The sequence below is a fragment of the Mus musculus genome, chromosome 5 (assembly GCF_000001635.26).
Source record: "Mus musculus strain C57BL/6J chromosome 5, GRCm38.p6 C57BL/6J".
Taxonomy (NCBI): Eukaryota; Metazoa; Chordata; class Mammalia; order Rodentia; family Muridae; genus Mus; species Mus musculus.
Window position 1 is genome coordinate 28,257,934 of NC_000071.6, and position 219,733 is coordinate 28,477,666.

The 219,733-nt window shown below is 43.4% G+C and overlaps 2 protein-coding genes and 3 long non-coding RNA genes across 12 annotated transcripts in view, besides 12 other annotated features; 2 read left to right on the forward strand and 3 right to left on the reverse strand.

Moving 5' to 3' along the window:
* Nucleotides 1–30,924: 30,924 nt before the first annotated feature.
* On the reverse strand, nt 30,925–35,252 carry Gm35524. 3 transcript variants are annotated; one of them, XR_880911.2, is made up of 4 exons: nt 35,042–35,252; nt 34,351–34,394; nt 33,499–33,842; nt 30,925–31,785 (listed from the first exon to the last, which is right to left on the reverse strand). It is a non-coding gene; the product is annotated as a predicted gene, 35524 (long non-coding RNA). The 3 variants fall into 3 exon arrangements; XR_880910.2 differs by having other exon boundaries at nt 31,757–31,785; nt 34,351–34,496; nt 35,042–35,214; XR_001785036.2 differs by lacking the exon at nt 35,042–35,252 and having other exon boundaries at nt 31,757–31,785; nt 34,351–34,724.
* Nucleotides 35,253–39,436: 4,184 nt separating this feature from the next.
* On the reverse strand, nt 39,437–59,154 carry Gm35602. Its single transcript, XR_003955879.1, has 5 exons — nt 58,561–59,154; nt 56,575–56,674; nt 48,984–49,124; nt 48,097–48,398; nt 39,437–39,935 (listed from the first exon to the last, which is right to left on the reverse strand). It is a non-coding gene; the product is annotated as a predicted gene, 35602 (long non-coding RNA).
* Nucleotides 58,903–161,311, forward strand: Rbm33 (RNA binding motif protein 33). 4 transcript variants are annotated; one of them, XM_006535733.4, is made up of 19 exons: nt 58,908–59,477; nt 73,178–73,256; nt 77,889–77,937; nt 79,041–79,117; nt 81,063–81,375; nt 84,462–84,581; nt 94,539–94,710; nt 100,341–100,549; nt 104,013–104,301; nt 110,322–110,380; nt 128,554–128,686; nt 129,714–130,057; nt 131,570–131,884; nt 132,951–133,238; nt 136,069–136,737; nt 150,322–150,528; nt 152,638–152,826; nt 155,354–155,442; nt 155,635–161,311. In XM_006535733.4, exons 1-19 carry the CDS (start codon nt 59,435–59,437, stop codon nt 155,681–155,683), a joined length of 3,693 nt encoding a protein of 1,230 aa, XP_006535796.1. In that variant the 5' UTR covers nt 58,908–59,434; the 3' UTR covers nt 155,684–161,311. The 4 variants fall into 4 exon arrangements, with proteins under 4 accessions (XP_006535797.1, XP_006535798.1, XP_006535796.1 ...); NM_028234.1 differs by having other exon boundaries at nt 59,256–59,477; nt 150,319–150,528; nt 155,635–161,309; XM_006535734.4 differs by lacking the exon at nt 84,462–84,581 and having other exon boundaries at nt 58,903–59,477; nt 150,319–150,528.
* A 37,595-nt stretch (nt 161,312–198,906) lies between these two features.
* On the reverse strand, nt 198,907–209,168 carry Shh (sonic hedgehog). Of its 3 annotated transcripts, none has more exons than NM_009170.3 (3): nt 208,528–209,168; nt 203,389–203,650; nt 198,907–200,670 (listed from the first exon to the last, which is right to left on the reverse strand). In NM_009170.3, the coding sequence occupies exons 1-3, from the start codon at nt 208,828–208,830 to the stop codon at nt 199,922–199,924; spliced, it is 1,314 nt and encodes a 437-aa protein (NP_033196.1). In that variant the 5' UTR covers nt 208,831–209,168; the 3' UTR covers nt 198,907–199,921. The 3 variants fall into 3 exon arrangements, with proteins under 3 accessions (NP_033196.1, XP_006535712.1, XP_006535711.1); XM_006535649.4 differs by lacking the exon at nt 208,528–209,168 and adding an exon at nt 207,567–207,590; XM_006535648.4 differs by lacking the exon at nt 208,528–209,168 and adding an exon at nt 207,042–207,215.
* Nucleotides 200,882–202,180: an enhancer, noted in NCBI's record as "SFPE2/SBE1 bipartite element". NCBI's record gives its function as "enhancer in the floor plate, rostral midbrain, caudal diencephalon, and zona limitans intrathalamica" and the evidence as "EXISTENCE:transgenic organism evidence [ECO:0001131][PMID:9847242]".
* Nucleotides 200,907–201,622: an enhancer, noted in NCBI's record as "SFPE2". NCBI's record gives its function as "enhancer in the floor plate" and the evidence as "EXISTENCE:transgenic organism evidence [ECO:0001131][PMID:16407397]".
* Nucleotides 201,340–201,427: an enhancer, noted in NCBI's record as "HR-c fragment; includes predicted binding sites for homeodomain, forkhead box, and T-box family proteins that are important for regulation of enhancer activity". NCBI's record gives its function as "enhancer in the floor plate" and the evidence as "EXISTENCE:transgenic organism evidence [ECO:0001131][PMID:12835403]".
* Nucleotides 201,417–201,422: a protein binding site, noted in NCBI's record as "Homeobox transcription factor Binding Site (HBS)". NCBI's record gives the evidence for it as "EXISTENCE:protein binding evidence [ECO:0000024][PMID:24968361]".
* Nucleotides 201,652–201,663: a protein binding site, noted in NCBI's record as "Hnf3 binding site 5". NCBI's record gives its function as "required for enhancer activity in the floor plate" and the evidence as "EXISTENCE:protein binding evidence [ECO:0000024][PMID:9847242]".
* Nucleotides 201,668–202,180: an enhancer, noted in NCBI's record as "SBE1". NCBI's record gives its function as "enhancer in the ventral midbrain and caudal diencephalon" and the evidence as "EXISTENCE:knockout evidence [ECO:0001091][PMID:21205797]".
* Nucleotides 201,878–201,889: a protein binding site, noted in NCBI's record as "Hnf3 binding site 4". NCBI's record gives its function as "required for enhancer activity in the floor plate" and the evidence as "EXISTENCE:protein binding evidence [ECO:0000024][PMID:9847242]".
* 9530036O11Rik (RIKEN cDNA 9530036O11Rik) overlaps nt 209,051–219,733 on the forward strand; it is a 252,226-nt gene continuing 241,543 nt past the window's right edge. Inside the window, exon 1 of the long non-coding RNA NR_015562.2 lies at nt 209,051–209,415. This is a non-coding gene — a long non-coding RNA (RIKEN cDNA 9530036O11Rik). The remainder of the gene's footprint in view (nt 209,416–219,733) is intronic.
* Nucleotides 218,157–219,255: an enhancer, noted in NCBI's record as "SFPE1". NCBI's record gives its function as "enhancer in the floor plate of the developing nervous system" and the evidence as "EXISTENCE:transgenic organism evidence [ECO:0001131][PMID:9847242]".
* Nucleotides 218,730–219,255: an enhancer, noted in NCBI's record as "SNE". NCBI's record gives its function as "enhancer in the notochord" and the evidence as "EXISTENCE:transgenic organism evidence [ECO:0001131][PMID:9847242]".
* Nucleotides 218,836–218,847: a protein binding site, noted in NCBI's record as "Hnf3 binding site 3". NCBI's record gives its function as "promotes enhancer activity in the notochord" and the evidence as "EXISTENCE:protein binding evidence [ECO:0000024][PMID:9847242]".
* Nucleotides 219,135–219,146: a protein binding site, noted in NCBI's record as "Hnf3 binding site 2". NCBI's record gives its function as "promotes enhancer activity in the notochord" and the evidence as "EXISTENCE:protein binding evidence [ECO:0000024][PMID:9847242]".
* Nucleotides 219,163–219,174: a protein binding site, noted in NCBI's record as "Hnf3 binding site 1". NCBI's record gives its function as "promotes enhancer activity in the notochord" and the evidence as "EXISTENCE:protein binding evidence [ECO:0000024][PMID:9847242]".

The window sequence follows — 219,733 nt, forward strand, 5'->3', positions numbered from 1 at the left end:
ACCACCTCCTCCAAGCTCTTCTTTCCCCTCCAGCATTCAGCTAGGCAGTAGAGATGCAAGCCAGCAGGAGCAAGGATGCAGGCATGGAGCCAGCCTGGTACCCAGCACTGCAACTGCAGGACTCTGGGGAAGGGCATGCCCAGGCCTTACCTGAGGAATGGGATGATAATTCCACATGTCTTAAACTGAGTCCCCAGGACGAAGAAGTGGTGTGGCAGAGAGGTGAGTGAGTTCTGAATAAAGAGGGTACATGCATGGGGCAACTGAGAAACAGTTGCGGGTAGATCCAGAACCTGTACAACAGGGCTGGGAAGCTACCAAGCACAGGTCAAATTAAGCTCCTCCACTTGCTCTTATAAATAAAGGTTTATTGGAACATAGGCATGCTCAAGTGTTTACAGATTTTCTTTTTATTACGTTTAGTTATCTCACTCTGGAGAGGGTATACATGTCACAGTGCATGTATGGAGAGTAGAGGACAACTTTACGAATTAGTTTTTGCCTTCCTCCATGTGGGTTTTGGGGATTAAACCCAGGTTACTGGGCTTGGTACCAAGCATGTTCATCATGTTCGACCCATGTTGTTGACCCAGTTAGGATTTTGGAGGTGGCTTTTGTGGTATAGAGAGAAAAGTCTTAATAGTGTAAAGACTGCCCAGCCTGTGGGATCTAAGCTGCCTTCTAGCTGACCCTTTACAAAGAAATGTGCAGAAAAAAACAGCACAGAGCAGCTTCAGCTCTGCCTTCCAGATCGAGGAGCACACAGCTGGGACAATGGATTCTGACGGCTGATTTGAGAGGTACTGGCATTGGTGCTGCCTCCAGACTGAGACCTTCCTGAGACCAAAGCTTTTAGGACTTCACAGCACAGTGGGCATCAGCAGGTTACCCACAGGCTGGGGTCCCACCTTACAAGCTTGTGAGACAACTCCCATAAGATACTCCTCCAGTGTTGCAGGTGTGGAACAGGGTTCCACCTGGCTTTGCTTACCAGTCTCATCAGCTTTAAGAACAGCCTGCCTCCTTGGATGCAGAATCAACATCTGCAGCATCGCTGGAGGGGAAACCAAGTCAGGACTGCATACTCAGCAAGCAGCCCCTCAGTGACAGCAATAATCAAGAGTATAGACGTGGAGCAGAATGCTGCTCCACCCTCTGCCCCAGGTGTCACCCCCTAAATGGGACAGCAAGTGTTTTCTTTCCCTTTGGATGATGATAGGCGTCCATTTCTGTTTATCTATGAGAGAGAATTAGGATTGCCTCAAGACACAGAGTGGCACTGCCTCTGGTATTTTGAGGTACCTGCTGTCTGCTTGAAGTCATCTGCATGGAGACAGGGACTCAAACCAAACCAGGAGTCATTCCCATCCAGTTCTCCTAGGTGGGCTTGCTTCAAATAGAAATGGAAGCAGCTATTGGTGAGTTTGCCACTGAGAACAATGTGGGTGAGAGAGGCAGCCCAGACAGTAAAGTGCTGGCTGTGCAAGTGTGAGAAGAAAGTGTTGAGGGGGAAAGTTGTAGGGAGAAGTGTGAAGAGAAAGTGTGAGGGGGAAGTGTGAGGGAAAGTGTGAGGAGGAAGTGTGAAGGGGAAGTATGAGAGGGAAGTGTGAGGAGGAAGTATGAGTGGGTAGTATGAGGAGGAAACGTGAAAGGGAAGTGTGAGGAGGAAGTATGATGGGGAAGTGTGAGGAGGAAGTGTGAGGGGGAAGTGTGAAGGGGAAGTGTGAGAGGGGAGTATGGGGGGAGGGGTATGAAGAAGAAGTGTGAGGGGAAGTGTGAGGGAAAATGTAAGGGGAAATGTGAGGGGAAGTGTAAGGGGAAATGTGAGGAGAAGTGTAAGGAGTGTGACCACCTGAGTTTTTAATCCCCAGAACAAAAGTGAAAAGCCTGGCACAGCAGCATGCACCTGTAATCCCAGAGGGGAGGCAGAGATAGAAGGGATCCCAGTGGGTTAATGGCCAGCTAGTCTAGCTGAACTGGTGAGCTCCAGATTCAGTGAGACACCCTGTTTCAAAAACTAAGATGGAGAGAAACTCAGAAAACAGCCAGCCTTAACCTCTGGCCTCCACAAGTATGATCCTGCATGAACATATATACACCACAAACACACACACACACAAACAAAGAAACAAATGAACTGGGGAGGGGGTGCCCATGCTGGGACCTTATATAGTTTCTAACTCCTCACCCAGATTTTGGGCTATTTGCCCACATGACCCTGTGCCCAGCCCATGCTGGGTGTGTTCTGAACTCATTGGCATCTTCAAATGCACAGAGCACCTCCAACACATGTTTAATTAAAATCCGCACCAAGGCTCTGAAACCCCACTCACACTGCACACAGCACAGGGAGAAGAGGGAAAAGGTAACAGGAGTTTTTATTCTGCCTTCTAAACCCTCCCAGTTTATGCCTCCTCTTGCCAGCCCCAAGGGCCCATGTTCTCTGCGTCAGCTGCTCCTTGCACTACCTCTCCCTCTGGAAGACTTGGAACCTGGTGCTGTAGGCTTCCTCAGGCAGCTGCCTTCATAGGCATATTCCCTCTTGGGCAGCTGGCCCTCAGCACACCCCTACAGGCAGCAGCCAGTCCCCTAGGCTGGGCCTCCTATTTGCATAGGAGCAGAAGTTTTATAAAATCAGAGTAAAGAAAGATGACCAGTACGGGGTCTGTGCGTAAGAGGGCCTGTTTGAGGTGCTAGAAGCTCTGCTTCATCTCTGGTGGGCCCTATGGGGGGCCTGGGAGGCTGCTGTAATGTGCTGGGGTGGGACAGAAAGGCCCAGCTGACCCTGAGACTGAGAGACCAACTCTGGGGAAGAGTGTAACCTACACCCTCCTCAACATCACACTTTAGCACTTCACCTCAACCTCATTCTACCCGACACTCCTTCCAGCTCCCACTGGATAGATGGCTCTCAATCTGTGAGTCATGACCACTTTGACAAACTTCCATCTCCAAAAGTGGTTGAATATAATTTGTAAAAGTAGCAAAATTACAGTTATGAAGTAGCAACCAAAATAATTTTATGGCTAGGGGTCACCACAACATGAGAAACTGTATTAAAGGGCTGCAGCATCAGAAAGGCTGCAAACCCAGGGATAGAATTCTTCTTGGAATCTGACGCTCTCTCAACCCTGTACTTATTATCCCCCTGTGCCCACTTGGTGCTTTTGCAACTGTTCCAGTGCTGGTCCCAGAGCTAGGCTAGAGGTCAACACCACATAGAGGAGCAGCTGTAACATCTCCGAAAGAGAGCCTGACTGAGCGGTCCCAAACCCAAGCCTCCAGTGGTCATCTTGTAGAAAGTGAAGATGCCCAGAGGCAGGCAGACAGCAAGGAGTTAGCTCAAGACTCAAGAGTTAATGAATCCAAAGCCAACCAGAAGCATCCACTGCACCCCAGGCTCCCCTCTCCTCTACACCTGGTATTCCTTTCCCATCTGGGCTTTCTGAGGTCATGCGAAAGTTTCTGTTCTGGGCTTATTGCCTTCCTGCCTACCACCCTCACCGCTCTACTAACTAGAGATGCTCACTGTGGACCACAGAGCTGAGACAAACTCTGTCCTTCCTTTGTTTTCAAATGACCAGAGCCACCTGCGAACCCTGGGATCCAAGGGGTGGGCTGACATCCAAAAGCACGAGAGCACTTCTTTAGGCAGCAGCTGTCTGGTTCCTGGAACTAGCCGACCATCAAACTACCCAGGGAAGCTGGTCCCTGCCTCTGTCTACAGACACAGTGGGGCTCCAGTCTACCCCAGAATAGGTTGGTAAAGACAAAGGATCCTCCAGCTTCCCACAGAAGCCAGATGAGAGCACTGACATGCTGGGACAGCAAACAGTAAGCACTGCACCCCAAAACTGTCCAGCAGCCACACTGCAGGAACATCAGAGAGCATCTCTTGAGTACCCAGGGCACAGGAGTGTTGAGGAAAGAGATTGCCCCATGGCCTGACTCCCACAGAGTAGGATCAGGCTGTGTTCCCCAGAAGCCTGGGACTGAGACATCACACACACACACACACACACACACACACACACACACACTCACCTCCACAACGCACGTTGGGTTCCTCAGAGTCATTGGCTAGTATGGGCCACAGTAGCAGAGCAGGAAGGATCATTAAGGCCATGGGCACCAGGGCGAGCCCCATGTCTCTCCAAAGATGCCTGCAGCAGCCACGGGTGCAAGAGCGGAGAAAGGACACATAAAGGTCCCTTAGCAGCTTCAGCTTGAGGAGCCCTGTGCTCCGCCCTCCGCACAGCCTTGCACCTGGCTGGCCCACAGGTGCACTGCACCTGCCTCCTGTTGGTTAACCAACCCTGCCCACCCACCTTCATCTGGGCCACAACCCTGGTACTGGCCCCACCCCTGTGCTTAATACAGGTCCCTACTCACTTCCCTGTCTAAGAGCTGCATCTGCCCCTATTCCAGGTCTGTAGCTGCCTCCCCCAACCCAGCCAGCCACAACCCAGACTGCCTCCTCCCCTAGATCTTTATTTTAACCCTGCAATTGCCCCTATCCCCTTTTTGGCCTTCACTCAACAATGCATCATCCTTCAGTTCCCAACCTTATCCATCTGAGATTCTCAACCTATCTATTCCAACCCTGAGCCTATCCCCACCCTACCCCCACCCCCGTTTGCTAAGGTCTGGGTTCCAAGCACAAAGCAAGGTAAAAACCCTCACCCTGTAGGTAAAGGTGAAGTCCCTTTGTGCTTCTAGCTGCTGTGGGAAACTGGAGATCTCCATGGAGGCTGAGGATCTCCTGTGATGGTCACTATAGTAGCAGGCCTTTTTGCTGGGCTCCTATCTAGGTGCTTCCCCATCTTTCTCCGCCTTGCTGATCCTTCTCACTCTCCTTCCTCCCTTTCTCTATCCTCCACAGCTGCCCTCCCACCCCTTCCCACGTTCCTTCCTCCCTTTCTCTACCCCTCCATGGCTGTCCTCCCACCCCTTCCCACTCTTCCTCCTCCCTTCCTGTATCCCTCCACAGCCGTGCTCCCAGCCTTTCTCCCTGCAGCCTCCATCAGCTTCCTCTCCTATTGGCCTTGTCCTCAGTCCTTCAGCTCCTGTCAGGGTCTGCTGAACTAATGCCTTGATAGAACCTTTCCTTAAAAATCATCCGGGCATGTGGCTGGGGATGTAGTTTAGCTGATAGAATGCTTGCCTAGCATTCATGAAGCCCTGGGTTCAATCCCCAGTACTGCATGAACAGAGCATGGTACTGCATACCTGTAACCCAGCCCTCAGCAAGATCTAAAACTCAGTGTTGTCCTAAGCTACACAACAAGATTCTGTCACAAAAAAACAACCCCAGAAATACCCGGGCAGGTAGGTCTCCTGCTTCCAAAACAGAACAACCATCTTGAACCAAGACAACCTCTTCCCCATCCCTGGGGACAGGGATAGGCAGAGCTCACTGGGGACCTTCCTCACTACCTCTAGCTCAGCCCCTCCCCACTGCACCTCCACCAGCAGGGGAAAATCCACTCTTGCTTTGCTGCAGCTTCTCTTGCTTAATCCCCCAGGCTCAAAGAATCAAGCATAGGCCAAGCCCTTGAATTCTGATTCCTGGGATTTCGTATGCCTGACTAGAGTGTCCTGCGAAACTGGCCACTCATTCTCTCCCAACTCCAGGCACTGATGACATCGAGCCATGGAGAGCTTTGTACACACAATTTTACTTTGTGTGGTGGCAGAACTTTATTTTTAACCATGGTGCCCCTCTGCCAGTTACTATGCTGCTAGATCCCGACCGTGAGGTATAAGCAGAAGGCATTGCATTAAATTAGGGAAGTCTGAAGAAGCCTTCTTGCTTCCTTTCTGAAAAGCAGATTTGCTGGCTGCAGCTCCTGCATCTATGACCCTGAAAGTCTTGAGAGCAAGAATTTGGAGGCCCCATCTCTAGTGATGTCATAGAGCTTCTGCTCCAGCCAGAGACTCAGCTCTGGACCTTCCCTTAGTTGAAAAAGAAAATTAACTTCTACTTGGCTTGAGCCACTGTCATTTCAGATCTTACCAGAAGCTGAATAAATTTCCAGCTGAAAGGGCAGAGTGGTGCTTGTGTGCCCTCCTACAGGTCCACAGCTGTCGTGGTAATCCTGAGTTCCCAATGGGACCACCAAGTCTAGCAGCCATGTGAGAAACAGCAGACAATTAGGAGAGTTGTCTATGGAGCACCAGGGGACATGACCCCAATAGCACAAAAGGCAGAGCAAGTGGCTCATAGCAGGATGACTGAGAGGGGCTGACCAAGAGCCTTCCAGGGCCTCCTTACTATTAGCTGAGTGCTGTGTGCATCTCAGAATTTCTAACAGGAAGCCAATTTTCTTTCCACCTGCAGGGCTCACCATATACCAGGTTGTCTTAGGGTTACTACAGATGTAATAAAACACCATAACCAAAAAGCAAACTGAGGAGGAAAGGGTTCATTTGGCTTATACTTCCAAATTGTAGTCTATTACTGAAGAAGTCAGGACAGAAACTCAAACATGGCCAGACCCTGGAGGCCGGAGTACTGCTTTACTGACTTACTCAGCCTGCTTTCTTACAGACCCTACATGCCAGAAGAGGGCATCAGATCTTATTATAGATAGTTATGAGCCACCATGTGGTTGCTAGGGAATTGAACTCAAGCCCTCTAGAAAAGCAGACAGTGCTCTTAACCACTGAGTCATCTTTTTAGTCCTCACAACCATATCTGACGGAGGCATGTTCTCAGTTGAGGTTCTCTCCTTTCAGATGACTCTAGCTTGTGTCAAGTTGACACTGGTCTATCTTGGAAAGTTGGTTGCCAGACTCTGTATCCATCTAGGCTCAGGCAGGTTCAGTCCCTCCTCAGTTGCCAGGCTTCTAAGGCTGCATCCTCAGCATCCTCTAGATTTATACAGTTGCATGAGGAGGAGGTTGGGAATGATGGTTCTGATGACAATGCTGATGGTCCTGATTACAACGTGATGATGAAAGAAATAATGGAGATGATGGTGGTAATGATGAGAACAGAGATGCAGCCTGACCTTCCTGTGGACCAGCCCCTGTTCTCCATGTGCTAATCAGAGGATTTCTCAAAAGTCAGCCTTGGGCCCCAAGGAAAAAGGTCAACAAGGGCACTGATGGGAATGTGCCTCAAGTCAGATGGATCCAGAAACAACAGGAGAAATACTTTTATACATATACTGGAGGATCTCTCTCTCTCTCTCTCTCTCTCTCTCTCTCTCTCTCTCTCTCACACACACACACACACACACACACACACACACAGGAGAGGGTAGAGATGAACAGTACCTTTTGGTGTAGCTATAATGGTGACTATGTCTCATGAGAGCTGGGGGTCTGGGGAAAGGGTCTGGTGACTGAAGGTGTCAAGCCTGATGACATGAATTTGACCTCCCCTTTCCACGTGATGAAAAGAGAGAAGCAACTAGAAATTGTCCTCTGATCTTCATAGGCACATCCACAAATACATACATACATGCACACATAAATAAATGAATACATGAATAAACAAATGTATTAAAAATTCATTTCTCCAAATACAGGACTCAAAATTAGGCTGTAAGTGCGGACTCTGAGTGATAAGGCATCTGTCTACAGAGTCTTCAACAATGGCTTGCTCACTGCTCCCGCACTGGTTAGGGATGGGTGCAGTTGTTAAAGGCATTTTTGTAATTCTGCTAAGTACTGTTGTGAACCTAAAAGTGTTCTTTCAAATGGGGTATAGTAAAAACAAAATAAAATCTAACAACCAAGGATTGGAATAAAATAAATCAGCAACATTACAAATGGGGGCTGGAAAAGATTTTGTTCCCAGCATCCACATGGCATCTAACCACTGCCTGTGACTCCAGTCCAAGGGATGGATGCTGTGGTAGTTTGAGTAAGAATGGTCACAGGCTCATATATTTAAATGCTTAGTCAGCAGAGAATATTTGAAAGGATTAGAAGCATTAAGAGGTGCAGCCTTGTTGGAGGAAGTGTGTCACTGTGGGTGGGCTCTGAGGTTTCAATAGCCCATGCCAAGCCTAGACTCTTTCTTTCCCTCTCTCCATTTCTCCCTCTCTCTCTCTTTCTCTCCAGATCTAGTTCTCAGCTACTTCTCCAGCACCATATCTGCTTGTTTGTCACTGTGATCCCCATCATGATGATGGACTAACCCCTGTAAGCAAGCCCCCAATTAAACGCTTTCTTTCATTAGTGTTACATTGATCGTAGTGTCTCTTCACAGCAATAGTACAGTGACTAAGACATATGCCTTCTTCTGGCCTCTGCAAACACAAGGCACACACATAACATGCATACATACCTATGGACAAGACAAGCATACACATAAAATTAAAATAAATTTCTATAAAGAAAAACTGGAAATCAAACATAGGGAACACAGTAAGATGGTGGCGTGCAGGGAAGCAAAATGTGTGGCATCTCTGCAGGTGTGGAACCAGAGGGGTTCCTACATGGGCAGAAGATCCTTTGCAACACAAATGAACTTACTGAGCTACCCGCTGGTTTTTGTTTCCAAGAAGGTTGGCCTCACACACTTATGCAGTTTCCATGTGGCTACTTACTTGTGTGTCAACCAAACACAAAACAATTCACGCAATAACAAACAGGTGAGACTGACATGCAACAAAATACTGTATGTGGAGAAGAAGGTGTCTATGTGCTGCTCAAGATAGTCTCACATATGTGTACACACCCAGGATCTGGGGATGAAACCAGGCCTGGGTATATGCTGGCAAAATGCTCCTAACGTATTGCTAGTAAGAGATTCCTGGATCTGGGACAAGCTCAGTGGCAGAGCATTTGCTTAGGCTGTGAGAAGTTCAAGGTACTATCAAAAGCATATAAAATCAGGCAGAATAGCCCACGTTGTGACCCCAGCTCTTGGAAGATGAGACTGCATGATCATAAATTCAAATTCACTCTTAGCTACAACCGCAAGCTTGAGGCCAGCTTGAGTGACTTGAGACTGTTTCGAAAACAAACAAAAACGGCTGGAGAGATGGTTCAGTGGTGAAGAGAGTGTGCTGCTCTTTTAATGTTTCCAGCACCTGTCTATCAAGTGTCTCACAACCACCTGTAACTCTAGCTCCAGAGATCCACTCCCCTCTTCTAGCTTCACAGGCTCTGTACTCTTGTATAATGTACACCCTTCCATAACAGACACACATGCATGCCAATAATTAAAATTAAAGATAAATCTTTTCTTAAAAAAAGTTTTAAACAGCATTGTGTGGATGTGTCCCACCCTCTGGGTAGAGTAAACGTCCTTTGAACGGTATAGAGGCACTCTACCAGCCTCCTCTTTGTTGGAACAACCTTGGAGCACTGGCCTATTGAGAAACTTTGGTCCCTGGTCCTAGGAGGAACTCTCAAGTGACAGGACCATCTTCCTTATTGGAGATAAGAGGCACCAGTGTCCTAAGCCACAGTGCTAAGCAGCCAGGGCTTCAGGCAGGTCTCCCCCCTCCCCCACCTTTGACCCTACAGATTGTCTTGGTCTCTTCCCTCAGCCAATTATCCCATCAATTTTGTCAGTGAAATAGGGCATAGGTCAATTCTACATAGCAAGTTGTCATAAGGTTCCAGGTCACCAACTGCACTGATGAGAGGACAAGGCTTGACGCCATGGGTCGAGGACACACAGGTTCTTGCAAAGCTCCATGTGTCTCTTTCAAGTGTCTGGACCTGATTTGTGCCCCTTGTTATAAAATGTAAACAGAAGCACATTCTCTACTTCTGTAAGTTATCCAGGGAATTATCAAAGCTGAGAGACCAGGGGAACATCTAACGTGGTGGCCAGCAGGACAAGAGTGCAGGTGCTTCAGGGACCACACAGAGCTGGCATCCAGCCAGGGTGTTTCACTGACTCTCGGAGCTCAGTGTCAAGGTAGAATCATCTCCCACTGACTGGTTTCAGAGGGGAGCCAGCAAAGGAAGAGGGTATTACTATAGCCACTGTGTAGCTTTTTTCAGAGTGTGTCACCTATTTATAGACATTTAACACACAACAAAGATGAAGCTGGAAAAGGGTATTTTGTACTTTGAGAGATGCAAATGGGTTTGTAATGAATCCACTGTTTCAAATCCACAGACAAAGCTACAGCATACATTTGCTGTGATGAAACTTCACCCGGAATTCTTTACTAGGAATCCCTGCCAACGCATTTCCCTTTTCTGTTTTTTTTGTTTTTGATTTTTTTGTTTTGTTTTGTTTTGTTTTGTTTTGTTTTTGTTTTTTTTTTGTTTTTTGTTTTTTGGTTTTTGGTTTTTGGTTTTTGGTTTTTCGAGACAGGGTTTCTCTGTATAGCTCTGACTGTCCTTGTCCTGGAACTCACTTTGTAGACCAGGCTGGCCTCGAACTCAGAAATACGCCTGCCTATGCCTCCCGAGTGCTGGGATTAAAGGCAGGCGCCACCACGCCCGGCATTCTGTATTTTTTCTTTTTAATAATTTATTTATTTATTCGCTTTACATCCCCATTGCAACCCCCCCTCCTCCTGGTCTTCACCACACAGCCCTTCCCCCAACCCCATCCCTGGGTATCAGCCCACCCTGGCACTAGGAGTAGGTGATCCTCGCTCACTGGTTTTGTTTGTTTGTTTGTTTTGTTTTTGTTTTTGTTTTATAATTTTACTGTCGAATCTTAAGTCCGAAGACCTCTGATCTTGAAGGCAGGTCTACCCCACAGTATCTCTGGGCAGTGCGGGCCTTCTGCTCTGGTGGTGAAAGTTCTTTCTTTCGCTTTCAGAGGCACGGAGGACTCAGCACTGGGCATTTTGACTTAGGAGGCAGGAGCTGGGAAGTCTGTATTTGGCCCTGCTGCCAACATTCTTATTATCCTTCCAGCTTACTGAGGGCTTTTTTTCTTCTCCTGCATCCTCATCTCTCCCCTGGGCTTTTCTGCTGCACAAAACAGGAAAAAGGCAGAAAAAGCCCCCCTTCAGGTTGACCATCCAGTGGGCATAGGAAGTCAGACATTTTAAAGCCAGCAAAGGCTCAAGAGTCCCCTGTGCAAATATGCAGGATAAAGGGGTTCAGGGCAACTTGTAGTTCTCCAGCAGGTCTCAGTTGCATTTCAAGATCACGTCTCCTCTGTAGCTGAACACAGGGAGTCCTGAGACTGTCACCCACTACAATGGGGATTACAGTTGTCTTTTCCTATGTAGGGAACGTGACTTTGCAACCATGAACTCTCACTTATCTGATGTGAGCCTTCAGTTTGGGAGCTGACCCCTGAATACCTGTTGTTCTGCCTCTCTGTCCCACCCAACACCGTGTTAAGTTATTCCTGGTGCCATTCCTTGTCCAGCACCCATCAAGGGCAGATATGTCCAGTCTTTGGGGCTTTGGCTATAAAAGGACTGCTGCCATGTTTATGCAGCTTGGACAGTATGATGCAATGTTATGGGGATAAGGAAGGTCCTTCCGATGTTGGAAAGGTACTCTGGGGTGCATCACAAAGCTTTCCTCTCCCCTGTGTAACCCCAGGCCTTCCTTGGGCATCTGGATGTATCACTCAGACCAGGGACACCTTGGGATTTAAACAGCACTATCCCTTGCATATAAGCCAATAGTGACTGAACATCCACACTTCGGGGCAGGCAGTGCCCTGAGCTCTGAGATAAGCACTGGCCTATATGTCTATCATTCTTATCATCAAGTCCAGGCAAGTAAGTTGGAGCTGGTCTCAGATTCCTCCTTTATGCAGTGCCTTCCAAGGCTGCAGTGAGTGTGAGGTTGTAACGGGCAAGTGGCTCCAGGGTGAGTGCTCTGCTCCTCAGGCAGCTGCCTCCCCAGGCATGGGTGTTGCCTACTGGGCACATTAGGGTTTGAATGTAAACTGTCTCCCACAGGCTCGTGTGTTTGAAGTGGTTTCTGACGCTGTTTGCACAGCCTGTGTAGGTTTTAGAAAGTGAAGTGATCACTTTAGAAAGTGATCCTGGAGGAAGTGGCTCAATGAGGGCGTGCCTTGAGGCTTTTTGGCTTCGCCCTACTTCCTGTTTGCTCTTTCCTGGAGTGTAGATGTAATGTGGCCAGCCTCCTGCTCTTGCCACACTTTCCCTAATATGACATTCTCTAACCCTCTGGAACTGCGAGCCAAAATGAATCTCTTCTCCTCGGAGTTGCTTTTGTTAGGTTTGTTTATTGTGGTACGTAACTAAGACAGGAAGCTGGGGAATGCTTGCCATCTAGACTCAGGTCCCCAACTTGTAAAGTAGATTGTGGTGGTGAAGTGTCAACATATCAACGACTGGTGAACCATTCTTTTTTGTTTCTAGAAAACACCAGCCGCCTAACTTCTGACTGAAGAATAGCCTGACGTTGCCAATGCTGCAGGTGCCATTCTGTCACCTAGGCCAGATGTGGCAGCATGACACAGGAGAGTTCACTTCCACCCTAGGTATCCAGCTGAGTCAGACGTCTGAACTTTAGATGCCAGCCCTTGGGCCAGTGCAGGTCCTTGGTTTTCAGCCTCTGACTGAGAGTCACACTCTTGGACTCCCTGGATCTCCAACCCACACAGAGAGGCTGTGGGCTTTAGCTGTCGGTCACAGAGCAAATTCATTCTCTCTCTCTCTCTCTCTCTCTCTCTCTCTCATCTATCTCCCTCTCTCATCTATCTGTCTCTTTCTCTGTTTCTCTCTGTAAGACTCTCTCCTTTCTTTCTTCTTTAAAAAAAGTATTGCTCTCATATATTACAACCCAACTGCAGTTACCCAGCCCTCCCTTCCCCTGGTCTCTCTCTCCCACCTCTACTGATCCTCATGTCTACCCTCCCTCTGCTTCCCCTCAGAAAGGAGCAGGCCTCCCAGGGACATCAACCAAACTCAGCACGACACAGTATCAGTGGAGACCATAAGACCCAGCACATAGCATCACATCAAGACTGGACAAGGCAACCCGGTGGGAGGAAAGGGATCCCACAAGCAGGCAAAAGCATCAGAGACAGCCCCAACTCCCACTGTTGGGAGTCCCACAAGAAGACCAAGCCTCTCAGCCATAACACATATGCAGAGGGCTTAGGTAAGATCCATATACACCCCCTAATATCTGTGACCCCCACGAGTCCTGGGCAGTTGATTCTGTGAACCATGTTCTTATGGTATCCTCAACCCTTCTGCAGAGCTAGCTCTCTCAACAGCCCCCAGTATTTGCCTGTATCTTTACCTACACTTATATCCAAATCAAAGTTTATAAGCAAATCTACATTATGTGTCCATCTGTATCAGCATCTGTTTCTATTTCCGCATTACATTCATAGTCATATCTACCTCTATCATAGCCATGTTCATATCTATCTACATCACATCTGTCTTGGTCACTGTTCTATTGCTGTGAAGAGAAACCATGACCAAGGCAGCTGTTATAAAGAAAGCATTTACTTGAGGCTGTCTTACAGTTTCTGAGGTTTAGTTCATCATCTTCACAACAGGGAGCATGGCAATATGCAGGCAGGCACTGGTGCAGTTGCTGACAGCTACAACATGATCAATAGGCAGAGATAGAGAGACAGAGATAGACACAGAGACAGACCCTGGGCTAGGCATGGGGTTTTGAAACTTCAAAGCCCATCCCCAGGGACACACTTCCTCCAACAAGGCCACACCTCCTAATCCCTTTAATCCTTTCAAACAGTGCCACTCCCTGGTGACTAAGCATTCAGATATATGAACCTATAAGGGTCATTATTCAAACTACCACAGTATCCATATTTGTGTCTACCTATATATCCATGCCATGCCCACATCTACACCCATGTTCACATATACATCTGTGTTCACATATATACACATATCCACATCTACATCATGCCCACATCTACACCCATGTCCACATCTACACCCATATCCACATCTATACTCATGTCCACATCCACACCCATGTCCACATCTACATCTATGCTCTACTGATACTTATACCTGACAGCAATATCTACATGGAATAACTCCATCTGCTATTGGTTAGTTTTCTGGAGAACTTAGCACACAAAGGAATAAGAACAATCCTCTTCTCTGTGCCATGGAAAGGGCTGCATGCAGTCATTGGTGCAGATTTCTGCACAGGGAGCATTTCCTACTCACTGAGATGGCTTAGTCTGCAACTTTTTGATATTTTGGCATGATGTCTTCTATAGAGTTCATGTTCTAAAACTCCCCAATTACACTTACACACATTTATAGATACAAACACATATACACATAATACACATGCATATTACATATACAAACGCACAAAATAACAAAATACCTCAGTGTGTGTGTGTGTGTGTGTGTGTGTGTGTGTGTGTGTGTGATGGCTCAGCAGGTAAAGGTGCTTGCTGCCAAGCCTGACAACCTAAGGCTCAATCCCTTGCACCCACATGGTAGAAATAAAAAACCAACCTTCAAGCACATACTAAATAAACAATTAAAATATTTAAAGTCTCAGTGTTTTAAATACATTTTATTTCTAATAGGTTTTTTTTTAAAAGTTGACTGCATGAGCCAAGATGGTATTTATATAACTTAGCAAGCATCCTGGGTTGGTACTGTGCATCTCAAGGCCTGTTCTGTCTTCTAACAGACCTCTCAGAAGCCTCTTTAAGTATTGCTTGCACAAAGATGCTACAAGTAAAGCATAACTCAAGTTCTCACCACTTGACAACCTGGAGGCTGGGACTTAGCCAACTGCCCAATGAACCCAGTGTGTGCAACATTTCTGGAAGAGGCAGGAAGATTGTTGGCATATTTTATTATTATTATTATTTTATTGTATTCTTTTATCTCCACCTCCCTTCCAATCTTTATTCCACCCTAATCGCTTCCACACACACCCCCAACACTATGTAAGAGAGAAAGAAAGCAGTCAACAAAATAGACTACTTCCTGCTAGGATCTTTGAGTTTCTTGGGGCAAGTCCAATCTTCATTGTCAGACTATCCACCAGTCCAGCAATCCAGCAGTCCAGGAATCTAGCAGTCCACCAGCCTAGCAGTCCAGCAGTCCAGCAACCTCACAGTCCAGGAATCTAGCAATCCAGCAGTCCAGAAGTTCAGCAGTCCAGGAATTCAGCAGTCCAGCAGCCCAGCAATCCAGGAATCCACCAGTGCTACAATCCAGGAATCTACCGGTCCAGCAGTCCAACAATCCCACAGTCCAGGAATCTAGCAGTCTAACAGTCCAGTAGTCCAGCAGTCTGGAATCAAGCAGTTTAGCAATCTAGCAATCCAGCAATAGCAAGCACAACAGCATTAGGGGGCAGCAGCAGTGGGGAGCAACAGCTGCTACAGGCCCTCTGGGGTCTCTCGTATTTATACCCACCCAGAGTCCCCTGAACTTATCTATCTGCAACTGGCAAAAATCATGCCTTTCCCTAGAGCATGAGACAATCATAGTTAATGTCTGTGGACAAACTGAAGCAGCTGCATATCCCATACCCAGGAATAAAACACAAACATATTCATATAACATAACTGGGTTTTGTTGTTGTTGTTGTTTTGGTTTGGTTTTGGTTTTTTGAGACAGGGTTTCTCTGTATAGCCCTGGCTGTCCTGGAACTCACTTTGTGACCAGGCTGGCCTCGAACTCAGAAATCCGCCTGCCTCTGCCTCCTGAGTGCTGGGATTAAAGGCGTGCACCACCACGCCCGGCTCATAATTGTTTTTTTTTGTTTGTTTGTTTGTTTTTTTTTTTTAGGAAACCAAACTCTCACTACAGAGGATAAAGTTTCTAAGGCAAAAATGGTGTCTCTGCTTTTCTACACAGATCAACGGCCAGAGTAGGGGCTGTTGGGCTCACACGCAGGTATCTAGGTACTGGGACAGACTGTCCAACATTCCTGAGAATTATGGGGAGAGGGGAAAGGGATTCCCCTGAGATTCTGAGGGCAAAGAAACCTCTAAACTCAGTAGCCCTTCCCTGGTAAAAATGGTTAGATCTCCTTTGAAATAGATATGATAAGGGTATTAACATAGAAATTCACATTAAAAGAGCTGTGACCAGGTGGTATGGTACCCTCCAGGCAAAAAAAGAATGAATAAGAGAAAAAGCCAAAAATAATCTCAGCCCTCTGGGTGGGTAACGACCTCGTTTAGCAGGAGATGCATTTTTCTTTCCTTGAATTGTTTTGTCTCTTTTACTTAGAGCCCAAACCTCCTGGGTAAGGTCACATGACCTTCCTGCTCTAAACAGAACCAACAATAATGGCTTGTAAGCGTGTGTGGTTCTAAATAGACTCTAAACACCCCAAAAGGTGGATTTTGATGAGAAGTGACTTCCTGTCCCTTAGTGGGTGCCATCTGGAACAGCTAAGAAGAGCAGCAGGTGTATCCTCAGCATCCTTAGACCTGCACACTTCTGGCAGGGCCCAGGAGGCAGTATTGCCCTGGGTGTTAGCTTGGTTAAGAAGCTGAGGAGGAGCCCCCACCCCATTCAGCATGGGAGAACTCACCTCCTCCACCTCCTCTCCTATTCCCTTTGGTGTATCCCCTTGAGAAAGCTGGGAAGAGGTGTCTCATGGGTAGGATCCTGCTGGAGAAAGAGTGTAGAAACAAAAAGGCCCTTAATAAAGGCAAATATCTCCATACTTGGGCAACCAGCCCCTGACTGCTTGGAACTCGGACTTGAGAATTTGATGTCTGACATGAGCATTAAGAGCTAAATTCCTAATGAGACATCCCCCACCACCACCCATAGCTAGGCTCCAGAGAGACACATCTGCGTAATAAGGCAGAGGCTGCCACCTCTGCCTCATGTACAGATGTGTGGGATAGGACTGACCTCCCAGTCAATTGCTATAAAAGATTCCTATCTCTTCTCTGGGAGCTGGAAGGTGAAGCCACAGTGGACTTAATACTTTCTGCTTCTGTTTTTCTGGCACACTCAGTTACAGCCAGTTATTTGCCAGCCCATTGCCATTACATGACAGGAGGAGTCTGTGTAGACCTTGTATGGGAAGAAGCAAGATTAAGGTGAGTCGTGCACAGTTGCCTGTGCAACTGGGGCCTGTGATAACCCGGGGATTAAGAGCTGTGGAGACCAGGTACAGAGTAACCCCAAACACCTCTCTGTTCCCAGGGCTCAACAAGGATATACATCAATCCAGGCAGAAAATAACTACCTGTGCAAACCGAGTAATTCTAGGAAGTTTCTGCTCATCATGAAGATCTGGACAGGTTGTTGGACCATCAGGAACTGGGAGCTGTTATCAGCCCTGGCTCCCAACTGGTAGTGGCACCTGGAGAACATGGGTGAACTTAAATCAGATGACCTCAGTGGAGGGCTGCAGGCAGTCAGTATCCATCCTATGTCTCCTGACCCTCAAGAGCTCCAGGATCCTTCAGGCTAAGCCTAACTAGACCTGCAGAGCAATGGAGACTAGGAAAGAAGCCCAGTAGACCTACCTCCAAACACAAAGAAGAGCAACTATCACCCATGACAGACTTTGGCTGCCCTGCTAGGTCACCTCCCCTTTATGCCTGCCTTAGAGTGCCTTAAATACACCCTGTGTCTTTGCAAAGCCATGGCCACTTTTCCCAATTGCTCTTGGCTATGGAGATTGAAGTCAAGCACTTCTTCCAGGGAGCTTTCCTGGAGCACTGCCTTGCTTTTGTGGACAGTCTGCTATATAGTGGCCCCAGGGCAGCACCGTGAGGTTTGGTTGGAGCTCATGTATGTGGGCACGATGCAGACCTGCCCAGCAGAGGTCCGCAGTGGGACCTCTCATCATACACTCCTAGCAGCATGCCTGAGCACAGTCTAGTGTAGTACATGGCAGGCACCTGGAAGTGAACCTTTTCTCAAGCAAACCAGCAACCATCTTCCCAGCTCTAAGGTTCGGGAAGATAAGTGCCAGTACCCCTGGCACTAAAGCCACAGGATACAAAATTTGCAAAACAAAACAAAATAATAATAATTTTAAAAATCCCTGCTTATTTGGTGGAATGTATTCCTGCTTCATCACCCAGGTGACCTGCCACAGATTTCAGGCTCTGCTGCAGTATTTCTGACCTTGGGACCTGCAATTCTGATGAAAACAAATTAACTGCTAAGCATCTCTAACTACCATTGAGTTTCCCCCAACAGAGGGGCAAGGAGGGATCAGATGAGACCTCAATTCCAAGCTCGGTTGTAATCGGAGGTTGGAGCCATCTGTGCCATGCTGCCCCAGGCACGGCAAGGCTGTGCTTCCCCAGCTCACACCAGGAAACAAAGTTTGTGTGGATCGTAAACAATATTGCATTTGCATTTGGTGTGCTTTTCCAGTTTTCTCTGAAAACAGGTGAAGATGTATGTCAGTCTACCCCATATACATACTGTGTGCCATCAGAGGTGCATGGGGTGGGGACCACACTCCCATCTGAAACACTGTTGGAGTAGGACAGCGGAGACTGCTGTAGCCAGGCCCGACCACATGGCAGGCTGGGAGCCCACTGGTGGGATGACTTACTAGGCGTTGAGTGTCGATGCTTCCACCTACACAGAGATGTGTACTTCAGAGCTCTGGAAGACTACAGCACCTTTGCATTTATCAAACTTGCACAGTGTGGATAGTGTTTCAAAGGTCAAGTAGTCCTGTCTGGCACCACTGCAGAGAGCAACTGGATCCTGCCTCCAGACCTGCTGGCTCTCAGAGGCAATATGGAAACTTTCCACCTGGGTTCCTTCATCATTGAGCCCACCTTTCTAAATACATAAATGCCTACTGCTATTTTGTGACATTTTGAGGACAGGTGTTCTCCATTTAGGTTAAGGTTAGTGTAGTGGCAGGCAGACCACACACACACAACTGAGCACACACATGCATGCCCTTCCTCCCTGTGTGTCCTGCTGGTGTTTGACCTCGAGTTTAGCATCCACCTGATGATGGTAGGGTCTTCGTGTGCTAGAGTGCACTGCCCTCCTGACTACATCTGGACATCCTGAAGTTAATGAAAGACCTACCTCGCCATTCACTCTGTTTTCTATACTGGTCTGGAATTCACAGCCAGCTTCTCTGGAGAACACTTAATTGGACAAACTGGGACATTGCTGGGTCTTCTGTGTCCTGGACTTCATATTCCCTTCTTGGCTTCTTCCTCTCCTGAAGTGAAAAGGGATTTCCAGGAGTTTAAAAAGAAAACAAAATGATAACAAACACAAACCACAGAGTGCCAAACCTTTAAAGGGTATAGAGCATTGCACAGTTCCAGGGGTTGACCTGATTGGGGGTGGGGGATGAGGGGATGAAAGCATACAAACAGCTGGACTCACAGATTGAGCTTCCGGATAGAGATGCCACAGCCCCACTAGAAGCTCAGCATTATTTTATTATATACTGTTGAACAGGGAGGTATGGTTATGGCAAACAGAGGCATCTGGGTGGGTTTTTATATACAGCTGAACAAGGAGGCAGGCTTAACTAAGCCAGTTCAAGTGCTTTGTAGGGGAGTAATTTTCAGACTGTAAACATGGGGAAGGGTGGAGCTATGATGGACACTCTCTTCACGATCTACCAACATCTGCACTCAAACCATTGGAAGGCTTTGCTCTGCATGAGCCTTACCCAGGAGGACTTTGCTCTGCATGGGCCTTACCCAGGAGGGCTTTGCTCTGCATGAGCCCTACCCGGGGAAGGCTTTTGATGTGTTTATAAAAAGACAAAGAGAAGGAGATATGTTTGGTGGGTGTGGTGAGGTATGGGAGAAGGGGTGCCTCCTTGGACCCATGCCAAGGCATCCCTTCCCCTGAGGGACCAGCCACACAACACTATAGTATAGAGTAGATTTTATTAAGAGCATGGGGAGGCGAGTTAAGAGGGAGTAGAGGCAGAGAAAGGCAGAGAAGAAAGCAAGAGAGAGAGAGAAGGAGGAGGAGGAAGAGGAGGAAGAGGAGGAGAGGAGAGGTAGGCCATGAGCATGTGGGGAGAGGAGAGGCAGGTAATAGGGAGAGGGCAGGAGCAGGAAGGGAAGAGCAAGAGAGCAAGCAAGGGAAAAGGGGGCAAGCAGCCCCTTTTATATTGGGTCAGGCCTACCTGGCAGTTGCCAGGTAACTATGGGACAGAGCTTAAACAGAACATGCAGGCTTTGCTCTGCATAAGCCTTACCCAGGAGGGATTTGTGACTCCCAGGCCTTGGGGTCCTGTGCCCATGTCAACCATATACATTCACTCAGTTCTTCACTTGCTGTCTGCAACAGGGAACTAGAGAGATGGCTCAGATGACACTGGAGCCATCTCCACCCAGTGCCCCTGCAGAGAACATAGTGTTCACATGGCACTCACAGCCTTCGATAACTCTAGTTTCAGAGGCTCTGAAGTACTCTTCTGGCTTCTGCTGGTACCAGGCATGTAAGTGATACACAGGTAGCAAAAACAAAAACAAAAACTAAAAAACAAAAAAACAAAAAACCAAAAAAACCAAAACATGAAAAGCTTTGCAAGCACTTCATGAGATCTTGCAAATTACAAATATCTGTATCCTACACTCAGACTTCACCAGTGGTTTGCCTAGTGCCTTAGTCCTTTGAGGCTGCTATAGAGAACCAACACACAGAACCAACACTTTTCCATTGTAACCAGCATAGTGATCCAACCCATCAATTCCAGCCACCAGTCTATGAAGCTGGCCTGTCATACCTGCTCAGCAGCTGAGGAAGCCACCCTTCTTCCCAAGACAGACTTATGATAAATCTAGCTGCCATCTCTAGCAACCAGCTCAGAAATAGATCCTAATTAGCACTCAGAGCAATTCATCCCAAACAGAAGGATTTGATGGATAACTGCCCACTTTGCTAAGTTCGTCCCTGTCTCTTACTTAGGACCAGCTAGAAAGGCTAACATGCTCCATTCTCCATCCTTCTCTATTTATCTTTAGCTTCCCAGGCCTGTACTTGTATCAGGATTCTGTGAAGTCTCCTTGTTCCCACCCCAAAGCTTCTCTATCCTATTTCCGCCTCAGTGTTTCAGTCTAATATAGAGGTGTTGCCTACTCCCTTGCATGACAGATTGACCTGTGTTCTTTCCCTGTTGCTTGGTGGCAGGTGTTTTGGGCTCGAGGCATGCTGCTCATAAGAAAACTAAGGGTGGGTTCACCAAATACGGCGTGGGGAGTTTTCCCCACATGCTGCTATTTCTCAGCTCAGCATCTGCTCTGGTGCATCTAAGTCCAGACAATATCTGTGGCCATATTACTCTCAATACTGACCTAAGAACCACCTCCCAGCTGGGCTGGGTGAGGGCTTGTCCTAGTGTGGCCTCCCTGCCTGCAGAGAACCCCAGTTCTCCTGCATTGATGATGGAATCCTAGCCCTTTCTGGCTATACATATTTGCCCTGGGAACCTGCAGGTCCCTCAGCTGGGGAAGCAGGTAGGCTAAATGCAGAACTTCCCTGCTCCTCCTATCCCTCCAAATCCAACCCCCAACCTAATCCACATCTCTATAGCAGATCACCTGCTGCAACCTTCACCCCCATCTCCAGTGGACCATACAGATCTTCCCCTCCAGACTTGCTTCCCCCAATGTATTGCTTTACCCACCCTCAACTCCAGCAGACCTTGCCCTGGAACCCTCAGGCATCTCCAGCCAGAGAAGTAGGTGGCCTCGCTGTGGATCTTTACTGTTCCACTTCTCTCTTCCAAATTCGATCTCCCAATCTTATCTCCATCTTTATAGCAGACAACCTACTGAGGCCTCCCCTTCCTCTTCCCCCTTCACTTCTGCCTCCTCCCCACCTCTCTGCCCACACCTCCAGTGGATCATGCAGATAGATTTTCTTCTTCAATCATCCTCCTCGCTCATCCTGTGTTCCCAGCTCCCAACTCCAGCAGGCAATCCCTGGAAACTGACCAGTCAAACCTGCCAGAGAAGCAAGTAGGCCAGTGAAGCAGATACTCTCTAGCTTCTGGTCTTCATTCTCTCTCCTCTCCTCCAAAGCCAATCCCAAGTCTCATCCATAGCTCTGGTGTAGGAGACTAAGTAGATCCTGGTAGAGCACCCTGCTTTCCTCCCTTCTGTGGACCTTCCCATACATCAGCATTTCTAAGTGTCATCTCCCAATAACTAGGGAGACATTTTGTACAGAACCCACAGGAGCCCAGAAGAATTTCCCACCAGGCAGCACAGAGCCACCACCACACTCCCCTAAGAACCAGACAAGGCAACAGAAAACAAGGAACAAAACACTCATTCAAAAAAGACAAGACATCAGCACCTAGGATGTCTAATCCTAATCTTAGTTAGGATTTTCATTGCTGTGAAGAGACACTATGACCAAGGACAATATTTAATTGGGGCTGCCTTACAGTTTCAGGGGTTCAGTTCATTCTCATCATGGTAGGAAGCCTGGCAACTTGCAGGCAGACATGATGCTGGAAGAGCCAAGAGATCTACATCTTGAAGCAACAGGAAACTGACTTCCACAGGCAGCCAGGAGGAGGCTCTCTTCTGCACTGGGCAGAGCTTAAGCATAGGACCTCAAAGCCCACCCCCACAATGATGCACTTCCTCCAACAAGGCCACACTATTCCAACAAGGTCACACCTCTTAATAGTGCATCTCCCGTAGGCCAAACTTATTTAAACCACCACATAGGATTATTATCTCCCCAAACCCAGATTCCTAGATGCCAACATTAAAACACAATCAATAACAGCCAGGGTAATATGTCTCCACTAAAGCCCAGCAACCCTACCATAGTAGGCCTTAGTATTCCAACATAGATAAAGTACAAAACAAAGACTTAAAATGGCCTTTATAAATATGATATGGGTCCTTCAAGAGGAAATAAATAAATCCTTTAAAGAAACCTCTGGAGGGGGCTGGAGAAATGGCTCAACAGTTAAGAGCACTTAGTGGTCTTCCAGAGGTCCTGAGTTCGATTCCCAGCAACCACATGGTGGCTCACTACCATCTGTAATAGGATCCGATGCCCTCTTCTGGTGTAAATGATGGAAGAAAGGAAGGAGAAGAAACACAGGTCAAAGGCACAGAAATTATTCTCAACAAAATCATGGAAGAAAAAGTTTCTAAGCTAAAGAAGAGGATGCCTATTAATGTACAAGAAGCTTACAGAATATCAAATAGACTAGGCCAAAAAAGAAATTCCCTTTGGCATATAATAATTAAAACATTTCACATACAGAACAAAAAAAGACTATGAAAAGCTACAAGGGAAAAAGACCAAGTAACATACAAAGGCAAACCTGTTAGAATCACACTGGATTTCTCAATAAGATTCTAAAAGCCAGAAGGGCTGGAACAGATGCACTGTCGACACTATGAGAATAGAGATGCCAGCCCAGACTCTATACCCAGTAAAATTCTCAACAGACAGAGAAAATAGGACATCCCATGATAAAACCAAAATCAAGCAATACATATCTGCAAATCAAACCCTACAGAAAGCAATAAAAGGGAAACTTCAACCTAAAGAGGTTAACAGCACCCAAGAAAACACAGGGAACGAATAATCTCAGACCAGCAAAATCAAAAAAGAGAAACACACACATCACACAACCACTACTAACAACAACAACAACAACAACCTAACAGGAATCAACAAACACTGCTCATTGATGTCTCTTAAAACCAATAGTCTCAATTCCCCAACAAGACAAATAGAATGGATATGAAAATAGAATCCATCCTCCTGCTGTATCCAAGAAACACTCCTTAACATTAAAGAGAGACACCACCTCAGGATAAAAGGATGAAAAAAATATCCCAAGCAAATAGATGTAAGAGGCAAGCTGGTGTATCCATTTTAATATCTAACAAATAGACTTCAAACTAAAACTAGTCTCTTCTGACTATCTCTTCTGATAGGGAAGATCACTACTACATACTCATAAAAGGAAAACTTCACCAAGAATATATTGCAATTCTTAACATCTATGCACCAAGCACAAGGGCATCCAAGTTCATAAAAGAAACACCACTATAACTTAAATCACATAGCGACCCTCACACACCGATAGTGAGAGGCTTCAATACTCCCTCTCATCAATTGAAAGATCATCTAGGCAAGCCAAACAGAAATGCTGGAGCTACAGACGTTATTAACTAAATGGACCCAACAGATATTTACAGGACATTTTACATTAAACACAAAAGAATATACCTTTTTCTCAGCACCTCATGGAACTTTCTCTAAAATTGGCCACATACTTGCACACAAAGCAAGTCTCAATGGACACAAGAAAATTAAAAATAACACTCTGCATCCTATCTAACCACTGTAGAGAGAATGTCTTATGTATTTTATGGATGCATCACCTGTTAATTAAAAAGCTCATGGCCTATGGCTTAGGCAGGAAACAGGAGGTGGGACATTCAGGAGGAGAAAGGATTCAGGGAGAGAGCCAGGAATGAGAGGATTCGCTGAGAAGATGTAAGGAGACAGATACATAGTACCTGAGCACAGATAACCAGCCACAGGGCAGAATGTATGTTAAAATAAATGGGTTATCTTTAGTTATAATCTAGTCAATAGAAGAGCCTAGCTATATGACCAAGGTATCTGTAATATATTTTGAGTCTGAGTCTTCTTTCTGGGAGCATGGGGCTGGGAGGAAGAACTGGGCCATAATTTCTACAAACCACCATGGGTATCAACAACAGATACAAAAGAAAGCTTACAAACTCGTAGACACTGAACCTAATACCAATGAAAAATAAGTCAAGATGGAAATTAAGAAAGAATATGAAGACCCTCTAGAATTTAACAAACATGAATATACAACATACCAAAACTTACGGGACACAATGAAGATGGTTCAAAATGCCTACATAAAATAATTGGAGAGATCTCATACTAGTGACTTAACATCTCACCTGCTCACAAGCTAGAATAAGAAACAACACCAAAAGAAGATGATGGCGAGAGAGAATTGAACCAGGGCTGCAATAAATAATATAGAAACAAACAAAAGACAATTAATGAAATAAAGAGTTGGTTCTTTGAGAAAACCAGTAAGATTGACAAACCTTTATCCAAATTAACTAAAAGGTGGAGAAACAATATCCAAATTAAGAAAATTAGAAACAAAAAAGGGGAACCTGGGCAGTAGTGGTGTGTGCCTTAAATTCCAGCACTCAGGAGGTTCAGATAGATGGATCTCTGTGAGTTCAAGGCCAGCCTGGTCTACAGAGTGAGTTCTAGGACAGCCAGGGCTACACAGAAAAACCCACAGAGAAAACAACAAAAAGAGGGACATAACAACAGATACCAAGGAAATCCATAGAATCATAAGGAAGGACATAGTTTAAAAATCTATACATTGGAACTGGAGAGATAGATGGCTCAGTGGTTAAGAGCACTGACTGTACTTCCAGAGGACTTAGGTTCAAATCCCAGCACCCACATGGCAGTTCATAACTGTCTGTAACTCCAAGACCTAATACCCTCACACAGACATACATACAGGCAAAACACCAATGCACATAAAATAAAAACAAATAAATTAAAAACCTATATACTGCTGAATTGGAAAGTCTAAAAGAAATGGATAATTTTCTTGATACTATTACTACTTGCCAAAGTTAAATCAAGACCAGATAAGAAATTTAATCCCTAATGAAATAGAAGCAGACATTAAAAGTATCCCAACCAAATAAAAGATAAAAGCTCAGGACTGGAGAGTTTTAGCACAGAATTCTACCGGTCTTTCAAAGAATAGTCAATGCCATTACATCTCAAATTATTCCACAAAATAGAAACAGAAGGGACATTTGATGAGCTCACAGTTACCCTGATACACAAACCAAATAAAGACTCAACAAAGAAAGAGAATTATAGACTAATTTCCTTAATGATCATAGGTGCAAAATTCTTCAAAAAAATACTTACAGACTAACTCTGGGAATACATGAAAAAAATATTATCTATGTTATTAAGCAAATTTCATTCCAGAGATTCCAGGATGATTCAACATACATAAATCAATAAATATAACCTAGCATATAAACAAATTAAAAGTTGAAAACCACAGGATCATCTCACTAGATGCAGAAAATGCCTTTGATCAAGTCCAACACCACTTTATAATAAGGGGCCTGGAGAGTCAGGGATACAAGGGACATACCTCAACATGATAAGGGGGGCAGTTTACAGCAAGCCAAGAGCCAACATCAACTTAAATGGAGATAAACTCAAAGAAATTCCACTAAGATCAGGAACAAGATGAGGTTGTTCACTCTCTCCGTACCAATTCAATATAGTACTTGAAGTCTTAGTTTGAGCAATAAGACAACTGAAGGTGTAATAGGGCCCTAGACCTTAGCAAACTGACTCCATGATAGAAGTACCATTCAGGCTGTAAAACTCAGCACCCAGACAACAGCAACTGCCAAAACTGAAAAAAGGCCTAATCTGCCAACGTCCATATAGTTCTGAAGAAGCCTCAAAATGTATTGACCTTAGTTTTTAGTTTCTGTAGCTCTACTTCTGGCTAACTATTCTTGTTAACTGAAACATGTCAATCCATTTTTGTGCTTTAAAAACTCACCTGTGAAAGGCTCAAGGCTATACTGGGATCCTGAACACACAGTGTAGTTGCCTGCTGGCTAATGAAGATTTTCTATTGACTTAAACCCATGACTGAGCAGTCTTCTCTGGCAAATACTCCCCAACAAAGGATATACAAATTGTAAAAGAAGAAATCAAACTATCATTATTTGTTGGTGATATGATAGTATATTTAGTTGCCCCTAAAAATTCCACCAGGAAACTTCTACAGCTGATATACACTTTCAGCAAAGTAGCTGGATATAAAATTAACTCATAAAATTTAGTAGCCCTCCCGTATACAAATGACAAGCTGACTGAGAAAGAAATCAGGGAAACAACACCTTTCACAATACCCTCAAATAATATGAAATATCTTGGGATAATTCTAACCAAGCAAGTGATAAAAGCTTTATGATATTAAAGAAAGAAATTGAAGAAGATATCAGATGATAGATCTCCCATGCTTATGGGTCAGTGGGATTAATATAAAAAAATGGCCATCCTAACAAAAGCAATTTACAGACTCAATGCAATCTCCATCAGAATTCCAACACAATTCTTCACAGATCTTGAAAGGACAATTTTAAGCTCCATATAGAAACACACACACACACAAACCCACAAACTAGGTAGCTAAAAAAATCTTGAATAAGAAATTATCTGCTGGAGCTATCACTATCCCTGATTTCAAGTTGTACTACATAGGTAAAGTAATAAAAACAGCATAGTATTAGCACAAAAATAGATATGTTCATTAGTGGAATCGAATTAAAGGTCAGACATAAATTCACACACCTATGAACACTTGATTTTTTTTTATAAAGAAGCCAAAACTCTACAATAAAAAAAATTACAGCATCTTCAACAAATGGTGCTGGTCAAGCTGGATGGCTATATGTAGAAGAATGCAAGTAGATTCATAGTCATCACCCTGCACAAAACTCAACTCCAGATGGATCAAAGACCTTAGCATAGGGCCAGATACACGGATTCTGTTAGAAGATAAAGTGGAGAATAGTCTTGAATTCATTAGCATAGGAAGAGGACACAATGTTAGCACAGACCCTAAGCTCAACAATTAACAAATGGGACTTTATGTTCTCGGTCCAGCAAAGGACCCTGTCATTTGGATAAAGTGACAGCCTACAGAATGAGAAAAAAATGTTGTATTAACTACATATCCAATAGAGGGCTAATATCCAAAATATATAAAGAACTCAAGAAACTACACATCAAGAAAACAAAGAACTCAGTTAAAAAGAGGACGCAGGGGCGGGGAGGGGGGTATAGGGAACTTTCAGAATAGCATTTGAAATGTAAATAAAGAAAATATCTAATAAAATAAAATAAAATTTAAAAAGAGGATGCAGATCTAGAGAACTCTCAAAAGAGGAAACTTAAATGGCTGAGAAACACTTTAAAAATTTTTCACTATCCATTGTCATCAGAGAAATGCAAATCAAAACTACTTTGGAATTTCATTTTACTCCAGTCAGAATGGCTAAGACCAATAACACAAGTGACAGCTCGTGCCATTGAGGGTGTGGTGAAAGGGGAGAGACCCTCCATTGCTGGTGGTAGCGAAAACTTGCCCAACCACTGTGGACATCAGTGTGGTGGTTCCTCAGGCAGATGGGAATAGATCTACCTCAAATCCAGCTATCCTACTCTTTGACATATACTCAAAGGATGCTCCACCATACCACAAGGACAGTTGCTCAACTATGTTCATTGCTGTCCTATTTGTCCTGTTCTATTTGCCAGAAATTAGAAACAACCTAGATGTCCCTTGACAGAAGAATGGAGTACTACTCAGCTGTTTAAAATTAAATTCTCAGGCAAACGGATGGAACCAGGAAAAAAAAATCATCCTGAGGCTACTCAAGTAATCCAGACACAGAAAGACAAATATAGTATGAATTTGTTCATATATGGATATTAGCCATGGTTAATTCATAATAACCTTGTTACAATCTGTAGAACCACAGAGCTTAGGTTAAGAGTAAGAGGCTGGGGCCCAGCAGGCAGACAGAACTCTCTAGGAAGACAAATAGAATAAACAGTAATGGATGAACAAAGTATGTGTTTGGGAGGATAGTTTGGGATGAGAGGATTGAGTAAAGAGGGGAGAGAGGGTTGCAGGAGGAAATATGGGGGAAAACAGCTAAAGTGCAGGGCATTTGAGGGGTAGTATGGAAACCTAAGACAGTAAACACTTCCTAAAATATAAACATATATGACAGTGATCTAAATGAAATCAGCAAATAAGGATTGAGACATAGTCTCAACAGGCCATATTTGGTCAACAATTGAAGTTTCCAGCATCAGAATTGGATTGCATCTAATGGAGCTGTTGATCAAAGAGAGCAAATGGGAATATCCAAGCCCATTGCCAAGACTACAGATTGCTCTCCACACACTGACAGCAGGGCCCCATTACTGAAGACAACACACTGAACACGAAAATGTCAAGATGGTGGTGCCTACATAGAGCCTCTACCCCTATGTTCTACCATCCTAGGTACAGGAAGGTATTCTGCATGCTGCCAAAAGAGAAACATAAACACCCAGTCATCCACAAACCCTCTGTTACAATGTTCTGCCTTCAAGATATAATCATGCAATGGCGGCACAAAGCTCGTGGGAGTAACCAACTAATATCTGATTTGACTTAAGGCCTACTTCATGAGGTAGAACCCAAACCCGACACTGGGTGACCAAGAATCAAAGACTAGATAGCCCAGGGACCTAGGATGAAACAAAATACAACTGTTATAAATAAATAAATAAATAAATACATACATACATACATATCGCAGTAACGTGACTCCTAATGACATTCTGCTTATACTTATCTCCAAGTGCCTTGCTCAGCCATCATCTTTTACTCCAGTCAGAATGGCTAAGACCAATAACACAAGGGATGGCTCATGTCATCGCATCCATCATCAGGCTTTGTCCTGAAGCAAATGGATAGAGATGCAGAAGCCCACATTCAGACGTTATGCAGAGAAAAAGAGTCTTTAGAACACACAGCCCTAAATGGAGTGTTTCTACCAAATCTTCCCCCTCAGGATGCAGGGAACACCATGAACAAGGAGTGTCCTTTGCCTGTATATTTCGGCGGTTCAGTGTTTTCATGAGGCTCCTGTTGTGTGAACAAGTGGCTCTCCATTTCTTGAGTCTTCTTTTGGACTATTTCCATCTATTTGCTTGTTTGGTCCAATTCTGATGTGTTCGTTTTTGTTTTATCTTATTATATTTGATTATTATCCCAAGGAAGCCTACTTGTTATCTAATGAAAGGCAGAAGGGGTGGATCCAGATGGGGGGCTAGGGAGGAGTGGGAGGGGCAGTGGGAGGAAAACCCTAATCAAGATGTATTATGTGAGAAAAACATTATTTTCAATAAAAGGAAAAAGTGTTATAAATAAATAGATAGATAGATAAATAAATAAAATGAAGGATCGCTTTCCTTTTCATCCTCCAGGAAGGAAGTTGTTAGGCCTCCCAGGTGAGGCTCCGACAGGTACAGTGTTTTGTGGCCCAATTGGGTGCCCTACGTGTGGGTGTGATGGAAGAGCCTGCTGAGGAGTGTTCTCTTCTCCATCGTCCATGCAGAGGAGGCCCAGCATTACTGAGCCTGCTACTCACTCATTTGAAACACATCAATCTAACAGGAAAAACTGCTAGATGTAAAATATATTCCGCTGAATTTTTTTAATTCATTTATTTTGTACATCCATCTGTAGGTCTTTGGCAGGTACATTTTTGGAATGGTATGTGTGTGGAGATCAGAATATAAATTATAGAAATCAGTTCTCTCCTTCCAACATGTGGAAGGTTCAAACTCAGGTTTGACCCTCATCGACTCTGCCTCCCCAGAAAGGGTTTCAGAGAAATACTGTTTGAAATCCTGAAGGCGATTCTCCTAAAAAGCAGTTGCTGAATGCCCTGAGCCAGTGCACTGTCGCCTGAAGGCTGTGGCATGCCTGCTCTTTATCCTAGCATGAAAAGAGCAGCCAAAAAACATGTTTCAAAATGCTTTGTAGATAAAAGGTACCATCCCTGTTCCTCCGACAGCATCCGACTTTTGCAGCCCACAGAAGTCCCAGCTTCTCTGCGTCCCCAGAGGAGGGAGGCCAGTGAGGCAAACAGCAAACTCTTTCAAAGTAACCATTCATTTAGCACCAGAAGCTAGGTGAATGGCTGGACATTCCCTGTCCTTTAAAATGCCAAACAAATCATGAGACATGCCTTCCTAACCCCAGCTGACCCCCAGCAAGAAGTCTCCTTAAGACAAGCTGATTCCCTGATATCAGATTAGAATTAACCCACTCCTGCTCAGCTGACAAAGGAAATCAAAGATAATAGGTGATGGTCCAGCCAGATGACTAAGCCAGTAAGGGGCCTCCAAACCTGACTCTCTGAGTTAAATCCCTAGAACCTACATGGTGGGAAGATTTTTTTTTTTTTTTTTTTTTTTTTTGGTATTTTGAGACAGGATTTCTATTTGTAACCTCTGCTGTCATGGAATTCGCTCTGTAGAACCAGGCTGGCCTCAAAGTCACAGAGCTATGCCAGCCTTTGCCTGGGATTAAAGGCGTATACCACCACCCCCGTTCTCTGATCACTGAGGCATGAACACCCACACACTTTTATTGTGGATGCGTGTGTACACACACTAATAAATATAATTAAAATGTAGAAAACAAAGGTACAAGATGAGAGAGAAGGTGCTGAAAGGATCTGTCCAACTCTAAGGATACCACTTGCAGCTTCTCCAGAGCTCACACACTGATGGCCTTCTCTTCAAGGACTGCTACAAGGAGCTGAGTTGTTCAGTCACAATGAAAAGGACTCCAGAGAGGTGCCTTTTGCCTGTTGCCATGTGAGGACATGGCTAAAAGCAGCATCTATGCAGCAGGAGGTATCCCTTGCCAGATGCCAGCATGCTAATCTTGCTGATCTCGCTGATCTCGGGCTTCCAGCCTTCAGAATAGCAAGTGGTGAGATGCCTGTTGTTAAACTGCCAGTCAGGTGCTGTGTCCCAGCAGTAGCAAAGGCCTCGCTGCTTTCCTTTCCCCTTTCCATGGTTCTGAGGTGGAACAGAAAAACTCAATGAGGACATGGGAAGGCAAAGAGTTCCTTGCTGGGGCTACTGACCAATCCTCCAGTCAAGAAGTGAGAATTCCAAGGCTGGAGAGACCACTCAGTGCTGAACAGTTACGAGCTGAGCTCTTCCAGAGGTCCTGAGTTAAATTCCCACAGCCATCTGTAATGGGATCTGAGGGCCTCCTCCAGTGTGTCTAAAGACAGCTGCACTGCATAAAATAAATAAATAACATAAAATAAATAAGTAGTACTCACATTCATTCAATCAATCAATCAATCAATCAATAAATAAATAAACAAAACAAATGACAGAGAAACACTGAAATGGTCCATGTCTATTGCTAAGACAGTTGAGATTCTCCCTTGAGGATCACCGCCCAGTCTTCGGTATGTCTCACTCTCTTCGAGTCTCCCTTGAGAAGCTCATACCCACACCTGGATATGTATATGTTTTATTCTTTTCTTAACTTTTGTGCATAAAATCTCTTCTTTAGAGCAGGAGAGATCGCTCAGCATTTAAGAGCATTATCTGCTCTTCTGGGGGGTCCTGAGTTCAATTCCCAGCAACCATACGGTGGCTCGCAACCATCTGTAATGGGATCTGAAGCTCTCTTCTGGTGTGTCTGAAGACGGCTACAGTGTACTCATATGGATACAATAAAAATCAGTCTTGAAGAAGCCCTTTGCTGACTAGCTCCTTCAGCCATGTTCCCCTTCAGCACTTTTTTGCTTTTATTAAAACCCCTACCTCTGCTCCCCACACACTAGTCTTAAAATTCTTCCTGTGTCAAATCCAAGAATCTTGAGTTGGCTTCAGTCACAGTTCCTTCAAGATCACGGGAACTACTAGGGCTGCTAATGGTGCTGAGAGTGATGGCGTGGAGCTGTTCCTGTGTCCCCTCACTGCTGACTGGCCCTTTGTTCCCTGGCTAGTCACAATCTCAGTGATGTTCCAGATGGTTAGGAGACTGGGGGCCCCTGGAGCCACCTGTACTCGGGTCCCAGGAGGAGGGACACTTGCAGACAGTGGTTACTAGCTGGGTCTGAGGTGCATGCTGAAACCCTGGCCCCTTGGGTGGCTGGGGATGGAGGACAGCAAGTTCAAGTTCAAAATGTACTGAGACTGTGTCCCCAAAGAAAACAAAACAAAAGTCATGGTCATTAAAAGACAAGAAAAGAAAATGCAGTCAAAACCTCAGGCTTAAGATTTGCAAGAGAGAGTTTTCTTCCTCTGAGACCTCTGTGGTTGCACACTGAGGCCATAAAGAAAGCCTTGGCCTGGGATCTCCTGGGGTTCCCACGCCCTGTACTACCACCAAACCCACAGCTCTTTTATGTGTTCTACAGCCCTTTATCAGACTTTAAAGATAGCCTTTTGCCTGCAGAGAAAAGGAATTCTTTTGCAGTACTGTTTCACAGCTCTGCTCTTTGCTCCAAGAAGATCAATAAGCTAAGGGGTGTTTAGGGAAACAACCCCTGCTCATTGAATCAGAGAGGGCTTCAGAAAGCAGTGGAAGAGCAAAGCTGCTCTACACACCCTTTCACATCCAAACACAAGTACATATTCATTTACTTCATGTCCTACTTTGTTTCTGATTGCTGTAGAAAGCATGGACTAAGAACAACTTAGGGAAGGAAAGGGTTATTTGCATACAGGTCCCAGTCATAGTACATTACTGAGGGAAGTTAGGGAAGGAGGCAGAAGAAGCTGATGTCTTGGAGGAATGCTGCTCACTGGCTTGCTCCCCATGACTTATTCAGCCTGCCTTCTTATAGAACTCAGGACCACTAGACCAAGGGTAGCACCACCCACAGTAAACTTCGCCCTTTTACATTAATCATTAATCAAGAAAATTGGAGGCCTTTTTCTCCTTTGAGGTTCCCTCTTCTCAGACGACTCTAACTTTTGTCATAAAACTAACCAGGCTAGCTCAGGTTCCTGAAATGAAATGATGATGCTTTCTTTCTTCACAACGTTCCCCTTCTCCAGGAGGTGGGCCACAAAGCAGATGACAACACAGTTGTCCTTGACTGCCAACCTATCTTTTCCAGGCCACCGTGTCCCTTCAGTTTCATTCTCCACCCCACATGAGCAGTAAGTACCACATGCAGCATTAAGGTCCATGTAGAATCAAACAGGAGGAGGGGTGGAGGCAGAGGCTTTGGGTAGAGTGTCTTTGCTGGGCCCCAGTGCCCTGCTCGGGCTAGCTGGGGGGCAGGGGGCAAGTGGAGGGACCAGCACCAGTTCAGAATAGCTCCTCCTGTCCTAAAAAATCAAAAACACAGTGAGGTCAACAATGAGTGCCAATCTCCTGCTGAGTCCATGGTTCTGAAGCTCACTGCAATATGTATGTGTGTATGTATGTATATGTATGTATATATATATGTGTGTATGTATATGTATGTATATATGTATGTGTATGTATGTATATGTGTATGTATATATGTATGTATGTATATGTGTATGTATATATGTATGTGTGTATATATGTATGTATATATGTATGTATATGTATATGTATATATGTATGCTTGTCATAGAATTGCAGAAACTCTTGCCATCCATTCCCTGCCCTCCATAAGAGTGCAACCAAATAAAGCAAAGTTTGATTCACTGAAGCCCAACTTGAGGCCAATTTCTTCACTGGGCTAGCTTACAAAACATGGGTAAGGGGTTACATACAGGAGCACAGATAACTCATAGAAGCTGCGCCACCCGGAAGTCTCACCAGCATTTAAGACAACTTCCCCATAGCTACATAGAAAGCACTCACCCTGCTTCAGTCGACTTTCCAGCCTCTGTGTGCTCTGGCAGCTCCTGGGACAAAAAAGCCACATGCAATTAGGACAGAATTGTATGTAAATGGCAGAGAGGCACAGCTGCAATCTCAGTCAAGGGTCCAGGGGGCTTCCCCACCTCCTGTGAGAGAGAGATTGTCAGCAGTAAGTAAGCCCAATCTGGAGGGTCTTGCACAAGTCATTAAGCTGTCCTGCTGACAACGAATGGCTGTTAGGGTCAGAGAATGTCTTGTACTCAGCTGTTTTCTGTGAACGAAAGTTTCTGGGAAAAAAAACTGCATCTCACACTGAACCTTCTCTACAAAACTAACTGATTCAAACTTCAATGCTGTGGAGAAGCTGAGATGTTGCAGGTTGAGAGCCTGATTACAGTTTATCCTGGGCTATCCTTACCCCCTATGTGTCGGACCTGACACCTTTGGGATGAAAGTGTAAGCTTTCGGGAGACCACTGGCTTCCATAAACCGAAGACCGAGCAAGCTTCTAGTATTGTATGAGGCCGCAGTGGAGCCTTCTCTGCTTGTTTTAATCTGCCCACCTGGTGCATGCCATTCTGTCACTATAAGAACTTCATGAAGCAGTTACCATGCTGGAACATGGGATTTGAGGTAACCTGAATGTGTTCCCAGGTCATGGTCACTTATAGTTTGCTCCAGAATAAAGTACCTCTTTGTGCTTGAGGTGAGGTGCTGTTTTTGCATTAACATTCCCTTTATACACGCATCTGATGGGTTGAGAGCTTCTCCTGAGAACAGTCGTCCTAGATTCACCATCCAATTGGGAAAGCAGATGCAGACAGGTGTTCTTTCCCCATTGCAAATCACGGGCTGATTGAGTGGATTTTCCCTGCTCTGGCAAGTCAGCCCTTGGGCCTTTCCTGTATAAAATCATTGGAAAATACTTTTCTCACGCAGAGAGAGAGAGAGAAAAAAAAAAAAAATACGCACCTCTTACCAGAACTGAAAAGGGGCTGAGAGCTAGTTTCTGGCAGAAACTAACAAGCCTCCTCTAGCTTTTTTTCCACTTTGTTCAATCCAAGCAAAATCTCCCTGTACAAATCAAAGAGGAAACACAGGATGGGTAAGGCTTTGCATTTCAAAGTAGTTTTAAACAGGGCGTGCACTTGAAAAATGCGAGTTAGGGAAATCCTGTCAGCTGGGCTCTCTTAAACAAAGAAAAAGCTGAGGATTTAAACAAGAAATACAAAACACTCTTAAAAAAAAACACACACACAACTTTGCTAAGACCATTAATCAAGGTTGTTGTTGTTCTTAAAACCACATAATTTGTTTGTTTATTTGTTTATTTGTTTATTTATTTATTTACTATGGGGTTGAGGCACATGCCCACCACGGTAAGCATTTGGAGGTCAGACCTCTTATGGGACTTGGTTCTCTACCTCAACTATATGGGTTATAGGGCTTGGCAGACCGCAAGCATCTTAAGTCACCTTTTAGGCTCCTCTGTCAAGCTTTCATTTTAAATTATTCACCTGGTAAGATTGGGTTTTGAAAATCTCGTATTGGGAGACTGATGAGAAAGTTCCGCTCGTAGCCACCCAAACCTGGCAACTTGAGTTTGACTTCTGAAAGGTGTCTTTTGGAGAATTTATTAAATGGTGAATCCAAAAAGCAGGTATAATTTATGTTTTAAAAATATAGAACAGGTGGGGTATGGTGGCACATCTGTAATCATAGTACTTGGGAGGCTGAGGCACGTGGATCAAAAAATGAAGGACTACTCAAGCTACAAAACAAGACTTGTCAGAAACAAGGTATTCATAGTGAAACAGGCTCATCTCCAAACACAACTTCATTTCCACCCATATTTCAAAACTGGTTCCTGCTCCAGAGCGTTTTGCATGCAGTGCCAACGATGACCAGCAGGTGGCGCCATGAGGGCTCAAGCAGGCCGGCAACTAGAAGCGAAAGCTAGGTAAGGTGGTCAGCTCCTACCTCCATATTTACAGCACAGATACCTGCAAAAGGCAAACTGTGTTCTCCTGATTTCTTTCTGTTTAAACATATTTGACATTCCATCTTTTATTAACATGTTCATATCTGAGACAATTCTCTGTACACTGCCACACTGCCTCAGCACAGGGTATCAATCACAGACCCCATAAAAACATTATATATGTCTTAATTGTCTTGAAAACTTGGCAGAGTAATTGAAAGATTCAAAGGTCAAAAAAAAATCTACTTTGTCTTTCTTACTTTTTAGAAAACAGAAACCCAACAACACAAAGATTGATAGGAATACATTTCCTCGTCTCTTCCGCATGTTGTATTATGCAGTAGAGATGTCAAGCTGACAGGATTGTGTTATGTCTTCTGTCTGACGAAGAACATGCCTTAGCATGCCTATTAATTGAGATGCTAACTTATAAAGAAAAGGGCTGACTGGAGAAACCATGAAAGAGTCAACGCTGAGGAAAGCATTTCTGCTGACTGGTAAGAGCCAATCCCAAGACAATACATCACATTGGAACAATCATCCACAGTTTGCACAAAGACCCATGTGAGAGAAGACCAATGGGTGGCTCTTTCTAGAGGAGAGCGAGGCAGGGTTCTAGAGCATTGCTGTCCATAGCATTGGGCTCATTACACCTTCTTAGACTCCACGTAGGAACAAGTCCCAAGTCCACACATAGGGGCAGTTGTTCACCTTGGCAGCAGTAGGTAGCCCAGGTTGGCCAACTCCCTTCCTCTGCCTCCTAAGTGCTGGGATTACCAGCCCAGCTAGCCTAGCTGTGAAATATTTCTTCTAAGACAGGGTCTCACTATGTGTGCTCTCTCTCTCTCCTCGCTCTCTCTCTCTCTCTCTCTCTCTCTCTCTCTCTCTCTCTCTCTCTCACACACACACACACACACACACACACAAACATACAAAGAGAGAGAGAGAGAGAGAGAGAGAGAGAGAGAGAGAGAGACCTGAGAATGTCTCCTAAATACAGCAGTGGAATTAACTGAGATATCCAGGATTATAAACTTGCTGAGTGAGATGAAGCCTCTGTTTCTCCTTGGAGGCGAGCGTCTGGGAGCACTCAGGCAGGCTGTCTCCAGATGTGGGCTCTAGAAGTGAGCGTCTGGAAACAGGCAGGCAAGATGTCTCCAGGTGTGGGCTTAGAAGGGCTCTATGCTGTTCTCTTACTAATCTAGGTTAGTTACTTCTAGGCGATGCATATACTTGTTTCAGTAATAAGGAAAACCATCAGGAAACTTCATTTAAGCCTGGTTTACATAGTCAGGCTAGGCAGGACTACATAGCGAGACCCTGTCTTAAAAGAAAAAAAATAATAATACAGCTGGGCTTGGTGGATGACACCTGTAATCCCAGCATACAAGAGGCAGATGAAGGAAGATCTGTAGGTTGGCCAGCCTGGGCTACATAGTAAGTCCTAGGACAGTCTGAATTATAATATGAAACCTGGCCTGGGGTGGTGGGGTGGTGCTAGAGTGATGACTCAGTTTGAGAACACTGATCTGTTCTTTCAGAGGACCTGGCTTCTATTTCTAGCACCCACATGGCAGTTCACAACCTTCTACCTCTCCAGTTCCAGGGGATCCTGACACCCTCTCCCTATCCTACAGAGGCACCAGACACTCATGCGATATATATGCAGGTACAACACTCATACACTTAAGATAAAGCATTAATTAAAATTTTACTGAATGTTTGGCCCATGTGCTTGTTGACTTTTGCCAACTCAACACAAATCTAGACATATCCGAGAATAGGAAATCTTAATTGAGAAAATGTCTCCATTAGCCTGGACTGTAGGCAACTGTCTAGGGCATTTTCCTGAATGATGATTTATGTGGAAGGGCCCAGCTCAATGGAGGTGGTGCTGCCACTCCTGGGCAGATGGTCCCTGGTGGTACAAGCAAGTAGTCTGAGCAAGCTGTGGGAGCAGTCTAGTAAGCAGCATTTGTCTACGGCATCTGTTTTGGTTCCTGCCTCCAGTTCCTAGTTCCCTCGGTGACGGAGTAAACATAACCTGAGAGTTGTAAACCAGAAACCCCTTTTCTTCCTCAAGTTGCTTTTGCTTATGGTGATTTATCACAGCAATATAAACCTCAAGGAACACAACCATGTAGTTATAACCAAGTAGTAATAAGCAATAGCAGAGTTAAATGCATAGAAGGAAGATATGCATTTTGCATGTATTATAAGCAGAATGAAATCAAATTGTATACATTAATAAAGGAGATACCTAGGTCATAGATTGCTGAGAATCTGGGCAGTAGCCTCTCTGGTTTGATGTGTTCCCTCCTAAATTCAGATGTCCAAATGGAACAGCTAAAGTGGAAGGATGAAGAGGTGAGCTAAGGCCTCGGGTTCTTCCCCTTGGGAATGGGCTGGGATCCTGGTAAGAGCACCTTTGTCTTCCTCTCGCCTTTCTCTCTCTCCCTCCCACAGGTGCAGCCACACAAGACCACGTTGGAAACGGAATGTGGTTCTCATTAGATCCTGAGCCTGCTGGTGCCTTTATCTTGGACTTGCAGCTTCCAGTGCTGTAAGAGATGAATCTCTGTCCTTCATAAATTAACCAGTCAATGGCACTTAGTTACAGTAGCACAGAGGAACCAAAATGAAGGCTAATTTTATTCTTTTCTTCATTTCATGTTTCTACAATGAGCCTGCATTACCTTCAGTATCAAGAAACAATATTTTTAATGAAATAAAAAAATGAGCTAGGACACATGGCATAATCAAAACTCACTCAAAATGGCCTGGAGACTTAAATGTAAACTCTAAATTATAAAACTTGTAGAAGAAATCATTGCTTTGCATTTACCAATGATCTTAGCAGACTGAAAATACAAGTTAAGTAGACTTCATCTGAGCCTTAGACTCTCTTTGAAGGACAGTTACAAATATGAAGCTGGGTGTGCTGGCACACACCTTTAACCCCAGCACTCCATAGGCAGAGGTAGGGGGAATCTCTGAACTCAAGGCCAGCCTGATCTATAAAGCAAGTTCCAGGACAGCCAGAGTTACGAAGAGAAACTCTGTCTTGAAAAAAAAGCACACACATGAACATGTATGCACACACATGTGCACATACACAAACATACATGCACACACATACACACAAATAATATGAACAGATATGTCACCAACCGGAGAAAGTATTTTCAAAACACAACTTGAATCCATCATATTAAGAACATTCTAGAAACTTGGTAGGAGAAGAAAATTCGCCTATAAATGGGCAAACGGTTTGAACAGATGTCACAGATGTGACACAGATGTGTTAGAGGTAGGTGGAAGGTAGAGCGGGGAAAGACAGCGTGCTTAACTGCCGTTAGGGAAAGGGCCAGTTCAAGCTACCGTGAACGCCAACCGCTCCACGTCTGTCTCGGCCTAAGTCAGTTTTTGTTACCAGCCAATCTGAAAGTCCCACAAGCTGATGGGGATGGGGTATTTCTCATGAGCTATAGTGCCCGTGGGGGTGTGGCTTCACTATGAAGACCAGCAAGCAGTTCCTTGTGGGTGAACTCAGTTTCTCATGAAATGTCACTTCCCGGAAATGTCACTTCCAGCTGTCTGCTGTCTGCTGAAGAGAAACAAAAACATAGCTATGTCTGAGAATGTTTATAACACTTTCTTCTTCCTTCCTTCCTCCCTCCCTCCCTCCCTCCCTCCCTCCCTCCCTCCCTCCCTTCCTTCCTTCCTTCCTCCCTTCCTTCCTTCTTTTTTCCTTCCTGTTCTTCCCCTCCCCCTTTTGCTTCCTCTTTTTTTTTAAATTGGGTATTTATTTCATTTACATTTCCAATGCTATCCCAAAAGTCCCCCACACGCTCCCCATTGCTTCCTCTTTTTAAAAGACAGGGTCTCTCAATGTATTCCACACTGGTTTGGAATTTGCTTTGTAGCTCAGGCTGGCCTCAAACTCAAGCCAATCCTGTTTTAGCCTTCTGAGTGTTGAGGTGGCAGGCATGTGCTTCTGTGCCTTTTGTATAACATTTTCTTACTTGCAAAGCTGGAAACAGCCCCAACCACTGGGCGAGGTGATAGGGGTGAGCAGGCTTCATTGCTGCAGTGCGGTACTGCATGGTATCAAGAAAGGCAGGATACAGATACAAACCACAGTGGAGAAGTCCCAGATGCACTGGGCTGAGAAAGACCACATCGGGTATGATTGCATTTGTAAGACCTTCTAGAAATGGCAACAGAAAGACAAAGAGGGTCAGAAGGCATGATCGCTGGAGAAAAGGAAGTTATAAACTGATCCATGCCGGCTGAGGTAGAGCTGTATCCCTCTATGCTTTTTAACAGGACTTGGAGCCAAATTTAAATGAGGCTGGATCCATCTTTTATCTGAGTTTTCATGGCCATTGTAAAGATGAGAATGTTATGGAGATGGGGTGTGGACAGTTGTTCTGGATGCTACTGAAATGCCCCATTAGAACTGGCCAAATGAGGTGTTTTTATGCTGTCCCCCCTCCAAGACACTAATCCTAACTGCTGCTATGTGTGCCACAGTTGCTGGCAAAGCCGGTTTGTCTGACACTCCATGTGTTCCCCACTCCCAGCCTGACTCACATCTTGTCAATCATCAGAAGGCCCAGAGGGAGGCCCTGCCTCGTGCCCCCAGCCTGACTCATCCCTTGCTGTTTCTGCTGTTGTTATAAAATGAGGCACCTGGAATAGTTGTGATGTTGCATCAAGACACTGGCCCAAGTGACTGTGGACACAGTGCTGTGACTAAATGACACCAAGCACAAAGGATGCTGGATCGGCTAGCAGGGCTTTTCACAGCCAGATCTATGACACTTTGAACTTAAACCCTGAGAAGATAAAAATTTATAACCCACAGAATTGAAAAAAAGAAACCATAGTTCCATGTTGACAAAATGTGATATCTGGAGACAGGAATTAATGGACAAGAGAAAACCCGTCACAGTAGCATCCCAAGCCGTGAATAGGATCACAGCTTTGGGCAGCACTGTTTGATGCTTGTAATAAAACCCACAAATTCAGCCAGGAATCTCTAAGGATAAGGAACCTCCTTCATGTCACTCTGTCAGAAGCAGGACATTCTCATGGTCTCGGTGACCACGTGATCCACAGAATCCCCAGTGATCCTCAGAGATCCACAGGACATGTGTTACTCGGGGAGTGAGAACTTCTAGGTGAGAACTGGGCTGATGTCACTTCACTGTGGGATCCAAGCCACCATCCCTATGGTGCCCACCCCCGTGGTGATCAGTGAGGACACTCACACCCATTCTGTGGTGGCACTACTAGCCTAAAACTAGACCAAGCTGGATACATGGAGAAACATCCTGCCAAGTCCTCCGCCAGTGTTCTTTGAAGGAGGCAAGGGCACGGACCACTGAGCTGGATGCAGGACCCATCTTAGCTTAAGTAAGATGTGTAGACTTGACTTCTAAAGGCAGCTTGTGACCATAAGCCAGAAAAACACATGAATGTTCCCACGTTGGTGTATTCTCATTTTGTGATGACATCACAGTCTGCTTCATCCTCCCCCTTCTCTCCCCTCCCCTCTTCTCCCTCCTAATTTGGTTTTCTACTCATCTTTGTTTGACAATTTTGTTGATGTTGTTTCTTGTTCCCAGTGCTGCAAAAGCACTGCTTCATATCTTATGCATGTGTGTGACACTCAGGGTGACATGCTTGTATGGACATTACTCATTGGATGTAGCCAAGTCACTCCACAGTGGTTCCTCTGCAGTGTTTCCAGCACCAAGAACGTCCTCACTGGCACCAGTTGAACATCTCCTCTCTGACATGTGAAACGTGGTTGCTTTTACCTCTTTGTAGTGTGTGTCTCAGCAGCTCCTTATATTACCATCAGTCACTAAGTTTCCTCATCTGTAATCTGTTTTTTGTCTATTTTCCTGTTGGCCTATTTGTATGTTTTTAATAAGAAATTTGTAATATGCAGGGCATGAATCATTTGCTGAGTATGCTACAAGTATCTTTTCTTGGTTCGTGGCTTGTCATTTCACATTTAAAAATATGTATATGTGTTTGTCTTTGTGTGAATATAAGTGCAGGTGTCCACAGAAGCCAGAGGTGTCAGACCCTTGAGGGGCTGGAGTTACAGGGAGTTATGAGCCACACAGCGGTGGTGCTGGGAACCAGACCTTGGTTCCTCTGTGAGGGCAGTACATGCTCTTGGCCATGAGACATCTCTCCAGCTTCATGTTTTCACACTTCAAATGTCTGCAGATACAGACCAGTTTCTGTGTGTGCTTGTGTGGACGTGTGTGGGTACATGTGTAAGCCAGACAGAAAACATCAGGTCTCCAGTATCATTTCCCAGGAGCCATCCACTTTAATTTTTGAGATAGGGTTTCTCACTGAGACCTGGGACTCACCAAGTAGGCAAGACCCAGTGTCTGTCTGTTTCTTTCTCCTCAGTGCTGGGAATACAAGCACGTGCCACCATATGCAGCCTTTTTACGTTGGTTCTTTATACTTGCAGGGTAAGTACTTTACTGAGTGAGCTGTCTTTCGAGCCCTCTACCTCTGTTGATTTAGTCTATTGGATTGTTTTGTTTTAAAGAATAGCATGTATATCATGCTGGCGTCAAACCAAGGATGTCCTTGAGATTCTCCTCTTCTCATCTTCAAGTAGAGCATTGGGATTGCAGTTGTGCACTCTGATGCCATTTTACACAGCACTGAGGGTGGCACCTACAGCTTCACGAATGGTTCAAGCACCCTACAACCAACTGCACTACATCCCCGTTCAGTTTCACCTTCAAATGAACTCAGACAGTCCCTCCATCATCCATTATTCTCTCTGCCCTTGTCCTGTTTTTGCTTTGTTCGTTGGTTTCTGTTGTTGTTGTCTTAAATGTGCTTTTCTTTTGGGGCATGCATGCCCTTAATCACAGCATGTGGGGGGCAGAGGCTGGTGAATCCTGTGACTTTGAGGCCAGTCTGGTCTACGCACTGAGTTTCAGGACACCCAAGGCTATATAGTGAGACGTTTCAAAAGACTAAAATAAATTAAATTAAATTAAATTTTCTTTCTTCTTTCCTTCTTTCTTTCTTTCCTTCCTTTCTTCTTTCTTTCTTTCCTCCCCACCCCCCTTCCTTGACGTAGGGCCTCACTGTGTATCATTGGTTGGATGGGAATTGGCTATGTAGATGAAGATGGTCCCAAGCTTTCAGTAGTCCTTTTTTTCTTAGGTCCCCAAGTGCTGTGCCATTGCACTATGTTGGTTTTTATTTAATATATATTTTACAACTATCTATCTATCTATCTATCTATCTATCTATCTATCTATCTATTCATCTATTTATCTATTTTGTGTGTGATGTGGTCACAGGCACAGACAACTTGCTGTTGTGGTTGTCTTCTTCCACTTTGTAGGTCCAGGAGATAAAACTTAGGTTGTCAGTTTCAGTGGCAAGTGCCTTCACAAGCTAAGCTATTTCTTCCATCCCCACATCTTGATTTAAAATAACTCTTCCCTATCCACTGAATTGATATAATTCTACTAATAGGCAGCTGTTTATCAAGGCATTGATGTTTCCTCCCTAAGCTCCGAAGGTTAGCAGCAAGCTAACTTTGATGATCACAACAATACTTGCTAATTGTCTAAAGAGGCACACTGGCTCTTTTGAATAGCAAGGCAATTTCATAATTGTTTTTCAGTTCCTATCCTGGCAGTTTCTATTTGTTAACCATAACAACTTCAGTCTGAAAATATTCAATGGAAAATTCCATATGTCAGCATTCCTATGTTTTAAATTGCACACCATTCTTAAGTGACAGAATCTCTTGGGACAAGAGTCATTCCTTGTCTAACACATCCATGCACTGTACCAATGCCTGTCAATCACTTGGCCTCATCAGTTAAAAGTTGGCTGCTACGATGATGCCTTCATTCATCTTACCCTTATCTTAATAATAGCCTGAGGTGAAAACTTTTATTCAGCATATCCTTATAGTTGTTTCATTTCGTCCTTAGTTATTGGTGGTCATCTCTTACTTGCTGAGCTTACTAACTAAACTTTGTCATAGGAATCTATAGAGAAGAGTGTAAGACACAGAAGGACAGTTGCTCTTCTTTTCACTTACCCGCTGCTGTCAGAAAAGGAGAGGGCTACTGGATATATTATCTTCAATCATGAGGGATAGATCTTCAAATTACAATTTAAATATTGGCAAAGCAATAAACCAGCCAGATGTGGTGGTGCTTACCTGTAATCTTACAACTTGGGTGGTGGAGGCAGGAGAATCAGGAGTTCAAGGTCTTCCTCAATTACAGAGTTTGAGGCCAGCACGAGCTACATAAGACCCTGCCTTAAACAAAACAAAGCAAAGCAAAGCAAAACAAAACAAAACAAAACAAAATCGAAACCAAATAAACAACTCCAGCACTGCCCTTTGGTCTGGCTCATTCTATGCACACAGCTCTTCTTCTTCAGTCCTCCCATTGCCCACGCTGTTTGCTGATGTATCTGTGATGCCCATCTCTTCTGCCATGTTCAAACTCCTTCTAGGCAGAGATAACTCAAGCTGATTCAACATGCTGGGTATGCTGTGGAGAATGCTATAAATGGCAGCTGGCAAGTGGAATGCAAACAGTAGTTGGCAAATGCTTTTTTTGCACAGAGAGGGATGTTTGGACTTCATGCCATGGGCAAATATTTATCCATAGCTCAGAAGTCAGAAGTCCACCTTCCTTCCATTTCTGCTGGTGAAGGAAAGTGGCACTACTCAGGCATTTCCTTCCCAGCTTTACTCTGTGAGAAGATGGAGTCCACATTTGTGGAGTGGAAGGTCCTCACTAGATCCATGCCATCTCTGAAGACAGGCTCTGCAGATACTGGGAGTGGTGAAGACTGGATCCTACCCAGGGCTGCCCTAGTCCTTCCCATTTTTCAGCTGGACCTTTTGGCTCAAGACATAGCCTCCTAATTGTCACAAATTGGGTGGAGAATTAAGGAGCTAGCAATTACCTCGAAGAAGGGGCTAATATCTCTTCACACAGAGAGAGTGATAGTACAGTCACCACATAGAATGATACATAGTCACTGTAGTGGCTATTCCTGATTGTCAACTTGACTATATTTGAAATGAACTACAATCCAGAATTGGAAGGCTCACCAGTGACCCTTATCTGGAGGCTTGGAGATCCTTATCTGGATCTTGGTATGGAGATCTTGAGCCATAGTGGCTATGGATTCCAGAAGATTAAATCTCCGAGTTTAAGGAACATACCTTTAATCTGGGCTACACCTTTTCATCTGGGATTAAGGGTGTGGTGGAACATACCTTTAATTTGGGCTACACCTTCTGCTGGAGACAATATAAGGACATTGGAAGAAGGGAGTCTAGCTCTTGCTCTTGCTCCTTCGCCTGCTTGCTTCCTGAGACTGAGTAACTGCTAGATCCTTGGACTTCCATTCACAGCTGCGACTGAATCATTGTTGGGAATTGGGCTGCCGACTGTAAGTCATCAATAAATTCCTTTACTATCTAGAGACGATCCATAAGTTCTGTGACTCTAGAGAACCCTGACTAATACAGTCACCAAACAGGATGTGGGTCCTGGTTCAGATTATGGGGTCTTGGTTACAAGATGATAATAATCCCATTATTTCAGAACATATGGGGGTCATGTGTTTCTTCAATTCTTAAAACCTTTAACATTAGTTCTTCCTAAACTTTAGAAGCAACCCGAACTCAGCATACTCACTGGATAGCTAAGCAGCTACGATGATTAAGCAGCTTAGGAAACTCTAGGCACTTGTTCTAGACTTGTTAGATGACCTCTGTGAGGTCATTTAGTGATTCAGAGATTCTTGGGTATAAAGGGACCTCTCTCCACCCAGTTGTTTTTGATCACAGGATCGAGAGTGCCAGGTACTCATGGTCATCAAAGATGTAACTGGAGCAGTGGCTCCAGCTCACTGTCTTACCGGATAAATACTCAAGTTGCACTCTTATGGGACTAAGCTAAAACCCTGCAAGCCTCACTACACTAAGAGAGATTAAGGAAACGTGTGAGAAACTCTGAAAAGTAAGGAGAGTTCCCAAGAGAGAGCCACTGAGCTTCCCTGTCTAGGGGCTTTTATAGAGCCATGGGGAAGAAGGGAAGGAAGGTGTGCCCCTGTTCATCTCTGATTTGTGCTTTGTGAACTGTTGGCCTTGCTACCTCAGACCTGGCAGGTGTCTCAAGTCCTTTGTTCTTATAGCCACATGAAGTAGCTATAGTTGTTCTTTGTCGGCTTCTTGTCTGTAGGATAGTCTAGTCACTTTTCTGAGTAGGTGGAGGCCTCTTGTTAGAAACCATCTTTACTTAGAATTCAATCTGTTACAATGAGCTGCATTAGAAGCAGGGATATATAAAAGAGCAATGGTTAACACATGTTTCCTGGGTGTGGTGATTTCAATGAAAATGGCTCCCATAGGCTCATAGGGAATAGCACTATTAGGAGGTGTGGCCTTGTTTGAGTAGGTGTGGCTTTGTTGGAGGAAGTGTATGCCCAGTGTCTCTCTGTCTTCCTGCTGTGTGAGGATCCAGATGTACAACTGTCAGCTACCTCTCAAGCACCATGTGTACCTGTTATGCTGTGATTCTTCTTACCATGACAATAACAGACTAAACTTCTGGCCTGTAAGCCAGCTTTAATGAAATGCTTTCCTTTACAAGAGTTGCTGTGGTCATGGTGTCTCTTCACAGCAACAGAAAGCCTAACAGAAACACTGAGGCTGAGGGAGTGTCTCAATGAAAGCTTGTCAGCTACCCCATGGACACTGGCCTTGCTCCTTAGAGTTTCTGCCTGTTTCTGCTAAGGTCTGCTTGGTTATCTCATAGCCTTCTGCAAGTGTCTTTGCTTTTCTTCTCTAGTGTTCCTGGCTCCACCATTTTAACCCTAAGTTCCTTTTAAATCCAGGTGTCTATTCTCACTGTAATGTGTGAGCACATTGTGTTTTTTCACTGTGGGCTCTGTTCTCTGACTGCCTATTGACATTGGCTCCTGCCTCATCAGCACCATAAAAATACACCCAAGGAAAGATCAGGGATGACATGGGAGGTGGCCTTATTAACAAAAGGTAAAGCACAGCTTACATTTCTCTCTTGAGATAGGGTCTTAATCCACCAAGTCTGGCTCACTCTAACTTCTTAGTTGGTGTATTCAATGGCCAGGCTTATGTATCTGAGATACATAAGTTATGTATCTGAGATCTTCAAGTTATGGTTATTGGTTTGACGGTGCCAGTTTTTGAATGGAATGTAATGATTTTTTTTAAATCATTAGCTTCTTTCAATAAGAATGTTTCAGAACATGACCTTGCAGTTCACCAAGGACCCAGTTGTTTTGGTATCAGCCCAGATCTTCAGACAGATGCAAGGCTGCAATTCCTGAGTGAATCGAGGCATCCTCCCCCTGCCCCTTTTCTTCCTGTATGGATCCACTGCACAGCTACAAGCCTGGCTTGCCTCAGGGTCAGAAGAGACAACATTAGTGTTAATTCTAGTCAGTAATTTTTTACTGTTTTCTACAATAAAAAAAAAAATCAGATCCAAGACCACAAGGTTGAACGAACTAGTGTTATTATCCCTGGCACCTCTGTGGAACTTTATCTCTTGGATCTCCCATGAAAATGGCAAAGGGGGAATAGTAAATGCTTAGGAGATACGGCCAGGCTGTCCACAGTGCTCACAACATCTCCTCCAGATTAATATTCTGCTCTTTCTTGATAGAAAACAAAATCTTACCATAGTAGCATTAAATAATGTGTCATAGTACGTCACCACTGGCAGAAACTCCTTCCTGTTTCGTGATCAACACTTTTTCATTAGCATGCTTGCTGGTGCTTCCTTTCCCGGCATCTGGATGGGACTCTGGTGAAGTGTGCCAGAAGAAGTGGGGCAGGGCTCTGAAGAGGTGGCTCTGTGGTTAAGATTGCTTGCTGCTTTTGCAGAGGGCCCAGGTTCAGTTCCCGCCATCAGCACAGTGGCTCATAACTCTCTGACCAAGTTCCAGAGGATCCAGTGTTATCTTCTGGCCATCTTGGGAACTGTACATATGTGCACAGATGTACATGCAGCTTAAAAAGCCTATGCCCATATAGTAGAAATAAATAACTCTCTTTAAAAAAAGAACCAGAATTGCCATTTCTCTGTAATTAATTGACCCATCATCATACTCTGTCTGCTTCAGGAGCTATGAGCCTCAGGACATTGGGCTTATATCAGCTTTTCTAGTGGACAGAACTTAGCAGGTGGTGCAGAAGTGAGGGTGTCATTCCTGTGTGGGCCTCAGGTTCCACTTTTAAATGCAATTATTTAACTGATATGTTTTAGAAATCATATAGTTCACACAGAGTCTTTTTAGTCTTATCAGTACACATTAGGATGGTGTGGTTGTAGTGGCTTTATAATGACACATTCTTAATAATGAGGACAAACTAAGCTAAGGGAACAAAACAGCATAATAAGAGAATTTATTATGATGGAAAGTAATAACTGAGATGTAAAAAGGAAGATCGGTGGTGTTTCTACAGAACCAATGAGTGTGTGCGTGTGTGTGTGTGTGATCCTCCATCTCCTTACATACACGTGCCCCCAAGCTCAAGTAAAGGGATTTTATCAAATCAACTTACACAACTGGCTGGGTACTATAACAATAGCATTTTTGGAGTGGCTGAGAACCCCAATAGCATCTTCGTGCACAAAGTTGAATTCCTCAGAAGTCCAATCCATCTCTGAAGGAGGTTGTCTGGCACCAAGTTTCCATTGGAAATCTAGAAGAAGTGGAACATCGTGTCAACATCAGTAACAGGTGTGCTTGTGAGGGAGAATCCAGGCTCCTGAAACAATGTTTGTCCTCAAGCCTCGTTATATCTGGGCTATCCTCTGGAAGATGTTACCCACTCTGACGGCAGGTCTCTCCCTCAGTTAATACTCTCTGACCTGCCCCAAGGAATGCCTCCTAGGTGATTTCAAATCCTGTCAAGCTGTGACAGCAAGATGGCTCAAGATTGTCTTTCCTTGAGGCTTACAAGTTCTCTGAAGAGTAGTGTCTCTCAGGGTCAGCACCGTCTGTTTTGTTGTCTGTTCTTCATTCCTGCTGTGGTCTTTGTCATCTCCTCCACCTGCTTTTCATGTTAATTAAGTCATGTTAAGATTCTAGTTATGGGGGCTGGTGAGATGGCTCAGTGGGTAAGAGCACCCGACTGCTCTTCCGAAGGTCCAGAGTTCAAATCCCAGCAACCACATGGTGGCTCACAACCATCCCTAGCGAGATCTGACTCCCTCTTCTGGAGTGTCTGAAGACAGCTACAGTGTACTTACATATAATAAATAAATAAATCTTTAAAAAAAAAGATTCTAGTTATGCACAGCACCCTCCATTTATGTGGCACTCTGGCTTTGTGCATATTTTGACAAGCACTGTACCAACTGAGCTATGTCTTTGGCTCCTAACTAATATTATTGTTGTTGTTTTTGTTAGTAAAAGTCTTATTGTACAGCCCTAGCTAGCTTGAAGCTCATGGCCATTCTCCTGCCTCACACTTTCTAATGCTGGGATTATAAACTTGTGCCACCACAACTGGCTTTGTTGATGGATTCCTAATAACTCAACTTGTTATCAGTCTTTTTATTGGAAGGCCATTTACATTATGACTGCTAATAACCTGTTAATAGCCAGTCTCAACCACTATAATATTAATTCACTCTGATCTCTTGAATTCATCCTGTGAGCAACAGAAGACTGTTAGTAGAATTACTCTGCTCGCAGCCTCCTGACTTCTGTTTGCTGTTCACTCCGTGTTTTATACGAAACAGTTCCTGTCTGCAGCAAGAACAAAACTCCACTTTAGCTGAGACCTGACTTTGTGCAGGAATGCCACATTTGTGTTGCCTTCCCTGGCATTCATAAGCTCAGCTATTGTATTGGAGCTGCTTGTCCTCTACTTAAGTACTTCCTTCCGAGTCTCTTTCCAGGCTTGTGGTTGCAAACACTGTTTTTGTTTCTCAGAGTGTATTTTTGTTTTTGTTTTTGATTTTTTTGTTTTTTGTTTTGTGTGTGTGTCCCCTCATGATTGAAGAGAGCCCTGGGGATTTCTGATTTTCATCAAGAGCTCAAAAGAGCCTCTTTCTGTTCTAGTTTCTATTTTTGTTACTAAAAAGATCCTCTCTTAGCTTGTATATACTTAGTAGATGACCAAATTGTTCTCCCTAATTATTGAAAATTTGTTATTCTTAACTCTGTTGAGGAAGGATTCATATAGAACAAAATTTGTGCTTAAGTATATGTGATCAAGATTTCACTATGTAGCTCAGGCTAGCCTTGGACTTGAAATGCTCTTACCTTAGCCTCCTAAGTGCTGAGATTACAGTCACGCACGATCATGTCAGGCTGAACAAAGTGAACATTGTAATCATGATTGGATGAACTTGAGTTTTGTACGTACTTGTGACTGGAGACACAATAATATGTTTCGTGATGATGCCTCCTTCTTTATTCTTTTGCATCAGGCTTGCTTCCCTGCAACGACAGCAGCCAGAGCTCTGTTTGCTGTCACTATGGATGACTTGCCGTAGAATGACAAATAAGTGGGCACATGTGGATGTACTCTTTTGATATTTGGCTGCCTCGTTTGTAGCTATGAGCTCTGAGTATATTGCATGCATTAGTGGCTTGATCCTCTGACTGCTAAGTGACACTCCATTATGTATACATATCAGGGTTTGACGAAGCATTACTAGTGGATTGAAGCCATTGCACATGACAGTGTTGTTAATTGTCAAAAATATTTTCATTTCTCTTGGATAAAGTAAAGAATTGCTATGTCACAAAATAAGTCCTCTCTCCACCTTTCTGGAGATGGAACCTAGTGTTACACACATGCTAAGCAACTGCTCTACAACTGAACTGTGCATCTCTAGCAGGACATTTCTATTTTAAAAAAATGATAAACTCATTCCCAAAGTAGCTGTACTACTTTAAAATCTCCTCTAAAAATGCACGTGTTACAGTTAGCTACACCCTCAAAAAGCTTATTTTGTCTTTCTAGTTTTACATCCTTACAGAGTCATATTAGAATATAGCTGTGAAATTAATTGTGACAAAAGTATTTTAATCTGCTAATTGGACATAGACACCTTCTTTTGTGAGATGCCTGTTTATTTCTTTTTCTTTTTCTTTTTCTTTTTTTTAGGCAGGGCCTCTCTACATAGCCCTGGCTTTCCTTATCATCTCTATGTAGACCAAGCTGGCCTGAAATTCACAGAGAACCACCTGCTTCTGCCTCCTGAGTGCTGAGATGAAAGGTATGTACCTTCATGCCTGGCTCTGTTCCTTTTGTCCATTTGAAAGGAGTACATTGTGTTCTTGTAATTTACTTTCATGTCCTCCTCCTCCTCTTTTGTAATAAGATATAAAAAATGTGAGTATAGATGCCCGTAGAGGCCAGAAGAGGGTATCAAATATCCTGAAACTAGAGTCCCAGGCAGTTGTAAACCACCAACATAGGTGTTTCAAAACAAACTTGAGTTTGTGGAAGAGATGTGCTCATACCATTTAGCTTTCTTTCCAGCTGTTGGCTTCATTTTTTGTCTTAACATTTAAGTTCAGTGCTTTGTAGCATGTTCTTCAGTATGTGTGTGTGACACATATGTCTTCCTTTGTTTGGTTTGCCATCTTCTTTAGTTAATGGTGGCCTTTTCAGAGCAGATGTTTAAGTTTTTAGGAAACCTTACTTTTTAATTTTTGTCTATAGTTTACTTTCTATTTGTCTTAGTCAGGGTTTCTATTCCTGCACAAACATCATGACCAAGAAGCAGTTGGAGAGGAAAGGATTTATTCAGCTTACACTCCCACATTGCTGTTCATCACCAAGGAAGTCAGGACTGGAACTCAAGCAGGGCAGGAAGCAGGAGCTGATACAGAGGCCATGGAGAGATGCTCTTTACTGGCTTGCCTCCCCTGGCTTGCTCAGCCTGCTCTCTTATAGAACCCAAGACTACCAGCCCAGAGATGGTCCCACCTACAAGGGGCCTTTCCCCCTTGACCACTAATTGAGAAAATGCCTTACAGCTGGATCTCGTGGAGGCATTTCCACAAGTGAAGCTCTTTTCTCTGTGATAACTCCAGCCTGTGTCAAGTTGGCACAAAACTAGCCAGTACACTATCCCATTAAAAAAAAAAAAACTTTGTCAAGCCAAATACCACGAAGATTTGTTTTCTCCTAGAACAGTGGCTGTCAACCTTCCTAATGCTGCAACCTTTAATAATCATGTTGTGGTTCCCAGCATAAAATTATTTTTCTTCCTCTTTTATAACTGCAATTTTGCTACTGTTATGAATCATAATGTAAATATCTAATGATCTTAGGTGACCTCTATGAAAAGATCATTTGACCCCCTAAAGAGGTCATGATTCACACCTTGAGAACCTCTGTCCAAGAATATTACAGCATTGGTTTTCATGTACAGGGATATAATGCATAGGTTACTGATTCTTGTGTAGGGGTGTGGTCAGGTTTGAGAATTTTGGTTTCTTTAAAAACAAAGAAATGTTATATAGGAATATGTTTTTGTTCTAATAGCAGTTGTGGGACATGGGGCTGTTTAAGATTGTCCACAGCAGCTGACTAGATTTACCTCATGCTGTAGCGGGTGCATGATTTTGTCAGCTACATATAGTTTTTGCCATTGTATGATGTTTGGAATTCTGGGAATTGAAAGAGTATATAAATGCTAGAGCCTCAAGAGGGGCCGCTGCTCATCTTCCCCTTTTCAATCCCTTTCCTCTTCCCCTTCCCCTTCCCCTCCCCCCCCCCCGTCCCTGTTCCTGTTTCTGTCCCATCCCCTTCCCCTTCCCCTTCCCCTTCCCCTTCCTCTCTCTCTCTCTCTCTCTCTCTCTCTCTCTCTCTCTCTCTCTCTTCTCTCGCCTCTCCCCTCCCCCTGCTGCTGCTGGTTGTTGTTGTGGTTTGTCAAGTGGACATACACTGATAGTGAGGATCAAACTTGCCCCTAATCAGCAGAAAGTAGTCTAACAATATTAATGTCCCTTTCCCCTCTAGCCCTCTTATTTTCCTACCTAGTGTTGTGGGATTGGAAGCGTGTAATAGGTGTGGAGAAGGTTGGAAAAAAAAAAAAAAAGGAACCCATAAAGTAGCCAAGAGTCTGGGTACAGTGGGTGTAATAGTCAGTGTTCTCTAGAGTCACAGAACTTATGACCGTCTCTACATATTAAGGGAGTTTATTGTGATGACTTACAGTCTGTAGTCCAACTAACCCAACAATGGGCAGCCATGGATGGGAAGTCCAAGAATCTAGTAGTTGCTTAGTCCCATGAGGCTAGTTGTTTGAACTTGTCTTCTGTAGAAGTAGGTTCTAACAAATGTGCTGGCAAGTAAGTGCAAGCAGTTGAAGAGTGAGCCTTCCTTCTTCAAAAGTCCTTAAGGAGGCATCCAGAAGAAGGTGTGGCCCAGATTAAAGGTGTGTATCACCACTCCTGGATTCAGGAGTTCAATCATTATTTCTGAGTTGTATTCCATGACATAAACCTAGCAATTCATCCAGTCACCCACTGAAGGATAATCACAGATAAGCATTGACATGAAAATTATAAACACACAGGTTTTTCTGTGAACACACATCTTTAGTTCACTTGGGTAAATGCCTGATGGGTTATATAAAAAGTGTACTTTAAAATATTGTTGTGTGTGTATGCCCTGGCAGTGCATGAAGGACAGAGAATAAGCTGTGCAACTCAGTTATTCCTTTTGCTTCCTTCCTTCCTTCCTTCCTTTCTTCCTTCCTTCCTTCCTTCCTTCCTTCCTTCCTTCCTTCCTTCCTTCTTTCCTTCTTCCTTCCTTCCTTCCTCTCTTTCTACTCTGTGGGCTCTGGGAATTAAACTCAGGTTGTTCGGTTCAGTGCATTACCTGCTGGGCCATCTCACTGACCAGATACATGTACTTTTATTTTTTACAGAAACTGCTAAGCTTCCCCAAAGTGCCTGTACACATTTTGCACATGTATTAGGGTGGTTTATTTTGGATTCAGGTTTCAGGGGGTACAATTCATCCTGGTAGGGGAGAGCATCATGGTAGGAGTGGTTCAATGGAAGCATGCTGTACAACTTATTCATACCTTGACTGATTAGAAAGTAGAGAAGAGTCTGGATAAAGATGGGGTATAACCTTCAAAGGCCTTCCCTAGTGTCCCACTTCTGCCAACCAGTTTTCAACATTAAAGGTTCCACAGCCTTGAGAGAGCACCTTCAGATGGGAACGAGTGTTTAAACACATAGACCTATGGGGTACATTTCACATGCAAATCACAATACTAGTTTCTCTGTGCCCAGATGGTTCCCAATTCCTCTACTGGTACGCTGTATATGAAATGTGGGTTAGTTAGTTGGTAGTTATTTCCTTTGTCCACTCTTCCTGCTGCATTCTTGAATCAGGCCCACATGACTTCCAACTGAATTCATCAGTTTTTTGCACTTGACTTTCCCTTTCCTTTTTTCTTTGCTTTCTTGAGGCAGGGTTTAGCTGTGACTTCCTGGCTGGCCATGCACTTGAAGCAATCCTTCTTCCTCTGCTTCCCAAATGCTATTACAGGTGTGTGTTACTCTGCCCACATGCTCCATCTTTGACACTTGTTTAAAAAACACTTGTCGCCGGGCGTGGTGGCGCACGCCTTTAATCCCAGCACTCGGGAGGCAGAGGCAGGCGGATTTCTGAGTTCGAGGCCAGCCTGGTCTACAAAGTGAGTTCCAGGACAGCCAGGGCTATACAGAGAAACCCTGCCCCGAAAAAAAAAAAAATGTCTCCTTTTTGGTGGTGGGGATGAAGCCTCATACATGATAGACCAGGACTTTATCCTTGAGCCCCACCCCTAGGCCTTCTCCATTTGGTATTTGTTACTTACATGAGAGGAGAGTAGAGTGGGGTCCACTGATGGGTTAGGCATCCATATTAGGCAGGTAGTCCCTGAATCTTGTGGTTGGGCTTTATAGTATTCCTACTTCAGCTATTGTGCTGGACTGGCATGTGCTTCTTTCTGTCTGTATTTTTCTCTGTGCTCTTCCCACAGTAGAACTGGTTTTTCTCATTGCCCTGTGGCTTCAGTTTTTGCCCCCTCCCCCATGAAGATTTAGAATCTTCTCAGAAGGATGAAAAGGGAGATGTGTGTGGGTGAAATTCCTTAAGTGAAAATCAGCTAGCACAGTGATGGGCAGTCTCGAGATTCTCCCCACCTTTCATGAGTACATGGTACAGCTTATGGGGAAGCCTACTAGGGAGCCAGTGTTTCTTCTACTCTATGGCTAGGGGCTCTAAACTCACCATATTCCACACAGCACTTACAAGTTTATTAACCGTTTTGGTTGACTTGTATTCCAGTTCATATGGAGCTGGCTGTGTCTATTATAGGCAAGTGAATACCATTGACAAAGTCCTAACCCTTTAGAGGTGTCTTATCCCAGATTTCCAGCTACTTGGTTGCTTTGAAATCTTGATGTCTTGGATCAAGGGAATTGCACTTTTTCTCAGTTGTAAATTGGGAATAACAGTCTTCTGACCCATGTACATTTCTGACATAGAAAATGTGTGAGGGTATATACAAATGTGTAGGTGCACTCCAGAAAAGGGCATCAGATCCCATGGAGCTGGAGTTATAGGTGTTTGTGAGCTGCCTGACATGGGACTAGGACCCAAACACTGCTCCTCTGTGAATGCAGTATATGCTTTTTTTTTTTTAAAGTTTTATTTATTTATGTATAGGAGTACACTGTCGCTGCCTTCAGACACACCTGAAGAGGACATTGGATTCCATTACAGATGGTTGTGAGCCACCATGTGGTTGCTGGGAATTGAACTCATGACCTCTGGAAGAGCAGTCAGTGCTCTTAATGGATGAGCCATCCCTCCAGCCCCTCAGTATATGCTTTTAACCACTGAACCATCCATCTAACTCCATGTTTTGGTTGAATGCATTACTATGTGAATTCTGAGTAGGTATCCACCCTCCACCTTTATGTTTAGTATGCCAAAGCATTCTTACTTACCAACCACAACAATCAAAATCAAGCAGTTAACTGTCATATTCCACCTCTCTGATCCTGTGGCCTTCCTATTTTCACAATTGGCCCACTGATACATCTCCCTGGGAGAGCCATTTCAGTCATGGGCTGTACTTGGTGGCCATGACTCTTCTTTAGCCAGGAACTCCACCTACCTGTTTTTCCCAGACGTTCATAAATGTGATGCTTTTGAAGATTACAAACCCGCATAGAGCATTCTTCAGTAGAAGTTTCTCAACAATTAACTCAGATAGCCTTTTTAAAAAAAAAAAACAAAAAACATATGAAAGTCTATATTTGGGTCTATGATTCCAGAAGGAGAGTTCATAATGGAAGGAACGACATGACAGCATGCACCCGGGGCAGGCAGTGGAGATACTGTCTCTTCAACAAGAAAATGTGAATGTAGAAAGCGTCTCTCCCTGGAGAACTATTGATCACTGAATTCCATTTCTTTCTTGTTAGAAGATTTTACTTTCTCAATGCCATAGCTATGTTAGAGCATGAGATTTGAGTCAAGATGGATACAGAGTTGAAATCGTGATTCATTTGTTGAAAGTGCAGATCCAGAGACTTTTGATTAATTTAATCTTCACTTGCCCCACTTTTTAATTAGTAAAATGTACGGCCCTTATGGAGGCATAGAGTGTGGAGCAAATGATCATTCCATGACTTATAGACTGCCTGTGCTTCTAACTTGCTTTACTTTTTGTGCTTTCAGTCACTATTCCATTTTATTTATTTGTTTGTTTATTTATTTAAGCCAATAGAAAGTCTTTATTATAGCTGGTCAGTGACTACACTGGGTGTTAGGTAGACGTCTTTGATCTCCACAAAAGACATTGTTCTCCTACTTCATTCTGTAGGTACACAAGATTTTTATTCACTCATAATTGAAGTGTTAGTTAACTCAGGTGAAGTGTTTCAAATAGAAACTATTCTTTTGGAATATAGGATTCAAAAGCCAAGATTTGGGTGTTAGGTGTCAATGAAGGCACAGTGTGTCTCCAAGGCCACCTAGGTACTCACTGAGGGGAAGGTGCCTCCTTGGCTTAAAAGCTACTGACCTATAGAAGCCAGTGTATCTAATAGCTCTGAGAGTTCCTTTTTTTTCGAGACAGGGTTTCTCTGTATAGCCCTGGCTGTCCTGGAAATCACTTTGTAGACCAGGCTGGCCTTGAACTCAGAAATCTGCCTGCCTCTGCCTCCCGAGTGCTGGGATTAAAGGCGTGTGCCACCACGCCGGGCTGAGAGTTCATTCTTAAACCCTCACGTTTAGATAGTAACCTCAATTAGGAAAGCACAGAGGGCGAGGTTCCTGTGAGGTATTTAAGGGCTGAGCCGTGCTCTGAAACCATTTTCACCACAAGCGTTGCAGTTTGGTTTCCTGGTTGACACTGAGCCTTTAACAGGTTTCTAGAGGAAGTTAGAGAGCTGACTGAAGTGGTATGTAGTGATAAGGAAAAGGGGGTGATTAAATCTGTACTCACAGCAAGTGATCACATCTCTAAATACTAGGTGTTCCTACATACAGGTTAAATGTTTTTCTAGTGAATGTTTCAGTACAGAATGTTTAGAGTTTCCTGTCCTGGAGAATTTCAGTTTTAGGTGAAATTAAGAAAACTACTTTCTTAAGGTCATAGCTATGTTAGAACATGAGATTTGAGTCAAGGCAGACATAGAGTTGAAATCCTGACTCATTCGAAGTGGATATTCAGTGGCCTTTGAGCAATTTAATCTTCATTTGCTATAATTGAGATGCACGTCTTTTTTCATGTGTAATACGTTATAAAGTATTATGAAGTAATTTTATCATTGTACCTATTTTTGAGAGGTCTTTCTCAAGACCAGCACTGATATTATCTTGAAAATATTCTCAGTTGGGTAGTCCATCCTGAACAGTGTAAAAATTAGGAAAAGGTGACAAGGGGTTCAAGCAGTTTAGATATGAATTAATGTGCTTTCTGACAGAAATCTAGTTAGTCAGTGAGGCTCCATGCCAGGCTTACTTTTATTGGGCAATGACTTCATGACGATTTTTTAAAAAAGGAATTTTTTTTCCTTCTGTTTCTTAAATGAACATTATAAAGCAGGGATTTTAGGGATTTTTTTTTTTTTTTATGAGGAAAAATTTCAATCACCTAAAAGTTGAATTTCACAGCAGACATTCTTTTAGCTCCCTAAGACTTTCCGGGAATGTGGATGCCCGCGTCTGGAATTCTCACTGAGCGGCGACCAGCCTCCATGCCGGGCCTCTCCAAGGGCCCACCTGCGGGGCTCCTCCGCCTTCCCAGCTCGCTTTTGCCCGAAACCTCGTCCTCAAAGCCGCAGGCTTGGGGACTTGCTTTAGGATGCTCTGGAGTCCGTCTTTGAGGTCGTGGTACCTAGTGCCACCGCCACACACCTCCTCTCCTTTCCTAAGACCCTACGCGCGAGGCTTTCCGCCAGCTCGCGCGAACGCGAGTGCGCGTGCGTCGATGTAGCGTTCGCGCGCCTCAAGCTTGGGGGCGCGGTAGCCAGACTCGGCCGTTAGCGTCTCCGGCCGCGCTTCGGCTCCACTTGCCACGGCGGCTCAGCCGTCGTAAAGCGCAGCCGCGCCTACTGCTGCAAGGCGATTTATGTCGACTTTACGGCGTGTGGCCGTCCACACTCCTCCCGCCTGAAGCCTCGGCCTTCCAGCCCGGCCGAAACTGTGTCTGTGCGCTGCTCTTTCTAGCGCGCGCCGCCGGGCACTCGCTGGCGTTCAGGCACCCGGGACCTTAGGCGTCCGCCCGCCGCCGCCTGGCTCTTCCGCCCGCCTTGCTCCCGGCGTGCACCGCGGCGCGGCCATGTTGCCGTAGTGTTGTTTTCTTCCTGCGGAGGCGAGGGTCCGCTGCGGACCGCGACGCGCGGGCCTCGCCTCTGCTCGCTCGCGGGCGCCGGCCCTCGCCGCTCCCCCGCCTCCCCGGCCCGCACCAGAGCCGTCGGCCTGCCAGGAGCTCGGGGGACGGCTGAAGGCCGGGCCCGGGGACCACCATGGCGGCCGCCCTGGGCGCAGGCGGAGGAGCAGGCGCTGGAGGTACGTGGGCCGCGGCGGGGGCCGTAGACCGGGCACCCTTTATGTAGGGCCTTCGTGCTGCCCCGCCACAGACGGAGCCGCCCCGGGCTTGCCGCCGCCGTTCAGGCCGGGAGCGCGGAGCGTTAGGCCCGAGGCGGCGACGCGAGGTCGGCGGCGGCCCCGCGACGGGGTCGGGGGGCCCTGGCGACTTCCAGTCTTCTTGGAAGATGCGCCCTGGGCAGCGGCAAGCAGCCTACTCAGTGTAAAAAGAATTTTGCGGTTTATTAGGGTGCTTTAAATAAACCTATTATCATCTAAGGAAAACTTGTGTTTGGCAGTATGCTTGAAAGGGATGAAGACCGTGTACAAAGGGTTGGTTACTGAACCAGTTGTTTGAGTATTTTCATTTCGCAATCGTAAACGATATGGAAAGACTAGCCAGTTATAAGTAAAACCACGTTTTGTTGAACGAGGGTTTTTTTTTTTTTTTTTTTTTTTAAAGATGTGGAACAATAAAAAAAATGACGTTTCAGGACTTGGATAAAAGACCCTCACGGTAAAATGTGGACAACAAAAGCATTTGCCAGCTAGTTCTGGCTATAGACACTTGAACTATTCTACATATTCCAGAGGTGTTAGTGATGCTTACTTACAGATTGGGGGTTGGGGTGGGCATGTTAAACAACCCTGCTTAGGAGTTCTGACCTCAAAACAAAAAACCCAAACGGCAGAGACTACATCCAGAATGCCATTTCTGGCAGGATGTGGTATGGTATATGTCACTGCCAGCTTACATAGATGATTTTTTTTTTTTTAACATGCAGATTCGAGGCTTTCTAGTTAAATGCTTAAAATACATTTTGTCTACTCTACCTGATTAGAGAAGGTAAAAACTTAAGGTTTTATATGTGAGTCTCAGTGTTATGGGAGCCCTTGGGTCAAAGCTGTTTTTAAAAGATGAAGATGATATTTTCATTTTCCATTTTTTCTCACTAGTGTGGTTTGGTTTTCCAGAGGCTGTGTGGCATGTGAAGACTTGACATGGATGGCTTGGGGACTATGCGCTTTTATGATCTTTTAAGTTTCTCATTTAAAACTTTAATAGTAAAAACTGATAAATATCCACACAAATAAAACTTGAGGGCTGTATATTAGTTTTTAGCCAGAAAGTTTGAGGGTTGTAATTTTAGAAGGCTAGATTGCCTTTTTGGAAGTTTGGAATTTTTCTTCCATCTTAATATCTTGTCAGCATTTCCATTGCTTAGACTTAATCCAAACTCCTTGGGAAAGTAGGCAAGTTCTTTTGAATATTCACCTTGGTGCTCAGCAGCTCTGCAGTCCTGGAACTGCTGGACCTCTTCAGCCCATGTGCAGTACACTGTTCCTGCCTTGAAGGGGTTACACTCCTATTGGTAGTTGGTCATCTCTGAGGCTTACTGTTGGGTAAGTTCACCCTTTCTAGTTCTTTCTGAACCCTGGCTGGTTCAACTTAGCTGTTTTGGCTCAAGCTCTTCTCAAGCTGATCGATCTGGCTTCTCTGGGATGGCTTCTCCTGGATTGCTCTGTTTGGCCTCACACCAACTCTAGCAACCTTTTCTAATCTTCTGGCTTCTTCTCATTTTCTGGCTTGTTCTCTCCTTCAACCTGTCTTTGTAAAACTCGCCAGTAAAACTGCCCCCTTCCTCCTTTTCTTTTTCCTTCTTTCCCTTTCCCTCCCTCCCTCCCTCCCTCCCTCCATCCCTCCATCCCTCCATTCCTCCCTCTCTCCCTTCCTTATTTTCACTTATTGTCTGCCACTCAATTAGACATCCCTTTCAAACATTGGTGCTTTCTTCTATAAACTAACTTTACCTTCCTTGTTTGGGATTAAAAGTGTGTACTAAGGGCATGTCTGTATTCCAGCGGAGGGATTAAAGGTGCTAAGGCTGAGATACAACTAGAAACATTTTTTTTGTTTTTGTTTTGTTTTGTTTTGTTTTTAGTAAGTAACACAATCTTGGGGGGATCACAGTGTGATCAAATATCCTGTAACTGTCTCCTGATTCAGCATGCTCCGGCTCCTGAGGGAGGAGGCCTTACTAGAGAAATCATTGGCTTCTATTTATCTGTTTGCTACCTCAGTGCCTCCCTCTCCATCTAGTAACACTCTTATTTTCTCTTGAACAATTACCTTAATCTGTAAATTGTTTTTTAAGACCTATGAGGACAAGCATATCTGCCTGCTTTGCCATGCACCCCAAATTCCTGACCTTGTACATGTGTTCAGCATATACTTGATAGATGAGTTAGAGATTGAAATATTTCATTTAAAAGAAAACAATGCCCTTTCTCTTGTCCATTAGATTTCCAATGTTTGCTGTAGAACCAACAAAACCATTACACTGGAAATATTTACATTGTAGGTAATACCGTCTTTATATCTGTAGATTGCTTACTTGACACCTCGGTTTAGCATGTCACCTAGCACAGTGGCTTTCGAGTTTACAGTTATGGCATTATGATTTAGTACTGCACAAGCTTCATGGGTAGTTCTAGTGTGTACTGTGCCATACTCTGAAAGGCTGCTGTGTACCTGGCATGGGTTTATAATCCCAGCACTTGGGAAATTGTGGTGGAAGGATTGTGAGTTTGAGGCCACCTGGGCTGCATAGTGAGAGTCTGTCTTTACCTGCTTCCCCAACAAAACCTGGTTATTGCCTAATCTAACTGCATTGTTAAACTAAATCCATTAAATGTCCCAGAATTGTCAGTTTAAAATTAATCTCAATATTGTAAGGGGTTGGTGGTGGTGGTAGTAGTAATATTTTCAATGTCTAGAATGTAACCAGAAACTAATGGTATTTCTAGGTGGCCAAAATAGATGACCACAGAGGTACATTTATGTCGGTGTGAGACTTAGGTCTTACAGGAATAAAGTATGCCTGTAACTTTAGATAGTAGCTCTTGCCAAGTAAGGGTGGGGGAAGCATGGGGTGCTTGCTGCTGGTAAAAAGAATATTGCACCTGTAACATTGGACATAGAGATCAACATAAATGCAAAAATCGGTCTTTAAGGACACATTATAGAGCAAATAATAAATTTCATGAGCTAGTGCTTACTTTGCAATAGAAAATGAAAAGTTAGAACATAAATTTTAGCAAAAAACCTTGCAACTGATCTGTATGTTAAGGCCTAACAGTTTATAAAGTAGCTCATGAACTGGGATGTGTGCCTTGTCTCACAATTTAACAGTAATCTTGGACCTTACATACAATGGATTTATAGGTGAGGAAACTAGAATGTACTTGTAAAATTTTGTTTCTTGGGTCAGTCTTACTGAAGAAAAAGATTAAGAAATTTTAGACATACCTAATGTAAAAAGAAGGAGCCCACTGTCAACATTTATCAACATTTTGATGTTGCTTAACTCATGGATTAGGTTTTTGTTTTTGTTGTTTTGAGGCTGTGTTTTTGTCAGTTTAATGTTACCTCAGTGGCTAGACAGGTTTAGTTCTACTGTGTCTGGCAAGTTAAAATGAATTTTACAGTGACCATAAGGTATGTTTGTGACACCCTGCACACATATAATATATGTGATCATAAGAGTATGTGTAGGTGTGTGTGGAGGACAGTGGTCCATGTATCACTCTTCACCGTTTGGAGACAGGATCACACTGAGCATGGAATCCATCCATTTGAGGTATTTGAGGTAGGCTGTCGGGCCAGTAAGCCAGAGGGACTCCCTGACTCTTCCTTCTCCATCTTTTAGCATAGGGGTTATGGATGGACTCAAAAGCTTCTGGTCCAGTTTTTTATGTGGGTATCGGGGATTTGGACAAAGTCTTTATGCTTGTGTGGTAGACCTTCATTAACTGAGACTTCTTCCCAGTCCTTGAGTGTAGTTTTTCAGATAGGGAAAGATCTGTTGTATACATAGCCACCTTGGAAGGTAATCCTGTACATACACAGATAACTGTATTTTTAATAGTGAATAGAATGTTTATCACTTTGGGTTTGCTTGTTCACTTGAGAACCATTTCTTTTCTGTGTCTAGGTTAGAGATGCATTAATCTACCATTAGTATTTCATGAGCATCTTTTTTTTTTTTTCTTTTTCACTGTAGGGTCTTGCTTGTGCTAATGTCTCAGATGGATACCTTTAAGATTGGGTTTACTGAGGCATATATATGGAGAGTTTGGGTAGCTACTTTCTAGTCATCCTTAATACTTGGTACCGTTCTGTCATTCCATCAGTCAAATATTCCCTTTCTCTTTTAAATGAGTCTGAATTTTTGCTAATGTATGTGGGAAAAGTAGCTTCAATGTTGTATTTTATACTACTTATAGTTCTCAAATGAATCTTTATGTGCCTTGTAATGACGTGTTCATACATTCACTTTTTAAAAATTGGGCAGCAAATGTATTTCTTTTTTCTAAGTTCTTGTTTTGATGATTGGCCCTTTGGTCTTCCCTGTGACCTTGTTTTAAACTCAGTGTGGCAGTTTTAGCTTTACCTTGTGACATGTATCTGTTCTTGAATATTTTCCTCTCAGAGTTCTCTGTGTCACTTCCTCTTTCCTTTTCACATACCTTTGTATAACCCAGAAGGCCTTGTTTTTGGCTATGGTATGAACTTGGGCCTTCTGTGCTTCCATGTACTGAAGTCCCCATCCTTCTCTTATGTAGGGTTTCTAGTTAGTAGCTTTTAAATATTATGGCTTATTAGCATGTTGTATGCACATGTTCTTGTAACACGGCATGTGCTTTCCAGAATGCTTTTTGATTAATCTGGTGCATTAAAAACACTGAACGTTATAATCACTACTCGGGAGTTTGTACAGAATTCTGTTGGTATTGTGACTTGGATTTTGAGAGGTTTGTTAACATAATTTAAGGTTTTGTTTTTTTTTTTTTTTAAAGATGTGTTTATTTGATATATGTGAGTACACTATCACTGTCTTCAGACACACTAGAAGAGGGCATCAGAACCCATTACAGATGGTTGTGAGCCACCCTGTGGTTGCTGGGAATTGGACTTCTTGAAGAACAGGCGGTGCTTTATAGCCACTGAGTCATCTCTCTGGCCCCTTGTTTTTCTTTCTAATAGTTGACATATTGTCGTTTTAGGTGGTCTATTTTTTTTAAACAAGGGGTTATTTTTTATATGAGTTTAATTTATGTATATGAGTACACTGTAGCTGCCTTCAGACACACCAGAAAAGAGCATCAGATCCCATTACCATGTGGTTGCTGGGAATTGAACTCAGGACCTCTGGAAGAACAGTCAGTGCTCTAAACCACTGAGATATCTCCAGCCCTATGTTGTTGGTGGTTTTTTTAAATGTTTGTATGTATGTATGCATGTATGTATGTATGTATAAGAGTGTTCTATTTACATGTATGCCTGCATGACAAAAGAGGGCATTAGATCCCATTATAGATGGTTGTGAGCTACCATGTGGTTATTGAACTCTTAACCTCCAAGCCACCTCTCTAGCCCTAGTTTGTTTTTTCCAACCTTTACATTCTCAAATGTCTTAGTATTTTATACAAAAGCTCCCCTGTTGCCTTTGGTTATTACAGGGTTTCTGTTGCTATGATGAAACATCTTGACTGAAAACAATTTGGGGAGGAGAGGGTTTATTTTAGCTTATGCTTTCACATCACTGTCCATCAGTCAGGGCAAGAACTCAAGGTAGGAACTGATACTGACTTGCTCAGCTTGGTTTCTTGGACCATTACTGCCCCAGTACATTGGGCCCTCCCACACCAAATACCAATCAAGAAAATGCTCTGTATACTTGCCTACAGGTCAGTATGATGAAAGCATTTTTCTCAAATGTGTTCCTTCTTCTCAGATGACCCTATCTTGTGTCAAATTGACAGAACACTAACCAGGACACTTTGGTAATTGAGACAGTTAAAACTAGTTGGATTCTGGTTTTAATAATTGAGAAATTTAGATTTTTCTAGTTATATAGTTGTATCTTCATCTGTGTTTCTCTTTTTTGGAAGTCAGGTACTTGAATAGAAAGTATTGGCTGTCCCTCCAATACCAAGTCCAGTACAGTGGGTAGTGAGAGATGTCTTGATCTCTTTGTCTTGGTTTACAGTTTAGTGGCTGATTTTTAAATGTCTTACCTTGAGTGTGACATTTGCTATGTAGGTTGTTGATAGTGTTTGAATCAAATACTTCTCTGGTTGCAGAGGTAATCATGGATCTCCCTTTTCCAGTTTCTATTTTTTTTCTTTATTTTACTTTTGGTTTTCCGAGACAGGGCTTCTCTGTGTAGCCCTGGCTGTCCTGGAACTCACTCTGTAGAGCAGGCTGGCTTCTGCCTCCCAAGTGCTGGGATTAAAGGCGTGCGCCACCATGCCCAACATCCTTTTCCAGTTTCTTAGCATAGTGTTGTGTTAATAGATTCTCAGTGTTGAACAAACCATGCATTCCTAGGTTCAATACTTCATTTATAAATTTGTTCTCTGTTTTGCCCACAGTTTTCTTGCTCTGTATGCATTGTTAAAGAGAGAAAACATCTATATGCCCTGTTAAAGAGAGGAGCCTCCCTCCCCCCAAATATCAAGTTTGATTTTAGGTTTTAATCTTTGATTACAGAGGCTGTTTCAGTTGTCTTTGCACGAGAGTGCACATGGGCTGTATGCTGCTTCTTAGAGGAAGTTCTGGGGAGTTTGGAAAGTAGTAGTGTTGGAAGATTGCTCGACTGTGAAACTACACATGGGCTTAAAGTTCTTTCTATTTCTTCTATCATTGTACCTTTTAAAGCTTTTTAAAAATTGAAATGTCAGCTTTAGTCTATTTTTTGTAGTATTTTTTTTATATTTTTAAATTAATACTATTACACTTTTAGTAGTATACAATAACAGGTTTTAGTATTTCAGCATTTTTTATACAGTGTGTAATGTATTTTTTATCATATTTAACCCTCATTACCCTATGTAGTCTCTTTTTACTCCTACTGATCATCTTCCTAGTTAGTCTACCTTTTTTGGTGTTTCGAGTTTAGTTGAAGTTGGTTATGTGAACATGAGTGAGGGACTTTTTTTTTTTTTTTTTAAAACACAGAGAAATAGGCAACCTAACAGTGGTGGCTGTAGCATTGAAGAAAATTTCTCTTCCAGCAACCATTAACTAACTACTAGTAGATCTTCATGGGGGTGGGGTCGTCCTTTTGTGTCCTTCCACTTAACTGCATTAACTGCCTATAAACCCTCTGGAAAGGTTCAAGTCTTATAAGCTCCTCCCCCATCCTTGATACAGTGTTGAACAGTCTAGTCTTGTGAGGTAGCTGCTGTGAGTTGATGAGTGATGTGCCATGTCATGTCTGGAAGCCAGCCTTTCTCCAGCTCTTAGACTCTTTGTGCCCCCTTTTCTAAGATATTCCCTGAGCTTTGGATGGGGTGATAACAGATACTTGATTTAGGGCTGAACATGGAACAGTCACTTTCACCACTTTGATCAGTTTTGAGTTTTCAGTAACCACTATAAAAAGAAGCTTCTTAGATAAAGTCGAAGAGCAGCTCTTACTTAAGGGTGTAAGTAAAATATTCAGGAGCAGTTTGATGAGTACATTTGCCTATTTAGCCAAGCAACAGTAGTAGCTTCCCCACAGTGTCTTGTGACCCTCTCTAGCCATGGACTGTTGACTAGATGTATAGTTGTAGGAATAATTCCTTTCTATGGAGCAGGCCTTAAATCCAATTAAAACATCTAATTACCCTCATCACAGTCATGGCACTGTTGTACCAGTGGGTACATCTCGCCTATGCCTATATTATATGTGTAAAACATATCCTATATTATGTGTATAAAACACATTAAAAAGGCACACAAGGCTTTTTCCCGAACTGTACTTGTGTTTTCCACCTTTTGCTTACTATAATGGCACTGTTGTCAGCACTGGTACAGAAATAACTTTAGGTCCTCTATTACTTTTAGGTGTATGGGAGTGGCTTGTCACATTAGTTATTGGTTTTGGGACCCACTCTAATAGAATAATTTTTATCTGAACTAATTATATGTGCAAGGTCTTTGCTATTTGTAAATAAGGGCATGTTCTGGGGTTATAGTGATCAGGACTTTTGATGGGCATTAATTATATGTAGTATAATGGAAGAATGGGTCTTGTTTCTGATCCCTATGCACAGTTTCTAAAAATCTTGGAATTTGTTCTCTTATGCTAATGAAATGAGTGGAGAGGGGTTTTCTTAGCTTTGAAATGGGAGCTGGTTGTATGAAAAACCAACAATGTGTGTTTAAGGGGTTAGATGTTGGTGTTCAGCGTTATAAGGGATGGTTGATCTAAAGAAAGACCCTGCAGAATGAATTTAGGCTTCTCAGTAGCAGGGGATTAGCCTCTCAAGTACTGAACCTTAAACTCATTTTGCATTATTGTTGCACAAAAGGCAGTGTCAGTTTCTGTATAGCAAAATCTCTGATCTGATCTAGGGGTTGTCAGAAGGAACCATTATCTAAGCAGTTCTCAGCCATAGGAAGCTTACTGGTTTGCCAGGTATGTCTCAGAACTAAGTTGTGCAAAAGCTCTGAGAATCCTTCAGAAGAGCAACCCCATAAAGCCTCAGCAATCACTGACTATTTACAAAAGGCTACCACAAAGTCTAGGTGCCATCATTCCAGAATTCATGCCATATACAATGGCTCTGCTAATATCTGCTACAGTTTAGAACTTTGAACTCCCGACCTTCCAGGAATGCAATCTCAGTGTGCCCTTATTGTGGACACATCAGTGAGCTGAGAGGATGGCATATCGTGTTCTTCACTAACTCTTCACTCAGTTGTCTTTGTAAAATTAAATTAGGTTGACTTGTAGATTGTACTAATTTAAACAGCCACTCTGTAGCATCAGCACTTCCCTTTTATGTTGACAATCCCAGAACCAGGGGTCCATTCAACAGCACAGCTCCTACTCACTAAAGATGGCGGATGAGGGCCAGGCTACCCACTGTGGTGTTTGGGCAGGCTCAGGCTCTACAGTTTAGCGGACTAGTCCACTGGGAAAGAAAGAGCTGTTGGCTTTGTTTTCATTTGCCTTTGGGAGAGTAGATGTAGTTTCTGATGATGCTCAGTTTGTCAGATCTTCCATTGGTTTTTGTATTGCTGTTACATAAAAGAATCTTTGCTTACTCTAAGAACAAAGGTTTTCCTTTGTTCTTTTACAGAGTATTGATGCAGATTCCTTTGTTTAATTTTTGTCATGGCCATACATTATGGGTGAATTCTCCCTTACCTTATTATATTGAGGTATTTAAAGATATTCCTGTTAGGTCGCTGGCTGGCTAGGGATTCCAGTAACCTCACTCAAGAAGGGATGGAATAAATAGTATTTGCAGAAATGGTTTGGAAGTCATTTAATGGATAACAGCCTGCCTGAGTAATATATGGAGCAGCTGTGGACATGGGGGAGATGAATTGTTACTCTATTGCAGTATTCAGTATACATCGTTTTAAATGAAAAAAAATCAGCCTGTACACTAGAAAAGTATGACCTACTCACAGGAAGAAAAGAGATAGGAACCACCTACCAGGAGGCCCAGAAATATTTTGAAGTAATTGTCTAAGAAACTTCTAGGCCACAAAAGAAACCAAAACAAATGTATTATGTACATTATTAGAATTTAGGAGAGCAGCATGCTCAGAAAGAGAGCAACAAAGAGTAATTTCAAAAGGGGAGCAAGGGACATTTCTAGATCTGTAAAGTACAATCTCTGAAATAATCTCTTGACAGTTCAGTAAGAGACTGAGCAATTGTGGAGGTCTATAAAAGTATCCATTTAATGGAGAAGTGGGGAAAAGCATGTGGGATACCATGAAGTGTGTACTTGAACACATGTGCATGCCCTGCTCAGAAGACCACCGGGATGGCAGACAAAGGCTAAGAACCCCCTACATTCAAGTAGAAGATATAAATCTGCATATCTAAACACCACAAAGCGGGTGGCTAGATGGAAAATTATTTACAGTCAGGAGACTAGAAAGTCTCTGGGGGATTTGGATGTCATACCCTTTCATTCCAGTTCCTGGTGATACTTTGTCTAGAAGCCTCACTGTCTGGTCTGACATGGGCCTTTCTCTGTATTATGTCTTGTCTACAAATTTCCTTTTCCTCATAAGGACACCAGTCATTGACTTAGTGTCTTCTTAATGTCCAGTGTTATCTCAACTTAAAATCATTTTCACCTTATTTCAGAAAACAGTAACAGGAAGTAATATTCACACATCACATAGTTCAATTATTGTGGATCTGCTAACCACAAGATCTTGTTTGCAGCTTTCTGTGCATATAATTTTCAGCTCTGTGAAGGATAGTTTTGCAGGCTATAAGGCACCCTGAGTTTTCTGTTATTGCCTGAACCCCCAACTCCTGGTTCTGGAGATAGGCAGCATTTACTCTAGTTACCTCTAGTTACCTTGTAGTGATGAGGCCTTTTCTCTTTCTCTTGGTTTTCTCCTTGGCTTTGGCTTTGGGACATTTTAGTCTGTCTGTCTGTCTCTCTCTCTCTCTCTCTCTCTCTCTCTCTCTCTCTCTCTCTCTCTGTTTATTGTGTTGTAAATTAAATTTGTTGAGCTTTTCTAGATATGAAAGCTGATTTTCAGTAAATTTGGGACGTTTTCAGCCAATCTTTAGATGTTTTCCCTGTTCCTTTGTACCATTTTTCTGGTATTTTTGGTTTATATTCATGGGATAGTGGTGGTCCACATTTTTTGCAATAGTGGTCATTTGATGCTTTTTTCCTATTTTGCCTGTTGAATCTGCTTTTGTGACCCCTGTCTTGTAAATGAATTTAGTCTGTTTGATTGATTGAGGCAGGGTCTCACACTGTATCCCTGGCTAGCCTAGGAATACTTCATAGCTTTGGCCAGGCTCGTGCTCATGACAATTCTCCTGCTTCAGTGTCCTAAGTGAGTGCTAGAATTACTCATGTGAGCTACCATGCCTGGTTCCTGTGATGTATTTGATTTTTAAATGTGTGTGTGTATGTGTGTGTGTGTATGTGGTGTGTGTGTGTATGTGGTGTGTGTGTGTGTGTGTGTGTATGTGGTGTGTGTGTGTGTGTGTGTATGTGGGGTGTGTGTGTGTGTGTATGGGGTGTGTGTGTGTATGTGTGTGTGTGTGTGTAGGTGTGTGTGTGTGTGTGTGTGTGTGTGTGTAGGTGTGTGTGTGTGTGTATGTACACACATATAGATCAAAGAATAACTTGGGGGAATTGGTGTTTGATTTCCACCTTTCTGTGGCTTCTGGGACCTGAAATCCTGACAAATTCTTTACCTCTGCTGAGCCATCTTGTCAGCCCTCGTGTTATTTTTAATTTCAAGATGTATTTGGTTTTGTACTGGTTTGCTTTTTTATGTGTCCTTTGCTATGGCACATTAATTTCTAGTTCTTCCTAGTTTGAACATAAATTTTTGAGCATAAATATCAGTGATGGTTACTTAAATGTCCTTATGAACCTCTCACAAGCAGTTTCTGCTGTCTCTTCCCTCTCATTTCCATGTATGAAGGGTTATACCTTTCTGTTTCTTTGATGTATGCTGTGTCATAAGACTTTACCTGAGGAGAGGGAAAATACACATGCGTCCACGCACGCGCGCACACACACACACACACACACACACACACACACACGCACACGCACGCACGCACACACACACACACACACACCTATTCACCCCAGATAAGAAATTCACTACAGGCCAAAGTATGGATACCACCAAAGTCCAATTTGTTGAACCAGTGAGTTTTATGGGGGTTACTCACAGGAATATGGGTAAAGTTACTTAGAGCAGCAGAGATGACTCAAAGACAGCTCTATCACTAAAGCCTACCCCAGTCTGGGTTTACAGCTCACAAACCTGGGAACCTGGAGCACACTGCACAGCCCGTAGGCAGCTCAATATGAAGTCCTTTTCAAGTGACTTGATCTAACCCTTTACCTTGCAGCTGGTCTGGTCTGATTTCAGGATTCTTCTTTTCAGCTTGGCTGGTCTGAGTGTCTTTCCGAAGCCTTTTTCTCCCCTCCTGAATGGGTATTTGAGATAATACTGTGGTGTGACTGTGAGTGCTGGTTTCCCTACTTCTCCTTGGGTTTCTTACTGTTCTTTGCTTGCTGATTCCTTTGCTGACTGGAGTGTGAAGCTTCTGCTTTCCTCTTGAGAGGGACTTGTGGGTTGAGCATCTGTCCTACACGTGGTTCTTGGTGTGGGAGAAGGGTTCCCCCTACAGGTGAGCCTCAGGAGCAGGTAGGCTGGGGGTGTGGTAAAAGATACCAGAGGCTCTAGCCCTCAGCTAGAGAACCAGGGGCAGGCAAGGAGCCCTATGATTTTGGAGGAACACTGGGTCTGTTGCTGCCACAACTCTGAACATGTAGTGAATTTCTGTAATCTGTATTTCACTTGGTTCCTCTCAGAGACTTTATATAGTAAATTTTAAAAGGCAGCCTATGGACCCAACCCTCCTATCCCCTCTCTGTAGCCCTGGCTGTCCTGGAACTCACTATGTAGACTATGCTGGCCTCAAACTCACTATCTGCCTCGAAACTCATCTATCTGCCTCTACCTCCTAAGTGTTAGGATTAAAGATGTGCACCAGTACTCCCTGCTAAAAACAGTTTATCAGGTTCTCTCCGGAGTCTTAACTGGGTAAAGGATTGGTTTTAAAACTTAGTGGCTAATTTTACAGTTTGTGCTAGATAAATGCCCTAGGCAATAGGTATTTGTATCACTCAAGTATCTGGCCTGAGTGGACTCTGTACAATCCCCCCACCCCCCTCCCCGCAAATCCCTTTTGTTTTTGTTTTATTTTTGTTTTGGTGACAGTGTGTCTGTAGCCCTGGCTGTCCTGGAACTTACTTGCTCTGTAGACCAGGCTGGTCTTGAATTCAGATCTGCCTACCTCTGCCTCCTGTGTGCTGGGATTAAAAGTGTGTGCCACCACTGCTAAGCTTCACATGAAAACTTTAATTTCAGTTTTTAGTGTTTTTTTAACAATAAAAATAAATGCCAGGTGCCTCTCCTATTTTAAAAATATATTGTCACACTTAAACTTCCAGCAAATTTGTAAGACAAATAATTACTTGATTTTACAAAAGAAAGAAAGAAAAGGGCTCTGTCTGTTTCTGAGCTCTCTTTGGCTTCTCGTCACCATATTGAGATACAACTATGCTGTATGTGTAAACTGTATGTTTTACGTGACAGCAAAGCACCCACTGCTGCTGTCTGCTCTGATTCCATGCCTTAATGGCCAAATTCATACCAAGTTAAGTATAATACAGTTGAAAATTTGCTCCTTAAGATTTGACAGTTTTTACTTTTTATAAATTGCGACCAGTAGAAAACTTTTATGTAGCTTCCATTATACTATTACATATATGTATATGTGTTTATGTACATTATAATATATTGCATTATAATTATTACTGTTACTTATTTGGAAAATGTAAAGGTTGAAAATATTGAGTCTCTTAACTTTTATCAAATCATTTGTGCAGTAACAGTTATAATTTAAAAATGCTGTTCTTGCTGTATTTTCATGCCTAGTAGTCAATACATTTTGGATTTCTTTTATTAAAAAAACTAATGCTTCAGCATGGCCATATATGGATAATGTGGAGGGTTAGGCTGGACTCCTAAGGAAGCTGGTTTCCTAGCGACGGCCTTGTGTCTGTCTTAATGTAACAAAACTGACTTGAGTTCACCTAATTCACAGATGATGACTTTGACCAGTTTGACAAGCCTGGTGCAGAACGGTCCTGGAGAAGAAGAGCTGCTGACGAGGACTGGGACAGGTATGCCCACACTTGGGCTCCCCCACTGTGCCTTGTGTGATGTTTGTGATCCTGTATTGAATACAGATCTTACCAAAGATAGTATGCTGGCCCTTTGGTGCCCTCCCTGTCCTATATGAACCTCCCTGCTGGACTGATGGGAGGTCTCTTCAGGCTGCACCAGGGCCAGGTCCAAGTTTATGTTGTAAGTAGCTGTGTGGAGCACGTGCACACTTCCTCTCTGTTTATAGAACAACACTACGAACATTAGGATGCCCCAGTGCCTTTTGGTGTATATTCTACCCAGTAGTTAGCAAGACTTTAAACATTTTTTCCATTTTAATATCAATTAACTTTTAATTTTGTTTCCCTAACTATTACTGCAGGTGAACATGCCTGCTTTATAAACCACAGTTGCACACACAGTGGAAAACAGTTGGTGATGGCTGATGTCATCTCAGTGTGGTGGGTGCCTCTTGGGGGAGCTCTACTGTTAGAGGAGGCATGCTGTAGGTGCACTAGGTGTAGGCTGGCTATGTTAGGTGCTGAGGCAAGTGAGCAAAAAATATACTATGGGTATGGATTGATTTCATTTAAGAACAAGTGCCCAGAAGTTTACAGGATGACTTACAATGGACTCTTGGATGATCAACCTAGATAGACGAGTTAGCCGTTCCTGACTCATTCAGTGCTCAGTCAGGATTCTAGAGAGGACTGTTAGGGTGTGAAGGAGATGGATCTTATTTGTGTGGGTGAAGGTGGGGGTTGGGGGTTATCAGTTTTTATCTATACGGTCTGCAGACCCCTCAAATCAGGTTAGCTGGAAACACTTGAAAATATTTCTTAAATATAAACTTTACACATACAGCCATATTGCATGTAAGGAAAATCCCTGACTATACATGCCTGACTATTGTTCATATTTCCTCTATTACCTGTTACGTTTGCATGTGTGCCTGTATCTTTGCATTTTCACACAGTGCAGGTACATGTCTGATTTCCTATGGTTTGAAATTAAATCCAGATAAAGGTCTGCATTTTGAAGTGTTGGTTCTTCCCATTTGTGTTGTCTGTTGCTACAATGAACTGCTTGGACAGTTAACATAGGAAGTTGTGTGCCCCATAGTTTTGGAGGCTCCACTTTTGTAATTTGCCCCATTAGCTTTGGGCCTCTGATGAGGAAGCATATCATGGGAGAGGTACATGGTCAAGTAAAATCACTCATGTATGGTATGAGCCAGAAACCTACTCATGTCCCACTGTTTCCTGGGACCTCTCACTAGTCCCTGTCTACTCAGTCCCATTACCTTTGCAGTATCACCCTGGGCACCATGGTTTTAACTGAATCATGGCCTTTGGAGGTCAGAACTGAATCTTTTAGTTCTTTGTGAAAGAAACAAAATGATGTTTTCTAGGATTTCTGCCTTGCTGCTTATCTGTATATAGTCTAACTAACCCCCTTGTATTGTTTGTTCATGAATGTAGGTATAAAGGTTGTTCACATTGATGTTTTAGTTTAGCGGTGTGTGGAAGCCTCTCATGTCTGTCTTGTTATCTCCACTAGGAGCCAAACACTTCTGGAGGATTTAATTTAGTCACAGTGGTTTGTTTCCTCTAGTGTGTCTGTTAACTAAGAAGTTCTTCTAAGGCACAGATTAGACAGGTGCTTTAGTCAGGGTTTCTATTCCTGCACAAAATACCATACCAAGAAGCAAGTTGGGGAGGATAGAGTTTATTCAGCTTACACTTACACATTGCTGTTTATCACTGAAGGAAGTCAGAACTGGAATTCAAGCAGGTCAGGAAGCAGGAGCTGATGCTGAGTCCATGGAGGAATGTTACTTATTGGCTTGCTTTCCCTGGCTTGCTCAGCTTGCTTCCTTATAGAACCCAGGACTATCACCCAGGGATGGCATCACCCCCAAGGAGCCCTCCCCCTTTGATCACTAATTGAGAAAATGCCTTACAGCTGGATCTCATGGAGGCACTTCTTCAACTGAAGCTCCCTTCTCTGTGATAACTCCAGCCTGTGTCAAGTTGACACACGACCAGCCAGTACAACAGGAGATTTTCATTTACTCTTTTCCAAAGTAATTACCCATAACATCTTCCATTCCTGAGCATTGGTTTAGAATAATTTTAAAGCATAGACTCTTGTGTCCATTGTGTTTAATCTGTGGTAATTATTCTCTTATTGTGGTCAGACTGCTCTAATAGTCCCTTAGTTAGAATTTATACTGGTTGGCTCCTGAGTCTGCCTATTGATGAGACTTGTAGTTTTTGGCAGCTTCCTTCCTTCCTGCTATGTTGGTTGGTCATGGTGTGAGGAAGCCTGGTTTTATTACTCTTTTCAGTATGGGTAGCAGTTGTCTCTGTAAACCAGCTTCTTTTCCCACATGGTCTGCAGTATGGTGTTTGCATATTCTAGATTCTGTGTTTTGAATGTTTTGATACTGTTTAAGTATCAAACACTTTCTGCCTGCTGCATAATGGAGAGGTTTTGGAAGAGTAGTTATTTTGAAAACCTCTTGTCATGTTGTATTAGTGGAGATTTGCAAGAGAATATGGTGATGCTGACTCCGCATCTGAAACATGTTCAGGCAGTATAGGTGCACCCTGAGAAGATCTTGACTGAGAATCATTTAATGAAGGTATATTTAGGGAGCAGGCTTAAGGAATGAGGGTTACTTACCCAGAACATAGTGGTTCCTGTGTAGGCCTCAGGGGAGGGCTGGTCTGGGACTGAATCCAGAAGCTGCAGGCGGGGACATCTATGTGAGCCATTCCTGGAGGACATAGTCAAAGTCCAGAATGAGTTGAAAGAGTCTAGAATGGATAGGAACCAGAGGGCAGTAACTGAGTCAGTAAACTGAGTTCTCAAATAGTGGCTATGCTGTCATACATAGCCAGGTGACTGACAAACACAGTCACTCAAAATCAGTTTCTTATTTTCAAATGCTTTTGCTTGTTAGTACAAGTTGCATATTCTTTGTAGTTTTTCTGGTATAATTATGAAGCCCTCTCTTATTACCATCCCAATTAATGTGTCCTGAGAAAGTGATATTACTTCCCAGTTCCCATTTCTTAAAGCTGTGGCATGGAGAGAAACTCATTTTCAAAGAGGTACTTGCATGATTTTGTTCATATAGAATCAGGTTCTCAAATAAGGTGTTGGCTGGCAGCTTATTTTCCTACTCTCACAGGAGGAATGTAACAGAAGATAGCCAAATCCCATATGACTGGTTTAAAAATGTTGGGAGGAATTATGTAGAAGTCAGAAAGGTAGTCTTTAAAGTCCTTGTCTTGCATCTCTCTCTTTCTCAGGTTATTTAAGCTCTTGTCCATATTTCTATTTATGAAGTGAGGGTATGAGACTAATTACAGGGTAACTTACAGTAACTCAGAACCTTTAGTATATGAAGTGAGTGATCTTTTTCAAGTTGTTTCTAGTTCTTTCAGAACTAGATACTATAACATTGTTGTTTCTAGTTCTTTCAGAACTAGATACTATAACATTGTTGTTTCTAGTTCTTTCAGAACTAGATACTATAACATTGTTGTTTCTAGTTCTTTCAGAACTAGATACTATAACATTGTTGTTTCTAGTTCTTTCAGAACTAGATACTATAACATTGTTTTTTCTAGTTCTTTCAGAACTAGATACTTTTAACATTTTGTTTCTAGTTCTTTCAGAACATACATAGTAAACGTATGTGCTGGTGATAAGAATGTAGAAACAGAACTACTTTGGGAACAAAGATAACAAATGGGAATGGGGAGAAGAGGGAATACTTATATACCTGAACGGAAATGGCCTTTCATAAGGCAGTGGAAAGTATTTAAACCTTCTTGATGTGTTAAAGGTTCCCTCTGGAGTCTTGAGAAAACCTGTTCCTAGGCACTTTATCACAAAAGCATGCTGGGAAACCTGAACCTGGCAAGTGACCACTATGATTTGCATTCTACACTCCTTAGTTACTGCATATAATTTTATAACCTCATCATAATTTAAAATTTTTCTTTAAAATATTTAAGGTAAGTGTGTGTGTGTGTGCGCGCGCGCGCATGCATGCATGCATGCCATGTGAGTGCAGTGCTCTTGGAAGCCATAAAGGAGTGCTGAACCCTCTGTGCTCTACTTGCAGTTCCTTGATACATGGAACTGAATTCATCATCTGCAGGAGGGGGTGCTCTGAACTGCTGAGCCACTCACTGCTTCTGCTCAAATATCTTAAGTGCCTTTTGGTTTCTGCTAGTTGGATGATCATCAGATGGTTTCTTGTGTGTGTGTTTTTCTTCCTCCCTGATTAATGATATTGAACACCTTTTTCTTCACATCATAAGTTTTTAAAGATGGGGGAAGCTTTAGGTGTTTTTCTTGATTATTTGATTATTCAGCAGGTTCAAAGGGAATAAAGTACTCTCTACAGTGCTGAGCTTAAGTCTAGTAAGCCACCTTCTGTATTGAGCCTGTCCTTAGCTGACAGACAGACTGGTCCATGTATCCTTAAGAATATCTATTCTTTTTGTAGAGGAAGGAAAGTGTAGCTACCTGGAAGTTCTCATACCCTGCAGCCTTTACTGGATTTCTGAGTGACTACTGTTCATTTTCTAGTCTAATAGGAGTGACATTTTGCATTTTTCTTTCCCCAGTGAACTGGAAGATGACTTGCTTGGAGAAGATTTACTGTCTGGCAAAAAGGTAAAAAAAAAAACAAAACAAACAACCCAGGGACACACCCACATCACTTGTATATGGCATAGACTTTTAGAAAGCCAAGCATGGACCAGAAGTTTGTAAATGGAGTGATTGTTTTGTTGCTGTCAATTGAAATAGAGAAGGTCTTTTTTTCTAGAATTATTATTGACTCTTAGTACTGTAATAAAAAATACACAGTTAAGTTTTTCCAGTTTTACAAGCTGTAGATGTCAGACACTTACTGTTTCATTTAGGAAGTAAAAAATCAAGTCAGTTTTTCTTTCTTCACTTAAAGTTCGTGTGTGTGTGTGTGTGTGTGTGTGTCTATCTGCCCTTTGGAAGGATATGCCCCTTTTAGACTTAGGAATACTTTTTAGTAGAGGAAGAAAGTTGAACCACCCCTCTGCCTAGAATATTGAGACATGTTTAACCCAGCCTAGAATTTAGAACTCTAGCGGATCACTCTGACGCCTCTACATGCTAATGAGACGGGTGACAACGTTGGAAGACCTGAGCTATTATTTGTATTTTCATGTCATCTATTTGGGAAAGCCAAAGTTATGTTTCTAATTGACCTTAAAAACAGCTTGTATCAGATTTGTATCTTTTGACTTGTTTAAAAACTTGAGATTTTTTTTCTATCATTATTAGTCATTTTAAGATTACCATTCTTTTTTGAAGCTGACCTTCAACTTATAGAGCAATGCCTACCTGTGCCTCCACGTGTTGGTATTAAAGACATGTCATCATGCCAGGCAAGGCAGCCATTTGTGTTTATTCTGGTTAAGAAAAAGTTGTTAACAGATTCCCTTCCAGGGATGTCTTACTTAATCTTTTTCTTTTGTGCTAGAATTATAATGAATGTGACCATTATGCTTGCTTGGTATTTACTTGTCTGTGGCATTAAAAATTTCTCAGGGGTTAGCCAGTAGGTTGTATGTGAGCTTTCCAGATTCTCTGTGGTAATGCCAGGCTGAGTAAACCTGGAGGATGGCAAGAGGTGGAGCAGTAGGAGGTTAGAAAGAGCCCTCTCAGGGTGAGCTGTGCTTGTAGCAAGGCTTCTTATGGAACTGGCATGTGTTAATTATGTTTCTCCTTTTAATTAGAACCAGTCGGATTTGTCAGATGAAGAGCTGAATGATGATCTGTTACAGAGTGATAACGAAGAGGAAGAAAATTTCAGGTACTCAATATTAGCTTATTAAAACTGGACCATATTTAACTAAATTGATGAGGATTGTGTATATATTTTGTATTATAATGAATAATTGAATAATGTGGTATTGGTAATGTACAATTAAATTTTGAACGAGATATTCTTGTATTCTGATTTAGAAGCCATATAGATTGTTCCCATAAGTAGGTCACTGGCTTAAAGTCATGTATGCCTTTCAGAGAATGTTGTGAAAGCTCAGTGCTCTCTGCCTGGAGTGTAGTGGTCTCTGACTTGATGCAGGTGACTGCAGTTTGATGTTGCTGATTTTGTTTTCCTTTTCAGACAGTTCTTAATTGATACTATTCCAGAGAAGTACTTAGAAATACTCACTTTTCTGTTTTAGGCGGAAACATGGGAAAAATATACACATCCTTCTGGGTTATAAATGTGATTGCAGATGCATCATGTGAAGGCCATAGATTTGAAACCTGTTTTTTCACATGGTTTGTGACTAAAAGTATACTTTTAAATTATTCTACTAGCAAGATACATTTGCCAAGTCTCTTCATTGATATCACGAATTGTATTTAGATCTTTTGAGTGAAGTTGGCCTTGAAATGTATCTTTGGAGTTTGGCAAGATGTTTGAAGTCTATGTTGTGCTCAGCTTTGCTGTATAGGCTACTCGCTATGACCACAGATTTACTTTGTGGTCTTGAATCTGAAATCTCATGTGTGTGTATGTGTGAGTGTGAGTGTATGTGTGTGTGTGTGTTTAAGTACATATATTTAACCTAATTAAAAAAAATTGTCTGAATATATGTCAGTGTAGCACTTGTGACTTCTGAGACCTGAAGGGTGTCAGATCCTCTGAAACTGGAGGTATAAATGGTTGTGAGCAACTCTGTGGGTACTGGGACTAGAACTTGGGTCCTCCAGAAGAACAAGCCAGTGTTCTTAATAGTTACACCCTATCTCCAGCCCCTGCATTTGAACTCTTACTTTGAAATGTTTGCACTTCAGTAGGTAATGATAACAATTATGTATAATAAGAGTTTTGTAGCCTTAAGACCCTTTGCTCTCTTATGAAGAAATTACTAGTTTTTTGAGTTTAGTTTTTGAGACAAGGATCATATTGTAGTTTAGGCTATTCTGACTCATGTCAATCCTCCTGTGTCAGTATCCTGAGTACTGGCATTATAGACGAGCTACCGTATCAGTTATTTTTAAAAAATATATTTGTGACTAGCATTTCATTTGAATGTTGAGATATACTTTTACACAGATACTTAATGTTTTGATTTTCTAAATAGCTTATCATGTTTTTGGTGGGGGGGCGCAAATTGTTCTTACCATTCTAACTCTGGTTACTGGAGAAGTGGCTTAGCAGTTAAGAGTATTTAGTGTTCTTTCAGAGGATTCTCTATTTGTTTTCCAGCATCGACATCAGCACCTATAATCACCTGTAATTCCAGTTTCAGGGGATCCTGTGCTCTCTTCTGGCCTGTGGGAAACAAGCATATATGCAGTGCACATACCAAATTACACACACCAAAGATAAATGTAACTGACTCTTATAAACAATTCTATGCTTTTTCTGAGTATAGAGTAGTATTCTTGTTTTCTGTTAGCAGTTCAACCAGACAGAGTCTGTTTCATTTTATAAAAGTAGATGGAAATGCAAAGTGTTTAGTTTTAGCTTTGGATGTTTGTAAGCCAGACCAGCTTCTTCATCTGACTGACTTCATGTTTTAGTCAGTTAACAGAGCTGAGAAGTGGCGATGCCATCTGCATTGTGGGTCAGTGGCCCTGGGCTACTTGGAATCTAGTGCAATTGTATTTTACAGATTGTTAAAGTACACTTACCTATGTGGATATTTTGTTACCTGTGATTAAGTCTCATAACTCAATTAGGTAATGATGCAGCTATGAGCCTCCTCTCAGTGTATCTTTTGTTGTGTTTTGTCATCTAGTTCTCAGGGTGTCACCATCAGTCTGAATACCACCTCTGGCATAGTTACATCATTTGAGCTGTCTGACAACACCAATGACCAATCCGGAGAACAGGAATCTGAGTATGAACAAGGAGATGATGAGCTAGCCTACCACAAACCTGAGGAACAAGAACTGTATACTCAAGAGTACCCAGAGGAAGGACAGTATGAAGGCCATGATGCAGAGTTGACAGAAGACCAAATAGAATATGGGGATGAGCCAGAGGAGGAGCAGCTGTACAGTGATGAAGTGCTGGACATCGAAATCAATGAACCTTTAGATGAATTTACAGTGAGTCTTTTCTCTTTTGAATGGCCAAAGATAACATGGCTTCCTGCACATAGGTTTCTAGGCTGATTTAAAATCTATTTACCTCCCATGGGAAGGAGAGAAATTAGACCTTATTATCACTGTCTGCCAGTTTCTTTATCAGAGCTATGACAAAGTTTGTGTTGACAGCTTGTTTGGCCACTGGTAATGCCCCTTTGTCATTCTGGAAAGCTGCAAAGAATTGTGACCTTGAGGATTGTACCCTAAGGAAGAAAACAGCTTTGTGTGGTGGAAGCACACTGTCAATGTTAGAAGTACTTAATGCAGAGCCTTTATCCAGGCTTTAGACAAGATCTGATAAAGTCCTTCTAAGGTGAAAAGATTATTGACCTGCTAAAGACATCTTTAAGGTGTTAATATTCCACAGTGATTGATGTCCTGTCTTCATTCATCCTTTTCATACTGAGAACTGTCTAAACATGAATAAAGAGGTTGAGGTTAGTTTAGAAAATGTCACATATAATTTGTTATCTATCTGTAATCAGCAAGCTAAGATGGTTCTGGTCTTCATTTCAGAAAGGTTTCTTTAGTAGGTAGTGTTTATTTTTATTAAACACCAGGAAAGAATTGGTTACTGGTGGCAGATTAGTTGTTTATCATAATGGTATATTATCAGAAGAGGTTTGTGTTCTTAAAAAGTTCCTGATGACATTCATGCTGGAAAGATGTTATTGCTGCATTGTGTAATGCCTAAGGGTTTCATTTCATTGGGATTCCATGTAGGCAGAGAGGAAAAGAGGTGTGTAGAAGCCTTGTTGGTGGAGTAGCACCCTGGATTGTGGTACCATCATTTAGTGTGTGCTTGCATTTGAGAACATTGGCCAACAGCTAATAAGTCTTGGTCTTTTATGTCACGTAACAGCCTCCTTTACTAGGGTTGATGATACAGAGTCTGAAAATACTTTGTTCAGTCATACTGGGCTTTGGTGTCTCAGGAAGTTGAGGCTTGTTCTTCTGAAAGTGTGTGTAGTTTGAGTCGTGAAACAGCATCATAGAGCCTGCTGCAGTCTTGTGGTCCTGTAAGGATGTATTCTAGTAATCAGTCAGTAGCTAGATAGTGTCTCCTGGTACTGCTTGCTTACGGGAGACACCATCATTCAAGCTGCTTGTTTAACCCAAGGTCTTTCGAAAATGTGCTTTTCCTCTAGTGTTTGACTATTATGATTTATTTCTAATATTAGCTGTTCATTTCTTTGGTCCTCTACTCTTTAAATAGTCAGCACATCTTTATTAATTGTAATTCATATAAATATTGTTGAACCATAAAAAGCATAGAAGAGAGGAAGTACTCACACAGAGTAGAAAGTGTGGCTAGGGTGAGTTTGCTCAGTTACATAGTTCTTGGGGACTTGTAATGAGAGAACTTGTAATCAGTGAGAAAATTTCCCTTGCATATATCTTTGTCCAACTTAGGACCACATAAAGTCCCAGGAATATACAAAATCCATTTAAATAATTTAGCATCTTGTGGTCCAAGATTCAGGTACTGAAAAGAATAAAATATTTAAATTGAAACTGTTATAGAATTCTTACATGAAAATGAATTACTTTTTTTCATATTTAAAAAAAAAAACCTCAGAAACTTTAAAGTTTCATTTAGAAATTCTAAGTATGCTAATATTTCATACCTGGATGTTCTGTGAGCAGTGGCAGTCTGGTGTTGGAGATAAAGCTATTATCTTCTCTCTCTGTGGATACCACAGTGATAGTGTCTGAAGTGACTGACTACTCTGGGTGGGAAGAAATCAGAATTAAGCTGTGGAGTGCTTTGCTCTTGTCCAGCAGCTTCGATCTGTCTCAGACTATCCCTGATGTGCATGTTGCTATTAGACCGGTAAACACACGAATAAATTCTGTCCCCATGTACCCTACAGGTATGTAGTTTATTCAGTGGTTTAATCTGGTTCCTTGTCCTAGTCAGTATTTGTTGACCTGATCTTTTAAAGCCAGAATTAACTCTGAAATGTGACCCTACAAGCATTGGCTTTCTGTGAGAGCCTACTACCAAAACTATGCATTTGGTGCAGAACTGGCTATAGAATCCATAAGGCCACACTTTGTAACTGGAAGGGATACTGCCACATGTGAAGAATGGGAGATCCCAGGGATGTTGAGAGACTGCTTAGCGTTGTTAAGTGAATTTTGCAAGCACCATTGTTGGTGAGTGTGACTGCATCTTACCATCTATACTCTGGTAGCAGCAAGAACTATTGCTCAGTAGCCAAGAGAATAGTATTTGTTGGTGACATTAAAGTATATTCACTGTGAAGTTAGTATTGAATGAGATTTCATAAGACATTGTTTTAAAATCATGTTCAGATTTCCCGTTTGTGTAAAGAGTAGCAGAATGATACATTGTGGATTTGGCTGAAATGTTGCTTTGATGGGATGCTAACAGTTTTTGTGCAAAGTGGAATGCACTGTCAGCAAGCATCATCTTGAGAAGCAGGAGGGTCATTTCTCCCCACCTCACTACTTGTAGGCAATGCCAGTATCAGTCTGCTTTCTTTGTCAGTGTGGTGTTCTCTGGTCACCTTGTCTTCTGTCTACCTTGCCTGAACTCAGAAGGAGCGAGCTTGCCTACTGATAAGCCCTTTCCATTTCATCCGAAACCTCACCCAAGACAAAGAAAGGCTTGATGAAGAGTCCACTATAGAGTGATTTGTGAAAAACACTTTGTCAAACCGCCCCACTCCTGCTTTTGCTGTTGGCCTCAGGTTGGCAAGGGGCATAGAGAGCAGCTCCTGCTCCGGCCAACTCCTCAGTGAGCACACAAGCCTGGGTCTTGTAAGGCTTTTTTCCTTTGGGCAGATATGAGAGCTGCTCATCCGGGGCTCTGAAGCTGAGCAGTTGTTGCTCTCATCGCTGGAGCGGCATGTATATTTGGTTTGCATGACTGCGGAGAAAGCTCTTTTGCTATGTGCTCTGTCAGGGCATCCCCACAGTAGAATGTGTTAAAATAACTCTGCATGAATCGTAAGTGAAAAATGGTTGAAACAACCAAAAGCTTTGTGAGAAAAATGTTTCTTCTCTTTAATGGCCGTTAGGATGAAGAATATTTGCAGGCTTATGGTGGGCAACAAGGGCTGCAAGTGCGGGAAGACTGTGAGGCTGAAGATGACTTAGATGAGATTACTGATTCCCAGGTTGCTTCTGAGACCCACGAGGTACTTGTTCCTGAGTTTCTTTTCTTCCACAATCAAAATGAGAACCTTTTTTTTTTTTTTTTTTTTTTTAAAGTATTGGTGAAAAGTCTATGCGTCTCGGAACTGTGTGCCTTGTAGTAGAAGCCCAAGCCTGGGCCTAGAGAAGTGAGTTCTGGTGCCTGTGAGAAGTGTGTGCTCTGGAGTGGAAGTGCTTGTTTATTTGTTTCTTTTTATTACTGCATATGTATGGTGTGAGTGTGTGTTTGTGTGTGTGTGTGTGTGTGTGTGTATGTGTTTGCTTGCTTGCCTGTGAGTATCTGTGCATGGCACACATATGAGGCAGCTTGTTTTGAAGGGTCAATCTCAGTTCATCAGGCTGACACAGGGCTGATTTTTAAAAGTGTTAATGTCACTGCTTTGAAATTAGGGCTATAATTATTTTAATTAGCTAATATTAGCTAATTTGCACCATTATTCAAGAAACAATGCAAAGTTACCTGTCTTAGGTTCTGTCTTAAACACTGAAACTTTCTGTCTCCAGAATGCAGTTTAACGTAGGAAGGAAGGCACTGAAAATTATTGTTGGGCATAGCAGAAAGTGATAGCTCCCAGGAGAGAGGCTCAGACTTGAGTTCTGAAGGGTCCTGAGTACTGAAAGGTCCTCTTGGGGAGGGCCCATGTCTAAGGCTGTGTAGAAGAATGACCTTTGAAGTACTCTTGAAAGAAGAGTGGTTTCTAGTAATCATGAGCTCCTGTCTCACTGAGAATTGGTAGCTACTGTGGCTATGTCTGTAACAGGTCATAAAGTCTTCTTATCCCTGGGTAAATTGTTAAAGCTTAACATTTTTTCTTCCTCTAATACTTTCCTTAATGTTCTTTTCTGCTTGCTAGAGAATATATCCACCAAAGCCACCTAGCACTCTGAAAGGGTAGATAAAACAGAAGCCTTTCCCTAAGCTGAATTTGAGTTTACTTTTTATACTTTGTGTCTCTTTGAAATACAGTAAAAATATAGAGGAAAAAAATAAGACTAGGGTAAGAGACTCTTCATCCCAGTTGTACAGTTGTAGAAGAATGTATCTAATCCAGGGAACCATGGCAACGTTGAAGAAGACTCAGAACAGACCGTCTGGTTTCCTAAAATGTTCAGTATCATTCCACTGAGCACATTGATGACCCATCTTAGGCCTGCAAAGACACTTGAGAAAGAAATCAAGAAGACCTGAAAGCAGGGAGCAGAGCAGTTGTAAGGCTGCCAAGGAGGTGGTCAAAGGTTGGCATGGAAACAATTCTGTGCATATATCATATGTCCTCATGGGATAAGCAAATGAGCTATAAGCTCATGAAAATATATTCAATAAGGTAAGAATTAAAACCTATTATAATACTGGCAAAATCAAGACTACTGGAAGATGTAGGAGTGGAACCCAAGCCTTTCTTTTGCTGTTCAGCATGGGAAGAAATGTCTGATAATTGAGAAAAGCTAGGTGATATACTCTCCCCTCAGCTCCTCCTTTGCTTGTTTGTAAATCTAAACACAACCAAAGTTTGGATGAAGATAAATTATCCTTAATGATTGTTTTTAGACTGTGGGGTTAGTTAGTTGTGACCAGTTTGCTTTTAGCCCCGGCATTGGGGTGTTGTAGACAAGTGGATCCTGATGTTCACTGGCCAGATAGCCTAGCAGAAATAGTAATTTTTGGGTTAGTTTAAAGAAGTAAAGAAAAGACTGATAGAAGACACACAGTGACCGCCTCTGGATGCACACCCCCCCACCCCCACCCCCCCAACCCCCCCCCCCCCCGCCATATCACCCCTCCCACACTCACTATAATAGTTTACATTCAGTGAATTAGCCATTTACATCTCAAATGATTAAGTTTTTATGCATGCATCTATCCAGGTTACCATTTTGCCAGCATCTGTGGGATGCAAGCTCTACAGCTCTACACAGCTACCTGCCTGATGTCTTTTCAGAGACCTCCAGTTAGGTGAAGCTGGCATTTTTGGCTTTACCACAAGAAATAATTTTAGAATGAGTTAGTATGGAGCATATTTAGAGTTCATGAAGAGGGGACAAAGAGAGATTGCACAGGGTTAAAGGAAAGACTCCTAGAGAAAAGACAGAAACCCTGCCTCCCAGCATGAGGCACACTGTATGACAAGTCTTTTTACACTTATATTAGCAAATTCTTAAGAGTGCTGAATAATTTAAATGAGATTATTCTGTGCTTCCTGAAGTGCTTTGATAGGATTTCAACTGATGAGGTCATAGGAGGAGTTGCTGATTGGGTTAGAATGTTTTCATGTAAACAAAAGTTAATAAAATATTTTCATAAAATATCTGGAAAAAGGAGTAAAGCCAAACTCAGGGCCTTAAAAGTGATTCATTGTTATTGTAACAATAGTTTTAAAAAAATATCTGCATAAAAGGAATATTGTGTTCTTTCTGTTGGAAGCCCTTACAATGAATCTTGGTAATTGTGTTAGAATCTGGTTTCCACTGGCAAGAGATCTCACCCAAACACCGGAGAGGGGTTCTTTTTCTGTTTCATAACTTTCTGTCTCATAATTTCCCATCTTTCTACCTTACCTTATTCTCATTGATGAGGGACAATCCCATTACCCTTCAGGAAAGCTCAACTTTTTAAAAAGAAATATTTATTTTATGAATATGAAGAAGAGTCTCTTATACTAGTTTTATTTTTTTCTTCTTTAATTTATTTCAAAGACTGAGAGTAAGGTGCAAAAAGAAAAGTAAAATTCAGCTTAAGGGAAAGGCTCCTGTTTTACACCCAGCAGTCAGAGAAAAGATTGGAATAGTCTCTTAAAACCCTCATATTAGGGTTCCTTCTGTGCCTGGAGCTGATCCTGTGCCACAGGGCTCCATACCCAGATACCGCCAGGAGAGAGCTGTTCTCCCAGGAGCCCCGATCTGTGAGCACAGGTAAAACTACCACTTCTGTTCAAGTTCCTGGCCCAAGAGGGACCCTCCCAGAGCCATCAGGACACAGGAACCAAAGAACAGCTGGGACAGGATACTTCTGGTTTCTGTCTACACCCCGGAGCTGACCCTGTACCACAGCTCTCCATACCCAAATTCCTCCCAGAGAAAACTGATCTTCCAGGAGTACTGACACACAGGCTTGCAGGAGGGACAAGCCACAGTCAGAGACAGTAAGACCAGCTAACACCAGAAATAACCAGATGGAGAGAGGCAAAGGCAAGAACATAAGTAACAGAAACCAAGGCTACTTGGCATCATCAGAATGCAGTTGTCCCACCACAAAGAGACCTGAATACCCCAACACACCAGAAAAGCAAGACTCATTTAAAATCACATCTCATGATGATGGTAGAGGACTATAAGAAGGACGTAAAAAACTCTATCTTAAAGAAGTACAGGAGAGCACAGGTAAGCAGGTAGAAGCCCTGTCTTAGTTAGGGTTTTACTGCTGTGAACAGACACCATGACCAAGGCAAGTCTTATAAAAAACAACATTTAATTGGGGCTGGCTTACAGGTTCAGAGGTTCAGTCCATTATCATCAAAGAGGGAGCATGGCAGTATCCAGGCAGGCATGGTGCAGGAGGTGCTGAGAGTTCTATGTCTTCATCCAAAGGCTGCTAGTGGAAGACTGACTTCCAGGCAACTAGGGTGAGGATCTTATACCGACACCCACAGTGACACACCCATTCCAACCAGGTCACACCTATTTCAACAAGGCCACACCTTCAGATGGTGCCACTCCCTCGTCCAAGGATATGCAAACCATCACAAGCCCCTAAAGAGGAAACACAAAAATCTCTAATAAAAGAATTACAGGAAAAGACAACCAAACAGGTGAAGGAATTGAACAAAACCATCCAGGATCTAAAAATGGAAATAGAAACAATAAAGAAATCACAAAGGGAGAAAACCCTGGAGATAGAAAACCTAGGAAAGAGGTCAGGAGTCACAGATGCAAGCATCACCAACAGAATACAAGAGATAGAAGAGAGAATCTCAGGTACAGAAGATACCATAGAAAACATTCACACAACAGTCAAAGAAAATGCAAAATGCAAAAAGCTCTTAACCCAAAACATCCAGGAAATCCATGACATAATGAGAAGACCAAACCTAAGGATAATAGGTGTAGAAGAGAGTGAAGATTCCCAGCTTAAAGAACCAGTAAATATCTTCAACAAAATTATAGAAGAAAACTTCCCTAACCTAAAGAAAGAGGTGCCCATAAAAATACAAGAAGCTACAGAACTCCAAATAGATTGGACCAGAAAAGAAATTTCTACCACCACATAATAGTCAAAACACCAATTACATAATATTAAAAGCAGTAAGGGTGAAAGGTCAAATAATATATAAAGGCAGACCTATCAGAATTACACCAGACTTCTCACCAGAGACTATGAAAACTAGAACATCCTGGGCAGATGTCATATAGACCCTAAGAGAAAAGAAAAATGCCAGCCCAGACTACTATACCCAGCAAAACTCTCAATTATCATAGATTGAAAAACCAAGATATTACATAACAAAACCAAATTTATACAATATCTTTCCACAAATCCAGCCCTACAAAGGATAATAAATGGAAAATGCCAAAACAAGGAGGATAACTACACCCTAGAAAAAGCAAGAACGTAATCATTTTTCAGGAAACCCAAAAGAAGATATAACATAAATAATAGGAAGCAACAATCACTTTTCCTTAATATCTCTTAACATCAATGGACTTAATTCTCTTTAATAAAAAGACATTGACTAACAGACTGTATACCTGAACAGGACCCAGCATTTTGCTGCATACAGGAAATGCACCTCAGTGTCAAAAGATAGACACTGCCTCAGAGTAAAGGCTGGAAAGCAATTTTCCAAGCAAATGGTCCCAGGAAACAAGCACGAGTAGCCATTATAATATCTAATAAAATGGACTTTCAACCAAAAGTTATCAAAAAGGATAAGGAAGGACACTACATACTCATCAAAGGAAAAATGTACTAGGAAGAACTCTCAATTCTAAACATCTGTGCTCCAAACACAAGGGCACTCACATTCATAAAAGAAACTTTACTAAAGCTCAAAGCACACATTTCATCTCACACAAAATAATAGTGGGAGATTTCAACATCCCACTCTCATCAATAAACAGATTAGCACACCTGAAAGCTCTAGAATAAAAAGAAGCAAATATACCCGAGAGGAGTAGAGGTCAGGAAATAATCAAATGCAGGGCTGAAATCAACCAGGTAGAACCAAGAAGAACTATACAAAGAATCAACAAAACCAGGAGCTGGTTCTTTGAGAAAATCAACAAGGTAGATGAACCCTTAGCCAGACTAGCCAGCGGGCACAGAGACAGTGTCCTGATAAACAAAATCAGAAATGAAAAGGAAGAAGTAACAACAGAAACTGAGGAAATTTAAAAAATCATCAGATCCTACTACAGAAGCCCATACTCAACAAACCTGGAAAATCTGGATGAAATGGATCTAGACAGATACCAAATACCGAAGTTAAATCAGGATCAGATAACCGTCTAAACGGTCCCATAACCACTAAAGAAATAGAAGCAGTCATTAAAAGTCTCCCAACCAAAAAAAGCCCAGGACCAGATGGGTTTAATGTAGAGTTCTATCAGAACTTCAAAGAAGACCTAATACCAATACTCTTCAAACTGTCCCACAAAATAGAAACAGAAGGAACACTACCCAATTTGTTCTATGAAGCTACAGTTACGCTAATAACAAACATCACAAAGACCCAACAAAGAAAGAACTTCAGACCAATTCCTCTTATGAATATTGATGCAAAAATAGTCAATTAAATTTTATTTTAGTTAAGAAAAAATAAACAGAAAAAAATCTTTAAATATAGCAACAAAAATATGTTAGCCACGTTCTTTACAATAAACCTAATTCTAGAGCAGCAGTTCTCAGCCTGTGGGTTGTAACACTTTTGGCAAAATTCCATCTCTAGACATAATTGACATTAAAATTCATAATAGTAAAATTACAGTTGTGAAGTAGCAATGAAAATTTTATGGTTGGGAGAATCACCTTTAGCTGCATTAAACGTTCTTAAAATTAGGAAGATTGAGACCCACTGCTCTTCAAACATGTGAAGTATTTATTTAAAATTTTTTACTTTTATTATTTTTAAGATTGTGCATGTGTATGTGTGCACATGCACATGTATATATCTGTGTGCATATGAGCACAGTATCGTGAATGCCAGAGGAGTCAGATTCCATGGAGCTCGAATTACAGGTGGTTGTGAGCTCTACAATTTGGGTACTGGGAACCAAACTCTGCAAAAACAGTGCATGCTTTTGACCCCTGAGCCTTCTCTCTAGCCTCATATGCAATAATTCTATAAATGAAATGATTAAATTGTCGATTTAAATGATTCAAACAAACAAACAAACAAACAAACAAAAGCCTTTGATATTAACACCCAGTGCAAATAAACAGCATTTCCTTCCTCCTTTCCCTTCCCCTCCTCCTCAAGTCCAGGCTTTGCAGAGGTTAGCACTACTGTTTCTTCTACCTTATGCAGTCTTACTAAACTAGAAGTCTACCTGCTCCCTGACTTGTTTGCTGTGCTGTGAACCTAGAATCTCAGGCATGTTGAACAAGGGCTATACCACTGAGCTACACCCATATAACCATATAGGTATTGGTAGAAAAATTGAGGTAGATTAGCATGTTGGGTTTTTTGTTTGTTTGTTTGGGTGATTAAAAAATTTTTTCCAAAGTGATTATGTCATTTTACACCCTTCCTCTGCTTGAGAATCCTCACTGTTCCTCATCATTTGGTATCAGTTTCTTTCTTCAGCCCTTCAATGACTGCATCATTGTGGGTTTTGTTTGCTTCTCTGATGGCTAATGATAACTGATCACTGTACATACAATCTTTTGGACTTTATGTCGTTCATGGGTTTGGGTTTAGTCACTTCTGTTTATATAAGCAACAGAATTTATAAGTTCTTCATTGAGATTATTGTTTATATATTTGTATTCCACATAGACAGTGTATTTGTTTATGTATAGTTTATATTGCATAATTTTAGTGTCTTTAATCTAGAGAGGTTGCTAGATAAGTGTCTGTATATTCTAGATTTCAAATCCATTGGCAGATACATGACTTGTGAATTTTTTTTTGAATCTCTGATTAACACCATTATTTTCTAAAGTTTGTTGTTTTGTTTTACATGAGATCAGTCATGTTCAGGTGGTATGTGTATAAACAAATTTAGGTTTAAATTTTTTTTTTAATGTATATGGGAGCTTTGCTTGCATACATGCTGCCTTGCCATGCGTGCAGTGCCTTTGAGTTTCAGAAGAGGCTCATCAGACCCCCTGAATCCTCTGTTGAGTTATCCAGCCCTCACATTTAATTTTTGTAAGTAGAAAATAATTTGGATGATGTCCAAGTAATTTTGTGATCTACCAAAATTTTGAGAATCCCATGATTATAAAATTAACTCCCGCTTTTTTTTCTGGAAGCTTTGTATTATTAGCTGGTGTTAGATTAGAGTTAGAGTCTCCTTATCTAATAGTGTTTGAGGTATGAGAGATAATCATTGTTTTTAAGAAAAAATAAATGTTTTTCCAACTAATTCACTGGTTTGCTGTGTAAGTTTTCCCATCAGATTACTATAGTTTTTGTGTTGTTGGCTGACTTATTTACTGGCAGTCTCTTCTGCACCAATTTGTTTTTATAAAGTCTGTATGCCAGCACCCCAGCAGGTGCAGTAATAGAACATGAAACCAGGTCGTATAAATCCACCAAGTTAATTCTTTTCTTAGGCTCTTTCCTGTCATGGATTTATTAGTATCTACTAGAAGTCTGGCTAGGGGTTTAATGGAGATGGCCATGTATCTCTAGATTAACAATGAATGTTTATTATTTTAAGATTTAATTTTTAAGGTTTTATTTTTATATTCTTTGGTATATGAGAGAGAGAGAGAGAGAGAGAGAGAGTGTGTGTGTGTGTGTGTGTGTGTGTGTGTGTATGTGTGTATTTGGTTATGTACACGAGTGCAGGTGTTTGTGAATACCAGTAGAGTGTATTGGACCTGCTAGTGCTGGAGTTATTGGTGGTTGTAAATTACCTTATGTGGGTGCTGAAAATTTAGTTTGGATCCTTTGTGTGAATAGTATATAGTCACTTAGCCATCTCTCCAGCCCTCCCTTCCCCCAGGTAACATGTTAATAAATTATCTGTTAATGTAAACATCTTGATTTTTTTTCTCTGTAATCAGAATCCTTGTTATTTATTTTGCCTTCCTGACTTCCGGTGCAGGTGCTATGTACCGCAGAAAACTTGCTTCAAAGCTGCTTTCCTTGCTGTAGTTTTAGTGCTGGGAAGAAGATACCTTATTGCTCATCAGATCTGCTCTCAGATTGAAGAGAATTCTTTTTGGTTCTAGTTTGCTTGTGGTGATTTTCTAATGGACACCAAACTTTAGTAATTTTTTGCATCTGTTGAAGTAATAATATAATTATTATAACTGCTGCACTAAGGTTTTTGCTTTGGTAGACATGATTTCTTTTCTGTGGTCATATTACTAACATGATATATGGATCCAAGAATTGGCTTCCCTGGGAGCTTGTTAGGAATGTGGACTCTCAGGCCCCACCCTGGACCTCCCAGGACAGAATCTATTTCTAAAAAGGATTTCCAGTCATTGGTATATATGTAGTGATATACGTTGGTGTATATCATTGGTGTAACAGAGAGTAGTCCGGCTGAAGCATGTGAAGGCATAGCAGGGATTTTTTGGCAATGCTGTGTTGAGGCCTCCTCATAGATACTACTCATTCTGATTGTCTATATGTACTCAATGATTCAGAAATTTTAGTATTACCCTAGCAAGAACGAGAAATTCTGGTGCTGCAGAGCTCTTCAGCATGCTGAACCTCAGAGCACTGAAAAGCCATAGGCATTAGGCTGAAAGTAAAGTCAGTGTCCATGCTCAGCATTTGGATTCCTGGATCTGTTTTCCCATTTATACTACTTGTTGTAGAGCCTGACTTGTTAGCTTTTTGCATTGAGAATGTTTAGGAAAGGAGATCAACAATAATTTTCCATGGGTTTAGTTTCTTATATATTTTCTAAGAATATGTCTTTGTTTCTTTGAAGAGTAAAGATAACGTTCATGATAATGAAGAGGCAAGCTGCAGTTTTTTATTACAGTGGTAGAAAATGTTTAAATGAACCTTATGTTTAGTACGTATCTGTCTTCATCTGCCAGTGGGCTACTGAGAGTGACCTAAGAGAGAGATGATAGGGCCATAGGAGCTTAAAAAGAAAAACTATATGTAAAAACTGCTTTAGTTTCAGTTAGCACTAGAGGAAAGTTTTGTAAGAGACTCTGCTAAAATAAAATCTGGTTTTAGTGTGAAGAAGTGGCAGAAGAAATGGTTTTTGTCTTTTACTGGTCTCAGCACTAAGTCTGTGCTGAGTTAACACTAGACAGGAAAAGTGAAGTAAGTAGGGAAGGGGCAGGGGTAGTGACCACAAAACCCCAAACTGACTTAGGGACTGCTCTCCTGACAGAAGATCAAACTATGTGGTTGGGGTCTATGAACTGTTCAACTTACATGGCTGAAATAGCCATTACAGCTTCCTGGTGAGTCCTGTGCTATTAACTGTAGTGTTTTCTCAGTGGTGAATTTACAGATGTTAGCTTAGCTCATGGTCATAGACAACTTAAGTTATGAGGAACTTTGCTGTGGTCTGAATTAGCTGTAAGGCAGCAGGGATGTTTAACAGATGTCTGTTCTCAAGCAAGTGTGGGCAAGCAGTAGTGGGAGGTTCTCATGTATTAACTGTAGGCAGGAGTTTGCAGGTTTTTCCCTACTGGAGTTGGCTTCAGGTTTCACATAGCCTTTTACCAGGCACTTTGAGCTGTACTTATATTTTAAGTGACTGTGTACTCATTCTCTCTCTTTGCTTCTGTCTGCCTGTAGGGAGGAATGGAAACCCTGGAACTCCAGAAAGACATAAAAGAAGAATCAGATGAAGAAGATGATGATGATGAAGAATCTGGACGATTACGTTTTAAAACTGAAAGGAAAGAAGGAACAATTATTAGGCTTTCAGATGTAACTAGAGAGAGAAGGAACATTCCAGAAACTTTGGGTAATTCTTGGTTTTGGCCTGTGGGTAAATTAATTAAATTCCCCCACCCCTTTTTGGCTTGTTTCCTTGATCTTTATTTCCACTTCAGATCTCTCCATATCTTTTTATGATTTATTGTTGGTAGGGTGCATGGTATAAGTGAGGCTGGTGCCCAGTTGTGCTATGCTCAACATTTTGCCAAACAACCACTTCTAGGTTATAAGTGTTTGAGTGAAATATTTAAAAGTATGTATGTATGTATTTATTTATTTATTAATTATTTATTTAGTCGTTTTCTTTGAGAGTATATGACCTAACGCTACTCACCTTTGTGTCCTGTGTTCTTGACTGTACTAAGGTGGTAGCAGGGTCATGCTTGGCTCTTCTCCTGGACTGTGTCCCTCAGGTAGCCAGTGCTAAATTCTGGCCATATTGATTTTATTTTGTACTTGTAATGTCCTTATAGCCATTCTTTTGGGTTTTCTCTACTTGTTCCTGGGTGGTCAGTGACTAGTTAACAGAGATCATTAACTGAATGTCAGGTACCTACCGCTGAAGACCTTTCTCAGACTGTTGCTGGCTGAGAGCATTAGCACTAAAACCCCTCTGTACACTCTGTGTCCTTTCCCACTGATCATTGGGTACATATTGGAGTGTCACAGTCACCCCAGAGCCTGGGAGTATTACTTAGTGGTAGAAGAAGTATCTGACTAGAGTGACCTGGGGCTTTGAAAGCGGTATTGGAGCCACTAACAGCCCTTTTGAGACTTTAGTCCCATGCATTGCCCAGGAAGATTGTATTTTCAGTGTGTTACCAGGTTCTGCTTGGACTTTAGAAGAAAGGAGACCAACACAGTGTGGCTTTCTCAAGAGGAAAGCAAAGCTCATCAGGGTCTACTTGCCTTTCTGTTTTGGTCTAGATAAAAATAAAGGTCAAAGCCTCATTGCCTTGATGGTCTGTCAGTCCCCCCTCCCCATCCCCCTCCTCAACTCTCTCATCTCTCTTTCTCTCTGTGAATGTGTGTTTTTTATTAAATAATTTAAAAAAAAAATTTATATACATTGGTGTTCTGCCTGCTTGTATGTGTGTGAGGGTGTCAGATCCCCTGGAACTGGAATTACAGACAGTTATGAGCTGCCATGAGGGTGCAAGGAATTAAACCCAGCTCCTCTGGAAGAACAGCTAGTGCTCCTTACTGCCGAGCCACCCTTTATTGTTTTGAAACACCATTGCTTATATTAGTTATTGTTCTATTGCTATGACAAAATGCCATGATCAAAAGGAACTTAAAAAAAAAGTATTATTGGGGTTATAGTTTCAGAGGCTTTGAGTTCATTGTGGCACAGCAAAGGTATGGTAACATGAATTGTTACTTGATCCACAATGAGGGGCCAGAGAGAACAACACAGACACTGGGAATGGTGTGAGTAGTCCGAAAACTCAAATCCTGCCCCTAGTGACATATCTTTTCCAACAAGGCCACACCTACTAATCCTTCCCAAATAGTTCCACAAACTGGGACAAACATTCAAATATATGAACCTATGTACCTTGGCATTCAAGGCTTGGGGCTTGGCACCCTGGCTAGGAACAGTGAGGGAATGAAGAAAGACAGACAAACATAGTGAAACTGGGAGTCTAGCTAGTCTTGGTAGGAAGTCTGTATAAGAGAGCAGTCTCAGGTTACAAACATCTGGGAGGAGGAAGAAGCTGCTAGTCTTTGCCCACACTGACCAGTTGTCTATAAGTGGACTCCTGACTCCAAGGAAAGCATTGCCATTCCTCTTGAGCCTGGTACATATGAGTGTAATGATTCATGCCAATTTCCCCTGGGTCAGTTGGCCTTGGAGTCCTCAAAATGATGGTGTACATTACAATATTCCCTCAGGTCTTCACTCACTTGGGGTTCCCCCACTCCCTAACCTATAAGGACCATTCTCATTCAAACCACAATATGCTTGCTTTTACTACTAAAGAGGAGCAAGCAGCATGTATCTTTCAGGGACACATACAAATTCTCCAGGTGGACACTAAGCTGCCTTCATCCACTAACACAAATTCTACACATCACAGTTATTAATATTCATTGTATCTCTCTGAGGATGTGAGCATGGCTGTTCTGGATTGTTCTACTTGCCTGTATTCATATTTTAGTTTGCCTCATTTTACTTGCCTGTATTCATATTTTAGTTTGGTCCATCTTTTTTTTTTTTTTTTTTTTTTTTTACTCTTTTTCAGAGTCATTTATCCTTTCATTTTTTTCTGACAGCTGTCAAATCTGCTTTCTTTTCAAGGTACCTACCTGATAGCTATAACCAGCCTTCTCCAGAGACAAAAGGCTCGGAGGATTGTTGTGTTATAGACAAGTCATATCCCTGGAACTGGAATCTTTAGGAGCAGTTCTGTAAGGGAAATAATTTGATAATGTATTTTTCCTCTAAAAAGGAATGAGTGCATTTTTGTAGAATGTGGTATGTGGTAATTTCACTAGGTAATTGAACAAAAGAAAAATGTTAAAAATTCTTTTTTCTTTATTTAGAGTTCTAATTTAAGGAAGCATAGTGTTTTGAAAATTTACTAGTAATTTCATTCAAAGTTGGGTCATTCTCAATATACAAAGGATGTTACCACTCCTCAGAAGACTGGTTTCCTGAGAGAGGAAGCTTCCCGACAGGGCTTGTACATTCCCAGATGATGGACAAATAGAAAGCTTGGTGAGGAAGATGGTGCCCTAGCCTTTGAGAGCTGGAAGTTTACATGAGTGTTACCTGTAGGCTTGTTTTTGTGTGCCCATTCCCAAGATGAAGTTTATTGGATTGTAAAGCAGTTTGCCTGCTTTCATACTGAGATGAAAGCGTGTTTCTTCTAGAGTCCCTGTATTCTCTAGTGATGCATAGCTTTTGAACATTTGATTTTTTTTGTCATTCTGTCTACAAATAAAAACTTATAATAAATTAGATTTATTTTGTATGTTTTGAGTGTTTGCCTGAAATAAATGTGTGTTTATCATGTGTGGAGCTCAGAAAGGGGCCCTGGATCCTCTGAAACTGGAATTAGGAGTGTTTATGAATGACTGTGTAGGTGCTGGGCATTGAGCTTGGGTCTTCTGGAAGAGCAGCCAGTGCCAACTTCTGAGCCAACTCTCCCTCCCACAGATAACAGCTTCCTCCTTTAGTGGTAGATAACTTTGGTTATCCTCAGAGTCCTTTGCTGCTTGGGAATCAAATGTGGCTGTAGTACTTCTCATTTCTGACTCTGCCAGCTTGTGTGGGAAGTGAGCTGTTTGAGATTTAGAATGGAGTTTGATCACTTTGAGACACATGTCTCAAGTGTGACACATATGACCCTCCATGTTAAAAAACAAAATCTTGTTGTTGATTGGGATATTTACTTCAGGCTGAGATAAAAGTAGGATTTGGGGCTAAGGTATTCATATTTACTTGGTTAGCCCTTTTCACGGTCAGATTTTTTTCTGCAGGTTAAATTTTACAGAAATATATTTAAGTCATGCTTTTCTCCATCTTCCCAAGGATGACATCCAGCTGTGAATTTAGAACATAAATCATTTGTGCAGAGGATGCCACAGGCATAGGTGGTAATTCTCTGGTAGAACCCAGTTGAGCTAGACTGTGTGTAAAAGATTGGTTTATTATATATGAAAATGCCAGGGCATGCGCTACACAATGCTACTTTGACAGGTTCTTCTCTAGACTCCGCGTAGAAGTGAAGAACAGTGGCTTCTCTTGCTCTAGGAAGCATTTTGAAAGCAGCATGGCTGTGAGGGAAAGTAGCTAAGCTTCCTAGTCAGTCACTCTGAATTTTGTGTTCAGCCTTACTGGCACATTCATCATATTAAATTACTTTTTATTGCTTTGTCTTAACTGCTTGGCAACCCTTACATCTTGTCTATTGAACTAATATCCTGGCTACTTTCACTGGAGACCAGGGACCTGTGGGAAGAGCCCTTTCATCTAGTAACAGTGGGTGGTTGTTAATGCTAGTAGACACATACTTACTTTTTTATACTATGGTTCTCGTTTTAAAATTTTGGGGGTTCAGTTATTTTTTGATGTTTGCCATTTTTATTTTGTCAGACTGTATGCCATAAGTATGTATTCATTTCTAAGTGCTTTATAATTCTAATTATTTGGATGCAAATATGTTGTTACTAGAAATAGTATAGTATAATTGTAGTTGCTTTATGATATATCTCTTTAGGATTTGGACATAGTTCAGGAAACATTTATGGGAAAATTAACATTTCAGTTGAAGTTACAAATGTAATTTCTATCCTGTCACATTTTGGTGACCTTTTGTGACAGTTTGTCTCAATTGGAGGAGAGCATTTTTCTTGCTGATTAAAGATGTCACTTGAAACCATTTTATTACTGAGGATAGTAAAATTAATCTTGACAGTCAGAACCACTAGGAAAATAATTGCTGATTCACTGCGTAAAATGTGTGTGTGAGCAATAACATAGTCGCGATTAAAATAAAAGTATGCTGGTTAAAAGATTATTATGTTTTCTTTCCAAGGGTTTATATTCACTTGAATGAGAGGGGATTCCATATAAATAGTTCCAAAATGAATCATAACTTAGAGATTTTTAGTCTGATGTGTCAAAGTAGACTCTAGTCATACTTAACTGCCCTCAGTGGAGAAGGAAGGAAGGCTTAAGACAGTGTTTAGTAAAATTTTGAGAAAATACATATTTACTAATATAGGATGTACTACTACTACGTAGTATTACTAAATTGTACTTTTAAAGACACTACTGTAAAATAAAGGGACCCTGTATGGATGAATGGGCTCCCTTAGACGCTTAGGATAATGTACTGTTGGAAGCTTTTTAGGGTCTGTGCTATATTCATTGCAATGTGAAACATAGGAACACAAGTAGACGCATGAAGCTCCTGCAGTGCTTTAAGTAGCCGTTTTTTTTGTTTGTTTGTTTTGTTTTTGCGCTTGGCTTTCCTCTTATTTGACAAAATGTCTGTAGCTGGCTGCATGGACACACAATGCCTTTTTACAGCATGGCATATGCTAATGGATGTAAAAGTTTAAAGCAAAATGCAGTTAGTGACTGTTCCATTCAGGAGTCATCTTTAATAATTTGACTTCAGAAAGAAGTTAGTAATGGCTTTGATTTATGTCAGAATACTCGAGGTTTGTTGGTTTTGTTTGTTTCCTCCTGATTCTGTGCCATTGCACATTAGTGGCATCTTCTTGGTTTTTGTTTTGTTGTTGTTGTTTGTTTGATTTTGGTTTTTGAATTGAGGCTTCTCTGTGTAGTGATGGCTGTCCTGGAACTCACTTTGTAAAACAAGCTGACTTCAGATTCATGTATATTCACCTGCCTCTGCCTCCTGAGTGCTTGTACTAAAGGCATGCACCACCATGCCTGGCTAGAGACATTTTCTTACTGACCTCATTGGTGCCCAGTAGAGGAGTAGTTTCCTCCTCTACTGTAATGGTCTGTGAACATTGGCTATTTTTTAGATTTACTAAATCTACACTGTGAAAATGAAAGCATTTAAGGTTGATAGATGATACTTGTACTAGAGATTGGTGCTTACTTGGTTCTTACTGTTCTCTCCACAGATGTGTGTGTGGGGGTTGTACTTAACACCTGTACATCTTTTTACATAGAACTTTCTGCAGAAGCCAAAGCTGCATTGCTGGAATTTGAAGAAAGAGAACGACAGCATAAACAGGGACGCTATGGTTCCCGGCGGGGAGGAAGGCGAGGAGGTTCTCTGATGTGCCGTGGAATGGGAGACCAGAGGCGAGACAACAGCGAAAGGGGAAGGATGAAGGAGCACAGGCCTGCCCTGCTTCCTACACAGCCGTCTGTTGTGGTAATTATAATGTTACAGTGCAGTACCAGACAGTTTTAGAAGAATGAAGGTGTGCTCCTGTGGTCCACACAGCTCACACTTACCTTTTCTGAAGTGACACTGAAGCAATAGAAGAAATACTGAAGCTTCTCAAGTTTGGTCTGTGCCAAGATTCTATTTGTAGCCCGAGGATTGGGTATTTCATTATTGGCCTGTTAGAAATCCATCTCAGCACTTCTGTTGAGTAGCTGATGACCTATGTGGCTACCACCGAGCCCTGCTTTTCTCCCTTATATCAGTGAGACCTCCTCAAGTATGCTGAAATATGCTGATGTTAACGCAGGATTTAGGTCATAGTTGATTGTTTTATAAACTGTTTTCCTATAGGTTTTCCCCGCTGTAGCAGTTTTCTTAATTATATACCTTCTAAAAATGTTCATAACTTGAGATTGAACTATGCAGTTAAACTTGGATGGATTTCTTCTGGGAGTTCTCAGCAAAGACAGGAGTCATGGTGTTTTGTCCTTTTGCAAGCTAGAGGTAAACTTTCTCCTTTGGAAGACAGTGTTAGGAAGAAACTCAATGCAAGATATGCCTCTAGTGTATACCACATACTCCTCTGAGGCTTGCAGCCTACACTTGGCTTCTGTTAACAATGTTTTAGATACCATCCATTGGTGAAGTGATGAAGTAGAAAGGGTGGTTGTTGGCCTTGCATGAGAATCCAGTTTTAATGTACCCCAAGGGAAGAGGGAAAGGTGGGTGATAGCACTTGAAAGTTTGGTGATAATCAATACATTGCTCTTTTGTACACAATTGGTTTGTTCTCTGTCAAGGTTAACAAGTTATGCACCAGACTAGTTTTTCATCAGCATGAGTGCCTGTTTACCAGTCAGAAGGAAAATGCAGAGCAGGTGGGAGATAACCTTTAACAGCTAGTCAAAAAGCAAAGGTAACCTGCATCCTAACAGGGTAGCTGTGTCTTTGGATGCTGGTGTGACTGACCACCTGGTGGGTTGCATAGCCACCAAACCCTCTGACCAGCCATGCACTTTGGCTGAAGCCTTGTCTCTCAGCCTATTAGGGCTATCATGGAAGTGGGCTTGCCTGTGATGTCCCTCCCCAAGCCTCAGAGATGCTAGGTCCTGTTTACTTCTCTTTACGAAGAATGGATCTGTCCTCTTGCCTGTTCACCTCCACATTCTCAGAGGAATGTTCTTGGGTCTTGTTTCTTGATCTGGGTTCTGTTCTTCTTGAAGTCCTAGCCTGCACTCTCAGTGGACACTCATTTTGGGTGTCTGTGTTATGGCTCATACCCCAGGGTCTGAGGTGTCCCATGACTTCCTTTCTCTTTCAGGCTGCTTTGCTTTAGAGCTATCCCTCTTCCCCTCCTACCCCTCACACTTACATGCTGTTCAAAGGTTGAACATGTGGCTAACAGCTCCATCATGCCACGGTACTATGTCTTTGGTGGGAACATTTGCAATAGTTGTGTTTTTCCTGGTCTCTCTCAGGGTTTGTGCTCTCCTTTCAGGAGAAATCAACTGTGGGGAAGCCCTTCTAAAGCACCCAGCTAGAGTTCCTGGTGGAGTCCAGGCCAGTGCAGAATTTTCTGCTCAGCTGAGGCCCTCCAGGTTAATGAATACTGACAGTAGGAGGGTAACATTATTAAATAAGGGCTCACAGCATCTACCAGAAACAAGCCAGGGATGTTGAGGTATTTGTAGTTTAGCTTTTTTCTTCATTAATGAGCTTCCCATGGCTGAAGAAACAGTTTCTCTTTCACACTGTAGGTATTTTAGATATTTTTATATCATGGGATAAACAATAGTAAGATTTACTATTAAACAGTTTGCTATTCTCAATATTCTATTAAACAGTTTGCTATTCTCAATATTGGCCATTACTCAATGACATGACTTAGCTATTCTCAATGACAATGATTTTTTTTTTTATTCTTGGGCAGTGTGTTGTTCTCTTCCCTCCTTGTCAGAAAGTAAGGGGTGGGGGGGGGGCATTCCATCCCCAGACAAATATCTAGTGTCTGAAATGGGGAGGAGAGGAGATTCCTCCCCCCACCCCCCCAATTTCAGTGCCAGCCTCTCTCGGTAAGCTTAACAGGCAGCCTTTTTCAATTCTATATATTACACACTTGCATGCATAAAAGTAATGAGCAACATGCCCTGGATTCCCAGAATAGGAGAGTTCAGGTTTATTGATTTCTGAATCTTTGGAGAAGTCCTTTCTTGAGAAAGACAGCCAGCCAAAGCTATATACAGTTTAACTTTAATCTTATTGTTCCTCTGAAGTCTTCCCTCAGACTGTGGCTATTTGCTTTTGCCATAGCCTGTCACAGGCCTGTGTTCATCTCGTCCATCTCACACTATGAGCAGTCAGTCACTTTCCCAGAAAGGGCATCATTGGGGCTTCCTCACCATGCATGTTGTATCTTTCACTTGGAATGCAGAGATCCTCTATAATTGGGCATCATTCCAGGGAAAAGGACTAATTAGACAGCTGAATTATAAGTGTTTTGACTACTAATTGGCAGTAGAGTTGACTTGATTAGTGATTAAAAGCAAAACTTGTTGAATCAGATTGTCTGACTCAAACTCGCTTTCTGGCCCTGTCAGGAATAGGCCTGCTGCTTTCTGGGAAATTAAGACATGGGGCTGTAGGGGATCGCAGGGCTACTTTAGGTATCTTGGCTACTTTAAATTGTGCTTCTAATTTTTTTGTTTATTGACCTATACATATTCTATGCCCACCCCCCCTTGATTAAACAGGAAGTCCTTTTACCTATTTTTCTCTATTCATAGTCTATTATTCTCTTTGTGTGATGCATCTCTTTTCTCCAATGGAGACTTGGCCCAGATACCACTTTCTCAAAGTATCTTCTTCTTGGAACAGCTCTATGTAGCTCCTTGTAGCAGCTCTATGACCCCTCCCCCAGTGACTCCTCAGCAGCCCAAGAACATCCACATCAACCCACACTTCAAGGGGACAGGGTAACCCCTGTTCAAGGTACGTGTTTGTTTCTGGTATGTGTTCATTCACAAAGCCACCCCAGTAGCAGTTAGATTCATACTCAGGTCTGTGAGGAGTCACAGACACAGTGTAACTCGTTCCCTTTTAAATGGGAAGTTTCTAGTGATTGTTTCTGTCTGCCTTCTATCCCCTTGAGAAGAGGCAGGGCTAACTATGCTTAGAGGCTATGGATATCTTTGCTCATTATGGGCAATTTATTTCCTGGGCAAAATTTTCTTTCTTCAGAATTTATGCTATCATTTCTTCTGTCTTTGCCATGAACTGGTTGAGTTGCGTAAGTCTATTGCACATCCTCTGTGCAAAGTTTGTGTACAAGTTTTTACTGTAAGTCTACTTCTAAGAAGTTAATTGGTGTAAGCTTATAGCACATCAGGATTACTTTTGTATTCTTCTAAATGTTTATTTCTGTAAAATTTTCTCTTTTGGTGGTTTTCAGGCTCACTCTCCAAGATTAATCCCTCCTCCACAGCCACAGCCTCCTCCTCCACCACCACCACCACCACCTCAGCAGCAGCCAATCAGAAGTCTGTTCCAGCAACAGCAGCTGCAGCCTCTACTCCCCTTACAGCATCCGCATCACCCCTCCCCACCACAGGGAGTGCACATGCCCCCCCAGATTGAGACTCCAAGGATGATGTTGACCCCTCCCCCAGTGACTCCTCAGCAGCCCAAGAACATCCACATCAACCCACACTTCAAGGGGACAGTGGTAACCCCTGTTCAAGGTACGTGTTCGTTTCTGGTATGTGTTCATTCACAAAGCCACCCCAGTAGCAGTTAGATTCATACTCAGGTCTGTGAGGAGTCACAGACACAGTGTAACTTGTAATGTAATTTTGAAGAAGCTCCTTTCTTCACAGCGTCTATCTCCTACTTTGTTTCTGAATGGAATATACTGTGCCAGTCTCAATGTGAGGCACAACCTGAAGGTAGTTGTTGAAGTCTCTGAATGTTTATTTCATATGTCTCATGGCAAAGATGTTCGAAGTGACAACTGTGCTTCTTAAGTCATACATGGTGTGCCTCTTTAGTTTGTGTTACCTGGCAGGGAAGAACCAGGCTGTCTTTCCTTTATTGCTATAACAGGACAGGTGCTGCAGCTGGGAGCCGTTATGTGCAGCTTCTCTGAAACACTTGCTTCTCTCTCTATTCCACCTGTTCCAGGCACCTTGGCTTTTGTTAGAGAGCAGAGCAGACCAGACCAGAGTTCTGTTCATGTTCTTGCTCCTTCATGGGCAGAGGCAGACTCTGTACCTCAGCACCCAAGGTTGGTAATAGGCCTTGTGTGCCATGCAGATGATGAGGGAAAGTAGATCAGTGTTGGGAGTCTGAAGTGGAAACTTGAGGGCTCTTTGAAGAGTCAGTTGTGTTGGATGGTGTTTTGCTGGGGCACATGGGTGAAGGGTGAAGGAGTGTTTTCCTGAAGTGGACACAGGTGAAAGACTTAGGCAGACTTCTGGAAGAGTCTTTTGCTGAAGTAGACACAGGAGAGAGGATGTTCTGCTAAAGCAGGCACTTGAGAGGACAGGTGATGAAAGATTCTTTGCTAACTGAATGCATGTATTTGGTCTGCCTTACATTGCATTTGTCGGCACTACATAGAGAGAAACATGCCCAAAAAACCCTTCTGGTGACGCGCTGCAGTTTCTTGCTGCTTCTATGAACTTGGGCTGATTGACAGAGTGATGTCAGCTGAGACAGATGCACATGCTGAGGCAAGGTACATGCTGAGGCAAGACCCATGGAGGACATGTGAAGCTTGGAGGGTATAAATAGGACTTGATGGACAGTGATGGAAGCTGAACTTGGCTTGCTGATAGAGCTAAGCTGTACAATGATTGTTGGTCTCGCTTCTTTGCTGATCTTCACTGTACTAAGAGAGGCACAGGCGAGAACTTTTCCTGGTACCTGGTGTCTCTCTGGCTCTCTCCTGCTGACTTGTGCTGAGACTGAGGCCTGGCTGTTCTTGCTTGGTTATGCCACCACTGCTGCTGACCTGACTCTACTGGACTGCTGCTATTTCCGTGAGGTGTTGTGAGTGGATCGACCTGCCACTGCTGACTGTGTTACCTATTTTCAGACAACACAGACGGGAGTTGCTCCAAAGAACCATTTCTGAACAGGTCTACTTCCCCTGTATCCTTTCTTTTCCACTACCTCTGGTAGATAAAAGGGAGGGCTAAAAGGGAGGTTAAAGCATTTAAAAACTATCATTAAAACAGGCGTTACAGGAATGCATACAGTTATGTAGGAGTTCATTGAGTTGGTTAGTTCTAGGAACATTCAGAATGAGAAGGAATGGCTCATCATTGAAGATGGTCACAAGTCTTGGAGAGGTACACAAGTAAGAGGGGCTGTTGATAGTGAGCACAAGTCTTGGGTTTGAAGTAATTAAGAGAGACAAACACCTTATGGGTAACAAAAGGAGGGAAGTGATGCAGGGTCCCCCCTGTGTGGGTCAGGGTAAGGACTTTAGTTTTTAATGGGAGAAGTTGTCTGGGTTATGGTATATTAAGCTGGGGCAAAAAGGAATTTGGGTTCTCACATAGCTGAAACTGGTCATTTGGTAATAGAATGCATTTTTACTGTGCTTCTATTTATGTATCATTTTAATGCTCTATTATTATTATTATTTTTTCTTTTTGGTAATGACATCTTACTACTTGATTCTTATACTGTGGAAATGTTGTTAGACCAAACAGCTTGTAGTGATTCTCTTATCTGAGTTAAGAATGGACTACTGTGGAGACAACTGAAAACATCAACAGCATATTTGGCCCAGGAGCCACTAGCTAATGCACATTGTAGTGATGGTTCAAGGAAGAGCAAGATCAGAAGTCACAGTGACAACAGAGCGGTTGTTAAAGTGGGTACTGTTAGAGCTCATTGCAGCTACTTAGTAGTCATTTAGCATTTGGGATAAATTGGAAAGATGAAAAGTCTTGATAGGTGGGTGTCTCATGAGCTAACTGAAAATCAAGTGTTATTTTGTCTCAGTTCTACTCAATAACAGCAAGCTATTTCTTGAGTAGTCTAACGGTAAAAGGTGATGATAGCTTGTGAAGACCAGTTCAGTGGATGGACCAGGAAGTGTACCTGGGGAGAAGTGTGTGTCTAGCTAATAGATGACTGCAAAAGCCAGGAGTCAGAGCATTGTGCAGCAGAGGCAGTGGGAGGCTGCATGTAATTGCAGTGGATTGGATGAATAGGGAAGGGAGGTGAGCTTAAGAGGTAAAGAGATTTCACTAGTTGAGATAGAAAATGTAGGGTCTCTTGCCAATGCTAGTCAAGTTGTTTGCTTATTCTAGGCATTCTCCATCTTTACCTTCTCAATGCTAGAATTGGAGCTGAGTTACATAGCCATGTGACATTTCTTCAGGTTCTAGGGATCTGATCATCTCTCCAGCCCCCAACATAAGTCTCTTTTGTTTCCCCAGATTGAACTTCTCAGTAGTTGTCCTTCACCAGAATCAGTTAATTAGGTATTTCCTTGTAAATTTCATTGGAAAACTGGTGGCTGGTAAGATACATAGATTTTCTTCAGCCTAACAAATAATAGTGTTGAAAGCACTAAATAGTAAAGCTGTAAATAGGCCCTGGAATGTGCTGTAGGCCAAGTGTTATTATTTGCAGAAAGTCACCAGACTGAGCAAGTACTAAATTCAGGTCCTGCATCCAGGAACTTGAATGACTCAATAAATACCAAGTCTGCTTGAAGCTCTTTAATGTCACCATGAGCCCAGGATCTTTGAAACTACTTGTTCCTTGCCTTTCATATACCTTATGCCAGAAAGAGGAAAACCTTATTATTATTGGTTGCATGTGTTTGTTCATTTAGTATTTTGTTAATAAGTTTAAACAGAAGCCCAATTCTTGGGAGATGCTGAGTGCTGAGATATGTTCTATACCTGCAAACTATAGCTCAAACTAACATGTCTCAAAGTCTTTATAGCTTAATGCACATATAGGTCTTTTTAAAATGTACACCTTTTAATCCCAGGACTTGGGAGGCAGAGGCAGGTAAATCTCTACATATTTGAGGCCAGCCTATTCTATATAGTTCCTAGACAGCCAGAGCTACATTGTAATACCCTGTTGTCTCAAAGCAAACAATAAGATTCATTCATTCTGTCCATCCATTCATCCATCCATCTATCCATTCATCCATCCATCCATCCATCCAGGGTCTTAGTATGTAGCCTTTGTTGGCATGGAGCTAACTATGTAGACTAGGCTAACCTGAAATTCACAGAGATCTGCCTGCTTCTGCTACTTGGGTGCTAGAATTAAAGGCATATATCTCTATGCCTAGATAGACTTATTTTTACTTATGTGAATATTTGTTGGTGTAGGTGTATGTGCATGTGTATGTAGATGTCCATGGAGGCCAAAAGGTATTGGATGCCTTGAGTTGGAATTACAGGTGGTTGTTATCAGTCCAGCATGGAGTTATGAACTTGAGTCCCTGAAAGAGAGAGTATGCACTCTTAACCACTGAATTATGTCTACATCCCCCCTGAAAATTAATTTTCTGAGCAAATGTATGAGTATGTTTGCATGTGGGTATATATGTGTTGGTGCTGAAAATCAGAACCTCCCCTGCTAAATGCTTTTCCACTGAGACAGAGTATCCAAACCTTGCATGTCTTTTTAAAATTATGTCTGTTTTCTTTTTGAGGGTGAAAGACTATGTCTTCTGTTAGATACACACAGGCTGCTAAGTAGTAAATGCCAAAGTTTCAGGTTCAATGCTTAACTAGATTGGTGGAAACATCAAAAATTTTAAGTTCCCTTCTCCATGAGGTGCATAGGATTGGGCCTTGATTGTATTGCTCTCTGCATTGCGCCAGAGCACACCTGTTCCCATGTTCTGATCTGCTCCTGTGAACTCTGTACATGGTTTATTTTTCTGGAACACAGAGGGTGGAGACATTGTCAGCATTGCCATCTCCTCTGAGGTTCTGTTAACAAACCCATTCATTAGAATCAACTCTTACCTCCCAATTCCTACTGTGTTGTGTTGGAATTGTTTAGTTCCTATTAATGGTCTGGTAGAGAAGCTAGCTAGGTGTTTTATATTTGGTACTTGATTTAAAAATACTGTCCATCTGTTGTTAAATGCACCTTCTTTCTACTCCTTCTTCATATAATCTTCTGAGATGAGAATACTTTTTCTCTTTTTTTCCTTCTCTGCTTCATAGCCTGCTCTTTCCCTTTAGATTCCTGTTTGCACTGTGTCTTCTCACAGGAAGCTTTATGTTGGAATAGACTCGAGAGAGAGGTTTGCATTTCTGCTGGATTTGCTTTTGATCAAATAGGGTGGTAGCCCACAGGCTCAGTTGACATTGAGCCTGTAAAAGTGTGATGTTAACTATACTAACCATGATTCAGTTTAATGTAGGACTCATTTTGTAAGTATAGAAAGTGAAACAGTTTGATTTGTCACTGTATAAAAGTGATTTGGATTGATTGTTCAGGTACATATCTGTGTCTTTCTGTCTCATTTCCCAGAGTCTTAAAGTTGTGCTGTATTAAACCTTTGACTATTCTTTTGCTGAGGCTGCTGTAATAAGCTCTACCAAGAGGTGTAGGCATGGGCAGGCTCCTTACCCTGGGTTCAATTCTTGGATTGACTATGGTGTTTCCATGTCCCCACATGGTCTCTCTGTGAGCATAGTCTTTGCTCTCCTTTTCTCTAGGATACTGATTAGGTTGAATTAATGCTCACCATTTGGACCTCTTTAAAGACTTCTCCAAATGTGTCCCATTTAAGGTGCTCATAAGGTGCATCCTGGGTGCATCTAGCACCATATTTAACTGTGAGCTCCCACACAACACAACAGTGATGAGTTTTCAAATCCAGGTCAGTGAGATTACTATAATATGTGGCACTTTACAAAGAGGACAGCATATGCTTTAGCTCTAAGAGTGTAGTAGCACTCTCACTTCTTGTCTACTATAAGATGTCCTCTGCTGGGTGACCTTTAATTCCAGCACTTGGGAGACAGAGTCAGGGGCATCTCTGTGAGTTCAAGGCCAGCTTGGTCTACAGAGCGATTTCTAGGGCAGCCAGGTCTACAGAGAGAAACCTCATCTTAACCATAGGAGGGGTTGTTCTCTTAAGTAGACTTCCTGGTCTGGTATACTGGTAAGAATTTTTCCTCTTTGAAAACAAAACCAAACAGCAAGTATCAGGATAGAAGTTTGCTTTCTTGTCATTCTTTGTAAGCCTACACGAGCGTTGTTCCATCTTTCCTCTGCCTGCCTTTTTTTCTTCCTTTTCTCCTCTTTCCTGTTTTATGATTCCATAGGATTCACGTTTCAGTTTGTGTATAACTGGCCAGTCTTAATTAAGCTCACTGTCTAGCTCAGTCTGGCCTCAAACTTGCAACAGTCCTCCTTCTTCTGACTCCTGAATGGTAGAGTTACAAGTGTCCCCACAATGTCACATCCTACTGAAACTAGATTTTTTTATTTCATAAAAAATTACCTTCTTTTGTTGAAAAATATTTGAATTCTAAATAGTTATTCTCTGTTAGAACTTAAGTTTTGACTTGGTACTGTTCTATTCTGGGGCCAAAATTACCCTTCCCTCTCCCTTAAGTACTAAGTGTTTATAGATGAAGTCTAAACTTGATGTTACTATGTGCTCAGTGTATGTAATGTATACTTTGTGGGAGAGCTCCTGTGTTATCATCCTGCCAGCTGGTCTGATGCCAGGTGATTAAAATGTATTTTCTTACAGTGCCCTTGCTGCCAGTTCCAAGCCAGCCGAGGCCTGCCGTGGGACCCCAAAGATTTCCAGTGAGTAGCAGCTGTTCTGTCTGGCAGGGGGAGAGGGGTACTGGTATTGTGCTTGTCTGGCCAGAAACAGTGTGGGCATTGGTAAATGTTCACTGCAGTCTCTGGTGGAAAATGTTTATTAAAACCTTAAGGCCACTGGCTGAGAGCAGAATTAATTCTGTAGCCGTAAAATTGCTGAATCACGATTATTTAAGATGCCTTTCATCTTAAAGAATATGAATTTTGATCTTGTCATGGTTCTGTGTTGAGGGCACATCTTACAGAAAACATGACATATGTGAGTCTTTGTGTCAAATTCTAGGAAATAAGAATCAAGTGCTTGGTTATTAAAGAGCTGAGAGTATTCCTGAGCCACAGGCTTCCTGTTCTTCAGTAAAAAAATTAAGTCTGAAACAAAGCACACACTCATATGCTTCTTGTCATTTATCTGTAACTAGAAGAAAACAGTCCAGTATTTGCTTAAATATATGCATTTTACTTTCTTTGAATTCTTGGTTTATTAAAGCCCTGAATACATATTCTTTTTAAGAACCATGGGGAAATTAGTCCAGGCAATGAAATGCCAACACTATTTGTATGGAAAAAAGAAAGTGATTTTTGAGTATGTGTATGTTGCCCATTGATGATGAACAATAGATGATGTGTGTGGTAACTCCAGATGGATTAGATGGAGAGCCTGCCTAACTAACCAGATCCACTGAAAAGTTCACTGTTGAATTCAGGGTTTAGAGCAATTTTTCGACACTCTTGCTTTGTGGCTGTTATTTGTGGTGGTACCATCTGAAACTGGTTCTTTTTTTGCCTCGTTCCCATACTTAGGAAAGTTTGTTTTTTTGTTTTTTTGTTTTTGTTTTTCTTTCTTAGATTGCTGTTCAAGTTGTATACATTTAGCTTTTAACTAGTTGTTTTTAGTTACCAGTCCTTATTCGAACATCTTTGTAAGTGGCAGTGTCCCCAGGCTGCCATGCTGTCATTCCACGCACTTGTGAGGAAGCACTTGGTTTAATTTGTAATACTGCTTCTCTTTCCTAAGATCTGTGTGAAATTTGCTATTGGTCTTGTTTTCATGTTTAATTTACATCATGGTGCTAGAATTTGATGTAAAAAAGCAATTCTAGTTTTCAGAAATTTATGTAATTTAATATTTTTATGAAACATTGCTTATCAATATGAAATTAGAGAATTTGCAATTTTCACTTAACTTTTATTTTTCACTTGTACAAATAGAATTTTATCTGATAATAGAGGAAAAAACCTAATGCTGTTTTAAGAATATTACTAGAGGAAAATAAAAGCTAAGCACTTAGAGGTCAAAGGGCAACTTGGAAGGAATTTGTCCTCTCCGTCTACCATTGGGTTCCAGGGATGGAACTCAGATTGTAAGACTTTGTGGTTGGCATCATAGTTACTGCTCTATTGCTGTGAAGAGACACCATGTCCAAGGCAGCTCTTAAAGAGGAAAATGTTTATTTGGGGGCTTGCCTACAGTTTTAGAGGATCATCATGGTGGGAAGCACACAGGCATGGCACTAGAGCAGTAGCTGGGAGTTTTATATCCTAATGTGGGGGTAGGCAGTATTAAATGAAGCCTGAGTTGTGTCTTTGCTTAAAACCTAAATAAAATTATAAAGACAGCTGAAACAATATTATGGTCTAATTAAGCCTTTGACCATTTATTACTGCTGGTCATGTGTATTGCAAACTCTATCCTAGTTCTTCCCCAAAATTGAGAGACAATTAGTATTACTTACACAGACTCTTGCTTTATACAGTGGCCCACAGTCCCCACACATGCCTGTAATCCTAGCATTAGGAGGCTGAGGCAGGTGGATCCTGAGGTAGAGGCCACCCTGGGCTAGATAGTGAGACCTTGCCACAAAGAAAATGAAAGGCTGGAGATTATGGCTCGGCAGCAGAATTCAAAGTTCTAAGTTCCATCTCCAGTATTAGGTTACACATTCATACAGAGACTATACACAGAAATAATAAACCCATTTAAGAAACACAACTTTAGATTTTTTTAAGTCTGCTGGATTCATTATATTTCTTTGGTGCATAAAATTAAATTTGAATTTGGAAGTCTTTGTACCAGTTTGAAGAGAATTGGAAATTGAGCAGAGTAAAGTTTATTCTGCTCATCATCATTCTCAGGGGAGCCTTCTCATTGCTCTGAGACTAGACACTATCCTGAAGAATGCGGCACACACTAGTATGCAGATGGTTTTCCTGTTAAGAAGTAATTGTGTGACAAAATGGTTCTTCAGGAGATGTAATGCACACATCATCTCACCCCAAATAGGAATCCCACGTCAGACTAAGGTATGACTACCACTGAAGTCCAACTTTAATGAACCAATTAGTTTTTATTGGACTTACTTACAGGAGCAGAAATGACTCAGCGCCCACCATGGGTGATAACTCACAAGGTAGGGAACCCGAGGAAGCATCCTGTATAGCGTACAGGCAGCTCAATAGGTTGGAGAGAGTCTTTTCCAGGTGTCTCAGTGGGTCTAAACCTCTTACAGGCAGCTCTCCTGGTTTCTGCTTCTTCTAGGCAGCTGTTCTGGTCTGAGAGTTTTCTTTGCAGCTCAGCTTCCTTGTGAAGGGGACTGAGTTTTTATTGCTTACTCTGGCAAGGAGAGCCTACTCAATCTGGTCTATTTCAGGGACTTCTTGATGCTGTTTCAAGTTGTTCACCTTTGACTTAAGGAGCTACTGAGAGATGGAATGTTACAATATTTGAGGAAACTGTTACACAATATTAGAGTTGAGATAGTGTACTGGTACTTGTGAAAGAGAGTAGTGTAGAGAGGGGAGAATGTTTAAATTTTTATTTTTTTACTTTTTGGTTTGTCTTCAAGGGCACAATGAATTTATATAGGAGGACTAGGCAGTACTTACTGAACTAAGAATGATTCCTTTCTTTGCTTTACTGACTGGGAAGCATACAGGGCGTTCAAGGGTAGGGTGGCCCCAGCTCCAGGTCTAAAAAGAACTGTGGTACATTTGCCATTCAGCGTGAGCATGTTGTTTCTTCCTCACTAGAAGTAACTTTACTAGCTTAAAGGTCTATTTAGTTTGACAATTTCATGAAAACTTCAAAAATAACTAAGAAGTAATATGTGTAGAGTTTTTTTCCTAGTGACAGTTTCCTCTAGGTTTGTTGGTTTAATGTGGTTTTTGTGCTTGTGTTTTCAATGATGCTGGGGATTGAGCCCAGATTATTTCCAGCCTTGCCTCCATCTTGCCACCATTAAATTAATACAGAGAAGCCTAACATCAAACACTTTCATGTGTTTACTTAGCATTATTTTAGATTTTCATTCTTAAAACCAAAACGTTGTAAGACAAATAGTGACTATTTGGTAATTGAATATCGTCTTTTAGGTCAAAGATTTAAATGTCAAGGTGAGAAATGCTCTAAGAAGATCCTGTTTAAAATACTCAGTTTTGGAAGGAACTGCTCTGGAGGCTCCTTGGTCATGTTTTTTGAGTCATGTTAGTTTTCACACATGGATGTGGTTTCTAACCCTTTCCACCCATGTTTGGTAAGCCTCAGTACTTCGTGATTTAAGCTTCAGGCTAAAAATTAGGTCTAAGCCAGGCGGTGGTGGTGCACGCCTTTAATCCCAGCACCTGGGGAGACAGAGGCAGAGGCAGGGGGATTTCTGAGTTCAAGGCCAGCCTGGTCTACAGAGTGAGTGTGTAGCCAGGGCTACACAGAGAAACCTGTCTCGAAAAAAACAAAAACAAACAAACAAACAAAAAAAGGTCTATGCAGTGGATTTCCTTTTTTAATTTAATGAAATGATTATTTTATATTTTCAGACCAGACTTTCAAATTTCTTGCAAATATACATTATATCTCAGTTGATATTGAATACAGAATGGCTCTGTTTCACATTTGTCTTGAGTCAGTGTTAAAATCTTCTGAATGTAAAGTGCACCTGTGATTTATATGATAGATGCCCACAGGAGCTAGTAACATCCAAAGCAGGGCTCCTAGGGTATTCTTTCTGACTCCTTGCCTATTAGCACCAACCATTACATTAGCGGCACAGCTAGAGCTTGCCAGTATCAGTTCAGAACACATGTATGTCTTGTTTTTATGATAGGAGTCACTAGTTTAAGGTCCTGTCTTTTTTTTTTTTTTCCTGAGTTCTACTTTCAGTTCAAGTGTTCCTGTTTTCATGTTAAGAATCTTGGTTTCACTGCATAGAGACAGTACCTCCTTTGTATGTCATTACCATAGAAAGTCATGAATTCTTTTCTTCATGTATATTTTTTAGTTGTTTGTCCTAGAAAAGACATAATTTGCTCATAGCAATGCTAAAATGTCAATTATTGCAATAAATGTTACTTTGAGGGTTTTGATAGGTCAAGATTCCATCCCCGTCCCATTGCTGTTTTATATATAAATTTCCATTTAAAGCAGTTGTTCTCAGACTGTGGGTCTGACCCCTTTGGGGATATCGATTGACCCTTTCACAGGGATCAGCTAAGACCATTAGAAAACATACTTAGAATTCATAGCAAATTTACAGTTATGAAGTAGTAATAAAATTTCTGGCTCAAGGGTCACCAAAACGTGAAGAACTGTGTTAAAGGGTCATAGTGGAAGAAAGGTTGAGAGCCGCTGATTCAAATTTCCTGACATAGGTTATTAAAGCGGTTTCCGTTCTGTAAGTTTTGCAATGTTGTATTAGACTAGTAATGTTTCTGGTAACCGGTAATATACAGATAGGCTGTAGAAAATTTTTTTCCCTTTTTTTTTTTAAGTTAAAACTTTCTGCATATATTTTAATCGTATTTGTCCCTTCCTCAGATTCTCTCCTCCACCCTACTCATACAATTTCATGCTCTCTCCCCCCCTGCCTTTCCCTCTTCTTCTAACCCCCCCCCCCCAAACAACAAAACCAAAAGCCCAGTAAAACACACACAAAACAATAAAACCACACTAACACCCCTCTCCCCCTCTGAAAACAGTAGAGTGCACGGGGCCTACCCTGGAGTGTGGTCGATGTGATGACCCAGTTACACTCCCATTTGTTATTTGATGTGATATACCCAGTTACACTCCCATTTGTTATTTGATGTGATATACCCAGTTACACTCCCATTTGAGAAAGTTGATGTTCCCTTTCCTAAAAGGTATCAATTGCGAATAGTTTCTTGCTTAAGCATGTGTCCACTTTCCTTTTCTCCATACTGGTGTTGAATAATTTTTTGTTGTTCTTTATTTAAATCAAGGATTAAATTTATAGTTTTAAGTTGAAATTAATCTTTAGCAGTGTCTTTATTGTTTGTCTTGACCTGGCAAATGAGGCTGGTACAGTAGAGCTCTGGGCCAGGGTGTGGTGTGTGGCATCAGGTGCTGGTGACTGGGGCTTGCTGGATAGGTCCTGAGTGCTATTTCATGCAAATCATGTCTTCCAGACTGCTGCAGCAAATCCCATTTCTTTTCTGATTACAGCCTCACTGATGAGAATCAAGACGATGCTCTCTAGGAAGGAAAGTCTTGCTTTTGAGTGCTTACAGTTTTTACAACATGGCTGCAATGCCTTATAATTATTAGCACTTAAGATAGGGAAGGGTTGATAGACATTTTCTCTTATCAGATCTTTGAGGAGTAGCAGGAGAATGTGGTAGGAGATCCTTCCAGCTGTCAGATATTGTCAGGCTTGCAAGCAGAGAATGCAGTTTAAAATGCAGGTGACATAATACCCAGCATCCTCCACTTGCTTCTGGGTTTCTGATTAATCATGATTACCATACATTATCATACCATCAAATTTAATCATATCAATGAATGGCCATCTGCAGCAGTAACACAAGCAGCTAAACACAGTGGAAAGAGCCATTAAAGGTAGAGGTGACTTATCAAATTCAGTAACCCATTAACTTGACTCTGTTATGTCAGCATTTTATATGCACAGCACTGGAGGTGGGGCTGGGTTAAAGGCCACACTGACAACCCAGAGGCCACAAAATAGCTACTGAAATTGTTTCATACAGATTTCTTATACAGCAGTCAGAATCGTCCCATATACAAATTCTGTGTGCACAACCATTTATGCCTGGGCATTCCTGTGGAGTTCAGAGGACAACTTTTGAGTGTTGGTTTTCTTCTACAACCTGAGTTCTCAGGTACCCATGCTTGGCAGCAAGAGCCTTTACCTATTGAGACACTTTTCTGTCCCTAGATGATATCGTAATGTAGCCCACCGCTAATGTTGCAATTTAATTATACAAACTGTTAAACACTGTTAACCAGTGTTAACAGTTTAGTAATGTAGCCACAAATGATTGAAAGTTAAAATTATAGAATTGCTCTCTATATGAAGAAAATCTCTTTGTTCTACAAAGAACACACCAGGTTTTTTTGTTTATTATATTTGAAAGACAGAGCTCATGCACTCATGCCTAGGTCTTAGGGATTATCCCTCAGGATCTGTGCACTTTATTTATTTTGAGGCAGGATCAATCACTGAGACAGTGCCATTACACAGAGTCTGTGTTGGCCTTGCCAGTCACTGAGCATCTTGTGTTCTAAATGGACTCTTGCATGTGTCTGGGGTCTGGCTCCTCTCCTGGGGCATAAGGCGGCCGAGATTCACTGGCTTTGTTGTACCTGCTGGTAACTTGTCCTTGCTTGTTGCTATGTAGTGTTCCAGTACTGCCGTTTGTTGTTCACTACAGTATTCCTGGAAACAAGTGCTCATCCTTAGGTTGTCAGTGGGTCATGTGGAAAATTTGTTTACAGTTGGGAATTTACAGGCTATATGCTTTTTCTCCATATAACTAGACCACGGCTTTTGTCGTTGTTTTGAGACTAGGATCTCTGTATAGCTCTGGCTGTAGACCTGACTATGTCTTCTGAGTGCTGGGATTAAAGTCATGTGCTACCATCGCCTGGCTTTGCTTTTCAATTGCTTCTGTTTTCTTTAGAAAGTAAAAACAAAAAAGTCTGTCTTAGAACTAATTCTACAAGGTTCTAACAGTCGTTGGGAGGATTTGCTAGTAAGGCCTATTAATAGGCATAGCGGTAGCAGGTTTGTATGCACTGCTCCGTTTTGTAACAGAATGTAAGATCTCTTGGAAGATTGCAAGAGCAGTATTTTATACAACAGCTTACAGTCACCATTCTAGTTTATTGCTTGAACCAACAACAGTGCCTTGCATAAATTCACTCAGTGTTCCTGAACATGAAACTAAAACTTCCTTCTTTGGAGTATTTAACTTGTATCTATAAATAAAAATGCTTTCTAGGAAAATCAGTGTATTAAAACAAGGTACAACCTGAAAGGGGGGGTGGGGGAATCTGTGGCGAATGCTCAGAGAAGAGGATTAACACATGTGATAGAAGGCTGTAATTTTAATTATGCCAGGGGTCACTGGGGTTCTTTATTCTTTGCTTCTAACCCATTTAATCAGAATTAACTGAGAGGTGTTCTTAAGTGTCAATTCCTTTCTTATAGAGCTCTTTGCATGTTAAGTCAGATTAATAAATGAAAACATGTTATACAGGAAGGTTGTAATTTATTGAAAGATTGAGGAAATTTCAACGACATTGTTAAAGTATTTAATTAGTCTTATTAAAACATACCAACTGACCCTTTTAGAGAAGCTGATAAGTCTCATAATAGCATTTGAAGCCTTTTTATTCTCGTCCTTATACGATTAAGTTTTTGCTAAGCGATTTATGCAAAGTTTCCATCTATGTTTTTTGTAACTGAAGTTATCAGTTCTTTCTGAATAGAATTAATATAGATAATGTCATAAAATTAAGAAGAGATGCAAAAAAGTAAAAACACAATCTGTACAGGAATTATGAGGGGATAATAATCTATCCTGAATTTTTAAAGAGATATTTTTTAAAAAGCAGAGCAGTTTGAGTGGATTAAACTAGTCTTTTCTTTCCAATGGTAGAAGCACTTTAGTACTGCAAGTTCCATGACAACACACTTCTAAAGGAATTGTGCATTTGGTGAGAGAATTAGTCATTTTCCAGGCTATATACCCATGTAGTAGTAGTAGGAGTGACATGGTAAAGTGTTCTGTGGCTTAAGCATTGAGCTGAAGGAGATGGAAGAATCTCAGGTGTGGCTGCCATTCATCTGTGGTGGAACTCTTAACCCTGGGTTTCTTCCTGTTAAGGAGTAGTGGCTTGTTGAACCTTCCTAAGTACAATATTGTCTGTATGACTTGTATGGGCCAGGGGAGGATTGAGAAAGGGAGAACATGTTGGGTTGATGGTAGTTCTATAATGTTTTGAGGACCTATCTTACTTACCTGCTCATTTGCTACCTAAGTGCCTGCATTTGAGAGTAAGGCTTGCTAGATGGTGTATGCCAGCTGAAGCACCCCCAGACTAAAGAAATTAGGTAGCATTGTATTTGTGGCCTTGTGAGAGCCTGGGCTGGAGTGATGGTAATTGAATCTGAGGGTAGCAGAAGCAGAACTTGGCTAGGTAGAGGGAATCAGGAAAGCAAGGCTGAGATGTAGTTCCAGCTAAGAGTCCTGAGCCCCAGACCCTTACCCCTACTTAAGGCAGAGCTCTGAGCATAAGTCCCAGCTTGAGTCAGCATGAGGGTTTTCCCTCCTCCTCCTCTTAGGTAGACCACAGAAAAGCAGTGAATGTGAGTCTGGGTGGCATTTGAAGCATCTGCAGATGTGGTTTTGATACCTAGATGGCATCAGAGTACCCATTTCATGAGTACCCAGAGTTGGCTGACTTCACAGGTAGAACTACAGAAGGTTCTTACTACATGGTTCATTTGTCAAGTTTCATGCCTCTGGCTCTGATGTGCTCTCCACATTTGCAAACATCTGGGAGAAGAATGAGGATAATTTATGGGAGGTTTTAGCTTTCTAGATTAGAGATTCCACTCACTGTATATGCTTTCCTACCTGTAAGACCTTCAGGGAAGGCTGCATGCCAGAGCCTTGCTAATTCTCAGAACATGACAGACACACTTGAGGACCTCTAGCAACTAGCTGTCTTTGGAGAAGTGGAGCTCAGGTTGGTGTAAAACAAATGGCACTGGTATGTATTAATATTTTATTAGTACCCATGTTCTTGTAGTAACAATGGGTCCTCCTCCTCTCCCTCCTCCTCCTCCTCTTCTTCCTCTGTTAACTGCCATCCACAGACTTAATTAAGCCTTTGGCTAGCACTTGAACAAATTCAGGAAATTACTTATATAGATGTTGTAATGGATGGGTTATTGTGTCATGGAACAAACTTCCTCCTGCTATCTTCTTATTCTTTGAGAAATTTCTGCCATAATGAGGATATTTCTAGTTTATTGGCCTCTTTTTATACTCAGATTTAACCCCCAAAAGTACTTGTTGATATGTATGGGGTGAATGATCTATCTTACATATCACGTCTTATTTCAGTCTATAGCAGAGCAATGGAAATTGACAGTCTTAGAAGTAGACAACAGACTGTCCCAATAATGTTGACTCTTAAAACATAAATAAATAAATAAATAAATAAATAAGGTGGTTGCCTCTAAAATTAGGAGAGACGGAATCTATGTTTATCTTTACTTTCTTCTCCAGTAATGTTACAAAGCCAGAGAATCTGAGAGTGCTAAAACCTGTGGTCACCTCAGACCTTGGCTTTTTTTTTTTTAATTTATTTATTTTTATTACATATTTTCCTCAATTACATTTCCAATGCTATCCCAAAAGTCCCCCATACCCTCCCCCCCCACTTCCCTACCCACTCATTCCCTTTTTTTTTTTTTTTTGGCCCTGGCGTTCCCCTGTACTGGGGCATATACAGTTTGCGTGTCCAATGGGCCTCTCTTTCCAGTGATGGCCGACTAGGCCATCTTTTGATACATATGCAGCTAGAGTCAAGAGCTCCGGGGTACTGGTCAGTTCATAATGTTCCACCTATAGGGTTGCAGATCCCCTCAGCTCCTTGGGTACTTTCTCTAGCTCCTCCATTGGGAGCCCCAGACCTTGGCTTTTGTGCACTTTGTGAGTTTCAGATACAATTAACTCAGGAAACTTCAAGCTAACCAGCCAACCCACCAACCAACCCACCAATCAACACACCAGCCAGCCTCCCAACCTCCCTTCCTCCCTTCTCCCCTTCCCTCTTTTCCTCATCTTGCCTTGTGTCATGCTGTAAATAGCAGTGGGCTTTGTGGAAGCCAGGGTTTTAGTGTGCTGCAGTACTTCCAAGTTTAGAATGTAAGGCTTCGTATTAGCTTGCTATTAGAAGTGGGGATTATTTACTTACTAACTGTAACACTTCATGACAGCCTGTGTGCCAGGTTTTGTGGCATGTAAGGAAGACGTATTAGTGTGTACAATAGATATGGCCTTATGCCTAATAGACCCTCAGTTAGAGGCAGAGAGACTGAGGGGGTTTCAGGTTTTCAACTCCTTTGGTTCTCACATGACAAGGAAACGTGGGAATTATCAGCAGTCCTGTGCTTCATTTCACAGTCTAGATGACTGTCTACAAATACATCATGCAAGGATGGCAATGACATGTTTGATAGAGTTAGGTTGTTTGTTGGGTACTGTGCAGAGTACTTTTCTGTTCCATTACTTTTACGTATTGTTGTTATTCCCATTTTACAAGTGAGTAAACCTGGGCTCAGACAATAAGTCACCTTCTCTGGGCTGCAGCTGGGGAGTGACTGGGTAGAATGACAGGGCTGAGGCAGCTGTTAGTCAGTTCTGGATTCTTCTGTTCTGTACCCTGGAGCAAGTGCTACAGTCAGTGTTATTGTGAGTATCCATTCTCAGCTAGTCCCTTCAAGGTTCATCTGGAAGCCAGAATAATGCTCTGTTTAAGAATGACCATGATTTGGGATAGCAGTGGAAATGTAAATGAGGAAAATACCTAATAAACAATTAAAAAAAGAAAAGAAAAAGAATCACCATGACTCTTAAGCTTTTAGGTTCCAGTGAACCATAGAATTATCGTACCCCACACATTGTAATGTTTATGAATATGCACTTAAGCAGCATCTGGGTACTAGAAAAGAAAACTTAACAGTATTAAGAATCCAGAGGGGCAAGATTTGAGATCCTATTATATTTTCAGTTTAATATAAAAGGGTATCTTCGGAGGTTGTAAAGATTTAGATATTCTTTTGTGGACTCTGATAGTGTGTAGAGACTAAGAAGTAATGTACCTGGGGCCACAAGAATAGCTCAGTTGGCAAAATGCTTGCCATGCAAAGATGAAGACCTGAGTTCAATACCAAGCATACATAACAAATCTGGGTGTAGTGAGGCATGCTTGTAATCGCAACTTTTGTGAGACAGAGACAGGAGGATTCCCCTGGGACTTGCTGAGTTGAGAGTCTTGTCTGAGAGAATAGGTGTGCAGCACGTGAAGAGGAGTGGCAGTTGGAGTTGGGCTACAGCTATTCCACACAGAGAAGCAGTGTACTTAGTCTGCCATATCTTGAAGTTGTTGGTGTTTTTTGTTGTTTTGTTTTTGTTTTTCATGACAGGGTTTCAGTGTGTAATTCTGGCAGTCCTAGACCTTGCTCTGTAGACTGGACTTGAACTCACAGAGATCTATCTGCCTCTGCCTCCCAGTGCTGGGATTATATGTGTGCACGACCACGCCCAGTGCTTGAAGTTCTTACTGGAAACCATGCATTGGTCTCTCTGGAGTCCTCTTGGCTCTGACCACTAATTGGGGCAGAACTGAAGGGTTAAGGGGAGAGTTATACCCTGGTCTCTCCATGACAGCAGACCTCAGCAGAACTTCACTCTTTACAGTGTAGAAAACAGCCTGCTCTTCCAGTTACACCTGCCTTATCTCCTTGGAGGATTCAAAATTAACTGTCTGGAGAGGTGGAGGGTGGGGTGGGGGTGGGGTGGAGGGAAGGATTATGAAAAGCCTCGTTTTTCATACGACTCATTCTATTGATCCCTGACTCAGTTCATGGAACCAACACACGTTCTACTTCTGTGATCCTAGTAACGAAAACAGACTGGAATGCTGGGCTTAACTTAATTACACTCAGTTATGAAGTCAGAGTGAAAAGAAACTGGAGCTTGCTGTTAGGTCTTTTTGAGATCTGAACAGAAAGGCCAATTACAGAAGGTCTTGTCTTGTATTTCATGATAATGTAGGAGGTATGTGTAGAAACCAGGGGCACAATGCAGGAAGTCACTCTGGTTCTGGAAGGAGATAGGTGTAATTCCTGATTTATCTAGAAAGCCAGGTATACTGCAGGAAATCAGTCTGGTTTGGAAAGGAACAAGGTGGGCCAGTTGGCTGGGGAGAGCAGCTGTGCAGGCGTGAGACTGGCAGCATGGGATGATGACTTGTGAATAACTTAGGCTTGCTGCACTCTTGTTTGAAATTGGTGAAAGTTAAAGTGATAAAAATTTTCACACTGAGTGTTGCTGATTTCCAGCTATCAGTACATGTCTTGTGTAAGTATTGTGTTAAATTCTTCCCTCTTCAATTCCTCCTGCTCTGCTCTTGGCCAACTTGTTAACATAGCTAAAAATTGAGGTGCCTGAAGCACTGTTAAATACCACATAAGTAGCATGCCTTCAGTGCTTGCTGTAAGTCAGTATGCTGTTTGTTTCTATGAAAAATTGACTAAATGAAATAATAGATTGAAAACTTAGATTATCTTAAATAGGTTGCTGTTAAAAATTAGCACACACATGGTCCATCCTTTCATCTCAGCTCCAAACTTTGGCTCTGTAACTCCTTCCATGGGTGTTTTGTTCCCAAATCTAAGGAGGGGCATAGTGTCCACACTTCAGTCTTCATTCTTCTTGAGTTTCATGTGTTTAACAAATTATATCTTATATCTTGGGTATCCTAGGTTTGGGGCTAATATCCACTTATCAGTGAATACATATTGTGTGAGTTTCTTTGTGAATGTGTTACCTCACTCAGGATGATGCCCTCCAGGTCCATCCATTTGGCTAGGAACTTCATAAATTCATTCTTTTTAATAGCTGAGTAGTACTCCATTGTGTAGATGTACCACATCCACACAATGGAGTACCATATCCAGGGATCCACCCCATAATCAGCATCCAAACGCTGACACCATTGCATACACTAGCAAGATTTTATTGAAAGGACCCAGATGTAGCTGTCTCTTGTGAGACTATGCCGGGGCCTAGCAAACACAGAAGTGGATGCTCACAGTCAGCTAATGGATGGATCATAGGGCTCCCAATGGAGGAGCTAGAGAAAGTAGCCAAGGAGCTAAAGGGATCTGCAACCCTATAGGTGGAACAACATTATGAACTAACCAGTACCCCGGAGCTCTTGACTCTAGCTGCATATATATCAAAAGATGGCCTAGTCGGCCATCACTGGAAAGAGAGGCCCATTGGACTTGCAAACTTTATATGCCCCAGTACAGGGGAACACCAGGGCCAAAAAGGGGGAGTGGGTGGGCAGGGGAGTGGGGGTGGGTGGATATGGGGGACTTTTGGTATAGCATTGGAAATGTAAATGAGTTAAATACCTAATAAAAAATGGAAAAAAAAAAAAGAAAAAAAAATTAGCACACACATTACTAATAACTATGCAATACTTGGATGTATCCAAGCCTTACTGTATAAGGCTGCTCAGACTGTTGCAGGCATAGAAGCAGCTATATTGCAGATCAGAACCAGAAGATGACTGGATGGAAAGTGACCAGGGCAGTGGGAGAAGAAGCTGACTAGGGATAGGAAAAAGACTTCCCAGGGATGGTGGACCAACTGGTTAAAATCACCTGGTGATACTAATCTGCTGTAATGAGCCTTTTCACTGTATAGTGAAAAGCAGGCTGGGAAGTGGGGATGTGGGTCATCTGTGGTCTACACCAGGATGGGTCTGTGAAACAAGCCTCAAAGAGCAGTTTGGGCCTGTCTGAAATGAGGATGGGTGGCAGAAAGGGCCATTTCTACCAGAGAAGCTGTTCTCAGGGGAATTTTGTTTTTTGTTTTTGTTTTTTAAAACAAAACATGAATAAAGTTTTTAAAGAAATAGATGCATTGTAGAAGTCTAGTATAGTTTCCAGAGTTCATAGTGCCATAGATGTTTTGTATCTAAGGGGAAAGTTGATTATTGTTTGAAATCTCCAACTCTGCGAGCTTTGTGTTGACAATGATAACCTGTGGCAGTTCACACTGAATTTTTTCAGTGAAATCTTTTGATGTGGTTGAGTGACTGTGGTAAAGTTACCAAAGTAGAGGTATGACTTTGACTTTAGGCAGTGATTTGACATCATAAAGATTTTGTTTCTTGGTCATGTTTGATGAGGTAATGGGCCTTGTATGGGCAGATGATGGCAGTCTTTGAACCAGAACACCTTTGGTCCTCTGTAGATGATTATAAAGTACATGATGATGTTCTTAAAGTCACATGGTAGTTATTAAAATTCTATGAGGGCTGGAGAAATGGTTACTGACTGCTCTTCTAAGGTGCTGAGCTTCCATCAACTACATGGTGGCTAACAACCATCTGTAATGGGATCTGATGCCCTCTTCCTGATGTGTTTGAAGACAGCTACAGTGTACTCACATATATAAAATAAATCTTTTTTTAAAAAGTGAAAATCACTGTAAGGTAGGGAGTATGTGATCCTTCATTCAGGCCGGTTCTCTCTCCCAGCTCCTCTGACATCAAGATCGACCGTAGAACCAAAGGCAGTCAGCAGTGGATTCAAGTAACCTCTTGTCAGCACGCCAGGTGCCTGACTCTAGAGTTGGGGTTTCACCTTATTCACACATACTGAGTTCTAAACCATTTCTAATCTTCTGAACTGTTATGAGAGGTGGGCCCACTGTTTGTGATTTCTGATGGCCTCAGTGTGTTTCATTTCAGACTGTCCCTGAAGTGGCAGTTCTACACAGCTTTGGAGGACAATTGTGTAATTGGAAAGTGTCAGGATTACTGATTGACTTGGTGTGGTGGTTACTTTTTTTTTTTTTTTTTTTTTTAAAGATTTATTTATTTATTATTATATGTAAGTGCACTGTAGCTGTCTTCAGACACACCAGAAGAGGGAGTCAGATCTTGTTACGGATGGTTGTGAGCCACCATGTGGTTGCTGGGATTTGAACTCTGGACCTTCGGAAGAGCAGTCGGGTGCTCTTACCCACTGAGCCATCTCACCAGCCCCGTGGTGGTTACTTTTATGTCAACTTAGCACATGCTAGAGTCATTTTGTAAGAGTGGGTCCTAACTTAGAAAATGTTCCTACCAGAATGGCCTGTGAATAAGCTTCCTGGGCATCTTCTTGATTGATGGTTAATATGAGAGGGCCCGGCACACAGTGAGGTGGTGCTACTCTGAGCTAATGCTCTTGGAAGGAAGCAGGCTGAGATTAAATTAATCCAATAAATCTTTCCCTGGATTTCTTTTTTGTCATGGTGTTTTGTAACATCAGTAGAAACCTTAACTAAGGCACTTGGATCAGAAGCCACAGTATCAGTTACATACCAGAGGTATATAAACTGGTTCTCATTCATTCATTCATTCATTCATATATCCTTCCTCCCTCCCATTCTCCCTTTCCTCCCCTTATCCCATCAGATGTCATATAAACATAATTTCTAGTTTATAATCCAGGAAATTTTGAAGATCACTTAAAAACATGTTTAGATATACTTCTAGGTGTTGAATCATCTTTATCTGAAATGGGAAGGGTAGGACCAGAGTTTTTCAAGTTTCAGAGTTTTCTAGTTTGGGGAATGAATAACCTGGATTTTACCCATTGAGTAACCTTAAGCCAAAATTTGAAATCTGCAACATGAAACTTTGAGACTTAGAAAGTTACTGATTTTTCAGACTAAGGATGCTCAAATTGTATGTGCCAGAATATGCTGAGGAACAGAACTGAAACTGGAGTGCTCACACTATGCTCTTACGTGTAAAGAATGTTACATACAATGCACATGATGTGTTTCATTGACTTCATGGTAGAATGGGCATGTCTGTTAGAACTCCTTATTCAGGCTTCTTAAATATCAGCATGGTAACATCGTGTGTAGATAGAAAAAGCTTTTTTGTATTTTATCAAAGTGACGATGTTAAAAAATCCTCTCAGAGCATCAGAGTAGTGATGTGTCTAGCTAGTACCATTTTTGTGTTTGTGTTCTGAGGATGGGCAAGTATGTTTTACATATTCACAGGTTCCTCATTATTGACTGTGCTTTGAGGAGAAGGTATCTTGACGTCTTTTTTGGTAGCAAGAAACTTCGGTTGCCTCAGCTTCACTTGACATAGCTAATGTGATCTGTGGGGATTTCTGTTCTATATCTTTCAATAAATCCTAATGCTTTATTTTGAGAAAGATATAATGCTTACATTTCAAACCTCATTTTAATGCCATTTTTAGCTAATAGGCTTACATGTTTGTGGTAAATGGGAGTGTTTGTTTTGCATTATTCTTATTGTGCACCCAGGTTCAGGCTTGCTCTCTCGATCCCTCCCTCCCTCCCTCCCTCCCTCCCTCCCTCCCCTCCCCTCCCACCACCTGTGTGTTTTGTGTGTGGGTGCACATGTATAGGCCAGAGGTTGATGCTGGATGTCTTCCTCAGTCACATTTCTATCTTAGTTTCTCAGGGTTTATAACTAAATCTGGAACCATTTTAGCTAGTCTGATTCATTGAGTCCTCCTGCTTCATTTCCCCAGCATTGGGCTCCTAGCCTAGGTCTGTGCTTCCACAACCTGGGTTTATATGCATGCAGAGGGTTGGAACTCAGGTCTTGATGCTTAGGAAGCAAGTTCCATTGAGATATCTCCCCAACTCTAAAGTACATTTTTACATTTGTTTGTTGTGTCCGTGTGCTTGTGTGTAAGGTGCATGTAAGGAGGTCAGAGGACAGTTTGCAGGGGTCATTTTTTTCCTCTACCATGTAGGTTCTGGTAGTCAAACTCAGGTCATCAGGTTGGATGTGAGACACTTTGCACCCACTGCCATCTTGCTGGCCTTAGAGCAAACATTTAAAGGCAACAGAAAAAAGTATTTTTTGTGCTATAAAATGGAGTCACATTTAGGGAGAATAGCTAAAATTAATAATAAAACAATAAACAAAAACATTAAGAGGTTTGCATTTATGAGGAAGATTGTTTTCTAAATTTTATTTTTAATTATATATGTACATGTATATGTACATGAGAGTACAATGCTAACAGAGGTCAGAAGAGGACATTGGATCTCTATAGGTGGAGTTACAAGTGATTATGAGCTGCTTACAGTCATCATGCTAGAAACCAAACTCAGGTCCCCTGTGACAATAGAAAGCATTCTTAACCACTGAGTTAAGAGTTTAAGAGTTGAGAAATACTGGGTTATTTCTCATGGATGAGGTGATACTACATGAAAAGAATTTGATATTTATTATTTCATTTTAGAGCACTTTGTGCTCTTTTTCTTCTTTGAGTAGCAGTTCCTTTGATACAGATTTTAGCTGTCTCAGCGACTACACTAAAGGACAGTGAGATGAGGTCCTTTTCCTTCATCTCTCAGTTCTGCTAGTAAAATACACTACTGAGAATGAGCGAGTTTGTTGGTTAGTTTCGTTTTCTTTGGGTGCTTTGTATAGAACGTAGGGCCTCACTTTGGTGGGAGAGGAACACTATAGCATTGAGCTGTAACCCATCCTGAAAGTAGTTATTATATAAGAGAATCAGCTATATCATTTTTCTTTTAATAATTTGATTTCTTAAAACTAATGTTCTTCTGCTATCTCAGATTGCTCACTTTTGTTAAGGCACAAATTGAATTTTTTTTTTTCTATTTTTGAAGTAAATCGCCTCATAGCTGTTGATTAGGGTTGTGTGAAGTAGATAACAAATAATAGCATCTTTCACAAATGCCATGGATGTCCAAAATAGACATTGTCTTTTGGATTTCTGAAAGTGAAAGTCAACAGTTATGTAGATTTGAATAAGTCTTGAGGCAGTGTTATGGCTCTCTAGTTATATTAAAATCCTGAATTAATTTTTTGATGCTGCATTTTGATTCTTGATTAATGGCAAATCCCTTTTTATGGAATATCATTTATATTTACATATAGATATTTATCTTCATCTATGTGCATACTTAGGCAATAGAAAGAAGTAGGCTGACCACAGGAATAATTGCTAAGTTTGGGATTATGTGTATGTTTTGAAGCCTACATGGTGTTTTTCATCTTGTTTTTCATTGTTCTTTAGGGCCCTCCAGAATTTCCACAGCACACACCTGGACCTGTTCCCAACAGTTTTAACCAGCCACCTAGACTTCCTCTCCAGGACCAGTGGAGAGCCCCACCCCCACCTCAGGAACGAGACCCTTTCTTCTTAGGAGGTACATGAAGGGATGTAATGGGCACAGGATGAAGTGACAGAAGCTGCATTGAATGATGTACCTATGCAGTTACTGCTAAAACAGAATTTGCCTCCCACTAGAAGATGTATTACAGTGATTCTACCAGTCATCTCAGTGGCTAAAATTAAACAGTAATTGGATCTGAAATATGACAGTCTTTTACAAAGAAGGCATGGTTTATAGAAAACAGCTCACAAAATCATGCCAGGATAGCTAAATCTAGGACTCTTTATAAAATACGACACTAACACTTGAAAATAGTGAGGCAGTTCCTGAAAACACTCATTGTAAATGTCACTTACTTCCTTGGATAGAGGTATGCGAGAAGAGCATAACCTAAGCTGTATGAATACAGGGCTTGGGCTGAGCTCAGAGCATTTCTTTCTCTGTGTAGGCCTGAGCCTGAGGCTTCTAACCTCTCTGTACAGTCTGATCTTCCAAGCTGACTGTAGATCTGCCGTCTTGTGCTTCTGGCTGAATGGCTCTACTTGGCCTCATAACTAACTTTGGCAATGCATTCTAATCTTCTGGCTCTTTCTCACTCTCTGTCTTGTTCTGTCTTTACCTGTGTCTAGCTTGTTCTCTCTGCAGTCTGTCTCTTCAAAAAACTGCCACACACTCACCACCCACTTTCCTCCTCAGTGCTCTTAAATAACCTGTCTTTCCTGTCTGTTCTTTGTGAGTTGAGTGTATCCTGTCTCTCACTCATTCTGTCAGTCTTTCTCTAATCCATCACTTTGCCCCTCAATTAGATGTCACTTTCAAAACATGGCTGCTCCATTCTACACACTAACCTCCTCTTCATTTTTAGGGATTAAAGGTGTGTGCTAAGGGTGTGTCCATACTCTAGCCAGGTCCTACTGTAATCCAGTAGGTATCAGCATTCTGGAGAGACCCTGCCTTAGCATGTGATCCTATGCCACAGCAGCCATGTTGCTGGATTAAACTTCCTCTATAGCGTATCTAAGAAGTGTTTCTAACTTGAAGGTAATGAATCACTATTCAGTTTCAGGTGAACCAAGATTCCCCAGTCATCTTTTTTTGGAACAGCGAAGTCCTCCTCCACCGCCGCCTCCTCCCACGCTCCTGAACAGCAGCCATCCTGTTCCTACTCAGAGTCCCTTACCGTTCACTCAGCCTGGACCAGCTTTTAATCAGCAAGGACAGCAGCCAGTGTTCCCTCGAGAGAGGCCTGTAAGACCAGCCCTGCAGCCCCCAGGCCCAGTGGGGATCCTGCACTTTAGCCAGCCAGGGTCAGCAACTGCCAGGCCTTTCATTCCTCCTAGACAGCCATTTCTACCCAGCCCGGGACAGCCATTCCTGCCTACACATGCACAGCCTAACCTTCAGGTATGCACATGAGCTAGCCTTGAAGGAAACCATGCCTCTATGGTGCTAAGTCTTTGTGTTTCATGAAAGAGAAGTTTCGGGTTTTGTTTCTGCTAACTTACAGTTATGTAAATGATAGGAGTAGTAGTCTTAAGTATACTGTTCATATAGCCAGCTCTTTTGGACAGTATTGTTTACTTCCTTAATACTAGGAAATGTGATAAAGTGATTCTTGTTTTCTAGGAACTGAACTTGGAATTTTAAAAGCGATGTAAGACCACTAACATTTAAAGTATTTAAAGCCCTGATAGTTTATCTTGTGTAATGCTTTTTTAGCATCCTATTCCTGCTCAGGAGAAACAATGGCCTTTCTTGGTGGGGAGAAAAAGTGTGCTCTTTCTCACTCTTTATATGACAGACTTGTGCGCCCTCTGCTGGTAGGCATTTACTGGCCAGTATAAGAATTGTGACATTTTTCCTATCATTCATATATATATCTTAATTATCAAGATGTATAGTGATCACGTGAGTTGCAAAGGTATTCCTTAATTCCAGAACTTGGGAAGTATTGTGTACTCAAAAAAGGTGGAGGGAGAGTTGGTAATAATATACTTGTCTCAACTATTTGGATACCCAGAGAATACAAGAATGTCTATTTAGAGACTAGAAAGATGGCTCAGTCATTAAAAGCATTTGCTGCCTCTCCAGAGGATGGGATCCAATCCCCAGCACATACGGGGTGGCTCACAATCATTTGTAACTCGCGTCCCAACGGATCCAAAGTCTTCTGGCCTTGGTAGGCATCAGACATGCCCAAGGTACATAGACATACATTCACCTAAAACATCCATACACATAAATAAACTATTGAAAAGTATATCTAAGCTGGCAGATAGCATAGCAGGTAACAACGCCTGCAGTCAAGCCTGATCACCTGAGTTTGAGCCCTGCAGCTTACATGATGGAAAGACAGATCTGACTCTAGCAAGTTATCGCCTCGGGCACATGTTCATGTTCATACTTATATACTCACATATATACATAGCTAGTCAAGCAACACGTAAATGACATAAAATTAAAAAGAATATACATTTAAGCTAGAAAGAAAAGATAACTATTTACAGTGTTCAAAACGGGTTAAATATTTTGATTTTTTAAAAATAAAAATAGAAATAATTTCTCCTTTGTTATAGAAATATTAGAAGATAGGTGAATCTAAAGAAATTAATAATTCCGTTACCATACAGCAGTTGCCGCTATGAACATGTAGTTGGAAAGCCTTGTGTCCTTGTGTCTGTACTTTCCCCTTGTAGACCCTTTGAGCATGCTGGGGGAGGTTGCCATTTATGATGACGCATATGCTTAGGCGAGCAAAGGTAGTGTAGTGTCAGCAGCCAATTGCTGCATTTATGATGGTGTTAGTTCTCCACATAAGCTTGTTCTCATGCTGGGTTTTTAAGGAAACCATTGCATTGAGATCTCCCTAGCACATTTATTAATAAGCTGTTGTTTCTCTTTCTTTTGTAATGGAAGGGACCCTTGCATCCTCCGTTGCCACCACCTCATCAACCACAGCCCCAGCCGCAACAGCCCCAACAGCAGCCCCAGCATCACCAGCACCAGCCGCCCCTTCAGCCTCCCCTCCAGCCTCCACACCAGCCTCCCCCACAGCATCAGCCTCCCCCTCAGCATCAGCCACAGCAGCACCAGCATCATCATCACCTTTCTGCTCCTCCCCCTCCTCTGATGCCCATGTCTCAGCCGCAGTTCAGGCCGCATGTACAGACTGCCCAGCCACAGCCCAGCAGCAGTCGGATGCAGTGTACCCCACATCAGGGGCTCCGGCATGTGAGTAACAGATATGGGTTAACTTGCAGGTTTTATGGGACATAATTTTTGAGTTAGATAATTTTTAGAGTATTTTGCAAAAAAAATTTAATTATAGATATTAACTTACCCTTTTCTGAGCCTTGAGTTTTCTGTAGTGATTAGATAGTACTGTCATTCTTTCAGTGCAAGGGGTTTAGCTTTTTATATAGATTATCGGCCCCTGTGGGTCCTGATTCAGAGCTTCCATTCAGTTATAGGAAATTAACTTATATTTGTTGGTGGTGTTACATTTTACATATGGTCTTGTCATCCATTGAAAGGAACTGGGAACTAGTAGGCTGGTATGAGAGTAAGATGTAGCTCCCTTCCATTGTCTTGTCTCACAATATCCTAACACAGTTCCTTTCTATGAGCCTGCGTCTTAGTCCTGTACTTTTATTCTAATAGTTTGAGGAAGTCAGTGAGTTGCTTTGAGCCTGTTTTCCTAATCCTGCCTCTTTATATCGTAATATGACTTGAACAAAACCTTTAAGGGATTTCTAGATAGAGGAGAGGCGTGTGTAGTCCTGTTTCCTTGTTAAGGTGATGCCAGAAGCGCAGTTCCTCTTTGTCTCAGCCATCTCTGATCCTTGACATGTGGGTTCTCTTCTCAGGCATGTCTCTTCTTGTGAAATAACTTTGTGGCACCTTTCTCCTCCAGAAAGCTTTTTATAAGATTAAAACAGAGCGTTGGGTTCTCCTGTTCCATTTTAAACGTAGGTAAAGTAGAAACAATGTGCCATTGATACAGTTGGGTCCTTGAGGCAGGCAGAGTGAGGTGTTATTTATTGCTTGGCCCAGAATGCTGTTAAAAATGTTAGTCCATATAACGAAAAATCACTGGGTTTGACTTTTGTAAGTGGAAGCTGTATCTTTATGGAACTGAGTCCTAAGCATCAGGGCACACAGCAATACACAGCACACAGCATAAAAAGTATTTGCCAAACAGTAAGGGGGTTACCTCTCAGAAAGGAAGGCAGTTATTGATGACAGTGATCACTTGTTGTTTTACTCACTCATAAACTTGTGTTTCTTTTTGTGACAGAATGCAGCATCTCAGAATATAAGCAAACGGCCCATGCAGCAGATGCAACCCACTGCTCCCAGGAACAGTAATCTCCGTGAACTCCCCATAGCACCTTCACATGTTTTGGAGATGAGTGGTAACCGATGCTCCTCTACACCTGTTGCTCAGGTGAAGTCCATTGTCAACACATCCCCACCTTGTAGGGCTGTGGTGTCTTCCAGGAGCTCACAGGGCAATACTGATGCAAAAGCCAAGCCACTTAGTCCTGAAGCTCAACCTAAGGAAGAAGCAAAACCAGAAGCAGAGGTAGGACGCCTTCCCGGGGTGCATTGTCTCTGGAGTAGAGTCCTGAGCACCAGTGTATTCTGCTTAGTGCACTCATGCAAGGATTATATTTGTACAGTTATTGTTGTATTATATAGAATCAATATATATTCAGGTTTAGCAGATGTTTTCTGTAAAAGACCTCCAAGTTCTATAAATGTTCTAGACAATCATAGTTACTTACTTCACCATTGTGGTACAAAGTGCTTTATAATAGTTCTTACAGGAACAGATGCGTTGAATACCAGTAAAACCTTACTCACAAAACCATGTGGTTCTGTGGCTTTACTTATATTTAGTAATTTAGAGTAGGTGTGGGGTAATAAATGTGGATCAGTATTTTATATGATTTTCACTTCTTACAAACCTCAACTTTCTTACCTGTTAAGTGAGGATGAAATAAGGTAGGGTGTACCTGGGAGCTGGGCACAGATAAGTACAGCACATGTTGAGTGGACTGATTATTACGTTGTTCAGTGTAATGATAGCAAGAATTGAGGGAATTCATCCTTCTTAAAAAAACCAGTTAATACTGTTTTAACCTTTTAATTAGGCTTTCATCATTCAGGTTTTTTTTTCTGATAAGTGATTCTGATGGTATTAATTGTATCACATCAAAATTAGGAAGTCAGAATGTTTTGGATGGCATTTAATAGACATATTAAAAGTTTGATATGCGGGTTCCATAATCGGTGCATGAAAGAAGACTAACTCTACTGGACTGAAACGACATGGTTTATAAAGAGCCTTTGTGATCTGGGTCTTGGGTTGCAACCTTGTAATCTCAGCTACTCTGAAGGTAGCCATCTTATCTTCTCTTGAGCTTTTAAGTCGGTGAGACAGACTAAACCTTCAAGTTTAAAATAAAGGCCCAACCTAGTCGGCCATCAGTGGGAGGAGAGGCCCTTGGTCTTGGGAAGATCATATGCCCCAGTACAGGGGAATGCCAGGGCCAGGAAGTGGGAGTGGGTGGGTTGGGGAGCAGGGTGGGGTGAGAGCATAGGGGACTTAATGGGGACTTAACTTAATAGGGGACTCACTTAATCTCAGCTATTCTGAAGGTTAAGTGAGGCAGGAAAATCAGTAGTTCAAGGCCAGTGTGGGCAACTTAGATCCTTCTCAGAATTAAATAATAATAATAATATAATAATGTGATATATATCACTATATATGTGTGTGTGTGTTTTCCCCCTTCCGCAGTGGTAAAGCTTTGGCCAACATTCACAAAACCCTGTGTTCAATCTCAGCAAACCCCTCTCCCCCCAAACCTAAATAAAATGTCCTCCCCTCCCCTTTCTTTTCTTTTCTTTTCTTTTCTTTTCTTTTCTTTTCTTTTCTTTTCTTTCCCCCCATCCCCCAATCTTTTGATAGTGCCTTTGGGTTATATAGCTAGCTTTTTAGTCTGGTTCACATACACATTTCTTTTATAATAACAGTGACTTAATAATAAAAGGAGACCAGGAATTCTGGAAATTTATTACAGGCAGGCAGATAATTTATGAAAGCAAAATAGAAAGTTGACAGATTGCAATGGTATAGGTTGAATGCCTTAATTTGTTTTTGTTTAGTGTGTGTGTGTATGTGTATATGTATACATACATATATACACACACACACATATACATAAATGGAACCAAGCTTATATTTCTCTTCTTTGTAAAGGAATATATTTATTTTGCTTAGCTAAAGGTGACTTACTGACTTGACTTAGATTTATTGAGTTGGTAATGGTACAGTAAAGGATAAATCTAGAGTATTTTTATCTATATCTCTGAACCTACTTTAACCCTTTCTTGACTGCTTGGGAAACAAATGCAGAGGAAATCACTCCTATGTTAGGAAGTGGTGCATTTGGGTCTTAGTACAGTTGTTGCATTGTGGGCTTCCTCATCATGCCTGCTGCAGTAGCAACCCCTCACCTACCTACCTACCTTGTTTGAAGTGTACCTAAGACTTTGACATGCAACAAGAAGTCAACAGCGTGCCCACTCAACTCTACCTCTATGATTGTCTTACGTTTCTAATTCTTGAGACTTATGGAAATAGGTAAGATTTGTAACTAGGTGAATTGTTGATAGATTGAATCTTCAATAAAGAATTTTATGGATAGATTATTTTATAAAACATTTAAGTTTTTAAGCTTTCTTCATTGGATTCTTTACTAAAAAAGAAAATCACTAGACATTTGAAAGGAATTCTCTGTATAGACTTTGAGTGTAGTTTGGGTCTGGGATATTCAGGGCATTCATGTAACATTAATATTCCAATACTGTGATTGGCAGCATTCTGATTCTGAGGAGGGTTCGTGAGTTCAAGGTCAGAAAGATTGACTTGAGCTATTCATTATAACCAATTATTCTGTGACAAATGAGTTTGAGATCAGGCTGAAAATTCCCTACGAAAAATCAATAGTTCTAATCAGGGCCTTTCAGGTCATTTACACCCCACCTTTTGTTGGTTTGTCAGGGAAGAGCCAGATAAAATCCCTGTGACAGCAGGGACTATATGGCTATTGCCATTTCCATTTGAAACATATTTTGATATCTTAAATGAATAGTTTAATTGGTTTCAAACTTGTAAATGAGTAGAAATTTACATTATTTCATTTTTAATATTCTGATAAGATTTTCCAAATTAGGTTTAGCTGTATAATTCCCCCCCCCCCCCCAGAGGAAAGAGTTAAACTTCTTGTTAAGCAGATTTCTGAATGCCTTCTTTCAAATACTGAGTTGCAAGGTTTGGGGGAAAATTCATTTGTTTGAAATGGCCACCCTACCACATAAAGCAAAGTGAACTGTGTTTTCCATTTTAGTTTCCTGATGAAGATGAAGAGACAAGGTTATATCGCTTAAAGATAGAGGAGCAGAAGCGCCTGAGAGAAGAAATCCTGAAGCAGAAGGAACTACGAAGGCAACAGCAGGCTGGTGCCAGAAAGAAGGAGTTACTGGAAAGGCTTGCGCAGCAGCAGCAGCAGCAGCAGCAGCAGCAGCACCAGCCGCAGCAGCAGCAGCAGCAGCCGCAGCAGATCTATGGCTCGCAGACCTCCATGGAACAAGAGGAACTGGCAGCTACACCATCACCTACCAATGGTAACCCATTGTTGCCCTTTCCAGGGGCACAATGCAGGCAGAATGTGAAAACCAGACTTCTTGTTAAAAACCAAGACATCACCACTGCTAGCGTTCAGCCCAAAGCGGTAAACTTTGTCCCACCTGGTGCTAACGTGCAGCATCAAGGGCAACACTTGAGACCATTGAAGCATCTGCGACAGCTGCCACACAAAGTCCTTCAGGTCAAACCTATGGATATGGAGGAGACCCCCCACTCCCCACAGGCCGCCAGAGTGACATCCCTTCAGGGCCGGCCTCAGGACACCAAGCCAGGGGTGAAGAGGACTGTCATGCACAGGGCCAACAGTGGAGGTGGTGGAGATGGGCCACATGTCAGCTCCAAGGTCAGGGTGATTAAGTTGTCTGGAGGGGTAAGTTGACAAATTTTATGAATTTCTCTGTAAATTTGTTTGCTTTAGAGGATATTAGTCTTTATAAGAAGAGTTGAACGTGAACTCTGGTAGAGTCACGTAGATTAACCAAACCTAAGATTTAAGTTCTACTTCTATATGAACCCATATTGTCTCAGCTGCCTTGCGTCTAGTCAAAGGCCATTGAGTCATCCTGCAGCTATACCTTTCTCAGTTTTAGCTTTTTTATATATGTAATATATTAAAATATATATTATATAAATTATATAACATATATTATATAAATATATATTTATATATTTTATATATGTAATATATAAAATATAATATATAAAAACAGTGCTCTCATAATCCAACAATGAAACTATCAAGTTTGTCATAGGTGTGCTTATTCCTTTAATTCCAGCACACAAGAGGCAGAAATAGGCAGATCTCTATGAGGCCATTCTGTTCTACAGAGTGAGTTCAAGGCAGCCATGGCTAGACAAAGAAATCCCATCTCAAAAAAATTGTTACACACAGAGTAGTTGTTTATAGCATTTATGTATGTATGGTCAGAGGGGGTGGACCCGCTTTTGAGCCACATACTTGTCTGTGTAATTGCTGTGCTCTGTAGCAGTGATACCTGTTGTATGCATTTCACCTTGTAAACTAAGTTAGTGATTGGCTAAAGGCACAACATTTGTACAGTAGAAAAAGGAAAAGGGCCTGCAATTCCACCCAGGAAGTGCAGCAGTGCCACTTGGTGTATGAAATGCTATATATGTGGTTTGCTTATCAATTAGCTGAGTATGAGGAGAGAGAAAACAGAATTTCTCCCATGTGATTTAAGTATATGTCTATAGAATAATGTCAAGTAAATTACATATGTAGAATACTCAGTGAGTATCCACAATCCTGTTTTATCTGAATGTTTTCCTCTTGTCACATTTAACATCTGAAGCTGCTATGTTCAGTGGCACAGTAAAGTTTGTATAATGGTTTCCTAGCTTTGGGCATTTATTTATTTATTTAAAAATTTTTATTAGATATTTTCTTCATTTACATTTTGAATGCTATTCCCTTTCCTAGTTTCCTCTCCTAAAGTCCCCCTCACCCACCCCTGCCCTGCTCCCCAACTCACCCACCCCCACTTCCTGGCCCTGGCATTCCCCTGTACTGGGGCATATGATCTTCCCAAGACCAAGGGCCTCTCCTCCCATTGATGGCCGACTAGGTTGGGCCTTTATTTTAAACTTGAAGGTTTAGTCTGTCTCACTGACTTAAAAGCTCAAGAGAAGATGACTACTGGTGGCAATAAGACTTCCTCACTGGTGGGAAGAACTGTGTAGATAGATGCTCTGCCATAGAAGTTAAGTATCTACCCATAGGCAGCAGCATTTTAAACTAGAAAGCATACTTCCTTTAAAAAGAAAAAAACTGTATATACTTAAAATTATTTCTTTGCTCCAATGTAAAAACAAAGCTAAGTCATTTAATATGAAATTTATTTGTGATTTTGCTTCATTACTGCGTACTTTTATGGCAAATAGGAAAAACAGTCTTTTGAATTTCCACTTAAGTGGCCACCAGTCACTTTGGAACGGTTCTATCTAACCTTTCTTTTTTTGACTCTTAAGTACTGATGTGCATTTTTAGCAGCTCTTCTACTTCTGTGTTGGCAACTTTGATCAACCTGATGAGTCTCTGGTGGTGTTCGCTCTTTATCTTGAGTAAATAGTATTTCCCAAATACTACCTCCTCTAAGTGGATAGGAACTGTTAGTAAGAGAACATATAATTGTGGGTTAGTTGCAAAATGTGCCTAATTAGGACAATTCAGAAAGTAAGTAGCTGTGTGTTCCAGTGTCTGGTGCTATCACATATTTGACTTTTATCATTTCCTTTAGTTGCTACTAGGTATCAACCATAGTTGTCCTCTTCCTGGCACTGGCATCACCCTAGGGCTCAGCTCTGTGCTCTGCCTCTAAGAATCTAGCTATGAGTCTGTACTGAGTCAGGCATCACAGTCGGGCAACCTGAGAATGAGAGGAGGAGAAGCTTGTAAGTGACATCTGTGTGAAAGGTTTTAGTTTTCCAGTTCACTGTTTGAATTATGGCATTTTCTTGTTGGCTGAATTCTATTTTGCTAGAAGCTCTTGACTAATAGTAGGGTAAAAGTACAATATATAGCTTATAAAGTTTCTTAAAGAAAACTTAATGTGTTTTCTTTTTGATTCTTATTTTTTAGGAGGTGGGGTGGTTTCTTACTGTTTCCTAGAGTGGTCTCAAACTTGTTACCCTCCTCCCTCAGCCTCTTGCATTCTTGGATTGCAGGCATGCACCACACACACACACACACACACACACACACACACACACACACACACACCTCTTGGATTGCAGGCATGCACCACACACATCACACACACACACATACACGCACACGTGCGCATATACTTGACCACATATGTCTGTCTGTCTGTATAATCTGTTTTCCAATGGTCTTATGTGACCTTATGAAAGGGTTGCTAGACATGCCCCCAGGGATCATAACACACAGGTTAAAACTGCTGCTTCAGTTGTAGAGAGGGGTGTGTTTGTGTGTTCCTAAATAAATAAATGCAATCTGTTTGTCCTGTATAATGTTACTTGTATTTTTCAGGGCTGACCATTGGAGAACGTTTTATTATAAGGCAGAAGTTAGCTCATGCTTCCTAAGAGAGCTGCCTCCTTTATGGCTATCTAACAGAAAATCTATGTAACTAAATTGAAAGCGCTCAATAGTTCCTTTTGGCAGTCATTCTCTAGCCAGGCTTTTTGACCAGTACTACTTAAGAACATGAGTCTCTGTGCTTAGCTCTAGCCAGCTGTTGTTATACCTCATACCAGTTGTGAATGACTCAACTTCTTTGGGCTTGTGTGTGTGACTTATAACCTGTGAGCCTGGTGTGACTCGCAGTGGGTGTTTCTTGTCTTTCATAGCTAATTTAAAAATTAAATCATTCATCTTTGCATATTTCATTTTGATTTTTGAGATAGGGTTTCATGTAGTTCTGAATTTGCTATGTAGTTTGAATTCCTGATGTTTTTGCCTACATTACCAGATACAAGAATTAAAGTGGGTTGCCACTATACCCGACTTTCTTGAATTTTTTTTAAATCGTGAAAGATGGAGAGTCTGAGTTTAAGACAGTAGATTTTAGTCATTTCTTTAATTATGTTACCTTTAAAGATGTTTTCATTCATTTGTCTTCTAGTTGTTGTACATTAGTTCTTTTTATTGGAATTATTTAGGTCCTCTTTATTAAAACAATTTCATCGTGATAATAGGAAACAATCCTAAAGATTTTCACAAGAATGATTTCTTGGGGGCTGGAGAGATGGCTCAGTGGTTAAGAGTACTGGCTTGTCTTCTAGAGGTCTTGAGTTCAATTCCCAGCAACCACAAGGTAGCTCACAACTGTCTATACTAGGATCTGATGCCCTCTTCTGGCATGAAAGTGTCTGTACGGATAGAGCACTCATTTACATAAAATAAATAATTTTTTTCTCTTAAGAATAACTTCTTGATATTCTGTGTACTTGTGATGGCTGGATCACTGTTCAGTTATGCCTGGAGGAAGATGCTGTGTTTCATATAGAGCTTGTTGTTGGCACCATATCTGGCATTGACTGCTCTGAAACTCATTTTTTATAGCACATAGAACTTGAAGCTCTCCTTCTCCAGGGTCACAAGCTAGCCTTCTGTGTGATCATCTGACACATAAAAGCTTCCCTGCTTTTGCTATAGAAAAACCCATGCTTGGGTAGTTGTCTATCTTGGCTGCTTCTGGGATTCTGTGCTGCTGCTGTTTCTTCTTTCTCTTCATCATCACCATCTTCATCATCATCTCAATTTTCTGCCTATAAATGCTAGGTCTGGTGGCTGGGAGGAGTTCTAGAAGAAAATCGGTGGCAGATTAAAGTGTTCCTGAGGATTTAAAGAGGTCTGTGCTTCCTGCTGGCATTTGCAATGGCTACTGTTTGTCTAGGGTTGAGCATGTGCCACTCACATTTTCATTTCACTGTGGAGCAAACTGAGTCTCCACATAACGAAGCAGTAGGTCCAGACATCTGGTTGGGTTCAATTCTGAGTCTTGGCCCTATTTAATAATAAAAGCAAAGGTAGGAAACATCAAAAGTTTATTTCCTGTGACTGCTGGGACCATCAGTCCTTCTCTGATTAACCTTAGAAACAAGCAGTTAAAACAAAGCCTTCAGCCTCTTCTGGCTCCTGAGAGGTGAAACCCAGCTCACCTCTGAGTGACCTTGGTTACTTGATTTACATCTTTGCTTATCAGTAAAACAAAGGCCTAGTTCCTTTCCGGGAACTATCCTTTGGTTGAAGGGAGAAAGTGGAAAGTAGGCAGATACTTTATCCTGATCCCGGTTATGAAAGATTTAGAAATTTGGCAGCAAACTAAGTAAACAGTTGTCTTCTTTGAGCACATGGAGAAGTGGGAGAGACTCAGGACCCCCACCCAGCAGGAAAGCTGGCTGGTCCGCAGTGGGCTTCTTTGTATTTGTTTTTAAAGGCTGTCCTACTATCCCGTGGAAGACCTCAGTTGATCTATGGGAGCTTGCTTTGGAAAATGGGGTGAATTTGTCCCTCTTCTTCCCTGTCTTAGAGAGGCAGTGAGGGTATCTCCGTCCTTCTCACCAGGCTTCCTTTAGAGACAGTGTGTGGGTCCCTCTTTCTGTGGGTCACAGGCTAAATTTCGTTTTGTTACATCTTGGATGAAAGAGAAAATTTGAGGCCTTGTCCCTTTCCCACATCCACCAGGGGTTTCTATCTTGTACTGCATTTGCTCCTCCACCCCCACCCTCTGTCTCTCTGTATTTCAATGTCCATTTATGACTAAGTAATTTCTCTTCCTCCGGTGGTTTATGAGAAGATTGGAGGTACAGAGTGCTGCCTTAGGCCAGAGGCACTAGAGACTGTAGCTACACACTGTATAGTGCACCAGCCTAGCCTGGGGTCTCACCCAGAGCCATATGTTTGATTTCTGGTCTCCTTTTAGTCTGGAGCAGTCTCTTGGTTTTTATGTTGCTTGCCTTTGACCTTTTAAAAGACTACAGTCTGTGATTTTTGTGGCCTTTGCTGTAATTTACATCTTATCTATTGCTTCTTCTGATATGTTTGAGGTTGTTTGTGTTTGGCAGGCTCGACATAGAAGGGAATGTGTCCTTGGTGTGGCTGTGCAGACTTGCCCTATATTGCTGAGATTAGCTTTAATGACTTAGGTGAGGCAGTGTTTGCCAAGTCTTTTCTACAGCTGGCCTTACCCACTGTAAGTTGTAGTTGGGAAGGAGCTCTGAGTGCCCCACTTACTACACTATCTTCTTACCATCCAGCACTGATGTGTCCAGTTCTAGTGTGCCTTGTGTATCTGCTCTTACTTGTTCATTTTCTTAACTTTAGTCAGCTTTGTGAGGTTTGGGTTTTTCAGTGAACTGTCACGGCCATTATTTACGTTGATGCTAGATCTCATCATGATTCGCTAGAGGGGCTCTCTTCTTATTGGCTTCTGTGTCCATAGAGAACTCTCCATTGTTCTTTGAATGTATGCTTATTTCCCTATACTCAAACTCTTGTTTGATGTGTCTCAGCCTTTTTCTGTGTGGCTCTGGGGTGGGTCTTTTCTTTAGAAGTCTTTAGTTCCTTGGAACACAGATAACAGGGGCTGCTGTGTTCATCAGCTTCTCATTACTGTGAAAAGGTGAGTAATTGGTTTTAAAGAAGAAAAAAGGTTTACCTTGTCTCACCAAGTCAGGTTTTGAGCCACAGTTTCTAAGCCTCACCTCTTCAGCGTTATACAGAGAAGGCCTTCTTTTCTCCTAGCAGCTGGGCAGAGGAAGAGAAAGGAGCTGAGGTCATCTCAAAAATCTCTCCAGTCATTAGCTTTCCCTGAGATGACACGAAAAAATATTTGCCCATGGATTACAGTGACAGACAAAATACAATTCTACCCAAATCCACCTTGGTAAGCCAATGAGTTTACAGAGCATAGAGGAAGGGTAACTTACAAGGATGTAAGTGACCTCCAAGTTGTATCACTACCATGTCCCACTCCATTGTAGACAACGACCTCATAAAAGATGCATCATGGAGTTCTACTTTTCAGTGAAGCTCCCATGTCTTATATATGCTAGCATTTCCTAAGATCATTTATAGCTGCAGGAGGGCAGGAAAGAGCCATGGCAGAATCCTAGGTGAGACTCTGGGACCATCTCTTCCATTACAATTACAATGACCCATTGTAACCATTATTTTGCCCTGGCTGCTGAGCCATAGTATTCTCTATCCCAAGATGGCCTCATGTTATGCTTAGGAAGAAAAGTGCCATATAACTGGGGCACTTTCTGATGCCCTATTCAGTCTTCCAGGAACACCACAGGTTGGAGATCAACCACATCTTTAACCATGGCCTTTGGAGGATATGTAAGATCATGGCTATCAGTGGTCAGGACACCATTGTCCTTAATGCAGGTCTGTGCTTTGTTCTGGGAGTTGCAAAGATCATCAAGTTGCAATCATCAAGGTACTGCTGAGCCGGCTGGGTTTTACTGAGATTTCCTATATCTTGAAAGATTATTGGCAGACAATATATACATATGTATATCTTTTTTTTTCTTTTACTACATTCTATTAGAGTTATATGGTAGTCAAAGAGAAATCGAATATATTTGAATCTTTGAAGTGAGTCTCTTTTGTACCTCAGGGGCTAGCCAAGATCTGCTTCTGTGATACTACTAGCCAGGACATAGGACACTTAATGGGAGGAGAGGCTATCTGGGGACTTGCCCTTCAGGGTAAGATCTTTGGATTCTAGTGTTTATGCATTTTGGTGAGGCTTCTGGCTGCCCCAGTTACTCAGGGAGGAAGGACATGCTAACAGCAGTGAGATCTAATAAGAGCCTGCAGAGAAGCCATGGTCTCAGTTGTCACAGCAGATATGACATGAACTGAGGCACTAGGCATTTGTGGTGATTGAGCTGCATACAAAAGCAGGCCTGCCTTTGTGGATGGAGCTCTGTAGTAAACTGAGCACTCCGTGGATTTTGAGTGTATAATAGGTACAAGCAGAAGTAAAGTGGGATGGGCAACATAGCAAGGAGACCTGGAGAAATGAATGGCTTCTGAGTGGAGTAAAGGAGTGGGTCTTTCTGGTATGTGTGTAGGGAGTGGGGTGTGTAACTGTAGCAGTTCCTAACTGAAGGAAGGGCATTGGGTTGAGTACAGAGAGTAGGAGAGTCTGGAAATGGGCCTTGCATAGGTTCTTTAGGTCTTAATTCTTAGAACAGTGGGAGCCACTTGAAAGTTCTGATGAGTTGATGGTCTCACTTTGTTTTGCTGGCTTAAGGGAGGGAAAAAAACCTAGGAAAAAAAGAAAATTGGCAGTTTTGTTTGTTTTCCAGATTTGGGGTTGGATTCTATTTTAAGCATAATATAAAGAGGACATAAGGCATAACTAATCACCTTAGTGTTGAGGTTGTGATGAATAGAAGCATAACATTTTAACCCTCCGTTACTTTGGGAAGTACCAGCCTGATAGAGAGTTGCACACCCGTCTTTAGTCCCAGGCTGATGTAGAAAGTTCCACATCCCCTTCTTGTTCTCTGGAGGTGCCTGCCCATTCTTGAGCCTCTATTTTTTATTGCTCAGGACTGCTGCTGTTCTGGGATCCCTGCTGGTGCTTCTGCACATACTTTGTCCTGCCTGCTGACTAGAGCTTCTCATGCTTTAGAGCTTCTGGTCCCTGCTCTTGGAGGAGCTTTCTGCCTTCTCCCCATGTTTGTCACTAGACCTTAGGACAGTGTCAAGGGCATTAGAAATACTTGAAGCTGAAGGTGTCTGCATAGCTGGATTTCTGGTATCAAAGAGGTGGAGAGGACATGGAATCTCTGCAAAACATCTGAGAGTGAACAGGATAGTTGTCCCCTAGCCTTGTGAGTGATATTAGGAAGTGAGCAATACAGGAGCAGGGCCTGGAATAACATTGGTCTTTACTGTTTATCTTTGCAACCACCTTCTGCTTTTCCCTTCAAACTCCTTTTCATTTGGTTTGCTGAACAGGATTGTTTTGTGAGATCTGTTTGCTGTATTTGAACTTTAAAACTGCTCACATTTATTTTGGTGAGAGGGTGTGCCACTGTTTATGTGTGGAGATCAGAAGACTTACGGAAGTTGTCTCTCCATCATGTGGGTCTCAGGGGTTAGAGCTTAGTCATCAGGCTTGCCATCAAACACCCCTACCCACCCACTGAACCATCTTGTCTGCCTGCTGTTTTGAACTTTGAAGTGGTAGATCTGTCACATTTGCTAGTTTGAAACTGTTACTTAGAGGACATAGCTCTGCCCTACTTGGTTGGTTCTGGCAGAAGCTAGCTTTGTAGGGCAGTCTGGCAGCACCTGGGCACAGCCTAGGTAGCTCAGATGGAAGTAGAACTGACTGTAACTGTGGTCTTTGGTATATAGGACAAGACCATGAATAGAGTTCTGAGGAGACTGTTGGTGACATGGGTGGGGCAGTAGGTAACAGATTTGCACTGGGCAGACCTGCAGGAACAAAATTGCCCCTGAAACCTGAGCTCTTGAGTTTGAAGACCCAGTTCACAGCCCCACTGCTTAGGAAGCCTTCATATTGGAAAGGACCCAGAATCTCACTTCCAATACATTTTCCTTTTCACCTGGTAGATTTGTGCCATCTGCCCTGGACAGCGTTGTTTCTCCTCAGAGGCTTTTAGGGTTTTGGTGGTTTTCTTGTTTTTTTACTTTTTGTTTGCTTGGTTTTTAATTTAAAGACTAGCTAATTCTTCTCTCATACCTAACTAATCTCAGAGTGGAGGATTATTACAAGGTGAATAACCTGAATGACTGACACGCTCTCGTATAGTAAAACGTGTGCTAAGTGAATCCCCATGAAGGAAAGTCCAGTAGTTAGGTCTGGCTGCTCAAGTAGCTTTTGTCTTCTGGATTTGCTTTGTAGTTGTTTTCTGGACCATTATCTGAAATAATGTCCAGATTTCTGTCCCCAGTGTGCTTGCTGGCATGTAAGCATGCCTGATGAATGTAAGGTACTCTCACATCTCATAGCAGCACCCTAGGCAAGGAGGTTAGGGCTGGCCTGTTTCTGTCCTGTCTCTCATGTAGTCCAGCAGTCTACAGAGAGAAAATAGAGTTCTACACATATGTGTACTTAGAAACTTTACATAGCTTGCATATCTTTTATTGTGCTGATCCCAAAGGAGCCTCCTAGAGATTGCTGGGATAGGCCTGTATTGTTGTCCTTAATAGAAACCTGTGCAGCAAGGGTTGTGGCTGTACCATCATCTACACTGCTGGTGACAGTGAAGTGTGGACTTATCAGAAGGAGAATTCATAAAGAGGCTGCCCTGGGACACCATGCCACTGTCCTTCTGTGTGTCCTGACAATGTTATCAGTCCTTTCAGTGCTGAGTATCAAATGTCTGTCATGAGTACAGAAATTAATTTAATGTCACCTGAAGACATGCAATTAATCTTTTAGAGGTTTTCATAATACCTTTACAGAAAGAGTTGCCAGTTTGGCGGATTTGGATTTTGGGGTTTAGAAGAAGATAAGGAAAATTAATTTTTCATCAGGGTTAATACAAGCTAGCAGGGCCACAAAGGCTGAGGAAAATGATTGGGGAATTTGTCAAGTGTTGTCACTCCAGAATAATGCTGCTTAACGCCTGATAGGTATAATCAAGGGCTGAGGTTCTATGGAGAGGGATTAATCAATTTGCCTGCTAGTGAATGCAACTCAGCGATACCACTTCTTCATGGGCTTTAAAGAATGAAAATAAGATTTGATCTGTCAAATTGCAAGAAGCCCTGACAGTGTCAATGGGCATTTTTATCTGTACATTTAAACCATTTGTTATAAATAAATTTGTCCTGCTAATGTTGATGGCCACAAACCTCATTTTTTGTAAAATTAAGCTGATAAAAAATATTCCCTGATCTTACTTAATTCAGATAGGAATTTTAAAACCAAACATTAGTCTTAAGGGACATTTTTATTTTATTCATTAAAAGACAGTCATTTTAGAGCAGTTCAACAGCATGTCTCTACCTGGTGGTCATGATGGCTGTAACTTCTTCCCCCTCATGGCTCTGGATAAACCACTGTCTATGCCAGAAGTTAGAGCGCGCACCATGCTGCCTGGGGAGACTGGTCTTCCTGCAGATGTGCTTTTGTATGGGGACACCATCTGGCACCTACTCAGGGACACTGGTTTGCTTACATCTCAGCTACAGATTTCTAAGATGCTTAATTTGAAACAACAGTATTTTAATACTTTTGCGACATAGAGACTAGAGGTATAGGGTATAAGCAAGATATAGGGTAGATTTAGTTTGTCTTGACTCTCATTCAGGTTTGTTTATGTGCATGACTATAGATATAAGAATGTGTTCCTGGCAATGGCCCATTATCCAATCTGTTGACCATTTTCTACTAGTGTTAATCCAGAGTCTACTAGTAATTAAACTTGGCCTGAAATTAGCTTTTTGTGTGCAAAAGTCCAGAATTGACCTCCACCCAGTATAAGCTTGTGGAAAGGCAGATGCCTCATGGGAGCATGGTTCTCAGAAAGTCAGGCTGTTGCCCCCTGCCTGTCAAGAACTTTTAGAAGTTTTTGTCCTTGGGGAACAGGAGATGCATCCAGGTAGGCAAGGCCTGTTCTAAGTGCCTACATTTTTCAAAATATAGGTGATTCAAAACTAAAAAGTGAAGCCAGGTGGTGGTGGCATGCGCCTTTGAACCCATTATTTGGGAGGCAGAGGCAGGCAGATCTGTGAGTTTGAGGCCACCCAGGGCTACACAAAAATACCCTGTCTTGAAAAACAAAACATAAATAAATAAATGTGATTTGGTTATCTCTTTTTGTACATATTGGAGAATTTCCATGGTAAAATGTTTTTAAATGTAAGTACATAGCCACATATTGTAGGAGCCAGCGACCTTCTTGCCCTCCTCACTGTGGCCAGTGCCTCTCAGGCTGGGATCTGGCTGTCTACAGCTGTATCATGCTTAATTAACCATAGGTTAATTAAGATTTGAATCACCTTGGTGTGAGATGCTTTTCTGTCTTCCAAGAGTGGACTGGCTAACACCTTGATAAAGGTTTGTGGGTGTTTCTGAGGGTGTTCTTTAGTAAAGGTGCCTTTTCCTTTGGATGTTGGTGGCTTTGTGGTCAGCATATAACATGGGCCTCCCATTCCCCTTTTTCTCCTGAATGAGACTGAACTAGGTAACATTTTTACCTTAGCACTGTGGTAGAATCCCCTGGGAGAAGGGAGTTTTGTGTTTTTCTTTGTGAAAAATGTCTCTTCGTCAATTCTGTGTCCTTGCTCCTTAGAGCTCTAGTCTTTTCTCCTTGGGTTTTGAGACAGTTTGGGTATGTGTTTTTGTAGGATTGGCCCATTCATATAAGTTGACTGATATGCTGGCATAACGTTTATAACATCCTTTTCTCTGCCTTTGAGCTACATTGTTATGGTCCCTCTGTTTTCCAGTTTGAAACATTTGTCCTCTGCCCATTTATTTTTCTTACTCAGCATGGCTAAAGGAGTGTGCTGTTTGCTGTTTTCAGAGTAGCCTTTGGGGCTGATAGAGAAGTGGCTTCTCTGTATCTGCTCTTGAGTGGGACCTTCATTGTCCCCTTACTCCTTTGTTTGGAGTGGGAGCTGGTTCCTCTTAAGATCTCAACTTGTTCTTGAAATACCTGTAATATTTGAATTAGTTCACTTTAAATGTTGTTTTTAAATCATTTTTTCTTACCATGTTTTCCTTAGTTCTGCATAGCCTTTCATGTCATATTCCTCCTCCTCCACCACCCCAGCCTCCAGGCACCCTGAGAAAAGTGCCTGGACACTCGGTGGCTTCTTTTTGTCTTCAAACAGGACCACAGCCCCAGAAACTTGTGGGTTTCATGTCTATACAGTTTTGTTCTAGGACAATTGCTGGGTCCTTTGGGGGAAGACGATAGTACATATATACTTGGTCCTGGCAAACAGTGCTTTGTTACCTCTTCTTTCACTGTGTTGATTCCACTGCCTCAAAAATGGTTGTTTTCCAAGTCTGTGAAGTTTTAAGGAGACCAGACTCGGCAGTTTCTGCATGCTGCAGAGGGTCAAAGTTCTGCTCCATTATAACAGCTTATCTTTTCTTGGGTCACAGTTATACTGGTTGCTTTTCCTTGAAGGCCCCTTTCTTCCATTAAGTGGTCTCTAAACGATAACTTAGGAGATTTTCTTTTTCTTTTTTTTTTTCCCCTGTGGTTATAACAAAATACCAAAGACTGGATGTAGAAGAAAGGTTAATTTTGGTTCTTGGTTCTCTAGACTGGGAAATTTTAGAGCATGGCAACCAGGATCCCAATTGTGAGGGTTTCATGGAGGAAAGTCAGACAGATGCTTGCAAGGGAGAGGTGGGAAGGCAGGAGAGATGTAAGAGGCCAAGTGCCTTTTGACAGCTTTTGGCATAACTAACCCATTCTCACAGAACAATATGAGGGTGGAGTCTCTGTGACCAAAACACCTTCTAAAGGCCTTATGACCTCTCATACTACTGCACTGACAAACTTGAGAATGGTTGTGTTGGGGATAAACTATAATCACTTCTATAGCTGGATGGGAATGGGAGATGGATATAGACATGTACCTCTTTTGAAATCGTTTGCACCCATTTACCATCATGGCTGTGTAGCCTGTGTGAGAAGGTTACCAACCATCACCAGGTCTATGTCTCTTTACATCAAGAAGAGTACAAGTACACTCGTCACTTCTCAAGGGCCAGCATCCATGTCTACTACTGCATAATGTAGCAGGGCAGATTCTGTCTCACTCACCAGCCATTCTTTGAAACACTGCTGAAAACTGCAGATTGCTCATAGGCCCTACCCACAGGCTGTCTTTATGCTGCTGCTTGATAGTACATGGGCATGGGCATGTCTATGGTCATACCTCATGGTCCTTGTGGTCAGAAGCCATTGAGGTTGAGAGCAAGAGGTCCAGGAAACGGGCTGTGGATGTTCCCAAGTTCCCAAAGCTCTTAGCCAAGCCTATGTGCTACTTTACTTCTCTGGTGTTCACTGGCTGTGAAACCTGCTAGTGGTATAAATCCAGCAGACTCTGGAGCCAGGCAGCTTTTCCATTTGTGGTGGGTTTGAGCAACAACTACAAAGTTAAGACTGGTTGTCAGTATTCAACAAGAGTGTTCTTGGCTATACAAAATGAAGTAGTTTTACAGTGTAATCAGTATGAATTAAACAGTACTTGTGTTTATCGCAGCCTCTTTAAATGGATACATTTGTTAAAAAAAATTGAATGTTTTAAATTTCAAAAAAATTGTATTTAAAACCTTAGCCTCTGCCCAATGAGAAGTTTCCTTACTGGCTCTAGGGAAGAGGCCAATTTGGTATTATTTATGTCTGAAAAGTTCTGCCTCGAGGTCAATACTGGCAATAAGTGCCAGTGCCTGACCAAAATGGTGGGCAGACACTGATCTGCCTGCTGCCTTGTTGATTTCAGCAGGGAGGAGAGAGCGATGGCTTTTCTCACACAGAAGGCCAGCCCCAGCGGCTTCCACAGCCTCCGGACATGAGACAGCAGCCTACCCGCAAGGTGACGCTGACCAAGGGGGTTCCTCAGCAGCCTCAGCACCTTCCTGTGGGGCCCCACATGTACCCGGCTATTCCTCCAGGGATTAAAAGCATCCAAGGGATTCACCCAGCCAAGAAGGTACTGAAGTTCTTATTTATATAGCTTTCCTAGCTGAGAGAACTCGGCATTGGGTGGGTTTTTGGTGCTTGCTAATATTCACATTATTAAATGAGCTGTTGTTTCCTTAGTCCTGATTTAGAAAGCCTTTGCCTCGCTTATGTACTTGGTGGCACTGGAGAGTGTGACCGCCCTGCACCTTGGAGCAGCCTCTGCCCAGGACAGTCAGCACTGGCACCTCTATTTCTCTCACCACTTGACAGCAGCAATGTTTGTGATGGAGAACCAGAGGTGTGCTGGTCCTGCCTAATAACCCCCAGTTTAAGAATAGAGGCAAGGCCCTGTGGAGGTGAAGGGCATCTCCTCAGAACCCAGCCTGCCAAGGATCCAAGAGGCTCCCTGTCCTTCTTGAGGAAGCCAGTCTAGTCATGTTGCAGACTGAGGGGCTCCAGAAGCTTCTGGCGGAAAGGCAGCTTTCTACCTGTCAGAAGGGAGTGAGCACAAAGTCCCCTCTACAGCAGTGGCACATGTCTGAGGTGCAGGTGAGGCCAGGAAGAAGGAGACTGTTGCAGGTTCTGTCCTTCTTCAGAGGTGGGGTCTGCTGGTACAGTGTTTTACCTTGTGTGTATTGTCTCCCACACTGTTCAAGAGATAGGCGCCCATAGATGACTCTGCTGTTGCAGCAGACAGATGTACACATTAATGTTAATTAAGTCCAGCAATAGCATGGTGGATCTCACAGACTGCTCTAGGCTACATTCCCTTTCAAGCCTATCCTCTGGCTATATGAAGAACATGACTTAAGAGAATTCAATGTGGGTTTGCTAGGGGGGCTTCACCTCCCACATCTTAGCTCTCCGTTAAGAGGCCAATGTTGTCTCTCACTTGCTGGAACTATTGTGAGGCTTCTTATAAGACTTTATATTAAAACCTAGTATCTGGCTGAAATCTTTACCAGAGTGTACATAATACGACTTTCTGTATGGAAAGCAGAAAACACCTTTGCTGTGTCTCCTGTGAGTCTTTGAACTGTCCCCTTATTTCTCCAGAATATGCTCCACAGGAATGGTAGTGACCTTATGAAGATGCATCTCTAACTTTGTTCCTGTAGGTTTCCATTCCTGTGGTGCCCACACATATTCTGAGTATCAACTCTGGCTTTGTGCCTTTCCTTGTGAGGTACTGGGCTATGGTGAATTGCTCCTTTAAACCAAGTTTAAATTCTAGAAGAGAATTAGGGTAGGACATGGGTGAGGTCCAGTGTGCTTTGGTTCCACTGTCTTCACACCTAGCTAAATAATTGCAGAATTAGGTATTCTCTTTTTAATTGCCTCACCAGTTGGAAATGCTAGAAATGCCAGCCATCTAGCCTTTCTTCAGTGAAGGCTCTTCACTGTGGTTCTGAAATGTAGTAGCTTTGAAAGACAGTGCTTTGACTGGCAGATTGGTGTATGACTGTGTGATAGCTCTGGAGGTGATGTCCAGAGGAGGTCGTATGTCACGGCTTGAAGATGATAAAGATAAACATTGCCACTTTGTGTAGAATCCCAGGTGACTCATCACAGTTGGAGACTTTTAAAAAAATTTTAAAGATTTATTTGTTTTATGTATTTTATTTATTTTATGTATATGAGTACACAGTAGCTATCTTTGGACACACCAGAAGAGGACATTAGATCCTATTACAGATAATTGGGAGCAGCCTCTATGTGGTTGCTGGGGATTGAATTCAGGACCTCTAGAAGAGTAGTCAGTGCTCTTAACCTCTGAGCCATCTCTCCAGCCCACAGTTGGAGATTTAACCCTGTGTATGCCATATGTCCATTGGCCTGCGCCATGGTGGGAGAAGTGTATGTTTGGCTAATTGCTGCCAGTGTTGTACTTTGCGGCTTATGATGAATGAAAGTAATGCCAGAATCCCTTCCAAATATAGCTGTAGAACTTTGGGACTTAGTCTCATTCTACTTGCTGGTATTGCCCTGGTTAGCTATTAGGCCACCCTTTAAGAAGATCTTATGGCTCACAGCATGTCCTGAGGGACCCTGAGCACTTTCTTACTTTTGTACTTTATTAGCCACTACAGGAGGAATCCACTCAGGTGTCAGAATGTATCTTCTTTGTCATTGCCAGGCCATCATGCATGGACGAGGACGAGGAGTGGCAGGTCCCATGGGCCGGGGACGACTAATGCCAAATAAGCAGAACCTTCGAGTGGTGGAATGCAAGCCACAGCCCTGTGTGGTGTCTGTGGAAGGTCTATCCTCATCCACCACTGATGTCCAGCTGAAGAGTCTGCTGATGTCCGTGGGCCCCATCCAGGTGGGTTGCCTGTATGTGATGATAATGCCAGTGGGTTATCTTTCCAGAACAGTGGCCATTGTGGGTTACATTTGTAGTAAGATGGTACTCAAGAAGAAAAATGCTAGTGCTTGCCTCACAGAGTTTAGGAAGTAAACACTCTAGTGGAACAAATTGTCCTTTGAAGTCTGTCCTACAGTTCACATGTGTACAGGCACCTATATGTTTTTGTGTTGGATCACATTTTATTTGTGGTAATTTCTCAAATTTTGAAGTAAATTAGCTCCCTAGTCTTATTTTCTGAAGCTGTGTCACACACTCACAGTTCTGGTGCTCATCTTAGCATTTGCAATACAGATGTAGCAGTAACTTACACTTTGTGGTCATGTCCTTTAAAATTGTTGGTCTGAGATTGTTACAAGGATGAAGACAGACACCACTCCATGTCGGCTATGAGCAAATGGTCTGACCCTACAAGTGGTCTTCAGAGTTGTGCATGACCAGTAGAAAATGCAGGTTATACAGGGAATGTTACATTTCTGAGCAGAACAATTTTAGTGCTTGACTAAGATGTTTCAGATTCCCATTTACAGCTGGATGTGGTAGCTCACACCTTTAACCCTAGCTTTTGGGAGGTGGAGGCACGAGGACCTCTGAGATCTGAGAGCGAGGCCTACCTAGTCTACAAAGCAAGTTATGGGCCAGCCAGGGTTATATAGGAAGAAGGAAGGACCCTTTCTCAGACAGACATATGTCTACTTACTTTTAAGAGGTCTAAAAGTGAGTAGAAGAGAAAGCCTTCCAAAACTGGGCCTGGTGTTGAGAGATGAATCTTCAGACTTTGACTACCACTTTTACTAGCTGTGCGGAAACACTGTCTTTAAGGATAGGTGGTTTAGCTGCTCTAATGGTGCACACCTGTAATCCCAACACTGAGCGGCTCAGTGGAGGAGCACAAGTTGAGGCTAGCTGGGGTATATATTGAGACTCTCTAAAAAGAGGCTTTCTGAGTAGTTGACTGTAGTATGGATTATTTGTAGGAACAAAATTAATAATAGAAGATTATAGATGTGTTAACATGTAGTTATTGTAACCAGAGAGTCAAAATAAGTACTATTTGAAGATTCTGCTTGGGGAATTATACCTTGGTGTTTCAGAGCGAAATGTAAGGTCAGTGTACTTGGGGTATCTAGTACTTACTGGCTTAGTACTGAGAGTTGGCCAAGAGGGTACCTGGTCTTTCAAGTCTTTTACTCAAAAGAGAGCGATGGTAAAACATATTTTAGTATCCATCAGACCTGAGAATTGTGTTTTAAGGGGCCAATGGCCCCACAGACACTACTGGTTTGAGTTAGCATGCTACTTCCTAACATACTACAGGTTCCTGCAAAGCAAAGAGACTAATAAAGGTGAGCAAGAGATACTGTGTTAAGTCTCCTGGTGTTTCAGTTTCACGTAGAGAGGGTGCAGCTAGTTGAGACCTGTGAGTCAGACAGTCATTTGGGAGGGCCTCATTCTGAGAGCAGAGCCAGGTTAAAGCTTAGAGCCAAGGAAATAAGTTCCTTGTAATTTTGAGGCCCCTCTGATAGAACAAATCTGTTTACTAGGCTCTGCCTGAAATTATGTTCAGAAGAAAATTTTTATCCCATGAACCTCCAGTATCAAAGAACAAAAAGTGACTCCTTCTCCTCGTGTGTCTCAGTGACCATGACTTCTGGCCAGCACTGGATGTGAGCCATAATGTCTGGCCAGACATTGCCCTTTTTCATTTTCTCTGTTAGCTTAGTTGTTTGTTCTAGTAGTTCTGTGGACTAGATTGGAATGCCTAGCAATTCTGAGTTTGTTTCTCAGTGCCACACTAACCATCAGAAAGGCAGCTGGCCAGAGCTGTGAGATAACAGGCCTGCTTTGCCATTTCTTAGTGTGCAGCTTTTGTTAGAGTTCTTACTTGGGAGCCAGTTCTGCTATGTCTATAGAACTAAGAGAGCCAAGGCTCTGGAGCTCAAAATGCCATTTTTATTTTATTTTTATTTTTTTAATATAGAGGCAGGGGGGGGAGAGAAAAGAGGAGTAGAGGCCATCCATGAGCACGTGGAAAGGGGTGGGGGAAGGGGCGAGGGTACAGGGAGAGCAAGAAGGGAAGAGCAAGAGCTCAATATGCCATTCATATGCAGAGCCCCAGCCCGCCCTGGTGCATCCCCAAAATTCATTTACCCTGTTGGTAAACCAGGGCAGAGTGCCATTCTTTAGATGGACGAGGGCACTGTCAAAAGTTGCCTTCCAGAAAGGCACAGGCAAAGCAATTGTTTTCACCTGTGGTTACCTGTGTTCGGCTCTGACTATCACACTGGAGGGTGAACATGTTGCCCCCTAGCTGATTGAGGAGCACCGCTTAGTACAGGTGCCCAGGGAGACCATGGAGGACTGGGGACTTGCCTTCATGCTTGAACCAACATCCTAGACTCCTATTCTATATAGAAATTCATGACATGCTTTTATTTTACGTCACAGTTGGCAGTAGTTAATCGTCTTTGTTTGCTTCCCCTAGAGTTTACAGATGCTTCCCCAGCAGCGGAAAGCCATCGCAAAGTTCAAGGAGCCAGCCCATGCACTAGCGTTTCAACAGAAATTCCACAGGTATCCTCTGGGTTCTACAGCTGGTGACTGGGGAAGAGGAGGGTGCTGTGCTGTGCTGAACAGGATCAGGTTCCAAATCCTTTCTATAAACTGTTTTCATTGTTTGGAGAGACCCCTTCTACTTCCTTCCATGCACCTTGGTTAATTGCTGTCATAAGAGTTTGTGTTAACTGTCTTTTCAAATTTCCACAGGCACATGATTGATCTGTCCCACATAAATGTGGCCCTGATTGTGGAGTGATCTTGAATGGAAATATCTGACCTCATGCTGCACACACTGTGGAATTTCTTCAAGGAAGCTGTAGGTCGGTGCAGGATCCCCAGAAGTGCAGGTCTCTCCAGTCTGCAGTTTGCCAACTTGTCTGCGTGCCAGCCAGCCACAGGGTGATTCCAGAAGAGAGCTATTTAAACTGGTGGACATGGGATTGGAGTCTGGTGTTAGATTGTTTTGAATTCTGTTGTCCACAAGAACTCTGTTCTCGTGTTCTTTTGTTTCCGAGTGCTTATAATGCATGTAGACCTTGTTCTTCGTGATCCTGCTATGTGATTGGTCACAGAGTTTTAGATTCAGGAAAGAATGTTACCAGCTCAAATTCCGAGGATTTTTTTTTCCACAGCAAAGAATATTTGATAATGGTTGCACTTATCTTCAGTACAGGCTAGAAAAGAGTTCTCAACCAGGCTTAACTGGAGTGGTCTCAGAAAGCCATCAACAGGCTCTGGTAAAACATAGGTAAAAATGGGTGATTATGATTGACACTCACCTGCCCTGGAAAGCCAGGGTGTGAGATGGGTGTCTGGGAGTGGTGCCATGGAAGTGGCGATTCTGCTTCTTATAAATACCTCCAAAGTGCCACCTGTTTCAACAGAAACGCTCAGATTGCTAGCTAGGCAAGCACTGGGCACTCCAGAGCCAGTGGCTCTGCCACCCTGCAGGCAGCCCTCTTGGCCTAGTTTTCCTGGCATAGGGTGAGGCACAGCTTGAAAGGTGGTCAGACCTGCTTGGGCTTCTTTGCTTTTCAAATGTCCTAGCTCTGTAGTTCGTGCTGTCATTGGTTTGATTGTCTCACTGTCCTTCATTCAGGGCTCTGAGTTTCCTTTGGGCTGCCTTTCTATCACATTTGTGAAGGATGGATTTCTCAGCAGGGCTGATGCTGCCCAAGATAAGTATATCTGTCCACATTAGTCATTTTAGTCGATTCCAACAGGTGAGACTTGCTTTCTACAAAGCATCCCTTAGAAGTCCATGCTGGGCAGACATTGAACACAGTGCCTTATTATGTTTCTCCCTTGAATGCTTCAGTGTTTTGAGTCATACTCTAGAATGGACTGACACTAGGACACACTCAGGACTTTTTTAGTTGTATTTTATACCTGTGATTTTATCTCACATATCTTGGTAGGATGGAGGAGACAGAGGTCTGTTGTCATCTACTGTCGCTGGGTAATAAGGAGGGAGCTCTGGACTCAAAGCAGCTGGCTTCCACAGCTGAAGGTTTTACATTACGTTTTCAATTAAGTTGCCAACGTTTTAACAACTGGAGAATGGTATTCCAGGCCCCAAGAAACTTTGCTTAGGATTGATTCTGAGATGACACTGTGTGCTGGCAAGGAGCATTGGGGGGCACAGTTGTTGTTTGGTATCCAGGCAGTTGAGCTGAGGCATTCATAGGATGTCTTAGAAGACATTGTGGTATGGTGCCACCTCTGACCACACAGCCTCTGCCTCACGCCTGCTTGGTACACTAAGGGCCAGCCCTGCAGGGGCTGTACCCAGCTTGGCCTTAGCCCATCTAAGTGCTGTCAACTGGTCTCCCACTGTCACTCCCACTCATTTCATTTGGACACAGGAAATGTTGATAGATATTTCGTTAAATTGGTGAGTTTGGTAATATGTTAGCTCTCATTGGACAAGATAGACGCCATATAGGAGGCTGAGGGTTAGGACACAGTAAAATGAATTTAACAGTTTCACTGCTTTCTCAAGTAGTTTTGAGTGCTGGGTCCTTAAAACCCAACTATGCATTTTTGTCTGAAAGTAGGCACTGAAGCATTGAAGTAAGGTAAGGAGACATCCTCTTCGACACCGCTGTTGACCGAGGAGCTCAGGGCCACTTTGAGTGTGATGAGATACCCAGGAACACGTGTGCCCACAGCTGAAGTTTTACATTACGTTTTCAATTAAGTTGCCAACATTTTAACAACTGGCACACACATGAGCCTACACACTTGAGCCTACACACATGAGCCAGTTTTTCCTTATTGTAGTGTCCTGTGAGACAGACCAGCTCCAAGCACTGCTTAGAACAACGGCTCACTCTGACCTTGCTACACATCCATTTGGGGTGGACTATCAGACCAGGCAAGCCAGTCCTAAAGGCTTCTGTGAAGGAAACCACAGAAAGTGAAAGAAGCAGAATTAGAAAGAGCATTCCCCACTTGCAGTGTCCTTCTCACAGGGAAGTCAGACGGTGGAAGATCTGCTGCAACCATTATCTCTGTTCTTTGTGTATCATGCATTTAAAATGAGATGGAAAAGCATTAGCATACTGTGTAAATATGGACCTTTTCAGATTAAAACGTTAATGGAAATGCTTTTAACTCAAACAGCAACATCTTAGCTATTTGTTAGTTCTCTTTTGTTGTCTTATCAAAGTTTAATGGAGACACTTTCATAATTGTTGTTGTGTGTACATTTGATTTTCATAAAGATGGTAGTAAGTCAATGCATTAACCCTCATCTGTGTATTATTTGTTCACAAGTTCCAGAGGTTGAAGGACTGACTCTCACATCTGTCCTGAGGTAGAGAGTAGGGGTGGGGACAAGGTACTTTCCCTCTCTCTGCCTTGTTTATTTTGTACTGTAATGAATGTGAGTCACTCAGCTGCTTACCTGAACATAACCTTATGCTGCCCTTGGCTTGGCCACATTTGTTAAATCCTTATTATATTGATACTCTTCTTGAGGAGGAAATCTCACCTTTTCTTTTTCAAGAGATTCTGAGGCAGTCCCCACCCAATCCAAATAGGTAGCTGCTTGTGCAGGTCCTGTGCCCATGGCTTGCTGTGGAGGAGTGTGGCTGATGGCCTGGGAGGTGGGTTTTCCATAATCATTTCCATTTGCTAGTTCTCATGTGATATGCAACGGTCCAAGATGGTTATCTGAATCAGGATAGAACACCCATTAGTCATTTTCCCCCCACAAAGCAGCATTCTGCCTGAAGCAGGTAGAAGGCTTTGCTGCTCATGGAAGCTGGTAGGGAACTTAAAAGGCATGGGAGGGAGGACTGGACAGTGGTCGCTCCGGTGGGTAAGGAGAGTCTTATAGCATGGATTGTTAGTAATGTACACCTCTGATGGGACTCCAAAGGGTGGTCCTTCACTTAGGTGTAGAGCCCCACAGATGGACATGTGAGGGAATTCTTGGGGTGACATAAACTAGATAAAGGGCCTTTCTTGGAGAACTAGGCTTAAGGAATATCCCTGTCTTCTGTCTTTTGGTTTTCGTTTGTTCGTCTTTTATTTTCTTGTGGCATTATTAGGCAGGTAAGCTTGATGTAGACCATTGACTGACCCCAGTCAAAGATAGGTCCTAGTGATATAAGAACACTAGCCCAAAAGGTCTATGCAGTAGTTAAGTAGTGCTTTTGCTTATTATAGGGTGCTCTGAGGGTCTTCTCTGTGTCCTCTGACCCAAGACAAAATGCACAAGTCAGGAAGCACTTCCTTGTGCCCGAGCTGTGGGCCACCCTGGGGGCGCTGTCGCTGCTGTTTCCCTGCCCGAGAATCAGCTTGAATTCCCACTTCTGCTTGTTGGCCCCAGCTCTGGCTTTGCATCCTTACTCTCATGCCCAGTTGCTTAGAGAGAACGGGAGAACAGGTCTAAGGAATTGTACCTTGATGTGCTCTGCAAAGGAGATAACGAATGGGGCGCAGGGTAGACAAGAACAAGACCCCTCCCCACAGAGGAAGCCACTAGGAGCTTAACTCAATTATGGGAGAACCTTAGACACTTCACCAAATTCTGCAATGACAGCTGGGGTATTTTAAAGTTTATGATGAAGTATTCTTTTTATATTCTTAAATATAAACTTGGAAAGGCATTTAGCCTTGATTTGTTAAATCCTAAGGATTTCCTGTAAGGTTTTTTGCAACCTATTTAGTTTTTGTCATTTAAAATGCCTAACTTCTTAGGTACACAAACCCATGGCTTTGTGTACTAGAACCAGAGCAATCCACTGATTCATATTGGATCCCAAGTATACCTCCTGCTGGTATCAGGTGTCAGAAGGGACATTTGTTAGATGCCTTACTTGACCTTCCTAGGAACTGTTGATCAGCTACCTCTTTCTGTCAAGTGTTGGTAGAATGGGCTGAAAAGACAGGTACTTGCACCGAAAGAGCTCTTCTTTTCCCCTTAGATGTACAGTAGGAGAGGTTGTTAAGTGTTCTCTCTTTGCTTCCGTTTACTGAGTTTTCAAAGGTTTGTGGGAAAATGTAGGTGATTTAGAGAGAACCTTGTGTAGTTTTTCTTACGACTCAGACAGGTGGGATGGACAGACAGGTGCATGTTACTGCGTTCTGTGTCGGAAAGTATAGTATGCTCTAAGCAGTAGGCCTCTTGACTTTCTTACATGACTTTCTGCTAAACTACTTTTCATTTTAAGGGCACACGCAGCAGAGGCTGGTTTGGAGACTAACACATTTTGCATTCTGCATTGTTGTCTTAGAGCACACACACGTTAGACAGCGGGTTGCAGCCACCCCACACTGACCGGCCGCTGAGGAGCAGATAACCACTTGTTCTTTACTTTTTACAGGTGTGGGATCCCGATCCTGAGCTGTGTCCTCTGTGAGGACTTCCCTCCCAGGCTTCAATCCAGATGTTTCGTTTCCAGGTGCAGCAGCGCTGCCTTGTGCTTTCCTGTGACTTTAAGAGCATCTGATGTTCTGTTCTCTTCTCCCACTACGCAACCCACTGCCCTGCCCTGCCCTGCCCTGGCGGGGACTCTGGTTCCCTCCTTGCCTTCTGCTTCTCTTCCATCTGGTTGACAACACCTAAGGTGTTGTGACTGTTCCCCCACCCAGTGCATGTTCTTTCCCTCCATTTCTGTGGCTTCCACGTCTGCAGTGGCCACTGATACTCACTTGAGTCAGGCTCCCTCTGGCAGGAGGGAGCACTGTGGATGTCTGCGCCAGGGCCAGCCACATGTGCAGTTTCTCTGACCCTTTTGCCTTGACAGGTCTCTCCTTGGGATTTGCTCCTCCAGAACCTGAATTGGAGAGCTTGACCTTTTGCTTGTTATTTTGCAGTTTGATTTTGGGCCTAAAGATGCCAGTGCTTTTCAGCTGTGGTGTGCATGTCATTAACTACCCCTCTCTGTTTTTACCCCTCTACCTTTGCAGGACCCGGGTCATGGGTCAGTGTTAGTGGTAGCGTGCTCTCATTCGCTTGGAAGTGGTGGCCATGTGGCCGTTATACAGCCTTTGCTGATATGGCCCTCATCGTCGTGTAATGTTTGTGCACCTCCCTGCTGTGCAGGCAGCTTGGAGTGCAGGCTGTGTTGCTGGGAGTGCGCTGGCTGCTTAGAAACCACGAGACACCACCTCACTTTCCTCTGGCCTCACTGTTTCTGCCAGTCACATGCTCTTCCTGTATGAGTGACACTGCCGTGCTTTCCTCCAGTTATCCTTTGCATTAACTACGTGGGAACTCTTGCAGGCTATATATGTGAAGAATAGTTGTGATGTAGATGGAAAGAAAATGTATTATTGTGTGTATCATTTGTGTGCTTTCATAGCAAAAAATGTGTTTCAGTTGTACTGTAACCAAAAATTCTGTCAATAAAATATTTGAGGTTTTCCTGGCTTTGAAGAGTTTATTTTCTTTTGCGTCTGTCTGTCCCACACAATGCTGTGGGCAGTGATTGGCCCTGGACGGATGGGATTGGGGAAAGCAGCACTCAGCTGTGACACAGTGTCTCCTTAATGGAACCATGAAGCCAGGAAACTTCACAACACTATATTTGGGTTTCAAGACCTGGAACTGAGCAGATGATGACAGTGTTGCTGTGGTCAGGGAGTTTGACTCTCCTTAGAACTAACTATTCGTCCATTTACAGGTAATGGTTACAACTTGCAAGAAATGACTACTTACCACTGCTCTTTAGAGCCTGTACATGGAGGCACTGACTATCATACCCCCTTGCAGTTGCTCGCTCTGTTTTATACAGATCTTGCTGTTTTGAGATTGAGGCATCATAAAGTTATCCTGCTTCCGGGTACTTTTCAAAGAGAGAAGCCAGACGGTTGTGCCTGATAGGCCAAAGGTTTCATCCTAGGCCACATCTTCTCCCTTCCCCTCCCCTCCCCTGCGTATCTCTCCCTTTGTCCGGACTAACTACTGTTGTGTACAGTAGTGCTCTTGCCTGCTCCTTGTCACACGTGACCCCGACCTTCAGCAGTCACGCCCTGTTGGCCCTGTGCCGTGGCCGTCAGGCTAAGGCTATGTGTTGACAACTGGAAGGGATTTGAGGGAGCTCCAGTTGCTTGAACAGGAAGAAGACTTTGTCCAGCCTTAAGTCCTAAGATGCCCAGCTATAGGTCTATTTTACATTTTGGCCTTCAGCCCATGTCCAAGTATAGGCTAGGGGACAGGAGCCCCGAGAGCCTTTCCAGATGTGTTCCTGGAGCGTGGACATTCCAGTCCTGGCTAGCCAGTAGTAAAAGTATGGTTCCTTTTGCCTGCAGGGTAGGCTGGCTATACAGGAGGTCCTGTGAGTGGAGCCCCACCCTGCTCTGGTGAGGCTGTGTGTCCTCAGCATGGAGTCACAGCTAAGGAATGGGAGCTCGGCATGTTCCCATGCTTTATTCTACTCCTAACAAGTGCAGAACTTGGGGACGTAGTCAAGACAAAAATTCTTTAATAAAATAAAATGGAAATCTTGGTTCTCACAGATCATAAACTGAGGAAGCACATAGTAGGAGGTTTACTGATGAACCAGTGAAGAGTGTCATTAGATCTGTGTTGTGACCACCTGTGCTGTACTCTGAGCCTGTGCTACTTGGCCTCTGTCCCCACTAAACACCGGACTCTCCACAGCTGTCATTCTACTCAGAGTGGATTTTATGGGTAAGGAATCATACAGGATATGCCCTGTTGTGGCTTTTCTGTCCTCAAGCTCTGTTTATGCAGCTTGTTTCAGAAATTCCTTTTTAGTCTGCTGGTGGGCTGCACTTTGCTTCTCTGTCTGAGTAGCTTATACCTTGTTAATAATGTAGATGTTAACATGAAGATTTAAATGTCTTTAAATCCCGGATTCAGCAATTTTGGCTATATATTGAGAAATACATGTTGGATCACATGGTAACTGTTTAGTTTGTGAGGAACATCGTCTTGGTTGTAGTCTACAATGGCTGTGCCATTTTACAGTCTCACCTGTGGAGTCCAGGTTTCCCATGTTGTCCTTCCCACTGGCTCATCAGGGATGCCTCGATGTCAGTAGTTTTGATTTGCATTCAATGAAGCTGAATGCCCTTTTGTGTTCACAGCTATTTGTGTTATCTTAGAAATTAAGTCATCAAAGCCAGCATTGCAGATCTGTGCAAATAAACTTAAAAATATGGATGGTACAGACAAGTTTATTATTAAGAGACCACAGTGGACATCTAGCTTAACCTGTTCTTTGTGGGAAAAGCAACATGATCAACTTATCACAGGTGTGATGCAGCCATTGGACCATGCAAAGCAACTTCATTATTACTATTTTATAAGTGCAACAGAAACCCTAAAGAAAATGTCTTAGAGCAAGTACTGCATGGAGTACTGATACTAGACAGGAGAGATGGCTGAGGTAGTAAAGTGCTTTTTGTGCAAGCATGAGGACCTGAGCCTGGGCCTCTCATATATGCTTAAAAAGGTGAATGTGAAGGCGTGTATCAAAACCCAGTGCTGGCTAGCTAGAGAGAGGTGGATCCATGGGCTCTCTGGCCCGCCCGTCAGAAACACGCTAAAGACAAAGTGATTAAGAAAGACATCCATTAACCTCTCAAGAGACCTCCAGATGCACCATATTGGCACTACAGGACAGAAACATGACATTAGAACAACAACAAACCAGAACATTAAAGCTTTACACCATAAATGCCTGGTGGCTGTGTATCAAGAAATCTATTAAATACTAAAGAAACATTGGACAAACTACTGTGCCAGCTTTCGGTGCCTCTTTCCTCATCACATTCAGAGAAAAGAGAATGGATAGTCCTTTCTAACAGTAGAACGAGACTTCAATCCTAAAGATCAGGCCATCTTGTCCCTGAGTGGATGTAACCTAGAATAGCTGAGGTCTCTGCTACTGGAGACAGTCAGTGCGGTGCACAAGAAGAAATCTTCAGAAGCCTAAAGCTAATAAAAGCTGCTATTTGCAATCATGTAATAGTGGGCATCAATCCCCTAGAAACCAATAATGAATTTGTTTTGGAAAAAATTCCAAAGTAGCTACAGATCAAATTAATATGGAATAAATCTATAGCCCTCACCTGTATAAGTTACAAGCTGATAATGGTAGCATAAAAGATAAATTGCCACTTAAGTGACAAAAGAATAAAATTAATATGAAATTATCAAAACCTGAAAGAGGCCAGGGCAGATGAGTAGGTGGGTGCTTCATGTTCCCGATTAGTCTTAGTGTTCCTAAGAAATAACAATAATAAATAGTTCTCAAGCCAGTATATGAGTTAAATATGTCACAATTATCCAAAGATGGGGTTTTGATGCCAAACAGATGTATTCTCTCCTGTATACATTGTGATCGCAATACATGACAGAAGCAACTTAAAAACAGGAATTGTTTCTCTTGCCCCTGTGATTCCGTGGGTCCCTTCATCATGGCAGTCAAGAATTACAGGGAGGAACCAGAATAAAACAGCTTCATGGGCATTCTTGTGGCCTGCTTCCTGCTAGGTTGTTCCTCCTGCTTGTTACACCTCACAGTTGTGCCATTGTGTCACGAATCCAGCAGGGACCTATAGATCAGGTCAGTCAGTGTTCAACAAAGCAATGATCCGGAGCATGGACACACTCCCCAAGTGTGCCTTACACCCTGCCAACTAGATAAACATACTAACCTTCCACTCTGGACCATGAGAGGTGAACCAAATGTGTCCAGTCCATCAATTTGAGTCCCCATTATGTTTACTGGTAGCCCAAATTCAAAGTCTCTTTTGAGACCCAAGGCAAAAATCATCTGTGTACCCTTATAAAGTAAGAAAAAAAAATCCATACTCCCAACATATAAGAATAGGAGACATAGCAAGGGAGAATTAGACCTAAGCAAACCTGAATAAACCAAACATTCAAGCACTAACACTCTTGTGTTGAATATCCAGGGCAAGTGTTGGTAGGATGTGAGCTCTAAAGCTGGGGCAACCCCTGCCCTTATGGCTTTACTACCCACAGCCTCCGTCTCTCAGGTTGCTTTTGCTCAGTGCCTATGACTTTTCAAAGCGGATCTTACACAGCCCCGGAGTCTCTCAAGATTCTGCAGCTGGCATCACAGCCTCACAGTGTCATGTATTGGCTCCCAAAGGAGCTTTCAGCAGCGACACTAACCTTTCATATATTGCCCAGCCTCCAAAACCTTCTCTGGAAACTGGTTAGAGCCTCCAAAAGATGAGCTGGCATGCCTGCACAAGTGGCAGCATGTAGGTATCACCAAGCTCTGCCAGCTGGAACAGTAGCCACTCCTTGCACCCCATCTATAGAGGCTCAGCTTAAGTGGCTGAGCTTAGGGAAATCCTCCTTACCCTAACATTTTTTACATCCTTGAACCACTGGTGATGAAGTTGGTAGGTCTGCCAATTCTTGAGATACTGTCAGTATTAGATGTTACTATAAAGATTAGCGTTCATGTTGAAAACAGGACTCAAGAGTAGGGAGACAATTATGATGAGGCACTAAGAGAGGACCCTAGACTGGTTATCAAAATTAACAGAAATGTCAGCCGGTTGTGTTGTGTGTGGAGTATAGGGAGAGACATTTCTGCAAGAGAAATGTAGGAAGCAGACCCAGCCTTGTGTGGAGGTTTATAAGGTTAGCAACTTTTACTTCACTGGGTCCAGTGGCTAATCAGTGTGTCAGAGTAACTGTAACCATGCAGGAAACAAATGAAGTTCATTGCTCACACAGAGGATACAACACATCTGGAAACTGAAGATCAAAGACCCTTTGGTCCTCATGGGCCTGTGAGTGTAGGTGATGAAACATGCAAGAGTGTCCTTTGTGGCTTCCAAAGCCATTTAGGAACTACAGTTTGTTACTGGTGAGGGAGGGGGTCCAGTTCAAGGTCACAGGATGCCCTCATGGTAGCAGATGACAAGACAACTATAGTCAAAGTCCAGAGAAAATGGAAGGGCGTACCATACAGGGCCACACTAGGGAAGTATATCAACTGCCTGGGAAGTGGGAGGAAGGCCATGTTACCTGTGTCATTTTTCTTAGTTGCTGTGGCACAGTATCTGACAAGAGTAACTTAAGGTAAGAAGTGACTCCCATTAGGAGGACCACGCTGGCAAGAGGTGAGCTGGTTGGGCAGCCAGAGCACGGAGCTCCCCACTGGCCCCTCCCACCTGCAGTCAGGGAACCGAGAGAAGCTTCTGCCTTTCCTGTTTAGGGCTGGTGCCCCAGGGACAGTGCTGCCCATCTTTAGGGTGGATCTTCTCAGTTAGGCTTGTCTGGAGACATTCTCACAGACACAGCTCTAGATGTGCCCCCATCCAGTCAACTGAATAATACACATGAATCACCACAGCCTCCTAGAGTTGTTATAACGAAGCACTGTAGCCTGGGGCTTAATGAGAAACTAATTGTCATCTAATCCTGAAGGCTGGACATCTGAGATCTTGATGTCAGTGGGGTTAGCTCTTAGGACCGTGAGAGGGTGTTGTGTGACATTGTTCCAGGGAGACAAGAACAAACATCTTACTCACCCCCAGACAGGTTACTAAAAACAGACCAAAGTAGATTCCACCTGTCCAGCCAAGTTGTCAATCAAAAGCTAGAATTATCTGGGAAGAGGAATCTCAATTGAGAAAATGCCTTTCTTGATTAATGGTTGATGGGGGCGAGTCTAGCCACTGAGGGCAGTGACCTGTGGACAGTTGCTCATGGGTCGTATAAGAAATCAAGCTGAAGCCGGTCGTGGTGGTGCATGCCTTTGATCCCAGCACTTGGGAGGCAGAGGCAGGCAAATTTCTGAGTTCAGGGCCAGCCTGGTCTACAGAGTGAGTTCCAGGACAGCCAGGGCTATACAGAAAAACCCTGTCTCAAAAAACCAAAAGAAAGAAAGAAAGAAAGAAAGAAAGAAAGAAAGAAAGAAAGAAAGAAGGAAGGAAGGAGGGAGAGAGAGAGAGAGAAAGAAGGAAAGAAAGAAGGAAAGAAAGAAGAAAGAAAGAAAGAAAGAAAGAAAGAAAGAAAGAAAGAAAGAAAGAAAGAAAGAAAGAAATCAAGCTGAGCAAGCTGCCTTCCCATAGTCTCTGCTTTCATTCCTGCCTCCAGGCTCCAGCCCTGGCCTCCCCTAATGGACTGTAACTTGTAAGTCAAATAACCACTTTCCTTTTCAAGTTGCTTTTGGTTATGGTGCTTTATCAAAGCAATGGAAAGCGACCTAGACACTGCCGAAGTCCAGTTGATAAACTAATGAGTTTTACTGGGGTTACTTACTGGACTCCGAGTGGGTGAGGGGTTACATACAGACAGCTGCATCATCAAAAGCCCACCCTAGCCTGGGTGAAGCTAGGAACGTGGGGTTTACTGCACAGCCTGCAGGAAGCTCAATAGGTTGGACAACTGTCCAAGTCAGCCATTGTTTCTGCTTATAGACACTTGGGGAGGGAGAGAGAAAAAAAATTCAGAGATAACAAGGGCAGAAAATATTGTTCCAGGGCACTTCCCTAGTGACATACTTTCTGAAACTACATCCCACCTCCTGTTCAGTGGTGTAAATTCACTTCTGATGTAACTCATTAACAAACCCAGTGTTCTCTGCTAGTATCTGTCCCTTCTGTTGGACAGATTCTGAAAGAAGCCATTTAAAAGAGGTAAGATTTATTTTGGCTCATTGTTTCAGGGTTTTGCTTCATGGCTGGCAGCCAGGAAGAGAGGAGATCTGGGTAATATGTGGCTCCAAGGACAGCTCTCAGTAACCTGCTCCCTTCATCTAGGCCTTATATTTGACTCTACCACTCCCCAGTCCTGCTTTCAGAATATGAATCCACCCATGGATAATCCACCATGGAAGGCAGCTCCCTCCAAGATTATCAGGTGGCAGCTGTACACTTGACATATGAGGCTTAGATGGGGGATGGGTCACAGCATAGTGGCCCCCAATCCAATCACCTCTTGACATCAACATCCACTAACCAACATGCCTTTAGCACTTTGGGAAGACATGTCATATTCAGAGCATGATGCTCTCGGCCCATGGTTCTCAACCTTCTTAGTGCTTCAATTCTTTAGCACAGTTCCTCATGTTGTTGACCTTCCAACTATAATACTATTTTTGGTGCTACCTCATAACTGTAATTTCGCAACTGTTATGACTCGCAATGTAAATATGTGTTCTCCCATTCTCTTAGACAACCCCTGTGAAAGGGTTTTTTGACCTCCTGAAGGGTCACGACCCACAGGTTGAGAACTTTTTGTCTGTGCTCACTACTGGTCTCACTCTAGCCAAAGGCTCGGGAGACCGCTCATGGCGCAGCTGTTGTGGTTCTAGGGAGGACGGACCAAAGGACAAATGGCCTCTTTCTTGCTCACTGTGTGACTATCTGCGGAACATTAAGAATCTGGAGGGGAGAGTGTGAACTACCAAGGGGCCCTTCTGGGAGTGGAGAGAGGGGATGCTCACGGCAGCTGATCTTAGGTGTTATTGGCCTAAGAGGCTGACTTGGGTTGGGAGCTCCTCACCCTGGTGCTCACAGTGCTACTTGGGACAGGGACTCTATATGTCCAGCACCACTTAGAGCCACTCCTCGGAGTAAATGAAATGTCATTAATATAAATGTAGCAGTAAAATAATTCCAGGGCTGCATTTCTTTGCCTTATACAATTAACCAATAATCACACAGGAAAAAAAACCCATATTTATTTAAAATTGCACCTCAATAGATGAGCAGTTACATGATCTACCTATGTTAATCTGGCTACTTTCCAGCCCTATCCCACGATACTTGCATATTACTATTGATCTGGCTCTTTGGACTTCAGATGTTTTCTTAGTCAGGATTTCTATTCCTGCAATAAACATCACGACCAAGAAGCAAGTTGGGGAGGAAAGGGTTTATTCAGCTTACACTTTCATGTTGCTGTTCATCACCAAAGGAAGTCAGGAGTGGAACTCAAGCAGGTCAGGAAGCAGGAGCTGACGCAGAGGCCATGGAGGGATGTTCTTTACTGGCTTGCTTCCCCTGGCTTACTCAGCTTGCTCTCTTATAGAACCCAAGACTACCAGCCCAGGGATGGCACCACCCACAATGAGCCCTCCCCACTTGATCACCAACTGAGAAAATGCCCCACAGCTGGATCTCATGGAGGTACTTCCCCAACTGAAGCTCCTTTCTCTGTGATAACTCCAGCCTGTGTCAAATTGACACACAAAACTAGCCAGTACAGGTATGTTTCTGTATTCTCTCTCCAGACCACTTCCTCATGGCTTCAAATCCTCCATCCTCCTTGCTATCTGAATCTCACTCTCTCCTTCCTCTGGTTGGTGGATGTCCCACCCCATTCTCTATTCTGCCCAGCCAATGGGTGATCCACATTTATTGACAAGACAGAGAAGAATAACTGGTAAGAACTGTTTATACACACTTGAGACAGGAGATTCTTGGTATAAGCATTACAATGCTGTGCCCGGACTAAAACAAGATATGAGAGCAGAGAAACCAACATTTGGGTAACACAAGGGTAAACTTTACACAGTGTATAAAACATTATGCCTACACCCCAGGGAGGATGTAGTAGTCAGTGGTGGCTTCTGCTGGCACCCTCACCCCTCGCTCCACCTCTGTCTACTATGTGAACACAGTACCACATGATACATATACACATACAAATAACATACTCAAAGGCACACACAAAGTCACACTTAAACACACACATCCATATGCAATCACTTTCACACATCAGGTGAGATTTGTTTAGCCAACTCAAGGCTGTGGGAAGGGCACAGCTCTCCTTTTAAAAAAATTTTTTTAAAGATAAACTGGATGGGAAGCACAAGATTTACTTATGCTCCATGATCCTGTCTGGGAAATATGGTGGGTGGCGACCGGTGCCTGGCTTAGGTCTAAGTCTATACTCCTTACCCATCCTTAAGAACATGTGCAGCTTGTTTGCATTTATTTGAACAAACATGGCCTTTTAGTGTTTGTTATGAACAAACACAGCCTTTTGGCGCTGTTTCTGTCTTAGGTTGATAGGAACTCAAGAACCCCAGTTTCCCATCTCTAACACCAGCCTTCATTAGCACACTTTTTTCCCATTCAGCCCAAAGCCCTGAAGAGCATATGAATATGCACTCAATGTATTTCTTCATAGCGAGGAATAGCTGCCATGGTGAATAACTGAGCTTTGCTAAAGGCAATACTGTGTGTAGGCCACCAATCTGCTTAAGATAAAAGTCAAAAGTTAAAAACAACAGGATTAAGTTTGTCTGTGATGATGTCCCAGGTATTCAATTCAGCTGCGATCAGACTCTTGCAGCTAGCATACTCCTGCAGCATTCTGTGGAAAAACACAAACATGTTGTCTTACTCATATTAAATACCTGATCAGGATCATGCCATATGTCAATAAGTGTATCCTTCCATTTCATCTAAGCATAAGTATGCCTAGTTGTAAAGTGCCAAGAGTTCCTTGGCATCCAAATTTTAAAATTTTAAAATAAAAAGAATATGATTTCAATAAATTTGTGGTGTACAGGGATATAATTCCCCCTTTTTTATTTTATAAAGCTATTGTTTTAAAGTTTCGAAATACCTTGTCCTTGAGGAGTATAAGAAATCCCAGTAGTATGGGTAATATTAAATTGTCCACAAAACATCTCAAATGCTTGACTGTAATAGCCAGCTCCATTATCTGTTTTAATATGATTTGGAACACCAAGCATAGAAAAGTAATGCAGGCAATGACTAATTACTTTTTTAGTTGCTTCTCCTGATAAAGCAGTTGCAACTAGAAAGCCTGGAAAAGTATCAATAGTTGCATATGCATATTTTACTTTTCTAAAATCAGGAATATGAATATCCATTTGCAATAATTGATTAAGTATAAATCCTTGAGAATTAACACCATTATATGGTATGGGTAGAAATTGAGGACATTAAGGGCAAGTCTTTACAATTTAATGTGCAAATTCTCTAGAAATACCAAATTATTGTCTCAAGCCATTACTATTTTGATGATGTAAAGAATGAGATTATATAGTCAATTGTTCCTGTGTAAGGCCTATAATCTGCCTGGGATACAAATCTGCTGTAGCATTGCCTTAAGTGGTCTTGTCCAGGCAGTCCAGGATGAGTTCTTAAATGTCCAAAGACAGTCCTTTAAAGGGACAGTTCTTTCTCTTAACTTGAGAAAGAGAAAGTTGTATTTGCATAAATAATTGCAAACTTTGAGAATTAGCAGAATCTAAAAAAGGAACAATTTCAAGCAATTGTAAGCCCTAAGCTATATGTGTATTGGCTATCAGTACACAAATTTGTACTGATTTTACTAATTTAAAAGCAGTGGCTACAGCACATAGTTTTATTATTTGCGCTGAAGTAGAGGGAAACTCACAAGAATAAACATGTTACAGAGACAAAGTTTAGAGCAGAGACTGAAGGAATGACCACCTAGAAACTGCAGCACCTGGGGATCCATCCCATAAACAACCATCAAACCCAGACACTATGGCAGATGCCAACAAGAGCTTGCTGACACGAGCCTGATATAGCTGTCTCCTGAGAGGCTCTGCCAGTGCCTGACTAATAGAGAAGAAGGTGCTCACAGTCATCTATTAGATGGAGCACAGGATCCCCAATGAAGGAGCCAGAGAAAGTACCCAAGGACCTGAAGGATCTGAAACCCCACAGGAGAAACAATATGAATTAACCAGTAACCCCAGAGCTCCCTGGGACTAAACCACCAAAGAAAACATACGGAGGGACTCATGGCTCTAGCTGCATATGTAGCAGAGGATGGCCTAGTTGGTCATCAATGGGAGGAGAGGCCCTTGGTCCTGTGAAGGTTCTATGCCCCAGTATAGGAGAATGCCAGGGCCAGAAAGAGGGAGTGGGTGGGTTGGGGAGCAGGGTGGTGGGGGGAGGATAGGGAATTTTTGGAGGGGAAACCAGGAAGGGGGATAACATTTGAAATGTAAATAAAGAAAATATCTAATAAAAAAAAGAATAAACATGTGATCCAATCACATATACTTCTCTCCCATAGAAGGGCTGCTTATAAATACAGTAGATGCATTCTTTATGGGATTCATGCATAAATTTACAGGAAATACAAAAACATGTATAGAAGCAAATTTTAATAACTTGTCTTTTGGATAATGATTATCAATTTTGCCTAAAAAGTTTGCCATGCAATAGGCCATATATCAATATTCTGCAATAACCTATTTAATTGCTGTTTGAAACAAGGAATAGATGTCTCCTCAGGTCCTTAAGACATTCTTTCCAAAATACTTTCTATCATACAATTCTTTATTAACACCACAACAGCTTCATAATAGGATGTTAAAACTTTACGTGGAGATGAAGAAAGATGAATCTACATTAATGCTCTCTTTTGCCAAAGAATTGCTGTGGGCCCATTGAATAACAATAACTAACATAAACAGCCAACAATTGATTACAGCAGCTTCCTCTATTTTCTGTAAAGCTATTTATCCCTCACCAGTTAATTTGCATCTCCCTTGATAAAATCCAACAAAGACTTAAGTCCTCCTGTGGTGAGCTTAAGGTGAGGTCTTAGACAATTAACATCTCCTAGAAGCTTTGGAAATAATTTGAAGTAAATCATCTTTTCTTTCTTGACTTTTCTGTGCCACAATTTTTCTAGGATATAACTAAGGCCCCAAATATTGGAAAGGATATTGCCTCTGAATCTTTTCTAGAACAATAACTACTCCAAAATTTTTAAAGCTCTTTGCTCTTTGTATAAGAGCAAAGGTTTGTAGTAAAATTCCCCTTCAGTGGGATTAGCTAATAAACTACTCTCCATATAATAAACAATATACACTGAAAGAGTCAAAGTCCTAACTTCTTTTTTTTTTAATTATTGGGTATTTATTTCATTTACATTTCCAATGCTATCCCAAAAGTCCCCCACACCCTCCCACACCCACTCCCCCACCCACCCACTCCCACCTCTTGGCCCTGGCGATCCCCAGTACTGAGGAATATAAAGTCTGGATGACCAATGAGTCTCTCTTTCCAGTGATGGCCAACCAGGCCATCTTCTGATACATATGCAGATAGAGACACGAGCTCTGGTGTGGGGAGTACTGGTTAGTTCATATTGTTGTTCAACCTATAGGGTTGCAGATCCCACCAGCTCCCTGGGTACCTCCTCATTGGGGGCGCTGTGATCCATCCAATAGCTAACTGTGAGCATCCACTTCTGTGTTTGGCTAGGCCCCAGCATAGTCTCACAAGAGACAGCTGTATCAGGGTCCTTTCAGCAAAATCTTGCTATTGTATGCAATGGTGTCAGTGTTTGGAGGCTGATTATAGGATGGATCCCCGGGTATGGCAGCCTTTAGATGGTCCATCTTTTCGTCTCAGCTCCAAACTCTGTCTCTGTAGCTCCTTCCATGGGTGCCTTGCTCCCAATTCCAAGAAGGGGCAAAGTATCCACACCTTGGTCTTCGGTCTTCCCGGCTTCATGTGTTTCACAAATTGTATCTTATATCTTGAGTATTCTAAATTTCTGGGCTAATATCCACTTATCAGTGAGTACATATCATGTGAGTTATTTTGTGATTGAGTTACCTCACTCAGGATGATGCCTTCCAGGTCCATCCATTTGCCTAGGAATTTCATGAATTCATTCCTTTTAAAAGCTGAGTAGTACTCCATTGTGTAAATGTACCACATTTTCTGTATCCATTCCTCTGTTGAGGGGCATCTGGGTTCTTTTCAGCTTCTGGCTATTATAAATAAGGCTGTTATGAACACAGTGGAGCATATGTCCTTACCAGTTGGAACATCTTCTGGATATATGCCCAGGAAAGGTATTGCGGGACCCTCCAGTAGTACTATGTCCAATTTTTTGAGGAACCGCCAGACTGATTTCCAGAGTGGTTGTACAAGCTTGCAATCCCACCAACAATGGAGGAGTGTTGCTCTTTCTCTACATCCTTGCCAGCATCTGCTGTTACCTGAATTTTTTATCTTAGTCATTCTGACTGGTGTGAGGTGGAATCTCAGGGTTGTTTTAATTTGCATTTCCCTGATGATTAAGGATGCTGAACATTTTTTCAGGTGCTTCTCAGTCATTCGGTATTCCTCAAGTGAGAATTCTTTGTTCAGTTCTGAGCCCCATTTTTTAATGGGGTTATTTGATTTTCTGGAGTCCACCTTCTTGAGTTTTTTATATATATTGGATATTAGTCCCCTATCTGATTTAGGATAGGTAAAGATCCTTTCCCAATCTGTTGGTGGCCTTTTTGACTTATTGACGGTGTCTTTTGCCTTAAATAAGCTTTGCAATTTTATGAGGTTCCATTTGTTGATTCTCGATCTTATAGCACAAGCCATTGCTGTTCTATTCAGGAATTTTCCCCCTGTGCCCATATCTTCGAGGGTTTTCCCCCACTTTCTCCTCTATAAGTTTCAGTGTCTCTGGTTTTATGTGGAGTTCCTCAATCCACTTAGATTTGACCTTAGTACAGGGAGGTAGGAATGGATCAATTCGCATCCTTCTACATGATAACCGCCAGTTGTGCCAACATCATTTGTTGAAAATGCTGTCTTTTTTCCACTGGATGGTTTTTGCTCCCTTGTCAAAGATCAAGTGACCATAGGTGTGTGGGTTCATTTCTGGGTCTTCAATTCTATTCCATTGGTCTACTTGTCTGCTGCTATACCAGTACCATGCAGTTTTTTATCACAATTGCTCTGTAGTAAAGCTTTAGGTCAGGCATGGTGATTCCACCAGAGGTTCTTTTATCCTTGAGAAGAGTTTTTGCTATCCTAGGTTTTTTGTTATTCCAGATGAATTTGCATATTTCCCTTTCCAATTCGTTTAAGAATTGAGTTGGAATTTTGATGGGGATTGCATTGAATCTGTAAATTGCTTTTGGCAAGATAGCCATTTTTACTATATTGATCCTGCCAATCCATGATCATGGGAGATCTTTCCAACTTCTTAGATCTTCTTTAATTTTTTTCTTTAGAGACTTGAAGTTCTTATCGTACAGATCTTTCACGTCCTTAGTTAGGGTCACGCCAAGGTATTTTATATTATTTGTGACAATTGAAAAGGGTGTTGTTTCCCTAATTTCTTACTCAGCCTGTTTATCCTTTGTGTAGAGAAAGGCTATTGACTTGTTTGAGTTAATTTTATATCCAGATACTTCACTGAAGCTGTTTATCAGGTTTAGGAGTTCTCTGGTGGAATTTTTAGGGTCACCTATATATACTATCATATCATCTGCAAAAAGTGATATTTTGACTTCTTTTCCAATTTGTATCCCCTTGATCTCCTTTTGTTGTCGAATTGCTCTGGCTAGGACTTCAAGTACAACGTTGAATAGGTAGGGAGAAAGTGGGCAGCCTTGTCTAGTCCCTGATTTTAGTGGGACTGTTTCCAGCTTCTCACCATTTAGCTTAATGGTTTGCTGTAGATTGCTTTTATCATGTTTAGGTATGGCACTTGAATTCCTGATCTTTTCAAGACTGTTATCATGAATGGCTGTTTGATTTTGTCAAATGCTTTCTCAGCATCTAACGAGATGATCATGTGGGTTTTGTCTTTGAGTTTGTTTATATAATAGATTACGTTGGTGGGTTTTTGTATATTGAACCATCCCTGCATCCCTGGAATGAAACCGAGTTGGTCAGGATGGATGATTGTTTTGATGTGTTCTTGGATTCGGTTAGCGAGAATTTTGTTGAGTATTTTTGCATCGATATTCATAAAGGAAATTGGTCTGAAGTTCTCTATCTTTGTTGGGTCTTTGTGTGGTTTAGGTATCAAAGTAATTGTGGCTTCATAGAATGAGTTGGTTAGGGTACATTCTGCTTCTATTTTGTGGAATAGTTTGTGAAGAACTGGAATTAGATATTCTTTGAAGGTCTGATAGAACTCTGCACTAAACCCATCTGGTCCTGGACTGTTTTTGGTTGGGAGACTATTAATGAATGCTTCTATTTCTTTAGGGGATATAGGACTGTTTAGATCATTAACCTGATCCCGATTTAACTTTGGTACCTGGTATCTGTCTAGAAATTTGTCCATTTCATCCAGGTTCTCCGGTTTTGTTGAGTATAGCCTTTTGTAGAAGGATCTGATGGTGTTTTGGATTTCTTCAGGATCTGTTGTTATGTCTCCCTTTTCATTTCTGATTTTGTTAATTAGGATGCTGTCCCTGTGCCCTTTAGTGAGTCTGGCTAAGGGTTTATCTATCTTGTTGATTTTCTCAAAGAACCAGCTCCTCGTTTGGTTCATTCTTTGAATAGTTCTTTTTGTTTCCACTTGGTTGATTTTGCCCCTGAGTTTGATTATTTCCTGCCGTCTACTCCTCTTGGGTGAATTTGCTTCCTTTTGTTCTAGAGCTTTTAGGTGTGTTATCAAGCTGCTAGTGTGTGCTCTCTCTAGTTTCTTTTTGGAGGCACTCAGAGCTGTGAATTTCCCTCTTAGAAATGCTTTCATTGTGTCCCATACGTTTAGGTATGTTGTGGTTTCATTTTCATTAAACTCTAAAAAGTCTTTAATTTTTTTCTTTATTCCTTCCTTGACCAAGGTATCATTGAGAAGAGTGTTGTTCAGTTTCCACGTGAATGTTGGCTTTCTGTTATTTATTTTGTTATTGAAGATCAGCCTCAGTCCATGGTGATCTGATAGGATGCATGGGACAATTTCAATATTTTTGTATATGTTGAGGCTTGTTTTGTGACCAACTATGTGGTCAATTTTGGAGAAGGTACCATGAGGTGCTGAGAAGAAGGTATATCCTTTTGTTTTAGGATAAAATGTTCTGTAGATATCTGTTAAATCCATTTGTTTCATAACTTCTGTTAGTTTCAATGTGTCCCTGTTTATTTTCTGTTTCCATGATCTGTCCATTGATGAAAGTGGTGTGTTGAAGTCTCCCACTATTATTGTGTGAGGTGCAATGTGTGCTTTGAGCTTCACTAAAGTTTCTTTCATGAATGTGGCTGCCCTTGCATTTGGAGCATAGATATTCAGAATTGAGAGCTCCTCTTGGAAGATTTTACCTTTGATGAGTGTGAAGTGCCCCTCTTTGTCTTTTTTGATGACTTTGGTTTGGAAGTTGATTTTGTTAGATATTAGAATGGCTACTCCAGCTTGTTTCTTCAGACCATTTGCTTGGAAAATTGTTTTCTAGCCTTTCATTCTGAGGTAGTGTCTGTCTTTTTCCCTGAAATGGATTTCCTGTAAGCAGCAGAATTTTGTGTCCTATTTGTTTAACCAGTCTGTTAATCTATGTCTTTTTATTGGGGGAGTTGAGTCCATTGATATTAAGAGATATTTAGGAAAAGTAATTGTTGCTTCCTATTATTTTTGTTGTTAAATTTGGCATTCTGTTCTTGTGGCTGTCTTTTTTTAGGTTTGTTGAAGGATTACTTTCTTGCTTTTTCTAGGATGTGGTTTCCATCCTTGTATTGTTTTTTGTTTGTTTTTTTTCTCTTATTATCCTTTGAAGGGCTGGATTCGTGGAAAGATAATGTGTGAATTTGGTTTTGTAGTGGAATACTTTGGTTTCTCCATCTATGGTAATTGAAAATTTGGCTGGGTATAGTAGCCTGGGCTGGCATTTGTGTTCTCTTAGTGTCTGTTCAACATCTGTCCAGGATCTTCTGGCTTTCATAGTCTCTGGTGAAAATTCTGGTGTAATTCTGATAGGCTTTCCTTTATATGTTACTTGACCTTTCTCCCTTACTGCTTTTAAAATTCTATCTTTATTTAGTGCATTTGTTGTTCTGATTATTATGTGTCGGGAGGAATTTCTTTTCTGGTCCAGTTTATTTGGAGTTCTTTAGGCTTCTTGTATGTTCATGGGCATCTCTTTCTTTAGGTTTGGGAAGTTTTCTTCTATAATTTTGTTGAAGATATTTGCTGGCCCTTTAAGTTGAATATCTTCATTCTCATCTACTCCTATTATCCGTAGGTTTGGTCTTCTCATTGTGTCCTGGATTTCCTGGATGTTTTAAGTTAGGGTCTTTTTGCATTTTGCATTGTCTTTGATTGTTGTGCCGATGTTCTCTATGGAATCTTCTGCACCTGAGATTCTCTTTTCCATCTCTTGTATTCTGTTGCTGATGCTTGCATCTATGATTCCAGATTTCTTTCCTAGGGTTTCTATCTCCAGCGTTGCCTCGCCTTGGGTTTTCTTTGTTGTGTCCATTTCCGTTTTTAGGTCTAGTATGGTTTTGTTCATTTCCATCACCTGTTTGGATGTGTTTTCCTGTTTTTCTTTAAGGACTTGTAACTTTATCAGTGTTCTCCTGTATTTCTTTAAGTGAGTTATTAAAGCCCTTCTTGATGTCCTCTACCATCATCATGAGATATACCTTTAAATTCGGTCTAGCTTTTCGGGTGTGTTGGGGTGCCCAGGACTGGCTGAGGTGGGAGTGCTGGGCTCTGATGACGGTGAGTGGTCTTGGTTTCTGTTAGTAAGATTCTTACGTTTGCCTTTTGCCATCTGGTAATCTCTGGAGTCAGTTGTTATACTTGTCTCTGGTTAGAGCTCGTTCATTTCGTGATTCTGTTAGCCTCTACCAGCAGACCTGGGGGACTAGGTCTCTCCTGAGTTTCAGTGGTTAGAGCACTCTCTGCAGGCAAGCTCTCCTCTTGCAGAGAAGGTGCACAGATATCTGTTGATCGGATTTGCCTCCTGGCAGAAGATGATGGCCTGAAACAGGGCCTGTCCCAGAAGCTGTTAGCTCTGTAGTCCACACTCTCACCTGTGCAGACTAGTCTTATTGGGATCCGGGGAGGAAGATGGCTCCCACGGATGCTCTGGCAAAGTCCTCCTGGGCTGGCAGGGAAGGTGCCCGGATGTCTGGAGCATGAAACAGGGTCTGCCACAGAAGCTCTGTGGCTCCTGCCTGTCCCAGAAGCTGTTAGCTTCTGTAGTCCACACTCTTACCTGTGCAGACTAGTCTTGGAGGGGTTTTTGAAGGAAGGAAGGTGGCTCCTGCGGATGCTCAGGCAAAGCCCTCCCAGGTGGGGTGGACACCTCTCCTCTGGCAGGGAAAGTGCCCGGATGTCTGGAGCCTGAAATGGGGCCTGTCTTAGAAGCTCTGTGGCTCTCACCTGTCCTAGAAGCTGTTAGCTCCTGTAGTCCACACTTTCACCTGTGCAGACTAGTCTTGGCAGGATCCGGGAACCAAGATGTCTCCGGTAGATGTTCTGGCAACGTTTTCCCGGGCCGGGCAGACGCCTCCCCAAAGTCCTAACTTCTTGTATTGAAGCGAGACAAAAACATTTTTATATAACGTAAGGCTATTAGCCATTCCTAGAGGCAAAAGTTTCCAATGATTACAAGCTCACTAGAAGCAAACCCTTTACAATTATCAGGATGCAAAAACAACCTTCCAAATACATAAAAATTCTATATGGAGTAGGCCGACAAGATTGTAATGCCTCTACAAGTTCCACAGCCTCTTTGACCTTTCATAAATCTTAAATTTGAACTTTATTTTGAACAATACCTGGATAGATCTGTAACAATGGTGTTTTGACTTAATTCCACAGAGGTGAGGTGAGGCAAGGCAAGACAAGGGCATGGTTTGTAATACAAAAGCAGAGCCACATAAAAGCTTTGCATTAACTCAAATGTAAATATTTCTTAATCTGAGCCTATTGCCTGAGGCCTGGACCAAAGACTACCCCTCCTGCAGTAAGCACAGATTCCAAGGGAGTGATTCTACTGCCTGTCTATGCCTCTAATTTTTGGACCATCTTTCCTAAAATGATCTATACTTAAAACATTCCTTATAACCTTCATTAGTATTCTCTTAAGACAACTGTGTAACAAAAGGAACCCCTGCTTAAGGGTCTCTGAAAATTATACTAGCTTTTTTTAGTAGCCTATTCATAAACTCCTTGAAACAGTTCACCAGGAGCCTGTTTGATACCAAATAAATTTCCATTGAGATCTCCTTTCCAACATTGGGGTTTTAAAATTTGGTTCTACCACTGTATCAAATAAATCTTGTGTAAAAGGGGCAGTGGGCCCATATGACCACAGCTGTTTTTAACTTTTATTATTCTTGCAGTCATCCTAATTACAAAATATGGATGAGTTAAGAATCTTGAGATTTCAATCAAACTGCAAACTGCAGCCAATAGAACACTGTCAATTTAACTATAATTTTTAAATTTCTTTTGCAATATTAGAGCATTTGGCTGCCAATTCTAATATATGAATGCATGAGAGTGCAAGTTTTAATGCTTCATTAAGGAGACATTGTTTTAAATCTTATCCCTTATAAGTCTACTTTCTAGGATAAGAATTACATAAAATATTATCCCAATTTAGAAGTATCTTTAAAGGCCTGGTTTCCTGGGCTGTTTTATGCCATGTGTTGTTGTTTAAAATGACTCCAACCCTGAGTTACCATTTTTATGCTAACTTTCCGTTACCAACATTAGAATTTTTAAAACCATACCAAATAACTTATAAGCCAATACTCTATGACCAAGACATGCAGAACATATTTATACCTTTAAGATCAGTCGGAAACAAAATACAAGAATCTTATGTTTTGACCAATCCAAGAACTTTTACCTTTCCTAGCTGTAATTTCAATAGAAAAAGCACTTTGTCGTTTGCTGAACCCAATAATCACAACTGCAGAGATTTTTCTAGGAAAGAACAACTATCAACTTATTTGCCTTAGAACTTGAGAAACTGCTGACCCCTCTTAAAAGCAGCTTTTCAGCAGGGCCTCTCCTGCTGTGCTTGACTCCTGGCTAAGGGTGCGGGGCAACTTAAATCAGCCTTGCTGTACAAACTGAGACTGAATCAAGAGACAGACAGCCAGCAGTTAAAGTTTTAACCATTTTTTCTTTTCAACATGAAATGTAGAACAACAGTCTTTCAGACATGGAAACAAAAACAGACACAAATTGACACGTGGACATATTGGTGCACCAAAGACAGACAATACAGAGAGGGAAAAGAACTTGATGTGACCAGAACTAAGGATGTCTCCTGTAGGGGCCAGAGAGAAAGCAGGACATCTCTCAATTTCCGTCTGTTCCAGAGAGAGCTCTGAAATCCATCTTCCTTCTCTCTTTCTGTCTCTTTCTCTCTCATGTCATTTGTATATCTAGCATCTTTGTATTGTAGTTTTTTGTTTTTTACTCTTTTCATTTCACTTTATTTTATTTTAAGCCCTATTCCCCTCGCCTGATTCAGTTCTTGACTATGGACAATTGTCTATATAGAATTCCCCATGCCAATGTGTTGTCACCCCCAACTGATATCAGTCTAGCTTGTATCTTTTTTGCACCCTTATACTCAACAGCCTTCAAAAGATGAAATTTATAGCACTAACATTAATGCTATATGTTGCTTACCACTGTGCAGGATACATAACTTCTACCATTTTCTGTGGAGCTCCACCAAAGACAGCGTCCCTCAGTTGGTCTTTTCATGGCCATTCCTCTCATTCAGGCGCCACCTGTAACTGTCCAGTGGCCATGAACCGGGTATACGTGGAAGGAGAGCTGGGGGTGGTGGTGGAAGAGGATGGGTGGACAAGAGAAATAACTAACGAGCCAAGACAAAGTTCTCTGATCAAGGATCAAATTTTAATTTTTCAGCTCTGCTTTTACATAGGCAAAACCCAGAAACCCATCCCTTTGTTTCAGCTGGATTGAGCTGCAAAGTAAGCTCTTCAGCAGCTCAGTATTCTCAGTTCTCTGGTCTCAGGTCTCCGGCAGGAAGATGTAAATGTAGCGAGGCCAGATGCCTGGCTCCAGTGTCAGATTTGTTTTGCCAACTCAAGGCTGCTGGAAGGGCACAAGAAAGTAGCCTAACTGAGCTCAGTACTAGAGAATCTCTCAGGGTCTGGTAGCCCTCATGAGTGTAGAGGTCATAGGCCACAGGACCAAAAGACTTCTGGGGACTCTTCCAGGACCTATAGGAGCCGTGGTGTTTGTGATAACAGTGCCAAGCTAGTGGATACATTGTGGTAGGGAGGAAAGTTCCAGGTTGACTGTTGGGGCCAGGTGCTGGCTCTGGCAATCCTACCCTAGAGGAAGCCTCTGGAGCTGCTCCTGATAAAGTTTTCATCTCACCCTGCTCCATCTAACACATTTGTAGACAAGGTTAAAGTTTTAAAAACTCATTTCCCTCACCTAAAAAGGTTCTGTTTTGGTTGAATACTTTGTCTTGGAGGACTGACTAGGGAGCATTGTCCATATATGTGTGGACAATGTATATATTTATACAATCTCAGTATGAACATGGTAAGATGTCAAGGCTGATGCACCCTGTAGGGACAAGAGCCACCATATGCCCTGTATAGGACTCCCACATCATCCTCCAAGCCTGGACAGAGGGAGATGGGGCTGGGTCATTAGGAACTGGCATTCTTTTGAGCAAGCCCCAAGGTGTATCCAAGACATATATTTGCAGGGGTTTTCAAGGAGTCTGGAGGCAGGACCTAGGCTTGGGTGGGTGCTGAACTCTGTACACTTTAAAGTAGGTTCATTCTTCTCTCTCTCTCTCTCTCTCTCTCTCTCTGTGTGTGTGTGTGTGTGTGTGTCTGTCTGTATGTATGTCTGTGTGTGTGTGTGTGTGTGTGTGTGTGTGTGTGTGAATGTATGCATGCGTATAGAGGCCAAAGGTTGGCTGTCTTCCTCAGTTGTCCCCACCTTATATTTGGATGTTCTGTCAGTGGCCTGAAGCTTGCTGATTCAGCTAAGTTGGCTGTCCAGTGAGCCCCCAGGAATCCTTCTGTCTCTGTGTCCTCTGGCCTAGGATTACAGGAATACGCCGCTTTCATGTGGGTTGCAGGAATCCAACTCAGATCTTCATACTGACCAAACCATCTCCCTAGAACAAAATTAGTCTCAAAGGACTTCATATTAAAAGCCAGGAGGATGGGGTAGAAACAGCAGAATCCTCTATACCGACCACCTTAGGGCTTGTATTACAGGTGTCGAACTTCCTATATGGTGCACAGTATCCTGCATGCTGAATTCAATCACCACTGCTGTTTTGTTATTCTGTCTGTTCTGGATGTCTGTGATCATCAGTCTTTGTTATTCTTTTTTTTTTTTTCCATTTTTATTAGGTATTTCGCTCATTTACATTTGCAATGCTATACCAAAAGTCCCCCATAGCCACCCACCCCCTCTCCCCTACCCACCCACTCCCCTTTTATGGCCCTGGCGTTCCCCTGTACTGGGGCATATAAAGTTTGCGTGTCCAATGGGCCTCTCTTTCCAGTGATGGCCGACTAGGCCATCTTTTGATGCATATGCAGCTAGAGTCAAGAGCTCCGGGGTACTGGTTAGTTCATAATGTTGTTCCACCTATAGGGTTGCAGATCCCTTTAGCTTCTTTGGTACTTTCTCTAGCTCCTTCATTGGGGGCCATGTGATCCATCCAATAGCCGACTGTGAGCATCCACTTCTATGTTTGCTAGGCACAGGCATACTCTGACAAGAGACAGCTATATCAGGGTCCTTTCAGCATAATCTTGCTAGTGTATGCAATGGTGTCAGCATTTGGAAGCTGATTATGGGATGGATCCCCGGATATGCTAGTGTCTACATGGTCCATCCTTTTATCTCAGCTCCAAACTTTGTCTCTGTAACTCCTTCCAAGGGTGTTTTGTTCCCTCTTCTAAGGAGGGGCATAGTGTTCACACTTCAGTCTTCATTTTTCTTGAGTTTCATGTGTTTAGGAAATTGTATCTTATATCTTGGGTATCTTAGGTTTTGGGCTAATATCCACTTATCAGTGAGTACATATTGTGTGAGTTCCTTTGTGAATGTGTTACCTCACTCAGGATGATGCCCTCCAGGTCGATCCATTTGGCTAGGAATTTCATAAATTCATTCTTTTTAATAGCTGAGTAGTACTCCATTGTGTAGATGTACCACATTTTCTGTATCCATTCCTCTGTTGAGGGGCATCTGGGTTCCTTCCAGCTTCTGGCTATTATAAATAAGGCTGCTATGAACATAGTGGAGCATGTGTCCTTCTTACCAGTTGGGGCATCTTCTGGATATATGCCCAGGAGAGGTATTGCTGGATCCTCCGGTAGTACTATATCCAGTTTTCTGAGGAACCGCCAGACTGATTTCCATAGTGGTTGTACAAGCCTGCAATCCCACCAACAATGGAGGAGTGTTCCTCTTTCTCCACATCCACGCCAGCATCTGCTGTCACCTGAATTTTTGATCTTAGCCATTCTGACTGGTGTGAGGTGGAATCTCAGGGTTGTTTTGATTTGCATTTCCCTGATGATTAAGGATGTTGAGCATTTTTTCAGGTGCTTCTCTGCCATTCGGTATTCCTCAGGTGAGAATTCTTTGTTCAGTTCTGAGCCCCATTTTTTAATGGGGTTATTTGATTTTCTGAAGTCCACCTTCTTGAGTTCTTTATATATGTTGGATATTAGTCCCCTATCTGATTTAGGATAGGTAAAGATCCTTTCCCAATCTGTTGGTGGTCTTTTTGTCTTATTGACGGTGTCTTTTGCCTTGCAGAAACTTTGGAGTTTCATTAGGTCCCATTTGTCAATTCTCAATCTTACAGAGCAAGCCATTGCTGTTCTGTTCAGGAATTTTTCCCCTGTACCCATATCTTCAAGGCTTTTTCCCACTTTCTCCTCTATAAGTTTCAGTGTCTCTGGTTTTATGTGAAGTTCCTTGATTCACTTAGATTTGACCTTAGTACAAGGAGATAAGTATGGATCGATTCGCATTCTTCTACATGATAACAACCAGTTGTGCCAGCACCAATTGTTGAAAATGCTGTCTTTCTTCCACTGGATGGTTTTAGCTCCCTTGTCGAAGATCAAGTGACCATAGGTGTGTGGGTTCATTTCTGGGTCTTCAATTCTATTCCATTGGTCTACTTGTCTGTCTCTATACCAGTACCATGCAGTTTTTATCACAATTGCCCTGTAGTAAAGCTTTAGGTCAGGCATGGTGATTCCACCAGAGGTTCTTTTATCCTTGAGAAGAGTTTTTGCTATCCTAGGTTTTTTGTTATTCCAGATGAATTTGCAAATTGCTCCTTCTAATTCGTTGAAGAATTGAGTTGGAATTTTGATGGGGATTGCATTGAATCTGTAGATTGCTTTTGGCAAGATAGCCATTTTTACAATGTTGATCCTGCCAATCCATGAGCATGGGAGATCTTTCCATCTTCTGAGATCTTCTTTAATTTCTTTCTTCAGAGACTTGAAGTTTTTATCATACAGATCTTTTACTTCCTTAGTTAGAGTCACGCCGAGATATTTTATATTATTTGTGACTATTGAGAAGGGTGTTGTTTCCCTAATTTCTTTCTCAGCCTGTTTATTCTTTGTGTAGAGAAAGGCCATTGACTTGTTTGAGTTAATTTTATATCCAGCTACTTCACCAAAGCTGTTTATCAGGTTTAGGAGTTCTCTGGTGGAATTTTTAGGGTCACTTATATATACTATCATATCATCTGCAAAAAGTGATATTTTGACTTCCTCTTTTCCAATTTGTATCCCCTTGATCTCCTTTTGTTGTCGAATTGCTCTGGCTAATACTTCAAGTACTATGTTGAAAAGGTAGGGAGAAAGTGGGCAACCTTGTCTAGTCCCTGATTTTAGTGGGATTGCTTCCAGCTTCTCTCCATTTACTTTGATGTTGGCTACTGGTTTGCTGTAGATTGCTTTTATTATGTTTAGGTATGGGCCTTGAATTCCTGATCTTTCCAAAACTTTTATCATGAATGGGTGTTGGATCTTGTCAAATGCTTTTTCTGCATCTAACGAGATGATCATGTGGTTTTTGTCTTTGAGTTTGTTTATATAATGGATTACATTGATGGATTTTCGTATATTAAACCATCCCTGCATCCCTGGAATAAAACCTACTTGGTCAGGATGGATGATTTCTTTAATGTGTTCTTGGATTCGGTTAGCGAGAATTTTATTAAGGATTTTTGCATCGATATTCATAAGAGAAATTGGTCTGAAGTTCTCTATCTTTGTTGGATCTTTCTGTGGTTTAGGTATCAGAGTAATAGTGGCTTCATAAAATGAGTTGGGTAGAGTACCTTCTACTTCTATCTTGTGAAATAGTTTGTGCAGAACTGGAATTAGATCTTCTTTGAAGGTCTGATAGAACTCTGCACTAAACCCATCTGGTCCTGGGCTTTTTTTGGCTGGGAGACTATTAATAACTGCTTCTATTTCTTTAGGGGATATGGGACTGTTTAGAAGGTCAACTTGATCCTGATTCAACTTTGGTACCTGGTATCTGTCCAGAAATTTGTCCATTTCGTCCAGGTTTTCCAGTTTTGTTGAGTATAAGCTTTTGTAGAAGGATCTGATGGTGTTTTGGATTTCTTCAGGATCTGTTGTTATGTCTCCCTTTTCATTTCTGATTTTGTTGATTAGGATTTTGTCCCTTTGCCCTCTAGTGAGTCTAGCTAAGGGCTTATCTATCTTGTTGTTTTTCTCAAAGAACCAACTCCTCGTTTGGTTAATTCTTTGAATAGTTCTTCTTGTTTCCACTTGGTTAATTTCACCCCTGAGTTTGATTATTTCCTGCCGTCTACTCCTCTTGGGTGAATTTGCTTCCTTTTTTTCTAGAGCTTTTAGATGTGTTGTCAAGCTGCTAGTATGTGCTCTCTCCCGTTTCTTCTTGGAGGTACTCAGAGCTATGAGTTTCCCTCTTAGAAATGCTTTCATTGTGTCCCAAAGGTTTGGGTACGTTGTGGCTTCATTTTCATTAAACTCTAAAAAGTCTTTAATTTCTTTCTTTATTCCTTCCTTGACCAAGGTATCATTGAGAAGAGTGTTGTTCAGTTTCCACGTGAATGTTGGCTTTCCATTCTTAATGTTGTTATTGAAGATCAGTCTTAGGCCATGGTGGTCTGATAGGATACATGGGACAATTTCAATATTTTTGTATCTGTTGAGGCCTATTTTGTGACCAATTATATGGTCAATTTTGGAGAAGGTCCCGTGAGGTGCTGAGAAGAAGGTATATCCTTTTGTTTTAGGATTAAATATTCTGTAGATATCTGTCAGGTCCATTTGTTTCATAACTTCTGTTAGTTTCACTGTGTCCCTGTTTAGTTTCTGTTTCCACGATCTGTCCATTGATGAAAGTGGTGTGTTGAGGTCTCCCACTATTATTGTGTGAGGTGCAATGTGTGCTTTGAGCTTTACTAAAGTGTCTTTAATGAATGTGGCTGCCCTTGCATTTGGAGCGTAGATATTCAGAATTGAGAGTTCCTCTTGGAGGATTTTACCTTTGATGAGTATGAAGTGTCCCTCCTTGTCTTTTTTGATAACTTTGGGTTGGAAGTCGATTTTATCCGATATTAGAATGGCTACTCCAGCCTGTTTCTTCAGACCATTTGCTTGGAAAATTGTTTTCCAGCCTTTCACTCTTAGGTAGTGTCTGTCTTTTTCCCTGAGATGGGTTTCCTGTAAGCAGCAGAATGTTGGATCCTGTTTGTGTAGCCAGTCTGTTAGTCTATGTCTTTTTATTGGGGAATTGAGTCCATTGATATTAAGAGATATTAAGGAAAGGTAATTGTTGCTTCCTGTTATTTTTGTTGTTAAAGTTGGCATTCTGTTCTTGTGGCTGTCTTCTTTTAGGTTTGTTGAGGGATTATCGTCTTGTTTTTTCTAGGGCGTGGTTCCCGTCCTTGTATTGGTTTTTTTCTGTTATTATCCTTTGAAGGGCTGGATTCGTGGAGAGATAATGGGTGAATTTAGTTTTGTCGTGGAATACTTTGGTTTCTCCATCTATGGTAATTGAGAGTTTGGCTGGGTATAGTAGCCTGGGCTGGCATTTGTGTTCTCTTAGTGTCTGTATAACATCTGTCCAGGCTCTTCTGGCTTTCATAGTCTCTGGTGAAAAATCTGGTGTAATTCTGATAGGCTTGCCTTTATATGTTACTTGACCTTTTTCCCTTACTGCTTTTAGTATTCTATCTTTATTTAGTGCATTTGGTGTTCTGATTATTATGTGTCGGGAGGAATTTCTTTTCTGGTCCAGTCTATTTGGAGTTCTGTAGGCTTCTTGTATGTTCATGGGCATCTCTTTCTTTAGATTTGGGAAGTTTTCTTAATAATTTTGTTGAAGATGTTTGCTGGTCCTTTGAGTTGAAAATCTTCATTCTCATCCACTCCTATTATCCGTAGGTTTGGTCTTCTCATTGTGTCCTGGATTTCCTGGATGTTTTGAGTTAGGATCTTTTTGCATTTTCCATTTTCTTTGATTGTTGTGCCGATGTTCTCTATGGAGTCTTCTGCACCTGAGATTCTCTCTTCCATCTCTTGTATTCTGTTGCTGATGCTGGCATCTATGGTTCCAGATTTCTTTCCTAGGGTTTCTATCTCCAGCGTCGCCTCACTTTGGGTTTTCTTTATTGTGTCTACTTCCCTTTTTAGGTCTAGTATGGTTTTGTTCATTTCCATCACCTGTTTGGATGTGTTTTCCTGTTTTTCTATAAGGACTTCTACTTGTTTGGTTGTGTTTTCCTGTTTTTCTTTAAGGACTTGTAACTCTTTAGCAGTGTTTTCCTGTTTTTCTTTAAGGACTTGTAACTCTTTAGCAGTGTTCTCCTGTATTTCTTTAAGTGAGTTATTGAATTCCTTCTTTATGTCCTCTACCATCATCATGAGATATGCTTTTAAATCCAGGTCTACCTTTTCAGGTGTGTTAGGGTGTCCTGGATTGGGCGAAGTGGGCGTTCTGGGTTCTGATGATGGTGAGTGGTCCTGGCTTCTGTTAGTAGGATTCTTACGTTTACCTTTCGCCATCTGGCAATCTCTGGAGTTAGTTGTTATAGTTTTCTTTGTTAAGAGATTGTTCCTCTGTTGATTTTGTTACCCTCTATCAGCAGGCGTGGAAGACAAGCTCTCTTCTCTGAGTTTCAGTGGTCAGAGCAGTCTCTGTAGGCAAGCTCTCCTCTTTCAGGGAAGGTGTACAGTTATCTGGTGTTTGGACCTCCTCCTGGCTGAAGGTGAAGGCCCAAAACAGGATCTTTCCCAGAAGCTGTGTTGCTTTGGCCAGGAAGGTGGCCAGTTGTCTGGAGTCGAAGATGTCGCCGCCTGAGAAGCTCTGTGGCTCTTGTCCGGAAGGAGGCCGGCCGTCTGGAGCTGAGGATGGCGCTGCCTCAGAAGCTCTGTGGCTCTTGCCGGGAAGGTGGCTGGTTGTCTGGAGCTGAAGATGGCGCCGCCCAGAAGCTCTGCGACTCTCGCCCGTCCCAGAAACGGCTGGCACTCTGTATTCCACACGGTCACCCGTGCAGCCTGCCCTCCGCGGAGTCCCGGAGCCAAGAAGGCTCCCGCCGGCGCCTGTGCCACAAACCTCTCAGGCCGGGCAGACCCCCGTGCTCTCACCAGGAAGGTGGCCGGCTGTCTGGAGCTGAAGATGGCGCCGCCCAGAAGCTCTGCGACTCTCGCCCGTCCCAGAAACGGCTGGCACTGTGTATTCCACACGGTCACCCGTGCAGCCTGCCCTCCGCGGAGTCCCGGAGCCAAGAAGGCTCCCGCCGGCGCCTGTGCCACAAACCTCTCAGGCCGGGCAGACCCCCGTGCTCTCACCAGGAAGGTGGCCGGCTGTCTGGAGCTGAAGATGGCGCCGCCCAGAAGCTCTGCGACTCTCGCCCGTCCCAGAAACGGCTGGCACTGTGTATTCCACACGGTCACCCGTGCAGCCTGCCCTCCGCGGAGTCCTGGAGCCAAGAAGGCTCCCGCCGGCGCCTGTGCCACAAACCTCTCAGGCCTGGCAGACCCCCGTGCTCTCACCAGGAAGGTGGCCGGCTCCTTTGTTATTCTTATAATTTAATTCTTTTAAAAGTGAGTCCCTTTGTATCACTGTGTCTCTGTCTGTGCATGTCTGTCTCTGACTCTGTCTGTCTGTGTCTCTCTGTCTCTCTTCCTCAGTTTGGGGGGAGGGGCATGCCCATGTCATGTCATGGTTGTAGAGGTTAGAGGACAACTTTGGGGGAGTTGGTTCTCTCCTACTATTTGGTTCCTGGAGGTGAAACTCAGGCTACCAGGCTTGGTGTAAATTACCTTTACTCTCTGAGCCATCTCTCTGGCCTCGAGACCTTGCTTGTTATTTTCTGAGGCAATAATATTGAAATTTGGCCAACAAATAGCTGTGTGTTTATTAGCTTCTGTGATGGTTTGTATATGTTTGGCCCAGGGAGTGGCACTATTAGGGGGTGTGGCCTTGTTGGAGTAGGTGTGTCACTGTGGGCATAGGGCTTAAGACCCTCCCTCTAGCTGCCTGGAAGTCAGTCTTTCACTAGCAGCCTTCAGATGAAGATATAGAACTCTCAGCTTCTGCACCATGCCTGCCTGGATGCTGCCATGCTCCCACCTTGATGATAATGGACTGAACCTCTGAACCCGTAAGCCAGCTCCAATTAAATGTTGTCTTTTATAAGATTTGTCTTGGTCCTGGTGCGTGTTCACAGCCATAGAACTCTAAGACAGCTTCTAAATGTCCCAAGTGAAAGGATGTGACTTTCAGGTTAGGCTAAGGTTAGGCTAACATGAGGCCTCTTGCACTGAGGGGCTAGCCAAGTTTTGAGTGCTGAGGAAAACTTCTGGAAGGAAATTGAAAGTGCTGCCCCACTGAGCACAGGAGTGACAAGAAAGCGAATCGCCCATGTTGCCAACTGTGGAGTCACATTGGAGAGCTTTCCTCCAGGCATTGCCTGACCTGTCAGGTGACAAAGCTGAAGAAGCTGAGAGAGTAGTCGGAAGTGACACTCAGTGGCATGCCTTCGGTGTAAACCATCTTTCATTGGATGAGGACTCTCCTGGGCACATCCATAGCTGAAGAGAAGCTAATGCCTGGCTTAAGAGAAAGAGCAGCAGACACTTGTCCAGGACCACCATGTTCCTTAGCAACCCTGTGTTCTGCCTGTGGGACAGCGAAGCCTAGAGGGCACACCCATCCCTGCTTACCACGTGACTAATGTGGCTACTGCTCAGACAAAAGCATATTCCTTCACAATGTTACTGTGGCACATTGACGTTTATTACAGCAATTGTACCCATCTGTTTTTAGGTGCATGCTGGGGATTCGAACTCTCATTCTCAGGCTTTCAGTGTAAACTGTTTTATCCACTGAACTATCTCCTCAGTCCAGGCTTGACTTTTTACATGGGCTCTGGAAATCCAAACTTGGATCTTCATACTTTTGTGGAAAACACCTTACTGATGAGCCATCTCCTTAGCCCCTGGAAGGAAGTCTCTTGAGACAGAATCTATCCCTGTGACAACCGAGGAGTCGGGGTGTCATGGAAACTTAGTTGAGAAGTGGTAACAGAGCTGGAGAGGATTACTTCAGTGTTGAAAGAAATGTTCTCAAACAACACTATAAACTGCAGGGGATGTTCATGAAGGGAAGAGTGGACAGGTGTGGCCCATTCCACTGTCATTAAGGCAAAAAGTCACCTTGACCACCCCAGCCTTCCACAGCCACCACTCTGATTAGTCAGGAGTCAGCAACAGCTATGAGTGCCAGAAGCAAGCACAATGCACAACTCAACAGGGCCAGATGGTTCTTGGCATTTTTTTTAGCAATAAGAATATATATATATATATAACACAAAGGTGCCACTACATAATACTGTATAATGCTACTACACATTTCATAGATACTAATGAGTGGTGTCTGACTCTACAGGCCTGCAAACCCAGCTGAGGGGATGAGGCAGGAAGATTACCAAGTTCAAGGCCTATCTACGCTACAGAGTGAATTCAAGACTATAGGAGGCCACTGGAAAAAAATCTTATTTCAAAATAAAAAGTGTCAGAAGATTGTTCCCCCACTGCACTGTCAGGTCCTGATGTAGTTTGTTACCCAAGCACAGAGTGTCAAAGGCAGGGGAGCTGTGCATATATACAATGCATGTTTGGTCTGTATGAGGCTTGGTGGTGACAGATTCCAGCATAAAGCAGGCATTCATTATATCTTTTTCTTTCAATAAAAGTTTGTTAAAACAGAGGGGGTGGCTTGAGAGAGATGGTTCAGCCGTTAAGAGCACTGACTGCTCTTCCAGAAGATTCAGGTTCGACTCCCAGTACCCACAAAAGGGTCCCCAACTGTCTGTAGTTCAAGTTCTAGAGGCTATGAATCCCCTCCTTGGGTACTACATGCGTGCGGTGTACAGGCATGCATGCGGGTACAAGACTCTTACACATACAACAACAATCACAAAGAAGAAAGGAAAGGAGGCTGACCCTTGCTCCCAGAACACAAGAGCTTTGCTGGCATGCTGGTGCTAGAGTGCCCGCCTGTGACTGCAGATGTGCTAGGACATCCTGAATACCACAGGACAGGAGCTCCTGCTGTCTCGGCAGCCTTGACAGCATCTTGACTACATCTTTCCTGGAGTAGATCCTGCTTTGCTCTCCAACCAGGGCTGGGCCTCCTCAGGGGCATTCTGGATTCAACAGCCCAGGTTCCTGGCTGGCTTTCCTTCATTTCTTTACCTCCTGGCCTCTCCTGACTTTCAAAATGCTTTCTGCAGGAGCTTGAAAGAGTAAGATGGCAGCCCCTCCTCTACTCTCTATATCCCACCCGTGTTGATAACACTGGCTACCCACACAAGTTCCTGCCCTCACTGATGTGTCCCAGGTTCTCTTAGCTTAACACTGGCAGCTTGATGTTGAAGGTCTGTTGTGGCTGGGACTGTCACTAGTGGGCAAGGTGAGGTGTGGGTCTCATCCATGGTACCAGGTATATGTTCCCTATGGCCTCTGTAACTGTGCCCTTTGTGCCCATATGCTCTTCTGTTAACATGAAGGCAAGGCTCAGGGGCTCATTTGTCTCGGGGGGAAATGCTTCACTGGAGTATGAGTATGGAGTATGAGCACAGATGTACTAGTTTGGTCCCCCATGAATGCCTGCAGTGGTTCTAGTTGTGTGGGCATCTCTGCCCTCCACCTTTGGTCAGCAGGCCACTTCCATTTCTAGATTACATCTTTCCTTGCTTGTCTTCATGGCTAGCATGACCTTTTACCTCTCCATGTTCCTTCTCCAGTGGCCCTGCCCACTGTGGGCAGCACCATTCCTTAGGACAGTGGTACTGGGATGTATGTGAAAGCTAGATAAGCATGAGGCCATGAGCAAGGTAGCAAGCAGTGTTCCTCTGTGGGGCTCGCTGACTGTGGGGCTATGAGCTGAAATAAACCCCTTTTTCCCTGAGTTGCTTTTGGCTATGTTTTTTTTTCTTTTAAATCACAGCAACAGAATGAAACTAGAACAGTGCCAGACTCCTTCCAGACCTTCCCTTTCTTTCCCTCAGGTCTCAACCATCTGCTATCCAATTTATCTCAATGAGCCCTGGACCCACCACTCCTCAGATGGTTGGACAGATGAGGACCCACATGTCCACTGCTACAGAGTAGGGCCAGTGCAGTGCTCCTAATTTGGCTTTTCTTTTTAATTTTATTATTATTATTATTTATATGTGTAAGTATCTGTGCAGTGCCTGCTCCTAAGCCATCTGGTTGGGTCCACAAGTCTTTTTCCCAACATGGCCACCAGAGGGCGCTCGGCCTCCACGCAGGGAAGAATGCTGTGCTTGGGTCTTTTCTACCTAGCTACCAGGCAGGGCTGGACCATAGAGAATTCACAGCTGCTAGAAAATGACAGGGGATTGGGGAGTTCACCAAGGCAGGACACCCCCTCACTCATGCCTCATGTTTATGCGACAGATGGGAGTCATAAACTAGAGAGGATATGTATAGGCGTGAGTACCAGACTCAGGGCCAATCTGGTTCAGAAACAACGGTAACTCAATCTCTGGGTGCAACAACTAAAACCTAATCTACCTTTTTCACTTCTGGCCAAAAGCGAGCTGGAGTTGCCCAGCATCCCCCCAGAGCTGCCTTTGTGGTGCCTATCTCTGCAAGTGTTGATGGTGCTATTAGGGCTAATAGCAGCTGACCACGAACTTTGACCTGGTAGATTTGGAGGTTCCTAGAAGTCACAGATGGAGGATACCTGGGGTTGACCTCTATATACACATGCACACACATACACCATGAACACAAAACCAAACACATACAGAATCATATTACACACACACACACACACAAATTGGCTTGCAGGGCACGAGACAGAGACTGGACTTTCAGGGGCCCACTATTGTCAGAAATGGGACTATCTTTCACTAGAATTCACAGGGCTGAATGCAATGCCCTCCTGCCCAAGAGCCAAAGAGGGCCTCAGAGGATATTTGGTGCATAGCAGGGACAGTCCTGTGTGTATGTATGTGGATGCCAAATTAAACGCTAGGTTTCCTTCTCCGTTCTCCATGTGTGCCTTACGAACCTCTGAGTCTATTTGTTCCGAGGATGTGAACTGCTCAGGAGATTGCTTTCATGTTTCTGGGTCCTAGTCCCCTGCCTAGCTGTTTTGTTTGCCCTCCTTGCCAGAGATAGGTGGCATAGGACAGCTGTCACCTGGAGTCCCATGGATTGGGCATACAGGGAATCAACATGGGCCTGGGCGTTGACAGTCCTCTCAAGGATCTGGGTTAGCATGTAGGCTGTGAGGATCTAAAAACCAGCTCTTGTACTGTGCTAAGAGCCCCTGGAAGGATTTTCCCAGCTAGAATGAGGCTGAATCAGGGGAGAGGAACACTTCTCTGCAGGAGCTAGATGCACGTCGTCACCTTGCACACAAGACTGCACTGAGAAATCAATTGTGGTTGGGGGCAGCTTTTCTTTGATTTTTGTTGTATTATCATTTCTTTGACTACAGATTTCTCGGTCTGCTCAGGCTAAACCAGTGTCTTGTCTGGAGACATGGCTCTGCTGCTAAACTCTGGACTGGACATGGTGGTTAGCTTCATGCCAGAGCCAGGTCTCCTTCCAGGCCTCAGCACTTTTAATGTGGTAAAATGTGTATTGGTAGTGAATTTTCTGCTTGAGAGTCAAGCTCTAGGAGAAAGAACTATTTCTCTCCCAATCCCAGATTCCTATTTTGGGGTGAAGGTGGGGGCTCTGGGCAGGGCTGTTCTCTCTGACCAGGTACATCTTTGATTGACATTCAGCTTTGCAGTTTGCCCCCCAAAGAGTGGGGTGGCTTCCCACTGCCGTGCTCACAAACCCTGTGAGGCATTCTCTGGCTCGTAGGGAGGGGGGCATTGTGTACAAGCCCTGTGGATTCTAGTGAAAGATCCTCTACTGATGAGAGCAGGCCCCGCAGTTCCAGCCCCCAAGTCATTTTTTGTTTTTAAATAATTGATTAATCTATCATTTTGTGTATGTATGTGTTGCAGGAAATATTAAAAACGAAACAGCACATTCCCACACTTGCACTGCCAACTCTGCCCTGGTGGCCTGACTGGCTGTGCACTGGCAGCTAATGGCCAACTTGTTTTATTTCCTGGAGACTCTTTGGCCTGAAGCTCCCAAATGTCTCTACCCAGCTTGCTAAGCATGTCTCCCCATGCCTCAAAAGCTCCATGGCCTTTGTGGTGCACCTCAGGCAAACTCACACATTTTGCCGCCTGTACCTTTCTCTCTTGAACCCAGATGAGCCCCCGTGTGAAGGAAAACGCAACACCAACTTAGTTCAGAAACAACGGTAACTCAATCTCTGGGTGCAACAACTAAAACCTAATCTTGTAAGCCCTATTAAAATCTGATTCCTCTGGTGGCAAATCCTTGTGGATCCTCCATGATACTGGGAAACTCTAGCAGCTACATCTTATACTTATGCTGTCCCTGTCCAAAAGGCTTAACTCTCTTCTGCTTCCTCTCTTCCTTCATCCAAACCAGAAGTCCCGCCTACTTGCCCAGTGATTGGCTCCTTTATTCATTAGGGATTGATTCACCAGAAGCCAATGAGTTCACGACCCATTCCTGAGTCCAGACAGCCTCTCCTGGGAGAGCAGAATTAACATAAAAATACAAGCAGCACAGTGCCATCCACAGCATTCGTGTGTTAGTTTCTGTGTTCACAGTGTGTGGGTGAGCATGTGGAGCTCAAGGTCAATGTCAGATGTCCTTTATCTGTTCTCCTTATTCTTTAAGACTGGGTCTCCTGCTGAACTGGAGCACACTGATCTGGCCATGTTAGTTGGCCAGAAAGCCCTGGATTCTCTTGTCTTCCTTTCCCCAGTGTTGGGATCACAGAAAAGTGCTGCTCCATCAGGCCTTTTATGTGGGTACGGGGAACAAGCTTGACTCCTCAAATTTGTGTCATAAGCACTTTGCTGACCAGACCACATCCCCAGCCGTGGTTGGGAATCCTACAAAGACTAGAAATAGCCTTGTCCACAGCAAAGCTGTGTGTGTGTTTGTGTGTGTGTGTGTGTGTGTGTGTGTGTATGTGGCTCCAGAGGCCTAATGATCTCTGCTGTAACCACTAGGTCTGTCACACAGGTAGGAAGGAAGCCATGGGCAAGATGTCGTGAATGTGTCTGCTGTGTCCAGTGAAAGTTTACTGATGGCTACTCAGCTCCAAGTTTCATGGAGTTCTCAGGTGCTGTGAATATTATCGTTTAGATTCTTTGTTTCAGACATTTACAGGTACTAAGAACAATGTCAGCTTATAAGTTATGTGTAAATAGGCCTTGGACTAGATTTGTTCCACGGTCATAGCTTGCTCTCTACCTTTGAACATATACTCAGCAGAGTGCTTGGAAAGTCAATACCCAAGAAGTGAATTGTGATCTGTTTCTATGAAGTCACATGTGGGCCACATTCCTGGGTACCCAGAGAGAAGGTGCCTGGGTTTCCTGGATCTTAGGGAGCCCCATAGGCTGAGTATAGCCAGCTTCTTTGTGCCCGCATGAGTCCCTGGCAGGGGCTTCGGTGTTTTCTGGCCAAGTCTTGTAGCCACCGAGCATCCTTTCCATGTGTGCCCAACATTTCCCATGGAGTGTGACACTGATGACATTGAGACCCCACCAGGGGAGGACCTCTCTGCCACCCTGTCAGCTGCTGGGTCACATGTCTTCCTGCACAGGAAAAATGATCACAACCTGACTCAATCCACCCATTGAGAGAGTGACATCCACCCTCTCAATGGAAACTTCCCTTCTCATACACAGCTTACTCTCACGAAGGGACGTGAAGGTTCTCGACAGCACAAGATAGAAATTTTGTCACATAACCAACAGTTCAGGAAGTCTCTGTGATTTCTTAACTTATGCAACCCATATAGCACAAAGATACCAGTTTTGAGAACATTATGATGCAGTTGTTGGTTTTTTTTTTTTATAAGAACAGATTAAAAACTTGGGTATGAGAAGATGGCAGTAAGTACCATAATATATTTTGCACAATTTCTTGATACTACCAATTCTGAGGAGATATGTGGGTGCCCTGCTAAGGCTCAGCGGCCTGTATTTTCTTTGGGGTCTTTGTCACACCTATGTAATACCTTTCTTTCATGCCTATAGAAAGATCCTACAAGGGGCTGGTGAGATGGCTCAGTGGGTAAGAGCACCTGACTGCTCTTCCGAAGGTTTGAAGTTCAAATCCCAGCAACCACATGGTGGCTCACAACCATCCGTAACAAGATCTGACGCCCTCTTCTGGAGTGTCTGAAGACAGCTACAGTGTACTTACATATAATAAATAAATCTTAAAAAAAAAAAAAAAAAGAAAGAAAGATCCTACAAAGAAGGACAGAGGGACCCTGGAAGATGGGCAGCAGGGCTGTGCCACCTGGCCCCTCCAGAAACAGGGACTGCTTGGAGTTGTGTATTCTATGGTGTCCTTGTTTCAAGAATTCCTCTCAGGCCATGGCAAACTGTTGAGCTGGGTGGGCATCCAGTTCTTGCCTCTGCCCAAGTGCTGCATGGGTAACTGATTACATTGTTAGGCACAGTCGAAGCTGTTGGTGTGCACAGTCGTTCCAGTTTGTCTGTCAGAATGGACAAAAGAAGAGCAATGGCCAATTCCACGAGACATCGGAAATACCAGCTACGAATCTGCTTCTGAGTCCTATGAGACCAAAGAAAAATCTTTTGCAGAGAAATCCCAAGGCCTGCTGCTGCCAAGCATGTTGGCCTTGTGGAAGCCGTGGAGGACAGATCTCCGACCCAAGGCTATTGTAGTGGGGACAGCCTCCTGGGAAAACCTCTGTCACCAAGAAGCTCCTCAGGGCTGCAGACACCCTCAAAGGTCTCCTTGGAGGTCAGGCTTGCCAAGCAGTTAGAAGGTTCACTTAGTGCTGCTTCTTAAACCAGGGCCAGTCTCTGCTTTGGCCCTATCTGCCCAGAGACCCCTCCATCTGCTCAAAGCTTCTCAGATGTTTCTCCCCAAAGCACAGAGAAGGACATGTTTCAATACACTAAAGCACCAGGGCAGAGTCCTCTTGAACACACTGCCAGGCAGCAGTAAGCTGGGGCAGTAAGCTGGAAGGACTCCTCCCACTACACCTAGCTAACACTGTCACTGACTGGGCATTGGGGATAAACTACAGGCTTTGCTCCAGGTAGACAAAGAACAAGAGATACTAAAGTGGTCACTCTCTGGCTCTGGCAGGCAGCTCACCAGGCCCAGATGGAGAAGTTACTCCAGTGACCATGCTAGGAGGGGTAGGAGAACTAAATTTCTAGGAGACCCTGTCTGGAAAGGTCCAGCATCTTCAGCTATGAAAGCTGTTCCCTCCAGATCAGAGACTAGGGTCAGGGAAGGGCAGCAGGCTACCATGTAAAAAGGGGACTGCACATGCTAGGCCTCTCCTGCCCACAAAGAAGGCTTTGCTGGCAAAGAGTTGGAAATGGGCAGGGGAAGATTGTCCCCCTCAATTCCCCAACTCTGGAGAGTGTGGGCGGAGCTTTGCATAGCAAGTACAGGGCTGGGGTCTTCCAATGAGGAGGGCAGACAGTGGATTTGTTTTGTTGACTTTGGTTTCCTAAGTCAGTAGGTCTGAAATTACAACTCAACAAAATACTGGGGCTCCAGATTTCCCAGAAATGAAGCCAAAAACAACATAAAGGGGGTGCAACAGGAATTCTCAGAAAATATCTACTGACCACTGGGTGTGTGTGGCACGCTTTATTTCTATAAAACTATTACAAAATATTCAAAAATACATTTTAGTAAATTTACAGCAGTTACTTCTCAGTTTATTAATGCAAAAACATCCTTGTTTTTCTCTGTACAAACTACAGGCTCCATCCTCGTGGGCTCGCTGCTAGGTGCACTTTTAAAAAATATTATTTTCTAATAAATTCTTTGAAGTTAAAAATAACAGAGTTCTTCCAGTCTGTCAAAAAAAAAAGTGTATATGTGTGCGTTAACAGTCTTGGTTTCCAAGAACATGACAAAGTGGCGGTTACAAAGCAAATACAAACCAAGAAGGCAGTACAGAAGACGGCTATTACATTGGAAAATAGTTAAATTAAAATAATATATTTTCATATTTTACACTTTCAAAAAATGAAATGTCATTCAGTTAGGTATTGATCTCTCAAAAATCTAATTTACAATTCTGTGTATAAAAATATAATTTGTGGACCCCCATGGAGCAGGTTTTAGTTTACACTTGCGGGAAAGCAGGAGCATAGCAGGAGAGGAATGCGGAGGTTTGCCTTCTGAAACGCAGGACAAGGGACATGTAGAAAAATAGACTTTCAGCAGGTTGCTTGGCCTCACAAAATAATCTTTCCCTCACTGTGAGTACAGTTCACACAATAATAAATTATCCAAGACACAAACTAGTTAAGGCTCTTGAAGGTCCGTTCATATTTTTAAAACATCTATTCATACGAAACAAATAAATAGCCAGGAGAGGAGAAAAACAACCCATATAAGACAATAACGAAAAATTTCAAAAAAATATATAAACTAAACATAACAACAGAACTCCCCGGGGTTTTTGCTTCCTTATAGTCTACTTTGGACTGCCCTACTTATTATTATTATTATTATCATTATTATTATTATTATGAATTATTCTTATAATTAAAAGTCTCCTTCCGTGCGCTTTCCCATCAGTTCCTTATTTCGCAGTCGCTCCCCGCCCCGCCCGCCCCTTGCCCGGTCCCGTCGGGCTTCAGCTGGACTTGACCGCCATTCCCAAGGGATGCATGGTCTCGCTGTCCAACAGCCAGGTGCCAATGTGGTAGAGCAGCTGCGAGTACCAGTGGATGCCCGCAGTCGGCTCCGCGCCCCTCGCTTCCGTTGCAGATTGCGCTGCAGGGATGCTGCCCCCGCCCCCGCCGTCCGTGCGGGCGGGTGCCAGCGCGGCCAGCAGCGCGTGCGCCAGGCGGAAAGGCGCGAAGGCCCGGTGTGCCCAGCTGTGCTCCTCGATGACAGCGTAGCACGAGGCGAGCACCCGGTTGATGAGAATGGTGCCGTGCGCCGTGAGCGGCGCGTACGCGCCCGCCTCCTCCTCTCGCAGCGTCACGCTGTGCACCGCGGCGGGCAGCAGCCGGCGGTCCCCGCCGCGTTCAGCCACCACGTACACGCGCTGCCCGGGGCGCACGCGGCTGGCAAAGAGCGCGCTTGGCCCGGGCGTGGGCCCCGAGTCGTTGTGCGGCGCCACGAAGAGCAGGTGCGCGGCGGTGAGCAGCAGGCGCTCGCGCGGCTCCAGCGTCTCGATCACGTAGAAGACCTTCTTGGCGCCTTCGTCGCGGTCCAGGAAGGTGAGGAAGTCGCTGTACAGCAGCCGGCCCTGGTCGTCAGCCGCCAGCACGCGGTCTCCGGGACGTAAGTCCTTCACCAGCTTGGTGCCGCCCTGCTCCAGGTGCACGGTGGCGGATCCCGGGAAACAGCCGCCGGATTTGGCCGCCACGGAGTTCTCTGCGGAGTAGAGAGAAAGACCAGGTGTTGAGTGCCAAAGGAGACAGGTACACCGGGTGCGTGTACGAGCGTGTGTGTGTGTGTGTGTGTGTGTGTGTGTGTGTGTGTGTGTGTGTGTGTGTGTGTGTGTGGCGGCGCGCGTTCATGTCTCACTCGGTTGGACCAGGGGCGCGCTCTTTGGGGTGGAGAGACGGGGGATAAGGGTGGGAGTAGATCTAGACTGGCCCGGCGCAGACTGCCCTATGCCAACAACCCCAGCGCTCCAATAGCTAAAGTCAGACTCAGGCGCATTCCTGAATGACCCTCCAAGATTGCTCCGCTGGGTAAAAGTTAGCCGGCTGTCTGCTCCAAGAGGCACGGGACACTCCCAGCTTTTCTCCAGCCTGGGGCCCTGCCTTCTCCCTCCCCTTCTTTGCACCCAGCCACGTCGCAAACCCAGAAGGATATTTACTCTCCACTTGGATTCCTCAGGAAGCCTCCTTGAGCTCGCACGGGCGCCAGGCGCACCCTCCTCTCTCGCGCCCGGACAGCAGGGCGCAGCGCCTCCCTGTGCGCAGTGCTTGGAGGCTGCGCCGCGGGAACCCGAGCCGCCCCCGCCTCCCGCTTCCCCAGTGAGGGACTTGGTGTTGGTCGGTGGATGGCCAGGGAGCCGAAAGCGAAATATAGCAGTAGTCGTTGTAGCAACTGGACAAACATTCCAGAGGTTTGCCCGAGGTGTGAAAGCCCGAGACTTGTGTGGATTTTCTAATTAAAATCCAATAAAGAGCTTGGTATTGTGGGATATTGTCATTGTGATTTGTGGGATAAATAGGAGACAGCCTCGGAAGAGGGGATACTTCCAACCCCCTCTCCCCATTCTCAGCTCACTCTACAGCTCGCTGGCCGCCCCCTCCCTATTTGCTCAGGTGCAAACCCCTCCCCCTCGTGCAGTTCACTCACAAGGCACTATTTGCACAGCCCGGCCTCTTTTCCAAGCACTCGAGATGTGTATTTGAATTTTAAATGGCCAGGCCTGCTCTGAGCGCTGGAAGCGCGGGTTCTCAAGGCCCCTTGACTACCCGCTTTACTCAGCCCTCCGTAGCTCTCCAAGGCTCACTGTCCGGGAGGACAATAATTGAGGATGGGGCGGAGCGCAGGGGGCCAGGGAGGAGGGGTGGGGAGGTCCTAGTCTTCTTTGCATTCCAATCTCCAGGATCATGCTTTTGGCAAATAGAGATTGCCAGAAAGAATCTTTCTGCTGGAATTACAGAAGGCTTTTAATCTTCTCATCGTTTTCCCCGGCATGAAGTGTGGGGCTGGCCGTTGGAAGCACTCCGTAGCCCCCCGGAATGCGACCCGGGGCTCTGGCGAGCCGGAGTCGTCGAGTCGCACGACCCCGCTTGACACACAAGGCGCGGCGCCCCAGCCCGCGTGTGTAGAATGCCAATGAGCTGCCCTCCCCGGCCGGGGTCTGCACTGCCTTCGAGACCCTCCGGGCTGGATTACCGCTGCTCATTTGGGAGGATATCCCCTAGGAATTCCTACCAGAGGGACTCCGAGAACAGGGATGGCAGGGAAGTCTTGCGTGTTCAGCGCAGACTTAAGGTCCAGGGAAGAGCTTACTTAGGGCCTGGGCCCGCCAACTGTATTTCCCATCCCAGCCTAATAGGAGCTCCCGAACCAGGGTCCTGCAAGGAGCCTGGTGAGGTGGAACTCCTGAAGCTGACCTCTTCTACAGGCCACCACCGCTCCTGTGCATCATTGGCAGCTATTGTTGCAAGAGCCAGTATCACCTACTCAGTATTTCTCGACGTTGAAATTATTTCCAACTAAATTGTGTCGCTAATATACAGTTTAGGAAACTTGAGAAGCTGGGGTGGGGGGCCTCGGGGAGGACAGAAGTCTATGGAAAGTCACCGTGAGCTGCCTTGTCAGGCAACACAATTCATAGAGGCCACTGCACGTGCGCTGGCTGGCTGTCTGCCTCTCTAGCTGTTCCACCTCCCCCCCCCCACCCCCCAACAGCGCGTGGCATTGCAGGCCCAGGGAACTCCGCCTAGCGCTGGCTGGGGGGCAGCCGCTCCAGCGGGATCGCCTTCAGCAATCCTGCCAGGGACTTTCTGAATCCCAGCTGGGCTCCTAATAAGAACGGATGCTTCTAGGCTTGCGGTCTCCCGACGTTGGAAGTAAAGAGTTCATTACCTCCCACCAGGCCTTTCCCAACACACGCTTAGCGAGTGAGTTAAGTTAGTTTAGAATCCACAGGCGCCCAGCAGGGAGGAGCCAGTACCCGGGTTTATGCCCTGGACAGACCCTTCTGCTCATGGGGTTGGGGGGAGGGGCGGCAGGAGGTTCTTAAGCCCTAAATGAGAGAAGAGATCAAGGCAAGCTCTGGCTGATATCTGTAATCACCAGGAAGCCCCCTCCTTCCCCCCATTCCACAATGCTCTCTGACATCCTCTGTCTCTACTACCTGAAGCAGGGGGCTCTGGAAACAAACCAGTCTGGGAATTTGACCATGCAGAGTTGCTGGCCAGTAGCCTGAAAGGTTGCAGAAGTACCTGGTTGGGGGAGGGGTCATGAGCTATGTCCCCACCACCGAGATCTACTTATTTTCAAGAGCATTCCTCCCTTTTTTATGGCTCTTCCTTCCTCTCTGTTTTTCCTCCAGACCTTCTGGTGGGAGAGGCTGGAGGGGGAGGATGATGGAGAAAGGCCAGGAGGAGAAGGCTCACTTACCTGCTTTCACAGAACAGTGGATGTGAGCTTTGGATTCATAGTAGACCCAGTCGAAACCTGCTTCCACAGCCAGGCGAGCCAGCATGCCGTACTTGCTGCGGTCCCGGTCGGACGTGGTGATGTCCACTGCTCGACCCTCATAGTGTAGAGACTCCTCTGAATGATGGCCGTCCTCATCCCAGCCCTCGGTCACTCGCAGCTTCACTCCAGGCCACTGGTTCATCACAGAGATGGCCAAGGCATTTAACTTGTCTTTGCACCTCTGTGGGGAGAAGGGGGAACCCTAAGTGTCAGACATGGTCCTTGGTGGTCTCTCCACCAACCACAGGCCCAGGACCCAGGGGTTGAGTGAATGAGAACATGGGGGTGGGGCATGGCGGCTGCTGGAGAGGCAGGTTCTCCAGGGAACCAACTGACCACCTGTCTCCAACTCAGAAACTTAGATGTAGCTATAATGGCCTGAGAAACAAGAGGGGTTTCTCCTTAGATGAGATTCCAGGTGCGCTTTGGTGAGACAGGACTTCTGGCACACTCTGAGGGTTAGAGTGCAGCAGGAGTGTTATCTTGGAGGTCAGGCCTCCCTTATACCTGCTGGGCCTGAGGAAACCCATAGCAACTCTGAGGGGTAGGCAGTGGGTCAAGGACAAGCAAGCAGGTTAATGCTGGTGTCCAGCACAGGCAGGGCAGAGGACAAACATTCTTGGTCTAGGCAGCCACATTCTTTCCCCCAAGGAGCTCCTCTCTGCCAGGCTTGTCTGGGGCCTGATTGTGTTCCTATTTTCTTTGACTAGTTCTCTTCCTCCCCTCTTGTTTTCTTGGCCCTGCATAGAATGGTGTCCGGCAAGTTTGAAGAGCAAACTTAACAAGTGGATGGGGGTGGGGTGGGAAAGGTAGGGGGATGGGGAGCCAGAAAAGCCCACAGCTTCTGAGCCCTGCCCAAGAGAGGGTCTGGTGACTCTGCCTCCTCCCTTGCAGGACACAGTGGAACTTGGGATAGTGGAGGCACTACTCTGGGGCCACATTAAGAAACGGATGTCCTAAAGAGAGGAGGCAAGTGTGTGTGGTGGATGGCTAGCTCAGTGCTTGCAAGGTTATGCTGCGGCTGGTGGCATGCTGGATTGGGGGTTGTGAGCGGAGACAACATGGTAAGAGCACATTACCCAGAGAACTGGACCTCTGTAGAGGCAGGAGTAATTTCTGCAGAGGGTAGGACTGATAACCCGTGATCCCTCAGGTTACAGGGATGGGATAATAGCCCCTAGATGACCGGGCTCTAGATGTAGCCAGCTCAGTCCTTCATGGACAGAGAAATGTGTGTGTGTCAGGAAAAGTCTTTCCGGCAACAAAAAGGCCCAAGAACAGGGCTGTAGAGTTCAAAGCACAACAGATGGAAGGGATGCAGTAACAACAGGTCCGCTCTGGCAGGTTTCTGGGCTGCCAGCGGTTTTCCTGAAGAGGAAAGTCCGAAGGACCGAGTTGGAGTTCAATCTGGGGGACTGAATCTGTTTTACATGAAAATCAGTCACTGAACCAGGGTCAGTTTAGAATAGAGAATCAGAGCCGCTGCGCGCAGGCGCACACCGTGGTACATTCTGCTTATCTCCTTCTTCATTCCAGCCTGCACTTCACCTCGCTCCCTTCTTTCAATGGGGTGAGGGAAAAGCTTGCGATGTGGCTTTAACAAGCTTCCCATCCGGCAGTAGGGAAGAGCGAGGGTAGGATGGATAGGGTTTTGGAGCCCAGTACCCTGAGCGGCGCCACTAAAGCAGACACGGGGGACCCCAGACAAGGAGCTCTGGGCCGAGACAGGCTTTAGGCGCGGAGAGGCCAACTCTGATGGTTACCGAATTGGTACCTGGTGCCCCAGAGTCTTCCCCGGCACCAGGCCCAGCGCAGCTCAGCAGGCAGATTCAGGGTACTCCCCGCCAGCGATGGGAGGGAATGTCGCAGGCAAGGCAATTGAAGCTCAGCCCGGTTATTAATTCATTGGGTCGTGTGCCGCTAATCAAGCCCGACTCTGTGCAGCCACCGTGAAGCCCAGCAGGGTCACTGGGGCCCAGCTTTGTGTCTGCGGAGGCCAAGTTGTTCCTGAAGCCTCCAGCTCACCTCCCGGATCTACACCAGTGCAGTCCAGGGGCTCAGAGCAGGGGCTGTCACATCCAAAGATGGGCTCCCCATATTGTGAGGGAGGTGGTGTCTCACTTCAAGAGACTCCGTTCTCTAAATGCACTCCACTCTTCCCCTAACTGGGGGGCGGGGACAGACCCAACTCTTCAAAGCAGAAAACTATTCTTCAAACCCACACCTGGCCTCTTTTTCCTGACTAACCCCTAAGCACGTAGGAAATTATTCAACCTGGCTCTTCAGGTGTTCCCCCCTCCCACTTCAGCCTGCAGAGCCTGCAGATCAGGCCCCTCGCTGCCTCCCACCCCAGCCCCTTGGCCGCGGGCACAACAGCCTGGCACTCTCTGGGGCCTGGACTGTGCTGGAAGAGTGTCTGTCTGCGCTTCCCTCTCCGGAGTTAATATTAACTAGGAGCTCCTGCGATCCAGAACTGCTCAGAAAGTTCCACTGGGGACGGTCCTGCCATGGTTGAGGGACTTGGGCTCAGTCACCTTAGAGAAACAGACTGGGAGGCAGGAGAGACTGAAGAGAGTGGCACCTTGGGCCGAACCAGGTGGTTGTTAAAGGAGGGTGGGGACGACCAATGGCAGGTTCCTGAGACCCAAGGTTCTCCCCCCTATCCCCTCCCCCACCCCGCTTCACCCTTTACCTCTAGTCTTGTCGTCTGGCCACCTTCTTCCTTCCCATCCCCTCTTAACTCTGCCAAGCCGGAATAAGAAGCCGCCGAGGGTTGTACTAAGAGGAAATTTTTGGACGGCCACCTTTACAGCCACCCTTATTTTGGTGGATTTTTGCAGGGTGGGTGAGAAGATCCTTGGCTTGGCCTTCCCCACCCCCACTTTTGCTGTCTCTACCCCCTCTTTTTGGGTTGGGAATCAGAAAGGCTACTGCCCAGGGGAAAAAAGTATGTGTTTTCGTTTCGTTCGTCTGAAGGAACTTGACAGAAGGTCAGAAGTTCAAATGCTGCTCGCGCGCGCGCGCGCGCGCGCGCACGCGGCGGCGGTGGAGGCGAGAGTGATCCGGTGTAGGGCCGCTGAGCCCCGGGTACCGGGCTGGAAGGATCAGCGTGAGGGAAAGGACGTAACTGGTGGTCTCCGTTTAGGGCGCTGAGGCCGAAGGGCCGCGAAGGCGGCGGGGTTGCAGTCCAGGTCAGGCCCGCGGGGCTCCCTGCCTTGCGACTCCTCGCGGCTCAACCCCTGCCTGCGCGCCCTAGGGAGAGAGCGCGCTCGGAGCCCTGCGCTCTGGCGGGGCGCGCTCCGCGCGTGCAGAGCCAGGGACAAGCCGCCGGAGCTCGCCCCCACCCCCAACCCCCGAGCGCGCTGCAACCCTAGTCCCGGGATCGATAACGCAGGAGTAAGTGGAGCTGAAAGGCGTCTACCGTGGCTCAGCGCTCTTGCAGCTCTGCGACACGCAGAGGCCCGGCGCTCTGGGCACCGGAGCCAGACCGCCGAAGACCCCCCTGCAGACCCATCCGGGCTGAGGTACCCTACGTGTCCACGCCTGGCCTCTTTGCATCAGTAATCTTTTACCTCCTCACACCTTTCCAAGGACCTCCTCATCCTGAGACGCCCCCCCCCCCCCGGGGCACCCAACCAGGGGATGGGTGCCCGGAGCCAGAGAGAGAACTCGCTCCTTCAAGCCACACCAGTCGGGCGCCCCGCGGTCCGCGCAGAGTTAACTGTAGCTCGCGCAGCTCTCCGGCTCCCCCGCGCGCGCGCGCCCACACTCGCGGTCCAGATTTAAGGTGGTCGGGAGCAGATGAGGGAGATGGAGGGAGAAGATGGAGGGAGAACAGCCCTGTATTCAGTCTCCACGATTCCTCTTTGCTCCAGTTCTGGCCCGCCACCCTAAGGCTAGTCTCCTAGGCTTCCCATACAGCAGGTACCCGGTGGCGAGATGCGCGTCGCGTCGCGCGGGCTGTTCCACTCTTGTTTTCTCCAGCCCCCGCCCCCTGCACTTGCGCCCCGCCAGCGCCGCTCCGCCAGCCGCTCGGCGCACCTAGCCCTAAAGGTAGGACTTGAATATTTTAATAGGGCAGTAAAAAGGATGCTGACCTATATTTGCAAGGAAACCCATTTCCAGCTCCAGTCATACGTGCATGGAGTTTCAGAAAGTCTCGATTTGGCTGGGAGATTGGCAGCCTGGAAATCTCAAAGGAGGTGGGATGGGAAGAGAGGCTCGTGCTTTGCTTTGCCGTCTGTCCATCCACCCTCGTCGCCGAATATTTATTCGCTTTTAATTCTTATGCAAGCAGGTTAAAAATTAAAGCGATTGCAAAGCCAGCAAGTTCCAAGTCCCTCCCCTAAGGTACCGCGGGCTCTGGAGAAATGAGGAGCATCCTTAAAGAAATATCAATACATTCTCTGACCGGCACAATTGAGGACGATGGGATCGCAGTCAGGCTACGCGATACAGTGGGGACAAGACGGGCGCCTCTGGAGCTCCTGCCTTTTGTCAGAACTGCCCCCAGGCTTTCTCAGTTACAGTTCTTTGGTGGTGGTGGGGTAAAGGGTGGGGTGGTCTTGGGAGAAAAACACAGAAAAGGAAAAGGTAGGAGCTAGGGGACGAAATGCTCCAGGCTATGTTTGCAGTGACCTGGAGGCCCTTTGAAGTGTATAGGGGCATCCCCTCTCCCTCCATTTTCTGCCTCCACTTGGAAAGGGCAGACTCCCTCAGAGTAAAGGTCTTTCTAAGTTTCAAGCTAGAATACAGGTAGTTAGAGGAGGTCGTCCCGGGAGACTAATTAAATGAGACTAATAAAATGAGACTAATAAGATAGAGAACCCCATCTTCTGGTGCCCCATTCCAGCAAACCCTAAACTTCCTGCTGGACCCTTCACCTCCTTTTTCCTCCCGGAAGAGGAGTGCTAGGTGGGCAGGTGGGTGGGGAAGGAGAGAGCAAGCCGCCTTCCTACCTGCCCAAAGAGCAAACAGAGCAGGGCTGACTGCTTGGTCACACGCACCCCCCCCCCCTCCCGGGAAGGAGTCTGTTTCCCACCCGCAATGGGTCTCTACCTGAGTCATCAGCCGGTCTGCTCCCGTGTTTTCCTCATCCTTAAATATGATGTCGGGGTTGTAATTGGGGGTGAGTTCCTTAAATCGTTCGGAGTTTCTTGTGATCTTCCCTTCATATCTGCCGCTGGCCCCTAGGGTCTTCTCGGCTACGTTGGGAATAAACTGCTTGTAGGCTAAAGGGGTCAGCTTTTTGGGGTGCCGCCTCTTTCCAAACCCCCTGCCGGGCCCACAGGCCAGCCCGGGGCACACCAGCAGCGAGGAAGCAAGGATCACCAGAAAACATCTGGCCAGCAGCAGCAGCATCTCGTCCGCGGAACCTGAGGACTTGTGAGCTGTCCCCGCGCTGTCTGTGCGCGAGCGGGTACGCGCGGGTGTGTGCGTGTGCGCTCCTCCTTGCGCTCGGCTCTCCCTTCCTCGCTCGGCTCGTTCGTTCCCTCTGGCGCTGCCTGGCTCTTTCTCTTCCTATATAACCTTGCCTGCCGCTGCTGCAGGGGACTTGTCTCCGATCCCCACCCAGACTGGGGCTGCGATGGCAGGCTGCCGGTCGCTGGTAACGGAACACATCGGAGTTGGGTCTCGAGACAGCAATTAAAAGACAAAAAGAGCCTGATTTTAAATGGTAGCAAGGCTGGAGAGCTTGTGAGACAGGCTGCCTTTCGCACTATATTATAGCTGGCAGGGGCGCATCTGATTGGCCAAGCCGCACAAGCTTGTCTTCTGATGTTAACCCTGAGAAAGACTACATTTCTCCCCCCTCTGGCTGCTGTGGCTTTATTTTCACCTGAAGGCTTCCAGTTTAAAAAAGAAAGAAAGAGAGAAAGAAAGAAAGAAAGAAAGAAAGAAAGAAAGAAAGAAAGAAAGAAAGAAAGAAAGAAAGTCTTTACTAAGGTAAAGGTGGGTGGGAGGGAGGAGGCCTGTTTATTGGAAAAATACCCCGCACTGCCTGCTTTGTGCTCAGGGCTGCTTCCCCCTTACTTTCTCTAAATGGAAGATGCTTTGGTTAAAGCCAGCATAAGTTTTTAAAGGACAGTCCAGATGCTCCCCCCCCCCCCACAAGCTTTGACCATAAAACAGCCTCTCAATTGTTTGAGGGCAACGCTGCCTCCCTCCTGTTTGCCTTATTTACACCCCATCCCCAGATGTGAGTGTACAGGACAGACGTCACGGGGTTGTGAAAACAGCTCACCTGAGCATCTCCTGAATATTTAGCATCTTTAGATAGAGGATAATCACAGGTGGCCACAACCTAAAGAGTTGCTGTTTTAAGTGCCCTAAAATACTGTCCTTTATTGTATCTCACTGACTGCACCACATTCAAGCCTCTGCAGGTGGATGGATGCATCCCAGCTGAGGGGCAGGTAAAGAGTGTCTGCAGAATGTGGTGGGGTACATAGGTTCAGTGGGTCTATGTGCTGCACCCCAGCATGGAGGGCAGCTGGTGTGTGCTTGGTGGGTAGAGGTGATCTGCCTGGGGCAACTGAAAGTGGGCAAGGCTGCATGCGTGAAGAACCCCTTCCAATCTATCCTAGCAAAGTGCAGGGCTGGGGTAAGTTGATGTGGAATTCAGGCTCCTTAACACAGTTGTATTTCACAGGAGCTTTGCAAGCTAATTTTCAAGGAAAGAAGCTGGCTAGGTGTAGGGCCTGCAGACTGAAGGTGTTAGGGATCTAGAGGACAGTGTTCTGGCCATAAGGGGCATCTTAGAAGAGGATATGCTGTCTAGAGGTCACTACTCTTGGGGTGTCCAACACTCTTTCAGGAAAAAGAAAAATTTCCAGAAAAGTCTTAGTTGAACCAGAAAAATAGAATGTGAAACGCTTTGTTTTTATAGATCATAGAAATCTGCTCTGGCTTTTCTCCCATCCTACTCACAGGCAAGATTCCTCTAGGATGGGCGAACTATTTATGTGGAATGGAATACCTGCTTAGGGACCGAGTCCTCCAGTGTTATCCCATGAGACCAGCCTCTGGCTCTTGATCCTGTCCCAGTGCAGGGAGAGCCCAGCAAACCTGAAGCTCAGCTGGCAGTGGGGTTTTCAGAGGACTTAGAAACTTGGTTGCTTTTGAGTTAGTGTGAGGCGAGGAAAGTGCTTGCTACTGTCTACTGTGAGTCTCAATGGCAGTATGGCAGAGCCTCACCATCCCAGGCTTGGAAGGGTTGACTAAAGCCCGCACACCTGCCCTCTCTGGAGTTTTCTATCCTTTGATTTATGAGGACCAAGTACAGATTCTTAGTGGGAGTTGGTCCCAGCTTCACGAAGACCAAATAAGAGCCAGACTCTCCAGCCTGTATCCTCTGTGTACATCCCCCATCAACTAGAAAAAATGGATACAAAGGGGACCCACTGTTCTTGATCCAGAAGAGTGGGCCTGCCTGGCATGTGGCTTTCATATTACTAGCCGGTGGTGGGCTAGACAAGACTTGAGCATCCTGGAGCCTCATTTTGCTTCAGTATTTCCTTGTTCTCTGTGTATGCTGACCAGCACTCTCTTCTTGATGTCTTTGAATATAGACTGGTGAATGGATCATGCAACTGTAGACAGCTCTAGTCAGCTTTGGATTGGCAGTGGGGAGTGGGTGGGATTTCCTGGGGAAGGAGGCAGAAAATAAAGGCCACATTTCTCCCTGTGGTCAGGCTCATGATCCTGTTCTCAAGACAACAAATATGAACTGTGATTGCTTTTATCCAAGCATTTCTGTAACCTGGAGACCTGGAATACCTGCAGATGTGATTTGGAAACAAACCCCTAAGCTGCCAGTGTTCTATGTGGGCACAGCTGGCCTTGGAGTGCCCAGACATGGTCACCTCCCTTTTGGCTGTGAAGAAGGAGGTGACTTGGTTCTGCTCTGGCCCATTGCTCACCCCCACTCCATCTCTAGGGACAATGGATGCTAATTCCAAGAGAGCCTGATAAGGGCCGGCCTTCCTGGAGTCTGGAAGGATCTTTAGAAGGAAAGTAAAGATTTACTATAAACCCTGTTGTTTTTTTCCTCGTACCCAGGGACAGCTTGCTTCCTGTTCCAGGTTGCAGAAATGCTGGGATAAAAGCAATCACAGTTCATATTTGTTGTCTTGAGAACGGGATCATGAGGCTGGCCACAGGAAGAAATGTGGCCTTTATTCTCTGCCTCCTTCCCGGGGAATCCCACCCTCTCCCCACTTCCCAGACACCAGACACTCGCTGCCTTCCACCTCCAGACACCAGATGGCTCCCTCTCTTTGCTTTCCCCTCTAGACCATTTGGGCCCCTCCCTGTGCCTGTAAGAGGTTCCAGAGCACAATCTCTGCCTGGTGGGGCCAGCCATTTAACTCCCAGAGGCTACTTCTCATTTGTGTAGGTTCAGCTATTCCTCCTGCTGGGCATTTGCAGGCTCTCACTCTTCTTGTTTCTTTCCGTCCAGCGTTCTTTCCTTCACTCTGAGGAGCACTGGCCAACCTTTGACTCTGCCCCACACCCCTGGAGGCATAGTCCTGGGCATGGCCCCTTCCCCCTTCTGGCCCTGCCGCTAGATGGCGTCCTCACTCTGCCTTCGGCCCTGGCCTGCCCGGTTGGGGAAATTCTGCAGTCTCCAGTTGGAAGGGCCTGGAAGCAGGACTAGGCTCTTTGGCTCCTCCTTGCTCTCTGACACTTGTCTTTCCTTTCCAACCCTTAATTTCCTTTCCCCAGTTTGAACTAGGGATCCCAGCCCAGCCCTGCCTGCTGGCCTCTTTTCTTTTCTCCCAGTTGATTTCTTTTCCTTAGAACAGCTCTGCACCATCTCATTCTATCCAATCACCCAGTTAAGTTTCATTTTCTTCCTGATTTTTTTTTCAATCTTGGCAAATAGAGTTTCACTTGCTCCATTTTGTTCTCTGGGGTGATATCTAGGGGAGAGGAAAACCTCACAGCCAAGGAGAAGCCCTAAGCCTGGGAAAGCTGCTTCTGTGTTAACAGCCAGAGAATCACATGGCTGTGAGATACTTTGTCCACGCCCTCTCCAACCTTCAGTAGTCCCTGTGTAAGGTGTAAGCCATGGATATTTAATTCAGGCCTCAGTTCTGTGAATCTTTGTAGTCTCCAAATGATTTCCGTCCTCTACAGGGCCACCAGCTACATTTGTGGCTGAAAAGAGAAACTCAGTGTAGGCAGGTGGCCTTATGGCCCAGAGGACCAAGGGATGGGTCTGGATGCCATAGCTAGTTCTTCTGACCCAGGTCTGGGCATTTCTTTACCATAGGTACTTTGGCACTCCAACATGCCACCACCTTTCCTCCAGTCTTGGAGCTGCTGAAGCGCAGATGCCCCCGGGAGAGGTAATCCATTAAGCCTAAGCATTAGAATCACCTGGGGAGCTTTGAAAAAAAAAATCATGTCAGCCAACAGCTACAGGGCTGTGCTCACAAACAATCACATCAGAGTTTCTGCTTTGCTGACTCCCTTGATGGGAATCCCCAAGACTTGGGACAGGGGAGGGGAGCCACTTGGCTGCAGGTTTCTGCTCCTGGGGATGTTCTTCAGTCCCTTCTGGATGCTCCTGGGTCCCTGGACATATTATTCTATGGCCACTCCTGGCAAGGAACAACACATATGGCTTTATTAGACAGAGCAAAGGACTGGTAGTAAGCTTAATGAGTTTCATATATTTTTCTAGAGCATGTATAGTGAGGGGTCCGTGTGCGGGTGAGGAGGTACATTAAATCGGGAGGTTTGGGGTGTAGAGCAAAAGCCAGGGGAGAAGGCAGGAAGCTGTGAAAAGCCACTCTGTCCAGAGTGAGCACAAGTCTGGACGCCCAGATGCATCAGGGTGTGCAAAGGGGTACCTGGCTTTGGATGGCCTTCAACTCCCTCACACTGGGAAATGGAGGTCAGAGACCATTATACACTTCTTACCTTCTTATTTAGGGAGCCTCAGTACCTGCTTTGATTCTCTCTGACCAGAGCCTCCTGTCAGACAGGCTGAGCAATAGGGTATTACATCATCTAGGTGTCTGTCCAGAAAGAAGAGCAAGGAGGACTGGATGCTGACGTATGAGGTATAGGGCCAACTCTGTATGGGGCACCCAGATTTATCTGGCATGTGAGTGCCATGATGTGTCACGGAGCCTTGTTCTGTGCCCATTCATCCTTCGCAGGTTCCAGGCTGTTGAGGTATTACAATGGCTCCAGAGCCACTGTGGCTCCCATTGTGTCTGGAATCTGTACCAGTTGTAATGTAGATTCCTAATGTGCTGGTTGGATATTTGTCAACCTGACACAAACCTACACATATCTGGAAAGAGAGATACTCAGGTGAGGAACTGAGATTGGCCAGTGGGAAAGGCTACGGTGTGTTTTCTTGACTGATAATTGGCTTGGGAGGGCTACCCTTATTGTGTCCTAACCCTGGGCTGGTCATCATGAGGGTATAAGGAAGCAGGCTGAGCAAGCCATGGGAGCAATCCAGTAAGCAGCACTCCTCCATGCTTCTGTTTCAGTTTTTGCTTCTGGGTTCCTGCCTTGACTTCCCCTCATGAAGCACTGTGCTGTGTAGACATAAGCCAAATAAGCTCTTTCATTTCCCAAGCTTAGTTTGGTCCTGGGGTTGTTTATCACAGCACCAGAGAAGCATGCTAGGACACCTAGTCTTTCTAGAACATCTTGGAACTCTGGGTAGGATAAAGGAGTCACTGAGATCTCTGACATGGTGTTGTGGAGAGAAATGCTCAGACCTGTGTGTGACTGAATGGGCCCCAGCAATTCCTCCCTGCCCCTCCACCGTTGCCTCTTTGAAGTTCTCCCTACTGGGAGCTCTTCCAGTCCTCAGTTCAGAAAGCTGTGGCCCTAAGCTCAGGAGAAGCTGCTGGCCCAGGCAGCAGCCACTTTTTGGAGGAGTCTAAGAGCTAAGCCCCTTCCTTCGACACTGGACACAGAGGACCATATAGCACCCTTTGACCTCTCACAGGCGAGGTCCTGAGCAACCTGATCTCTCACATGGGGACCAGCTGCTGTCCAAACTAGAGCCCAGGGCCGGAGCAGTAGCTCAAGAGCTCCAGGGGCATCAACCCTTTTCATGCTTTTGAAGGACAAGTGCTTTCTTCTGCTGTCTTCAGAGGGACCCTACCTTCCTCCTTCAAAGCCAAGTTGAGAGCCAGAAGCAGTGAGGTTGGTGGTTTGCACCTGCTGTGGTACAGAAGGGGAGAGAAAGGGCTGGCAGGATGGAGCCAGGTGGGTATGGAGGGTGAGAAATGAGAGAAGGGGTTGGCTGAGGTGGGAATCAGGACACAAAGGGAAGCCAAAGGTGCTCAGCAAACACTTGGGTTGTCCAATGTTAGCCAAGCTTCTAGGACCTGACTCAACGAGCTTCCTACCCTGTAATGTTCTCATGGACCGTTTCTCCAGAAGGCTTTGGGCAACCAGAAAACCAGATGGCTGGTACGGCTCTCTTCTTCCTCTGAGGCAGGGGGATTTTGTAGAGGATTCTGCTGACTGAGAAGTGGTTCCTCACTTCAGAAAGAGCCACTTTCAGCAGATGCTGTGCAGCTCTGCTCCGAGTTGCACCAGCTCCTGAGTCATGTCACAGTGTGCACCCAAATCCTGGGGTGGGGTCTGGAAGCCAGACAACAGGTGCAGAAGATGCTGCATAAGATAGCTCTCTCCAAAGAGAGGGTGTCTCCTCCCCTCTGTCTCTCACCAGCAATCCCCTCCTTCAGCCACCATGGGATCTCACCTCTTTGGGGACTGGGCTCTTTATTTTGGACTGTCTTCCCCAGAGAGGGTGTCCAGGCTTGAAGTCACATGTCACCTAGAACTCAGGTTAGCAGAACTTTCTTGCCCCGTGTACTTAGATTGAATTTCAATTTACTAACACACACAACCCTATGGAGGAACCAGAGGCCCAGAGTTTGTATATTCTGTCCGACCCCACAGAGAATTCATGGCAGGAACATCAGCACTCATGGTCCCTGGCCCCAGAACCTGTCATAGAGCTCCAGATTGTGATCTGTGGGGCACGTGGCTGCATCAGCAGACGGGAAGCAGGGACTAGGACAGAAGAGGAAGCGTGGACGTGCACTTGGAAAGATAAGCCACAGAGTAATGTATGCGTCTTGCGGCTCAAATAAAAAGTAGTCCAGAATCAGAGTTTCTGAGGAGAAGACTAGGGGTGTCTGAGAGTGGTTCTCCTCAGTTGCTCTGTCCTGTAGCTTTCTGTATTGGACACACAGGGTCACTATTCTTTCTCTGAGCCTCCATCCTCACCATTGGCCTGGAGGGGCATGTCTCCTCACCCAAGGGCACCATCCATCTGTGGTCAGTGTGCCCTTGATGCTGACTTTTAGTCCCGGCTCTCAGCTTCCTCCCTCCCCAGTCTGACGTAAGAGTGTTTCCAAGGAAAATACTGTGTGCCCGATAGACACGGAGGCTTCAGGACTAGACATGTCCACATTGAGTTTTTGTGATGCTTAGTGGTTACACTACGGGAGCCATCTCCCTGGTGCCCTCAGAGGTGAGCTTGTTTTGAGAGCTTCAGCCTCTCTGGTGGCCTAGATGGAAGCTGTAGATGTTGTTTCTAGTTCCTTTTCCTGACGCTGGGATAAAAATGCCACGACAAAACAAATTGAAGGAGAGGTTTTCTTGATTCACAGTAGAGAAGTACTGAGAGCAGGGGCAGGTGGCAAAGGACCAAACTGCATTTTCAACCAGGAAGCAGAGAGGTGAGTGCTGTTGTGGGTTCCCTTGCTTCCGTTTATGCATTGCAGGACCCAAGCCCAGGAAATGGTCCCACCTACAGTGGGCATATCTTCGTATCTCAGTTAACCTAGCAATCAAAGTCATTCCCTATATGCATGCCCAGAGGGCTTATGGACAGGCCCTTGTTTAGGGTTCCTTAGCAGTCTTCACATCAGGGCAGTGAGTGTCCTATGGCCTTTGGTTGGCACTTCTTATGGCCAGGCCTCCATGTGTCATGGACTTGCTGGGATAGAGAATGGACAGGGAGCCTGGTGACAGTCCCTGTGGCTAAGGTGCTCCTCTCTCCAGTGTCATGGCGGAGCTCTGGCAGATTATTTTCATATTATTCTCAGATGATTGGTGTGTGAGGTTCAGGTGTCCTGACTGCTCAGGGCTGAGTCTGTGTCAGTTCCCCAGAGGCAAGTTGCTTCTGTCTGAGTCTAGCAGCTGGTTCCTCCATGCAGGGCACTGAGTGTTGAGCTAGCCTACTACATGCTCAGTCTTGGTCTGTGTGCTATGTGCGGTAGACGTCTTAAAACAAGAGTCCTATAGAGTGAAAGCTAAAAGTATGTGGAGTTTGTTTTGTTTGAAGGACTGAGCTTTGGTAACTGAGATGGCACTTAACATCAAGAAACAGCAGAAACCTTGGCCCTCCTTGACAGTCTGTAGAGTACCTTCCTGTTGGGACTCATTGGACCCCCAGCATCTCTAGTCTCAGGGAAGGTGTGGAACCATGTACATCTCATAGCTGCCATTGAGAGGTTTCCAGGAAGACTCCCAATCGGAGAACCAGGATCGGATCTGGAAGGATCTTCTCCAGCTCAATGTAGAAAAGATGCTGGGAACCTCATTCTAAGCTTTTGATTAATTTCAAGAGGAAAGATTCTAGATTCGACACTCTTGACCTTTGAAGGTGGAGACCTGCTCCTGCTGTGGAGTTCTCTGCCTTTGCCTTGGGGGGATCTTGGGCAGTGGTCATTCCTGGTGCGTTATGTCTGTGCTTTTGCTTGCTGCCCTGAACAATGTCCATGTACCTCTAGCTGCTATCCCCTGTGGTGGCAGACATCTGGCTTTTTGTATGTGGGCCATTTACCAAGGGCCTGTGTTGTTTATTATACCCATTTATTATACCCATGTTTATTATACCCATTTATTATACCCATGTTTTATGCTGAGAGTTGTTACTTACACTCTGACATCAAGACTGTTATCAACATACCTATGCACTTCTAGAAGAGTCTGTTGGTCTTATAAGTCCCCAGCTAAGATGATGTTCAATTAATATTGATCACTTGATGAAAGTTTCTTATCAGTGCAGCACACTCCAATGGTTTCTATTTGGAAAGAATTCAACAAAAATAAACTAAGAAAACCAGTTTGCCGTAAGAGATCACCGCTGGCATCTGGCTTTACTATGACAAACATGTGAGGCCAAAGGCAGCTCACTGTAGGATGAGCCAGCTGACTTTGGAGAGGGCATTTCTTTAGCTTGGCTAATAAAGACATTCAATGAAATTGAGTTACTTTCAAAAATTCTACTTCCTGTATTTCCCATACTTTTTGATTAGCAAATAGGATAAAGCATTGGAAATTATCATGTAGCTCTGTGGAGCTGGCGCTTTAGAAGGCAGACTCTTCCTTTTTTTTTTCTTTCTATTTTTCCCTGAGACAGAGTCTCACTAGGTAGACTGGACTGGTCTGGAACTATGGATGTTAACCTCAGATTCCTCTTACCTTTTTTTCCTTTTTCCTTTTTTTTTTTTTTTGGCATAGACACACGGGGCTACTTTATACATAGGAACCCCTGTAGTGACCTAGTACCACCGACAGGCAGCATAACTAATAACCACTTGTTTCCAGAAGACATTGAGTCCTTTAGGTAATGCTTCAGGGTGGAGCACATCAGCCATCATGGTCTCCAAAGGACAGGAAATGTGGCCGAATTCTTAGCTTAGTCTCCGCTTTAGGGGCCCAGGGAGAGCCATGGTTCATTCCTTTTCTCTGCCTCGGAAGGTGGGACCTCAAGTGAGCTGTGCACTAATTTTGAACTTAATTCTCCTAACCTAAGACTTGAACTTCCAGGAGGGCCCAGTGTTCAGGTGCTGTCCAGCACTCACTCAAAGTCATTTCCTTCCCCACTAAGGACTAACATGGACTGACATTCTGAGAGGGGGCTGGCTGTTCCTACCAGCAGCCTGTCCACAGCAAGGGGAGACTCCTCATAGCCTGTTCCCCAGAGAGTGCCTTGGTGCCATTTTTCCACAGATGGGAGGGCTGAGAAGCCTGGATGGTGTCTCACTGGGGGAGGGCAGGATGCCAAGAGAGACCCAAAGGTATGAGAAGGAGCCAAACTCCACTTCTCCCCTGGCCTTTTCAGTGTGAGGTGGCTTGCCCCAAAGTACACAGACCCTCAGATGAATCCAGCTTTCTGTTTGAGTAGCACCCAGACAAAGCCTGCCCTCGGGGATGCTCCTCTGCTCCCTCCCACCATGGTAACTCTGGCATTCACTGGACCATGGGAGCAGGCCAAGTATGCGTGTGATTGTCTCGATTCTCTTGTTTCTTCACATTGGCAGACAGTGTTTGAATGTTGTGTACATGTTTTTCTTTCTCATCCTGACATATTTATACCCTAGTTTTGTTTTGTTTTATTTGGCCCGGTGGAGAAGGGATGTGTGTGGGAGGTGACAGAGTGACAGGGACACCCTTTGAATTAGATTTGTTGTGAATGCCCATCTAAGGATCTTAGAATTTGATCACGGAAGGAAGGAACTTGGAAGCATTCTTAAAACTGCGTGCCAATGTAATTGCACCACATTCTGATCCAGCTATTAATGAATCAAATGAAGCAGGTATAAAGGCTTCACATACGCAGGCAACAGTTCCATAAAGGAGGAAGTAAAACACGTAATTAGGCAAATCAAATAAGGCACGGAAACAGCTTTCAAATATTTAGTCACATGCCATTTCCCATTAGTTTACTGTGTGCTTAAATGAGCCTGTGGTTTTATGGCCTGGTTAAACGAGAGGCAACTGCAGACACATGGTTTTTAAAGGTTGCTTCTTCACACCTCAGGGTGTTGAGCAGGGCCAGTTATACCTAATAGAAGGGGAGAACAGGAATAGGACTTCCCAAAGATGGCCTGGAGATTGCCAGGGTCACATGAACATCAGTTCATGAGGCTGCAGCTAGAGGGGTCTCTGGGGGGTACACCCCCATCCCATTTCCACAAGGTGGATGGTCTTTTGAACAATTACAGAACTTTTGTTCAAATCTGCTGCAATGTGGCAACTATTGGTCAAGCCATTGGTCGCCTTTCTTTGTATAAATAATCAATTCTAATCAGTAATTGCATCTGGGCAACAGCTCAACTCTGCTGTCATCTTTTGGCTTCCAGCACCGTGACTCTGAGGGCAGCAATACACTTTACTATAACGGTACTGAAGGCCAGGCAGCATTTATTCTTATGTTTAACTGTCTGGTTAACAGAGTGTCATTTCAGTTCCATCTCCACCG

What these genes read in the sequence shown, in the direction of transcription:
- Rbm33 (NM_028234.1), top strand. Translation starts at nt 59,435, where the DNA reads ATGGCGGCCGCCCTGGGCGCAGGCGGAGGAGCAGGCGCTGGAG. An exon ending in AACCTTTAGATGAATTTACA is followed by an intron (nt 81,376 to 84,461) that starts GTGAGTCTTTTC and finishes AATGGCCGTTAG; the next exon opens with GATGAAGAATATTTGCAGGC. An exon ending in GGATTCACCCAGCCAAGAAG is followed by an intron (nt 150,529 to 152,637) that starts GTACTGAAGTTC and finishes TGTCATTGCCAG; the next exon opens with GCCATCATGCATGGACGAGG.
- Shh (NM_009170.3), bottom strand. Translation starts at nt 208,830, where the DNA reads ATGCTGCTGCTGCTGGCCAGATGTTTTCTGGTGATCCTTGCTTCCTCG. An exon ending in CAGACCGGCTGATGACTCAG is followed by an intron (nt 203,651 to 208,527) that starts GTAGAGACCCAT and finishes TTCTCCCCACAG; the next exon opens with AGGTGCAAAGACAAGTTAAA. An exon ending in CCACTGTTCTGTGAAAGCAG is followed by an intron (nt 200,671 to 203,388) that starts GTAAGTGAGCCT and finishes TCTACTCCGCAG; the next exon opens with AGAACTCCGTGGCGGCCAAA.